This window comes from Mustelus asterias, chromosome 3 (assembly GCF_964213995.1).
Source record: "Mustelus asterias chromosome 3, sMusAst1.hap1.1, whole genome shotgun sequence".
Lineage (NCBI taxonomy): Eukaryota > Metazoa > Chordata > Chondrichthyes > Carcharhiniformes > Triakidae > Mustelus > Mustelus asterias.
The window spans coordinates 51,855,246-52,143,603 of record NC_135803.1 but is presented as its reverse complement, the minus strand read 5'-3'; the positions used below and the strand labels follow the sequence as shown (position 1 = coordinate 52,143,603).

At 43.3% G+C, this 288,358-nt stretch overlaps 1 protein-coding gene across 1 annotated transcript; it reads left to right on the top strand.

Moving 5' to 3' along the window:
* The first annotated feature begins 63,766 nt into the window (after positions 1–63,766).
* LOC144491119 (ephrin type-A receptor 4) lies at positions 63,767–196,372 on the top strand. The gene is made up of 18 exons (XM_078208800.1): positions 63,767–63,936; positions 65,875–65,942; positions 69,413–70,076; positions 123,713–123,868; positions 133,596–133,931; positions 157,525–157,649; positions 158,252–158,411; positions 159,866–159,977; positions 169,632–169,696; positions 174,548–174,661; positions 176,663–176,848; positions 179,564–179,625; positions 179,754–179,963; positions 180,087–180,236; positions 181,457–181,653; positions 185,508–185,663; positions 187,397–188,248; positions 195,361–196,372. The coding sequence occupies exons 1-17, from the start codon at positions 63,846–63,848 to the stop codon at positions 187,509–187,511; spliced, it is 2,967 nt and encodes a 988-aa protein (XP_078064926.1). The 5' UTR covers positions 63,767–63,845; the 3' UTR covers positions 187,512–188,248; positions 195,361–196,372.
* Positions 196,373–288,358: the final 91,986 nt, after the last annotated feature.

Here is a 288,358-nt window from a genome sequence, read left to right as displayed (position 1 = left end):
ATTAGGTTTGTATCTATTTGGTGCCCAACTTGTTAATTACCTGACACCTGGAGTGGCTTTTTGTTCCTGTGTTTGTAAGTATAATGCTTAATGTTGTTATTTTCCTGTTACATGCTCTTTTTACTGGATAAAGCACTATCGATATTCAACAGATTTTTATTTAATCCTCCTTGAAGCTCTGCTGCACATTTTGATTAAAATACAAATATAATGGTGCATTCATTCTGACGATATTGTACATCAAATTACTCATAATTTCATTTATTGTCCTGACAGCAAGGGGTTGAACAAATCCATCAGATTCCTTGCTCTGCTTTTTTCTCTGGCTATATAATTAGCTGTGTGGATTGTTGGAGCAAAATTGCAAAAATACCCAAACCCTACCTTGCTATGATATATACATTTACCCACAGTTACAAAGTGGTGATAATAGTACCGTAGACAGAGAATTCTTCCAGATTCAGTTTAAACAGATCAGTTTGTTGAGTGGGCGGGACACCTCCTCCTGAATGGAACACCCCCTCACCCTGCCACACTACAACAGCCCCCTCCGCATGGAACACCCCCTCCCCTCACCCAATGCTGCTCTCTGGCACTGCTCGGAGCCATTGCCTGAGTAGTGCAAGGGGGCAGTGTTAAGGGGCAGTTCCAGGGGGCAGTGCCCAGGCATGAGCGTCTCTCCCCCTGACTGATGCACTCACCTGGACACTTCTGGCAGTTCTGCTCACAAGGTGCACACCATGGGAGGCCTGTCGTGATTCCCATCAGTGTGAGTGCACGCCAACGTGAATGGATAATTTAACTGGGTGGAGGGGAGGATTATCGTTTGGAGCAGTCTGATAATTACATTTAAATTCATTCCAATGGGCATCCCGGCATTAAGGGATTCCTGTTATGTCAATAGCGAGGGGCAGGGACAATCAAGACGGGAAATCCCACTGGTGTGAATCAGGTATTGGGCTACCCACAGGATTTTCCATTCCCGCAGCTGATTCCACCTGCTAAAAATAAGAGTAGAAAATCCCCCTGCCCAGTCTCTGATTGAAAATCTGACATTTGCATCGCACGTGACTCATTTTCTATAATAATCATAGAATCCTACAGTGCAGATGGAGGCCATTCGGCCCATCGAGTCTGCACTAACCACCAGGCCCTATCCCCAGAACCTATAGCTAGTCCCCCTGACACTAAGGGACAATTTAACATGCCAATCCACCTAATCCGCACATCTTTGGACTGTGGGAGGAAACCGGAGCACCCGGTTTAATAAGCACACATATATAAGTACTTCTACTACATAATGTATTGCATTTACCCATTGAGTCACCATATCTCAATCATCAAAAAAATCAGGAAGTAACTTAATAGAGTGCAATTCCCTTCAACACTTATCTCACAATTATTGAGTCAAATACAAGTTCTTTTGTTTTCACATTCTGATTACAGAAATAAAAGGATTGAATCATCTTATGAAGTCAACGTCATCATCTGTTTAAACAAGGACAAGATGCAACACACTCAAATAGTTACAAATGTATAGCTCCTACCACAGTTCCATCTACATAACAGCACAATCGAAGGCCCGAAATCCTGTGCTTCTTGGACCTTCCCATTTCAGGATGGACTATGAGCACTCTGCATTTATCTCAACAGTAATGGATCAAATCAAACTTAAAGCCTAGAAATTCAGTAGCTTCCATTTGTAGCATCTCATCTGCAGAGTGCTCATGATCCATCCTGAAATGGGAAGGTCCAAGAAGCGCAGGATTTTGGGCCTTCAATTGTAGTGTCATGTCGATGGAACTGCGGTAGGAGCCCTGATAGGTTTGTGCGGAATGGTTCAGATAGGAGATTGGGTAAGATTACAGAGCTCTGGAGGTGGAACTGCTGGGCCTTAAATCCATCTTCATTTATTTTCAATTGAAAATGAAGGTTAAAACCTCACCTTTAAAACAACTTCACGTATTATGTCAATAAATCCCCAATCGATCATCTGTGCAGGTGACATCATGCTCTTAAGGCTTATTGGGGAATGGACATGGCTTACTTTATAAATGGAAAACAGCAACACTGTACCTTCAAAGAATTGATTTCAAAAAGTCAAGTGACGTTTGTTGTGTCTTCTGGACAGACAGAGCCAATATGCCTGGGAAGTCACTTAAAATTCAAATGGCTTCCCATGTGCTAATTGATTCCCCTTCATCATTTCAATGGAAGAGCTTTAAATTAACCTTTGACCCCATGAAAATGGAATTTCAAATAATGTCATTCAATGAGATGATCATAGCTTGAATTTTGATAGGATTTCAAAATTTTCCTGTATCAATTACATCAGCTTCAGCCCCTTGTGTGGACAATGGAATCCATGAAGATTATGCCTGACAAATCTGTTAGAATTCTTGAAGGAGGTAATGAGCAGGCTAAACAAAGGAGAGCTCCTTATACACCTATGACTGTGTGGCCAAATTCCCCTCCAATTTGATTTTCAAGTTTGCTGATGACACCACTGTAGTGGATCGGATCTCAAACAATGACGAGACAGAGTACAGGAATGAGATAGAGAATCTGGTGAACTGGTGCGGCAACAATAATCTCTCCCTCAATGTCAACAAAACGAAGGAGATTGTCATCGACTTCAGGAAGCGTAAAGGAGAACATACACCTGTCTACATCAACGGGGATGAAGTAGAAAGGGTCGAGAGTTTCAAGTTTTTAGGTGTCCAGATCACCAACAACTTGACCTGGTCCCCCCATGCTGACACGATAGTTAAGAAAGCCCACCAATGCCTCTACTTTCTCAGAAGACTAAGGACATTTGGGAAGAGCAGCGAGGGATGCTTTAACTGCAGCACGCTTCACCTAGCTGGTGCTGTGCAGCGAGGGGCTGCAACCACCACACATCCACCACACCCCAGGAGCAAGTGCAGCTGCCATTCCCCCTCCAAACTGAACTGGCCCCTCAAACTACATCACCCTTCCCCAGCCTCTCTCATCCCACCATCCTATCCCCCAGAAACATCTAAACCTGTTAATGGGTCTGGGCTGGCAATGGTTGCGAATCTGTATGGGGAGGGGGGGCAGTGATGTCTGTATGGGGGGGCCAGTGATGAGGCCCCCGATGTCTGTGGGGGGGCTGTGGGGGCCAGTGTTGAGGCCAGCGATGTCCGTGTGGGGGTTGTGGGGGCCAGTGATGAGGCCAGTGATGTCTGTGTGGGGGTTGTGGGGGCTAGCGATGAGGCCAGCGATGTGTGTGGGGGTTGATCTGGATGCTGGGAGATCTTTTCTGTGATCTCCCAGAGATGTGCGCATGCACATTGTTGATGTGAGATGTTGGTATGTGCATGCCGATTTCAGGCTCTTTGGCGTGAATAGGCTCCGCCCCCCCCCGCCCCAAGCTTTTAATGATATTCATGATTGTGACCTCTGCATTGCACAGTGTGGGAGATTTGGGTCTGAAGTTGCACTGAAAAAACAATCGTGATTTACACCATTTCTCTCGCCAATTCAGCACTTAGAATATTTTTGGGAGAATCGGGCCCCAGCAGTTGAATCAGTGGCCCTATTTGGTCTGTGTGGATCAGTACCAGAGCATTTGGTGCACATACCCGATTAACTCATTCGAAAGGCTGTATTTCAGCTCCATTTGGCATCGAGCTCTGTTGTTGAGTGAGGAGAACAAGGGGAGATACTTACCTGGGACAGGCAGTGTCACTTGTCACTCGCTACACAACCAGTGCAGCTTTCCTCTTGGATATCATTGCAGAACATCATGCAGGCCACTCAGATGGTGGCCCAAGGTCTGAAGTTGGGCTGGTGTTTGTGCATGTACGATTCGTGGAGACGACTGGCTACTCAAATCGCCAGCTGCCTCCATTGTCCCCTGATTTTTGACTTTTGCAACCCAGCTGTATGAATTCCAAAATGTGAAAAGCAAACCAGGTCGGAGGAGTCTGATTTCTGTATGTTTGCTTTGGAGAGCCAGGGTACCCCTTGGAAAGGTGAGTATCTCTACAAAGTTATATTGAAGTTTTTATTTAGTGCCTCAGAAATGCCAGAAACTTAACTCCCACTGTCATAACCTGACCCGAGGGAATGGGAGGATAGGGCTGCTGGTCTGCCAGAGCAAATTTCTGTTGCCCTGATTGGGCTTTACACCCAGGTTCCCTCCCACAATCCAAAGATGTGCAGGTTAGCAGGTTTGGCCATGCTAAATTGCCCCTTAGTGTTCCAAGATGTGTAGGTCAGATGGATTAGGCATGGTAAATGTGTGGGGTCACAGGGATAGGCTGGGGGAATGGGCCTGGGTAATATACTCTTGTCAGAGAGTCAGTGCAAACTCGCTGGGTCAAAATAGCTCTTCTGCATTGTAGGGGTTCCATGATTCTAGGTGCCAGGAAGAAATTAGTGGTTTGGAAGTGTTCATAGTGCTTTGTCCATCGAGGGTGGACATAGCAGCCTCTCACATAAAGGCAGCAGAAGCCAGGCTACGTGAGCAGCTGAATTCCAGAGGGAAGGCCAAAGGAAATCAGGAAGAGAGTGGCACAAACACCAGGAAGATATAGGAGAGAGGGGAAACAACCGAGATGTACCCTGTGGAGAGAGTATAGAGACTGAGGACATTATACCTCAACATGATGGAAAACCAGTGGCGAAGAAGACTCAAATTGAGCTGTGGTGTTGTGACTGACATTGGCATGGTCCAGCAGCAACTGGAGCCACAATTCATTAGCTCCATGCCCTGCCAGTGGCTGTGAAGGTAGCCATCATACTGAATTTCTATGCCACAGGCTCTTTCCAGGGATCATCAGCAGACTTGGCTGGTATATCCTAGTCAGCAACACACCAATCCATGAAGAAAGTGACTAGTGTCCTGCTTGCTCATATTGGAGAGTACATTAGTTTCCCCATGGATTTTAGTCAGAGAGCCACGGCCTCTACCCAAATTGCAGGCTTCCCTCAGGTGCAGGGCGTCATTGATTGCATTCATATTGCAATAAAGGTCCCAATTTAGCATATGGACATCTTTGTGAACCATAGATCATTTCATTCCATCAATATGCAGGTGGTTTGTGACCACAGTGAGGTCTCTGCTTAGGTGGACATTGTCGTTCGGAGGAGGTGCTCTTTATACGTGCCTAGGTTGCCCAACCCACACTAGAGTTACTTCCAAGCCCTCTCCTCTTCTGTGGAATGCCTGCCTTGACTCCTATTTTATCCACACCTCCCACTCCAACTGAAGATGTGACTTGCAAGTGGGTATTTTTAAAGAGTGGGTTTGTAGGGCTGGGAAATCTCCCGTGTCTATGTACTCGACCCAGGGATTTGGGGAGGAATTTTCCTGTCCCACCTGCCACAGGAATCATAGCAGGCGGGGGACAGACCATGCAAAGGTCCATTGACCTTGGGAGGGATTTTCCGGTTTTGGCCATCTTGTGACATTTTATTACATTCAAGGCACTATATTAATATAGGTGGTTGTTGTTGCTGCATTAAGATTGAGATATATGGTAGATGATCACTAAATAATCAATGTGGGGCATCTGAAAGTTTAATAAATGTCACATTTAACTAGCTATATTATAATAAGTACTTCAAACCCTTGTTTACTGTGTTAGACATTTGGAAATGTTTGTAATAATATCAGAGCAGCCTGACAAAGCTCAGGATCTATCCAATAGCTTCTAAATATATGCACAACACAATCGGATGGTTTGGATATGCAGTATGCAATGCTCCATGGTGCTGCCAGCACACCCTGATAGTTTAGTAACAGTCTTGTAAAGATTTAAAGTGAAATAAAGTGGTGCCATGCAGTGCTGCAAAATTCAACTTGGGTAAACAACTTGATGACATATAGGATGTGTCCTCTAAATACAAGTTCCCCAGAACATGGCCCTGAATCTGAAATAAACTGTTTACCAGAAAAGTTACCATAATTGGAGTCACTTCATTTTCTGGGCTGCATGTGGTTCACAAGTTTCATTTTCATGACCTCTAGTTTGGTGGTAAATTGATGAGAACCACATGTGCATGCTTGGATGTATGTTTGCACATAACACAAGCGGTAAGATATCAATCTAAAAGGCACGGCAAAGACACAGATTTATTGCCCAGACTGTAAGACATTCAGTTCTTGAAATAATCTCTAACTGGTTTACAAGTGTTGCAATCAAGCCTAAAATTAAGCATTCGAAAGTTAGTAATTAACAGGGAAAGAATCATTAGTACTGTGAAGATTGAATCTATATTGCCTCTCACTCTGCATTCCTGTGGAGAAATGCTGGCTTATACTTAAGTTATTGCAAGAAGGATTACAGTTTTGAAAATGTTGGTTGGAAGTGTGGATTGTTTTAACATTGCACTACAAGCTGACAAAGTATGAAAAGAAAACTGTATCTGTGTATGGAAGCCAAGTCAGGACAATTTTTACTCCTCACAGAAAATAATTTGCTATTATACTGGAGCTACAATCATTGTCTTATCTCATGTTGCATATAAAATGTAAATTAATGTCCCCTCTGCTGTGTGATCTTGATGTACATTATTTATTCTCACGCTGTCTTGAACAGAAAATTCTGCATGACACAGTGCCTGAAAATATTCATTCTCAAGTGTGTTACAAATTGATATTCCTTCAGCCTGGACTATAATTTGACACCAACGTAAATATTCTTATTTTGGCCCTGCAATCGAATATGTATCCTCTCAATAATGATTTCAGAACAAACTGCAGTTTAAAGTATATTTTATTGAATTACTTGGTCTGGTGCCCATGCTGTGTTCCTTAGCGTGGAAATGACCTTCAGTTAGTTGATAGATTCCAGTCAGGTAGTGGATCCACTGATTGGATTGTAAACTGTTTAATTATGGCACTCAATATGTAAATATCCCAGTAGAAAGGATGATGACAGCGGTAAGCTTTTATTTTTATTCATGACCTGGGACAAGAATGTTTAAAAATTTCAGACCGAAGACATTCCAATGCAATCAAATTTATTTTCCTCACAAAATCAAATGTTAGATATCAGTTGTGTTCTGCATCTATGAAGTGAGCAAATGACCTGATTTATTGGAGTGTTTGATCTACTTTGTTCCTATAATCTGATCAAATAAAGCATTCCTCAACTGATATGTCAAGTGATGTGTGATCAATGACCTGATCCCTGCTCAGTTTGGGTTCACACAGTAAGAAGTCTCACAACACCAAGTTAAAGTCCAACAGGTTTATTTGGTAGCACAAGCACAGATTGGGTTCCACCAGGGCCTCTTGGTCTCGACAGTCTAGGTCCAAAGATGGCCAAAATAAGTGAATTCTCGAGTTGAGTTGTGAGTGACTGTCCTTGTTCAAGACAGATTTTGACTAAGTGTGGCACCAAGAAGTCTTAGCAAAATTGAAGTCAATGGGACTTTAAGGTCCACAAGGCAAGATGGTTATGGTCATTGGAGCCCAATCCTCTGAGTTCAGAGCATCACTGCATGAGTTCCTCAGAGTAGTGTCCTAGGCCGACCCATTTTCAGCTGTTTCATCGATGACCTTCTCCCAATCATATAATTGGAAGTGGGGATGTACACTGATGATATCATAGTATTCAGTATCACTCGTGACTCCTCAGATACTGAGACGCTCTGTCCGTATACTCTCTGAAATGGACAACATTCAGACTTAGGGTGATAAGTGGCAAATTAATGTTATACAAGTGCCAGGAAATGATCATCTCCCACAAGAGAAAATCTAACCATCTCCTAGTGACATCCAATTGCATTACCATCATTGCATCTCCCACATCAACATCCTGGGGGTTACCATCAATCAAACATACAAATTACAAGGTACAAGTCAGGGGTGTGATGCAACACTCTCCAATTGCCTTGATGAAGGCTGCTCCAACAACACTCATGAAGCTCGATACCATCCAGGACAAAGCAGACGGCTTGATCATCACCACATCCACCACCATAAAGATTCACTCCCTCCACCAGTGACACACATTGGCAGCTGTACATAGGATGCACTGCAGCAACTCCCAAGCATACTTCAACAGCACCTTCCAAACTTGCAACTTCTGCCAACCAGAAGGACAGGGTAAACAGACCATCCTGACATGGAGCTCTATCGTATTCACTCACAGTTGCTGGATCAAAATCTTGGAAATGCTGCAGTGTTCAAATAGGCAGATAACCCCCTATTATCTCAAGGGCAGTTAGGAATGGGCAACAAATGCTGGTCTTACGAGTGACACTCACATTCTTTGAAAGAATTTTTAAATGTTGCGTTACGGACATGGAGAGCTGAGCAAGATAATTCTCCCCGTTTTTACACTTCTCAACTGACCACAACAAGATATATTTTTGAGAAGAATTGCTTTAATACTTTGAAGTACAGTGACTTTAAAGAACAAGCACAAATAGCCTTTCTTATCCGTTTAAAGCAAAAGTATGCGCAGGCGTGCATCTCCCTACTGACAGATTGGTGCATGCAAAGAGGCCTGTTCAATGAGATTAGGTCCCGCCCAACCTTCCCGACCATCCCCAGCAGACTCTGTGCTGCACAGGGTACTGGTGAATTATATCTGACAAAGGATGTCCAAAAAACAGGCAGGAAAATCTCCTGTTTTCCTGCCCATTGGGCACTTAGTTTCTTTTTAGGAAAATCGCCCCTATAATCTTGCAGGTAAAACGAATTAACTCCTTTTCACTGCCTCAGGTGGCAGTCTTTTCAGGTAGAGTTATTTCCTTTTGTCGGGTAACCTCTCTCTCTCTGAAGTGCCAGTCCCAGACTGCCTTGCTGGGCTGTCTTTGCTAATTAAGAAGATACCACTTCCCTCTCCAGCCATGTCATGTCAGTTTCAGTCATATCACGGCAGTATAAAACCATAAGAATCAGAGCAGAATTAAGCCATTTGGTCCATTGTGTCTGTCCCACCATTCCACCATGGCTAGGTTTCTCAACCCCATTCTCCCACCTTTTCCTCATGATTTTTGATCCCCTTACCAATCAAGAACCTATCTCTACATTTTAAATATCCCCAATGACCTGGCCTCCACCATCTTCGTGGCAATGAATTTCATAGAGTCACCAGCCTCTGGCTGAAGAAATTCCTCCTCATCTTGGTTCTAAGGGTTGCCCCTTTATTCTAACACTATACCCTCAGATCTTAGTCTCCCCACTGCTGAAAACATCTTCCCTATGTCCACTTTATCCAGGCCTTTCAGTATTCTGTAAGTTTCAATGAGATTCTGCCCTCATCCTTCTAAATTCCATCGAGTACAGACCTAGAGTCCACAAAAGCTACTCAGATGTCAAGCTTTTCATTCCTGGGATCATTCCCTTGAATCTCCTCTGGACCCTTTCCAGGGCCAGCACACCCTTCCTTAGATACAGGGCCCAAAATTGCTCACAATACTCTAAATGTGGTCTGACCAGAGCCTTATAAAGCCTCAGCAGTACATCCCTGCTTTTGTATTCTAGTCCTCTCAAAATGAATGCTAACATTGCATTTGCTTTCCTAACTACCAAGTCAACCTGCAAGTGGACCTTAAGAGAATCCGGAACTAGGACTCCCAAGTCCCTTTGCACTTCTGATTTCTGAATTCTCTTCCTATTTAGAAAAATCTATGGCCTCTATTCTTCCTACCTGAGTGCATAACGTCACACTTTCCCATGTTGTATTCCATCTGCTACTTCTTTGCCCAATTTTCTAACCTGTCCAAGTCCTTCTGCAGCCTCCTCAATACTACCCGTCCCTCCTACCTATCTTTGTATCATCTGCAAACTTAGCCTTAATGCCCACAGTTTCTTCATCTAGATCATTAATGTATAAAGTGAAAAGTTGTGGCCCCAACACTGACCCCTGCGGAACTCCGCTCGTCACCAGCTGCCATCCTGAAAAGGACCCTTTTGTCCCCACTCTCTGCTTTATGCCAGTCAGCCAATCTTCTATCCATGCTAGTACCTTACCTCTAACACCATGGGCTCTTATCTTACTCACCAGGCTCCTGTGCGGCACCTTGCCAAAGGCCTTCTGGAAATCTAAGTAGGTAACATCCACTGATTTGATTTGATTTGATTTATTATTATCACATGTATTAGCATACAGTGAAAAGTATTGTTTCTTGCGCGCGATACAGACAAAACATACCGCTCATAGAGAAGGAAATGAGAGAGTGCAGAATGCAGTGTTACAGTCATAGCTAGGGTGAGAGAAAGATCAACTGAATGCAAGGTAGGTCCATTCAAAAGTCTGACGACAGCAGGGAAGAAGCTGTTCTTGAGTCGGTTGGTACGTGACCTCAGACTTTTGTATCTTTTTCCCAAAGGAAGGAGGTGGAAGAGAGAATGTCCGGGGTGTGTGGGGTTCTTAATTATGCTGGCTGCTTTGCTGAGAAAGCGGGAAATGTAGACAGAGTCAATGGACGGGAGGTTGGTTTGCGTGATGGATTGGGCTACATACACGACCTTTTGTAGTTTCTTGCAGTCTTGAGCAGAGCAGGAGCTATACCAAGCTGTGATACAACCAGAAAGAATGCTTTCTATGGTGCATCTGTAAAAGTTGGTGAGAGTCGTAGCTGACATGCCAAATTTCCTTCGTCTTCTGAGAAAGTAGAGACGTTGGTGGGCTATCTTAACTATAATGTCGGCATGGGGGGACCAAGACAGGTTGTTGGTGATCTGGACACCTAAAAACTTGAAACTCTTGACCCTTTCTACTTCATCCCTGTTGATGTAGACAGGGGCATGTCCTCCTTTATGCTTCCTGAAGCCGATGACAATCTCCTTCGTTTTGTTGACATTGAGGGAGAGATTATTGTTGCCACACCAGTTCACCAGATTCTCTATCTCATTCCTGTACTCTGTCTCGTTATTGTTTGAGATCCGACCCACTACGGTGGTGTCATCAGCAAACTTGAAAAGCGAGTTGGAGGGAAATTTGGCCACACAGTCATAGGTGTATAAGGAGTATAGTAGGGGGCTGAGAACACAGCCTTGTGGGGCACCAGTGTTGAGGATGATCGTGGGGGAGGTGTTGTTGCCTATCCTTACTGATTGTGGTCTGTGAGTTAGGAAGCTCAGGATCCAGTCGCAGAGGGAGGAGCCAAGGTCCAGGCCAGGGAGTTTGTAGATTAGTTTCATGGGAACAATAGTGTTGAAGGCTGAGCTGTAGTCAATAAATAGGAGTCTGACATAGATGTCTTTGTTATCTAGGTGTTCCAGGGTTGAGTGCAGGACCAGGGAGATGGTGTCTGCTGTGGACCTGTTGCGGCGGTAGGCAAACTGTGGATCCGGGTAGTCTGGGAGGCTGGAATTGATTCGTGCCAGGACTAGCCTTTTGAACACTTCATAATGATGGATGTCAGAGTCACCGGATGATAGTCATTAAGACACGCTGCTTGGTTTTTCTTAGGGTCGTCTTCTTGAAGCAGATAGGGACCTCAGATTGTTGTAAAGAGAGATTGAAGATGTCTGCGAATACCCCCGCCAGATGATCCGTGCAGGATCTGAGTGCTCGACCGGGTACCCCATCCGGGCCAGTCGCTTTCTGTGGATTGACTTTCGAGAAAGCTGCTCTGACATCTGCAATGGTGACCCAGATACAGGTTCACCCGAGGCTTCCAGGGTGAAGGGCATGCTCTCACTGACCTCTTGCTCTCTCTTCTTCCTCCCTCCTCCCTATCATATTATGTGGTAATTGTATCCTTTTGATTGACTAGAAAACCCATTGCCCCAAAACATAACAGAGAAAAACCCTCTCTGTACATGAGCCAAACACTTGTCCAACACTGACCCTGCTTAATGTAGATTAATCCCAGAGAACGGAAGAAAAGGCTATTTGGCCACCCTAAATACATGTAAAAGTAGTTCTCATACAAGCTTCTAATAGCCTTCCCTCACTGATGTAGGCAGGCATTCTGCTGTTTCCATTATACCTATGTAGTGATGGATTATATTTTGACAGCTCCTGATGAACTTGCTGGCTGAAATGATTAAATCACACCCGCCTGCAATGTGTAGGTAAAACCTAATTCACTCTTAAGCAATCCACACAAAATATTTATGCTGGAGTTATATTCATCTTGGCTTTGATGTTTCCAATGCATGTCAATGAATTTCCATTACATCTATTTTTCATTGGTTGGCCACTGTAACCCTCAGTGTTATTTTAGCAAGAACAATTTTTTGGTTAGATGAGATAGTGGAAATAAATTTAAAACAGAAGGTGTGCATAACTTTGTAAAGTGAATGTTTTGGGTATTCTCAGATGGGAACAGCAGGAGGGAGATGAAAATGCTCTGTGTGGACTTTGAGTGAGTTCTAAATAAAAGGGTGAGCTGAATGAACTCATTAGCCTTCTCCCATTCCAACCTTCTTATATTCTATGATAAACAGAGCATGCTTTTGTTACATCTGATTTAAACATTAAGGAAACATGTCATTTACTCTCAAATGTGGTCTTGTAAAATTGAGCACAACCAAAGTCTATAGAGCTAAGATTGACTGGGGCGATATTTTTAACAGTAAGAGGAGTGGGGACATTCGACAGTATTTTCATGTGCCCTCCAAAGTCTGGCCTTAAATTGACCAAAATATGTCACTGTATACCCTCTGAATTATTAACTTTGAACTTGTTAAATATGTTGGTTAGATCTGAAGTATGCTAAATCAAAATTCTCCTGACCAGACTGGGAGACAAGCTTAATTATTAGGATCATCATGTGTAGAGAGGGCTTTAACAAGAAAACCCACCAACGCCTCTACTTTTTCAGGAGACTAAGTTGTAGCATGTCTGCTACAACTCTCACCAACTTCTACAGATGCACCACAGAAAGCATTCTTTCTGGTTGTATCACAGCTTGGTATGGCTCCTGCTCTGCCCAAGACCACAAGAAACTACAAAGGGTCATGAATGTAGCCCAGTCCATCACAGAAACCAGTCTCCTATCTGTTGACACTGTCTACACTTCCCGCTGCCTTCGAAAAGCAGCCAGCACAATCAAGGACCCCACGCACCCCGGACATACTCTCTTCCACCTTCTTCTGTCAGGAAAAATCACGTACCAACCGACTCAAGAACAGCTTCTTCCCTGCTGCCATCAGACTTTTGAATGAGCCTACCTTGCATTAAGTTGATATTTCTCTAAACCCGAGCTATGATTGTAACACTACATTCTGCACTCTCTCCTTTCCTTTTCTATGAATGATATGCTTTGTCTGGATAGTGAGCAAGAAACAGTACTTTTCGCTGCATACCAATACATGTGACAATAATATATCAAATCAAATCAAACAATTGCAAACAAACTGTGCACAAAATGTTTCCAAATATTTGGCAGACTTTTAAAATAACCCTGGGAATGTGAATATTTGAGGTATGTTTTCCCTTATTCGGTTGCTTTAGCGAACAGTTATGGCTGGGATTTTATACTGGGTCAGGGTCCCCTCACCCCACCCTGCCATAAATGGCAGGGAGATCCTGCTCCCAAACTGATGGCTTGTCCCTCAGATATTTGACAGCTGACAGGCCGCCAATTGGCTTGAAACAACTGGGAGGAAGTCCTACCTTTGAGAGATTGGCTGGAATTCTCCCAAAAAATTCTAAGTGTCGCATACACGTGAAAACTGGAGTAATTCACACTGTTTTTTTCAGTGGGAGTTCAGAGAAGAATCTCCCACTCTGTGCACAACAGAGGCCACCAGCATGAATATCATTAAATTTCAGTGGGCGGGACCTATTCCCGCAGGAGAGGCTGAAATCAGTGTGCTGAGCGGGTCACTGCGCATGCGGGCATTGCTGGCCATTCCCACGACCCCCCCCCGCCAGTGATGATTCTCCACCCCACCACAGCCTGATCACTTGCTCCCTGACCATTCCTAGACCAGCCCCAAACCCCTCCCCCACAGCCTGCCCCGATAGCTGACCCCCCTCCTTCTCCCGCTGATCCCAACGGCAGAGTAGCAGAGGGACCCCCCGGATCACCCCTAAGCCATGCCCCCATCAAGCCCCTCAAATAGCCCCGTCCCGATATGCCCACCACTTGGCACTACTCCATGCCCAATGGGCAGCGCCAAGGTGCCCCCTGGACATTTTCACTTTCAATTGAGCAGTGCCAGAGGGCCCAGCTGCCACTGCCAGGGTGCCAATGCTGGGGGGCACCCGCCTCGTCTCCTGACCTTCTGGGGGCCCGTAGATTGTCCCCTTCACTCCAGCGGGGTCAGGCCGCTAGTTTCCCAAAAATGGGGAGCTCCTGTAATCCCCGCTGGAGTGAACCACTCTGGCGGGTTGGGAGTTGCCAGCGGGCCCGGGACTGAAGTCTCATCCAAATTATATTCAAATGACCATTTCATAGAATCATGGAATAGGGGGTGATTCTCCCATTCTGACCCTGCTAATTTTTTGGTGGGTTGGGTCGGGAGACATGCGTGTGCACTGATTCACAGGATTCACGCATGTGTGTCTCCCACTGCCAAAGCAGGTGCGGTCAGGACCACACAGGAAACCAGTGGGAAGACCAAGTAAGTCATTTTAAATGTTATTTCAATGTGATTATCGGCCCTGGACAGAATTTTCCAAGCCCGATAGCATCTCTCAATCTGCCAGTACAAGTTCACTCTGGCTGGGTTTAGAGTACCTCCCTACTTTCGGGGAACTAGTGGGAGACCCTGTTGGAGTGAAGGGGACAATCAGGCCCCCAGGGGTTGGGTCGCAGGGGCGTGGTGCCCTCTTGGCTGGGGCACACTGGCAGTGCCAGCCAGTGCCCCCGGCACTGCCCAAAGGCCAAAATGCTCATACCCCGTCACTGCCCATCAGGGCAAAGGGGGCGGGGCCTATTATGGCTGGGGCTTAGGGGTGATCGGTGGGGGTGGGAGGATCTGGCTGCCATTCTACATGGGGATCGTTCGGGGCTGGAGGAAGACCAGCAATCAGGGTGGGCTGGGGTGGGTGGTCTGCTGGGGGGGTCTGTCGCCCAGGGGAGGGGAGTTGGCCTTCTGTGAGTGGGGGTCTGCTGGGGTAGGGGGTTCGTCACTTCTGGGGTGGGGTGTAAGGAGATCGGGGTGCTCCGGGACGCGGGGGGGGGCTAGTCCGGGAATGCTTGTGGGGGCCATGATTGGGCCATAGGGGTGCTGGGGGGACAGCACTGAAGGGGTTCCGGGCTCACCAGCTCAATCGCTGGCCAGTCAATGGGAGGCTGACAGTTCGGGACCATTGCGCATGTGCAGAGTTCTGGAACTGTCAGACTCTGGCGTGAATAGGCCCCGCCCCCACCAAACTTTTAATGACATTCATGATTGTGACCACTACATTGCACAGAGTGTGGGAGATTCTAGTCTGAACTCCCACTGAAAAAACAGCCGTGATTTACACCATTTTTCCCAGCAATTCAGCATTTAGAATTTTTTTGGGAGAATCGCCCCCATAGAATCCTACATTGCAGAAGGAGGCCATTTGGCACACTGGGCCCTATTTTCCATTTTGGTTTAAGTGCTGGGAGGACATGAAACTGGGAAGATTTCAGATCTGACTTTTGGACTCATTCTCAGGCACACTCTGCCTGAAAAAATATCAGCGATTCTGAATCGCGCTGCAGAAACCTGTGGGCGGGGCTTAACACGCTCGAAATCCAGCAGCTCCGATCAGTGCTTCCAACTGCGCATGCGCAGAAAAAAAATGATAGAATGCAGCTCCCCTGCCACATCGCTTCCGGGCCAGATAATGCCTCCCCCTGGCCCACACAGATATTTCTCCACCCCACAACCTTACTGACCCCCGTTTCCCCCCACCCTCTCCGCCACCCAGACTGATCCCACGCCCCTCCCCCTTCCCCACAACCGATCTCAGGCAGAGTGGCAGTGGACCCCCCCTTTCCCCTCACTGATCTCAGGCCAAGTGGCAATGTATCGCCCCTTCCCCCCCATTGATCTCAGGCAGTGGCAGCAGACCCCCTCCCACCCCACTGATCTCAAGCAGAGAGCCCTCGGACCCTAGGCACTTACTTCCCCACTAACTGGAGCGCCCGAATCGGACTTCTATGGAGTATGTCAGTTTCGCGCTGATTCTGGATGGGCGAATGCAGTGGTAAAGGGGGAAGTGTTGGTAAGGTTGGGCGTGCAGCCCATTAAGTCAATTTAAATGTATTTTCGGGCCTTGGCAAAGGGGGAACTGGTGCGGAGGCGGGCGCGCTACTCGCCTCACGCCTGACTTTATCAAGTTTTCGCGCCCAAAAATGGGTGCAATTTGATGGTAAAATCGGGCTCATCAAGTCTGCACCGACCACAATCCCACCTAAGCCCTATCCCCATAACCCCAAGCATTTACCTTAACTAATCCCCTGACACCAAGGGGCAATTTAGCATGGCCAGTCCTCCTAACTGCACATCCTTGGACTGTGGAAGGAAACCAGAGCACCCAGAGGAAACCCACAAAGACACGAGGGGAATGTACAAACTCTGCACAGACCAAGCCAGGAATCGAACCTGGGTCCCTGGCATTTTGAGGCAACAGTGCTAACCACTGTGCCACTATGCCGCCTCATTAAATGATCTTTGCGCCTCCTTGTCGATTCCCGGCACGGATCTGACGTCGCCAGAAATCCGGTGCTGGGAGATGCTCGCGGAGCATGAGAACACCACGAATCGGCCAACGCGAGAATCTCCTGGCCCGCTGCGTTAAAAGAGACTTGCAGCCATTGTCTGGCAGCTCCCGAGTTCAAGCAGTGCCCCTGGGAGCAGTGGCCACTGCTGGAACTGCATCCAGTCTCTGAAGATAATTATCAACAGAGTCAGATGCGAAACTATGTGGGCTGTGTATCGCTGGGGTCAGGCTGGCAGGCCCGGCAAGGGGTTGAGGGATATGGTCCAGGGTAGACAGACTGGGGGGAAGGGAGAGGAAGTGCGCACGTTTAGACCTTGTGGAGGGAGGAGGTATCCAATAGGTACAAGGGGCCTATAAAGGACGTTATCAACCGCCTTGCCTGCTCCCAGACTCAGCAGTGAAAGCTGCTCGTCTTTGCATTTGGCATGGGCCCCAACCGTGACAAGTTAAATCACAGCGGCTGCAGAAAGAAGTCCTGAAGGGGCAATTCATCTCTGGGTGGGTGGGCCTAATGATACCTACCTCGCCATTAGTAAAATTATGGTGGGAACGAGGGCAGATGATTTATGCTGGGAACAGCATCAATAGCATTGTGTCTGTTGTATGGTTCCCCTTTCTGTCAACCTGCTCTGAAGAGGGGGTGAAAATTCAGCCCATAAGTGTATGGGTGACACATGACTGGGAGGTGGAGGCACAGCTGACTCTTTGTTCACCTGTTCCAAGTCCTTCTCCTCCTCCTAAAATTAAGATTAGTGAAAAATTCTGACCAAATTATTTGTACCTGTTTAAACCTTCATTATAATTGTTAACAAGGTTTTTGTTGAACGCTCTCTAGCTTTACAATCAAATCAAAAATGATCTTAGTTCCATTCTAGAGATGGTGAAATTAATGAACAAGGAGAATTGGAACCATTAGTATAGCGCTGACAAAAGTGAATCGGAAGAAAGAACATGCATTTATACAGCATTCTTGTGACTTAGAACCATCCAATCTAATGAAGAACTTATGAAGTGTAATCAAGTGTTACAAAGCTTTCCTTTGAAGGAGGCACTGTGGGCTTACTGTTTTCAGAAACAAAATCAACTTTCACTTGTGTGGCAGGGTTGGAAGCTCAGAAGGTCAAACTTATGGTAACGGAATATTCAAGAGGAGACAGAGGGCATCAGAAAACTGCAGAGATAGGACGGGGCAAGATCAGAAATGATTTATGGCCAAGGGTAAGGATTTAAAATTGAATGCATTTAAGGATGGGGTGCTAGGGTAGGTCAGCGAGAAGGCAAGGTGTGACAGTTGAATGATTTCTATTGTGGGACAAGATATGTGCACAAAAATTTGAGCAAGTTGAAGTCTATGGAGAGGAAGAATGGAAGGCAACAAGGAGAACCTTGGAGAAATCTAGAACAAGGACAACCAAAGTCCTGATAAGACATTCAATGGGGTAGCTGGAAATTTGAACTTACCTTAAATTGATGTTGGATAGAGGTGGCAATGGAATTGGGGGAAGTGTTAGAAAGATAGGACTGGATGCTATAAAAGTTTGGGGTGGTAATGGCTCTCCTCTCTATAACAAAAAATGGCTGACACTACATCACCATAGTTACCAGATTATTTAGTTGTCTGGTCTGTATTACTTCTTATCTGTTGTCACTGAGACATGTTTGAATATTTTCTGCAAATTTGGATTCACATCATTTTAGAGTTCATATTGCTTAAGTTACTTGTCAGCAACTCAAGAAGTGATAAGTGCTTATTTATATAAGCATTCTGTGATTGACCTTATTTTGTTTTGTTTAGCTAAATTACATTTTCAGGAATTATGCATCTCGAAGTTGCTGATCCCATTCACAAGGTCAGGGACTCTATTATACACTTATTCCTCTGAATGTGTATTAAATGAGGAAACGAACATTGAACTTGCAATGTTGTGGATGAGACAATGGAATAAATCCAATGTTTTAATTTATTGGACAGGTACTAAATAAAAAAAGAAACATTGAGATTTCTGGCTAGATATACAAAATGTCTAGTACTGTGGTGAAAGTTAAGCTGCAGGACGGTACCATTATGTTGTTGAAAGGATGACGAGAAGCTCCTACTGTCACACCATGATATTTTCTTTTACCAAATTGCAAGGTACCAGCATAAAGCATATATTATTCTAATTTACTTTATTTAATACCAATAAAAATACATTTTACTTGCTCCCATTCATTAGCTGTTCATGCACTTCACAGATTCTGTGGTTTGGCAGGCTGGGCACATGACCTAAACCAAAATGCGTCTCTGTTCTACTCTTGAATAGAAAATAGTTGTTGAAATGTCCACATATCATTTATTCCTGAATTTATCTTTGATTCCTATGGGAATGTGCCAAGCATTTATTTTGCATTTCTGTCAAGCAGTTTGGCTTGGATCAGCATCTTACAGGGAACTATGGGGGCAATTCTCCCAAACGTGCTGAATTGGCGAGAAAACTGGTGTCAATCACGACTGTTTTTTCAGTGCAGCTTCAGACCCGAATCTCCACACTCTGTGCAATGCAGAGGTCACAATCATGAATATTATTAAAAACCTGGGGTGGACAGGGGTGGGCGCACCAGAAGCTGACAGCTCTGGAACTCTGCGCATGCACAGTGGCCCCGATCTGTCAGACTCCCCATTTGCTGGTCAGCTCGATCGCTGGCCAGCCCGGGACCCTCGCACTGCTGCCCCTCCAGCCCTTCCCACTGCCCGACCACGGCACCCACAACAATTCCCAGGCCAGCCCCAACCCCACCCCCGTCCCAGAGCGCCCCAATATCCAGCCCCCCGCACCCAGCCGTGGAGGTCCCCTCATCCCCATCATCCCGGCAGAACCCCCCCACCCCAGCTGACACCCCCCCCTGCCCCCCCCCCCCAGAGGTAGACTCCCCTCCATGGGAGGTAGACCATCCCTCTGGCAGACCACCACCCCCACAGCATGCCCCGCTCGCTGGCTTCCCTCCAACCCCAACCGATTCCAATGAAGAGTGAGCGGGAACCCCACCCCCACCGATCGCCCCGCTCCCTTGGCCTTGCCCGATGCCCGGTGGGCAGTTCCAAGGTGCTCCCTGGGCATGGGCACTTTGCCCCTTGGACAATGCCAGGGGGCACAGGCTGACACTGCCAGGATGCCCATGCCCAAGGGGCACCACCCCCCCACCCCCTGGGGAGCCCCGATTGCCCCCCCTTAACTCCGGTGGGGTCTCCCACTAGTTCCCCAAACATGGGGAGCTACTCTAAGCCCCGCCGGAGTGAAATACTCCTGGTGGGGTGGGAGATGTTATCGGGACCAGCAAGTTCTGTGCTGGGCCCGATAATGACATTTAAACACATTTAATATACATTTAAAAAATGATTTAAAGTACTTACCTTTCTTCCCGCCGGTTTCTAGCGCGGTCCCGACAGCGACTGTTCTCTGGCTGTGGGAGACGTGCGCATTGGGATGGGAGAATCACCCCCTATATTTATTATCCGCTCTTATCTTGCTTAAACAGCTCAGAATGAACTTAATACCCATTTTAAAGTAAACGGCTATTGCACCAACATTAAACATTAATAATTAAGATATTTGTACCAAACTATTTTGCTTTCTTAACGCACAATGCATAATATTTAGATAACGTACTACGTCAGACCAGAAGACCATAGATGTAGGAGCAGAGATAGGCCATTTAGCCCATCAGGTTTTCTCAACCATTCAATGAGATCGGGGTGGGGGTGGGGAGCGATCTTGCCTTCTCATCCAGCTGGTCATTGATCGGGGCAAGCTGGTATGATTGCAAGAAAGGTGAAAAATCAGGTTCATGCCCGATTTCTCACCTCTCATGATCTTACTGGGCCCAGATTTCCGGTGAGATCAGCCTTGCGCCCGCGGCAATCGGCTGGGCCGGTCTGGGCCAGGCCAGGGATGTTTGGGGGCGATCGACTGGGCCGGGGCGGGGGAGGGCGATTGGCCAGCCAGGGATGGGAGGGTGGTTACTGGCCGCAGGAGGTGGGGTGGGTGCGATCGACCGGGGTTAGGTGGGGCAGGTGATCAGCTGGGGAGGCCAGTGATCATGGGGGGTGGGGGGGTGGGGAGATGGGTGATATCCAGGGTATGGAGGTGACTGACAGATCTGTCTATTCTGTTGCACAGACAGGGAGAGATCTGCACATGCGCGATTGCAATTTTTACTGTGGTTTGTCGGCTTTCCAGCGAGTTTAGTCTCCAACCCCTCCCCCTACTGGCAGGAGACAGATTGTGCATTATATTTTGCACAGAGTTTCATAAGAATGGACTTGTGGCCTTGCCAAAAAAATGGATCTGAAACTCTTCCATTTTCACCCTCGTTCGGGACTTAGACTTTTTTTGGTAAGATTGCCACCACCCCCCCATGACTGATCTGACATGGTAATCCTCAACTCCACTTTCCCACCTTATCTCTTAACCCTTGATTTCCTTACTGATTAAAAATCTGTCTATCTCAGCCTTGAACATACTTAATGGCCCAGCCTCCACAGCTCTCTGTGGTAATGAATTCCACAGATTAATTACTTTCTGAGAGAAGAAATTCCTCCTGATCTCTGTTTTAAAAGGGCGACCCCTTATTCTGAGATATGCCCTCTGGTCCTAGACCGTCCCACAAGGGGAAAAAATCCTCTTAGCATCTACCCTATTCAGCCCCCTGAGAATCCTATATGTCTCAAAAAGATTACCTCTCATTTTTCTAAACTCCGACTCAACCTCTTATCATCAGAAAATCCCTCCATACCCAGGATCAACCTAGTGAACCTTCTCTGGAATGCCTCCAATGTCAGATTAATTTTGTTAGAAACTAGAACTGGGTAAATTTCCAAGATATGTGTCGACTTAGCACCATAACATTCTTGTGACCCAGTATAAACAAAATGACTCCATTTTATTTTAGCTACTCTAGGGAAATGTACTGTAATAAATAAATAAGCATGTTTTGTGTCTGGCTGTTATTCATGCTGTGATTATACTGACTTGTGGTTGAGAATTGTAACTTACCATTGTGATTACTAGTTTAATATAAAAATAAATAATTAGTTGTTCGCTTAATTTAACCTGCTGTTAAATCCTTTGAAAATCCCAGGAAAATAAACAGAGCTAACATAAATATAGTATCATTTGATTTATCGAGGAAAACTTGTACTTGCATCAAAGCAACATGTTTTTGTGATTTAGATTTTTATTGGTTTTATTTTTATTTTATTTGTTCCAGATTGAAGCACATTCCAAGCTCAGATTCTTAAAGGGGCATGTGGTGTCTTATTGTTTGAGAAGTTAGAAGAGTCAAGAGAGATAAAAGTCATGACAATATCTGGTGTGATTGATTGGTACCTTGACACAATACAGTGCACGTTGCCTCACCTCGATATGTTTGTGGATCAGTTATCAGGGTTGGTGACACTTTGGTGTGCGGAGGTTGTGCCAATTCAAATTCCAGAATGTTAATCCAAAGTATAATTGAAAACTATCACTATTTTAGAATTTGCCACTGGTTCTCGTTTGAAAGTGTTTTAAGCACACTGCTGATTAAAGAGTTTGTTATGTGAAACCAAGCTATTTATACTTACAATGTGGAGATGCCGGCGTTGGATTGGGGTGGGCACAGTAACAAGTCTCACAACACCAGGTTAAAGTCCAACAAGTTTATTTGGTATCACAAACTTTCCGAAAGCTTGTGATACCAAATAAACCTGTTGGACTTTAACCTGTTGTTGTGAGACTTCTTACTATTTATACTTACGGTTAACCTTTAATGCTATTTAAACAGCTTGATCTAATATAAAACAATAGAACTTTAATCCTGCCCCTCATCCACCCTTTACCCTCCCCCCATCTCCTAACCCAGACAGGTGGGAAAGGGCTGGGGGGGGGGGGTTTAAATTAAAAATTTTAAATCTGAAATTTGAAACCCCACCCCCAAACCACCTCAAACACACCCACTTCTGGATTTAGTCATGGCTGTTTGCTGGCAGGAGATGAACCAGCTGCTCAGAGGCAGGTCAGATATTTACGTATACCAATGAGATTGCGTGGCTCAATTTTTAATGGCCTTTTAATGTCGTGGTTGCAGGCTGGGTTTCAGGAAACCAGGCAGCTGAAGGGGGGCTGGATTTAACAGGTAAATACCGTCTAAGCATTGTTTGTGGGCCAGGAAATATAGGAGTGCTTCCCCCATCCTCGCAAACAACTTGCCTTCCTCCCATTACTCCCTTTCTCCATCCTCTCCATTCCCTGACTGCACCACACAAGTACACACCTTCCTACCTCCCAGGCTGGCTGGCTGCCGACAGGGAAATGGAGTAAAAACATTCAAATGAGGGCCTGCCATTAAACTCACAGGACCGCCCCTATCCCCGCTGTTAGAGGTTGACCAAATCGACAATGTCCACCACCTTGTCTTCTACCCACCTCCTTGTAAATATCGGGGCCAATGGAATTGTTTGCAACATCAACACGGATTTCTGAATGCGTAGACGTTACAAATTTTCTCAGAGTTAGTAACCGGTAAGTGGCATACAGATCAGAAGATCCTGGGTATAATTGTTTATCTCTGCTGTTTGCTGATTTCAGCTGCGAATATAGTAAGGATGCTATCACCAGCTTCACCATTAGGATACCCACCCATCATTCTTTTCCTTGTTCAGCAGAAAGTTTGCAAGTGTGAACTTTAGGATTGGGCTCATGTAGATGTTATAGATGGTCAGATAGCTCGCTGACAACGGTTTAGCCTCACACAGGAACAATAGCTGGTTTGGTCAGGTGCAGAGGAATTAGCACCTTTAATTTTGGAGAATGAAGAATGAAGGTTGACCATGGAAACCTCCCCCCAACTACTCTTTTGGCACCTGTTCCTCCTTTGAACACTATACCCTGTTCCATCCCTGTCATCTCCCCTTTCAACCCACAATTGTGTACGAGCCCTCTATCTCTACTTTGGGTCTTTCCCTGAGGTAGTCTCCCTCCTTTCCCCCCACATTCTTCACATTGAGCAGATCCTCACCCTTAAGGATTTTAACCTCAATTGGGGATCTCTCTCCTTTGAATTCACAGACACGCAGGATATGCATGCTACGTTTATACAACATAACCCAGTCATTTACCCTTTAAGCCCGGGTAGCGTTGTTCCAAGATTAGTATATTCTTCTGGAGATATGGTGCTCAAATGGAATGAATGGGGTCTGACCAAGACTCTATACAACTGAAGCATTGCTTCTTCACTTCTGAATTCACACCTCACCTTGAGGTAAAGACAGATGTTTTATTTTGATTTTGAATACTGTGCACTAGCTCTCAGATTTGAGGACCTGGGCACCTTGCGTCTCACAATTAAGAAAATATTCCAATTTGTCTTTCAAAACTGAATGGCCTCCCCATAAATGGCATCTTTCATAGATTTTTCCCACTCACTTTGTCTGTCCCTTTGCAACTTCTTGTTCTCCTCCACGTAACTTATGGGTAGAATTTTACGAGATTTTTTTCTAAGTATCCAGCTAGCGTGAAAACAGGAGAGTTCCTGATCCATTTTTCGGGCAAGTTTTCATGTCCAATCATATCTACTCAGTCTTTGAAAAAGTGGACTAGACCATTTCTAGGCTAGAGGCAGTGGGCGGGGCCTAATCTGGCAGCCAGCCAGCAGCTCAGATCGGAGCCACAAACTGCGTATGCACAGAAAAAGCAAAACAAAAAAAAGCTCTGCTGATAGAACACCCCTGAGCCAGATACAGCCCCCCCCCTCCCCCCACGGATATCAGGGATGCCCCCTCCCTAAATTGCTGATCCACTTACACCCACCCCGGACACCCTTGCACACGGCCCACTCATCACCCCCCTGGCCCGAATGGCTGACTAACATGACCCTCTCTCTCCCCTTTACCCGATCATCACAGAGGCACGAATCCCACACCCGCTCCATCAACACTCCTGTAAGTGCTGACTTGGCTTCCCCTCCATGCTAACAAGGCAAACTGCATTAAACTCGCTGGAAGGCTCTAACGGGTGTGTGATTTGCCCAAACTGCCTGCAGCTGCTCTACCCTAACAAGGGAAAGCTTCATAAAAACCCCAAGGATGTACAGACAGGCAGGCAGTGCAGGAAGAAATGGCCTTCTTAGTAAAGTGGGAATGGGCGCAAAAACGGGCGCCATTCCCGCTAGTCGCATCACACCCAATTTTACGACTTTATCCCGCCGCAAAACGGGAGTGATGAGGTCATAAAATTCCGCCCACAATATCTTCTAACTTAGTGTCATCTGGAGACTTGGGGTGGGACCATCCGTGCTCATACCAAAACCGGAAAATCCTGCCGAGATCAATAGACGTTTGCACGGTCCGCTCCCTGCATGCCACGATTCCCATGGTGAGCGGGACGGGAAAGTTCTGCTCTTGATAATTGTCTATTCCTTCATTGAGGAATACACACATATATAAATAAGTATGTGTGTGTTTATTATGAAAAGCTGTTGCAGGATGCAACTCAACTCTGTTATAGCCTCCATCGTGTATGATAGAAATTTACAGCATAGAAGGAGGCCATTCAGCCCATCGTGCCTGTGCTAGCTCACAAGGAGCCAAGGGTATGTTGTGTCATGGGCCGATAAGCTCTGTTGTGAAGGTGGGATTATTGTGAAAATCTTAGCTGAAATTTTGTACTACTTGCTGTTGCTCCTTTTTCCTATTACTGCTCAGTACCTCCCATTCTCTTCCCCATAAAAATAGACAAGTGCATTGTCAAAAGCCTCAGAATGTTTTACAAGCACCACTGGCTATCTGAAATAGTGGAAGTACCATAATGTAATATAATTCAACAAATTTTGCAGCATTTTATCTGAGAGCAGCTGAATGTCCCTATAAATATCATTGGAAACTGCTGTCCACCAATAGATACGGCACATGATTAGAGAGTGGGAACAAAGTGGATAGAAACAGAAATGGTTTTGCTGATTCTGACTTTGGCAACTAACCCCAATTACACTATATAATTCTTCACCCATTTTTGGAATGAATTCTGGTCACTTAAATTGAGGTCTGTCGAAAAAGACGATTGGAGAGATGGCAACCAGTGAGGCAAAGTTTCTGTTCCCATGTAGTTGTGGTGCACTTCTTAAAAGAAACAAAACAAAGACTTCAGCTGGCATTTTAAGGCACCTTCACAGCGCTTTTCCAGTGACAGAGGTGGCTCGTCATTGGCTGCTGGCAGGGTCTTCCAGTCCTTCTGAAGCCAATAGCCATTTATGTTGCTTGTTGGCTGTGTGCCGGGGAATCTGCTGTGGCAGGTCGTCTTCAGCGGGACTGGAAGTTTCCATTGTCAGGAAGGGCTGAAAAATCCCGCTCTAGCATTTATATAGCACCTTTGACAACTTCAGGGCAGCCAATGGGGTACTGATAAATAGTAATAATTGTTATAATGAGTGAAATGCATAACTTTCACAATGACTGGATATTCTGCTTTTTCAATGAACTTAGTGATAACTGCTTCAGCACTGCAGTGCTCCCTCAGTACCGCACTGGAATGTCAATGAGATAATTGTGCTCCAGCACTGCAGCACTCCCTCAGTACTGCACTGGAGTGTCACAGGGATAATTGTGTCCAAGTAAATAGGACAATAGTAAAACAAGAATTGCTACCATGAAAACAACCATTCTTTCATTTCCTGTTGAATACCTATATGTAAATAAAAGAATTTGAACCAATCAAGTGGCTCAAAATATTTTTGGAAAAGAGCTACTTTTAGATACATTAATTGAAGGTTTGAGGATTGCTCAAAATTCTTGAAGTTGAAATGTTTCCTCCGAGTTATTGTTCCATTGTAAAAGTGTTGCTGCAGTTGCTGCCTGTGTTGCGTGAACAGTTTTGAAAATATATCTGTGCAACAACAAGAATATGAATTTGTATGGCACCTCTAACACAGTTAATTGTTCCAAGGTATGTCACAGGGTCATAATCAGAGAAAAACTGACACTCAGGTAAAAAAAGACATTGGCCAGAATTCTTCTGATCTTCATGCCGGTGGGATTCTCTGGTCCTGCTGCGAGCGCACCCCTCCCGTGGGTTTCCTGGTGGCATGGGATGACATCAATGAGAAATGCCATGGTCAGCGGCGGGACCAGAGAATCCCGCCACCCGCGAATGGCATGCCACCTCCTGCCACCTCCTGCCACCGAGAAGCACGCAGCTGGGAAGCCGGAGAATCCCGCCCATTGGCTGAGATTTTCCACTCCTATTCCCGCCATCCCCTTCATGACATGTTTCCCAGGAGCGGAGGTGGCTCGCCATTGGCCGGCGGTAGGCTCTAGCAGCCCCGCCGAAGTCTGAAGTGTTTTGTATAATGTGCCCGCCTCGCCACCGGGGAAACCCGCCACAGGGGGTCGCCTTCAGCGGCACCGGAAGTTCTGGCTGGCGAGAAGTGCCAGAAAATCCCACCTATTAGGACAGCTGACCAATATCTTGATCGAAGAGGTACGGTTTCAAGGGTTTCCTCGAAGGAGGAGAAAGAGGTGGAAAGGTGAAAAGGTTCAAGGAGGGAATTACAGATGAAGACACAATCCCCTGTTGTGGTGTGAAGGAACTTGGGGGATGCACAGCAGGATGGAAAGGATTCTCTAAGTGCCTGCAGAAGGTTACGTTTCCGCACTATGCAAATGCACTTCTCATCTTCTTTATCTGAATGATTCCCGAACAAACTGGGGAATTAATTTCACTTTTCACTTTTCTGTCAGGTAAATGTAAGCTATTTAAATTGTTACCAATTACTTAACCTCCCATGAACTGCTTGCTTTATTTCAGAGAGACAGCCTGGATCAGATAAAATCATTCAAAGATTAACAACATGTGTGCAGTTTTGTTTATACTTCAAAATCCAAACCAGCGACTCTTTATAGAAAATGTGTTTCCTCAGTGGATAGATCCTTATTTAGTTTTCCAAATGGTTTTGAACTGAGCTGGAAGAAAATTTGTATTGGGTTTTGCTGACCAGCTTTTCCCTAAAAATTTCCTGGGTCCTCCTGAGTATCCACTCTGCATATCAATCCCAACAAGTCTGCCTGCCTTCCCTACAGCCAGGCAACAAAGGTAGTTAATGAGCATCCTCATCTGAGCCAAGTTAATATTTACGGTGTCAGCACTTGGGTCAGTAAAACAAATTGGCAGATAGGAAGGTGCTGGCAGTGTTATGCTCACATTTGGGGTGGACCCCTGGCAGAGTCTGGAACGCCTGTCAAAAAAGTGCCATGATCTTCAGACCAGGAAATTTGATCAGATCAGAGATATATTTGTTCCATTTCTCATCGTGCAGCTAGTGGTGCACTAAGGCAGACTTTCATTTGTTTCCATAGCTAATTTTCTCTGGAACAGGTCGCTAGTCTGCCTCCAGAGTCTTATAGCTTGAGGGGCACCAACCTACATCAAATGTGGCTGACTAGGAGTCTCTCCTGCTCTTACCGCCAGCCATTGGCATGTCTCGAAGGATTAGTAGGTTGATACACTCAGACTGTTTGACCGTGTTATAAATGCACCTCCCTTGGCCATCAAGTCCTGGGGTAGGACGTAAACCTGGGGCTTCTGGCTCAGATGTAGGGTCACTACCAACTGTGCCACAAAGCTTCCACATATATTTGTGGTGGGCATAATTCCTTCGCACTGGAGATGTATCCCAATTCCACAGAAGTGGTTCTCTTTGCATTCAAAAATAAGGGGGAGATTCTCTCAGCCTGCTGTACTGCTCTAGTAGTGCAGCGGGTTGGGTGACATCAGCACGGGCTGTTTTGCGGCCTTCCTGTTGGGTGCCCCATGGCCTCCGCAAGTCTCTTCAACTAAGATTTCCAGTGTCATCAACTCCACACTGGAAATCGGCACGGAGCTGATTACAATATGGAAATCTCCATTTGCATTTCATTAGTGGGCCCAGGATTGAATTCTCTGGGCCTTTTAGCGTCTTTCCCCTATCTGCCGAGAGTGGTTCTCCCCAGCGGGATTTACTCCTGTTTCCCACTAACGGGGAACAGGTGGCCCGATCCCACTGGCAAGAAGAGAGGCCAATGAGAACCATAGGGACGTTGGGGTAAGGGAGGTCCACTTGGGCACTGCCCAAGGGGCAAACTGTTACTGCCCAATGGGCACCTTGGCACTGCCCACTGGGCATCCGGCAGTGACAAGTGGGCCTATTGGAGTGCCTATGGGGGGCGCGATCGGTGGGGGTGGAGTGGACCCGCTGCCACTCTGCATTGGGATTGGTGGGAGGGAGGGAGGAAAGGCAGGCGATCGGGGCTGTCTCCAGAGAGTCAGGACTGTCGAGGGAAGTGGGGCTGACAGGGGGAGATCGGGACTGTCCGGCGGGGGGGGGGTGGAGTTGAAGAGATGGCGAGATTGCGGCTGGCGGGGGGAGGGGGGCGGTGGAATGAGTCATGAGGGCTTACTAAAGGTGGCAATAGGCCCTGCCCACTTGTTTCCAGAGTGAATCACAATAGGGCAATCTGTAATGCACAGATGTCGGAGATTCATTCTGGAAATCATGCTAAAAATACAAGCGATATTTATTCCCCTTTTCCTGCACTTTGGGACTTTTTTTGGGAGAATCCCGGTCAAGATATTTTCTGAATGAACCTGCATTTGGTTTCAGCATCTTGGCTTACAAATCACTCTACGCCTATCACAGTAAAGAATATTATTTGTCTTTACATGGTGAGGACATAGCACTGCACATACACAAGCAAGTTCTATGTTACACTTCAATCTGAATCTCCTACAGAATTATCTTCAGATTCTTCTGGTAGGCTCGATTTGACTTGACAGTTGAGGGGCTGAAATTTGACATTTAATCTCATGACTCACTGAGCCAGTGTACTAGATGAATGATTCTCTTCAAGAGATGATGAGAATGAATTAGACCATTTCACAACATAAGATTTACTCAGTTTTCAACAAAATCTCTCAACAAAACTTGACACCAGTGGTAGGATAATTGCTATTGCAGCAGACAATTCACAATTGATACATTTCTTTAGATGGATAATGGAATATAAGATTTTTCATTTGCTGATAATGCTTAATGGAAGTATTTAGACAACAAGAAATTAAACAGAGGCATCTCTGTCAGTCATTTTCTTTTCATCCCTTTGCTGTCATTATTATATTTATAAAAACAAAAAGGATTAGCAAACATGCTCATTTCAATACTACTCCGTTTTGTAGTTGATTGCAAATACACTATGTAGCATTTTGTCAACTGATGTTTGTCATTGCACATTAGCTCAATGTTTGGTTAAGGACAGTAGCACAGTGGTTAGTTATGCTGCCTCACAGCACCAGGCACCCAGGTTCAATTCCAGCCTTGGGTGACTGTCAGTGTGCAATTTGCACATTCTCCCCGTGTCTGCGTGGGTTTCCTCCGGGTGCTCCGGTTTCTTCCCACAGTCATAAAATGTACGGGTTAAGTTGATTGGCCATGCTAAATTGCCCCTTAGTGTCAGGGGGATTGGTGGGGTAAATACGTGGGGTTGGGGGATCGGGCCTGGGTGGGACTGTTATTGATGCAGGCTCAATGGGCCGAATGGCCTCCTTCTGTGGTGTAGGGATTCTCTGATTCTATGACTTTGGACCCAATATTTATAGTGAGGTGAATAGCATTTGGGAGGATGCTGAAAATATCTGAAGAGCATAGCAAGGCCAGGTACATGGCAGACCAGCTGAACATTACCTCAAAACCACATTCACATGTTTTGCTTCCATTTCCTTCCTGCATCCAGGTAATTTGAAATGAGGCAAAAGCCCTTGGGAATATTCACTGGTAGTTGGAAGGTGAAAAGGTCTTCATTCACAGTATAGGGGTGGGGATGATGAGGGAAGTTGGCTGTGAGCGGAGCTTGAGAGGGAAGGTGTGACCAGCGATCACAGTAAGGTGGAGAGAGAAGCCACAATCAACAGCGAGGAGGTTAAATGTTTTCTTGAGAGGCCGTGGGCAGCATTCCTGTCCTTCCAGGCCCACAAGTAATGTATACACTATTTGTTTTGGAGTTTATGAGCAATTTAAGTGCCCAGCCCCTTTAAATTATTGCTTTTTTTCATTCATTCGTGCACATGGGCATCACTGGCAAGCCAGCATTTAATGCCCATCCTAATTGCCCTTGGACGGCAGTCGAGAATCAACCACCCTGCTGTGGCTCTGGATCACATATAGGCCAGACCAGGTAAGGACAGCAGATTTCCTTCCCTAAAGGACTTTAGTGAACCAGATGGATTTTTTTCAACAATCAACAATGGTTTCATGGTCATTAGTAGATTCTTAATTCCAGATATTTTTTATTGAATTCAAATTTCACTAAATGCCATGGCAGGATTCGAACCTGGGTCCCCAGAACATGAGCTGAGTTTCTGGATTAATAGTCTAGTGATAATACCACTAGGCTGTCACCTGCCCTAAACTTAAGATGTTAACTTGTGCGCAGCCAAATGGAAACATTTGGGATGCTGCATGATCAAGCAGCACTAGTGGTGCAGGTAGTTTAAATATATTATTGAAGTGTCTCGCCTCTCTGGGGCAAGAAAATCAGATACCTCAAAACCTGTCAGCATTAAAATGGCAATGGGTGGTAATGTGGATGATTGAGGTTACATGCTTCATTTTTACATGTTAATCCACCACACCAAACTAATTCCTGCCTGTTGTCTGTGTGTGTTTGGGCAGGGGGTTTTGGTGTTAATATCAAGACCGTGGCCTTACAAATGTCAGTAATGGCTGAACATTGTATGGCCTTCCCAATCTGTTAAAATATAATAATCCTGTGTGTATGTATATATTATTTGATGATGGTAATGTCAAAGAAATAAACACACTATTAATGAAAGATTGAATATTAAAATATTTGACATCTCAGCAATAAATATAAAGAAAATACTCTTCCCCTTCTCCCACATGATGCATATTGGTTACCTAGGTGATATCACACTTTATTTTTCATTGACTTGAACAGGAAGTGGATCTTTTTCTAGATCTATATAGCATATTGTCTGCAGAATTGACAAATTGAATTGATGTGTGCCAATCCACTTGAAGTGAATGGGGATCTGAGCCTGCTGAGTTGTCACTGTATTGTCAATGTCTTCACTGATGTATTGCAGCTAATGTGCAATGATACTGCACAGATTATCTGAAATTGCGATCAGTGCTGTTGCAATTCTTGCTGGACAAGAGGACAAGCCAGACCTGGAAAAATGCAGCCTAAAATCTTGAAAGGAAATTGCTTGGTTAAAAAGTCAAAGTAGTAATCAGTCATTTTGAATATTGATCTGTTAACGTTATTTTCACTATTAGAAAACTTTGAGCCAATTTCACTTTGGGTTTCCCTCTGTAAGGAATTAGAATCTTGTTATAAAGTTGTACTTGGCAGGGGCCCTTGTGTAAAGACAGAACGAAGTTTAACAACACCAGGTTAAAGTCCAACAGGTTTATTTGGTAGCAAAAGCCACACAAGCTTTCGGAGCTCCAAGCCCCTTCTTCAGGTGAGTGGGAATTCTGTTCACATTAGTGCCATAGTAATAGCATTTCTCACTGCAGAAAGCACTGGATCAGTATCATTTCAGGGTGCTGCTTAGCCTGATTGGGTAGCTACTTTTTATTCAGTTAATAGTTACCATATAAAATGCATAGCCAGATCAATACATTTTTGCACCAGAACAATTTCAATGTGTTGTGTGTGGGTTGAGTGCAGGGGATGTTAGTGAGGCATAAAGATTTGGACTTGTGCCATTTTCAGTCTGGAAAATAATGTTGGAGTGTGAGAGGTAAAAATATAATGTTGTTCAATTTACACAAAAGTTTATGGAATAATTCAAATTTCTCATTTATTGCCAAGGTGTCAAATATTTTAATATCCAATCTTTGATTTATAAATTAAAATGGATTGAGTCATTTGACCATAAGTCTTAGAGTATAATGTAATTATTTGAACAGGACAGATTCTGCTAATCACTTCTCTGACTTATGTCATAATGCCCCAGACTTGTACCCCCACATTATACCTTGTCATTGGTAGACTTTTCTGCATCACCAGAATGTAAACAGCCTCAAAACAAACAAAAGGTGATTGAGAGCTAATCGGAATCAATTTGATTCTGATTCTTTCCAAAAACCTTTTGTAAACAGAATTGCAATGCTGCCTAACAGCTAGGCTGATGTTACAACCCCTAAGGTATTTGTCTAAAGTTAAATATTAAACCATGTTTTCTGAGTGGGAGGCTGCAGTATCAGCTAAAGAGTCAATGGTGTCCTTGCAAGGTAAATTGCGAAGGCATGGTACTGAGATCAATAGCACATAATTAAAATGAACATATTTATGAAGTGCCTTGTGCCTACTCCCATGTCCACATGCACCATAGATGTACCAACAAAAGCATTCTTTCTGGTTGTATCACAGCTTGACATGGTTCCTGCTCTGCTCAAGACCACAAGAAACTACAAAAAGTTGTGAATGTAGCCCAATGCATCACGCAAACCAGCCTCCCATCCATTGACTCTGTCTACGCTTTCCTCTGCCTCGGCAAAGCAGTCAGCATAATTAAGGACCCCACACACCCCGGACATTCTCCGTCAGGAAAAAGATACGAAAGTCTGAGGTCATGTACCAACCGACTTAAGAACAGCTTCTTCTCTGCTGCCATCAGACTTTTGAATGGACCTACCTTGCATTAAGTTGATCTTTCTCTACACCCTGGCTATGACTGTAACACTACATTCTGCACTCCCTCGTTTCCTTCTCTATGAATGGTATGCTTTGTCTGTATCGCACGCAAGAAACAATAATTTTCACTGTATACTAATACCTGTGACAATAATAAATCAAATCAAATCAAATGTCCAGAACTGATCATTTTGCTCCTCTTCCTACATCTCTAATTAATGAATAAAATTACTTTAAAAATTCAGCATAGTGCTATTGTCCATTTCATATAAAAGGGCAAATTCAGTGAAGCAGTGCTCTCAGAGTGTAGCCACACAGGACAGGTTTATAGTTCAGAGAATTGGGCAAAAATGTTATAATCCCATCTCACAAGACACTGCTCTTGTCTGCATCTCGCTGATTTGTCAAATAGTTGCGACTGAAATGGTTGATGGCGCATTGAATAATGGTGTACTCACCTAATGGGAATGTTGAATTCCTCTACTTTGTAATTTCATTACTGGAATAATGAGGAATCCCAGTGAAATTTCACCTTTGTATCATTTTATTGATCTATTTTTGTTGCTTTGCTCTTTGAACTGTGAATTCTGATAATATTTTGGGGGCAATTAAAAGAGCAGGTTGGAGAGATTGTGGCACCTACTTTGTATGGGAAAGATATTTATATGTTGATGCAATTCTAAGTTGAATAAATCTTCCTTGCCACTTCTCCTGATGTTGAGAGATGTTGAAGCCCTGTGTGAAGTGAATTTAGAACCTCACAGCACAATACTTGGCGGGCGTGAATCCATGGCACAAACTGCCCACAACTCACTGCAAAATTGCTGCTAAGTCAATAATCTAATTCAATGAAGCTATAAAGTTAGATGCTGTGGGAAAAGGAGACATGCAACTGGATGAAGTTAGTGATGCTGGGGAAGAGATAAATCCTGGATTGGTTAAAGCTGAGATGAGAGATATTAGTCTAGGTTTTGTGGCTTCAGACAATGCAACCATTCTCGCTGTTGACCTCAAAGCTGGCTGCCCACAAGATCTGTTGATCTCTGTGGCACAGAAGTTTCCTTTCCCAACGCAATTTAGATATTGCATTAAGTCGAAGGGATCTCCGAGTGTCCAGCAACAGTGATGTTAACAAGCAAGGAAGTAGCCAATCACATTTAAGTATTCTCTCAGACAGCAAATCAGGATGTTAAAAGCACTGACTCACTTCACTTTGAATTTAACTTTTCAGAAAGCACAATAAATGATTGTGATTCTGGATCAATACAGAAACTAGAACATTGAAACCAAACTTATAAAAATATATATTAAAAATATGTGGAATATTTTTTGATCATAATGGAGAAATATGATACCCCACAAATACAAATTAACTTCTCAGGACCAGTGAAGATGTTTCACAGTAATTATGAACTTAGTTTGCCATTAAAAACCCACCCACCTCTCACTGAACAAGGTTTTTTATCAGAAGTTTTTACAGCAAGCCGAATAGTGTAAAAGTGGAAGTTTTTGTCATTTCCGAATTGCTTGGGAATTACGCTATGGGAGAGAAGAATATCATTGAAAACAACTTCTGGATTTCAGCCTCATTCTGCACATGTACCGGCCCCCAAAGTTGCTGTCAATTGCAGTAATGTTATATTGACAAACATTAACAGTTTTGCAGTCATTATTTCTGCAAAACTCAGGACAATATAATAAATAATGGGGAAGCGTTTGATTTGATTTGATTTATTATTGTCACATGTATTAGCATACAGTGAAAAGTATTGTTTCTTGCATGCTATAGAGACAAAGCATACCGTTCATAGAGAAGGAAATGAGAGAGTGCAGAATGTAGTGTTACAGTCATAGCTAGGATTGGATTTGATTTGATTTATTTTTGTCGCATGTATTAATATGTAGTAAAAGCATTGTTTCTTACGTGCTATACAGACAAAGTATACCATTCAAAGAACAAAGAAAATTACAGCACAGGAACAGGCCCTTTGGCCCTCCAAGCCTGCACTGACCATGCTGCCTGACTGAACTGAAACCCTCTACCCTTCCGGGGACTGAAAGAACAAATGTTCATAGAGAGGGAAAGGCAAGAGTGCAGAATGTAGTGTTACAGTCATAGCTAGGGTGTAGAGAAAGACCAACTTAATGCAAGATAGGTCTATTCAAAAGTCTGATGGCAGCAGGGAAGGAGCTGTTCTTGAGTCAGTTGGTACATGACCTCAGACTTTTGTATCTTTTTCCCGTAGAGTAGGATAATTGTGAGTGAAACTGAAGGAAGGTAATGTGCTAGGGTCTGAGAGGATGCATCCAAAGGTGAAATGAAAGAACTAATGGAGACCCAAGAAATTTTACTTGATGGAGTTTGTTTTAAAGAGTTGCTTGAAAGAATAGAAGGAGGTGGAAGGTGAGGGGAGAGTGGGGATTTGGTGAGGAAATTTCAGAGCATGGACATAGATGGCTGAAGACATAATCGCCATTAGTTGGGTGATGGGAGGCAAAGAATAGGAGGTACACAAGAAACCAGAATTAGAGGGAAAGAAACCATACGGGCGGGGGGATGGAGGGGTGCGGGGGGGGGGGGGGGGCGGGTGGATGTGGGGAAGGGAACTCGCATTGCTGAAAATAGGTACAACGATAAGGAGGGGCAAGACCTTGTGTGTATTTTAACAAAAGGATGGCAATGTTAAATTTAAATGTTATCGGCATTGCGGAGCCAAACACCAATGCAGGTTGGAATAAGTTAAGTTTGCAGCTGAAGTATAAAGACACTGGACGGTAGGAGGCCAGCAAGGTGTAACTCACTCTTAAGGTGATGAAAACACATGAAAAAACACTCCACCTGCAGTTGGGTTGAGGTGGGACAGAGACAGGTGATTTAATGGAGGTGGGAGTAGGCAGTCCTTTGATGGAGGGGATAAGTAGTTAGAAATTAGTTTAGGATCAGATAGGGCACAAGGTTGTAAATATTCTGGCTCAGTCTGCGACTGTGGCTATAGTTTGGCCCTGGTTCAAGCATTGGAAGGAATTTAACAAACAAAAATGGGTGGTGTGTGAGTAGAAATTTTAAATTCTGAACACTGACACCAACCTGCTGTTTCCACATTTTGGGAGACAGAACAAGAGGCAGGCAGCCAAAGTGTTGACAGAGGCAGATTAATTGGTAATTTAAATATGTCAGTGTGCCTCAGATTTAACTTGTTTTACAGGCTAACCCTGAATGGCCAGGTTTCCCAATCCTCAGGAGACCCAGCAGCTTCAGTGAGGCATGAATAGATCCAGAGAAAAGGAACGGGGCTTTATAACACTGCTAATAAGCCAGGAGGAACAGGAGTAATACTCACCTGACCCCCTACTTCAGTCGCCATTAAATTCCACCATGAAACAAAGGTCCCCTGATCAGCGACTTCTCACTACTCCAGATCGGGATTGCAATGCAATCCCTCCCCCCCCCCCTCCCCCCCCGCCCCCAACCCATCACCCTGCAGGATAGGACTTGACCTCTGATTGGGAATGAGAGCCGGGATCTGAACTTCTCCCCAAGGATCAGCCCTCTTCAGCATTCTCCCTGCCTGATTAAATGCCAGGCTTGTCATTCAGGCTCCACAGCATGTAGGGAAACCTGAACACTACATTGCCACTACACCCAACCCCATCACACCACCCTCCAGTTGTGCAATTTGCCCCTGCTAACATCCAGTGTGTCAAATTCATGGCAGCACACTTTAGGACAGACTTAACATTTTGGAGATAGTACAGAAGGGATTTAATAGAATGGTTCCAGTGATGAGGGGTCACAATTATATGGATAGACTGGAGTAATTAGGGTTGTTCTCCTTAGAGCACAGAAGATTAAGGGAAGATTTGATAGAGGGTTCAAAATCAAGGAGGGTTTAGATAAAGCAAATAAAGAGCAATTATTTCCAATGGCTGAAGAGTTGATAACCAGAGGGCACAGATTTAAGGTAATCGGTAAAATAATTGCAAAGAATAGTTGGAACTTGGCATGCACTGCCTGTTGGGGTTGTGAATACAGATTCAGTATTAGCCTTCCAAACGCAATTGCATAAATATTTGAAAGATAAAAAAAATGCAGGGATATGGGGTAAGAGTGGGGAAGTGGAACTAACGGGATTGCTCTTTGAAAGACCTGGCACAGACTCAATGGACCAAATGTTTTCTTCTGTGTTGTACTCTTCTATAATTATACGATTCTGGATAGAAATGGTAGCAAGGGTATAGACAATTGATTTGGTCTTCCTAATGTTTAGCTGGAGGAAATTGAAGCTTTTCCAAGACTGTATGGCGGACAAGCAGCCTGACAACACAATGGCAATGAAAGGATTATGTGAGGTGATTTCGAGGTAGATCTGGGTGCTAACAACATACATACAGAGAAGGCTTTATAGCTCCCTTGTGCTCCACCATTAATGCCAGTGGTCAGTCAAGATGTCCCCATCCTGGTCCCAAAATTGCCCCTTCAAATTCAGTCTAAGAGAGACCACGTCCAATATTTCTTCAAGGGCAAAAGAATAATAGTTTGTTGAATTAAATCCCTTTCCTATTCGAAACCACACAATGAAGTGTCCTTCTTGGTTTGCTCATGAACAGCAAGTTGCAGTGAAAATAGAGTGAGTCAAGTGACGCCAGGTATTTTTTTCCAGTTTTTGATCTATTCCCTGGAAGTAGTTAGGAAGGAAAGGTGGCCTCTGCCCAACTGTAGCTTGCTGGGAAGGGGGTGATTCATAGACGTGTTCTTTAGGGTGATCCTTGTTGTTCAAGTATCACGATGATCTAAGGAGCATTCTGATCTCCATCAGCTTATGGCCTTTTTATTTTCACTCTTTAGATTAAGAACATCTGAGATCCGGATGTTTGGAATTTAAAAACAAAATGAATCCAATAACTGTCCACCTCACACATTACATCATCCACACTGGTGCCCTCTGGGTGGTTTTAGTTAAAGACCGCTCTGTTAGAAAATGAAATGTCAAGGTCGTCTACATTTCAAACCAAAATCACAGCAGACTATCAGGCTGGCAGCACGGAAAATGGGATGTCAAAATGTTACCGATCAAGTACATAAACTAAGCTGAAACTGTTGATGAGAAGGCCCCACTAAATTCATAGGCTTGGCAGTCAAGTCATTCTGCAAACAGAGCTGGCTCCAGATGCACAATTATCTGATTGAAACATAATCTGATCCAAGTACAGCATTCCGACCTAAAATCACTCTCATTCCTCTCATTATATACAACTTCTAATTCAGACATAACAATGACTCCTCGGCAATTTGTGTTCTTAAGCTTTGACACACAGGAGTCTGTCAGTTCAATATATGTTAGATGCTTCGTTCAGACTAACAGCTTCTTGCAAATTGGATGCATAGTGTTTTTAGCTCTTGTTGCCACTGTTCTTGATCGTTATGACATCAAGTGAGTCCTTTTTTTTCTCTAGTTTCCTGCAGTCTATATATGCACTTATGTCTTTTAATCAGGAGCTTGCAACCATTGAACTGCATTGGTTGCTAGTCAGCGTGCATCAGTCTGGGATAGCTCCCTGATAGAATCATAGGGTGGAATTTTTCATGACCCCTGCGATGTGTTTCATGGCATCAGAAGCAGTCTGCTTTCGGTCGACAGTGGGATCTTCTGATCCCACCACTGTCAAGCGTGGTTTCTGTTCCGTGCACTGCTCATCGCCGGGAAACCCATAGCGGGCGCTTGCTGTCGGCGGAACCAGAAGATCCCGCCGGCAGAAAGGCCAGAAAATTCCAACCATAGAGTTTTACAGCACAAAAAGAGGCCCTTTGAACCGTCATGTCTGCACTGGCCATGAAACACCTATTTATCCTAATCCCATTTTCCAGCACTTGGGTCCGCAGCCTTGTATGCTATGGCATTTCAAATGCTCATCTAAAGACTTCTTAAATATTGTGGGGGTTCCCACCTCTACCCCCTTTCAGATAGTGAGTTCCAGATTCTCTCCACCCTCCTAATTCTTTTTCTCAAATGTCCTTTAAATCACCTGCCCTTTACCATCCGGGTATTGACCCCTCTGCTAATCAGCATGAATTACTCTAGTTTTCATGCAAATTCGACACTTCGAATTTTTTGGGGGGGAATTCTGGCCCATACCACTGAAATGTCATAGCCAAGGGGAATTCACGGGGGGCTAGTTCCTTGTTGCCTTCTGATTAGCTGCTATCCCAATGCAAATAAGATTTTTCCTAGAATTTTATGATTGTTTAAAGTGAAAAACCAATGGCAAAATTGGATAGGCCCTGAAAATGGCCACGGGGATTGCTGTGCATAATGAAGCTGTGCCTGTTCCTTCCATTGCAAGTATCACACAGACTTTATAATGCCTGAGCATTGAAATAATTGTAGCGTACAGCCAGCACTGAGTGCACTGTTGAGTGGTTAGGTGCTTGAACAGAGGGTGAAAAATCATGAGAGGTAGTACAGATTCAAGCTCGCCTGTACTACTTAAAGCCAAGCTGCACTTCTTTAAGAAGCAGGATCTAGAAATTAGTCTAAAAGCCATTTGACCTCGGAATGACATAGGAATGCTGTATTTCAAAGCTCTGTCATGCAACATTGTGCAGGATAGTGCAGGAGGCACACAGGAGGAAAGAGGTCCTCTACCCCGAGGGAACCAACAGTTTACAAACTGGAAACTAGAAGAAGGAGTAGGCCATTCGGCCCTTCGAGCCTGCTCCGCCATTCATTTTGATCATGGCTGATCATCGAATTCGGGTTCGCTAGGCAAAGCATTGCAAAGGCAGCAAGAACAGAAAGCTGTCATGGGTAATGCCAGCAGTGTAGCCGCGAGGACCTGAATGCTGGGCCGCACAAAGTTTAATGATCTTAAAGTGAGAACTAAGATGTTCAACACGTGCTGCATCTTCCCCTCCAGACTTCACCAATTTTCATCTCACACTGAAAATATCAGCACTGCACAAGCAAATTTTGGGACTAATCTAATTCGTTAAATAATAATTAGTAATTTTGCTGAGATATAAGTGGATATTTTTATAAATAATCCTTATCACCCCTTATCCAAATAAAAACAATCCACGGTGAATTATGGTTCTTGTTTATTTATTAAGATTCAGTGATATTCATACCTTTTAATTCCCAATCTTATAAGGGATTACAGCAGTACTGAATCAACCACATAGACATTGAAATTTGTTTGAGAATTTTCTTTACAGAAATAAGTTATGACTGCAATATTTATTTGATGTTTCTATGCTGCTCTGCTTATTTAATTCCAATCAGTGCCAACAACACTGATGGAATAATGCAAGACAACCAGTAACTGTGAATCCTATTCTAGCTGTCAGGAGACAGCATTCTCTTTCACTCCTAGAGGTACATTTTAAATAAGACTGCAGGTGGGACCATCTGGCTTTTTCAAAACGTAAAAAAAATAGGTTCTTCTTAAGTTTGGAGAGCAGTGAGGAAGTCCAGCAAGGGTGCCTGCATAATTTCTTTAAAAACATCTCTTACACTGCACAGTAGCCTAAACCTAAATGATATGAGACATCTTATCTGAGGGTTACTCACATCACTGTACTCTGTAGTCAGATCAGAAGTCAGAATAATGGTGGTCTTTTATGGGTGGGTTTGGTTTGGATGAGGTTAAAGTGTTAAAAATCAGGTTCTAACCTATCTCCAAACCAGCCACTTCTGCCTTTACCGGAGTGAATTACATTCATTTCCAAAACATTGACTGCAATCAAAAACATTGGAGTAATTCACAATTACTTGCAATTAAAGCAATAATATCCCTTTTCAAAAAATGATATTCATTTTAACATTGCAAATGTAAAAAACAACCGGTGCATTTTGACAGATGCACAAGAAAAGGTAAATTGCCCTCAGCCTTGAGAACTGTCTCTTTTGGGTGTTAAATGTTTTTGTAAACTGACAAGGACATCAGTTTGAAAGAGGGCAGACATTTGAATTTGAAAGCTTTGGTTTTCTGCATATTTTTTCACTTTTGCAGATAAGTGAGTGATGTCTCTATATTCCCAGTATGACTTCAGTGAAAAGTGGACTGAATATAGATTAAGACACTTACTTCAACAAGTGGATGCTGTGTGAATCTAATAGTTGAATAAGGTTTACTGAATCAAGGTTCAATTGCATGTTCCTCTTACAGTGTGGAAATGTCAATAATCTATCTGTGCATATATCTATATCTATATATACATATTATACACAAGTGTGTGTATATATATATTATATATATATAATATATGTACATATATATATATACATACAATAAATGTTAAGTTTATATGTATAATTCCATATATCTACTTCAAAGATTACCAATATAATAATGGAGTGGACTCATAACTCCTCCATTCCACTCTTCTCTTTCACTTTAATATTTATAAACTAAGATGCACTGAAAGAAAAGTTACATCCACACAGTAGTTACATTGTTACTCACAATCTTGCTGCCATTGTCATAGATGCTGCTGATGAATATCATAGCAATGTTGGAATGTCAGGAACAGTCTAGCGGTGTGTGAATTCATGCAGCACTTTGCAGCAAGTAAAATTTGATTGTATATCACCTCCACTGGAAGAATTCGTACATTCTGCTCAGTGATGTACAAGCACGGCCATCTGGTGTCATGAGTCACACTTTCATGCAGGTTTTTATGACCTGCAGTTTTGGATGTGAAACTTTACTGCAATTTTGACAGCACGTCGCTTTTACAACTTTGTACCCCGGCATGATAAATACATTAGATTTTATGATGTATACTTGACTATTTCCCATCAAGAGTAAATCACTATTGCAAAGTACCTGGTGGCTCAGGGCATTCTTCTTTCTAGATACAATAAATAGCAGCACTGGCATTCTAAAAATTGATCTTACCTTGTGCATTATGGTACTGATACTGGTAACTGACGCAATGAAGAATGACTGCTATAGCACTAAATTCCAATTGATATTGCTTACAATGCAGACCACTACAGCATAGCTGCTATGTTTGAGAAATAGGTGATCAGTTGCAGCTATTGATTGCCTGTATGGGATTTTGATAATGATTTCTTGCTTAATTACTTATTTTCCAGCTTCCTGGTCCTGAACACAGCACATTCATTTTCGGTGCTGTGACATTGCCAAGATTGGTTTATCATTCAAAATATTATTTATCTGTTGAGAGATTTTAGGTCTCAAGTCAAATAATTCTCTCTTGGATAGCACATTTGGAAAAATTCAGTTTCATTTTGGTGATTTCCAATTAAGGATTGGGAATGAGTTTCTCAAAAACTCTTTAGTAAGATGCTGAGCTGTGCGGATCAGGAGTGTCCTGGTTTTGATCTTTGGTTTGTGGTGCGTTGCCTGATATCTGCTGGGGCAGCAGTAAGAGTGTGGGAATTCCATTATTGCCCTTGGATTCAGGATTTGAAAATTGCCTAGACTTCATACTCCTGATTGCGATGAGGTTGATGTGACAGTTCACATTGGTGAGGACAAGATCAAGTTTGGAATGATGTCCATAGCATTTGAAAAAAAAGCAAGAGTTGCATGTATTTGGCACCTTTCAAAATCAACAACTATTTGCATTTATATAATAACTTTAATATAATAAATATCTCAAAAGTTACCAAATGTTAGAAAGTCACATTTGACACCAAACTACATAAGGTGATATTAGTGCAGATGGCCAAAACCTTGTTTAAAGACTTAAGCAGGATCTTAAAGAAGGAAAGAGAGAGAGTCATAAAGTTTTAGGGAGGAAATTACAAAGCTTAGGGTCTTGGTAGTTGAAGACTCAGCCACCAATAATGGAACAATTAACTCAAGGGACCAGAATTAGAGGAGCACAAACAGTGCTGAGCATTGTGGTACTGATTACAGAGATAAGGAAAGAGACCTCTACATGGAGGGATTTAGAAACAAGGATGAGAGTCCTAAAATTGAGGCAGATATTGTAGGTCAGTGAGCAGTAAGCTGATGGCAAATGAGACTTGGTACAACTAAGGAAATGGGCAGCAGAATTTTGGACAACCTCAACTTTACCCCCAAAGGGTTTCAGAACCAATAATTACTTTTCAGAAGTGTGGTCACTATTGGAATGTAGAAAATATGGTGGCCAACTTACACACAGCAAGCTCCTACACAGAATTATGTAACAACCAGATAATTTGCTGAGTAATGTTGATTCAGGGAATAAATATTGGCTGGAACTCAAGAGAAAACATGTCTGCTTTCCTTTGTATAGTGTCATGAGCTCCTTTGCATTCCCATGAGATGGGAAATGTGGCCTTGGTTTAATGTCTCATCTAAAAGATAACATTTCCAACAGGGCAGTATTCCCTCAATATTACACTATAGTGTCAGGCGAGATCTATATGTTCAAGTTGGACTAAAACACAAAGCTTTCTAACTCAGACACAAATGCTACCAACTGGGCCACAGCAAGAAAATGCCAACACTCTTAATCAAGATTTACACACCATCAGTGAGGTCTGTCAGAAATTCAATACCTTTGGCCCCGGAAGGTGCATAAATAAGGCCTGATTCCAAACCTGATGACTCCTGTTGAAAAATGTGTTGGGGATGGGACTGACATTGGATGAGAAGAGGTTCAAACTTGGCTGTCATACTTCCACAAACATCTAGTCTGCTGAGAATGTCTAGGTTCCATTGTAAAGAGTAGCCAGTTGGACAAAATGAGGAAGGGCAGCCAGTATCTCCTTCAAGAAAAAAACTACTTTCCGTACAGTCAATTAAATTTGAAATTTAAGCATTATTCCAAACAAGCAACAAAAGCGACCAGCCAGGGCCATTTATTCGCTGCCATGAATTTTACTTTTCATAGTGTCAATCATGGGGATTGCAGAGGTATAAACATACTTTAAATAATTATCTAAAAATACTGGAAAACCTCAGCAGATCTGACAGCATCTGTGGAGAAAGAATAGAGCCAACGTTTCGAGTCAGAATGACCCTTCATCAGCATTTTCTGTCTTTTGTTTCAGATTCCGGTCTGCGCAGTATTTTGGCTTTATTTTAAGGGATATGATAGCAGTGGAAGGCCTGCGAGATAGAGAGTTCAAAAAAGACCATGTAGAGTGGTAGGTACTGTTCCTTCTATTTCTTTTTCGATTTTCCTCGCAGTGAATGTATGTGCTGCCTCTTGATGGGTGAAAACCATGCTGCAACTCTGAAGCAACTGCTCTACTCAGAACTTGGTCACAGCAGAAGACTCCCAGGAGAACAGTTGAGATCCTTCAAAGCAGCCCTGAAGAGGTCAAGCATTTCTGCTGACTTGTGGGAGCCCTGGCTTATCACCGAGCACATCAAGAACTTTGTCAGGAACATGCAGAACTGAAGTTGGAGAGATTTGATTTGATTTGATTTGATTTATTATCGTTACATGTATTAACATACAGTGAAAAGTATTGTTTCTTGCGCGCTATACTGACAAAGCATACTGTACATAGAGAAGAAAATTAGAGCATGCAGAATGTAGTGTTATAGTCATAGCTACGGTATAGAGAATGCAAGGTAGATCTATTTAAAAATCTGATGGCAGCAGGGAAGAAGCTATTCTTGAGTCAGTTGCTACGTGACCTCAGACTTTTGTATCTTTTTCCCGATGAAAGAAGGTGGAAGAGTGGGTGTGTGGGGTCCTTAATTATGCTGGCTGCTTTGCCGAGGTAGCGGGAAGTGTAGACAGGGTCAATGGATGGGAGGCTGGCTTGTGTGATGAATTGGGCTACATTCATGACCTTTTGTAGTTTCTTGCGGTCTTGAGCAGAGCAGGAGTCATACCAAGCTGTGATACAACCAGAAAGAACGCTTTCTATGGTGCATCTGTAAAAACACACAAACCTCCAAACCTCATCTACCCAACCCTCCAAGCACCACCTAGCTTGCCTGTGGCAGAGTCTGCAGACTCCACGTTGGACTTAACAGGCATCTCAGAACCCATCGAGTTGGATTGGAAGCATCCTCCTTGATCACGAGGGCCTGCCAAAGGGCAAGAAGAGCTTAAGCAACCTTAAAGGACCACTGATGCGTCTGCCAGGGATTTAAAATTAGCCATGTTAATGTATCCCAAAAATGAAGCCATTAAAATAATGCCAACAAAAATCATATCCAGTCAGTACAAACTGTGGCAAAAATGGCCACAGTGTAAGAGAAAAAAGAGGCAAATTTCCTCAGGGATTTTCCTGCTGCGCTGGTTAAAACATTGACAGAAGTTTGGTGGAAATCAAGTTTGCATGCGTAAACAGGGCTCTGGCCCTGGAGCAGGAGAAGCCTGAAGAAAATTCACCTACAAAGCATCATTAAATAATTTAAAATTATTTACAGATCCGTCAAGCTCCTTTTTATTGATTTCAGCTGTTTCTCCCCCTTTCGATATTGCAGATCCGAGTGTTCCTTTATCATTGCATCCAATTTGAGAGATTGTTGCATTGTTTGAGGTGCCAACATTCTGATTCAAGATTAAATCAAGGGCCAGTGTGCCATTTCAAGTGAATATTAAGGATCCCAAGGCATTGTTCATCGGGAGCCCCAATCGACATTGTTTCTACTGAAAACAGGTTAATTTGTCATTCAGTACATTACTGTTCACTGAACCCTATTGTGTGGAAAATATCTGTTGCATTCACTTATAAAATCAAAACTGCATTTCAAAGTCATCAGTTCAAGGAACATGATCATTCTGAATCGTAGTTAACCTTTTTTAAGGCATAACTTTTAACAACCAAAGCCATGGAAAAAAATGCGCTTGCTGCATCTTGCCTTGGCTCTAAAATCAGGCGTTCCTTCGCTTATAGACTGCAGTAAAATATCAAGCAGGTAAATAAAAATTGGATTAAAATGTGTTTCACTGCAGAAAAAGAAAATCAAAAAATGGCGCTCTGGCCTTAGCCTGCTTATGAAATGAGTTGTTTGAGGACTGTAATACTACAGGGAAAAATCCCAACCACTCTCAGCTGCAGACACCTATTGAATAATGTATTTTCTACTTCATTTGCTCTCAGACAAAAGCAGCCATTTAACCGAGGGGGAAAAAATCATGGACCACATGTTCTTATTTATATTTTAAAAAAACTATTGCCTGTGTCACAAAATCTTTGCTGCTGTCAATGCTGAAAGAAAAACGGCCACAAATATGGCAACAGATGCTTGGGTGAAATAGAGAAATTGCCTCCATGACACAATGGAACAGTTTACCAATAAAGCTTTCCTCAGCTGCACGGTGCTGTTCAATAGCTCTGACAGCTGTCAGGGAGCATAGGGACACCTTTGCTGTGCCTCCAACATTTTAATCACATTACTTAGCAAGCTGGAAAACAAATATGCATTTTCAGGTCTTTTTTTTAATGGTGAGCGAAGCCCTCAGTTTTCTGATTTTTAAGAAATGTTTTGGTTGCTATGGTGCTTTTTAAAAGGCTACCCTCGAATTGTTGCATGCAAAATGTTTAAGGACATGGAAATTGGTTGGGCAAACAAAAAATCGGACCTCTGGCTCTTCATATCTGAATGCCAATTTGAGTTTGTGCAAAGGGTTCTGCTGAACTCCATTCAAATTATTAATAATTATTAATGGGACAGCATGTTGGCACAGTGGTTAGTACGATTGCCTCACAGCGCCAGGGACCCAGGTTCGATTCCCGGCTTGGGTCACTGTCTGTGTAGAGTTTGCACATTGTCCCCGTGTCTGCGTGGGTTTCCTCCAGGTGCCCGGTTTCCTCCCACAGTCTGAAAGATGTGCTGGTTAGGTGCATTGACCCGAACAGGCGCCAGACTGTGGCGACTGGGGGAATTTCACAGTAACTTCATTGCAGTGTTAATGTAAACCTTACTTGTGACTGATAAATAAATAAACTTATACTTTAGCAAGGTCCATTCTTCTTTTTTCAGGATGGGGAAAATCACTCAATATATAGCAAGTCCATAAGCATGCTCTTTCTGGAATGCATTGAAAGGGATTGAAAGGGATACTTCTTGCTTTTGTCTTGGTGATAATCTGGCTGACAAGACCACCCAAAAAAATGGAATTAAAATCAGGCAGGTATGACAGGCAGGTGAGCTACTCCATCACATCACTGTCCAGACAGAGAGGACAAAACATTTATCTTCTATATGTAGGCATCAGAACAATTCCGACCCTCAATCATGACTGTAATTTTGGAAGTAACGTATACTCTGGAGAGATTTTGGTCGCCTGAGGTGGTGGGAGAGGAATTTTTATGAGTATTTCTCTGCTTTTTCTTTCTTCCCCAGGAGATTATATGGCTACAGGAGGTAAGGAAGTATCTAGTTATTATGCTTCAGGTGTCATGGTGTGGGGCAGGCTTGATGGACCAGCTGGTCTTTTCCTGATGGTGGATTTCAATATCTATTAGCCTCCAGAGGACATCTTGCTACTTTCTCTTGGTAGGGGAATGCAGCATGTTCAATTATGTTCATGCTGCTATGTCATGCACCAGGTCATTTTTGCAGCTACAGAAAAGAGCCTGAAGGGACATTAAGTTTAATTCCTTTCTAACTCCATTTGGATCTATAAATGTAAACATCAAAACAGCTGGGATTTAGGAATATGTCCAAAATATGATACGTATATGGGCCACTAAAGATTACAAAACAATAATTGACATGAAGATGTTGGAGTGAAGACTACTGTCCATCACTGTTACCATTGTGCAAGGGAGATAATAAACACATGGTAAAAATTAGCAATATAACAACTACTAGCTTTGCAAAAGATTTTAATTTTTAAAGTGTCCTTCAGTCCAAATTAAATTGCAAGGGCATTATTACATTATAAAGCCTCCACATACAAATAAGAGTCAATTGAGGCCAACTCCATGTGTTTAAATAGTTTAGCCAGAGCTGAGAAAGGCCCACAGATGGACAAACAAAGAGGCAATCTTTCTTATACCAGCTTACCAATGAGTTTAAGAAAGCCATCCTGGTGATGTTTAAAGTTGAGGGGATCCCTGCCTTAACACTCGTAATACTTTGAGTAAATCAGTGCACAAAGACCCTGACCACAGCAATAGATATTTCAGTTGCAGTTTCCTTAAGATCTATGTGCCTTCATGTCAAATGCTTATGGGTGGAAATTCCCAAATAAATTATGTATTTAGTGTGTGTATTATGTACATGAAATAATTCAACTACAGTTGCAATATTTTTTCTCCAGAAAGCACATTCATTTTTATGCACTCTGTTTTGCATCAATGGGGCCAGGTGCCTTCTATTCTGACTTTAACAAGAAGTAATCCGAAATAGCCGATGGAAATTCTGCTTTCGTTGAGATAAAGGAACAAAGTATTGGCATTCCATTGTCTTGTGTGCAGAGCAGTTGAAAGCAAGTACAAATGTACAATTTCTTACACATTTAGTTTACCGACCCTAGCTGCAGTGTTTTAGGAAAGAGCTAAATGGAGGTTAGACACCTTCTCACAGGGATTAATGGAAATCAAATGGGCTCAGGGCATTTTTGCATAACTTTAGCAGCTGATGCAGACGAATCAGTGGCGAATGAGAGCAGATTATCTGCCTGCTACCTTGGACAGGAATGGCGCATCATGGAGGATGAATGGAGGCGATAAACAGAAGAAAATAAACAGCAGAAACAAAACACTTTCAATTAGCTTTTTTGTTGATACATTGCCCTGCACTGACCTTGATTTCGCATCATCTAAAAAAGGTGAAACTGGATGGCAGGAACCCCCATCCCCAACATATCTACTAACCCACAGTACTGGCTACATTGTAATAAAGAAAATATTTTCTTGCCAAACATTTTTTCCAGTTTATGCAGTGAGTGGCCAGGCCATGCAGATGAGTACAGTCTCAGGCTGAATCCCTGCTCTGTGCTGAGCTAAGTCTTTTCAGCTGAGCTTACAGTAGGAACTCTACAATTGGATTACAGAACCTGAGTTAGGAAGAGAAAATTCAGCTAAATTGTCTGTTCTTAATCACTATGGACTGGCTTAAGTAGGAAATTTCATAGGCAGGATTTTATGTTGCCCCTCTCCTGGCAACAGTGGGTGATGAGCACACTCTCAGTCTGACAGGTTGCCCCACAGTCATTTAATGCTTGGTAGCGCAGTTCAGGATGAGACCCCCCTCCCCCCAACCCCCTACCCTCCATCAGGGGAGGAAGCCCCACCTCTGGGAGCTGTCAATCAATCAAAGGCCAGCAACTCTCCAATCCCAGCAGTGTCACTAGGAGCAGTAGCCACTGCTGGGTCCGAAGGTGGGGAATCCTGCAGATTGGCAGATCTTGTCGCAGGGGCCACAAATGGGCCTGAGGATGTCACCATAAATGAGGAACCACCTTCTTTCCTGCCCATCGCCTGAGGAGTGAGACTGCTGAGCTTCATATTAGCTCTGGCCTCCACCCACTATGGGAGGGATTGTGGCAGGAGCCAGCAGAGACATTTGAGTGATCATTAACTTGCCACTTCAAGGTCTCAATTGGCTCAAGGTTGGGTGGGCCAAAGCCACCTCACCAAAAATTGCTTTGAGTCAGGAGCAGACTGGTAGATCCTGGGAATGGTGCTGTGGCACTGTACCCAATTTTACACCCACCGCCAGTCTGCTAAGCCACCGTGCCAGGGTGTAAAATTCTGCCCCATGTTTGTAGATGTTAGATGAGGACAAGATTAAGCTTGGTTCTTGCTGAATAGTCTGCCAATGCTCATTGTCTGTGTTCTCAAATGAATAGTGTCACTGGAGAGGGTACTGGTATACTGCCCATGTAGCAGCATTAGACAATGTCTGAAGTACAGAAAGTTGAATTTGTTTTAGAAACCTCATTTTTCCATGACTTCCCATCTTCTGCTTTCATTTCCATGTATGATGCAACCATTTGGTTGCGTAGCTATTCTCAGCCTCTACGAATGGCACTCTGAAATGGTTACTGTGGTAAGTGTAAGAGCAGCTCATCGTGGAGGAAGTGCCTGGCTTTCACACTGAGATAGCCTGAGACAAGGAACTCTGGACTGATCCCAATACAAGAACATGACTCGCACACAAAGAACATGAGTACTGCTTGCTCCATCCATCAGCACATAAAACTAAAATCTTTTTATATTTATAGCTAAATGCCAATAGGATCCTGATAGGCCAATTCTCCGCATGTCTTCCCCATACCAAATCTTCTGTCAATCTCCTGGAGGTACACTAGAGATCACGCGGGTGCATGGGCCATTTATACATACACAGCCTATTCCATTGCACATGGGTGAAGTGTCCAGAATCATTGGGGGGAATTTTCTCATCCCATCCGCCCCGGGAATCATAGCAGATGGGGGCGGGGGCGGGGGGGGGGGGGGGGGGGAGGCAGACCAGGCAAAGTTCTGTTGACCTCAGGCTGGATTTTCCGGTTTTGGGGCAAGTATGGCTAAGAAAATCTCATCCATAATATTGTCTATAATAGTGACAATGTAATAATTTCATTACAATCAAACATTTTTGAAATGTTTTCCAATTCAGAAGCCAATCAATAATTACCAATGTTGATGTTTAACTAGTTTCATGTATCAATATGCTTGAGTCATGAAACTTCTTTGCAACCTAATGCAAGCATGCCAATTTCTCAGGATGACCTGGCATGTTTCCAGGTCAGAGGTGCTTAGCAGATTTGATTTGATTTGATTTATTATTGTCACATGTATTAGCATAGTGAAAAGTATTGTTTCTTGTGCGCTATACAGACAAAGCATACCATTCATAGAGAAGGAAACAAGAGAGTGCAGAATGTAGTGTTGCAGTCATAGCTAGGATTTAGAGAAAGATCAACTTAATGCAAAGTAGGTCCATTCAAAAGTCAGACGGCAGCAGGGAAGAAGCTGTTCTTGAGTCAGTTGGTACGTGACCTCAGACCTTTGTATCTTTTTCCTGATGGAAGAAGGTGGAAGAGAGAATGTCCAGCGTGCATGGGGTCCTTAATTATGCTGGCTGCTTTGCCGAGGCAGCGGGAAGTGTAGACAGAGTCAATGGATGGGAGGCTGGTTTGCTTGATCGATTGGGCTACATTCACGACCTTTTGTAGTTTCTTGCGGTCTTGGGCAGAGCAGGAGTCATACCAAGCTGTGATACAGCCAGAAAGATTGCTTTCTATGGTGCATCTGTAAAAGTTGGTGAGAGTCGTGACTGACATACCAAATTTCCTTAGTCTTCTGAGAAAGTAGAGGCACTGGTGGGCTTTCTTAACTATAGTGTTAGCATGGGTCCAGAGATCTGAAGATCCAAAAGAATATACATCTCCATACCTACCACACCAAGGTAATCACTTACATTTAGGAATGTTCTTGACTCCATGAGACCCAAGACACTGGCAGTCTTTTGATCAAAAATACCTTCAGACCTCGAGTAAAAGGGATAATAATTGGGCTGCCTTTTTTCCTGCGGTTTCAAAGGACAAAGCAGTATTTGCAATACCACAACATCGCTCCAAGATTTCACATTCAAATCACAATCTGAACAAATCAATACCAAATAGAATCAAGGATAGACACACATAATTTTTCTTCTGTCTCTTGTGACTGCTGCCCTTCAATTCCAATTCAATTAAACTTTGAAGTATAGTGACATTTCTTAAACCACTGCATATTGACTCTGCCTGTTCATTTAGTTAGTACTCTGTGTTTAATCTTCAGCAGTTAGAGATTGCCAAGCACATCCCTCGTTACCATAAATCTGCTTTTGGAATGCTTATTGTTTTCATTTTTTAATTAACAAGGGCAGAATTTTATACATCTGCTTTGCAGAGAAGCATGGCATTATCCAACGATACTTTACTATATTATCGCAAAGCTTGTTCTTCTGTCTAAAACATGCTAGAAACACAAATTAATCTACATTAGAAAGCTATAAATATTCAAGTAAGCAGCACAATCAAAGAAAATGTGAATTATCTTTTGGCAAAGACAAACTTTCTCTGCGGCACAGCACCATAAGTGAAATTTTTCACTAAGTATAATTACTATTTGTAAAAGGGAAGAAATGTTTGGTGTGGTTTTATTGACACTTTTTTTCAAGTGTTACAAGACAGATCATAAAAGCCATTATGCTCCAGAAATATAACCCCTGTATTTAGCATATGTAATCAAAGCAATAGGCTTACCCCAAAACACATTTTAAAGTGTTTGGTTCTAAAGACACTTCAACTTTTCTGGATGGAGTCACAACTTCTCTTAAGTGATTTGGTTTATGCTGTATTATTCTTCTGCTGTAATATTGGGTACTGGTTCCATGTGGTTTTGCAAGACTAAACTTCTAAACGGAGGTCTGTAAAAGGATTATTTTATCTTTTAAGGATGGGAAAAAAAATCTTCACTGCCAAATACTTCACAAAGCTGGGAGCAACTCAGTTACTTTAATTCCACAGTTTCAAGTTGTGTGCACCAATTTGGACAACAGAAAAGTTTAAGGCTATTAGGAGTCTTGCCGACCCCAATGGGAACATGGGAGGTGAGCAGCAATGCTATGTGGGTTGTGAACAATGCAGATGTGTGGGTTGATGCCATCTGCACCATAGATGCAAGTGAAACAAAAAATGTGGGGGATGAAGTGAATTTCTCAGAGATATAATAGTGAAGGACTGAGAGTAATCAATCAGGACTGTGACACAAATGGTGAAACACAACGGCGCTGATGCGACAAGATGTCCTAGATGTCAGCATCGCCCGCAGCGTGTCAATCCCCAGGGTACCTTTGCTTTATGTATCGCACCCCTGATATTAACCATAGTTCACTTCCATTGGCCCATGCAACTTTGCATAACTGCTTCTTCTTGCGCCTCCTAACACGATCTTTATAATTGCGCAGCCTTACGTGCTTGAGTACATTTATCTTTTGACCAACGTTGACAGTCACTTGTAAGGAAGATGCTGGATCCACCAGATGTTGCACGGTCCCACAATTACATAGGGATTATTTCCACGGGGCAACAATCTCACAACAAAACAGATGAAGGATACTTACAAAAGAGTGGCAAAAACCACAGCAACTGACACAATACGCATTTTCCACAAATTTGCCTGAAGCTTTTCTCCTTGACTAAAGTTTTTATTTCTCACTCTTTTTCAAGGAAATCACAATTGTGATAACTTTCGCCAAATAATTCACACCAAAATAAGTCCAAAAAACAAATCAGCAATGCAAACCATGAACATTCAAGGCAATTACACTATCATGCTGTTTTGTTGTCACCCACAGCAGAATGCATTTGTAAACTTTGTTATTGCAATAAGAAACAGAGTTTGCATTGTTCCATTTCAACATATTGGAGAGAGATATATTTGACAATAATAGGGAGAAAAGATCCAGGAAAAGAGAAACACTTGTTTCACATTTGATCACACTTAGTTGGAAAGTAAGGAAATCTTAATGGTGTGGTTATGGATAATTTGATCAATTAGACATTTCTCCAAAGGGAAAAGAATGTTTGATATTCAGTGGCTCCATAAAGAAGCATGGGCAAGAATCACGATGATAATAATATTCTAGGAATTGTGCTTTTGGTTTGTGTCAATGTCAAAAAGTCAATCAGTGTTATTTCAGGGCAACATTTCATGAATGAAGATTCATCACTTTCTTGCTCTAATTTTGGAGTTCCATGTATCCTGTCACCAGATTCTATATTCAATCAGCTTTTTATCTGACATTTTGACCCTGAAGCATCCGTCCCTCTTTTCCAACAGACTACTTGTCAATTTTATCAATTTCAAAAACAGCACACCACTGATTGTTCTATACTTGTGACTGGCTTAACTGTGGAACATTTGTAAATAAATTAATGGAGTGTGGCTTAACAATGTTAAATAAATCATTCAGAATTCCAATTGTGAATGGTAAACATTCTGATGTGATGTAGCACTGGACACTGAATAGGCTGATTTTTGAGCTCAGTTCCAGCAATTGAAGAAATGATTTGAATGAATGTTTTTTAAAATTTCCTTGGCATTCTCTCATCATTGAACAAAAGTGGTTAGCAAGGCTGCCTCACAGCGCCAGGGACTTGGGTTCAATTCCCAGCTTGGGTCACTGTCTGTATGGAGTTTGCATGTTCTCCCCGTGTCTGCATGGGTTTCCTTCGGGTGCTCCGGTTTCCTCCCACAGTCTGAAAGACGTGCTGGTTAGGTGCATTGGCCATGCTAAATTCTCCGTCAGTGTACCCAAACAGGCACGGGAGTGTGGCAACCATGGGATTTTCACAGTAACTTCATTGCAGTGTTAATATAAGCCTTACTTGTGACTAATAAATAAACGTTTATTTTCAGCTGTCTTGTAACCATCTGAAAGATCATCTTAGATTTGATTAACAATCTACACAGTTCGCATCAAATAACAAAAACGTTCCTTCTCTGGCAGCAACTTATAATTAATTCCTAATCTTAAACAGAATGCTGAAGGAATTTGAAACTCCTTTAATTGAAGTTGGCTCCTTGTACTTTTTGAATAAAGGCTGCAAACAAGTTTTGTTAAAAATCAAGTTTTTCACTTTTTCTTTATTTCATGTTGTCAGCCTAGAGAAAATAAATGTTTAATTATCTCAGTAATAATATCAGCAACAAGTACTCAGTCATGGCATGCACTGTGAAATTCCCTCTGCATTGTCATGGCAATGCCACGTATGGATTGAAGTATTAGTTTGAAACATGGGTGTTCTGGACATTTCAGTAAATGTTTGAAAGGAAATAGAAGTTATTACAATCAACTTACACCAACCCTCTCTATCGTGAATTTGTTTACATGTCCATCCATTGAATTTACATCCACTGACTCCATCTACACTTCCCGCTGCCTCAAAAAAGCAGCCAACATAGTCAAGGACTCCATGCACCTGGACATACTCTCATCTACATTCTTCTGTAGGGAAAAAGATATAGAAGTCTGAAAACATATACCAACCAACTCAAGAACAGTTTCTTCCCTGCTGCCATCAGACGTTTGAATCGTCCTGTCACACGTTAAGCTGATCTTTCTCTTCACCCTATCGGTAATTGCACCACTGTATTCTGCACCTTATCCTTTCCTTCTCTCTTATGTACTCTATGAATGGTATGCTTTGTTTGTTTGGTGCGCAGGAAACAATATTTTTCACTGTAACCCATAGATGTGACAGTAATAAATCAAATCAAATCAATGTGTAAAAGTGTTTGAAACCCGATTGCTGTCCACGGCCCAAACTTTTATCGATCATGATTGAACATTTCAAAGCTCTCACCTCAACATGTGTTGGTCCCGAAATAAATAAAGGACTCAATTTTGAGGCCATGAAAATTTCTGCCTTGTCTTTCCCATGTAGAAAGAGAAGGTGTGCTCTGCGCATGTGCCATTTCTGACTGTATGAGGTTTGCTGTGATTTATAGGATACAGCAAGTCTTGACCAGTATTTTACAGTATAGGTATAGTACAGCACTTAACTTTAAATGAGTGATTCTGAGCCAAGCAGAAAACATCCCAGGGAAAGTAATGACATTTGAACAAAAAGTCTTAATCTTAGGTTGGCTGAAAAATGGTGCAAGTAATGCCTTGTTGACCAGGGAATACACTATCAATGCATTCACAATCAGGTACAATAGGCAGTCTCAGGAAAAATAAGGGCCAGTATTAATGTTTCTGGTAGTTGTACTCCCAAGTTAACTTTTGTGAGCAGTAGTGATCCACAGTTAGAGGAAATGGAGAAGTTACCCAACAAGTGGAGAGAGCACCAGCAACAAAGGGGGATCCCAGTTAATGATCCAATCATTTGAAACAAAGTACTTGTATTGTACCATGGTTGCTGGAAGGAATTCAATTTCCTCAAAGCAGGAGACAAAGTTAAGGACTCGTGGGATGAAGTTAGAGCTTCAGCCATAAATGCCTGCTGGAAAAAAGTCTGACCTGAGGCTGTGAATGATTTCACAGGATTCCCCAATGTGGATGCTGAAGAAGCCAGCATTGTTGACTTGGCAAAAACAAGTTGGAAGGGAGAGACCGCAGATGAAATGGATGAGTTGCTTCAATCTCATCATGAGGAACTTTCTTTAGAGGAATTAGTTGAACTGATGAGATTAAATGAGCCGAAACAGGAGCAGGAGCATGAAGAAGAGCCCTAAGAAGGCTCAATTCACACCCAAGGTGATGACAAATCACATAAGATCAGCTGAAGATTTGACAAAAAAAAACTGGCGACAGACCATGATACAAGCATGGAAAGAAATATTGCCTTTTGTAGAGCAATTGATAGAGCTATTTCTTTTTACCGAGAACTTTACAAAACTGAAAAGCAGGAAGTAAAGCAGTCAACAGTAACATTGTTCTTTCCATTCACAAGAACATCCAGATCAGCCATGTCACTCACTCACTCTACCTCCAGTCTGAAGTAAAGTACAGTACCTTTACATTAATGTATTGTAATTTGGAATATTGTGTAATTGACAAGTTTTACATTGTTCAATTTTCTTGTATTGACAAACAATTTCTACAGTAAAATGTCTTGATTTACTCAAAAATGTAGTTCATATTGCCTCTTTTACTTTAAAAATGTCAAATTTGGGGGTAGCTGGAACCTATCTAATGTGCACCCATTATTAAGTATATTTGACGCTTGTGATTTCACATAATGTGAGATTTTGTGGAAATGTAACCACCACGAACGGCGGGACTTTACTGTACGTTGAGTCTAAAGGCTACTTAACTAGTGACAGGTGTATGAGCAGCTGTTCGGTAATGGTGCTTTGACTAAACACCTGGAAATAATGGGAACATAACTGGGAGATCATAGTCCAGGAGAAATGATCAGAAAATTAAAGTAAAATAACTGTAAAAAATTGTAATATTTTGGATTGGTTTCAAAAATCCTGCTATGGAGACAAAGAAAGAAAAACTGTAGTGGGGTACAAAATTACGCCACCTCCTAAAGTGGCAATATTCCAGGTTGTTATTTTAAGGTTAAAGTGAAAATGTCCAAGAAGACGCTTAAATGATACAACCGCTGTTTACAATGTAATCATATCATGTGGAGTGGTTTAATGCCATTGCAAAACACAAAGAGCTAAAATGTAACAAATCAAAAATAAATAAAGCTTCATTTTTTTTCCTGGAGACATGTCAAGCTGATTATCTGAAATAACAAATTGGCATGTCAAACTTATCTGTGTTGCTTTACCAAACAAAGCTACATATGGTTTCTATTCCTTAATGCACTTTCCCCCCAAATTAATAGACAGCCTGAAGTAGATTATAAGCATAACTGAATTGAACAAAAACTGCATTCACTGAAAAAAGTTTTTGTTCGCATTAATGTTTAGATTGTCAAAACATAGAAGATGGCACCTCATACCTTTCTAGTCGTCACTATCAACACAATATGCTTGCATGGTTTCTTTTTCAACATTTAGGTAAGCACAACACATTGGGAATCTTGATATTAGTCTCTCTTACATTCAGTGTGTGGGTGAGAAATTCACTACCTACTTATCACACTTTCTGGTCCAAACTTGACACAACCATACTAAAATATCTGTACCTACCATTTGATCTGTGATTTGTCGAATACAGAAAAAAACCCGAAGTTGGGCATGTTTTTTTAAAAACTTCTTCCTTATTAACAGACTAATAAACCAAGCAGCCATATAATAATGCTTGCACATGATATTTTGTACAGAAGAAAACACTATTACATACCTTGAGTGCTTCAGAGTTTGAATTCACAAACAGAATTTGGGTAATCATGCCTATAAATTTAATTAGAAGGAAAACTTCCAAGATACACAATTTCCGAGTCTAGAATGGGGGCATTGGCAGAAAGAAAGTGAAAAAAATACAGAAAGATATTTCAACATCTCATAATAATAATATGCTTAAATAATTAAAAAGATAGTGTTGATATGGGGCAGATAGATGGGGCTACAGTATATTAAGAAGGAAAAATTCAGAAACAATTGCCTTTTAGTGCATAGATGGAGGGCTACATGATTAAAAGTCCTGGCAGTTGCATATGAGGTTACCTAAAGGCATATTTTCAAATAGAGAGACCCAGAAGTTGCCAAAAACAGTTGATTCAAATTGAAATATGCACATTAGCAAATTTACCAAAGCACCCTGCTGAGATATATCAAAGTTTATAGACTCTGACAGATCCTGATCACTTGCCCAGATTATATCTTGTAGGTCTCAGACCCAGCAAGGCTCAACTCACTGAAACAAAGTACTCATGTAAGTTCTGGTAGCTCTATATAGTAAACGCTTACTTTTATCTTATTTGTTCATAAACACTGTCCTTCGATAAATGTAAACTTTAGATAAAAATCATGTGATTAGCCCAACACTGTTTTCCAAATCCACAAACTTTTCTCATCAACAATATGATTTGTTGACTTTGTTGTATCAATTCCAATATCATAAGCAAACTTTATAGCAATAAGCAATTTTTAAGTATTTAACTCATTATAACTTGGGGATTAAATTGGTTGGATAGAGTCCACGGTAGACGAAAAAGTACTTGATCAATGTAAGGATTGGGTATAGTTAGTCAAGTAGACCTTTGGATTCTATCTTTCTAGGCATTCTTATAAACTATTGTTTGATTTTTAAAAAGCAAGCTATTAACAAAGATCAATTACTTTATTTTTAAACAAACATTCAATGTATGTTTTTTGTGGGGTTGGTTGTGGTGAGTGAGTTGATAGGAGAAGGGGGAAACATAGTTGACAAAAAGACCATGTTTCTTGATTTAGTTACCTATTTTAACAGTTGTTTCCTTTGGGTTACGAAAAATGTTACAAGACTACAATGTGAAGTTTTTGTCATGAATTATTTATAAATATAGCTGAATAACTATATATTGTTTTTACATTGTACAAATTTACAACAGGTTAGACATTTTCATTTTGTTTAATGCTGCAGTGATGACGTTTCTTGTTTAAAAACACATTTTGCACCAGAAGGGGAAACTGTGACAGGCTCAAAGTGGAACTAACTTCTGACCAGCAAATCTGATGTGATTACAGCAATTGTGTAATGGGACAACTGTACTGGCATTCATTAGACCTCGGAATGTATTTGTTGAATACAGGGTCAAAGTGAGTAGGTGGTAAAATAGCCAAGTGGGCACAACATAAAGTGAATAAAGTGACTGATTTGACACTTTGGAGTTTGTGAGATTGCATATCGAGGCAAACATTTCTGTGTCTCCTTTCATCCATATTCAGGAAAGGGCCTGGGGGCGGCCAGCACATACACACAGTCTCCTGCTGGGCTGGTGCCTGTCATTGGCTGACAGCACAGATCTGCTGGGGAGATGTAAAGCTATGAGTAGGAGTATGTTAGTTGCAATCAGAAGGTTAACCGAAAGAAAATTTTTTAAAAACAAGCATCACCACTGCACTTAATTAGTCTTGAAGTAACAAAGCCTAAATGGAAAAGTGCAATGCAAGAATACATCTATCCATCTGATAATCACTAATCAATTCCCTTAAACAGATGCCCAAGATCTGTCATATCAAATTTCAGGGATATGCAAATGAATAAAATGGGAGTGTCCAAGTGCAGCGGAAATTACAATTGGATTGGAATCAAGATGTTAGTAACCGAATTTTACTTGAACAGACCAGTAATTAAAGTCAGACACTTACCACACTTCTCAGAAACATTCCAAACAACATCACAACCAATTCATTACTTTTAATTCCATTCCGAGGAGCCATATTGTGCACTGTAGAATGGCCAGTAAATATGTTTTTTTGTGTGGTGTTCCATAAGGGAGAAGAAGTGTCGCTTGTAGTGATGGTGGGGGCTGGTGTGTGTGTGTATGTGTGTGGGGGGAGGGGGGTGCGGGGGTGTGAAGGAATGCTGACCAGCTCTTTTAAACACCATGGGATCTTTAACATCCAGCTGAACCTTGGTTTAACATTATGTCCAGAGGAGAGGCGGCAATCAAGACTGTCAACCAAGATTTTAGACTTAAGTTAGTTCTTAAAGCCAAAACCTTCAAACTCGGAAATAAGAACACTGCCAACTCATTTAAATTGATGCTGATGAACTCAAATAGTGACTTTAATTGGTAAAAGATAAAACTGGCTATTTAATTTATGAGTGGCACGTTTGCTTGGATTGCTGTAAACCTTCATTTGATTTTAGCTTCAATCGATTCCTATGAATGCAACCCATGAAAAGGACGGATAATTTACATACAAGCTATTTCCAGCATTCAATTATAGTGATATTTCTTTAATCATAATACATAGGCAAGAAATTATCTACGTCAACTGACCTCAAAAGCATCTGTGGTAGTTTATCGTAAACAAATATGAGCCCCAGAAATGATTAGAGCATACTTAATAGAAAAATGTGATGTGGTTTAAGTGTTTGTATTGTTATAACTCATTAGCCTCCTGTTAATTACGAGCTGTTATTAAAATGCAAGTTTTGTTTCTGTGTCTTCACACGCCGCTGTAAGTGAATAAAAAAAACATGTCGAACAAAACTGTCGTCCACAGAACTTCTGTTTGCAAATGAAGCTAAAACTCATACATGAGGGCATTGCTTTAAAAACAAATCGAAAAGGGATAAATGTATTGAACACGAGTGACTCTAACGATTCCACTAGGTGGTGCTGGAGGGTTGGAAGGTGAGCAAAGCTGCTGCTGCTCTGGCTCCAGTTACTCAGTCTGTGTTCAGAGGCTTGCAATCATTCGTCACATAGATGGAAGCAGTGCAAGACGATAAGTTGAGAAGACAGGTTTGGGTGAGATGAGAAACAGGCTTTAGATCCAGCCGGAGTTTAATACATTTTTGCAACAACTTCCGAAGAGTTACCCGAGAGGCACCAAATTGAGTTTTCGAAGTGTTATTTTTTTAGCATGTCCAATTTGGAAATAATTTTTGGACATGTACAGCTCACAATCAGATCATGCTGCTAATGTGCCAATAAAGTATAGTTTTTGCAACATGAGAGTCTATGGTTGCTCTCCAATGACAAAAGATTACTGAAATACTTCTAAGGGGAATAAGAAAGGATAAAAGTGTCAGTGCATTTGTCGAACTGGAAGAATGTAGTTATTCATCCTGGCCAGTTAATAGTGTGAATCATCTTTGCAAGGTGAAAAATGGTTGATCGTTCTTGCTCATTGACTACCTGTGACTGAACAGGGCAGTGTTCGTATCATTAGATATTCCAATCGATTGCTAGAAATGAAAACCGTTTCTGATTTTTGTTTCAAGACTCAATGGCCGATTCCCTGCGTTTAACTTTCACCCACTGAGGAGAGAATGACAGCAGGAGGTCCAGCAGCTGGCTCAACACTTTCAAAGATGGGAGAACATTAAAACATGAGTGCGAACCCCTTTATTTTTCCCCCGTTACACCCATGACTGTCCAAAATCTGCGTCTTCAAACCATTTACAATACTGTCAGGACCCCTTCCTCTCCGTAAATAAATACTGCATCGAGAATTAAATAGGACAGAAACTTCAGAGGTTGCACTGAGTTTAGTGCGTGGAGGGGTCAGCCAGGTCTATGTTTTGGGCTGTGTTACTGTGTGGATCTGTAGCCAGGTCTTGTGTCCTGGGCTATGTTAATGTGCGAATTTGTAGCCAGGTCTGTGTACTGGGCCATGTTACTGTGTGGATCTGTAGCCAGGTCTGCATGCCCTAGGCTGTGTTAATGTGTGGATCTGTAGCCTGGTCTGTGTTTGGGCTGTGTTACTGTGTGGATATACAGCCAGGTCTGTGTGCCCTGGGCTGTGTTACTGTGTGGATCTGTAGCCAGGTCTGTGTTTTGGGCTGTGTTACTGTGTGGATCTGCAGCCAGCTCTGTGTTTTGGGCTGTGTTATTGTGTGGATCTGTAGCCAGGTCTGTGTTTTGGGCAGTGTTTCTGAGTGGATCTGTAGCCAGATTTCTGTTTCCTGGACTATGTAACTATGTGGATCTGCAACCGGGTCTGTGTACTGGGCCATGTTACTGTGTGGATCTCTAGCCAGGTCTGTATGACCTAGGCTGTGTTAATAGAACAAAAGAACAAAGAATAAAGAACAATACAGCACAGGAACAGGCCCTTCGGCCCTCCAAGCCCGCGCCGCTCCCCGGTCCAGGATTGAATCCTGAATCCAGGATCCCCGCCCAATTTTCCAGCCTATCTACATCCTAATATCCTATCCACCGAGCTGTCCCTCACAGCTACGATGCTTTGTTCATCACAACCTATTAACTCACCCCCACCCCCCCATTCCAGACCATGTGATCTCCAGGGAGAGGCAAAAACCCAGAGTGAAAACCCCAGGGCCAATATGGGGAAAAAAAAAATCTGGGTAATTCCTCTCCGACCCCCTGTGGCGATCGAAACGAGTCCAGGAGATCACACTGGCCCTGATCAGAAAATGCTTCCCAACCCTATTCATTTCCACTTCTGCTTTATGAACACCATCTGAATTCCCTGCCCCCGAGACAGGTTCCCAACTATCCGCAGTCTCGCTCTGTACTGGCACCAGCAAGATGATCATAGAATGAAGCCTTGAAACAAGAAACAAAGAACAATTAGCCCGCGCCGCTCCCTGGTCCAAACTAGACCACTCTTTTGTATCCCTCCATTCCCACTCCGTTCATATAGCTGTCTAGATAAGTCTTAAACGTTCCCAGTGTGTCCGCCTCCACCACTTTGCCCGGCAACACATTCCAGGCCCCCACGACCCTCTGTGTAAAATATGTCCTTCTGATATCTGTGTTAAACCTCCCCCCCCTTCACCTTGAACCTATGACCCCTCGTGAACGTCACCACCGACCCGGGGAAAAGCTTCCCACCGTTCACCCTATCTATGCCTTTCATAATTTTATACACCTCTATTAAGTCTCTATTAATGTGTGGATCTGGAGCCTGGTCTGTGTTTGGGCTGTGTTACTGTGTGGATATGCAGCCAAGGTCTCTGTGTCCTGGGCTGTGTAACTCTGTGGATCTGTAGCCAGGCCAGTGTTTTGAGCTGTGTTACTGTGTGGATCTGTAGCCAGGTCTGTGTTTTGGACTGTGCGACTGTGTGGATCTGTAGCCAGGCCTGTGTTTTGGGTAGTGTTACTGTGTGGCTCTGTAGCCAGGTCTGTGTTTTGGGCTGTGTTATTGTGTGGCTCTGTAGCCAGGTCTGTGTTTTGGACAGTGTGACTGTGTGGCTCTGTAGCCAGGGCTGTGTTTTGGGCTGTGTTAATATGTGGCTCTGTAGCCAGGTCTGTGTTTTGGGCTGTGTTAATATGTGGACCTGCAGCCAAAGCACTTGTCATAGTGAGAGACCTCCCGCAATTTGATCCTGTGTCTGAGATCATTCAGGCTGGTGTTGACTCCAGGGGAAGGGTGGCTGATTCCAGTGGATCTAGAGTTGGGGGCTCCGGGCTGAGGCTGCAGCCAGTGTATTTTGACTGGATCCCTGTGATTGACGGCTGACGTCAGGTGCGGGCCCGCCCCCTCGGCAATGTCTACAAACTGCAGCTCCCAACTCCAGTCACTATTCCACCGGGATAGAGCGATCCAAAGTGAAGCTCAACTCCGCGGACTGCTAATAACCGGAGATAAGCCATGGCCGGGATTGTACAGTTAACCGCCTGGGCGCTAATACTCGGCATCGCTGCAGCTTTTTATAATTCAAAGGTCCATCCGCCCAACCAAGGTAAGTTGGCGATGAGAGAGAGAGAGGAACGTGCTTGTGAAACTGCCGCTCTGTGAACTTGTCTCAGCTTCCCTGCAGCCTCCAAAAAGCTGGGGGACTGGGGCAGGGAGGGAGGGAGGTTGTGTAAACTGTAAAGAGGGCAGATATTAAAATCAATCCGGAGTTGGGAGAATGAGCAACTCACCTCCCACCACCCGCTTCACCACTCGCCTTGATTCCTTCCTCCCCCCCCCCTTCCCGCAGACAGACTCAATGCAGAGAAATTGACTTTGCTGCCAATGGCTTTGGGCTCTGCGGCCAGTTCTGTGGAGTTTCATTTTGTTACAAGAGTGCTCCTAACTCCTTTTCACTCCCCCCCCCCCCGCAATCCCTGTGACTATCCCCACCCCCCCCCCCCACGTCCTCTCTCCCCCCACAATATGTGTGTTTGTGACAAGCTGCAAATCCAGTCCAGCGCTCTGCCCAGTGCGCTGAGTCCAAGCGCTGATAACAGTGAGAATCTTCACCAGTTCTGCAATTGCGAATGGAACTGGATGAGCAAAGTGTCAGTTTTGAGTTGTGGTCTGGCTCTGTGAGTGCGCCGTGGCCACATAGGGATCAGGATGGGTTTTGACGGGTGATTTTTCATTGATATCTCATCCCCCCCCATAGCAGCAGCAGCCTTGGCTGAAATGCAGGCGAGGGCGGCTTCACTTTTTAAAACAAAAAGTAGTTTCATTGTGAGAACCGGTGCTACGAGAATTAAAAAAAAGGCACAAGTTATCCGCTGGTGGCAGCCGAGTTTGTGGCCACCGTTGCTCAACATTCAGTCCACGTCTGCCCTCCATTCTGAAAGGGGAGGGGGGGATTGAGTCCTCATTGTCTTCCCGCAGTGTAAGCTACCTTCCATTCACCCAGAGAGATCGGGCAAGCAATTCGCAACACGCCTTTAAACGATGGGGGGTTGCAGTGTTAAAGCCTGTGGTTTTCCAGCTCCCTCACTCCCCTGGAAATCGGATTGAGATGCCAGTCAGCAAGAAGCCTGTGGGCACTTTCCAACAAATCCTTAAATAAGATTTACGAGTGTGTTTCAGGGTCCCTAACACAACCTGATGGCCATCGTCGATTTCATTCAAAGTCCGCTTGAAGAGTTGGGACAACACATTGCTGCTTTCGAACCCGTTCCCAGAAAATATCCCCTCCTCTCTTCCCTTCCCCAAAAACCCACAGAGCTGTTAAAAGCCACCAGAGCGACAGAGGTCGCACAGCCCCCTCGCAGGTTTCTATTTAAATGTCCTGCTTGTCCTTCCCACCAGCCAGTGCAGGAGGCGAGTGCTTACCGCTATCTATACATCATATACCTGCAGAGTTTGGTCAGTGTGCATTACAGGCAGTTTAGAACAGTTCTATTTCCTCTTTGTACAATCCCCCCCTCCCACCGTGCCACTAAAAGCAACCTCTATCATTTTGCTTCCATTTCACACAAAACATAACCAGTCCCCTCAAATGTTGCTGCACACTGCGATCGAACTATCTGTTCAATAACGAATGTGGTGATGACTCCGAACTTCAATGCAATATTTCAAGTCGACTTATCTCACAATTGTCAGAAGATGTGTCCAGCTCCAGTAACCTCTGCACCCTCTCCTCTATGTGCGGTGTGCTTTGTCTGTACAGCGCGCAAGAAACAATACTTTTCACTGTGTGCTAATACATGTGACAATAATAAATCAAATCAAAAAACGGAACCAGGAATGTTAAAGCGTTAATAAAGTTGGGGCACTACAACGGGACACATTGGGTTGGCCATTCCATTCCTTTTGAAGTGGTTTATTGGCAATGTTGGCAAGTTGTGGAGACGCAGTGACATTTTACATATGGAATGGGGAAAGAGTTGGAGCCATTTATCCACCGCTGCACTTGTCCTCTCTTTAATGGTTTTGCTTCTACTCCCCACAGTGATTCTATTGGATTCCCGGTCTGTTCAAGGCGAGCTGGGCTGGGAGGCATTCCCTGCCGAAGGCGGAGTGAGTATTACAACTTGCACTGTCTCACATTGAGAAGTATTCGGTTCCCGGGCTAATGGGAGCATTTGGAGCAGATCGCGGAGGGCGAGGTCAGGTTTCCACAAATGCTGCCGTTGAACTGAATTAGTCTTTGTGAGGAGAAACCATATCCTCCCCTCGGAAAACTCCAGCATGTAGAATTGGAAACCCGAACGGCCAGGGCTGAAGCCGAGCTGCTTAAGTAGAAAACGGAGAAGATCATTTCTTTCCCACCGCTCTGAGTGATCACATGATTCAGAAAATAAAACCCATTTGAACTGTCGAGAAGCAACTAAAGGAAACTTAGTGTGCGAATTAATAAAAACCCTCAGAGAGGTGCCAGAATACAAGGTTGCGGTGGCTAGCTCATCGAAATGGTTTGAGAACATAGACAAAATAGTCTGACAGTATTGACCTAATGAAGGGTTTAGCAAGAATTGCGGTGAATTGGCCAAAGGTAACCAGGCGATGTGGGGAGGGAGCCGGTGAATGGGGAAGGGTTTCCAATGGCATCAAGAATAGAGTGGATCCCTCAGGATGCAGCCGAGCTGAGGTTAGATCAGAGAGAGAGGTCAGCTTTCTTTAACAGACTCAGTCAACCTGGTGTTGGAGCTGGAATGGGAACACGGTGCAGGGGGCGGGGGGATGAGCACGAGTTTGCTCACAGTCTCCATTTCCAGATAAGTGAAAAATGTCAAAACACAAGTCTGAGCTTTCTGCCAGTGACAAAGCCCATCTTCCCAGGCTCGCTTCAACCACCGCTTGTGACTGCTCACAAGACACGGCCTGTCATTCCACTAACCCCGCACCTAAACAAAACAACTACACATTTTCTTTCCATATAACAGAATACTCTAAATATGTAATTTTAAAAACCCAAACCGCTGTCTGCATCCAGGTAGTTTCCTGATGATTTTTCCCCATCATTAATGTCACAAAGGCTCCTCAGTCAAAATGCTGCAGTTAGTAATTAAACACACTAAACCTCCTGTCTCTAATAGGGATTGTGTTACTGATTCGGTTTCAATAGATACAGATCTGCGAAATAGCAAACGCGAAGGAGATTGCTACGGTTTGAATGGCTGGTGCGAGCTGAACTTGAGCTGTGGATTTCCTTTTGCACCGTGCGTATTTGCACGTTGCTGCTTCTGGGGCTGGAGCCGGCAAATGCAGGTTGATTGACAGTTAGCCGGCAGAATGGAGATGTGCAAACACGCTTGTGCTGGCGAGAGTTTCTCCCATTCTCTGAGCACTGGGGCGCGGGGACGGGGGAAGGGGGTTCATCTCAGCAACAGTCAGACTTTCCCCACCCCTGGAATCCAGCATTCACACAAGGTCACTGATTGTAGAGGCAAGGGGAAACTGGAGTCGAGACTGTCAATGATGGTCGTCTTGAATGAACTGATTTCTCAGAGAAGAAAGGTTTGCGTTTGATTGGTGGGTCATTTAATTAAAAGCGGGTGGTGGCCATAGCGGGGAGGACACTTTTTAATTTACAAAACGGTGTTTAATGTTGAAACGCTTTCCATCTACTTGAAAGGTTAGTTGCTTTCATAACATGCACTTCAGTCCTATTTATAAACCCTTGTGAAAAATTAAACAGCCCCTTGCTTCTCTGCCGCACAAAGTGCACTTGAGGCATTTATTTCGATTTCTCTTGGCCAATGTTTTATTACAATATGGTACGCAGCCTCTCCTGGTTCTCATTTCCAAATAATAACACCTTCACACAAGTCAAAGCAACGAGCGTGGGGAATGTGTCCATTGCAAAGCGGGATTTACAGTAAACAAAAAATGTTTGAAATTACAGCTGTGCCGTTGAAAATAAATGACAGAGTTTAGAATTAATTAAAAAGGGCGGTGAAGGGCTCCAGTCAGTCCACTTGCACACACTCAGTTGATGAAGGTGGGTGGACCAGGAGCAGACATGACCCTGGCGTGTAGCTTCATTTAAAGGCAGCTTCTAATTAGAGTTTATCGTTTTGTCGCTAACAAGATTTAACACATTGCACTGATAAATTAAACCCTGGAACCCAGTCTCCCGGGAGCTCAGAAGGACGCGATGGTCATTGAATCTTTATTAATTCCCCAGCAAGTTCAGGGTAATGAGTGGGAGATTATGGGGCTGACAGGAGGACTCGTGTGGCGAGCTCGGCAGATAGCAGGTGCAGCTCGCCGGCTCCACTTTTTTCTTATTAAACGGAACCAGCCACATTGACAAATGCGAGATGAAAGGGCTCTGGTTAAAAACCATCTGAATCTCTCCCTACTGCACTCTACACTGCACAAAGAACTTTCCCATATGTGAAGACTGATTTTGAATACAAACGGATGTAGGACTGAGTTAATAGGCACCATTTTAAAAATACCTATCAAGCAAGGTTTTTTAATATAAAAATATTCAACTTTACACATTTCCATCTAGTTTAAGATTTTTTAAACAAATGGAAACGTTATTGTTCAGTACGTTATCCAAAAGGTAGATTGGTTCCATTCTATACAAATTCCAATTTATACAGTGCTCATCTGTTTCCATGCTATCTCCTTGCCTCTCTTTTTGCTGTTGGTCCATACTTCCCCAAACTCCTTTGTCTATCCCAGCCTTATCCCATCCTCTCTCTGCAGTCTCCTCCAACGCTGTCTCTGCTCACATTCTCTGCTGTTCCAAGTCTGGCTTCTTGCACATTCTCCCCTTTTTTGCCCCTTGGGAACTCTCTCTCTTATCCCTCTTTTATTATTTCACACCCCACCTAGAACCTTCTGCAACCTATCTCTGATCATCAGTCATTTCTCTTAATATGTTCATGCTTCTTGGCATCTGCCTGTCCTTCAGGAAGCATCTTGGAGTGTTTACTTTATTAAAGGGGCAATACAAATATGTGCAGCTGTTAAAATGCTCACTTTAACCAACCAGCTCCAACTTTTGTTAATTCATATACACAAAGCAGAATTAGACAAGTCTTGGAGGATGCAGATAAGTGCACTTTCTTGTGGCAAATACAGCATGGTGGCACAGTGGTTAGCACTGTTGTCTCACAGCGCTAGTGACCCGGGTTTGATTCTGGCCTTGGGTTACTGTGTCTGTTTGGAGTTTGCACGTTCTCTCTGTGTCTGTGTGGGTTTCCTCCAGATGCTCTGGTTTCCTCCCACAGTCCAAAGATGTGCAGGTTAGGTGGAGCGGCTGTGCTAACTTGCCCCTTAGTTTTCAAAGATGTATAGGTAGGTGGATTAGCCATGGTAAATGCATCAGGTTATGGAGATATGGTGGAGGGAGGGCATTTTCATTTGGAGAGTCTGTGCAAATGCGATGGGCCCAATGGTCTCTTGCTGCACTGTAGCGATTCTATATTCTTTCAAAAGCATACGTTTTATATTAATCAACAAAGCTAATCGGCATTTCATAATAACATGCATGTATGGTAGTAAAAGATATGTGTACTTTGCCTCAACAGTGGGAGGAAGTGAGTATTATGGATGAGAAGAATACTCCAATCCGTACCTACCAGGTCTGTAATGTGATGGAGGCGAATCAAAATAACTGGCTACGGACTGATTGGATCCCTCGTGAGGGAGCGCAGAGAGTTTACATAGAGATTAAATTTACCCTTCGGGACTGCAACAGTCTGCCAGGTGTCATGGGCACATGCAAAGAGACCTTTAATCTATTTTACTTTGAGTCAAATAATGATAATGAGTGGTATATCTCAGAAAACCGGTACATAAAAATTGACACCATTGCAGCTGATGAGAGTTTTACACAAGTGGACATTGGTGATCGGGTGATGAAACTGAACACTGAGGTCCGGGATGTAGGGCCACTGACTAAGAAAGGCTTCTACTTGGCATTTCAAGATGTAGGTGCCTGCATTGCCTTGGTATCTGTCCGTGTTTTCTACAAGAAGTGCCCACTTACAGTACACAACTTGGCACAGTTCCCTGACACCATCACAGGCGCTGACACCTCATCCCTTGTGGAAGTGCGCGGTTCCTGTGTGAACAACTCTGAGGAGAAAGATGAGCCAAAAATGTATTGTGGTGCGGATGGAGAATGGCTCGTGCCCATTGGCAACTGCCTGTGCAACACTGGGTATGAAGAACAGAATGGAGAGTGCCAAGGTAGGATATAATACTGTGTGTTTGGACTAATTCCATTTCGACTTTATACATACGTAATTTAATTAGTGATGGGACAATATGGTGTAAACAGGGATAATTAGCAGGTCCAGTGGGACATTATGAGACGGAACAATGTGATTAACAATTCTGTCAGTTCCAGGTGGTGTTTCTTTGACTCCATAGTGTAACAGACAGGCTGCAATACAGTAAGAAAATGTCTTGTTTAAAAATAGTTTTCAGAATTTCATCCTTCCCATCAAAAGTAGGGACTTAGAAATCATATTGAATAATTTCATAAAGGAATCAAAGTTAAACAAGCATCCGTTGTCATAGAAATAATTTAACATAGCACACTCTTAACATATTTAGTATTTAGAATAGATAGAATACCTATTTCAATGCCAAATGATAATGTCATTGAGCCTATATCCCATTCCTGAATGTAACCCTGCATTGTTTGTAAATAATTGGTCATGGTGATGCCATACTGACTGCTCCAACACTGCACCATTCAAAAGGATACTGCTCACAATGAAGTTTTAGTACCTCTATATTTTTGTAAAGCTGACAATTTAAGCTGATGTAATTTCCAAAATAAGATAGAACAGCAGCACTTTACAAATGATTTATTTTCAAACTGCCACAATGCCCTCACTGTTATACTGCAGTCAAGGTGGAGTGCTGCATCACGTCTCTCGAAATCATCCAAATTTAAAGTATTAATTTTTTTTATTGAATTGATGAACTATTGCTGTAACTTTGCTGTTGAATTTCCCTTGTAGTTAATGCATCTAATGGTAAGTGTAAAACTAAAGTGACTTTCCATTGGAAGCAACAAAATAGACATGGTATTGATTCAGTTTTAATAGAGGCTTTAAATTAAGGAACATTTTACACTCAATTCAGCCAAAAGTAATTTGATTTCTGCTAAATAAAAAAAATACAGGATGTGATTCAAATACAGGATGTGATTCAAAAATCGATAAGAATGACATGAAACAGTTTTTACTGGGAATAATTTAATTTTAGAAATCATTGGTGAATTTTTGGATTGTGAACTGCTAACAAATAGAAAAATAACACAATAATAATGCAGAGCATAACTCATTTGCCCATAAAGTAAAATTATAATTTGAGAAGAAGCTGGAAAAGCATGAAATTACAACTGTCGAATTAATTTAACAATCTGGTCTAGAAGTGCTTTGGTTATGTACTTTTTGCTTTTAAATGATCCTATGTTCACTTTTTCAATACAATATTAGTTTCTCCGCATTTTCAATGTGGTAAAAGAAATGCACATTACCTTCCATGTATTTATAGTCTTTATGGTTTGGTTTGGGCAGACAGAGGATACTCAGGAACTCAAGATATGTAACAAAATGAGTCATCATTGGGTTGTCCTGATTAATGACCGAATAACAAAGTTGTTTTGAACTCTTTTATTAGCTTTGTGTCCAGGTTTTGTGTAGCTAATTACGTTGCAATGTTCAAAAAGAACCTTTTGATAATTTAGACTGATGAACAGTACAGAAGGTAGGACCCCACCCCCACTCACCAAAACAATTCCTTTAACGTAACCAAAGGCCTCATTGAGTGACAAATTCCAGAACACTCTTAATACTTGGTGCAGACAGAGCGCATACAGAATTGATCATCTGATCCTTTTTTGTAACCACAATATTGTTCAAAAATGATGAATCAGAATTATGTGTTTGGTAATCTAGTGATAAATTCTTCCACATTTTCAGGCCTGTTTTTCCAATTCTTACTAAATTAAAAAAAGGAAAGTAAGGAAGTTATTGGAAGAAATTAGACTTAGGGTATAATTCAATATTTAATGACTTTGTTCAAATTGTAACCACTTTTATTGCGCTGGAGCTGCAGTTGTTTGGTCAAGACGAGACAGCTAGGTTAAGTGCAGTGAAATGATGGTGCACATTCCTGCAAGGTTAAGGGTCATTTTCTTATCTTTTATCTTCAATCTGAAGTTCATTTTGTTTTAGAAAGTAAATAGATTATTGTTTTTTTGTAAATGTAAAAATCCACCTTTGCTGTGACAGAACTGACAAGGTGTCACAGTAGGGGACTAGGATTCTCCCCCAGCACCTCACCCCCATTTAATTCAAGTAACACTGACTGTGTTTGAGGCTTTTTGAATAGGAACTGCCCCTATTGTTTTTGCATGAGAGAACTCTGACGGGACAATTATGGAGCAGGGGTCAAGGGTCACTTACTTCCTCATCCATCTTCCTCCTGTCATTGGGGGTCAGCGTTAGATTGATTAAGATCTCATGGTGTGACAAAGGCCTGGCAATCAGTAGTGGTGGGTGCTTATTGTTATTGCAGTCACCGACGCTGGTCATCTGCTGGGGCCTGAGACCTCATGGGACAGAATTACATTTCCTCTTCCAGTTGTCACTTTCAACAGAATGTGTTAATACTTGAAAGCATTGAAAGATTGGAAGGGACGTATCTGAGGCCTCAAAGTGACAGACGGGTATTGTCTGTGCCACCTGCAAGTTCATCTGAAAGGGGCAATGATGTCTGACAGACTTCCCAATAAGACAGCAAGTAGAAGAGAGTCCAGTGATATCATTGTACCACTGATCAAATGTTACTGAAAACTGATCAAAACATTTGGTTTAACAGAAGCAAAGAAAATAATTCAGATGCCGCCTTGCAAAATCTGACAACTTTAGCTAATTTAAATACTGCTTTGCCAAATCTCACGACTGTTGTAACACAAGGGTTCCCAATACGTTTTGATATAGTTTACAGAACAGATTCCACTTGCTTGATTACAGGATGTTGAGTCAGTTCAGAAACTCCCTATTAAAGCCTCTTTAATTATTGGCCCATTGCAATAATCCTCAATTTAAATGCAGTCTCTTAATTATGATGCTTCGTGTGTGGGTTTTATTAATCCAGAGAAAAGGTATTCAAATTTTAGTGATGAAGCAGTAATTGTCTTTTGTTGAGAGAGTTAGACTTTATAACACTAAGAAAAATAGACCAGCTTTGGAGGGGACATATATATTACTTGTTCTGACACATTAGGAACAGTGCCGGATTTAGACTTGGTGAGGCCCTAAGCTATATAAAGCTTGGAGGCCCCTTGTTAAAAAGTTACACCAAAAGGTCTCACACAGGCGCGTACCAAAACAGGACCTTGGTTCACCACAAAAAAATTGAAAACATAATTATGCCTTTTAATTATTTAATAGCAAGGTATTTAAAGTGAAAAATACAAATTATTTTCAAATGAATGCATTTACTGATTACCGAGGATGCATTTACTGATAACTGAGGAGTTCATCCTCGGTTAAGACACCCCATTGACCTACATCATTGAGTTTCGTGAATTTTGTTGTTTCAACTGTGGATGTCGGCTCTGCAACGCTCACATTTGCATCACTTCCAGTGTTTTCCTCAGCTGAGATTCCAGACTCTGTTGTCTCAGTAGCAGAGGCACTAGGTTGTGGTTGTTTTGGACTTTGCTGATCACCTTGGGTTTGTGGATCCTTATCTGTTTCTGGAGTAAAGTAACTGTCAACTTTTGGTAATTTTTTGAGTTGCTCTTCAAGCTGGTGCTTTCTTTTTCTTTTCTGGTATCCGCTCTTAAATGTTCTCTTCATTGTAAACCTTCTGAAATTTTGTGAGGCCCCTGCGGATTGTGAGGCCCTAAGCTGTAGCTTGTTTAGCTTATGCCTAAATCCGGCACTGATTAGGAAGCAACTTAAAATCATCAAATATGAAATGGGGCAAGTCAGAAATGTTGGGCTGCATTATTTCCGAGGAGTGATAGAATGGTGCACTGTGTAGTACAATTATGGCCAAATTAGGGACTTAGTAATCAACAGGTTTTGGAAGCAGTACTTACACACAAAGGCAGTAATGGCAGCCTTCAGCCTAATATTCAAACAGTCGTAAAGGGGAACTGTCTTTATGGGAAGATATTGAGCAAATCATTTTGCTTGTATTGACAAAGTCATGTTTGCAACTGTTGTGAAATCTTACGAGATGATCACTTTGTAACTTGTGTTCGATACAATGATGTAAATAATTTGCAGCATTCGTGGTCTGCCTGGAACCCGGCACATTTCTAGTCTGTGACTCAAGTACTCGCTGGAGAGATTTACTGATACGTAGGGGAACTGCCAAATGCTTTTTTAAAATTAAGGTGTTGTTTCTTTAAAGGCAGTATCACTTGTTCTTGCTATACCGTAACAGTATGGTAGCTACGTTTGCACATTTCTGGTTCTTTAAAACCAACTATTTGATACATTTGGAGATATTTGATAAACAATTCAAAATCTCTAAATGTTGCTCAGAGAAGGAATAACCGCACAGAATAATAATTTTAACGTGTAAATCAAAGCTACGTATTTGTGCTTATTAAATACTTAGTAAGCTAACTGAACAAAACAGACTTTGAGCATAATATTAATGTAATTTTGGAGAAAAAACATCTTGCTTATTGAAGTATTTTTAGTAAATAATGGATTCACGATGTAGGATCCAGGATGTATGTTAAATTTCCTAATCAAACGAGTGCAGTGACTGACTGTAATTTTAAAATGCTGCAGTTGACAAAAATCCTTCTGAACTCAGTACTTGGGATTCACATGCAGAACACTTGTGTTTCACTGTCAATCAATGCTGAAAGATCAATATGATCTTCCTCAATGTCATCGTCATACTGACCCCCACCCCCCATTCATCTATTCTGATGAATGAACATTGTCAACAGGCCAGCCAACTTGCTCTTGCATATATCAGTGTCCTCATTTGCAAATATCTTACACCACATTATGCAAAATAATACATTTCATTTCCTGGTCCACAAAGGAAAGGAACTTCCTTTGCAAATTATGGCCTAAGTGCTCACACAGAAGATGAATGCAATTTGGAGGCTGACTGTATGTGGATGCACTGGAGCCAATTTTAACTTGGTGCAGGATTTTTCTTGGGTTTAGGGGTGTGGAGAGGGGCTGCGTAGTTGAGTGCTCAAAATAGGGAGCTGGAATTCTGAAAGCTCATGAGGCCTGGCTGTTAAAATGACTAGGCCCTCATTTACAGTTCATTGGAGGCCAGGTTGGACAGCAGCAGCTGTGAGCCTACGTATTATTCCATTGGGAATCACAGGCAACTCTCTAAAGGGTGAATCCACTTAGAATCCCATATAGAATCCCACAGTGCAGAAGGAGGCCATTCGGCCCATCGAGTCTGCACCAACCACAATCCCACCCAAGCCCTATCCCCCTAACCCCATGCATTTACCCTAGTTAGTCCCCCTGACACTAAGGGGCAATTTAGCATGACCAGTCCACCTAACTTGCACATCTTTGGACTGTGGGAGGAAACCAGAGCACCCGGAGGAAACCCACACAGACGTGGGGAGAGTGTGCAAACTCCTCACAGGCAGTCACCCAAGCCGGGAATCGAACCTGAATCCCTGGTGCTGTGAGGCAGCAGTGCTAACCACTGTGCCACTTTGCTGCCCCACTTCTTAACAGGAAGTTGCATTCATTCAATGTGAGTCTTGTAACTGAGTTGCTTCTTGAGGATAGTTACAGAGAGGCAAAGGTTTATTCCCAGGTTTTCTGATGTCTCCCTGCAGCGCTATTTGCAGTAGCAAGGACAAGGTGGGGATTTCCATTTCCACCAAGTGGCAAGAGAATGTCCAACAGCATCACTAGGATTGTCTGTTTGTTGATGGCAGAGGACGTTGCAAGAGATCACGCCAAGGATCTGGATAGAGTGCCTGGAGTAAAAACAAAGTACTCTGGATGCTGGAAATCTAAAATAAAAACAGAAAATGCTGCAAAAACTCTGCAGTTCTGGCAGCATCTGTTGAGAGATAAAAAGAGTTAATGTTTCGAGTCCCCTTGACTCTTTTTCAGACTCTTCTTCAGAGTTGAAGGGAGGTAGAAATGTGATGAATTTTATACTTTGAAGTTGGGGTGGAGCAGAATAGAAGGTCAGGGATCGATGTGAGTTTAGGAGAGATTTGACAAAGATGCCATGGACACAAGACAAAGGAAGTGTTAATGGTAGTGATAAAGACTAAAGAAGGTGCTAATAGCGACATAAAGGTAAGATAGCAGAAGAAGGGTCAGCACTCTGCTGAAAGCCTGAATTCATTGGCATTAATAGATCAGGAATTGGCCTTTGGTTAAGATCAAGTGTCAGATCAAGCCCAAGATGGGATGCAATGCCTTATCTTGTCAGTTTGGATTTTATTTGTCTCTCTTGTGGGGACTATGAATTGGATTCAATTGGATTTTGAATTTGGATTTTGGAGCAAGCAAGGCATGGATTCGAGTCTGCCTGGTCCATTCTGGGCATTGGCTTTGTAACTTTAAAAATGGAGTAAAAAATGTTTTTTTTAAATCTGTGGATCAGGAATGGTCAGTACACTCCTCCTTTCCCAATCTCTTGCATTTCCTCTGCTCACCCTCACCTCACTCCTACACTGTTCAGATCTCCTCTAATTGTCAACTTTCCCTCCTTGCTGGTCTACCAGCTCTCCTAACATACAGTCCCTGCTTTAGTTGCTATTCCCACTGTTCATTAACTCTCAACTGTACTTTCTCTTGGCACTGCCTCCTTAATTTACATTCAAGGCACTCATTTCCCACTCAATGTAACCTCATTTTCTTAATATCTTGCGTCATTCTCTTCTCAACTTCTCTATTACATGCACAAGTCACTCATTCATCTCTACTTTCTATTACAGTAGCCGCACATAACTCTTTCCTTTCCTCTGCAGGAGAAAAAGTGCCAAAGTATTTGGGCACAATGTCTGAAAATGCAGAAGGTCCACCTTTAGTTCGTGCAGTGTTGTTTCACATGGCACTTAGGGGAAGTGTACCCCTGCTATGAATTTTTATGTCCTCATTGTGACTATTATCATCCATTGGAAGGGAACTGTACCGGCTAATCTTTGAAAATAGTGCATTGGTGGGTCATTTAACCAACCTAACATGAAATTTTTGTAATATAAGCAAAAATAGCCTAGAAGAAGGGCTATTAGGCACAATAGCTTAATGGCCAATAGCCTTGTGCTTAGGCACAAGAACTGGGAGTAGTGGTAAATTTTATTGGTATTGGACTCTTGGCTGACCAAGCAGCAGGCTTTGCTGTAAGAGACTGCAGAGTTTAGATACCATGGACAAGTACAGCCTCCTTTGCCACTGCTCTTCACAAAGGTTGACCTGTCTGCCCTATTGGGTGGGTGAGCCCTTCTGCAAAATGTGCTCTTTGCTGCTGCATTTTAGAGGTCCAGGTGCAACTGCTCTTGCACAGAATCATAGAATCCCTACAGTGCAGAAGGAGGCCATTCAGCCCATCGAGCCTGCACCGACAACAATCTCACCCAGGCCCTATCCCCGTAACCGCACACATTTACCCTGCTAATCCCCCTGACACTAAGTGGCAATTTAGCATGGCCAATCCAATTAACCTGCACATCTTTGGACTGTGAGAGGAAACCGGAGCACCCGGAGGAAACCAAAGAGAGAACATGCAGACTCTGCACAGACGTTCACCCGAGGCTGGAATTGAACCCAGGTCCCTGGCACTGTGAGGCAGCAGTGCTAACCACTGTGCCACCATGCCACATGTTGTGGGCATTGTTGATGCTGCTGCCTTTCCTCTTTCTGCACCCAGTACAGTGCACATGGAGCAGCCCCTATCTTTATCAGTTCCAGCTTCTTGAAGGTTCGTTGCCAGGAACCTCTTCAGTCCTAAGTAAAGTGCTCAGAATAAACAATTCATCAACTGCCCGAACACTCCAAAGCTGAAATACTCAATTACAATCTGTTACAGCTGATTCGAGTGCCTGCAGCATGTGGCCTCTGGCAATCCTGCAGCCAATGCACTCTGCAGCCTACTGTGGCAGGTTTTCCTAACTCGCTGATGAAGTGAGACTCTGTCTTTTGTGTTTAAATATCATTGGACTCCCAAATACATCATAGGATCCAGATTTTAAAAGTACTCATGAGGCTCCTGCCTGCTTGTAGCAGGCGGCATGGCTGACTTGAAAGTTCAGGGAGATGAAATGTTGTCAAGAGGAAACGAAGCACGCTCAGTAAGTTCAGTCAGAGGATTTTAATTCCTCCCACGTATCGTTCCTACTGGAGAGGGTGCGCAGTTAAAATTTCATCACCCACATTCGCATTTCAGCCAAAATCTACCTGCTGTAACTATTCTCTGTCATGCCTTTGTTTAAATTTCTGGCGGAATTGCCCCTGCGAAAATACTGAGGTGCCCCCCTCCCCCCATCATGATCCCCTCCATGATCCACCTCTGCACGACCTCTCTTGCATAGCACCCCTAATCATGGTCCTCACCCAGGCCCCCCCAGCGCCCCGGCACTGCTCCGGGCATACTGACAGTACCCAACTGGCACAGCAGGGGTCCCTGGTCAGCACTGCTGGGGTGCATGCTGGACACCGCTAGGGTATCCAAAGGGCACTGCCAGCTGGGCACTGTCCGGCCATGCTCCCAACCACCCGGGGGCTTCAATGCCCTCCAGCCGCAACCCCACCCCGGTATGACCAGCTGACCAAGTTTGTGTTTGTGGAGACCAATTCTTGCCGTAATGGCACTGAGCCCAAGGCCAGAAGATTCCCTGCACTGGGTTTTGAATAAGGCATGCATATTAAAATGCTATTTTAAATACGCTAATCAGCCTCGCCCCCTTTCTGGGCATGAAAAGGTTCGTGCCATTGGAGAGTGGCCGGGAAAATAGCAATCTGTATGGCGCTGGGCGCTAATTGGATTTTTAGCATTGCACACTAGTTTCCTGGCTCACCGCACTGTTCGCCAGGCACGGTGAGGTGGTAAAATCACACCCTTGATTTTCATTCCAGAATGCACACTTGCTTTACTTGTTTGCCTGTGTGTGACAGACACACTGAGCTTCCTCTGTAATGTTATATATTAACATGGCAAGTTTTACCTATGAACTATTTCCCAGTAGATTTTAGGTTAACTTCATACCCATTGAATACTATGCATGTTTAACTGTGTTACGGATGCGAACCAAAATGAAGTAAGCAAAGCATGATAATCTTATAAATTAACTCTTAATTTTATTTTGCTGCAACATATCTGGCAGACGAAGGGTAGCACTAATGCTTACTTTAATAAGGCAGATAATCCAATTGGTTCCAAGTTAAGTGCAATAACTAACAACCGTGCTCCTTGAGGATTATAAAACATTCTTGTTAACAGTTACTTTAATTTATGGGCAGTGGAAAATCAGGTATGTCAACCTACACCATATGGGGAAAAACATAATTATCCTTGCTGCAAACTGTTCCTCGCCGCCTGTTTTGTAACTATTAATGTCCAGCATAAAGTTTGAAAGTGAAAGTGACTTCAGCAACACAAATAAGTGCTGCTAATGTTGTTTTAGCCTGGGTTTTTCCAGATCATTTTTCATGGTTTGTCTCTGTGAATAGCAGGAGCATCAGAGACTGTCCAGTATTGAGTGCCAAGTGTTGTTTTGACAGTCTGATCCCCTGCCGTTTGCCATTTGACTGTGTTCTGACATGGCTCCAGAACGACTCTTTGTTTCTTTCAACTACAGGGGTCAGAGGTTAACAGAAAACTCATTTTTCCCCAGCGGTGATGATTTTGGAAATAGGCAAATATTCAATATATTTCTGATCTGATTGAGCTGATACTCAAGACTCGAATGTCTGTCCAACCTAATGTTTGGCATTAATTGATTTTTGTGATGACTGAACAATCTTCATTTGATACATCTTACAAGTATGACTCTATAAATCAGGATTTTGTTCCACAATTGAGTGGTCATTACATTGGGTTCAAGTTATAAATTTAACATGGGCCCTCTTTTGCTCTATTGTGGGTTAATGATGGCACTATTCCTGCTAATTTTGATGAACAAATTACTGCAATTAAGGTGCTAATTGTGCCTAATTTAATTGATTTCCATCTCAACCTCAGACTTTCTTAAATATACAAAACGTAATTATAATTAATGTTGCGTTGAATAGCTCTTAATTGTAAGTGATGTATTTCAAACAGACTCCCGTTTGAAACAGCTATTTCTATACTTAAAAGTCTCACGAGGCTGTTCTGTTTGAAATCGAAACATGTCAAAAGACAAAAGTCTCACCTTTTTGCTTTCATGCATAATAATACAAAAAGTAATGATTTGTAAATAAAAGATTTGTAAATAAATAGTTTGTCCAAAAGTCTCCAGCCAATGAACTTGACAGTAGAATGTGTTCGTTTGAAAATAAGTGCATTCTCGTTGAAAAAGACATCCCAGCTTTGAAAAATGTCCCATTTTGAAGCGTGCCAGAATGGGAAAGTGATTAATGCAGTGGCTAAGCAAATTAGCATGTCAAAAGCTTTGAATCAATACCAGTACTTTTTGCGCTAGATGCAGAGGGGGGAAAGCCTGAGAAGCACCAGGAAGCTCTTGACAGCTGTGCCAATGTGCAAAAGAGGCTGTCGATGGTAATGCAGACATGGAAATTCTCTGGCAGCGAGGCTAATCCCAAAAAACGACTAGAGCAGATTAGTCAAAAACTACTTCAAAGAACCTAATTGCCTCAACAGGGCAAGGTGGAGAAATTGAGAACAGTGTAAAAAACAATTGGTGGTCAGTAACAAGCCAACACTCGATAGACGTTGCATTAAATATTTACTCCACCCATCTTTTGTAGAAATAATTAAACAAGACCACTCCTGAACAAAGAGCTTGGCACATTAATATTTTAAAGCATCATAATTCTGGTAATAGGTAAATATTAAATTTTTGCATTTCAGATTGAAGCTGAACTTGAATTTATAAATCTGTCTAGATTTGACAGATGTTTAGGCATGAAATTATTTTTGTAATGACTAGCTAATCTTTATATATATATCTTTCAAATTTTATTTTGCTGAAATTTTTGATTGGTGATGGCCATACATTTATATCATATTGTTGTATGAAACTGCTCAGTTCAGTTGACTCAGGTATATCCTATTTAGTTGGCAGCAGCTAACTTTCATTCTATTGTTGAATATGTTAATTCCACAAAACCACCTCCCTTGCAAGCTTTTTGTCAACTGAATACTTCACTTAGTGATGCAGGTTCAGTTAGCCTACTCAGCAAAGTAACTTAGACAATGTGCTTGCTGACCTTTATGGGCATCTAGTCCATCAATCTCTTGATTTTTAAATACTCAAATCCCTCCTTGGCCTCACTCCTCCTGTCTTTGCAATCTTCTTCAGCCTTACAACTCTCCGAGAACTCTGCGTTCCTCCAATTCTCGTCTCTTGTGCATCCCCCACATCCTTCTCCCAACGTGGATTCAGCTGTCTAGGCCGTAAACTCTAGAATTCCCTACCTAATCCTTTCTTTTCGTTAACAGTGCTTCTCAAAATCTGCCCTTTGACCAAGCTTTTGGGCACAAGATACACATTGTCTGTATCTTTAAGACCTGGTTGGCTGTAGAGATTCGCATAAGAACATAAGAACATAAGAAATAGGACCAGGAGTAGGCCATCTAGCCCCTTGGGCCTGCCCCGCCATTCAACAAGATCATGGCTGATCTGAGGTGAATCAGTTCCACTTACCCGCCTGCTCCCCATATCCCTTAATTCCCTTATCGATCAGAAATCCATCTACCCGTGATTTAAACATATTCAACGAGGAAGCCTCCACCACTTCAATGGGCAGAGAATTCCAGAGATTCACTACCCTCTGAGAGAAGAAGTTCCCCCTCAACTCTGTTCTGAACCGGCTTATTTTGAGGCTGTGCCCTCTAGTTCTGGTTTCCCTTCTCAGTGGAAAGAATCTCTCTACCTCTACCCTATCCAGCACCTTCATTACCTTATATGTCTCCATAAGATCACCCCTCAGCCTTCTAAACTCCAACGAGTACAGACCCAATCTGTTCAATCTCTCCTCATAAGCTACACCCCTCATCTCCGGTATCAACCTGGTGAGCCTTCTCTGCACTCCCTCCAAGGCCAATATATCCTTTCGCAAATAAGGGGACCAAAACTGCACACAGTATTCCAGTTGCGGCCTCACCAGTGCCTTGTATAGTTGCAGCAAGACCTCCCTGCTTTTATATTCTATCCCCCTTGCGATAAAGGCCAACATTCCATTTGCCTTCTTGATCACCTGCTGCACCTGCAGACTGAGTTTTTGCGATTCGTGCACAAGGACCCCCAGGTCCCTCTGCACAGTAGCATGATGTAATTTTTCTCCATTTAAATAATATTCCAATTTACTATTATTTCTTCCGAAGTGGGTAACCTCACATTTGCCAATGTTATACTCCATCTGTCAGATCCTCGCCCACTCGCTCAGCCTATCCAAATCTCTCTGCAGACTTTCCGCATCCTCCATGCAATTCGCTTTCCCACTCATCTTCGTGTCATCAGCAAACTTTGATACCCTACACTCGGTCCCCTCCTCCAGATCGTCTATGTAAATGGTAAACAGTTGAGGCCCCAGCACCGATCCCTGCGGCACACCACTGGTCATCAACTGCCAACCAGAAAAGCACCCATTTGTTCCAACTCTCTGCTTCCTGTTAGATAGCCAACCCCCAATCCACGCCAACACCTTACCCCCAACTCCGTGTACCCCAATCTTCTGCAGCAACCTTTGTGAGGCACCTTATCGAATGCCTTCTGGAAATCTAAAAACACCACATCCACTGGTTCCCCTCTGTCAACCGCACTAGTCACATCTTCATAAAAATCCAGTAAATTCATCAAACACGACTTTCCCTTCATGAATCCATGCTGCGTCTGCTTGATCGAACCATTCTTATCCAGGTGCTCTGCTACTTCCTCTTTAATGATGGACTCCAGCATCTTCCCAACTACGGACGTTAAGCTAACCGGCCTGTAGTTACCCGCCTTTTGTCTACTTCCTTTTTTAAACAGCGGCGTAATAGTAGCTGTTTGCCAATCATTCTAATCAGTATTCTGTAACTTGATTTTGTGTCTCTGTATGCCCTGTTTGAGAGCAAATATCCACTCCCTCTGACGAAGGAGCAGCGCTCCGAAAGCTATTGGCATTTGCTACCAAATAAACCTGTTGGACTTTAAGCTGGTGTTGTTAAAACTCTTACAGCATTTGTTGTCCATCCCGAGTTGGTGGTGAGCTGCCTTCTTGAGCAATTGATAACACTGAGTGGCTTGCTAGGTCATTTCAGAGGGTGTTTGAGAGTCAACCAGTGGACCTGAAGTCACATGTAGGCCAGACCAGGTAAGGACCGCAGATTTCCTTCCCCAAAGGACATTAATGAACCAGATGGGTTTTTCTGACAATTGAAAATGGTTTCATGATCATCAGTAGATTATTAATTCCACCAGCTGCTGTGGCAGGATTCAAACCTGGAGCCCCAGAACATTAGCTGAGTTTCTAGATTAATAGTCTCGCGGTAATACCACTAGGTCATTGCCTCCCCTCAGTGTCAATAGTTGTTTAAGAATTGCATCTGTGAAATACTTTGGCATACCTTATGCTGTTAAAGGTGCAATATAGGTATATACATGCTGTTGCATAGAGCTGAAAGCAAATAATGTGTCCACAGAGTTTGCTCAGATAGTGACCAATGCTCCCTCTAAGCTACATGGCAACCTGAAAGTTCTTGTGCAGGCCGCATTTAAGTTATCTCATGTACGCAGCTGTCCAAAAAACTTGAAAGGGCCTATGAACTACAAAAAGAAAGAGGGTATATTTGTAGTGACCACGGCATTGTTGCTATGACACTTTAATTTAACGTTATGTTTTTTGAAAACAGCGCAGGGCTCAATTGTAAGAATTCAGCATGTTATGGGTTTTTGTGAGCTGAATATTTCCCCATGTGATACAGACTTAGTTAGCCTTCTCAGCAAAGTAACTTGGACAATGGAACATAGGCCCTGTGCCCACATTGGCTCCGGGATGGAATTCCATTTTGAATACTTTCCCTATTGATCCAGGCCGCAGCTTTGAGCCCATTCAAAAAGGTAACTTACTTCATTGTGAACGTTTGCATGTGCTGAATGGTTTCTCCCCTGTTTGATCATCCAGAATGAGTAATTTTTGTGCTGAAATATGATTACCAGAACAGTAGAAGTCTTAACCTCCTTCAACACATAAAATTCTCACATAGTCCATCTTGAAGCACACAAATAAGAGTTGACATGAACATTTTAGTAAACTATGAGAGTCAGTGTGTAAAATTTTAATAACATGTTCATTTATATTGGGGGGGAAAACACCTGGCAATAAACTTATGGATTTTGTCCTTCCAAGTGTAGTCTGTGTTTTGAAGTATAAAGTTAACAGCTGTATAATACTAAACAGAAGTGTCGGTGGTTACATGCCTTTCAGTGCTGTGGGTGGTAGTGGCGCAAGCTATTTGCAGTGATAAATAAAGGGGCACTTTTAAATTTCATGAGACTTGAGTGTTCCCCCAAGCACAGTTTCCATACAGCCATTGCAAGGTAAATAGTGAAACTCCTCTGAGGCTTGCTCAGAACAGTGGCATGAAAGCCCCACCAAAGATGTTAGCAGCCTTCTTTAAGAAACTCTAGCAGCGTTGCATGTAATATTCAACCATTTACACTGCATCCAAGATTCAAAAGTCCCATTGATACCAGTGCAATATAACATTTCCTGAAGACAGCACACAAGAATTATTTTAGCAGAATGTTTTTGATCTTTACTGGCAGGAGTGCGATTTATAAAAAAATCCCCTGCAGCTTTTAATGACTGTATAACTTTGCAGTTTCTAAAATTGGCTCTATTGCATTGTTTTGCTTTTTAGTGTTAATTACATGAATAATTTTGAATTGCTACTATCAAATGAACACATCAACTTTTTTAAAAAAACTACTCGTTCTTGCTATGGTTTGAGCTTGCTGCGTGTAAATGCACCACTTCATTGCAGACAATTTCAAAGTGCATCAGCTGGATGCAAATGTATTCCCCACCCGACTGTACAAATGGAGCAGTGCACTCTGGGGAGTCTAGTGCGTATAAACAATTGTAAATCTGGTTCAGTCAGAGTTAAAATTAGCCCTCCATATTCTCTATTCTGCAAAGCGTCAATGTGCCACAATTTAAGTTGCCCGTTTCCCCTTCAAACGACTGGAATAAACAGTGACAAGCAGACAAATATCAACATATAAAGGACACAGTACTGCAAACACAATTCCAGCCTGTCCTTATCAGATACCCTGCCGAAGCTGGCTTATGATAAGAATAATACACAGTAGTTAGCCACAGCTTAATAGATCTTATCAATTATACTTCAACGTGCAATCTTGAAAGGATCAATACTTGTGCTGCTTTTGTGTGGAGAAAGCAATGTTACTTTATCTCATGCTGTGATGCACTGTAGATTAAGAACAACATTGTATTTGATCTGTAATGGTTACTAGAGCTCTTTCTAAGAAGCATGTTTCATCTTTAGAGAATTACTTGTTAGTAAACAAGTACATTTTGGTTGAGTTTGATGTGAGAGCAATCGGAAAACACAATTTGCACATTAAAATTTGGCTATATCCAGTCTAAGAAGTAGGAACAACTACATAACATTTAAAGCATTTTTTACTAAAATGTATGTATACTTGCTTTAACTTTGCGTCTGTGAGTTTAAATGTGAATCGTATTTATTGTTTTCTCTAGAATATAATTCAAATTTAACTTGATTAAATTGGCTCTTGTAATTTGAATTCTGTTCGAAGGGAAGCAATAAAACCATTCACATTTAAGTATTCAAAAGTATCTCAGGCTGGTTTTGGAAGAGGAGAAAGTGCTGCAATATTCTTTATTTATTTGGATGGTAGCAGAGCAAGCTGGGCTGATGCTGCTCCATTGAAGGACACTGCTCATTTTCTGCAATAGTCACATAGTCATAGAGCAATACAGCACGGAAACAGGCCCTTTGACCCAACCAGTCCATCTTGACCATGGTGCCCTCCCAGCTATTCCCCATTGCCTGCGTTTCGCCCATATCCCTCTAATCCTTTCCCATCCATGTACTTATCCAAATGCCTTTTAAATGTTGCTATTGTTTTTTAAATGAGGAGGAAAAAAATGTTTTGCTAAATTTGTTTTCTATTTAACAACATAAAAGTTAAATAATTTAAATATTTGAAGAATTTGTCATTTACAGTGGCTAGGATTATCTCAGAAGGTGGGGTAAGTCCCATATGCAGTTCTGAGCCTGCACAGGCATGCAGCAGGAATGGAGCCACATTCTCCCCAGAGGCGACCTCATAATTGGTCGATGGTCCGGCAGCCAGCCCTCCAATCAGCTCTGCAGCTTCAGCAGTGCCACAAAGAGAGGTGGCCGCTGCTGAGGCTCTAAGGAAAACAAGAGAGCACCTTCTCGCAGGAGGGACCACGCAGCAGGCCCTGGGGATTGGCATGCTTACCCCTTTCGCGATGACATTGGGACCACATCAGAGCTCCTGGTAGCCTCCCTCTGCTTTCCTGCCCGCGAGCTGAGGGTGGGAAAATTCTGCCCAAAAATATTGTCACACTGAAAAGAATGTCAGAATTGTTTGCAGTGGGAGGAGGAATGCTGTTTGACACAATGCTGTCACTGAAAAATATTCAGGTAGGCGGGATCTTTCTGCACCCCTCCCCTCCCCCCCCCCCCCTCGCAACAAGCTCGTTTTCCAGTGGCAGAATCTGGGGGAATCTTCCAATCCCGCCAATGTCTATGGCACTTCACATGCCTTGCCCATCCTGCTGGCAACCCTTCAGGCGGATCACCTTTGAGAAGATCCCGTCACCGAGAAGGGTTGGAAAATCCTGCCCGATGTGTCTACTGGAGTTTGCTTTGTTATGGCTTGTGTTTGTAAAGAGGTTTTTCTGACGATATTTTCCCAAGGACAACAATGGATTTTAAATTGTGTGACAATGCTTTCAAGTAAAAAACAATTATTCAAATAAATGATGTGCATTCTACCATATAGATTCATCATGTATAGGAGCAGAATTAGGCCATTCAGCCCATCAAGTCCGCTCCACCATTCAATCATGGCTATGAATGGGAAATAGTTGTTACTATCATTTTGTAAGTCGTGAAGCTTTACTGCACAATCTTTAGGGGCCGATTTTACCAAATCAGCAGCCGTGCTCCAGCGCCCCCATACGCCTTTTTTCGGCGTGGGTCCGGTGGGCGGGGCCTAGCGCATTTGCATCTGTCGGAGCACCGAACTGCGCAAGCGCAGTTCGAAGCCGACAGCATTCAGCACGCCTGAGCATGAAAGTCAAAGGCAGCGCTGACAGCACTGCTGTCTGCGCTGCCTTTGACTTTCCCTGGTGGCGGGGGGGGGGGGGGGGGGTGGGTGGGATGTGACGTCTCTTCCCTGGCGGGGGGGGGGATGTGACATCTCTTCCCTGAGGGGGGGGATCAGACGTCTCTTCCCTGAGGGGCGGGGGTAGGGGGGATGTGATGTCTCTTCCCTGAAGGGGGGGGCGGGTGGCAGGGGGGATGTGACGTCTCTTCCTTGAGGGGGGGGGGCGGGGGGATGTGCCGTCTCCTCCCCCCCCCCCCCCCCCCCCAGGGGCAGAGACATCACACCTCCCCCCCCCTCAGTGAAGAGACGTCATCTTAACCATCAAGACCCCCGGAGCAAGGTCAGGATCCAGGATCGCAAGATGCTTTCGACGGACACCAGTGATCAAGGTAGGTCGGAGGCCTGGGGTTCTGATCCCGGGGAGGCGGGGGGGGGCGCTGCTGGCGGGCCTGCATCCCAGGGTGGTCCGATCGGGGGGGGGGGCTGCTGGGGTGGTTCGCGGGGGCAGTCTGCGAAGTGTGGTCGGGGGCGATTCGGCGGTTCAATTGCTGAGTTGAAGCCCTATCGGACTTGAATTCAGCAACACGGTAAATGCGCGGGCGCCGATCGGATCGGAGCCTTGTAAAGTGGGAATCCTTGGGTAAGTTGGGCGCGGGCTTTATTATGCCGATTTAAATGCATGCAAATGCATTTAAATTGGCCCGCTGGCCGATTCAGGCGCGCGCTGGATCGGCGCCCGGATCGGCCATTGGTAAAGGCGCGATTGGCCTTGGGTCGGGTCTGGACCGCGTTTTAGGCCCGACGCCCAACTTTACCACGATTTCGCGCCCGAAAATGGGCGCAAAATTTTGGTAAAATCGGGCCCTTAGTGTTGCTTATGTGTAGGTGCTCACAAATTTGCAGAAATCATAGAGCTGTCAAGTGGAAAACTGGAGGTTAAAGTAAAAGTAAAGTTCATTTATTCGTCACAAGTAAGGTTTACATTAACACTGCAATGAAGTTACCATGAAATTCCCCTAGTCGCCACACTCCTGTGCCTGTTTGGGTCAATGCACCTCACCAATACATCTTTCAGACTATGGGAGGAAACCGGAGCACCTGGAGGAAACCCACGCAGACACGGGGAGAACGTGCAAACTCCACACAGACAGTGACGCAAGCAGGAATCCAACCCGGGTCCCTGGCACTGTGAGACCGTAGTGCTAACCACTATGCCACCATGCCGCCCTGGTTAAATTGGATAGCCCCTGAGAAAGGTATAGGGATCACAATACATGGTTAACTCTCACCATTGATTGCAATCAGGCAATATGCCATCCACCCTATTCTTTGGCTAGATGCATCAGCAGGAGGCCAAATTAATAACTGATTGCACCACTAAAAACTGATTTGCATTGTGGCTGGAACAGCAACAGGGATACACGGCTGAAGAGAATCTGAGCTGCAGGAGAAAGGAATGGTACAGCTGGGGAGAGATTAGCTCCAAGATTTTGAGACTTCTCACTGGAAGTCTTGGTGGATGGGATGAAAAGGAGGAGCGATGTCGTGTATCAGCAATGGGGAAGGAGGTTCTTCAGATGCAGTGTGAATGCCAGGATTCCAGTGCTGCAAGAAGGTCAATGACATCAAAACAAGTGGTCAAGATCAGCGAGTGAAAAACTGACTATTGCCTCTTGATATTACCACCAAACCCCCTCTGATGGTTTCTCCTCCATTGGTTCAGTCTGCTGAGATGTGGGAAGTGTCGGGAGCGGTGATGTTGTTTGGTTGTCTGCTGCCTCCTTCTTTCCTTTCCCTTTATCTCCCACTTTGTTCTCCTGTCCCATTCTGCTGGCAGGAGCTTTGCATGTCTCCTTGGCAGTAGTCAGGATGGCTGTTCTGTCTGCTTGGCTTTTGCCATCTGTACATAACTAAGGCCATGTTTGGGGCAGATCTTATAGAGATGGCCTGCCCCACCACACAGGTTGCAGCACTTAGTCTGTTTTCAGTCCTCTGCTTGACGTCCTTCCTGCCTGCAATTCTTGGAAGTTCCCCCTCCAAGTCACTCACCATCCCGATTTGGAAATATATCACCGTTCCTTCACTGTCACTGGGTCAAAATCTTGGAACTCCTTCCCTAACAGCACCGTGGGTGTACCTACACCACATAAACAGCAGTGGAAGAAAACAGCTCACCACTACTACCTGAAGGGCAATTAGGGGTGGACAATAAATGCTGGCCTAGCCAGCAACCCACATCTTATGAATGGAAAAAAAATGCTGATTCAGATGTAGATTAAAATGTTTGGTGCATTTGGAAACCTGCCACAAATCCCAAGGCAGTGCAATGTGCCTGGAGGTGTCTGGTACCAAGTTGGCAGAATTTGAAGCCCATCCTTTCCAGTGTGAGAGGGCAAGCCAATTCCATTCACATATTTGTCGATCCGAACATGATGGTCGATTTCTCACCTTCTGTTGTGACACCAATAACATCCGCATGCTGCAATAGGCTTCTGTCATCATGGATGTGAATTATAGTGTGCAAAGGCATTCCAGCAATCTGCCCTCTGACAAATCATTCAGATTGCTGAGGCGCCACCTCGGCAGAATGGCAATGACTCCATCGTTGTGCGCTGATTGATGTCCTGACCCGCCTACTCTGCAAACACTTGGTGAATGTTCACTATGCGTGCACTAAAGCACTCTGGTGTCAGGTGCGAGACACTCCAAGTATGCGCATGCTAAGCGGCCACTATTTTGAAGTTTTTAGTTTTAATAATAAATTAGTGCCAATGAGCCCAATTTCTCCCCCATTCCCTTTCTATTAAGACTGCATTATCCCTCTGAAATGTAAAGCAGGATTACACTGGCCACAGTTTCACTTCTAGGTAAAGTAACCATTGTCCCAGGTGACCATAGACTGCTCCTCCCTTTGAGGGGGAGAGCTGACTGGTGGTGATTTAACTTGAGGGTCACCACTCCTCAGGCAGGGGGGCAAGATTGAGAAGGTGGACATTCATGAATAGCCTCAGCCAGTGTTGGAATTGAACCCACACTGTTGGCATCACTCCACATCATAAATCAGCCGTCCAGCACACTGAGCTAACCAAATCCCCAAGTTCAACAGCAGTACAAAAGTGTGGCAAGAATTTGTGTTTGTTATTTAATGCATTGCGGAAGAGGCTCTTGTAATATGAACCTTCCAGGGTAATTACAGCTCCATTGTTTTTCCTCTGCAGTAACTAATACAGTGTGATTCAATATCAACACCATACCAACCAAATAAAAAGAATATACTTTCCTTTAAGATAGAAAAAATACAGTATCTGATCATGCTTTGAGGAGTTCTTTTTATATTGAATAGAACAAAGCATTTATCTTGGCTTCTTCTGTTATATGTTACCCTATTTCCCTGTGTGACGCTGCATCTTTGCACCACATTTTTGAGATGGGTTTTTTGTCCGAAAGTTATTGTTTAGTGGGAGCGGATTAATGGACCCTTTGTTGATGTTATCCTCACACAATATCAGATTAACTTCTTTTATTGGTGACAGAATTCTACACCTCAGTATCATGTGTTCAACCAAAGAAACAAAAGCAAGTTAAGAGGAAAATCAGAGTTGTTTTCAGTTTCGTAGGTACTGCAGATTTCTTGACTCAATGGTCTGATTCAGATTTTGTTGCAAAGCAACACACAACAGTCATCATGCTTACAGTTGCCTGCAGACTTTATGTGGAATTTTGAGCAGTAACCTTCTGCGACTGGGCCTCAGTGCGGTGCCCTCCATGGGGGACCTTCGACCGGTGTGAGCAGGGAAGGCAACTGCCTGCCTTTTCAACCAATCAGCTTGAAGAATCCTCACAGGGACATGCAAGGTGGAATTCTATCAACGACAACTTCCATTCATATAGCACCTTTAACATAATGAAACTTCCCACGGTGCTTTATAGGAACATCATAAAACCAAGTATGACACTGGGCCACTTAAGGTGATCCAAAGACCAAAAGCTTGGTTAAAGAGGATGATTTGAAGGAGTGTCGTAAAGTGAGGTGGAGAAGTGTAGGGAGGGTATTCCAGAGCTTGAGGACCAGGCAAGTGAAGGCATTGTCACCAATGGTAGAACAATTGAAATTTGGACGACACGAGAGGCCAGAATTAAAGGAGTGCAGAAATTTCAGAGGGTTATGTGTTGGGAAAGATTACGGAGACATTATGGACAGAGCCATGGAAAGATTTGAAAACAAGGATGAGAATTTTTTTAAAGTCTAGATTTTTTATGACCGGGGGCTGGTGTAAGTCCCATAGAATCCCTACAGTGCAGAAGGAAGCCATTCGGCCCATTGAGTCTGCACCGACCACAATCCCACCCAGGCCCTATTTCTGTAACCGTATATATTTACCCTGCTAATCTCCCTGACACTAGGGTCAATTTAGCATGGCCAGTCAACCTAACCCACACATCTTTGGATTGTGGGAAGAAACCAGAGCACCCGGAGGAAACCCACACAGACATGGGGCAAATGTGCAAACTCCACACAGTCACCCAAGGCTGGAATTTAACCCAGGTCCCTGGTGCTGTGAGGCAGCAGTGCTAACCACTGTGCCACCGAGCAAAGGGATGATAGGGAATGGGATTTTCTGCATGTTAAGACACAGGCAGCACAGTTTTGGATGACCAAATGTTCATGGATGGTAGATGTAGCAGATCAGCCAAAAGTGCTTTGGAATAATCGAGTCTACCTCAATCCTTAAAACAGTAACTTTAGTGTGGATGACATGCAAAAAAAATCTGAAACATGACCAGAACATACCAACTTGCAGTTTTAATATTATAATGAGGTTGTGTGCTCAAATTAAACACCATTTTAAATTTAACCTTGGCTTCTGAAAGCACTAAAGGAAAATGAGGACTGTGGATCCAACAGGTAAGTAAGTGCTTATTAGCTTACCTGTTGGACCTAGTCTACCTATTCACCTACTTGCAACACCCCTTTCCATGCCTCACTTACTCTCTCTTATGACTGGACATTCTCCAGAGCTTTCTGACCTTTCCCAACTTTTCCAATGTTTAGTAGGTCTCCACTCTCCTCTGCCACTGTCTTCCCTCAAGGGTATTCCGCACTCACCCCTGATCTTCCCCCACAAGGACCTCTGATCTCCTCCACCACCAGCCCCTTCAATTTATCCCCCCTCCGAAACCTCTGAATCCTCTTGTCCCCTCCCCTACCCTATACCCGCCTGACAGCTAACTGCCCCTTCAATCTTGCTGTCTCTGGTCAGCAAAAAGAGCTCAAAATATTGATTGGGTTCAGTCATTAAATTCAGTGCTGCAGATAATAAACCAGGAAGATGGTGGTAATATCACTGGATGAGTAATCCAGAGGCCCAGGCTAATGCCCTGGGGACACAGGTTCAAATCCCACCATGGCAACTGGTGGAATTTAAAATTCTCAGGAATGGTGACCGTGAACTATCATCGTTGTTGTAAAAACCCATCTGGTTCATTAATCCCTCCAGGGAAGGAAATCTGCCAACATTACCTGGTCTGTTCTCCACATGATTACAGACCCACAGCAATGTGATTGACTCTCAATTGCCATCTGCAATGGCTAGCCAGTCACTCAGTACAAGGGAAGTAAGGAATGGGCAAGAAATGCTGGGATTGCCACATCCCATGGAAGAATCGTAAAATCATGTATATAATGCAAAATAGAGTGAAAGAAAGCTGGGAGTGAGAGATAAAGATATATAGGGGTAAAAGAAAAAGTAAAAAAAACAATAATTAAATACTAGAGGAATTCGACTCCAGACTTGTAAAATTAAATTTCCATTCCAGTGAGGTACATTGACAGTAACAAATTGTTAAACTTTAATTTGCATCTGATGCAATGTTACAGCCTAACTCCGTCTGGCAATGGATAACTAATGGGTCAGTAATAACAACTTAATGGTTTTACATAGATTTTAATGCCAACTCAATGGTAGCGGTGTAACTAACACAGCTTGTGAAAGCAGAGCAAACTTCTGGGCCATTCATGCCCTGTTGCCAGAGAGGATGGAGAATTTGGTGCTCAGCCAAATCTCTATTAGCTGCAGCAGGACGGGAGAATCCCACTGACGTGAATGGTCGGAGAATCTCGTCCTTGATTTTTACATTTGACTGAATTTTGCAGACTCTGCAAGTTCCGGTCTGATTTGCTTCAACATAATGGTGAATGTTTTTTGCCTCTTGGCTATTCTTAATGCAAAATCTGGGCCACTGTGGCATGTTATTTGGATTTTGTAGCAGATAAACTGCTTTAGTTTGGGAAGTTGAGATCTTCCGAAAATGCTGCACTCTCAGGACACTTTCAAAGTCATCACAGCTATCATAGACAACAACTGCATTCAGAATATGTAATCGGACCATATGATAGTATTAAGAACCAATCAGTGTGAAAGGTTAGTGGGTGGCAATCCACAGAAATCTTTACACAACCATTTCCTTGTTGAAGTTGGAGCCCGAACACAGAAATCAATAAACTGGTTGTAAATGGGTTTATGTGAAAAGTGAAACATTCCAGATATTGTGCCCAGTGGGGATTGGGATGCAGGCTAAATATAACCTCCCATTCAGCTTTACACCATAAGTGCTCATTGTTAATAGAAATCAATACATAGTTAACAACCTCTGATAGCCTCAAAAAGGAGCAGTTATTGAGACAATTCTTGGTAAAGTAAATCCCAATTGAGATGGTATGCAGCAACGTGAATAACTTCAGTTCAGTGTTTAAGTATCACGTCCTTCTACTAAACAACACCAGACTTTATTATCTCTGGCTTTAATTTGACTGATTCCCTTGTCCAGATTTGCATTACTGCCAGCTGTTGATAGATTATGGAAAAAAAGTACTTGAGTTGGAGATGAGCTGAAGTGAGTAATGGGAGTTGTTCCTTGGACTCCTAACTTTGCACCGGTCCTTTAAGCCAAATGAAAATTAAAATTTCATGCTTAATTTAACTTGTCTCCAATTGTAATCATGCATCCATAGCCACAAACCAAATGAATGCGTCGTTCACAGCATACTTACATTTTCTAAACTAAGGTACGCATTGAAATACGTAAGGGAGGCAGTGACTTGGCAGTCATCCAAATGGAACATTTCAAATACATCATAGATTACACAAATACAGCTTGATTGGTTTGTGCATGTCATCTGAACCCTGAGAATAGATTACAGCCTTCAACCATTCCCCAGATATTTATTGTTTTTGATATAATACAGCAATGCTGAATGGTATAAAGTTAATCATTCTGACACTCCAGCATGCTGAGCATGGTTGCAAGGTTGAAGTAGCATGATGCTTGACTGGAAGATATAGAGTGCCTTGTGGTGGGTGCTGTTGTACTGTGATAATTTCCTCCTTCGGACTCCATTTTCAGCATTAGCATTGTTCGTGTTAGAATGGCCAGTGCTGTGTTTTAGACAGGTTCAAATGCCAATGGTCATTTTACAGCATACTTACCTTGATTAGTATAGCTAAGTTTGGGATTGGACTGGTCCAGGGAGCACACAAGTGATGTGGAGAGAAAATTGAGCAGAACTGGTATTCAAAGCAGTGTCATTTGTGTCACAGTAGGGGAACACAATCTCAGGAGAACCTGAAAGGGGATGACAACCCATTAGGCGATATTTTAATACAGTGATCTTTAGAATACGGCCTGTGCTGAAAGAAGTGAAAGCCACCTCAATTTACCAGCTGTAATGATTTTAAATAATGATTTTAGTGATTTTAATGATTTAAATGGTTTTAGTCTCAGCTAGTTCGCAATGTTTATTGGTAGGAGCATTAAAAATACGCCCACAAAATAATAGTCTTCGAGAGGCCATAAAAAGGTGGTTAGTGCGCTAAATGGAAAAAATCTACACTGCTGCACTTATGAATTTGGAGCTGAGGTATGTTATTGGGAAACTTGACTCTGGATCTAAATGCTAAATATTCAATGCAGAACAATTAGATTCAGCGAGTTCCTGTAATAGGCTGAAGCTATTGTGATTAAAGTAGATCAGGTTTCCCTTTTCAGACTTCATTGAAAAAGTGCTACCTGAAATGAGCCATCAGGTTGGTTTATCCAGACATTAAATTATTTGTTTTTATTTCTATTGGATTCTGATTTCATATTTTGGTATTTGCCAATATGAGTGCACTGCTGTACAAAACCGTACAAATGCAGAAAATACTGTTTATTTTGTTCATTCAATGGATGTGGGTAACTTTGACAAGGCCAACATTTATTGCCCATCCCTAATTCCCCTTGAGAGGTTGGTAGTGAGCTGTCTTTTGAACCACTTCATTGTGGTGAAGGTACACCCACAATGCTGTTAGGGAAGGAGCTTTAGGAATTTGATCCAGTGACACTGAACGAACTGTTAATGTATTTCCAAGTGAGGACAATAGGTACCTTGGAAGGTGGTGTTCCCATGCATTTGCTGCCCTTGTCCTTCTAGATGTAGAGATCACACTTTTGGGAGATACTGCCAATGAAGCTTTGGTGAATTGTTGGAGTGCGTTTTTCTAAATGATATATACTACAGCCATGGTGCGCCAAGGGTGGGGTGTTTGATAAAGTTTTAGGTGTGGAAGGGGTGCCAGCCAAGCAGGCGTTTTGTCCTGGATGATACTGAATTTTACTGAGTGTTGTTGGACATACATTCATCCAAAAAGTAGAGATTATTCCATCATATTCTTGACTTCTGTCTTGGAGATGGTTGAAAAGATTTGGGTGGTCAGGAGGTGAGACGTTCATCACACATTATTGCTCTTTGACCTGCTCTTGTAGTCACAGTATTTCTATGGCTGGTCCAGTTAAATTTCTGGTTAATGATGATGCCACGATGTTGATAGTGAGGGATTCATCAATGGAAATGCCATTGAATGTCAAAGAGGAGATGGTTGAATTTTATATTGTTGGAGATGATCATTGCCTAGTACTTGTATGTTGCAAATACCACTTGCTACATATCAGCCCAAGCATTAATGTCATCCCATTCTTGCTGCATGTGCCTCATTATCTGAGGAATTGCAACTGGAAGTACACCCTACATAAGAGTGAACATTCCCATGCCTGATCTTATGATGAAGGGAAGTTCACTGACAAAGGAGGAGAAATGGTTGGGACTAAGACACTACTTCAGGAACTACTGCAGTGTTGTCCTGGGGCTGAGATGATTGGCCTCCAATAATCATATCCATCTTCCCAGCTTTGGCACCTTGATGGCACATGTGATCAAATGCTGCCTTGATGTCAAAGGTAGCTGCTTCATCTCTGGAATTTCAGCTCTTTTGTCCATGTCTGAACCAAGGCTTGAATGAGGTCCTGGCAGAAACCACTGACCATCACTGAGGAGTTTATTTGTGAGTATATGCTGCTTGGTAGAACTGTTGATAATCCTTTCCATTTCTTTGCTGATGAAATAACATGATTTGTAGAAGCATAGGGCTTTTGGTGGTTTGTGTGCAACTAATGTATTGGCCTGTTCTTTGTATAAATAATAATGGCAATGCAAATAGTGCTCACTGTCCAAGAGAAACTTTCCAAGTTAAACATGGGAATCCAGAAGTTGTACCCCAACAAAACTGAGTCAATAGACTCAGCATTAAAGTCCATAAAATGGTGTTAAATTAGGTTCTTTATCTCACTATGCAGACAGTAAAAGATTGGGGCTGGCGCATTCAGGAGTAAGTGAATTTTTAATGATGTAACGATAATTGCTGTTAAATAACCTCTTTGGTCCTGAAAACATAATTTTATAAGTGTGGAGTTTCATTCCTTCGTATGCTAATTAGTGTCAGAGATCGAAAAATAATTAAAAGATAATTTAATTTTTTTTTCCTCTTTTTTCTAATCCTATGTCTCTCTCCCAATCATTATTTCACATTCTGTACACAATTTAAGACTAGTTTATACTTTTTGGTTTAAACTCTGCTGGGGTGAGGGTAAATTTTAACCCTAGCCCCCCCAAAACCAGGCATCCTGGATGTTAAAAATCAAAAATCCAATCCCAACCCGCCATTTCTGGTTTTAATTGAGGTTGCACAGAGGTGGGAAACCAAGCTCTACAGAGACTGTGGGCTGCCAATTTAAATATTAAAATGAGCTGGGATGCCTCATTTTTAAGCACAGTTTAAAATCTAATACTGGCTGGCTAAGCTTTTCAGGAAACCCGCTGGCAAAATGTGACGTGAGGATTGCTGGATCCAGGCAAGAAGTGCCTTTCCACTTACTACTGGATCCAGTATAGCTCCTTCATCCAACCCATACTATTGGACACATACCTCTCCCCCCTCCTCCTTCCCCCCGCAACCAAACACCCCTGCCCACTGGATCCTTCCATTTTCTTTCATAACATCTTCAAACTGCCCCTGGCTTGCGTTCTCCAATGATCCTGGCCTCTGAACTGCCTCAGGATCCTGATATTCCCCCAACCCTAGCCTTTCACAAGCCCAGCCACTCCCTGGGCCAGAAAAATGCTAATCCAGATCCTAATGCTGTTGGAGCCATCGGGCAACCCATTCTTCCAAGTTTCCTGACTTCAGACTAGACTCTACGGGCACGTCACGGGATCAGATGCAAGATGAGAACACTATTCCATTCACCACTGACTGAACATTACTGGACTTCTGGAAAAAGCAAGCAGAGAAAAAACAGAGTGCATTTCTTTATAAAGTGGCTTTCACAACATCAGGATGTTCCAAAGAATGTTACAACCAATGATATACTTTTGATGGGCAGTCACTGTTGAGAATAAAGACAACATTATCTACAATGTACTGAAGAATAGATTAGACAAGGATAACTAAGGCATTTCTGAAACCTTGACACAATTATTGTAATATTTGCGTAATCAGAGCAAAGAATACTGCACCTCATGAAAGATTTTTTTCCCTGCTTGGGATACAAATTCCTTTAGAGGCATGAAGTTTTTTTAAATTAAAAGTAGCAATGAAGAATGAGACTGAATTTAAAATTATTGATTTCCTGAATTTAGATGGGCAGTACGTTGGGTCAACTCCATTACAGATGTGAGATCTTGTCCACTCATCATCCCATCATCTGTTTCATCCAAGTGATTCTTTACGTGGAAGTGTTAGAAGGGGAAAACCTGTTCTGATATGTCCCCAAATTATGCCACATCAGAATTCCGAGCTGAGTGCATTATTATCTTGATGGTCAGCTTGAGTCAGTAGTAACACTCTCATCTCTTTCATTAGAAGATCATGGGTTGAAGCCCCACTCTAGATACTTAGCATTAAAAGATATAACTTGCATTTATATAGCACTTTTCACTACCTCACTGTCCCAAACAAAATACTTTTAAAATGTAGTCACCATTCCAAGGAAACATAACAGCCAATTTGCACACAGCAATCCCACAAATAGCGTTGCGGTAATGACCAATCTATTGTTAGTGATGGTGATTGAGTGACAAATATTTTCCAGGAGAGCGGAAGAGCTGCATTGTTGGAACTATTTCCTGTCAGATGGTGAAATATGTCCTCTTAAGTATTTGTAATAGTCTTGAATCATTATACCATGAAGAGCAGGGAATTTCCTGGTATTTTGGCCAACATCCGTCTTTCATCATTCTTAATATTAAAGGTCAAATTCATAAATGGCAGTTTTGGATAGTTTTGAAATGGGTTATCATTGCATCAATCAGTTTCTGCAATATTCATGCGTCAAGTTCACATAACACATCAGGACTTTCAGAAGGATGGATAGCCTGGTCTGACTTTTAACTAAACGTATTAGTTCTGAAGTATCACATAATAACCAAGCATCACTGTTCAAAGACATTCCAAGGTTATACATAAACAGCTTCCCCCTTGTGTATCCTTAATAACAGTATTCAATAATTACAACAAAACTTAGATTATTAAAGACTGCTGCAGAATTTATCTCATCTTCCAAAATTACCACTCAAATTATGAAGCAATAAAGTAGCAGGTCAAACTTGTTTGGCAATTACAGCAAAGCAAACAAGCATTTTTGGTAATAACATGAAGATCTTCCTTTTGTCAGAGATGCATCACTAAAAACATCTGAAAATGATGCCCTTTATCACTAGTTTCCAATGCACTGTAATGCTTCTAAACGAAGCTGCATCATAACAAGTGGAATCTGAGGATTAGACTCAGGATTCAGTTCAGCTTCTATTAACTTTTACTATGTGTTCTTAAGTGCATTTCAATGAGATGTTTCATTTTGTGCCATGATGAAGTAGGTGTTTCATTTCTTTGGATTCAGGTTTGTTCATTCCTGGAGAATCTTCAACACAAAGTTATTTTTCTCAACAGAAATCCTAGCCAGTTACCTCGACAAACTTAGCAACCACTAAATCAGGGCCATGAAACACGGGAGTTTCAAGTGACACGTTCTAATTAACTGTCGGGTTATTTGAGGAATGCGAACCACAATTAAAAACTTGCCTTGGCAGGAGAGCTAAACAATCAGATCCCACAACCTGGACTTGCCAAATAATTGTGCTTGTCATAACTGACATCCTATCTGACTGTGGCAAAGGTTAAAACCTCCCTCCTCGTCTGTGGCAAAGGTAAAATTTCCCTCCTCGTCCTTCTCAATCTCTCTGCAGCCTTTGACATGGTCAACCAAACCATCCACCTCCAAAATCTCTTCATTGTGGTCCAACTGAGTGAGACTGCTCCGACCTGGTTCCATTTTTATCTCTTTAATCATAGCTAGAGATTACAGTTGAAGCCCAAAATCAGCCATGATGGTATTGATTGGCAGAGCAGGCGTGACAGAGCATAGGTTCAACCCCATTTCCCCCCCCCCCCCCCCGCCCTTACAGTATAAATCTCGTCCTATTTTCTTTGTCTTCAGCTCTGGTGAAGGGTCATCCAGACTCAAAACATTAACTCTATTCTCTCCCCACAGATGCTGTCAGATCTGCTGAGATTTTCCATCATTTTTTGTTTTTGTTTCAGATTCCAGCATCCATGGTCATTTGGTTTTGTATAATATAAGGCCATAGGTTATACTCTGCTCCTATTTCTTGTGTTCTTGTAATCACTTGCAATGGCTTCACTTTCTGCTCCTGTACCATCACCCGAGAATCCATGACCTTCCTCCTATTTCCCATCTACATGCTGCCCTTTATTATCAGAAGGCATGGCATTAGTTTTCACATGTATGCTTATGACACCCAGCTCTACCCCGACAGTACTGGCTCAACTCCTCCACTGTTGATAAATTGTCAAACTGCTAGATGAGCATAAATTTTCTCAAATTAAATATTGACTAGACAGAAGCCATTGATGTTGGTGCCACTCCAAACTCCGTTCCCTAACTACTGATCCCATCCCTCTCCCTGGCAACAGTCTAAGATTATCCAAGTCTGTTCACAACTTTGGTGTCACATTTGATCCTGAGATGAGCTTCTGACCACATATTCATACTATCACTCAAACCACCTTTCTCCCATCTCTGTAGCATCACTCAACATCACCCCTGTTTTGGCTCATCTGTTGTTGAATTCCTCATTCATGCCTTTATTACCTCTAGACTTGACTATTCTAACACATCCCTGGCTGGCCTCCCATATTTTACCCTCTGTAAACTTGTAGTCATTGAAAACTCCATTGCCCATGTTTTAACTCACAGTAAATCATGTTTCACCATCACCCCTGTACTCATTTGCCTGTGTTGGCTCCCAGGCAAGCAACATCTTGATTTAAAAATTCTCTTCCTTGTTTTCAAATCCTTATCTCTGTACCCTCCTCCAACACAATCTTCCAGGCTATCTGTGCTTCTCTAATTTTGGCCTCTTGTACATTCGCAGTAATAATTTCTCCACCAATGGGGGCCATGCCTTTAGTTGTTCTAGGCTCCCAAGATCTGGAATTCTCTTCTCACACCTCTCAGCCTCTTGCCCACACTTTTGTCATTTGAGACACTGCTTAATAGCTGCCTCTTTCACCAAGCTTTCCGTCAGATGGCCTAATTTCTCCTTTGTGGCTTGGTGTAATACTTGGTTTTATCTTGCTTTGTGAACTGTCTTGGGATGTTTTGTTACGTTAAAGGCGCAATACATAAACGTAAATTATTATTGTTCTGCCTGATACTTCCTGCTGATTGACTTCTGTTGCTACAGACATACTCATTGTTGGTTCGAATCACATCAGTCCTGTAAAGTAAGAATTTATATCTGATGGGTGACATGATTGTTGTATTAAAGATCCGGACATACAATTCAACTGTTGTGACTGCTAGCAATATTGAACTAGTTATATACTTATAATTTAATGCCCGAATTATTTGCTGTTAATGAGGAGCAGAGGGGAAAATCATATTAGTGTACTATAATCTTTTAATATGGGTGACCTTGAAGCACAGTTCAGTGTATGTTCCTCCCCTAGCTACAAGCTAAGTTAGAGTCCCCATCCCGCCTGTGTTACAAGAGGTAAGCACAGTAAGAAGTCTCACAACACCAGGTTAAAGTCCAACAGGTTTATTTGGCAGCACAAGCTTTCAGAGCACTGATCCTTCATCAGGTGAGTGAGGACTTGTGTTCACAAACAGGGCATATACAGACACAAACTCAATTTACAAGATAATGGTTGGAACGGTTGGCAGGAAGTGCATCTGTTGGCGTGATAGTTGGGACGCCATGTTGTGTGTGTCTGTGTGGATAGGAAGCAGACACACACAACATGGCATCCCGACTATCATGCCAACGGCTGCGCTTCCTGCCAACCATTCCAACCATTATCTTGTAAATTGAGTTTGTGTCTGTATATGCCCTGTTTGTGAACACAAGTCCTCACTCACCTGATGAAAGAGCAGTGCTCCAAAAGCTTGTGCTGCCAAATAAACCTGTTGGACTTTAACCTGGTGTTGTGAGACTTCTTACTGTGCTTATCCCAGTCCAACGCCAGCATCTCCACATCATTACAAGTGGTACCCATATCATGGTGTCCATATGGTACCCATACCACCATCGTGTCGGTCATTGTGCTTGACTCAGTAACAATCTGGAGGGACTTGAAGGAGTGTGACTTGGACTAGATAAGGGAGCACAAGCACTATCCAAATTAGCCACTCTTAATATATGAGCCCAGTCTGTGAGTATCTGCATCTAAGTAGGCATCAGAAAAAAGCTGGTTCCTGGCTTTCTTTCAGCTGATGTACACATGTTTTTAAAAATTCATTCATGGGTTGTGGGTGTCACTGGCTGCACCAGCATTTATTGCCCATCCCAAATTGCCCTTGAGAGGTGTTGGTGTGCTGCCTTCTTGAACTGCTGCAGTCCATGTGGTATAGGTACACTTACTGTGCTGTTGGCGAGGGAGCTCTAGGAATTTGACCCAGAGACAGTGAAGGTGTTATATTTCCAAGTCAGGATGGTGAATGGCTTGGGGGGGAACTTCAAAGTGGTGGTGTTCCTATGTATCTGCTGCCCTGTCCTTCTAGATGGTAGCATTCATGGGTTTGAAAGTTGCTGTCTGGAATGCGTTGCCCGGGGCAATGTTGGGAGCAGGAATGATAGCGGCATTTAAGGGGCAGCTAGATGAATACATGAATAGGATGGGAATGGAAGGATACAGACTCCATAAATGCATACAGTTTTAGTTTAGGGAGGTATCATGATCGGCGCAGGCTTGGAGGGTCAAAGGGCCTGTTCCAGTACTGTACTGTTCTTTGTTCTTTGTCTGAGGTTTGGTGAGTTCTTGCAATACGTCTTGTAGATGATACACACTGTTGCCACTGTGCATCAATATTGGAGACTGTGTCACTGGATAACAATTGGGATGAGGCAACTTGGCCTTCCCAAAGCGGGTCTGCTGATGGGAATTGCAGCAGTTTGCCATTTTTCTGACTGTAATGTACTAACTCACCTGCTACTTGGCATTAGACCTGGGAGCTGCCTGGTCTGTAACTCAGTTCCTCACTATCTTACCAGCAAATCTACTGAGGGAGCTTTGAACAATTTTCTAAACTGTGACAGACAAGTGAGGCAGAATCATAACTAAGGAACAGTCCTGCATGAGCGGCCAACATTGTGAGAATTACTCTCAGAGGCTGCAAACTACTTTGTGAAAAGAAGTGTTGCTCGTGGTCAATTTGGCACCCAGATGAAAGAAAGCCAACCATTGCATGTTGGAAGGGACTCTGAAGTTACATGCGACATCTTCAAGTGCAGTACTCCCAAAAGCTGTCCTTCAAGAGTCCCAGGAAAAAAAAACTTGATATAAAACAGAAAATACTGGAAATACTTGGCAGGTCGGACAGCACCCATGGAGAGAGAAAAACAGTGTCACTGGGCAGGATTTTCTAGTCCCACCTACCCCAGGACTGGAAATTCCCACCGAAGGTCAACAGAACTTTCAATTGCCTGTTCCACCCACAATGATTCCCACGGCAGGCAGGACTGGAAAATTTACCACTGTTCCATACCTTTCATCAGAGCTAGTTTTTTTTCACAGGGGAGGAGACAAACAAAGGGAATGACAGTGATAGGCTGGAAAACAGGAGAGCCCAAATTACAAAAGGAATGTTGTCCAGAGCAGGTGTCAAATGGAATATTTATTTATTAGTGTCACAAGTAGGCTTACATCAACACTGCAATGAAGTTACTGTGAAAATCTCCTAGTCGCCACACTCCGGCGCCTGCTCGGGTACACTGAGGTAGAATTTAGCATGGCCAATGCACCTAACCAGTACATCTTTCGGACTGTGGGAGGAAACTGACGCAGACATGGGGAGAACATACAAACTCCACACAAACAGTGACCCAAGCCAGGAATTGAACCCAGGTCCCTGGCACTGTGAGGCAGCAGTGCAAACCACTGTGCCATCATGCCACACCTGATAGCAGATTCATTAATAATAACTGCTGTTCAAAAACATGGGGACAGAGATGATGATCTGAAATTGTTGAACTCAGTGTTGAGTCCATTGGGTTGTAAAGTACCTCAGCAAAAGATGAGGGGCTGTTCTTCAATTGGAACAGGATAGGAGGCCAAGGACTGAAATGTAAGGGTAGGAGTGAAGTCAAGTGTTGAGAATGACAGTTGACCAGTTGATGAGAAGCTCAGGGACACACTTGTTGACTGAATGGAGATGTTCTGCCCAAATATAGAGTGGACCACATTGTGAACACCAAATACAATATAATAAATTGAAAGAAGTACAACTAAATTGGTGTTTCACATAGGAGTGTTTGGGCCTTTGGACGGTGGAAGGGACGGAGAGAAAGGGCCAGTGTTGCATCTTTCCTTGCATGGGATGGTCCTGTGGGAAGCACAGAGAGTGCTGAAAGTAATTGAAAAGTGGACCAGGGTAATTGCAGGGAATGGTCCCTGTGGAATGCTGAAAGGCGAGGAGAGGGGAAGATCAATTTGGTGGCGGCATCAAGATGGAGATTTTGAAAATAGCAGAGGCTGATCGACTGTATATCATTATTGTGGCAGCTATTAATACCAGACATTTACAATTCCAATACATGTCAGTGACAAAGGCGCTGCTTATACTTTATGAAACACATGGGCTAGGTCAGCTATTCAATCAAGTGTTGACATCCAATTAAGTCCCTATAATCTTGGCTAGTGAATCCCCATCATTACAATTTATTCTAACACAGCTGACTGCAGCGGTTAACATGGCTGGAAAGAGAAAAGCATGGAGACTCTGGGTAAAAATTGACCTTCTCAAGATGGGTGAATATAAAACATTTTTCTTAGAAGTTTATTAAACACAAACGGAAATGTTTGGCACATTGTTATGTATTTATTCCCCCCATCCCATCCACCAGCGCAGAATTCCATAGCAAAAAGAGAGTGTGTCAGCCTACACTCTGACTTCTGTTACTGTAGTTTTCAGCTCGTAGGCAAGAATGACGCATGTTATTTCATGCTCTGAACTTACATTGTTCCCTCTTGTTGGATAGCTACTAAAATCCATTTAGTAGGAGACATTTACAGCATAGAATGTCACCATGTGCAAGTCCACAGATCCTTGAAGGTGACGTCACAGGTGGAGAAGGTTGTGAATAAGGCATATGGCATGCTTGCCTTTATAGGACGGGGCATAGAGTATAAAAGTTGGGGTCTGATGTTGCGGTTGTATAGAACGTTGGTTCGGCCGCATTTGGAATACTGCGCCCAGTTCTGGTCGCCACACTACCGGAAGGACGTGGAGGCTTTAGAGAGAGTGCAGAGGAGGTTTACTAGGATGTTGCCTAGTATGGAAGGGCTTAGTTATGAGGAGAGATTGGGTAAACTGGGGTTGTTCTCACTGGAAAGATGGAGGATGAGGGGTGACCTAATAGAGGTGTATAAAATTATGAAAGGCATAGATAGGGTGAATGCTGGGAAGCTTTTTCCCAGGTCGGTGGTGACGTTCACGAGGGGTCATAGGTTCAAGGTGAGGCGGGGGGAGGTTTAACACGGATATCAGAAGGACGTATTTTACGCAGAGGGTGGTGGGGGCCTGGAATGCGCTGCCGGGCAAGGTGGTGGAGGCAGACACACTGGGAACGTTTAAGACTTATCTAGATAGCCACATGAACGGAGTGGGAATGGACGGATACAAAAGAATGGTCTAGTTTGGACCAGGGAGCGGCGCGGGCTTGGAGGGCCGAAGGGCCTGTTCCTGTGCTGTTTTGTTCTTTGTTCTTTGTTCTATTCAGCCCAATGCTCTCCATGCAGTAATTTCCCTGCTCTATCAAGGGACAACTGAGTTTCCTTTTGAAATCATTGATTGTCTCTGCTCCCAGCACCCTCATGGTCAGCAAGTTCCAGGTCATTATAACCCACTGTAAAAAAAAAGTTCTTCCTCACATCCCACTGCATCTCTTACCCAAAACCTTACATCTGTGTCCCCTAGTTCTTCTGCCATCAGTTAATGGGTTCAATTTTTCCTTGTCTACCTTTATCCAAACCTTTCAATATCTCTGTCATATCTCACCTCAATCACCTTTGATCTAAGAAGAACAACTCTAGTTTCTCCAACCTAATGTTGTAGCTCAAAACCCCATCCTTGGAACCATTCTCGTAGATCTCCTCTGCACTCTCTCAAGGACTGTGTGGCACAGTAGCTAGCATGCTGCCTCACAGCGGCAGGGACCCGGATTTGATTCCTAGCTTGGGTCACTGTCTGTATGAAGTCTGCACGTTCTCCCTGTGTCTGCATGGGTTTCCTCCGGGTGCTCCGGTTTCCTCCCATAGTCCAAAGGACATGCTTGTTAGGTGCATTGGCCAAGGTAAATTCCCCTTCGGTGTACCCGAACAGACGAGGAGAATTTTGCAGTAACTTCATTGCAGTAGTAATGTAAGCCTACTCGTGACGCTAATAAATAAACTGTGGTGACCAGAACCAGACATAATACTCTAATTGTAACCTCACCAGAGCTTTGTAAAGGTTCAGCATAATTTCCCTGTTTTTGTGCTCAATGTTGTACCATTTATGAAGCCCAAGATCCGATATACTTTGCCAGTTACTCTCTCAGTATGTCCTGCCACCTTTAAAGATCCATGCACACGAACTCCAAGATCCCATTTCCCCAACCCAATCTTTAAACTCTGCCATTATCATCAAAATCCTCCATCTTTGTTCACTGCTGGAATTCACCGATGCCGTTGAAAGTGAATGGAGTTTTGGCTGGACGCCAATTCTCCATTCTCACTTGCAGAGGGGTGGGCACGGATGAGATCGAAGAATCCTGCCCAATGTTTATACCACCTCCCTCTAACCTTTCTGCTGAAATGCATCACTCCACAGTTCTCTGTATTAAATTATATCTGTCACTTTTCTGTCCATTTTGCTCGCCCATGTCCGGTTACACTTGATTCATATCATCCTCACTGTTTGCCAGAACTCATAATTCAATATCATCAGCAAATTTTGAAATTTCACTGTGTTTCAATATCCAAGTCATTTATACATATCAAAACAAGCAGTGGTCCGAGCACTGACCCTTGGGGAACATCACTGACTACCATCCTCCAGTCTCAAAAACAGCCATTCATCAAAACTTACTATTTTCTGTCATTTTTTTATCCAAGCTGAATGCTGACTGTCCTATTTCATGAGCCACAGTCTTGGTAATCAGCCTTTTATATATTACTGTATCTCAAATTTATCTGGACGATATCCACTATATTTCCTTCATCAACCTTCTCTGTTACTTCATCAAACAATTCAAGTCAATTAGGTTAGTCAAACACATGATTGGACTAGAGGTCGCTTTGAACTGTGTGAGTGGGTGCCCGATGCCAGTGGCTCTAAAGGTCATACTGCCCTCAATTTTTATGCATCTGGATCTTTCCAGAGGTCAGTGGGGGATCTGAGTGGAATGTCCCAATCAACTGTCCATAATTGCATCAAGCTGATAATGTATGCTCTGTTCTGACGGGTCCACACATTACTGGATGGTCCAGGCCAGCCAGGCTGAGCGAGCCAAAGGCTTAGCAGCTATTGCTGGATTCGCCGGCACCCAGTGTGCCATAGACTGCACTCAAATAGCCATAAAATGCAATCAGCTTTTGTGAATAGGAAGGGTTATCAGTCCATGAACATCCAGATAGTATGCAACCACAGGACCAGATTCAGCAAACCTGTGTAAGGTATACCTGGCAGCTTTGATGATGCATACATCCTGTGACACCCGCAGGTGCCAAGGCTGTTCCTGGCTCCAGCTTGGCTGGATGGTTGGTTGCTGGGTGACAAAGGGTATCCATTGAAAAGGTGGCTCGTGCAAAGTACTTATGTGCTCTAGCCTTGCCCAGTACCTCTAGGCATATATCACCCTCTTTGTCCTGAATAGGAACTACAACCACCCCACCTCTTACTATTTATATGTCACTAGAACATATTTGGGTTCCTTTTCAAGTTGATTGGCATTCTATTGTCATATTTCTTTTTGCCAATCTTACATTTCTCTTAATTTCCACCCTCGGCCTGTATTTGACCTGTTTCTTGCTTGAGGAATTCAGTCAACACATAAAACAGCTCATCAGAACCTTGGAATTCATGGAATAAGAGATCTGAATGCTGCTCTGTGGTACACTGAATGGCATGCCAACCAACACACTGCAACATCAAGTCACCTGATACTGTGTGTGTTTTTAATTACTTCACAGTATTAGTGATAGCCTATTGAACTCCATCTCATCTTTAGCTGTGAGTTGAGGTTCTGAGCCTGTCCAACTATGGCTGAACTGAACAGCCACACATATTTCCTTTGCAGCAGTGGTCACTGGGTAACAATTGGGCGAGGACCCAGGGTCAGTTTTTCCATAAAAATGTAGCTTTATTTTGAGCAATTCTTAACTCCTACTTTCATTGTAATTAGCTGATTTAGTGCAGATTTGGAATCAAACTTGGGACCTTTGTCCTTTCGATCAACTGGCTTGGCAGCAGTTACCTTTACCTACCAGGGCATCAGGGGTGCTTGTACCTTTAATTTTCACAGAATAAACTGTAGCTTTTGTCGAGGGAAAGTCATTGCCACACAGATCAAGCAAGTATTTGTTTGATCCTGCCGGAACTGACATTTGCTTAATGTCTACAGTTAGGTAAACCCATGGGGAAAAATATTTTCAATTTTATAGGATGACCACTAATCCCACTGATAAATTGCAAAGCAGCCCAACCATTGGGTGTTCCATCGTAGGCAAAGATAATGGGGTGATACCCATTTAACTTTTGTTGCAATTAATCAGGCATGGCATCCATTCTATTACAAACACAACAAAAATAAATCAATTGCATTGGCCTATGATGTTGAATGGAAATTCTATGCTTCATCTTGGCATGGTGCCATTTTCCTCATAAGCGTAGGCACAGGTTTAATCTTTAATTTCCTTCTGTGACTCCAGGCAAGAAAGAGTTTTGATAGATTGGTGCAACATTGACATTTTAATTTCACACCCGTGTAATCAGAATTTTAACTTTTGAGACTTACAGCAATGTAAGTTACAATGCATACACTACATCTGTCTTTTGCATGAGATGTTAAACAGACAATTCATTTGCATCAGTGGACATAAAAGACCTTGTGGCACTATTCAAAGAAGAGCAAAGGGGTTCTTCCAGTAAATTGACCAAGAACTAACCCTTAACCAATATCGCTAAAAACAAATCTGGTCATTTATCTCCTAGCTTGCACACAGCAAGATCCTAGCTAACTGATGTGTTTCCTATATAACAACAGTAACTACATTGCAGAAGTATTTGGGACACCCTGAGGCCATGATAATACAAGTATTTGTTTTAATATGTGAAGAAGCTTTCTTCATTATATTCTACTATTGCTTTGGAAGACATATGACGGGCTTTTCCAGCCTCGCCTGCCACTGGGATCGTCCAGTCCTGCTGAATATCAATGGACTTTAGGCTGGAAAATCACAGCCCTTGGACACAATTGACACTAAGTACCTCATATTGGTTGATCAAAGTCCCTCAGAGATAATGGGTGGGACTTTACAGCCTTGCTTGTCCCAAAACCGAAGAAATCTCGCCCGAGGTCAACAAATCTTCCTATTGTCCGCCTCTTGCCCGCTCCGATTCCCGTGATGGTTGGGGTGGTAAAATTCTGGCCAATTTTTTTATTCTTTTAAAAAAATTTGTCAGGGAAGCTGCTCCACTAGTAGCTTATCTGATTCCCAATTAAAGATAAATGATACATAATGGAAGACCATGTCTCCTAATAACAGCACATCATCATTGGAGCCCATGGCGTGACAACACTGGCACATGTAAAGAAACAGCCTCCAGTCTACTTAGTTAACTTGCAGCAAGACTTGTGTCAGTGGATATTATACATGCAAGAGGAAAGCATATGCGGGTTCTTCTGGCATCATCTTCCTGAAAGCGGTGAGATTTTAAAAAAGCCAATGCACCAGTTTCACTATTTCAACCGAGTAGCGTCTATAATAATTGCTTTGATATGTGTGTTTTATTCTTTGAGGAGATTCATAAGATATCTGACAAGCCAAAATCCAGTAAACTTAGCATGGGCAAGCTTCTCACATAATACAAAGAATTACTGTGCAGTGAGTAAAGTAATGGTATGAAGTGTTTTAAGACATTTCATTGACTTGATAACGGACTGTGTCAGTATTTTGTTCCTTGTAAAAGTGGTGATACCAGACTGTAACAGTGCTCTTTGCAATACACCAGTTGTTCTCTCAGACCATGCAGGAAACAGCCTGGCCCATCAATGTACATTCGATGGTTTGGCACAATATTTCAGTAATTTCGCAACACTTCAGTATTTTACTGATGATACAATTTTCCATGCTGAAGACAAACCTACCTCATAATCTGACTGAGCCCAACCATTCTGTTAGGCAAGTGGTCACCTTCACATCAACCTAAAATTACATTCTGAGACAGAAAGCATTCATTCAGCACAATTTCTTAAACTAACTGCGAAGTACTCCAAAAAAATTCTATTGTACAAGAATCTGGACAAGTCTGAAATAGCAAGACATTCAAGAAATATGACCAAATTTAACTTGGAGCACTGTGTCTGGAACACAGGTAATCGCTTTGTGTATTTAAAGGTGGAATGCCAAGCTCCTCTATGATTTCCTCTTTTGTGTAGACGAGCTTTATTATTTATTTTTCAGGTGGTAAGTTGACCCTGTCATTGATCTGGCAAAGTCAGCCTCTACAAACCTTTCAAAGACTCAAGCTACAATTGAGCTATTGGCGACATGAGTTTAATTTTATCAGCCCCCCCCCCGAGTAGCTGAAGGGAGTGGGGCTGGTAAGAGAGTGGGGACCCATGACAGGACAGCTCCCCAACGCTACCCTACTGCTGGGAAAGCTTCCTGACCCCTGAGAGGAGACAGGCTGTGAGGCAGTTTGGTTGTCTGCTGCAGGAAGGTGTGCAACTGATCTGCATAATTAAGGCCCAATTTCAGGCCATTTTATGGGACTGCCTCCATTTTTCTAGGGATGGAGTAACCCCCTTCTAGTGAGGAAGCCACCAGCTTCATTAAGACCGCATCCCTGTGGCAAACCAGGGGACTATCGGAGCCTGAGGTGTTAAAAGGTGCCACAGGCAGAAAAGACAGCCCTGTGGCCCCAACTATCACAGTGGAGGGCTTTCGCCTCTATCCATGGAGCCTTGTGTCCTTGATGCCGAAATTTTAATTTTTACATCCCTACCTGACAGTGTTCCATGTTGAAGTGCCCTCGCAGTCTCCTCGCTGGCTCAGCAGTGCCCATCTCTCCTTGGATAGATCTGTCATTGGGAAAATGTTACGAGTCCATTATAAAGGATGTAATAGCAGAGCATTTAGAAATGCATAATCAAGCAGAGTCAGCATGGCTTGATGAAGGGGAAATGACACCTGACAAATTTATTAGCATTCTTGAGGTGGTAATGAGCATGATAGATAAAGGGGAATCAGTAGATACAATATGCTTGGATTTCATAAAAAAACAGTTGATAAGGTACCACACAAAGGCTACTTAATAAGAGTCCATGGTGTTGGAGGTAGTATATTAGCATGGATAGAGGATGGGCTAACTGATAGAAGAGTTGGCATAAGAGGAGCATTTTCAGGATGACTACCTGTAACCAGTGGAGTGCCACAGGGGTCAGTGTTGGGGCCACAATAATTTACAACATATATTAATGACTTGGACAAGGCAAGTGAATTACTACCAAGTTTGTGGATGACACAAAAATAGGAGGGAAGGATAGTGGTGGTGAGGAAGATACAAAGGCCAGAATTTTACCGCCTTGCCCGCCCTGATTCCGGGGGGCGGACAATGCTTGGAGTACGGCATTCTCCTTTGGCCTTGGGTGGGATCGTACGAAGCTTGGGCCGATGTGCCGGTAAACTTCCACCAGTGAGTCTACAGACGGATATAGACAGGTTCTCTTAAGTGAGCGGGCAAAAACTTGGCAGATGGAATATAATATAGGAAAATGTGAAGTCGTGCACTTTGGTAGGAAGAATAAAGGAGCTGAATAATATTTAAATGGAGCTGCAGCAGAGAGGGATTTGGGTGTCCTCGTACATAAATTACAAATAGCTAGCATATAAGTACAGCAGACAATAGGGAAGGTAAATGGAATGTTGGCCTTTATTTCAAAGGAAATGGAGCATAGAAATAGGGAAGTCTTACTAAAATTATCCATACCTGGAAAACTGCAAACAGTTTTGTTTGCTTTATCTCAGAAAAGATATGCTGGCATTGGAGGTTGCCTGGAGAAGAGGTTGATCGGGTTATCTTATGTGGACAGGCTGAGTAGGTTGGGCATGTACTCAGTAGAGGCTAGAAGAATAAGAGGCAAACTTATTGAGACATATAAGATTCTCAGGAGGTTTGACAGGGTAGCTGCTCAAAGGTTGTTTCTCCTTGTGGGAAAGTCTAGGACCTCAGGGCATAATCTCAGAGTAAGAAGTCACCCATTTAAGTCAGAGATGAGGAGGAACTTATTCTCTCAGAGGGCAGACAATCTGTGGAATTCTTTACCAGAGAGAGCTGTAGAGGCTGGGTCGTTAAATATGTTCAAGGCTGAGATAGACAGCTTTTTAATCAGTAAGGGAATCAACAGTTATGGGGATAAGGAGAGAAATGGGGGTTGAGGATTATCACATCAGCTGAGTCATGGTCTCATTGAATAGCAGAGCAAACTCGACAGGCCGAATGGCCTACTGCTGCTCCTATGTCTCATGATCTTATAATGGCACTGTTGTGGCTTCAGAGCTGCTGGTCCCCTGATTGGGCCGACAGTATCAGGAGTCTGCCTGCTGTCTTTAATTGGATGGTAAGCTCACAGACAGCCAGTTAGGAGACGACCTGCAGTAAAATTTCAGGGTGATCCCACTGCCAGGAAATGTGGGCTTGGACTCACTTTTCAGCCTGACGTCAGAGTCAGGAAAAATCAGCCTTATTAGTTTCAGTAAACGGCACGGTGGTTAGCACTGCTGCTTCACAGCTCCAGGGTCCTGGGTTCGATTCCCGGCTCGGGTCACTGTCTGTGTAGAGTTTGCACATTCTCCTCGTGTCTGCGTGGGTTTCCTCCGGGTGCTCCGGTTTCCTACCACAGTCCAAAGATGTGCGGATTAGGTTGATTGGCCAGGTTAAAAAGAAAATTGCCCCTTAGAGTCCTGGGATGCGTAGGTTAGAGGGATTAGTGGGTAAAATATGTGGGGGTAGGGCCTGGGTGGGATTGTGGTCGGTGCAGACTCGATGGGCCGAATGGCCTCCTTCTGCACTGTAGGGTTTCTATGATTTGTATGAAACTAATTATTGTTGGTCAATAAGGAATTCACATAAGTTAAGGAAAGGATACTTTTCCTATGTTAAACATATTTTACAACAACATTGCAATAAGATCAGCTAATATGTTTATGCTGATTATTCCTACAAAAATCTATTTTTAAATCTTGCAGAATTTCTGAATTAAACAGAAAGTAAAGTTTATTTATTAGTCATAAGGAGACTTACATTAACACTGTAATGAAGTTGCCACACTCCAATGCCTGTTTGGGTACACTGAGGAAGAATTTAGCATGGCCAATGCACCTAACCAGCATGTCTTTTGGCCTGTGGGAGGAAACTGGAGCGCCTGGAGAAAACCCACACAGACATGGGGAGAGCTGCAGACTCTGCATAGACAGTCACCCAAGCCAAGAATCAAATCTGGGTCTCTGGCGCTGTGAGGCAGCAGTGCCACCGTGTTGCCACAGATATAATCAGAGACATATGACAAAGAGCTACACATAGTTAGGAAGAAAGGTGAGAATGGTACTGATTTTCCAGAGAATAGTCATAATGCAAGAAGTATTTTAAATTGAGCTTTACGTAATTTACTGCGATTCTGTGGAACAGTTTAAAAATCTGCCTTATTGTTTGTGCAGTTGCTCTGGAAGAAATGTCATTGCAGAGGAATTTTAATTGTAGTTTTCAGGACATTTTATTATCAGCAAAGGAGATTACAGGCACACAGTTGGGAAACAGCTCATCGCATAGCACGAGGGGTGGTGCACAGGGGTGGTTAATGAACTCTTTAGGAAGGCAGATAAAGTTGTTTCAGTCAGCACCGTATAAATCAATGGATTATCATCGAATTGGAATTTACCTGCTGGCAGTATTGGCTGGGGGCCCATTCCCAGAGAGTTGTCTCAATACAGAGAGCTATGCAAACCTGCCAAAAAGAATCCTTATTTAGCCCTGAGGTGAAAATTCAAAACACTTCAGTTATGAGTAACTTAGAACAGCAACCTAAAAGCACTTAACCTGCTCCGCTGCCTCTTTTTGCAATACTGGAAGTAAAACTATAATTTCTTCGAATGGTTTTCTGAAGAACGGATTTGCTGTGCTTTCCCTTTTGAAATCAGCAGCTAAATCCAGGCCAGAGTGAAAGCTTTTCTCTGCTCGTTTAAGGCTTATGAGTGAAATGAGTTTGTCCATCCTCAACCTGGAGGTTGGTGTGCGAGTTCATCTTACAAAACTGCTATATATTTCAGCATTAATTGGTGCTCCAGTACATGTCTCAATCAGAGATAACACAAGGATGGCTGGTGCTGGTAATGGAAGTGTCACACTAAGCAGTGGGAGGTGGTTCTCTGGGACCAAAGTGCATTGTTGGAGTAGATTAAGGGAAGCTTACTCTACATTCATACGAAGTGCTTGATGTTCACATTTGGTTAAAAAGGTTTCTCAGTACTGATGCCCCTCATGTTAATAACCACAAATTATATCTGCAAACGTTTCAAGTTAGTTTCCACTGACGGAGGCCTTCATTATCTGTAGGTATATACGTGTTTAATTTAAAATTGCTCAAATTAATACATAAAGGGAATTGGAGCTCGTAATATATCATGCCATCTATTTTATACTGTGCTTCTTTGTACACGCAACATAAAACAGATTTAAACTCAAGAACTTGTTAGATTTACCTTTAATTTGGAGTTAGTCAACTATACTTGTCCAAAATTGCAGCAGATGTTGTGATGAATTTTTGTTTCACCTCAAATTACCTGAAGAAAATAATTAGTTGCGAGTAACTATATGCTGCAGAAAGCATCTATAGCTGTTCAGAATTATATCACATCTTTTCATTCAATAATTGTATGCCAACTCTAGCTTTATGGCTAAAGCAGAAACATTAAATTAAAAATTTGGTTCAAATTGAGAAAACACCTTTTGTTAAAAAAAACTCAACTTCTTTGGGCAGCACGGTGGCACAGTGGTTAGCACTGTTGCCTCACATCGCCAGGGACCCGGGTTCAATTCCAGCCTTGGGTGATTGTGTGTATGGTGTTTGCACGCTCTCCCTGTGTTTACATGGGTTTCCTCCGGATGCTCTGGTTTCCTCCCACGGTCCAAAGATGTGCAGGTTAGGTGAATTGGCCATGCTAAATTGTCCCTTAGTGTCCCAAAATATGTAGATTAGATGGGATTAGCCAAGGTAAATGTGTGGAATTACAGGGATAGGGCCAGGGTAGGATGTTCTGTCAGGGAGTCAGTGCAAACTTGATGGGCTGAATGGCCTGTTCTGCATTGTAGGGATTCTATGATTCTTTCTCTCCCCTGCAGGTGGTGACTTATCCTGGCACGCGGTTCTGCCTATGGCAGACATTTTTATGAACTTAATCTGACTGCCCATTGCTTGCATGGAGATTGGCACAAATTGTGAGGTGTCAGTAATGTCTCCTTCATTTGAATTATTTTGTACACCTTTGCTAGCTGAACTCCACCTGATTTTCTGTGGGTCAGACATTCATTGCATTTAACTTTGGTGGTGGAAGATTCTGCAGGCCAGTCTGCCAAAGCATTTACACACATGCCGTTTCCTAATTGGGATGCTCATAATAAAGTGCCTGCATACCTCACTGTCCACACACACTTAACATCATTCCTGTCCATGGAAATTATGTCTATAATGTGGCTTTTACAATCTTGCGCCAGCCAATCACAGTGCTGACATATCAATCTCAATATGATTAATTCCAACTTTTAGCACTAAATATAAACAGTTTGGCTGAGTATAAACTAAAGTGAGCATGTAGATCTAAGTTACTATCTAAATTGAATGTTTCACACTGTTTGTTGAAGGATAATTCATTATCTCATGATTGTTAACTTTTAGAATAAAATGGACAAAGTCTATTAGTCTAACCATCAATTACACTAGTAACAAGTTCCCTGTGTTGAAATTTGTATACTTAGTGAGTGACCTAATACTATTTTGGTGTTTGATTTTAGTTAAGTGTGGAGTGGGAGAGCATATTTAACCTTTGGTGTCAAGATACTAGGCTTTTAACTGAGAAAAGATTAGCCAGTGTATATATTTCTTTATCTCTTGCCTTGTTCACTTTTACAGCGGGGAAAAGAATGTTACATAAATACCTGAGAAATAGTCAAATGATTTATGATGAGCATCCTTACTGGCTAGGCCTTCAGCCTTTCACTATTTACCCCCTCAATTAGTCCACATCAAACATGTGTCGAGTGTACCTGTGTGGATGTATGGGATTTACCAAAAAACTTGCTGCACTCCAATGATGATCACTCACAGGCATAGACTGTTAGCCGTGCCAACTGGATTATTGAATAATAACTGTTCTTTGTTTCAATAACCTAGCTACTCGGGTTGATCCCAGCTGCTCTCTGAGTTTGGGAGTTAAATAGCTTTTTAAGGATCAGTGTGGCTTAAAAGATCAGAGATAATCCCAGGCAGACTACCCAGTTTTTTTAAGATATGGATCTATGCTTCCTTCACTTTTCTTTGTTCCAGGAGTCATGTAAATAATTCCCCTGTCACAAGTGTGAGATCAGTATAATTCCTCAAACTGATTATTTATTATTGCACAACATTATTAATGGATAGTGTTTTATAAATCACAACAAGTTCAATTCATATCCGGCTTCAGTTTATTTGTTTTGCCAAGATACCAAAGCAGGAGGAGAGAGTAGTTTAAACAATAGAATATTTCATTAACTACTGTGATATGTGGTCCCAACACAAGCTACACAGATCGCCAGCTTCAATACTCATGAGGTGTTTTTTCTGTCTCAAATATATTCGCAATATTTATATTCACAAGCAGAATGCCTAATCTCTGACATGCCTTATTAATTCCACTAATTTAAGTCTTCCCATTTTCCTTTTTTGCTCCGAAAGAAGTATTTAATCTTGTGCTAGCAGTGTGCAGTAAGTACTTTGCTCATTAATATGAGGGAGGGGACAGAGCCTGTCTCTGCTATTTAAACACAAGACACAGGCTGAAAGCGTCTCTGGGGAAAGTATTTGTCTCTGGGACAGCTGAACAATCTGAAAGGCTGACTGTACATCTCAGCTCCCCAATCACTTCTCAGCATTGAGTCCTTGAGGAAACCAACCTTAATATGCAAAAGCAAAATACAGCGGATGCAGGAAATCTGAAATAAACACAGCAAATGCTGGAAACACTTGCGCTCTGGCAGGATCCGTGAATAGAGAAGCAGGGTTAATGCTTCAAGTCGTTGCCCTTTTATCAGAATGGCTAACAAATATCTTGGTGAAGGTCAGGATTTTCAATTTCATTCTGTATGTTAAGTCGTGGCTGCTCCCATTTAAACTGCCCTTTCATATATATGGAGATCAAACATTCATGGATTGGTGCACTCCAGAACTGACCCCATCAGATTTTGAAAGGAGAGTGGGTCCGACAGATGCCCATGTAATTACAGGCATATTGCAAATGTCCATCTGCCCTGCGGTACTGGAAGCTCTGCCACCTGCCAGCTATCGGGGCAGTGGGGGTGGGAGGGTGTGGTAGCACAGTCTCTCTCACCCCGAAACCGACCATTTCACATTCCATTTGGCCGCTGTGATGAAGGGGGCCAATAATAAATTGGCTCTTTCCAAATAAATAATGTTGCCATCTTCCCTGGCCCGGATTCGTAACCCTCGTGGTTCCCGTTGTACCCTCTGAGAGGTTGGCATGTCTCGTTCGATCAGGAAGAGCGGCCAGTAGCCTTACAGTGGATTCTTTATGGACCAGGGAAGCAGCAATTTTCAAGGAAGTCTTTGTCTTGCACCCCACCCACTCAGTCAAAAATGAACTCATAAAAGGAGGATGAAGGCTTTATTCTTCATAAGACTGAGTAAACATTGCTGAGTAAACATTGCTGCATGAGGTAAACATCTGGTGTATCCAGATCCTGGCCATTTATCACACTCCCACTGATGTTATAATACCTGCAAAGATTTTTAAAAAGGAACTTAAACTTCCAGTGAATGTGTGAAAGAATTACACAATGTTTAATACTTTAATTGTAACACACAAACTAAAAACAACACTGACTAATCACTATTTCAGCAGGCAATTTAGGGTGGAATTCTCCCATCTGGGACTAATTCCAGTGGTGGGTCAGGAGCAAGGCATGTTTCCACTGTGGAGGATGGTGGGAAACCATGCCATATCTTCCTGCCCTGACCTCATTAATTATGCACCCCAGGGGTTCAGCACCATATTCCATGGTAGGTCAGACATGAAAGTGTGCATCCCCCCACCATCATATCTGAGTGCCATCTTGAAAAAATGCCCAGCACCACTGCAGAAAGAAGATGGACCTCATGAAAAAAATGGTTCTCCAGAGGCTAAGGCTGGAAGATGGACTCTTCTATGACACTGAACCTGGAAGATCTGCCTGTAGATACTCCTTCCACCCACTGGTGTAGTGTTCCGGGTTACGGGGTTGTTGGCAAACAACATCCCAAATGCCCTGACCTCAGGGGGTTCAGCACCATATTCCATGGTACTGAACTAAAACCCCCTACCCTTCCGGGGCCATATCCCTCTATTCCCATCCTATTCATGTATTTGTCCAGATGCCCCTTAAAACTCACTATCGTATCTGCTTCCACGACCTCCCCCCGGCAGCAAGTTCCAGGCACCCACCACCCTCTGTGTAAAAAACTTGCCTCGTACATCTCCTTTAAATCTTGCCCCTCGCACCTTAAACCTATCCCCCTTGTAATTGACTGTTCCACCCTGGGAAGATGGTAGCTTCTGCAATATTGTACTTACCATTGTCTGTGATTGTGCAAATGACCAGATTGCCATCAAAGCTCCATATCTCAGTTTCTATGTGCAAACAAAATACTGAGGATGCTGGAGATGTGAAATAAAAACAGAAAGTGTAGGAAAAGCTCAGCAGGTCCGGTAGCATCCGTAGAGAGAGAAACAGAGTTAAAGGGTGGAATCTTGTTCAGGCATTGAGGGTCTAACCTGCTGATTGTGGATCCAGTAAGAGACCAGCGCTGCCTCTTTTTGGGAAAACCTCCAGAGCAATGCTGGTTCTTTTTGAGAAAGCCTGCTGAATCACAGGCCAATCAGACAATGCCAAGGCCGGAGGTGGGCCTTCCCTTGGAATCAAGACACCAATCAGAGATACTTTTGCTCAGCAGCACCATTGGGGAGGAGGCTGAGGTGGGCTGCTAGAGAGACAGGCACCAGAGCCCCGGATCACAGAGCAACCCCGGCCACAGGTAAGCAATGTGGGGTTGGGGAGGGGGTTTAGTATGATGGGGGCCATGGGGGAGGGATGCAGAGAGTTATCATCAAGAGCAGGAAGCTGGCTCTCAACAGCACCACCCCCCCCCCAACTGATGTCCAGTCTCCAATCAGACACTGAGGGCCCTATTTTACCATTTTGATTCTAAGTGCCGGGCAGACTTGAATCTGGGAGCGTTTCAGATTTGACTTTTAGACCCATTCTCTGGCGCCCCCATATGCACTCTGCCTTAAAAATACCAGCGATTCTGAATCACGCTGCACAAGCCTGTGGGTGGAGCTTAACGCGCCCGAAACCCTGCAGATCCGATTGGTGTCTCCAAATGCGCATGCGCAGAAAAAAAAATGGTAGAATGCGGCTCCCCTGCCACGTCCCTCCTGGGCCGGATAATGCCTCCCCCGACCCCCACAGCCATTGCCCAACCCCCACAACATTACTGACCCCCTTATCCCCCACTCACCCACTATCCAGACCGATCATGGGCCCCTCCCTCCCTTACAATCACCAATCACAGGCAGAGTGGCAGCGGATGCCCCCTTCCCCCTCATTGATCTCAGGCAGAACGGCAGTGGACCCCTCTCACCGATCTGAAGCAGAGAACCGTCGGACACTTGTTACTTACCTCCTCAGTAGCTGGAGCGCCCAAATTGGATCTTTGTAGAGCATGTTTGTTTCACGCTGAATCTGGATGGGCGAACGTGGTGGTAAAGGGGGAAGTGCCAGTAAGGTTGGGCATGCAGCCCATTAAGTCAATTTAAATGCATGCAAATGCATTTAAATGGCCATCGCGCCCGTTTTGGGCATGGTCCCGATCGCAGCCATTTTTGGGCCTTGGTAAAGGGGGAGCTGGCGCAGAGACGGGCGCGGATCGTGCTACTTGCCTCACGCCTGACTTTACCAAGTTTTTGCGCCCGAAAATGGGCACAACGCGAGGGTAAAATCGGGCCCTGAGTGCCTTTGATCCAGGGGATCACCCACACCTCCACCTCTCCTTCTCCTCCCTGAAGTGACAAGCTGGCCACACGGTTTTAGTTGCAGTGCATGCCACATGGCAACAGGCCCACCTGCCATTGGGCTAGTCTCAGCAGTGCAAAGATGAGGCATGTAAGTGATCACCAATTCGCAATTTAAGGGCCACAGTTGACAGTGGGTCAGGAAGGTCGACAATGGGCACCAAGAACATAATCCTGGCAAAGGTGGGAAGGCTGTGGGGGAGTTCAGATATGCTACCAGCTCACCTAATTACATGCCATTCCCCCCCTCCAAGCTTGCCACCAAAGAGAACAGAAGATTCCATCCAATGTTTTGAGTCCAATAGGACTCTTCTTTGGAACAGCCTGAAGAACTGGACTCAAAACGTTAACTCTGTTTCTTTTTCCACGGATGCTGCTGGACCTGCTGAGTTTTTCCAGCACATTCTGTTTTTATTTCAATGCTATGTTATGTTTCCTTGGAACTGCTGAGTTATCTGATGTGGTGAAACTACTGCTGTTGGGAGAGGGCGGGGGTGAAACCCTGCTATCTGCTTAGGCCAGGGATTTGTTGCTCTGGCGACTGCAAGGTTGCATAATTAGTGATTACTGCTTTCGATTACTCTGTTAAGCAGTTGTAACATTTATCTTATGAGATGTAATATTTATCTAAAGAAAAACAAAGGTACTGTCTTTAAAGTTTCAAAGTCTAGGAGAAACCATTTCTCGTTTCTTATCTAAATTGAAAGGTTGCTAATAGAAGATAGTAATTAACAACTCCACCCAGTATATTATGAAACAATTATTAATGAAATTCCTGGACAGTTATTCCAGGAAGTACATTTTTCTTACCATGTACTTAATGCATTTAGTGCTTTACACGATATTTAATTGTACATTCAATTTCTTTATTTTAATCTCATTAAACAGTTTTGGCAGGTGGGCATATTCCCTATTTGGTAATGTTTTAAACTAGACAGACCATAAAGGTCCTTGATTCAAGTTCTTATCGATGCTGAGATAACTCATTGCTTGTAACGTTGTAACCTTACAGTGGCCATGATACACCTTGATCATTATCCAGTGACTAATGCTAGAAAAAGCCTGCTTGTGAATATCTGATCACGATAGAATCCATATTTCGTAGAATCCCTACAGTGCAGAAGGAGGCCATTCGGCCCATCCAGTCCGCACCGACCACAATCCCACCCTGGTCCCTAATCCCATATTTACCCTGCTGATTCCTTAACATTCGGATCAATTTAGCGCGGCCAATCAACCTGAAAGAATATGCAGAGTTACTGAGAGAAGGTGGGAGATTGGCACAATGTCAGTTGTACATTTGGAGAGCTGGCGCATACATGATGGGCCGAATGACCTCCTTTGCACTGTACCAATTCTGTGATTCTATCTGGTTTCTGAAGAACAGCATCACAAATGGTCTGGCCTTGTTTCTTCTGTGGTTACTGCCAGTTTCTATTGAAATGATAAATTAGTGCACTTTTCTCATTATCATTAAAATATGGATAGAAGACACTTAGATTAGAATTTATATTTCTGTTAGTCTAAGCACATTTCATATAGACAATACTGGAAGTACACTGCACATCAACCAACAGGTGTAAATAGTTCTGATGAAGGATCAAACCGTAAGAAATGTTTGTCTCTTCATGGATGCTGACTGATCTGCTATGTACTCCCAGCACTTTCGATTTCAGATTCCAGCAAAGCACTTTCAGTTTATTTTCTTGTCTTAATTTCTGTTTATTAAGGAAATACTTCTTAATATTTAGAAGTTGGCAAATTAGAACAAAGATCTTTATCTTCAATTGCAAATGCTTTTGAATGTTAAGTTTAAACTTGCTAACAAGCAAGACTTTCCTATTCGAAAAAAGCTAATGAAGTTTGCCTTTAGTCTGTCTAGTCGGTGTATTTTAACAGTCGGATGCAATAGTTGATGCATATTTAAGATGTTTCACAGGAGATTTTACTATATCAGCTTACACTTCTGCATTATTTTTTTGAAAATTAACCAAATGTGGAATGTATGAGCAACTGTGACTATAGTGTTTCAATACAGCTGTTAAAATCAGTGCATTGGAATGCTCAGTGCTAACAGGACAATGTGCTTCACACTCTCCATTTGTTTAATCTGACAGCCTTCTTTGCCCACTTGAGCTGCATTATTTGTTTTTGGGATTGCTTAGGTTAGCGTTGTTTGATGTGGAGGGAAGGCTTTGACCTTTATACTTTGTACTTTTCTGTGGTTCTTGATTTTCTTTTCTCAACACAATCTTGGAGCTGCTGAACTATAGCCAAAAGCATCTTACATTCTTATGTAACAATGCTGGTCCCATAAATCTTAGTCACACCAGTTATGGATTTGAAACCAGGCCCAGGTTAGATTGATTGTTTTGGGTAATCAGATTTTTTGTGAAGTCGGAAGAAATTTATTGTACCGATCAAAACTCTGGATTGATTTGTAACTAGTGGGAAGGATGAGTAACCAGAGGAGGCGAGTTTACAACTTTCAGGTGACATAAATGCTTTAAATCCGTCTTTTCACTTTCGTTCAAATCTCTGCCTGTTTGAGGTGAAACATGGTCTAGTGATGACAAAATGATGACATTCAGACCAGCAGAGCTATTAAATCTGAGACACAAAAACTGATGGCATGTAAATGTTTTGAAATCCATCCCTTTACTCCTCTGGTTATTTACATTAACACTCCATTTCTCTTCCATTAAAAGTCAAGTGTTATCCCACTATTGAGACTTCAAAAATGTTACCAGAAGGTTCTGCATAAAGCTATATAAATAACATAGTGACACTTCCATTCTTTCTTCCAGCTTGTAAAATTGGATACTACAAGGCCTTGTCGACAGATCCAAGCTGCTCAAAATGTCCGCCGCATAGCTCGTCCACCCAGGAAGCTTCCACATACTGCATTTGTGAAAGGGGTTACTTCAGAGCTGAAAATGATCCCTTGTCTATGCCTTGCACAAGTGAGCCTCGTTTTCATTTTACGTTTTGTCTCAATTGTTTTTCAAAGTGCAATTCGGTCCCTCGTTCTGCCTCTGATTCCAACAATTAAGCAATTTTAATATAAGTATGCTCTGGTGCATTATAGATCTAAAACAATGAATGGCTGTGCTTTAATGGAATTTAAATCTGAATGTATTTTTGTCTTTTGAAAACAAAGGGGATTACTGGCATATTTAATTAAATTTTTCACTTAAAACATGACAGAGCGTGTATTAGTTTGAAATGAGCTGTCCACAGTGGATATTTACGTGTTGGTAGAGTAATGGGGTGTAAACAAAGTATACTGCATTGTGTTTAATCATACATTCAATTCAAGAAAAGAGGCAAGTGGGGGGAAACAGACGCTGAGCAGTAGTAGTAGAAAAGGAACCACGGGAGATGGCCCAGGAGCAATGATGAAAGAGGTTCTTTCAGAAAACTTTGAAAGTAGCAAAGTACTATTAAGAGAAAGGAGCTCCAGAGTTCAAGGTCATGATGGTTAACAAATCTTCTGGCTTTCGTGACTGGTTGATGGAGCTGCATGCTGCACTGTGATGCATTTTCAAAGATCATCCCTATTGGGATCCCTGTTGTGTTCATCACCAAAGTACCAGTCGCACTTGGCACACAGAGTAAAGCAAGGAGATGGGGAAAGACATCAGTGAACCAGAGCTGAAAGAGTCAAGGGTACATGCTGAGATATGTTGGAGGGTGATGATGAACTCTGTCAGGAGAAGAGACAGACAGGGTTAAATCTCTAAATTGCATTCTTTAGCTGTATTGTATGATTGATGGACCTCCTGCCCCTTCAGATGGAATTTTTAGCTGTTGGAAACTCCAAGAACATCAATGAGGGATGCTGTTTGAGTGTTACCCAAGATAGAGTGCTAACCTGGAAACCGTCTGATAGATGGTTCAGTGTCAATAGACTTTCTGTGCCAAAGGGACTGTAAATTTAAAATCAATTTGACTTAATTGAAAATTGCTTGGGGATTAACCATGAAACTAAGATTTTCCAATTCACTCAAGCATGGTCAGAATGTTGTTTAAGTAGCTAGAGTTTTGCAGTACATCAGATTGCTTCATTAGTCTCATCGGATGGGTATTAGATCTAATAATGAACAATAATTTATGCAGTAATTAAATGTAAACACTCTGATTTTGACAAGAAAATGGAATAGCAATATGGTTGTCATATTGCAATAAGGTGGAATTAATATCAACCTATCCGATAGATTTGATATGTGTTGCCAATATAAATAATAGACTTTAGAATGCAATGCTATATTTTAAATACACTTTCAACTTTCCATTCAGAAAAAACATCACATTCATTGCTTTGATATTAAACAGAATTATTTTCTGCCAATGTGTAGAATTTGCATATGTTCCTTAATCTGACACCTGCAGATACAACTTTCTCAACAACTAACGTGGGGTGGCACGGTGGCACTGTTACTCACAGTGCCAGGGACCCGGCTTGGGTCACTGTGCGAAGTTTGTACATTCTCCCCATTCGGCCCATCAGGTCTGCACCAATCACATTCCCATCCAGGCGCTATCCCCATAACCCCATGCATTTACCTTAGCTAGCCCCCCTGACATTAAGGGGCAATTTAGCATGGCCCATCCACCTAATCCACACATCTTTGGACTGCAGGAGGAAACCGAAGCACCCGGAAGAAACCCACTCAGACACAGGGAGAATGTGCTAACTCCACACAGACAGTGACCCAAGCCAGGAATCGAACCCGGGTCTCTGGTGCTGTGAGGCAGCAGCGCTAACCTAAAAGATGTGCAGGTTAGGTGGATTGGTCATGATAAGTTGCTTCTTAACGTCCAACAATCTGCAGGTTAGGTAAATTAGCCATGGTAAATGCACAGGGTTACGGGGATAGGCTCGGGGGGCCTAGGTAAGATGCTCTTTCGGAGAGTGGGTGCAGACTTGATGGGCCAAATGGCCTCCTTCTGCACTGTAGGGATTCTATGGATTCTGTTGGTGAGCTACAGATTACACCGCTAGAAGCTTTACAGTATTTACTCCACATTACTGTTCTTAATATGTAGATCCAGAGAGAAAATATTGACAGCCTGTTCAACTACATCTGAGACTAATGTCAATCAATGAAAACTAGTATAATAGATGAGTATAACCTTGTACAAGATAAGCTGTAAGAGTCTGGAGATGATAGAGGGATGAATGTGGATTGCAGCAGGGGTAATAAAAAGATACACGATATTATGAAGCTGGAATTAGTCAGTTTTTGTGATGAAGAAGATGGGTTAAAACCAATGGGTTTTGTGAGGATGAAGATGGGTTTTGTGAAATGGAAGATGAGTTTTTTGAAGAGGTAGATGGGTTTTGTGAAGATGGGTTTTTTATGAAGATGTAGATGGGTTTTGTGAAGATGGGTTTTGTATGAAGATGTAGATGGGTTTTGTGAAGACGAAGATGGTTAGTGAAGATGGATTTTGTAAAGTGCTGGATGGATGGTATGCCCAATCCTTTAGTCTAAATCACAGCAAATGTTTCCAAAATATTTTCCACACAACAATCTGACATACTATAAAGGCTGATTACTTTTTGACAATACTTTCTTTCACTTGCCTCAGGCTTTCTGGCTATAATATAGACCCTATTTCATTGATGTTTAACCTCTTTTTCTGACAATCTCCCCCCACCCCTCGACTCCCAATTTTATTAACTAAATTTTGCTGTCATGGAAGACCATTTCCGAATGCTGCCTGTTACAGGAGTTTATTGTTTGCAATCTTGCTTGTACCCTTTGTGCTTTAGATTATACTTTCTATCATCACTGACCTTTCTCTCAGGCACTTACGCCCTGCCCTCTAGAACTCACTCCTTGAACTTCGTGTAATAATTCTGCTGTAAGATTGTTCAAAATAGTGACATGTGTGGTTAAAAAAAAAACCGACATGCTGAAAGCCAGTTTTATTGTTACTAAGTGGGCCACAGGACCTTATTCCCAAAATGTTTGTCAACAGAGGTTTGGAAATAAATTTATTACCCTTTTCCAGCCTGAAATTGGAAAGAAGCACTAAATGTAAATCTGTTTCTCATGTTGAATGATAAATGGTGCAGAATGCCAAAGAAACTTTTGCTAACAGATAATGTAATCTGAGCACCGCCATTTGAATAAACTGGCCTCCAGCAAACTAAACACTTTCCATATCTGTTGAAAGAAATCTATTAATGCTGGTGATATGTGGATCCGTCAGGAAAGGAGCAAAAACAGAACCCAAAACAATCATTTAACAATATTAAAATAACTTATTTCTCTTGTTTACCGCCATTAATTTTAATAGAAAGGTGCCTTTCTGCTTCACTGAGTTGACAATGTTTAGCGGTTGATTTGATTTGCCATGTTAGCCCATGGTAGAGTTTATGTAGGGTGTTGGCTGGAAATGATGAAATTAAAGAAATTCTGACATCATTCGTCAAATCTCCTCTAAAACTAAGCTGGAGAGCTGGGCTTTTCAAGACCAGTTTTGAAATGAGACATACAAATAAAGAAACTTTCTTCTTGATTGAAATTTTTCTCATCTCATACAAAATACCTATAACCCACTTTCTCCTCTGTACCAGATAGAAATCATAGAAACCCTACAGTGCAGAAGGAGGCCATTCGGCCCATCGAGTCTGCACCGACCACAATCCCAACCAGGCCCTACCCCCATATCCCTACATATTTTACCCGCTAATCCCTCTAACCTACGCATTCCAGGACTCTAAGGGGCAATTTTTAACCTGGCCAATCAACCTAACCCGCACATCTTTGGACTGTGGGAGGAAACCGGAGCACCCGGAGAAAACCCACGCAGACACGAGGAGAATGTGCAAACTCCACACAGACAGTGACCCGAGCCGGGAATCGAACCTGGGACCCTGGAGCTGTGAAGCAGCAGTGCTAACCACTGTGCTACCGTGCCGCCCCGTAAGCTTCAGTAAGAGTTTTTAAAACACCAGGTTAAAGTCCAACAGGTTTATTTGGTAGCAAATGCCATTAGCTTTCAGAGCCCTGCTCCTTCGTCAGGTGGAGTGGATATCTGATAGCTTCCACATAGCTTCCACAGATAAAGCATGGAGCAAATGTGAAATATTAGGATTTGCATAATGTTATTATTTTCTTCCTTTTTTTGAATGCCTCATCGTCCACACGTCACTTTTTCCATTATTTTACCATAGACTGTGACTCAGTCAAGGTATTCCACATATATAGACAGCCCTCTGGTACCTTGACCAAAAGTAGCCCTTCTTCATGTTCGAGTCTGGGAAATTAAGTGTTGGTCAACAATTTGGCCATGAGGACATTTATAGGCTCTGACATCACAAAATGCCCATATTCACATCCCAGCACGGAAGTCACAATGCTTGCTGTTCCTTACCCGAAGCCAGGAGCATCAAGTCCAATTGTAACACCCTATCATTAGTTCAGCTGGATGCAACTGACTTAACCTTAACTAGGGCTGAATAAGAGGGTTTTAATGCAGCCTGCAAGAGAGAGAAAAATGAAAATTTAATTAGGCAGGATGCAAAATCTCAATTTCCTGATAGCAGGTTGAGATGCAGAGATAAAGTTTGTGGTGTGTCACGCCACATGCCAGCTTGTGATGGGTCCATATTTCTAATGGATTTGCATACTATTTGCTTAAAACAATTCAAAATTACATTCTTGGTGAATGAAAATCTCATGTCAACTGGTTCACATTTGTTTAAAGGTGGTGTACATCAGTTGGCTTTGTTCAGCTGTGTGTCAGCTCAGTGCTTTTCCATGTTTAACTCTGCAGTACAAGGGAGGGGAGCAGGAGAATGGTAGCTTGCATGGAGGCTTGGGATCAGTAAGGGTGAGTGGCACAGGGGGTGGTGTTGAGTGGGGTTGAGGGCATGGAGGAATGGAAGAGAGAACTGAGGAGTGGAAGAGGAATCCAAGGAAGGACAGAGGGTGGGGTCAAGGGAATAGAGGGTGTCCTGGGTGTGTTGGGGTTGGAGTGGGGCAACAGTCAGTCAAGGTCAGAAAATGAGAGGTCTAAAGAAGATGTCAGCACTGTCCAGATCCATCTTGAGGTGTTGGCTGGCAGAGTTCTTACCGGGATTTGAGTTCGCCTCCCACATTTCAGTTATCCTTCCTGAGAGTGATCTCAAACTATCTCCCTTACAATGGATAGAAAGGAGGGCTGGCTGAGCCTGCAAATTTGGCCGTGTCCCACAGAGTAGCAAGTACAATATTGGACATGAACATACAATAAAGAGTGAACAAAAAGAAACAACATTGTTTCTTCCAAAATAAAGTAAGTGTTCCAAAATCCCCTGTAACCATCTATGCATGCCAACCATGCATTGATACCAGTATATTTCGCTCTCTAAGTCGCAACAAATAATGATGATGCACGCATGAATAAAGTGAAACCAATGTAATGTGAAATTTAATTTTGAAAAACACCCTTTGTGCTTTCAACTTTGATGTTAGATGGAGTTGGGCAGGAAGGTTTTGGCCATGAAGCAGAGGGCCCGATTTTACCAACAATTTGCGCCCGTTTTTGGGCGCGGTAAAGTCGGGTGTGAGGCCTTTATCGCGATCTGCACCCGCGTCCGAGCAAATCGCGACTTTACCGACAGCCGCGAGTGGCGCGGATCTGTTCCACGCCCGAATCGGGCGGCTCGATGATTTAAATGCATTAGCATGCATTTAAATTGATTTAATTACCTGCCCGCCCAACTCTACCATCAATTCCCACTTTACCTTCTTCTGTTCCGTTCTGGATCCGCGCTTTTAGCGACCTGCTAAATAAAAATCCGAAGCCGACGCTGCAGCTTCCGAAGAGCGGGGTCAGAGCCTGCAATGGCTCTCTGACCCAGATCATCGTCTGGGAGGGGGTGGGGAGGAGGGAGGTGGGTCAGGTGTATCTCTGGGGGGGGGGCGGGGGGAGGGAAAGAGGAGGCGGGTCAGAGCATCCTCTGGGGGGTGGGGAGGAGGAGGAGGAGGTGGGTCAGAGCATCCTCTGCCGGGGGGGGGAGGAGGCAGGTCAGATGTATCTCTGGGGGGGGGTCGAGATGGTTGATCGTTGTCTGGTGGTGGGGGGAGGCCCGATCGCTCACTGGTGGGGGGGGGGGCGGATGGATCTCTGGTGCGGGGGGCAGGGGTGTCCGCTGCCACTCTGCGGGTGATCGGTGGGGAGGGAGGAGGACAGGGGGGTCCGCTGCCACTCTGCGGGTGACCCTCCTTCCCACCAGAAGAACAAATCCCTCCTCCCGGGGTGATTCAAGTCCATGATCTTTCATCTGAAACATTAACTCAGTTTCTCTCTCTGTACGTGCTGCCTGAGTATTTCCAGAATTTTCTGTTTCAACTTCCAATGTGCAGCATTTTGCTTTTCTATCTGGAAGTTAGTGCCTGTTACGTTCTGTGTCTTGCTATTTGGAGAAATATGGCTCCAAATAATCTGGACTCCTTTTGATGCCTCATCCAAACGTTTTCATGTGTGAGTCTAGACAGTGACCACTGCCAAGCTTTTTATCCAGCACAGCATTGTAACTGAGCTCAACATTGCTCTCTGAGTGTTTTACATGTTTAAAATTAACAAGTTAAGGTCACTGGATATTGATCAGAAGCAGGAGTAATTGAATGGTTTTTGTTCAGTTTAGAATAGAGAGACTGAAGCCCTGTCTGGCATTAGCTGGAGCTTGGACTAGGGATCAAATACAGGGATTTTATGATCTCTGCGCCTTATGTAGCAGGCCATTTACTTACTGATTCATACTCAGGCAGCATGTACGGAGAGAGAAACTGAGTCAATGTTTCAGATGAAAGATCATGGACTTGAATCACTCCGGGAGGAGGGATTTGTTCCTCCGATGGGGGGGAGGGATCGCCCACAGAGTGGCAGCGGACACCCCTGGCCCCCCACCAGAGATACATCTGACCCGCCTCCTCCTCCTCCCCCCTCCCCAAGAGATACGTCTGACCTGCCTCCCTCCTCCCCCCCTGCCAGAGATACATCTGACCTGCCTCCCTCCTCCCCCCCCCCCCCCCACCCACAGAGGATGATCTGTGTCAGAGAGCCACTCTCTCCGCTTTCTGCTTTTTCAGATTTTTTTCGAACTGCACATGCGCAGTTCAGAGCTCCGATCGTTCTGGCAGCACTAAGCCCCGCCCACAGCGCGGATCAGACTGGAGCCGGTTGAAAGCTTTTGGGCGCGTCTGAACTCTGATTCCAAGGTCGGATCTGTACTACGCCCAGATTCGGCACTTAGAATCAAAATGGTAAAATCGGGCCCAGAGTCTCCCTATTTTTCCAGGAGACTCTTTAATAGCTCAGCCATAGCTGCTGCACTGTCAGCTGACAGCGGGTTTCACCACTGGAAAGCACCCATGCCGCAGAATTGCACATCTACATTGCTGGCACTTCAGATTTTAATTGTAACCATGTGGGAAATGGGAAAGGGCAAGAAAGTGCAAGCATTTCCACTTCCAGTTTTGCTGTCAGTTACTGACACAATTCTGCCCAATGGGGGCTGAATCTTGAACTCAATTTAATGTGTATCGGATTATTTATCTGTTAAATTGGCTGCCGTATTTCCAACAGTGACTACATTTCAAAAATACTCAATTGGCTATACAGAACTTTGCGTTACCCTTGAAGTTGTGAAAGGCACTATATAAATGCAAGTTCTTTCTTTCTGTTAACCATCAGGGAGTCATATTCAACCTTATTTTTACAGATTGCTGTACTGCATCAAATTTGGATTGATTCATGGTAGATGTTATCTTTGCAAACAGTAACCCTATTGACTCAAAAGTAAATCAGTGGACTTTATTTCAGTGTTGTACTGTTTTTACAATACTGGTTAATGCATTTTTGTTAAATTCATGTTTATATGTTTTAACCTAGCTATTAATCCATTTAAAATAAGCATAAAACATTAGCGTAATAAAAATAGTGTGTAGAAGAAAATAAACCCTCAAGATGGCAGGAGTCATCTTCGATCTGCTTTTTTTAATGTTTGTTATTGTCCTGTAACAAGTGTGGTAGTACTAGTGAAAAATATATACTTGCTGAACCATTTCCTTCTAAAATCGTTCCATTTTAATTATCTTTAATTTTCCCTCTCACGAAGGATCAATATCAGCAGTCAAAACACAGCAAAGCCACCGATCTTTGCCCTTTGAACCTAGTTCCCAGCAGTCTCAGGACCAAGTGCAAAGCCAAGAAATCTGAATACACAAACTGCATGTTAGCAGTATCGATTTCCTCTGGTGAAACAAGAATTATAAGGGTACTGTCTGAAAGGATATGTTTTCATAGTGAGGCTCGTACATGTAGATTGGAACAAAATATAATTATAGTACAGTGGAGCATTAACCCCATGTCACTAAAAGTAGTCCAAGAGGTTCCTACTGGGTTTTTAAAAAATCTTACGTTACATATTGCATTAACTGCATTTCATTTCCAAATAAATGTTCAGCACTAACTGCATGGTCACACTGTAAAGTGTTCCTAGTCTGCTAACGATATTTGGTAATGGCGTTTCAAAGTTATTTAGAATGCAAACTATGCTTTTCCAGAGCCTTAGCAAACTAGCCGAAAGGCATGTCAGAAACATCAACATGGTCGCTTTAATTAATATTAAACAATTTCCCTGCGCAGGAACAGCAAAATGAGAATTTAATTGCTATTTATAAACTTAACTGAATTAATAATGGGATGGTTGTAACTGCGCAGAGCTTGCAGCTCTAGCTGGCTTAGAAATGGCTACCCCTTCGCTATAAGCTGGTGCACAATGCAGCTTTTCCTTTTGCTCAGCTTCATCCTTCCACTTTGTTGTGTAACCATGTTTCTCTTCTTTAGTGCGCCGCTCCTCAACTCTTGCAAGCAGCTGCTTCCCAGTTTTACGCCTCACTGGTTCCCTGTTTAGACACTGTCGTGCCCTGTCCCACATAATAATTATTGACTTTTGCTTCCAAAAAGCTCTTATTCAGTGCGGGACATTTTCCCACGTGAACACAAGAGCATTCTGTTGTGATGCCGTTTGAAAAGTCCAATCCACAAAATGACCTTCTAATAAACTAGAAATATTCCCTCCCAATCTTGCCACTGCAGGTTTATTCCTCTGATTATTGTTTTGAAAGCGCGATCCTTGCTCTTGTGTGCTGAGCATCTTAAAAGTGTTTTTATTGCTTACCATTCAAGAGTGCAAAGGAAAGGTTTACAAGTGCAGTCAATTGTTGCTTCTGAACAAAGATTGATCTGCAGTAATTTATGCTGCACTTTTGTGTAGGAGACAGCAAAGACACGCAAAACAGAAATAGTTAATTTTGACAGTGTTCAGTAAGGCTGCATCACAGAACATCATCAGTTTTGCTATTATCACTGAAACAGATTATATTCAGTATCTGTTTGCATCTCGTGGCAGCTTTATGTTTTTACTTGCTTTTTGCCCTTGGCCATTACATAAAGTATTAGAAATCCAAGATAACTAGGTTAATATGAATGAACTGGAAGGAAGTACGGCAACCAAGATGATAAAAAAAAGCTTCATGTCTATTATGTTTTAAAATATTTGACAGTGATTTATTTTCAACAAATGCCCTTAAGATGCCTTAAAAAGGATTAAGTGGATTGAATATTGTATCAAATTTTTCAAACACAATAAAGTTGTCATTCACCGGATTTCTCCACTCTAACCAGGACCACCCTCTGCTCCGTTGAACCTGATTTCCAACATCAATGAGACGTCTGTGATCCTGGAGTGGAGTCCTCCCCAGAACACCGGCGGCAGGCATGATGTTACCTATAATGTGATCTGTAAGAAATGCACCAACGACCTCAGCCGCTGCCATCCGTGTGGGAATGGGATTCATTTCGTCCCCCAGCAAAAGGGCTTGAAGAAGACCAAGGTCTCCATCACTGATCTTCAGGCGCACACCAATTACACCTTTGAAGTCTTTGCAGTAAATGGAGTCACAAACCTGAATCCCAACCATGACCAGTCTGTCTTAGTCACTGTCACAACCAACCAGGCAGGTAAGAGTGTGAGATTACACCATAACTCCTGCAATTGCTGCTACATTTTTTGACATTTTAAACATTGTTACTTGGGTCTTCTGAGAACTATCAGCAGGAAACTTGCACAGTGTCCGAGGTCACCTGATGGAGACAACTCTTTGGGCGGGATTTTCCAGCCACGCTCACCCCAAGGCAGGAAACTCCTGCCCAAGGTCAATGGACCTTTGCGTGGTCTGCTAAATTTTCTGTTCCACCTGCTACAATTCCTGTGGCGGGTGGGACGGGAAAATTCTGTCCTTCCTTTCAAATTTTTCATCAAGATGAGGGTATTGAGGCATGGAATGCACCCCATTTCAGTACCTTCTGGGCAGCATCAAACAGCCACAGCTCAGTTAGAACACAGCCAGATGTAGAGTAATGCTCATCCACTACTGTTTCATCAATATTTGTCAGCTTGTACCACAGAGGAGCAGCTCCTTCTAGGCCACTGTAATATCTTTCCCTATTCCCCACATCAACTTTCCTATGGTATAACTTGTGAGATTTCCAATCAGGAAGAAGTTTTGCACTGTTTAGTTTACTAAGTTTCCAGCATTCATTCCACGCTGGCCAATAACCAATGAAGAACTGGAACTCATCAGCGTGAGTTGGTTTTGAACTCAGGTCTGAGATGCAAAGGGCAGCGTCAAACCCCAGCCTCCTGATGTGAGTCAATTTTATAAGTGATTTATTTGAGAACTAAGCAGAATTATGTCTGACACCCGCACGCAGTAAAGAGCCATGACTGACACAATGAATGGGATTTTCCGCGCACCTCCTGCCGCGTGTTTCACGGTGGTGGAGGCAGCCTGTCATTGGTCGGTGGCAGGTGTTATGTATGTTGAGGCATGCCCCTTTAAGAGAATGTGTCAGGTGAACTCTGATTCAAGCTCCATGTTGGGTGGAGCTTGCCTAGCCAGTCTTCTGCTGAGTGTGCTTGGATAAAGCCATGTTAATTAACTGTTCCAGTTAATTTACCACCACTGACCTCGTAGTCTACTATTAGTTTCAATATCAGACCTCAGACACAACAGCGGGAACTTCTGGGTCCGCTGTTGTCAAACCTGTGGTGGGGGTGCCCCGTTGGCAGAACCTTAAGATCCCGCCGGCATCAACAGCCGGAAAATTCCAACCACTATTACAACTCGTGAAAGTGTGGTCTATGCTTTGACTCACCAATCGGTGAAACTGTTACCAATTCATGAATAATAATAAAATATAGGTATGTTCTTGTAATGAGCATGAAGTTCTCCTTCTGCTTAAATGAATCATGCTTGAATACCACAATTATAGATTAAACTGTTAGAATTGGTTCCTCACTTGAACAAGGACCAACACTGTGAAGATATCCCCATCTGCTTATTTGTGAAATGCTTCAATTATTTCTCATCCTCCATGCATTTCCTGCTATGGAGAGAAAACAATTCAAAGCAATGCAGTCATTTTAAATAGTAGTTCCAAAGCATGTCCTGGGAGTGTGGCTTTTCATGCAAGATCAGTAATGCAAGTATCAATTTTTTATTGATTGTACGCTGTCTAGACTGCTGCAGTTACTAGATGTGGTTTACCTCTTACAGAATACAGACAATTATATTTAAAACGCAGATTACTTTAAAAAATACAACTGTACATGAACAGATTATCTTTTTTTAAAGAAGCATGGTAGTATTTTTGTGGTAGAGAAACCAGCAGAGAGTCAGATATTCCCGATAGGTTTTTTTCAAAGATATATAGGCATTACATCATTGAAACGAACATAACTCAGCAGGAAGCTGACCATCTGCCATTCTGGCAATGAGGTGAAGACTGTTTTAATCATTTGGCCTCAGTAATGAGTTGCAAGTAAAAATCAGCTGATAGTGATTAGTGAGCAAGTACCCCGGAGCCTCCGTTTCTCTAAGATGTGAGCAGGGGAAAGATTTTGATTGTAGTCTGGACGTACAAAGACTTTGAAAACAAGCCTTCCAATAATAGTGATGCCGACTTAATATTTGAAACAATTGCATTTTAATTAATCATAGAATAGATCATAGAATCACGACAATACAGAAGGAGGCCATTCAGCCCATTAGGTCTGTACTGATCACAATCCCACACAGGCCCGATTCCTGCAACCCCTCACATTTACCTTGCTAATCCCCCTGACACTAAGGGCGGAATTTTACTGGCACGTCCGCCCGAGGCTCGTACGATCCCACCCAAGGTCAACGAAGAATGCTGTTCTCCGAGCCTCGCCCATCCCCGGAATCAGGGCGGGTGTGCCGGTAAAATTCTGGTCTAAGTGTCAATTTAGCACGGCCAGTCCACTTAACCCGCACATCTTTGGACTGTGGGAGGAAACCGGAGCATCCGGAGGAAACCCACACAGACATGGGGAGAACGTGCAAACTCCACACAGACAGTGACGCGAGGCCGGAATTAAACCTGGGTCCCTGGCGTTGTGAGGCAGCAGTGCTAACCACTGTGTCACCATGCTCATTATTGTGCTCATTGCAGATTTTGCTTTCTTTTGATATTTGATGTAAAAAAAAAAGACAGGTTTCTGTTGCTTTGACTTCCTACAATATTACGATTGCATACTGTAATCACTAAAGGAAGTAACAAGGCTGAAATTTGAAATATGCCGAGACATGGACAAAACCCCAGTGCAGAATCAACTCACTGATCAATTTGGGCTCTGGCCTATTTTCCCTTTCCTCTCCTTTTTTCTCATTCATTCGTGGGACACGTGCGTCGCTGGCTGGCCAGCATTTACTGTCCATCCCTAATTACCCTTGAAGGGCAGTTGAGAATCAACCATGTTGCTGTGGCTCTGGAGTCTCTGGTAGGCCAGACCAGGTAAGGACGGCAGATTTCCTTCCCTCAAGGGCATTTGCGAACCAGATGGGTTTTTCCCATCAATCGACAATGGTTTCATGGTCATCAGCAGATTCTTAATTCCAGATATTTTTTATTGAATTCAAATTCTACCATCTGCTGTGGTGGGATTCGAACCCGGGTCCCCAGAACAGCTGAGTTTCTGGATTAATAGTCTAACGATAATACCACTAGGCCATTGCCTCCCCACAAACATCCCCTGGATAGCGTGTTTCAAGGCCTCTGCAGAATAATGGATAAAGACTTTATTAAACTTTCACAGCACATTGATGAATGTGTGGTCAGGAAGTTGTTTCAATGGACTTCTGATGGAGTTTGAGAGAAGGAAGTTCAAGATTTTCCCAGTCAGGCTGACCTCAAACTAAGTCAGGGTCGGGTATGGCCATCAAAAGCTAACTTCAGAGCCGCGCCAAGAATGTATTTTCAAATAAAAAATAGGAAGAAACATGAACTCTTTTTATACTGTCTTTTAGGTCAGATTCTGGGAGATAAGAAGCCATGAGCCAGCTTCTTCATGTTGGTGACAGGACTTCGTTTTATATTGTAAACCTCAGAAGGTAGCTTAGAGTCTCAGGAGAGCCAAACTGAACAAACAGCATCAAAAGAAGTGACTATATTTTGTGTACTACTGCAGTGAAGTAATTTTCTGTGTGAAGTGCTTTCACACGTCCCGAGAACAATATTATGACAATTCAAGGCCGGAATTCTCCCAAAAAAATACTAAGCGCCAAATTTGCTTGAAAACTGGAGTAAATAATGCTGTTTTTTTCAGTGGGAGTTCAGAGAAGCCTCCCATACTCTGTACCCTGTAGAGGTCACGAGTGTGTATATCATTAAAAATCAAGGGGTGGGACCTATTCCCACTGTAGAGGCTGGCAGCATAGTGCTGAGTGGGCCACTGCGCATGCGTCGATCTGTCAGCACCAAGATCAGCGCAAGCGCAGTAGCCCCGCACTGCCAGCCTCCCGATCACTGGCCAGCTCGATCACTGGCTATCCCCACATCGCAGACCCTCCCCACCCCCCCCCCCCCATGCCCTGATTGTTGAACCCCCCCCTGACCATTCCTGGGCCAACCCCGAACACCCTCCCCCGAAACCCCTCCTCCAAGCCTGCCCTGATCTGCAGCCTTCCCCCCCCCTCTCCTCCCCCAGAGTCCCAACCCCTCTCAGCAGGCTGGCCCCCACCCTCCCCAGCCCGCCCTGATCGATGGCCTCCCTCTTTCCCACACCCATCATGTCTGCAGCGTGGCAGCGGGACCCCCTACCCCCACGATTGGCCCACCAGTCCGGCACCCCCTTGGCACTGCCCCTTACCCGATGGGCAGTGGCATGGTGCCTCCTGGGCATTGTCACTTTGCTCCTTGGGCAGTAGCAGGGATCCCAGACTGGCACTACCAAGCTGCAAATGCCCAGCAGGCCACCCTCTGCCACCCGATCCTCTGGGGGGCATCAATTATGCCCCATTGACTCCAGTGGGGTCGGGCCACTAATTCTGCAAAAATGGGGAGCTATTGTAATCCCCGTTGGAGTGAACCACTCTGGAGAGGGAGGGGGAGATGCTAGCAGGCCCGGAGACCTCAGTCCCAGGCCCGCTAATTACCTTCAAATTATATTAAAATGATCATATAAATGGTCATTGAGCCTCCCCGCTGATTTCCTGCTCGGATATGAGCTGGGAGACGCTATCGGGGCGGGAATACATGCGCGAACCCCATGAATCGGCCAACGTGAGAATCTCCCAGCCCACTGAGGTAAAACATTAGCACCGCAGGATGGGAGAATCACCCCCCAGGTGTTTCCAAAGGTAACAACACAATACAGTTGAGGCATTGCACAGCAAATAGGACCAATTCTGCTTTCATGGTCTTAATTCTGAACAAAGATTTGAACCGAAAAATGGTAATGCTTGGTATCTGTATAAAGTTTAAAATTTATTTATTAGTGTCATAAGTAGGCTTACATTCATGCTGCAATGAAGTTACTGTGAAAATCCCCCAGTCGCCACACTCCGGCGCCTGTTCGGGTACACTGAGGGAGAATGTAGCATGGCCAATGCACCTAACCTGTACGTTTTTCGGACTGCGGAAGGAAACCGGAGCACCCGGAGGAAACACGCGCAGACACAGGGAGAATGTCTGTGTGGAGTCTGCATAGAGGCCAAGCCAGGAATCAAAGCCAGGTCCCTGGCGCTGTGATGTACTGGTTCCTGCAGGTTTGTTCTTCCTCTATTTTGTAAACCATCATCGAGCAAGATGCATTTAAAAATGTAAATAATTCCCTTGTCTGTCCCCAACAAACAAGCCCAATAAAGTAATTTCATTTGTCAATGATAACTGGTTTCAACAAAGTGAATTATTACTGAGCATGGATGGGAGTGAATGTCCTCCAGCACCTCAGTGAGTTACACCATCATGCGAAGAATTAATAAAGTACAGCTCACAAACCTTCGGTGAGATGTGAGGCTGTTTTAACTTCACACGTATCACAAACCTGTAGTATAATTGGGTGTGACTGAATGCAAATTAGAGTAAGTGACCTTGAGGAAGCAGTTCCACGTTGCTTCGACTTCACAATAACGTCAGTGTAACTGCAATTGTAATGAAATATGGATCGCCTCGGAATGTTGTGGGCCTCATTTCAGTGTTTCAGTGGGTGGCACGGTGGCACAGTGGGGGTTAGCACTACTGTCTCACAGCGCCAGGGACCCGGGTTCGATTCCCGGCTTGGGTCACTGTCTGTGTGGAGTTTGCACATTCTCCCCGTGTCTGCGTGGGTTTCCTCCGGGTGCTCCGGTTTCCTCCCACAGTCTGAAAGACGTGCCGGTTAGGTGCATTGACCTGAACAGGCGCCAGAGTGTGGCGACTAGGGGAATTTCACAGTAACTTCATTGCAATGTTAATGTAAGCCTTACTTGTGATTAATATATGAACTTTACATTTTTACTTTCTACTGTTTGGCAAAAGCAAGTTGGTCAGCTTCAGCATGAGCATTTGAAAACACTCAAAAGCAATACAGAGCTGGAAATATAACTCCGATCTATTAGATCTGTATGAATGTAAACAACTACTGATAACAAACCAGAATTGCAAATTGCTCTTGCATGTGCATTATGTTTTCTTGAACTCCATTTGATTGTTCACCCCCAAACTACAAGCAAATTAGGGGCCGAGTAGGTGGGGGGATGGTGCTGTGGAAAGTTTTCATTGGTAAGCGTGGAGCGAGTTCCATGGAGTTGCTGAACTAGATCATGATAACTTTTTTCTTCACCTCCTGCCTCCAAGCAGTATCCTTGGCATAAGGAGACTTTTCCCAGCCAACAGAAACACCGTTGACATCCGTTTACACAGGAAATAAAATGCGAAGTGTTACTGGCTGTAAATACTCAAGTTCTGTGCAGCATCTGTGTGTTAATGTTGTGCTGATTGTCACATCATGCATAGCAGATAACATGTTGATAATATGTTTGGATTTACTTCAGACCCATCCACTGGAATTGAACAAATTTAAGGTACTTTCACATTACTGATCAAGTCCCATGGACTTGAACTTTCAAGTGCAGCTTCCACTTTCCAGTTGCTTCCACTTGTTGATTTGATTTATTATTGTCACATGTATTAGTATACAGGGAAAAGTATTGTTTCTTGCGTGTTACACAAAGCATACCATACATCAAGAAGGAAAGGAGAGGGTAGCATAGGAATGGCTTCATCTGGCAAGAGGTCAAAAGCCTCATAAAAATATAAGACTCACAATAACGTTGTCCTCACAATTTGTTCTCACTGGAGCGATGGAGGTTGAGGGGCGACCTGAAAGGAGTCTACAAGATTATGAGAGGCATGGACAGAGTGGATAGTCAGAAGCTTTTTCCCAGGGTGGAAGAGTCAATTACTAGGGGGCATAGGTTTAAGGTGCGAGGGGCAAGGTTTAAAGGAGATGTATGAGGCAGATTTTTTACACAGAGAGTAGTGGGTGCCTGGAACTCGTTGCCGGGGGAGGTAGTGGAAGCGGATGCGGTATGACTTTTAAGTACATGAATAAGATGAGAATAGAGGGATATGGTCCCCAGAAGAGTAGGGGGTTTTAGTTAAGTTGAGCAGCATGGTCGCTGCAGGCTTGGAGGGCCGATGGGCCTGTTCCTGTGCTGTAATTTTCTTTGTTCTTTGGAATTCCAGAATGAATCCCCACAGCAGAAAGATGTTATTAGTGTCACTCTCTTCCAGTAAAATTGTCCTCAAGTCACTAAATGTTAGATTTCTTTCTTCTCTTTATCCCCTCATTTCTACAGCAGTCTTTTCATAGAATCTACAGTGGTGGAAGGAGGCCGTTTGGCCCATCGAGCCTGCACTGACAGCAATCCTACCAAGGTCCTGTCCCATCCCCATAACCCCACATATTTACTGACCTGACATTAAGGGGCAATTTATCATGGCCACTAGAGTCATAGAGGTTTACAGCATGGAAACAAGCCCTTCGGTTCAACTTGTCCATGCCACCCCTTTGTTTTTAATGACTAAGCTAGGCCCAATTGCCCGCGGTTGGCCCATATCCCTCGATAGCATCTTACTCATGTAACTGTCCAAACGCTTTTTAAAAGACAAAATTGTACCTGCCTCTACTACCACCTCTGGCAGCTTGTTCCAGACACTCACCACCCTCTGTGTGAAAAAACTGCCCCTCTGGACACTTTTGTATCTCTTCCCTCTCACCTTAAACCTATGCCCTCCAGTTTTAGACTCCCCTACCTTTGGGAAAAGATATTGACTATCTAGCTCATCTATGCCCCTCATTATTTTATAGACCTCTATAAGATCATCCCTAAGCCTCCTAAGCTCCAGGGAAAAAAGTTCCAGTCTATCCAGCCTCTCCTTATAACTCAAACCATCAAGTCCTGGTAGCATCCTAGTAAATCTTTTCTGCACTCTTTCTAGTTTAATAATATCCTTCCTATAATAGGGTGTCCAGAACTGTACACAGTATTCCAAGTGTGGCCTTACCAATGTCTTGTACAACTCCAACAAGACATCCCAACTCCTGTATTCAATGTTCTGACCATTGAAACCAAGCATGCCGAATGCCGCCTTCACCACCCTGTCCACCTGTGACTCCACTTTCAAGGAGCTATGAACATGTACCCCTAGATCTCTTTGTTCTATAACTCTCCCCAGTGCCCTACCATTAACTGTCCTGTCCAAAGAGCAAGTCCTGCCCTGGTTCGATCTACCAAAATGCATCACCTCGCACTTATCTAAAATAAACTGATCTTATTCAACAACCTACCATATGGTACCTTACCAAAGGCCTTGCTAAAGTCCATGTAGACAACATCAACTGCACTGCCCTTCTTGGTTACTCCTTCAAAAACAATCAAATTTGTGAGACATGACTTTTCCACTCAGAAAGCCATGCTGACTGTACCTAATCAGTCCTTGCCTCTCTAAATGCCTGCCCTGACCTGCACATATTTGGACTGTGGGAGGAAGCCAGAGTAAACCTACGAGGAGATTGTGCAAACTCCACACAGACAGTGACCCGAGGCTGGAAGTGAACCTGGGTTTTTGGATTATTCTGATTCCAGAAATGTGCAAAATTTTTTTTTGCTCTAGCACATTTTCAGTGATTGTGACAACAAGGATAAATTTAGTTTTCTGGCAGGTTTTAAAGAAATTAGTAAAGTCGAATTTATTTCTTACAACAGAATAAGTCTTCCAATTTCCAGTATTGAAACCAGCTAATAGAAAAACCAGTAGTAAAGTCATAACAGTATTGGAGTGTATGGAGTAAACCTAATTATCATAAAGGTAGTTCTGGAGAATGGGTACAAAGTGAAAAGACCAAACCATTTTCAATCCACCTCCTGTTTCCACCTCCTGTTAGTTAAACGTGAGCTGCTAACTGGATATGTGCTTTTCATCCTGTAGCAAAGGTTATATTTACTTCTCTATTTTCTTTACCATTTTGATAATGTTAAATGGGCGACATACAGACTTACTTCTTTGCAACAAACTAGAAAATGGCAGCAAGTTCAACTGATAATGTTTACCCATACTTTATAATCCATACCTCTGCATCCTAATTAAAAGTCTTAATTGTAATTAATAACTAAATCTTGAAATGATTACAGGGTGGAGATGGTTTTCAAAACATGATTTGGCAGCATTTAAATGTGCATTGTTAAAGGTTAGAATTGAAAGTCACTCCTAACTGTAGCTTTGAATCCATAACCATGTAAATTCCTACAGGTGCTTAGTGCCTGCCCAGTGTCTTACTGCACATTGTTGGCTTTTTGGTCTCAAACAGACCAGGTAATTGGGCATTGGTCACTTTGGCAGAGGCCAGCTCTTCTAATAGCAGCAGAGACACCATTTTAATTTGGTCAACTTAAGCACTAGCACCAACACTATAGAGGTCAGTGAAGTCACTTTGCTTCTACTGGCCTACATGGATCTTCCCCAACCACCATGGCAGTTTGTGGAAAACAGCCACAGTCAAGACTAAGTAGACATGTTCATTGCCTGCAATCACAGATACATTTATTTCAACATTGCCATCGCAGCAGCAGGGGGCAGAGATGGGGCAAACATTTGAGAGGCGAGGTAATGTTTGTTTCTGTTTTAAGCCCCGGGTCACAGGTTGATTGAAGCCGATTCAATAGTAACTTTCAAAGGCAAATTGGATAAATACTTGTGGGGAAAGGTAAAACTTGCACGGCCATGTGGAAAAACCAGTGGAGTAAAATTAATTGGGTAGTTCTTTGAAATAGTCGACATGATCATCCGTGTTAGGCTGAATGGCTTCCTTCTGTGTGGTACAGCTGTATGATTCTATCCATGTGCATCAGGAGAAGAGAAGGTGGTAAGAGTCAGGGAAGGGAGTTAGTCATACGTCTCAGGTTTGCATCTTAAAACAGCTGCAAATAAAGCAATGACCAGAGGAACATCCCATTATATGAACAGCAATTCCTAGCATAATGGGTAACAATACACAATGTCATTGGAACACAGATCATTTACTTGCAACTTGTACTACAATAGCTCCATATATTTAGCATAAATTCACTTTCAAGATGGCCAGCTACTTCTAAAGGACGGAGGAAATCGACATAAGGTATTAAATAGGCAGACTCTATATAGCTGCTAAAATGCTAATACTTGGGTTTACTATTAGGAAAGCCAACCTGTTGTTGATTACAAAAATAGACAATGTGAGAAATACATAGTCCGTCAGTCAGCATCAGAACAGGCACATTGAAATTTAATGTGGTATCATTCATCAGTCACACTTAAAAAGCTCTCCACAGGTGCTGAGTAACCCAGTGTGCTTCTTTGTTCTATGTTTGCAAAATTTGCCTGATTTGCAGGGGGCACGGCGTGGAGGTGGGAGGTGTGTTTGTGATGCTTGCATTCCACTCCGCAAATGTTCCTGACAAAAAAGTATCAATCATTGTGCATTGTTACACATAGAAAGGACTGTTTGTAAGTAAAATGATGCATTGTTACAAAAAGTAAGAGCTTAAACATACAGTAAAAGCATTTTTACTGTAAGTGCTGGAACAAGTGAAAAGGTTCACATACCTTGCGCAGATTATCACGGATGTTGGGAGCTGTGGTTATGAGATCTGAATGAGATTTGAGGGTAGCCAAGACCAGCTTTGTCAGAATAAAGGACATGTTATTGTCAAAGAAACTGAACCTGAATTTTAAGAAAAGAATGCTGAGGTTCTACATTTTGTCTTCCATGTTATAGGCCACAGAGACAAGAACAACAAAGAAAGATACAATGATAAGCTAAATGCAGTTGAGGTGTGAGCATAGAGAAGGGTATTCCATGTGTCTCTGCAGAGACTAAAAGACTAATGAGAAAGTGTTGGAAATGCCTGGAGAAAAAGAGGAAAATAGTGCATAATATCAAAGAGACAGATACAATACTTCAGCCATATCATTAGAACAGAAGCTCGATAGAGACAGTTATTGGCAAGCAAGATTGATGGAAAACATAGCGGAGGGAAGCAGAGGCAAAAGTGGATGACTGATATAGTGGACTGGGTGCAGTTGACTTATGTGGAATGTGTAAGGGCAGCACAGCACAGACAGTGGTGAAGATCCATGACAGTCAATCTTCTGGGAAGATGATGATACCGACGAACGAATGAACCGTTAGCAGTTGACCTTGGAAGAGCGCTGCTGCAACAACCGCTTTGTGACATCTGCCCTGATTTATACTTGTCATCTGACATAACTCCATGGTGGCCTACTTGAGAATGAGGCTAAATTCCAGTAGAGTTTCAGTGCACACAAATACAGTAGCTGCTTATGTGTGTGAGTGTGTGTGTGTGCATGCATGTGTGCTACACACATACAAGAGCCGTTACCCTTTTTATTTGAGAAAGCTATTGATGCTGGGTCAACAACATGTTTTAGTCCGCATAAACGTACATTCCTTAAGAAAATAGACTAACAGATTTAAAAATAAAAGGCCCAGCCCGGCCCACACAGCACAGTGGCATAGTGGTTAGCACTGCTGCCTCAGAGCCAGGGACCCATGTTCGATTCCCGGCTTGGGTCACTGTGCGGAATCTGCATGTTCTCCCCATGTCTGTGTGGGTTTCCACCGGGTGCTCTGGTTTCCTCTCACAATCGGAAGGACATGCTGGATATGTGCATTGGCCATGCTAAATTCTTCCTCAGTGTACCTGAACAGGCGCTGGACTGTGGCGACTAGCGGATTTTCAGAGTAACTTCATTCCGGTGTTAATGTAAGTCTACTTGTGACACTAATGAAACTTTATCAGTGTTCAAACAAAGATTCATTCGGGGTGAAATTGGACATGGGTGAATATGCAAAGCACGTGGAATTGTTTTTGGTCTCTTGTTATACATTTCCTCTGGAATTCAGTTCCATTTGTTTCAGTTGGACTCGAGTTTGGGCTGTGTGGTATAATGGTTGGGCAGATGCTGCCATTGCTCCAAGTAAAGAAAAGTGGATAGAGGCTCATGGTTCACATTGCTAAAAACAAGGGAATCCAGCTCCGGGGTTGCAAGATTCATAAAAAATATAGCATTTTTGTCTTTTACCATCAAGTGCTGAATGACTGCTGGTAAAGGCATTCCTTCATTTAAATGAACAGGATCCAAATCAATACTTCTGACCCCAAAAATGGTAAATTATTGGTTTTTGTCACGCAATTAGGAGAAAGCATAAGAGTTTTCTTATAGTTAGTGAGGGAGACACTAGAACCAGTTCTAATGAATCACCCTCACCTCTGTAATAAGAACAAGGTATGAGAACAGATTTCTGACTGTTCTCTTGACACAGGTGTGGAGATGCCGGTGTTGGACTGGGGTAAACACAGTAAGAAGTCTCACAACACCAGGTTAAAGTCCAACAGGTTTATTTGGTAGCAAAAGTCACTAGCTTTCAGAGCGCTCGCTGCTCCTTCGTCAGGTGAGTAAATGAGGAGTAAGTGGGTAAATGCAATCACCTGAAGACTTTGATTATCCCCTCCCTGACTCCTGCCCCCACTGATCATAGAATCATAGAAACCCTACAGTGCAGAAGGAGGCCATTCGGCCCATCGAGTCTGCACCGACCACAATCCCACCCAGGCCCTACCCCCACATATTTACCTGCTAATCCACGCATCCCAGGACTCTAAGGGGCAATTTTTAACCTGGCCAATCAACCTAACCCGCACATCTTTGGACTGTGGGAGGAAACCGGAGCACCCGGAGTAAACCCACGCAGACACGAGGAGAATGTGCAAACTCCACACAGACAGTGACCCGAGCTGGGAATCGAACCCGGGACCCTGGAGCTGTGAAGCAGCAAACAAAAGAACAATACAGCACAGGAACAGGCCCTTCGGCCCTCCAAGCCCGCGCCGCTCCCCGGTCCAGGATTGAATCCTGAATCCAGGATCCCCGCCCAATTTTCCAGCCTATCTACATACCAATATCCTATCCACCGAGCTGTCCCTCACAGCTACGATGCTTTGTTCATTACAACCTATTAACTCACCCCCACCCCCCCATTCCAGACCATGTGATCTCCAGGGAGAGGCGAAAACCCAGAGTGAAAAACCCCAGGGCCAATATGGGGAAAAAAAAAATCTGGGAAATTCCTCTCCGACCCCCTGAGGCGATCGAAACGAGTCCAGGAGATCACAATGGCCCTGATCGGAAAATGCTTCCCAACCCTAGTCATTTCCACTTCCACGAACACCATATGAATTCCCTGCCCCCGAGACAGGTTCCCAACTATCCGCAGTGCTAACCACTGTGCTACCGTGCCGCCCTGATCTCTCCTTGCCTCCCCCTTCCCCCCAAAAAAAGCATTGGCACTGTTGGTCGTGCCTTCAGCCTCATGGCTCCCAGGCTCTGTAATTCTCTCCCTAAGGCCCCATGCTTCTCCATCTCAACCCTGCATCCCCTTCTTAAAGAGGCTCTTTAAAACCTCCCTGTGACCAGATTTTTGGTCACCCTTTCTTTATAACCCTGTTGGCTCAGCATTCAACTTTGTTTATGATTACATTCCTGTGAAGGGCTTTTGGAAGTTTTTCTACATGAATGGCATAGCACATATGCTGCATAAGCATGAATTCAGCTAGGAAATCAAGTCAGCTTTAAACTAAGAAATATTTTGAACAAAATCCCTTCCCCATTTTCTTTCAGAGACTGGCAGCAAACACTGGATTGGTGAATCAAAGCATGTTTTAGCAAACTCCTCTTGACTCGTGCTTGATGTAATTAACAGCCTTTTGATTTCACCAACACTTCTTCCTGTGAACAGATCAAGCCAGGCTGGAGCCAGACAATTAGCTCACAGTCAAGTTTATCTCGCCGTACGGTCATCCCAAATATCTTTGATTTCCTGGCGCATAATGGAAATTTTATTGCTCGTAAAAAGCTTTGTGTCATCGGACTGCAAACAGAACAGATGGTGAGATAGTTTCAGGTGAAACGTGACCACATTTCTTAGAGTACATAGGGCATCATTAAAGAGGAGGTTACAGAGTCGCGAGCACAATTTAAAAAAAGAATTGCATCATGAATACCTCTAAAAATGTTACTTACCTGCCCAAGAGCACCCAATCAAAACCACAGTACCAGGGTGGTTATGTTAAAGCAGTTGATTCCTATCAGCATAACATGTAAGAGCACTTCTTTTTTAAGGAAACTGAATTATATATTTAACGTGTTGCATATTTATGCCGAATGATAACTTATCCCTGATGAATTAAATTCATACGGAACCTAATACTTGATTAAATTCTTCTGCTTTTACCATTTTGACCATAGCCCTTCATTTGGAAAAATCAACTTTTCCGGAAGTATTTTTCAAATGCCTTCCCAGCCTTTAGACAGTAACCAGCATGTTCTAAACAAGAATAAAAGCCGATGTGTCGGTGCACTAAATGCATTTTTTTGTGTTTTTAAGAACCAGACATGGTTAGGTAGTTGATTTTACTGCTTTTGTGTTGGCTATTTCTCAGGGAAACAGCATTAACAAACTGCCAAAAATAGGATTTTCAGCCGTTTCTTTTTTTGCTTCAGTGGTTTCGTTGGCTCTGTTCCAAAACAGACCTGGCCTTGAATTAGTATTCCTGAGGGAAACATTCCTGATTTTACGATTACTATCCTACATTGGCTGAGTAATTATACCTGATGTAGATATCGTGGCTGTGCAGAATAGCAGCTTTGCTCGTTTCCTGAGACTGAATGACAGTAAAGACATTTGCTCTTTGCTCTCGTGGCAATAAAGACATGTTTCCTCGATCCTGTGAAAGGTTTAAGGCAATGAGAAATCAATGATAATCTCTGTGTTCTAATAAATCTGTCATTTTGCAATTATTTTTGTGGACCACAGCTTATTACCACAAGTGTCAAGTTCTTAGAAATGGTTATTTCCTCTAAAGAGATAGCCATTCTCTTGTAAGAGGACAGATTATTCATGCAAGCACAGTGCTGAAGTGGTACAAGTCCTTTTGTGATGCTGATAAAAGTTTAACCTGTTTGGGCTCCCTGTGGATGAGAGTTATTAGCATATTACATCTATTTAAAGTACAGGAAATAAAGCTGTCTTGTTTAGACTGACTTACACATTTGAGGTGTGCATGCAGAAACTCAGGTAACAACTCACCTTTCAAAGTTCATTCGTTATGCTTGTTTTTACAAGCAGTATTTCTGACCTGATATGTCCTTTACCAACCACTTGACCCTGCATACAACAAATTGCAAAACGGGTTAATCAAACAACCATTAAGATTCCATGTCTGGTTGGGAACATTTACCTCAAAGGAGCAGGAAAAAGACTGAGGTAACTATCAGCCCCTCCATCACCTTTCACGATACAGCACTACAGCAACGGCAAATGCTTTCAATGTAGAAAAAACATCCCAAGGCATTTAGTTTCAGATGTCACACAATTATTCTTAATTTGAGAATTAAAACCAGGCCCTGTAGTTTTCTTTTTTTTACATGATTGAATTGGTAGTTAAAACGAACACTCATTTTAGAATTCAAAAATGATTTTATTTTTAATCTTCAAAGTTATGCTGCAGTATTATTCCAAGTCAGAGTATTTGGTCATGTTTTCTAAAAATACATTCCAAGTATATATGTATATATATTTCTTTTAAAATTCACTAAGTTGACTAAAAATTCAATGCTTTGTTCTGCCATGTCTGAATCAACAACCAGCACAAAAAATGTTCAAGCAGTGTGATGCACATGGGCCCATGTTTTTAGGAACATTCAACTTAGCTGGTTTCCTTTTTGAAAAATAATCCACCCTGGTTCTCTCCAGAGGCTTAATTGATTAATAATTTGTGTCAGCCTTGGCTCAGCGGCAGCGCTTCTGCCTCCTGAGTCAGAAGGTTGTGGGTTCAAGTCCCACCTCGGAGACCTGAGCACATAATCTAGGCTGACACTTCAGTGCTGCACTGAGAGTGCTGCGTGGCCAGAGGGCCCAACTTTTAGATGAAACGTTAAACAATTCACCAAAGATCCTTAGACAGCACCTTCCAAAGCCATAACCACTTCCATCTAGAAGGACAAGGGCAGAAGATACATGGGAACACCACCACCTGCACGTTCCCCTCCAAGCCACTCACCATCCTGACTTGGAAATGTATTGCCATCCCTTCGTAGTCACTGGATCAAAATCCTGGCATTCCCTCCCTAATGGCATTCTGGGTCAACCCACCGTGTATGGACTGCAGCGATTCAAGAAGGCAGCTCACCAGCACTTCTCAAGGGCATCTAGGGATGGACAATGAATACTGGCCAACCAGCGATGCCCATGTCCCATGAATGAATAAAAAAAGGTCTCGCCTGCCCTCTCCGATGGATATTAAAGTCACTATGCAAAAAAGAGCAAGGGAGCAGCTGTACTGTCCTTATCAATATTTTTCCTTCAAGCAACACTTAAAACTTACGATCTTTTATTCATTCGTGGGACATGGGCGTCGCTGGCTAGCCAGCATTTATTGCCCATCCCTAGTTGCCCTTGAGAAGGTGGTGGTGAGCTGCCTTCTTGAATCGCTGCAGGCCACATTCTGTGGGTTGACCCACAATGTGCACAGTATGCTTTGTCTGTATAGTGCGCAAGAAACAATACTTTTCACTGTATATAAATACATGTGACAAGAATAAATCAAATCAAAAATGGTGTACATTCCAGAATGATTTTATGCCAATTCTGAATGGAGGGGGACTTATCACTAATCCATGAGCAAAGGATTCTTCTATGCTGCAAATGTTAGGATACTGTACAGTCTTTTCCCATTAACATTACTAATCTTTTTGTCTGGGAGACCCAATATCAGATGCAAGATTGTTCCCATTCTTGAGCACAATGCAATAATACAGAAAAGGGCAGGATTCGACTTGGAGTAGCTCAGTGGAAATCACTACCTGAGCAGTCATTTGAAGTGATCAAAATTCAAAATGTTGGGTTCAATTTCAGCCTCTAATTTAGAGAATTATCAGGGCATAGTTACTGTGATAAAATGGGAAGAAAACCCTTAACATTAATTTTTTATAAATCTCTGATGAAGATATCTAATATCTAAACATGCAACAAGTAGCCAATCATCACTCACTAAAACAAGGGACTTTGTAGCACCCTTCTGACTGGAGACGTTTGCTCGTAGTTTTTACACAATCGGAAAACCTGTTTTCATCTCTCAAGTGTGATTTCTGCTTCCCTGCCTCAATGGAGTAGATCTTCCAAACGTTTACTAGCTGTCACAATCTTAATCTGATGGCAGATTAAGAGTCACACTTAGGTAGCACTTCAATATTGATTTGTCATTCACATGTGGACTGCAACCATTGTTTGAAGAATGGTGCGTCTGCCATCAGCTGACCTCATTTCATATTAAGTATTACTTTTAGTTATGTCACAAAGGCTTGCAATTTGATTTAAATTACACGCCATTGTCAAAAAATGAGGCAACACAGCAGGAACTGGCATTTTTTTTATGAATACAGATTAAACTGATGGGCATTTTTAAAATCAAACAAAATAAATGAGTTAAAGGCAGCAGCATGATGTAAATTTTGATTTGATTTATTATTGTCACATGTATATGATGTAAACTTTGATTTGATTTATTATTCTCACATGTATTGGTATACATATGACAATAATAAAATATTGTTTCTTGCACGTGATATAGACAAAGCATTCTGTTCATAGAGTAGATAGTGAAGAAGGAAAGAAGAGGGTGCAAAATATAATGGTGCAGTCACAGCTAGGGTGTGGAGAAAGATTTAACATAAGGTAGATCCATTCAAAAGTCCGATGGCAGCAGGGAGGAAGCTGTATTCAAGTCGGTTGGTACGTGCTCTCAGAGTTTTGTATCTTTTTCCCAACGGAAGAAGGTGGAAGAGAGTATGTCCGGGGTGCGTGGGATCCTTGATTATGCTGGCTGCTTTTCCAAGGCAACGGGAAGTAGACATAGTCAATGGATGGGAGGCTAAAGGTTTGCCCTTATCCTTTCTGTCATCAGAACACCTTTCAAAGCTCCATCCCATTTATCCATTATTTCATATCCATCTCTCTGCACGCACATATTGTATGTAGACACTATGTAACATGCCTTGGCACAGAATTACTGGAATGTAAGATACAGAGGAAGGCATCATTCAGGAACAACAGGCAAGCAACATGAAAATTGCTAAAAAAAAACCCAGCTGTTTCTGCCCTTGTGCTGTTCAATCAGGGTAAAACTCCAAATTGTTGTATACTTTCCAATGTCCCCAGAGGTTCTCAAATTCATTTTTTGCTGATTTGTTTTGACATGATTGATTTGAGAACACAAATGGCAGTGCTTAATTGTTAAGGATAGCCATAACACATTAGAAGTACAGATGACATATTTCGACCAAATCTATTTACCGGAACAGAACAGCAGTTCCAGCAAAATGATCGATGGCTTGTGTTTCTTGACTGAAAGGTACAGTAATAGATTAACTCCTTACCTCTTGGTCCATGTTAGGATTCAGTTTAATAAAATTATGATTACTTTTTAAAGGCTGGAACAATGAAAGAATTTGTGATTTGATTTTAAGCAACAGCATTTTTATTTCCCACTCAGCCGTGCCATTTTATACTTCTCAGCTCAATTAACAAAAAACGTGCACTCATGTGGTTAAGGAACATGTAACAGCCAAACAAATATTGAAAATACAGCAATCCTTTTAAAAACTTGTCATCCACAAATTGCTTTCCAGCAGAATGCTTTGTTTTGATATTTAGTTTAGAATCGAGGCTAACTCTGAAGGAAATATATGCAGTAGCGTGCCATGTTTCTCTTGGCAGCTCGTAAGTCTTCATTACCAGATTTTAAGAAAACACATTGCATTTGATGGAGAGAAGTGGCAGAAATAAACCAACAATGTTTTACTTAGCAGAAGTACATTTTAATGCAGGAATGTGAAAACCCCCTCAAGATTAATATCTGAAATTGAAAATAATGTTATTTCTACATTTCAGCCTTGCCAATAAACAGTTGATGTGCATAATGTAGAGTGTTGTCATTCTTACAGTGAAGTTGACTCTTATTTTCACTTGATTAGGATGAGATCATTTTTGCAAAGCTCCATTTTATTTAGTGATCCTTCTGGAAGTAGGGCGGCACGGTGGCACAGTGGTTAGCAGTGCTGCCTCACAACGCCAGGGACCCAGGTTCAATTCCCAGCTTGGGTCACTGTCTGTATGAAGTCTGCACGTTCTCCCCGTGTCTGTGTGGGTTTCCTCTGGGTGCTCTAGTTTCCTCCCATAGTCCAAAAGACATGCTGGTTAGGTGCATTGACTTGAACAGGTGCCAGAGTGTGGCAACTAAGGGAATTTCACGGTATCTTCATTGCAGTATTAATGTAAGCCTTACCTGTGACAAATAAAGTTTAACTTTAAAATTCTGTCTCAGTTCACATTACCGTAGTTTCACATAAAATGTCTTTGAAGTGAATAAACTTCTCAGTTGGTGAAGGGAAGTGATAGGTACTGTCTGTATTTTTTACAGTCCACTTTAAATTTGAACATTTTGACAATTGTAATTACTTTTTTCTATTCTCCAAATTTCACTTCTTGGGTGGGATTTTCTGCGCAACCCGCCGTGAACGGTGGCCGGCCATTGGCAGGATCTTCTGCTCCCATTGTCAACAGATTTTCCCATTGACTGGACCCCTTGCCACTGGGAAACCCACAGCAGGGGTGTGCCGTCAACGGGACAGGAAGATCCTGCCCTTGTGAGCAGCCAAAAAGTTTTGCCCTTTTTCTCTTCTGCCTTGAAAACACTGATTCATGTTTGGTTGCGGGTGCCACGAGTCCTCTTGTACCTCACCTCACTGAATGGTGAGCTTCACAACAGAAATTTAATTATATGATCCATCTGATCTTTGCCTCACCCAACGTCCTTGGAAGGAGAAGACCCTACATCGGCCAATGACAGTGTTCAGGAGTGAGAATTCCAGTGAAAGTACTCCCCCTCTCCTCTCCACTCTTCAGATAAAATGTTCTGGCTCTGTTGCAATGCGGGTGCGCCGGAAAATGTGGCGAACTGTTCAAAAGTCTATGGCTTTGAGGGGATCGGAAAATCACGCTGACAAAAAGGGCTGAAAAATTCCACCTCTCTTCTTAAACAATACACGGTGAGACCAACCTAGTAGGGCCCCTATGTTGTACCGTGCTGAGATCAGGAGCAGCATTTTGATTCTGGGGTTAGGGCCCCAACATCAGGAGCCTTCCTGGGCCCCGAACTCACACTCCCTTGCTGCCTGACACAATTTTCAATAAGTTGGACAGTTTGAGTCCAGATGGCATACTCTCTGTCCAACAAGAAGCCCTCCAGCAGTCCCATTATAAGAATGGATGCCTATTGATATAGGTAGAGGAAAGAGAGGCTCTTCACGATGGAGGCACTTGCTGCTAAAACTTCAAACAGGTAAAAATATAAAAGTGGCCAAAACACTTTGATTGTCATTGTGGATAGGGAACCTCATGAGGCCATTGGGAAGCTTTCACTGTCCATTGGCTGACTTGCAGCCTCACTGGGTTGGGGGCAAGCATGGCAACTGGAAACTTCCATTCACCATCTGAGAGTAGCCCTAACAGGCCCTTTAGTTTTTTTAAAGTACCTGCCTGTTGATTACGGGTGGGGTAGCATTCAACCGCAAGCCCAACCTCCAAAGCAGCCTGATCCAAAATGGCACAGAGGTGCGAACATGCTGGCAAACTGGCATGCTAGCTGGTAGCGGGAAGTTGTTCTCTCACTTGTCTCTGGTCCCATGTCCACAAATGAATTAATATTCAGCTCCGGGTGTGGGATTGAACTGGGCATCATTCTTCTCACAAAAACAAAACAATGCAAATGCTGGAAATCAGAAGTAAAAACACAAGATGCTGCAAATACTCAGCAGGTCGGGCAGCATATGTGAAATGTTTGGGATCCTCCTATTTGTATTTCTAACTATTGCATAATGCATTTATCCACTGAACTCTCAACTAAGTGGGAATGATGCAGAACTTGTTCTGAGGCTCATTGGCTGGGATGTTCTGGCCCCACAGGTTTTCCCATGGCGGATACAGCGAGCCATTCAAATCTCTGCTGATTTCAGAAGATCCCGCTGGCGGGAGGGCGAAAATTCCTGCCCACCGACTTAGATCGAAAAAGGTTGATTCTGCAATATTTTGTCCCAAAGATCATGTCCTAGCCACTCCTTTCTCTAAGACTCAGGAGTAGACTGGTTCCCTCAAAGGGCGTAGGATTTATTTGGGATTCAGCATTAGCGCACCATCCATGTGGCCATTTGGGAGATCTTCCACATTACCATTAAAGCAATGACTTTGCCTTACGGTCCCATAGTTGCCAATGGTCTTACCATGGCAAGACTGATGAACGACAAAGAATAAAACTGACAGCTCAATGGGTTTCAGAAAGTTAGAATGAATTATTATACACTTGGCTGCAGGAATTCCGATTGACCTGTGAAACTAGGGATTTGTTGCCAGGCAATAAGTAGCCGGCGACTGCAACTGTACATTTCCAGCTTTCTATCTTATTTACCTTCCTTTATTGGATCAGTTTTCTTACTTTGGTACTTTGGTCTCTGGGGCAACCCAACTGGTTCTGATTCTTGAATCGCTTGAAGAGCTACTTTACAGCACTCGCAGCGTAGAATGAAGCTGCTCTCCTATATTAGAAATGAAAATCTCCAGCTCAGGAGGGCAGCAATAAATCTGTTGACGGTGTTGAATAGCAGATCACTGAGGAAGTGAATGGAGTCAAGTGAGTTTGTTGACATCTGCAGGGAGTACAGTTTGGGGGAGCTTCGGATGGAACAAAGTGAAGACTCCAAATTCTGCGCTGCGTTTTGTTAAAAAGGAAATATGAGAAAGGCATTTTCCAGCCACCTGGTAATTATAACATTCCATCAGCCTAGATTTTACTTCATCCCATTTCAGAGCAGCATTCAAGCAGGCCAGAGGGGGTAAACTGGAAGAGAGAAAAAAAAGGACTGTACTACATGCAGCTGTAAAATGTAACATTTGGTGTCTCTCTTCTGGATTTGCTTTTCTTCCTTGTCAAACTGATCTCATTCCCTTCTGTAGGTATTGATTTTTGACTGGGGTTATGACATATTAGGTACTGGTGCCTTGACCATGTAATCATTATTTTGAAAGCGAGCCTCAGCCTGCTATTCACCATGGAGGCATCGCAGACCAGTCTGATTATGTCCTTAACAGTTCCAGTGACTATGATGATCATCTTTTTTAAAATTCATTTGTGGGACATGGGCGTCGCTGGCATGGTGGCACAGTGGTTAGCACTGCTGCCTCAGTGCCAGGGACCCGGGTTCGATTCCCGGTTCGGGTCACTCATTGTATGGAATTTGCATGTTCTCCCCGTGTCTACTTGGGATTCCTCGGGGTGCTCCGGTTTCCTCCCACAGCTCGAAAGACTTGCTGGTTAGGTGCATTGGCCAGCTAAATTCTCCCTCAGTGTACCTGAACAGGCGCCGGAGTGTGGCAACTAGGGGATTTTCACACTAACTTCATTGCAGTGTTAATGTAAGCCTAATTGTGACACTAATGAATAAACTTTAAAAACTTTGTTGCCCATCCCTAGTTGTCCTTGAGAAGGTGGTGGGGAGCTGCCTTTTTGAAACACTGCAGTCTACGTGCTGTGGGGTAAACCACATTTGGAAATGCAAATTGATTTTTCTCTAAACCAGGATTCTTCTGTCTTTGCTTTGTTGACTCGAATATTTACTTGAAAGTTATGCACCGAAAGAACATGGAGATGGTTCTTGAGTGGGCAAATCATAAGTACAATCGGTAATGGAATTCAGTAGCTACAAAACATTTGTCTCCAAAGGCAGTAAAAATTAACAAAAGTTGCAGCTTTCTATTACCATTCGTAATGTGAATCCTGTTGATTAATGTTACAATTGCTCAGTTAGGCTACCATATTTTTCCACCACCGTCCTCTTCGATAAGACTGTGCCAAGAATCTTTGGTTTAGGAAGCTGTGACAATTGCCTTCTGTTTGTTTCTGTCTGGAAGTAGATGGACTTCTTCCAGTCAGAGAAGTTGGAATCAATGGCTGCATGCTTTTGATGAAAAGTCTGTGGCTCTACCAGACTAATGTTGTTATTCCTGGTTGATCTCAGTTCATCAATGCATCTATGGATACTGACAAATAAGAGCAGGGGCTCGCTCTCTTCTGACAGCCAGGAATCAATCGCAATCAATGAGAATTCACTTCCACATGCTACTGAAAGCTATGTTGATCAATTAACCCATGAATGGCATTCTCAAGTAGACAACATTCTTAAAAATAAAAGCTTAGCACAACATGCTCAGATATTCTTTTTTTAACGCAACGCTGATCACTTGTTCCCCTTTTAAGGCCCGGTTTTTAGATTCTGAATGCACAATGCTTTACGGATTGCAAAACATGAATATTGGGGAAATGGCAAATCAATGAATTGACTTTTATTGTGTCATGGATGTGGAGATTTCAGATCAGCTGTAATATAAGCCTCTCTGCAAACTTACTAATATAAACTCTCTTCCCGTACTGGAATTCATTAAAATTAAACATAAATAGCCTCCACAATGAATAGAGTGCATAAAGGATATTTGAGATATTTTGTTTTAAAAGTAAGCCAATCTATTTATTCCACTCAGCTCCATCTTCCGTTGGTCTAATACAAGCGAAGGAGATAACGAGACATGGGGTTTCTTTGGTCTGGCCAGAACCGGAGAGACCAAATGGTGTAATTCTAGAATACGAGATCAAGTACTATGAAAAGGTTAGTAGTGATCAACATCTGAAACATTTCACAGAGTCATAGAAATTTTATACAGCTCTGGGGGAGGCTATTGAACTATCGCGTCTGCTCTGACGATTCTGAGGAATGTGCATCTAGGATCTGAATCTGCCTTTTAAATGATTTGTTTCCATTCAAAGCTCTTGTTAAGATCCAGGAAGAGCTACAACTTAATAATAAAAGCAGTAGCTAACAATAGATTGGTGTTTCATAAACTCATCTCTCCACTATAAACTGAAGATTATGTCAGTAAACAAGCGACGAGAATTGACAGAATAATAGCTCTTCACTTTAACAGCTTCAGTTCTCATGTAGATTTCTTCTAGCTGCCTTTTCTGTGTTGCCCATTCGAGACATCTCGTAAAAGCAGTCTTTACAGAGACCGTGTCTTCAAAAGTATTTGGCTTTGGCTTTATGAATGGAGCACTGACTGAGCAGTAAACACAGGACATCCCTTTTCTTCTCTAATATGCGCACATCCTGAAGGCAAAGCTAAAGCCATTCACTGCCATTTGAGTACCAGCCCATTGTTTTAACTGTTTACCTTCTCACACACTTTTTTTCGGGTTTGTATCTTTGCACAGGATCAGAACGAACGCAGTTACAGGATTGTTAAAACTCTCTCGAGGAGCACAGAAATCAAGGGCTTGAATCCCTTGACGGCCTACATGTTTCACGTTCGTGCACGAACTGCTGCCGGATATGGCGAGTTCAGTGCTCCATTTCAGTTTATAACAAACTCAGGTATGAAGCCATTCAGAAAACCTTCCACTGAATGCTCGTCCCATTTGTTTTTTTAAAAATTTAAAATATTATTATTTGAATCAGACTGGGTACAGGTCTGAAGATAATATCCACTCGATACTTGCCCAAGAGCCTTCTATCATGTGTCACCCTGGACTATCAGTGTCAGTAGGCTATTCAATGATACAGCGGAAGCTGAAACCACCATCAACCACCAATAGGCAGACTTGCACTTTTTAGCAGGGATTTGTGAATAGCTAACAAGGAGCTAAACTCTGGCTGTTTTAGCTTATCTCCTTAGCTGAGGAAGCTCGAGCGATCATAAACCCTTGTCCTGGTTGAGATTAGCCTGGCTTAATACAACAGTCACAGAGCCAACCTGGGATAGACATGGACATTCTTATCACAACTGGGCCATGGGAGAAGCGCAAATATTAATGTTTAATTAAATTCAATTGTTAACCACCTGCACCCATACAGATTAAAACAAAGGGACCTATTTTACCATTTTGATTCTAAGTGCTGCGCGGACTTGAAACTGGGAGTGTTTCAGATCCGACTTTTAGACCTGTTCTCAGGCGCCCCCATACACACTCTGCCGACAAAAATATCAGCAATTCCTTATCGCACAGCGCAAGTGCACACGAAACCCTGCAGCTCCGATCGGCGCCTCCAACTGCACCATGTGCAGAAAAAAAAGATAGAATGCTGCTCCCCTGCCACATCCCTCCCAGATGTGGAGATGCCGGCGTTGGACTGGGGTAAACACAGTAAGAAGTTTAACAACACCAGGTTAACTTTAACCTGGTGTTGTTAAACTTCTTACTGTGTTTATCCCTCCCAGGCCAGGTAATGCCTCCACCTGGCCCCCACAGACATTGCCCCACCCCCACAACACTACTGACCCCCTTATCCCCCCACCCCCCGCCACCCAAACCGATCGTGGGCCCTACCCCACCACTGATCTCAGGCAGAGTGGCAGCGGGCCCCCCACCACCACCACCAATCTCAAGCAGAGCGCCGTCGGACACTCGGCACTTACCTCCTCACTAACTGGAGCGCCCGATTCGGACTTCTGTGGAGCATGTCTGTTTTGCGCCAATTCTGGATGGGCAAACGGGAAGTGCCAGTGTAGTTGGGCACGCAGTCCATTAAGTCAATTTAAATGCATGCAAATGCAGTTAAATGGCCGTCGAGCCCGTTTCGGGTGCGGTCCTGATCGCAGCCATTTTCGGCTTTGGTAAGAGGGGAACTGACACAGAGGTGGGAGTGGATCCTGTTACTCGCTTCATGCTCGACTTTACCAAGTTTTCACGCCCACAAATGGGCGCAACGCGATGGTGAAATCAGGCCCAAAGTGTTCTTCACAATTACTTTAATATTTTGATACGTGTCCTATGATAAGGTCAGATTTGTTAATTGAGGAACTAATGTATTTTTGTGTTTATTACCAGCTCCATCAGCTATTATTGGAGATGGGGCCAGCCCCACTGTTTTGCTTGTGTCTGTGGCTGGCAGTGCAGTTCTAGTGGTGATACTGATCTCAGCCTTCGTTATAAGCAGGAGGTAAGTCATTTTTACAGATTTATTGTTGCAAATATTCTCATCACTGAAACCGCTCGCAAAGTACTTGTGCAGTAATGAACCTTCTCCCCTCCCTCCCCTCCCTCCTCTCTATTAGCAGACATAGAAAGTATAACAGTAATGACTCCAACAACAAGAATGATTTATGTTTCTCATGAGCCTTGTGAATTGCATTTAACTTTGCTTTTTGCCCAGTTTCTCATGGAAGATGGCACATAGTGGGATTATAAAGGGCGAAAGCAGCACTTGGAAAGTCAATACATCACGACTGCCCCTGAATTGGAATTGCGAAACCAAGTGCCCTTAGTCAGCACTAAAAATATGTACTTGTTGGTGCTATTGTTCGAAAGTTGGCTGACGTTCCATGTTATAGTTTAAAGTATGTCTGCCCATTTTCTACCTCGAAAACTAAACACTGCCTTTATGTTACTCTAGTAATGCACTATTATTCAAAACACACCTTGGATGGAAGTGAATAAAAAACACTCCAAGGATTTGTACATTTGAGGTTGCATTGTCTCTCGTCAGAAATAATCTCAGTGCACGATAAGTACACTGGACTAATGAGATGTTTCCACAAGAGATGCCCATTGCCTGGTCGACATTAAATTAGCTGATCGCAACAAGGAAAGCATGGATGCACTAAAACTGGGGGAAAGGTTTTAAGTCCTGGTTGGCTATCCAATGACCTTGGTTGAAAAATGTTCCTGCCTAAATCTTGAGAACAGGATTGTGTTTGGCTGGGATCCTCCTCCCACCTCTGGCGTGACCAGTCTTCATGATTGAGTGTCTTTATACTGAGAATGGGGGTAAATTCATCTTGGATGATAAGGCACAATGTGTGAGAATTGGTAGTCCATTTTATTCTCAGTCTGGTTATCATCTCTATTGGAGAAACATGGTTGTTATTGGTTAGTTTAAGGGTGTGAGGTACCAGTGCCTCTCGGGCAGTATTTTGGATGAGAAAAGGAGACAAGAAAATGAAAAGTAGAAAAAATGGCCCAGATTTTGTGGTAGTAATGATGATGAAACTGTCATTGTTTGCTGCCATTACTCCACTGAAAATTGCAGCAACTTCTGGAGTGCATACATATGCCATTAAACTTGGATTTATTTATAGTTTATATTCCCACCCAGGAAGATAAATATATATAATGGTTTAACCTCAACCTTAATCCCATTTGTATGTCCCACTCATTTGTTTCACTATCTGTATCATTTACAAATAAGCTTCCTGGTTTCATTTCTGTGGGAACCCTGTAATGGGATTGGCTGCTTACCCATGCTTGATGACCTCACTGTTGCTGCATTTGCTGGAGATCATAGAATCCCAACAATACAAAAGGAGGCGCAAACCGCCGCCCCCTCCCGGTCCCAGCCCTATCCTGTAATCCTGTGCATTTACCATGACTAATCCATCGAACCTGCACATCATTGGACACTAAGGGGCAATCTAGCATGGCCATTCCACCTAACCTTGACTAAGCACCAGATGCAAGTTAATGTGGAGAAAGCAGAATTCATGTCAGCGAAACTTCTAAATCTGTGCGAGCAATCTCCTTTGAGACCAATGGAAAACGCCATTGTTTGGCCATTGATAGAACATAGAACATAGAACATAGAACATTACAGCGCAGAACAGGCCCTTCGGCCCACGATGTTGCACCGACCAGTTAAAAAAAAAAACTGTGACCCTCCAACCTAAACCAATTTCTTTTCGTCCATGAACCTATCTACGGATCTCTTAAACGCCCCCAAACTAGGCGCATTTACTACTGATGCTGGCAGGGCATTCCAATCCCTCACCACCCTCTGGGTAAAGAACCTACCCCTGACATCGGTTCTATAACTACCCCCCCTCAATTTAAAGCCATGCCCCCTCGTGCTGGATTTCTCCATCAGAGGAAAAAGGCTATCACTATCCACCCTATCTAAACCTCTAATCATCTTATATGTTTCAATAAGATCCCCTCTTAGCCGCCGCCTTTCCAGCGAAAACAATCCCAAATCCCTCAGCCTCTCCTCATAGGATCTCCCCTCCATACCAGGCAACATCCTGGTAAACCTCCTCTGCACCCTCTCCAAAGCCTCCACATCCTTCCTGTAATGTGGGGACCAGAACTGCACACAGTACTCCAAGTGCGGCCGCACCAGAGTTGTGTACAGTTGCAACATAACGCTACGACTCCTAAATTCAATCCCCCTACCAATAAACGCCAAGACACCATATGCCTTCTTAACAACCTTATCTACTTGATTCCCAACTTTCAGGGATCTATGCACACATACACCTAGATCCCTCTGCTCCTCCACACTATTCAAAGTCCTCCCGTTAGCCCTATACTCAACACATCTGTTATTCCTACCAAAGTGAATTACCTCACACTTCTCCGCATTAAACTCCATCCGCCACCTCTCGGCCCAACTTTGCAACCTGTCTAAGTCTTCCTGCAAACTACGACACCCTTCCTCACTGTCTACCACACCACCGACTTTGGTGTCATCAGCAAATTTGCTAATCCACCCAACTATACCCTCATCCAGATCATTAATAAATATTACAAACAGCAGTGGCCCCAAAACAGATCCCTGAGGTACACCACTTGTAACCGCACTCCATGATGAATATTTACTATCAACCACCACCCTCTGTTTCCTATCCGCTAGCCAATTCCTGATCCAATTTCCTAGATCACCCCCAATCCCATACATCTGCATTTTCTGCAGAAGCCTACCATGGTGAACCTTATCAAACGCCTTACTAAAATCCATATATACCACGTCCACTGCCTTGCCCCCATCCACCTCCTTGGTCACTTTCTCAAAAAACTCAATAAGGTTAGTAAGGCACGACCTACCTGCCACAAAACCATGCTGACTATCACCTATCAATTGATTGCAAAATCCTTTCCACTATGTCCAGAATCCACCCAGTTGTGTGACATTTTCAATAGCAAACTTAAAACTGTTACCAATAAGATATTTTTCTAAACATAAAAGATTTCAGCCTTCCATAAATCTCCTAGTATTCCCCAAACCTTACAATACTAAGATCTATATCTGTGCCTACACCAGGGAAGCCATCTCAAAGCACAATTTTAGACTGATCTCTTAAAATTTCCATAGTACCCTGCAGCTTACCAGTAAAGATATATTTTTCAAGATATAGCTTTGATTGTACATCATTATGGTTAACCTTGAAACATCTGGGAACTTCCATTATGTGGAAGATGGTATGATGAATAGTAATTTTGCAGGGCTATTCTAACCTGAAGCACTTTTTGGAAAAAAAGCAAAAGATAACTGACAACGTAATTCAGTGAGATAAATGTATCAAAACCTACTGTAATAGGAACTAGTAGTGACAAGGATGATGGCATAATATCACATCCATTCATTTTGATGATTTTATTATTTAAGGCAGAATTGATGGCATGATTCATTAGAATTCTAATTATGACTCGCTACCTATGAGCATTGAGATTCACTGAGTGCAGAAGATGTTAATGTTATGCCTTAAATATGGTCATTTCCAATCTCTGATAAACATGGTCTGGTTATTGGCTCTCAATGGATCACTTTTAGAAAATGAAATGTCAACCTTTGGCACCTCATTGATTTTTTTGTGTCAGACAGAAAATTGTCAAGGAAAACTGGCAGTGAACCAAAATCGGAGGCAAATTTGCCAGTGTAGATAATAATTTTTGTTCTGGATTCAGTTATCATGTGTATTTGCTGTTCAAAGGTGAACTACTGTTTATATTAGTGCAAAGGAGCCGTAAATCTGGTGATAAAAGCTGTGCTTGTGGGTCGCAATAAATCAAGGATAGGAATCAATTGAATTCTGCCTTTTAAAGATTGCTTGTAGTTAGAGTACTTCAGAGTTGTTTACCGACTGCCGAGCCAACTAATCTGTCGAAACGCAAAAATTGACAGCAGGACTAATCTGTAATAAGCTAGGAAAGAAACAAATGGGGAGTGTTTGCAAGGCTGGGGGACAAGTCAATACTGGACTAAGTAATAGCATTAGAGCGGGACACTCTTGAGGTAACTCAAGGCTGCATTCCATTTTAAAAAAATCACAGGCAGGTGTTGTGTGGGCTGTTATTTCACAGGATGAGATGTTGAAAAAGCTGAACACGAAAAATGTGTGAACAAAGTTCTGAATATTTCTGGCAGCTTTTTTCATGTTTAAATCAGTGAAGACTAGGATTGAGGATCAATGGAAAATATTGATGATTTATCACTAGGATTTCAATAGATTGCAAGGGTGATCAGCGTTCCCTCCAAACTGCATGGATGTGCGGCCACAGAGCAATTACAAATGTGCTATTCAAGGGATTAATAGGCCGCATAAAGCAGCGTGAATGGTCATGCAGAAATCTTTAAGGGACCGTGGACAGTGAACGGACATTAGAGGAAATACTGATGGTGCATATGTGACATTTTTACACTCCCTCCACTTAATCCTAGAAACACAGCAAACAGTATAATTATAGCCCTTCCCTGGAAAGAACAACTTAAGCTCTGAGAATTGCCTCCCCAGCAGCAATGTGGGTGTGGTGGCTCAGAGGCAGGAGCGCTATACACTGCACCACAAAGCCTCTGCAGTGGTATACCTGCATCAGATGCATTGCAGTGTTTGAAGAAGGCCGCTCATCACCACCTTCTTACTGGCAATTTGAGATGGACAATAAATGCTGACTTTGTCAGTACATCCCATGAACGAATATAAAAAAGCTACATAATAGAGTGGAGTCTTGCTGTTTGAAGGTAGGGGGAGGAAATGTTACGGATGATTATCACAGAATCATAAAATCCTACAATGCAGAAGGAGGCCATTCAGCCCATTGAGTCTGCACTGACCACAATCCCACCCGGGCCCTATCTCCATAACCCCATGTGTTTACCCTAGCTAGTCCCCCTGACACTAAGGGGCAATTTAGCATAGCCAATCCACCTAACCCGCACATCTTTGGTCTGTGGGAGGAAACCGGAGCATCTGGAGGAAACCCACGCAGACATGGGGAGAATGTGCAAACTCCATACAGACCCGAGGCCAGAATCGAACCCGGGTCCCTGGCGCTGTGAGGCAGCAGTGCTAACCACTGTGCCACCATGCCAGCCCAAAAGAAGGGGCTTTGCATTGGCCAGGAATTAATTAAGAATATCATACAAAAAGGCTAAAAGCAAATTATGTGGATGCTGGAATCTGAAGCAAAAACAGAAAATGCTGGAAAATCCCAGCAGGTCTGACAGCACCTGTGGAGAGAGAATAGAGCTAACGTTTTGAGTCTTGATGACTCTTCATCAAAGAAGGTACTGGACTTTGGTCAGAAAGGGTACTTGACATTAAGCCATTTTGGTTAGTTTCAGTTTATTTTCCTTGTAGTGTATTGGTACCAATGGATAAATCAGTTGGTAAAGCACATTGTGATACATTAGACCACACAAGCTAAGAAGGTGCCAACTTAATCACTGGTTTGAGTTAAATTAGCCAGCCTGGTGCAGTAATGAGGTATTCCAAATGGCTTTATCGTTCCTGGGTGGGAATATAAATTATGAATAAAACTCACCTCCCTTGTGCATTGGTAAATCAGAAGCCGTATTGGAACGGAGCTAGTAATAACATATTGAGGAACTCCTTATCTTGACCTTGTGTGGCCATAGTTGCACTCTGCCTCTCATTGCGAGATTCTAGTCAGGCCCAGAGTTAAAATGGTATGGGTGTTTGTTTTGACAGCGATGCCATTTAAATGAGTTCTTGGTTCTCTGAAATGGACAGTCTCCACAGGCCTAGTTGCGAGCTAGTTAAAATGATGGGGGAGGAACATAACTCAAACCCCACTACCACTGTAAATACCATCCATATTGTTCCTGGTTAAAATACTTTTACAGCACCTATTTATGATTCAGTTTGGCTTCTTTTAATAAAGAACAGTTAACAGAACAATCGTCTCCTTTCAATCGGTAGGAATAAGCATTCTTTCTAGAATAGAGAGGGTTAAAGGGAGTGAAAACAACAAATTTTCAGCAGGTTAGGCAGCATCCGTGGAGAGAAAAACAGTTAATGTTGCAGGGCAATGATCTTTCATGCTCCAGCCTCCACAGTATTTGGCTTTTGTTTTAGGATTAAGGTGAGATTTAAGAGAGATGTTCAAAATCATGATTGAATAAATAAGGAGAAACTGTTTCCAGTGGCAGTCGGGCCATTAGTCAGAGAGCACAAATTTGACATAAATAATATAAGAAGCAAGATGAGGAGAATCCTTACAATGATCTGGAATGCACTACCTGAAAGGGTGTTAAAAATGGATTGGATAAGTTTAAAAAGGGAGCTGGATAAAATACTTCAATAGGAAAACGTGCAGGACTGTGGGACAAAGGTCGATGAGTTGAAAGTGAGTGGATATCTCTTTCAAAGAACTAGCACATCCAGGAGAGGACAAATGGCTTTTTTCTGTGCTAAATCATTCTATGATTCCACTGTTTCCTGCAATATTAAAATTGAGACAGCAATACGTTTAGCTCACATTGTCTGTACCTTTAAGACTTGATTACCTGTAAAGATTCGCATTCCAACCATTATCTTATAAATTGAGTTTGTGTCTATATATGCCCTATTTGTGAACCCAACTCCTCACTCACCTGAAGAAGGAGTGACACTCCAAAAGCTTGTGCTACCAAATAAACCTGTTGGACTTTAAAGTGTTATGAGACTTCTTACTGTGCTTACCCCAGTCCAATGCTGGCAACATGGCAGTAAGCTAATCCAACTGACTGCTGCATCTTAGTGTTTTCTCACTCCCTGCTGCAATCCAGTGATTTCTGTTGGCGACTTTGGATGGACTTTTACCGCCCCTGGCGCTGGTGGGATTTTCCGGTTGAAGTCAGCAGACTATTGAATGGCTCCCTGTGTTTTCCAGCCCTGCCCCCGCAGGTCTGTCAAGTTCCACCCTTTGTTGTGATACTCCTCATACCCAGTTGAGTGAGCTATCAAAGCCTGCTGATGCCTTCGGATTGTGCCACAAATCAAATCACTGATATCTTGAAGAGAGATACTCTGTTTGAATTGCAGCAGGAGGGTGTGTACTGAGAATTGATTCTACTTAGAATAAACATACTTAGATGTTGTGATTTTTAAATTTATGTTTCTATTATTACCTTCACGCAAACCAGCTTCCCATCCATTGACTCCTGCACTTCCCGCTGTTGAAAAACTAATCTTTCTCTACACCCTAGCTATGACTGTAACACTACATTCTGCATTCTCTCCTTTCCTTCTCTATGTACAGTATACTTTGTCTGTAAAGCGCGCAAGAAACAATACTTTTCCCTGTATACTAATACATGTGACAATAATCAATCAAATCAAAATCAAAATGTTTACAATTTAACCACTGAAATTACCGGATCTGCACAAAGTTCTATCAGTTAAAGCACATCTCGGGCCCGATTCTCCCAAAAAATTCTAAGTGCTGAATTTGCAGGAAAAATTGTTTTTTCAGTGGGAGTTCAGACTCAGATCTGTGCACTGCAGAGGTCACAATCATGAATATCATTAAAAGCTCAGGGGGTGGGGCCTATTCACGCCAGATTCAGTCAGTTCTGGATCTCGGCGCATGAGTAGTGACCCCGAACTGTCAGACTGCCGTTTTCTGGCCAGCTCGATCGCTGGTCAGCCCAGGACCCTCACACTGCTGCCCCTACACCCACCTCCACAGCCTGATCGTGGCCCCCACGACCATTCCCAGGCCACTCTGACCCTCCCCCCCTCCCATCCCAGAACACCGCAATCTCCAGCCCACCTCCCTCCCTGCAGTGACAATCGCTCTCAGCCCATCCTGATCGCTGGCCACCCTCCAGCCCCCAGCCCCGACCAATCTTAGCTGCAGAGTGGCAGCACCCGCACCGCCCCCCCCCCCCCCTCCCCCCACACCGATCGCCCCAGGCCCTGCTCACAATAGACCTCACCCCCTGGACCCTACACCTCTGGCACTGCCCAATGCCAAGGTGCCCCAAGGGGTCCACCCCCTGCCGCCCAACTCCCTGGGGGCCCCGATTGCCCCTCCCCTTCACTCCAGTGGGGTCTTCCCCTAGTTCCCCAACCATAGGGAGCTACTCTAAACCCCACATTAGTGAAATACTCCTGGCAGGGTGGGAGATGCTATCAGGCCTGGAGAATTCAGTCCCAGGCCTGATAATGACATTTAAAATAGATTAAAAATAGATTTAAATCACTTACCCTGTTTCCCGCCGGTTTCCAGCGCGGTCGCGACTGCTCTCCGGTTGTGGGAGATACGCATGCGTCAGGAACACATGCACGAATCCCGCAAAATGGCTGACACATGCCTCTCCCAACCCGATATGCCAAAACATGTCGGGATGGGAGAATTGGGCCCCTAGTGTGTGTTAATTTTAAATGATTTTACATAGATTAAAAGTGTGACATTTTCCTGAGGAGGTATTTGCTAAATAAATTATTGAATATACAAGTATAATCGTCACGTGTATACATCACTTCTCATTAACATCAGTCTGGTAATTATCACATTGCTGTTTCTGGACACTTACTATTGACAAATTGGCTGTTGTATTTCCTCCATTATAAATGACTTTGGGATGTCCTGAAGTTGTGAAAGGCGCTATATAAATGCAATTCTTTTGTTTTCATCTTTGGGTATTAAAAAATGGCATGACTGTTTTGGCTGTTCATTCCCAAAACAAAGAAACCGGTTCATAAATTTAACAGTATAAACTTCATTCTGTAGAAACTTGATTAATGGTTTAAACCGCCTGAAATCTTTCACCAGATTCGATTCAATTACCTGCGATAAAATATATTCCAGTCGTGAATCTTTCATCACTGTGTTACAGTAAATCAAATAAACACTAATCAAAGTTTAGCTCTTTTTTAAAACCAGTGATAAAAGTTGGGGGCTTGGCAATATTATCAGCTGTTTACCCATCCCCAGCATCTTTTATTCTGCTCATTATCTTTGCTTTTGTGAATGATAATGGAACTAACAACAAAGCATTGGAGCTTGAATCCCCAACAGCTCTGCCACATTGAGTGAATCCACAAATACTATGTTAATGCCCTTTTGTGCTGTGTTGCAGTAGCCTGCAGAGAATACCCCCCTCTGTCTCACCTACAGACCTGTTGGCCTCTCTGACCCCTGCTGCTTATCAAAGCACTCTCTACCTGTGCCCTGTCATTCCACATAAACCTTTCTAATTACATAATTCAATCCGTTACAAAGGCTTCCTTATTCCATTTAGGCTTAGTCAGGTAAGCCATCTCCGAACGTCAATTTATTTTCCAAGTCTGCAACTGGCTATTAGCATTCATTTCCCTTGCTCAATGACTGGCTAATGAGTTCTCTAGCTTTCTCAGTGGTTAATGATACACGGCAGTGTCATGCCCGAGGCAGAGTTCAGCAGGTGACAGTCATGCAGGTAGGGATGGGAGTGGGTGGGGGAAGGGCAAGGCCCAGACCTGTAATTATGAGGCAATAAGGTACAATTGACTGTTTGAACAGCAAGATACGGTACATTCCCAGCTAAGCAGGTGGTCCCGAGTTCTTATTCCCTCCTATTGTCATTAATCTTCACGCTTTATTCCTGTTCCTGCAGGCGTAGAAAATACAGTAAAGCCAAGCAGGAAGCAGATGAGGAGAAGCATTTACATAATGGACAAGGTACGTGGTAACAAGCAGCATTTAATGCATTTATAGAAAGACAATGTGGGCATTAAACTTTTTGCATTTATGGAGTTTGTGTTAAAGACATTACACTGCATGTAGATTAACTCTGGGCGGGATTTTCTATGGTAGTCATGATGTGGAGATGCCAGCGTTGGACTAGGGTAAAAACAGTAAGAAGTCTCACAACACCAGGTTAAAGTCCAACAGGTTTATTTGGTAGCAAAAGCCACTAGCTGTCGGAGCGCTGCCCCTTCGTCAGGTGAGTGGGAGTTCTGTTCACAAACAGGGCATATAAAGACACAAAAACTCAATTTACAGAATAATGGTTGGAATGCGAGTCTTTAAAGGTAATCAAGTCTTAAAGGTACAGATAATGTGAGTGGAGAGAGCGTTAGCACAGGTTAAAGAGATTGTATTGTCTCCAGACAGGACAGTTAGTGAGATTTTGCAAGCCCAGGCAAATCGTGGGGATTACAGATAGTGTGACATGAACCCAAGATCCCGGTTGAGGCCGTCCTCATGTGTGCAGAACTTGGCTATCAGTTTCTGCTCAGCGACTCTGCGTTGTTGTGTGTCGTGAAGGCTGCCTTGGAGAACGCTTACCTGAGGATCAGAGGCCGAATGCCCGTGACCGCTGAAGTGTTCCCCAACAGGAAGAGAACACTCTTGCCTGGGTATTGTCGAGCGGTGTTCATTCATCCGTTGTCGTAGTGTCTGCATGGTCTCCCCAATGTACCATGCCTCAGGACATCCTTTCCTGCACTGTATCAGGTCGACAATGTTGGCCGAGTTGCAAGAGTATGTACCGTGTACCTGGTGGATGGTGTTCTCACGTGAGATGATGGCATCTGTGTCGATGATCCTGCACGTCTTGCAGAGGTTGCTGTGACAGTGTTGTGTGGTGTCGTGGTCACTGTTCTCTTGAAGGCTAGGTAGTTTGCTGCAGACAATGGTCTGTTTGAGGTTGTGCAGTTGTTTGAAGGCAAGAAGTGGGGGTTTGGGGATGACCTTGGCAAGATGTTCGTGTTATCAATGGCATGTTGAAGGCTCCGGAGAAGATGTCGTAGCTTCTCCGCACTGGGGAAGTACTGGACGACGAAGGGTACTCTGTCCACCGTGTCCCATGTTTGTCTTCTGAGGAGGTCGGTGCAGTTTTTCGCTGTGGCGTGTCAGAACTGTCGATCGATGAGTCGAGCGCCATATCCTGTTCTTATGAGGGCATCTTTCGGCATCTGGAGGTGTCTGTTGCGATCCTCCTCATCTGAGCAGATCCTGTGTAGACGGAGGCCTTGTCCGTAGGGGATGGCTTCTTTAACGTGTTTAAGGTGGAAGCTGGAGAAGTGGAGCATTGTGAGGTTATCCGTGGGCTTGCGGTACAGTGAAGTGCTGAGGTGACCGTCCTTAATGGAGATGCGTGTGTCCAAGAATGCAACCGATTCCGGAGAGTAGTCCATGGTGAGTCTGATGGTGGGATGGAACTTGTTGATGTCATCATATAGTTGTTTCAGTGATTGTTCACCATGAGTTCAAAGGAAGAAAATGTCATAGATGTATCTAGTGTATAGCATCGGTTGAAGGTCCTGTGCGGTGAAGAGGTCTTGTTCGAACCTGTGCATGAAGATGTTGGCATATTGAGGTGTGAATTTGGTCCCCATGGCTGTTCCGTGTGTCTGGATGGAGAACTGGTTGCTGAAGGTGAACACATTGTGGTCCAGGGTGAAGTGGATGAGTTGTAAAATTGCATCTGGAAACTGGCAGTTGTCGGCGTTGAGTACTGAGGCAGTTGCAGCAATGCCATCATCGTGTACCTGTACCCGTAAAGACTCGCATTCCAACCATTATTCTGTAAATTGAGTTTGTGTCTTTATATGCCCTGTTTGTGAATAGAACTCCCACTTACCTGACGAAGGGGCAGCACTCCGAAAGCTAGTGGATTTTGCTACCAAATAAACCTGCTGGACTTTAACCTGGTGTTGTGAGACTTCTTACGGGATTTTCTAGCCCTTCCTGCCAGCGGGATCTCCCAGTCCCGCCAAATTCAATCCCCACCACACGTTCCCTGGCTGAACGATAGGTGAACAATACAAAACAATGTAGACTTTGGCGGGGTCGCCATGGTGTTGGAGGAAGGGGGAGGGGGGTGGTGTGTATGTTCTAATTGTGCCGCAGTAGGATGCGATAACATACTGAATAAAAGCTGCTTTTATACTGGTGCCATTTTATTTTGAATTCTATAGGGATATCCACTTTCTGCTTCTTGTTTTTGGAGCTAATTCCAACTTCCTTGGCCCAATGACAGCCTGTAAACCCACAAATCAGCTGGGATTTTCCAGCAGATGCAGCGAGCCAGCCAAAAGTCCCTTGACTTTGGTGGGACCTGAAGATCCTGCCTTTGGGTGGGGACTGGAAAATCCCACCCATAGGTAAGGTGAGTCTGCTGCCAGATAAGGGGGGCAAACTCAGCGCCATAAACACCGGGGCTGGTTCATTAGTACCATTTTCTCAGATCTTGGAAAGGGTCCAGAGGAGGTTCACAAAAATGATCCCTGGAATGAAGAGCTTGTCGTATTAGGAACAATTGAGGACTCTGGGTCTGTACTCATTGGAGTTTAGAAGGGTGAGCGGGGATCTTATTGAAACTTAGAGGATACTGCAAGGTCTGGATAGAGTGAATGTGGACAGGATGATTCCACTAGTAGGAAAAACTAGAACCAGAGGACACAATCTCAGGCTAAAGGGACAATCCTTGAAAACAGAGATGAGGAGGAATTTCTTCAGCCAGAGAGTGATGAATCTGTGGAACTCTTTGCAGCAGAAGGCTGTGGAGGCCAGGTCATTGAGTGTCTTTAAGACAGAGATAGATAGGTTCTTGGTTAATAAGGGGATCAGGGGTTATGGGGAAAAGGCAGGAGAATGGGGATGAGAAAAATATCAGCCATGATTGAATGGCAGAGCAGACTTGATGGGCCTAATTCTGCTCCTATATCTTATGGTCTTATAGGAGTTGAATTAAAGGTGTCTAAAAGTTACTGACACCTCACGTGCATTCCCCAGGTGACACTTGTCTATATTATTATTTCGATTTGATTTGATTTATTATTGTCACATGTACTGGTATACAGTGAAAAGTATTGTTTCTTGCGCGCTATATAGACAAAGCATACCGCTCATAGAGTACATAGAGAAGAAGGAAAGGAGAGGGTTCAGAATATTGTGCAGTCATAGCTAGAGTGCAGAGAAAGATCAACTTAATATATGATGGGTCCATTCAAACGTCTGATGGCAGCAGGGAAAAAGCTGTTCTTGAGTCAGTTGGTACGTGACCTCAGACTTTTTTATCTTTTGATATTCTGTGATGAGGGGAAATTTGGAGCTTCCTGTGCAATCAGCCTGTTTTTGTCAGCAGCACACACTGAAATCCTGCTCTCTGGGCTCAGAAGACTAAGGAAATTTGGCATGTCAGCTATGACTCTCACCAACCTTTACAGATGCACCATAGAAAGCATTCTTTCTGGTTGTATCACAGCTTGGTATGGCTCCTGCTCTGCCCAAGACTGCAAGGAACTACAAAAGGTCATGAATGTAGCTCAATCCGTCATGCAAACCCGCCTCCCATCCATTGACTCTGTCTACACTTCCCGCTGCCTCGGCAAAGCAGCCAGCATAATTAAGGACCCCACGCACCCCGGACATTCTCTCTTCCACTTTCTTCCTTCGGGAAAAAGATACAAAAGTCTGAGGTCATGTATCAAACGACTGGAGAATAGCTTCCCCTGCTGCTGTCAGAGTTTTGAATGGACCTACCTTACATTAAGTTCATCTTTCTCTACACCGTAGCTATGACTGTAGCACTACATTCTGCACTTCTTGTTTCCTTTTCTATGAACGATATGCTTTGTCTGTATAGCACGCAAGAAACAATACTTTTCACTGTATGTTAATACATGTGACAATAATAAATCAACTCAAATCAAAATGTCACACTGCGTGCCAATATCTGGCTCGGTGTGTTATCCCAAAATCAAAACAATACTAAAACACATTCCTCACTGTCCTTGACAATCCAGTCAGAAAAACTGTACAAATGTTGCTTCCAATCCCATTGGTTTCTTGCATTGCAATACTATCTTGCTGCCAAGTTTATGTCATTATTGATGTCAGTTCAAATTCAACTCTCTTATCAGTCTGTTTTGTGACAACTTGCATTTATATAATGCTTTACAGAATTTTTTTGTAACACATCTATTCAACAAAGCAGATCATATTAAATAATAAAAGAATAAACCACGTTATAATGTTTTCAGCTTAGACGCTGATGTTTGGCAAAATCCTAGTGGGTAGAAATACTGCCCTCCGAGCACTAAACAATATAGACCAGAGGATGCCTGGTTAGATAATGGTTAGATGCCAGATCTGCCTTGAGTTAGGTGACCTCAGCGCAAGCAGCTTTGAAAAGTACAATTTCGCTCAAAAATCAAGCACGGTTCCCTTCCCAGATTGCTATGCAGTGACCCACACTGCAAACTATCAGATGCTATTAACCTTCAGTGGTTGAATAGCTAGGAGACATTCACTATCTGAACTCTCACTTGTGAATGAAATACACTGGACATCTAATCAAGTGTACATCAGCAAGAATCAGTACCATCCGGATAACAAGGGAAGAGAGGAGAAGGTGAGGGAGGAAAAATTTGCTTCTTTCAATGACCAGGAAAATGTATATGTCTAAATGCTGAAAAAATAACAGGCGGTTATTGTGGTTGTGTATACCTCAGGAAATATCTCTCATATGTTAATAATGTAAATTGTGGATAAAATGTAAAAATGTCTTTGTATGTTTTGAAGGAGTAAGGACATATGTCGATCCTTTCACCTATGAAGATCCTAATCAAGCTGTCCGTGAATTTGCCAAAGAAATCGATGCATCATGTATAAAGATTGAAAGGGTCATAGGTGTAGGTAAGTTATTCAGCTAGATTATTTATAGATTGATCCAGAGAGCATATTTATGGTCAGTTTTCTGATAAGCGGAAGGACTTTTTTAAAAGTTCACTTGTGAAGTGTATGCACGGTAGCACAGTGGTTAGCACTGCTGCTTCACAGCTCCAAGGACCTGGGTTCGATTCCCGGCTCGGGTCACTGTCTGTGTGGAGTTTGCACATTCTCCTCGTGTCTGCGTGGGTTTCCTCCGGGTGCTCCGGTTTCCTCCCACAGTCCAAAGATGTGCGGGTTAGGTTGATTGGCCAGGTTAAAATTGCCCCTTAGTGTCCTGGGTTGCATAGATTAGAGGGATTAGTGGGTAAAATATGTAGGGATATGGGAGTAGGACCTGGGTGGCATTGTGGTCGGTGCAGACTCGATGGGCCGAATGGCCTCTTTCTGTACTGTAGGGTTTCTATGATTTCTATGATAAAGTAAGGCTGCTAGTGCTATGGAGTGGAACAATGCCAATTCAAGGTTTAAAGTTTATTTATTAGTGTCATAAGTAGGCTTACATTAACACTGCGATGAAGCTACTGTGAAAATCCCCTAGTTGCTACACCCCAGTGCCTGTTTGGGTACACTAATGGAGAATTTAGCATGGGCAATGCACCTAACCAGCACATCTTTAAGATTGTGGGAAGAAATGGAAGCACGTGGAGGAAACCCATGCAGACACGGGGAGAATGTGCAGACTCTGCACAAACAGTGACCTAGTACAATCTGATGCAGGATTTTCCCTGTGGGCTTTGGAACCCCACTGTCATCGCCAAATGGAGTTCAGAAACTTGCACTGTTTGGGAAACAATCACCCTGCTCTGGTTTTCCCCACATTGTTCAATTAAGGGCGGCACGGTGACACAATGGTTAGCACTGCTATCTCACAGCGCCAGGAACTCGGGTTCAATTCCGGCCTCGAGTGACTGTCTGTGTGGAGTTTGAAAGTTCTCCTCATGTCTGCTTCGGTTACCTCCGGGTGCTCTGGTTTCCACCCACAGCCCAAAGATGTGCAGGTTAGGTGGATTGGCCATGATAAATTGCCCCTTAGCGTCTCAAGATGTGTAGGTTAGGTGGATTAGCTGGGGTAAATGCACGCAGTTACGGGGATAGGGTGGGGGATTAGGCCTGGGTAAAATGCGGAGTTGGTGCAGACTTGATGGGCTGAATGGCCTCCTTCTGGACTGTAGGATTCCATGTTTAGGAGCAGTGGGCGGGCACTCAAAGCTGGAGGGTCATAAGGAGACCTCACAGCACTGAAGAAACAGAGTGCTGCCTTTTCTGGAAAGTGAGAGAGGGGGTACCCCAAGATGGAGGGGCCCTCTCTCAAACTTTTTTTTTAAACTTCAAATTAAACATTCTCCTCAGCAGCCAAGCCACCATTGTGGATCCCCTCCATTGGGTGATGTGTGGCTGCAATTGAAGCCAGACCTCTAAGCGTGCCAGGAGCTCTTGCTCCCCTGGCCAACAGTCTGCCGCTGGGAGGCTACCTCCAGGTAGCTACACTGTCCTCCAACTCCTTTGGGGACTTGGTGTCTGAGTGGAAAATTCCGCAGGCACGGGATGGAGCTGGGGAAGTGTCACACATGCCAGCTGCGTGAACACATCCCCACTTGACTCACCGGGGCCTAAAGTTCAGCCCCTGGTTTCAGGAGTGAATAATACCTCAAGGTCAGGGATATGATGTCGAGATATAAAGTTTATTTTGCTGTAACACTCACATCTAATCTCGCAAGAGCCTAACCTCAATACACTTGTGGTATTTTTCTTTCTGGCTCTCACATCTGCCACCTTGCAACCTGCCCGAGCGAGATTGTCAATTAATCCTAAATTAGGGACAGTAGGGATGTGAGCCTGTGCCGAGAATTAGACTGCCCAAATTCGTTCCGCATAGGCCCCTTGCAGATAGAAAATACTTATGTCTCACCCGGCTAATGTCGTTATGATAAGTAATTACATTTTATTTCCTGTTCTGCTTTATAGGTGAATTTGGTGAAGTGTGTAGTGGACGTTTGAAGATGCCAGGCAAGAGAGAGATCTGTGTGGCCATCAAGACCCTGAAAGCTGGCTACACTGATAAACAGAGGCGAGATTTCCTGAGTGAAGCAAGCATCATGGGCCAGTTTGATCATCCCAACATCATCCACCTGGAGGGAGTAGTCACAAAATGTAGGTCCAGCGATGGGACCGAGCAGAAAAGTTGCGCGCGTTCATCTAAAAATGACAGATGGAACACTTATTGATAAATAACAAGGGAGAAGATCTGGAATACAAGTCATTAATCTTTGTGGCAGATTTAAAGGAGTTGATGGTGTGAATTGACATTCTATCCTTAGACAGCTTGTATTAAGATTTGCAGTGAAATTAATATCTAGGTCTGTGTGGGCCAGGATATTTTTGAAACTGTGACAGGTTGGGCTGGGTGTCACAGGATAGGTGAAAACAGATGGCAAGGAATTTGATATTAAGCGGCAAAATTATCCTTTTTGTTTTGTAAAACATACCAAAGATTTCCCGACCAAGAGAGGATGAGAAATTCTAAATATTCTTGCTTGAGAAGTCCTTTCTTCCTTCGCGACTAATACGGTGAACTTACCAGCAAAGCTAACGATTAAACATTACTGCTGTGTTTACAGGCGAGTTGCAGCAGAAAATAATTCATTTGCATAAATAGTTGGCAGTATATTTTTTTAAATTGTCATTTAAATTTGCAATATGTAAAAGCTGACCTATTGTGCCCTGTTGCCCGATTCCCAGCAGGCCAAGCCCAACTGTAATGAGCCCAGTCTCCCTCAGCTCGTGCCTTTCTAATGACTGTCATTTAATAAAGCATTCATATCAGCTGCTCCTGTCTGGGTTTTGATAGGTACGATAAATGACAATATTTAGTAAACAAAAATGAAAATGCAAATGAAGCGTCGAACATTGTTTCCAAGCTTGATTCCAAGCTGTCGCTTCAGCAACTTTTGTTCCTGACTTGAATACCAACCTGGCCTGCCTCGCAAGGATTACGTGCCAGACTGCAGTTTTGCAATCACCTTTTTCTTTTCACCGTCCTGAAAAGAACTGTCTAATTTTGGATCAATTGCCTGCATAACATAAATCATTTCTTGGAAGTTCCCATGATCTGGGGTGGCACAGTGGTTAGCACTGCTGCCTCACAGCACCAGGGACCCGGGTTTGATTCCCAGCTTGGGTCACTGTCTTTGGGAAGTTGGCACATTCTCCCAGTGTCTGCGTGGGTTTCCTTCAGGTGCTCCGTTTCCTCCCACGGTCTGAAAGACGTGCTGGTTAGGTGCATTGGCCATGCTAAATTCTCCCTCATTGTACCCGAACAGGCACCAGAGTGTGGCAACTAGGGGATTTTCACACTAACTTCATTGCAGTCTTAATGTGAGCCCACTTGTGACACCAATAAACAAACTTAAGCTTAAAAGTTTATAATTGGGTCTAAACGTCTGCTGCAGAATGGAGCTATAAAGACCAAGGAGGTTTTAGGTTTAGTCTTTCATTTCTGATGCCTTAGCTGGGGTAATAATAGAGAATATTCCAGTGAGCCTTAGCACCCTTAAACTGGGGAAGGGAAGGCTAATTCAGTCAGTGTTCCTGGTTCCAGTTGCCATCCAGTGACTTGTATTGAATAAGTACAGGCCTGTGGGCATCAGGTTTGGATAGGACTATGCTAGCCTGTGATAACTCCCATAGCCGAATAGCTTGTTGAAACACACTGGATTCTCTCACACATGAAGAAGGAAGTCGATGGCCTAGTGGTATTATTGCTACACTATCAATCCAGAAACTCAGCTAGTGTTGTGGGGATTCGAATCCCGCCACGGCAGATGGTCAAATTTAAATTCAATAAAAATATCTGGAATTAAGAATCTACTGATGACCATGAAACCCTGGCCCTATTGTCGGAAAAACCCATCTGGTTCACTAATGTCCTTCAGGGAAGGAAATCTGCCATCCTTACCTGGTCTGCCCTACATGTGACTCCAGATCCACAGTAATGTGATTGACTCTTAGCTGCCCTCTGAACAAGGGCAACTAGGGATGGGCAATAAATGCTGGCCAGCCAGCAACGCCCATGTCCCACAAGTGACTAGAAGAAAATGGCTATTTGGAATAGGTGCTGGAGGGCTGCTCATACCTATTAAACCACACCCCTAAAGAGTTGAGGGGGAGGAATATTTTTCTAAATAATGTTTTAAATGAAGTAAAGTATCAGGAATTACATGAATCTGTAGATGTGCAACATCGCAATTAAACCTGAATGCAAGCAGTGTGGCTCAGCTAGTAAGTATAGATTAAAAATGCTAGCCTCCAAAAGTTTAATCCTGTATTTTCTTCTTCAGTGTTTGGGTGGGGTCATTTTCTCCTTTGATGTGGACAGTACACTGACCGTCACCGATTGGTCATGCTTCACATCTAATATTGCTTCCGATCCCTGTCTATTTATCAGCCACATCAGAAAGTGAATAACAGCCCTAGTAAATAGATGCAGCTTCAAAGAGGACTTGTGAATTCAATTTGGCAACGCGTCATGTTCTGAAGCGATGCAATTATGATCCCACGAGTCAGGGTAAAGTAAGGGAGGGAAAGCTGAGATTCTTCAGGCAAATAAACCCTGGAGACTTGCTCCAAATTACACAAGACCTTGTAAATATATGGCCAGCAAGGGTTAATCTGACAGATGGTGTCTAACATGTTGTTCAATAAATCATCTGGACTACAATGCATCTAGGGCATAGATTTTGGCATTTTTAATTAAATTAGATTCCTCAAGATAAATGATGGTACAGACAGTGTAATTCTCCATATCTCATTTTCATCTCATTAATGGAAGCATTTGGCAAGTAATTTTGTTTTTGTTTGAAACTCTAGGTAAACCAGTAATGATCATAACTGAATACATGGAAAATGGATCTTTGGATGCATTCCTCAGGGTAAGTCATTCATCAGACTTTGAAGGAAGTGCATTTTTCAGAAACAGTCACTTTCCAAAATGTTGGGACTTAATTGGTAGTTTACTGCATTACATGTCAAAAGTGAATGTGATTTGTATTGTTTACAGAAGAATGATGGCCAGTTTACAGTGATTCAGCTGGTGGGAATGCTGCGAGGAATCGGTTCAGGAATGAAGTATCTCTCTGATATGAGCTACGTGCACCGAGATTTGGCGGCACGGAACATTCTAGTGAACAGTAATTTAGTCTGCAAAGTTTCAGACTTTGGCATGTCCCGAGTTCTTGAAGATGACCCAGAAGCAGCTTACACTACGAGGGTAAGGCAACATAGACTTGGAGATCATCAGTTAGAAATCAATGCTGGAAGCCAATGTAAAATAACCAAGAGTCCGAGCAGTGAATTCTTTTCTCCTAACTGATAACTGAACTCTTATCTACAGGGCGGGAAGATCCCAATCAGATGGACAGCACCTGAAGCAATTGCTTATCGCAAATTTACCTCAGCAAGCGATGTTTGGAGTTATGGGATTGTTATGTGGGAAGTAATGTCATATGGAGAAAGGCCATATTGGGATATGTCCAATCAGGATGTAAGTTTACTACTCATGATTCTGTTCTTTATTTTGGAACCCAATAGTCCATGAATTTAAATGCTTAAAGAGCTTAACACTGACCATTTTTTTCCTTTGATTATACTCTTTTTAAAATGACAGCTTCCCTTCATAAACATTTCCATCACAGGAGGTTATTTTACCCAGTAGACCACACTTAAAAATCTCCTTGTTCACATTTCTTCCTACCTCTTTAATCTTGTCAAGCTCTACAAACATCTGAGAATCTTGTGTTCCTCCAACTCTGGTCTACTGTGCATCCCCATTTCTTTATTCACATCATGGTGGTACGTTGGTTAGCACTGCTGCCTCACAGCGGCAGCGACTGGGGTTTGATTTTGGCCTTGGGTGACTGCATGTATGGAGTTTGCATGTTCTCCCCATGTCTGCGTGGGTTTCTTCCCACAATCCAAAGATGTGCAGGTTAGGTAGACTGGCCATGCTAAATTGACCCTTTGATTCCAAAAGTATGTAGGTTAGGTGAACTAGTCACGGTAAATGCATAGTGATACAGGGACAGGGAGGGTGGTGGGCTTGGCATGGGTAAAATGCTCTTTCGGAGAGCTGGTGCAGACTTCACCGGCTAGATGGCCTCTTTCTGCACTGCAGGAAGTCTATGGATCTTTGGTAGGCAGCCTTTCAGCCATCTGGACTCCATACAGAATTGCCCATCAAAACTTCTCTGCCTTTCCATCACCCTTTCTTCCTTCAATACCCATATTTTAGTCATCCTACCAAATATCTCCTTCTTTAGCTTAGCGTCCATTTTTGTCTGGTTACATCTTGATGAATTTAACCACACTGTATAAATGCAAGTCTTTGTGGTTTGTTCCTACTCCTGATTCCTGTCCAGTTACTTTTGTCTGAAAGTGCATGCCTGTATATCAGAGGGCAGGTTTAGGCGTGACTGTAATGCCTCCATACACCCCACATTGGAACATGCTGTTGGTATGCCTGGTCTATGTTTCCATGTACTTGGGTGAGATACAATTATAATGTGTTAGTGCTCAGGACGAAGTATTGCATTATGTGTGATTGTCTTTTGGAAAGTAGAGATAATGGGAAAAATCCAAGAACAAGAACCTTGAGTTGAGAGTGGGTAATTCACAGCTGATAAATTGTTTTCATGTTAAATTAGTCTGAGTGAAAATCCATTGTAACGTGGAAGAGATGGATCTAAATTGTGCACCTTATTGCAGGTCATTAAAGCGATTGAAGAAGGTTACCGATTACCTCCTCCCATGGACTGCCCAGTCTCCCTCCACCAGTTAATGCTGGACTGCTGGCAAAAGGAACGCAATGACAGACCCAAATTTGTGCAGATTGTAAATATGTTGGACAAACTGATTCGAAACCCAAGCAGCCTGAAAAGAACAGCAGTGACCGAGAGTACGAGGTGAATATTTAAAATACTTTGAAGTGTTATCATGTTATAGCGATAACTGAGTATAAAAGTAGATTTTAAATTCCTCACTGCAAATCATTTATTATTATTATTTCACAGCAACTGTGTACATGGAGATTGCCATTGTGTACCGCATTCTTTTAAATTTCTAATCCGTATGTTGAGTCATAAGATTACTTGTAATTTTCATTCCTCCAGCACTAACATATTGTGAGCTCAACCATTACCCACATTCTTAATCCCCTCAATCCTTCAGATACTCTTAATTCCTTCATTCACAAAATGCTACAATCTTGATAACTTTCTTTATCCAGAATTAATACACCAATTTAAAAATAATCAGCATGTAATTAGTACAGGAGCAGTTGTTTGTCTTGTCTTAATGTTTCAATGGGTATTATCACTTAAGTGTGCCTCCCATCCAGTGAGTGATTGGAGCAATTATCAATTTGGGTTTTAATGGATGTCCTTTACCGTACATGAATTCACAGGGAGAAATGTCACAAGGCAGACTGTTCTTGCCGATGCTGTCATGTTGCACAGCAGTGACATATTACTGGCTTACTGGGGCCATTATTGACCTTTATGTGATTTGAACAGGTAACAACCACCTTGGGGCCATTAGCTAGCACATCTTCCTTCATACTGATTTAATTGTGTCAGGGCAGAGGCCCATCACACATCCACGTGATGCAAGTTAATTATTCAGAAAGAAGGAAGAAGTTATCCAGTTAAATACTTGCTGTAAGCCTGCCCTAAACCCCAACTCAGAGTACAGATAATACATTTTTAATAATAATATTGCAGTATGTTATTCAACTGAATCGACTTTCGCCTTAGAAACCCGTACTTCTGCTTCCAGACACTAAACATGACAGAATATGATCAACAGAAGTATGGGTCAATTTATATGCTTTCTTTCAATGTAACCATTTAGAGCATGCCAACAGTTGGGTGTATATGGGTATGCAGCCACCTGTTGTGATTGTGGATTGAATAGTTGTTATAATGATAATTTTGTTCAGTGATAGAAAAGTCATAATTGTGTTTACTAAAATCTACTTCCTGGAGTAATTAGTACAAATCACAGAGTTTCAGTGAATCACAAGTGTAATGAAACCGCTTAGTAAAGTATGTCCACCATTGCTAATATTACAATTTCTGGAGTTCGACTTTGGTAGTAAAAATAGAAAAGCAGAATATTATTTTTAAAAGGCATGAAACTTTGAAATGTTGATGTTAGGAGGGACTTGGATGAACTTGCACCAAGAAACACAAAGTTACATACATGTATTGCAAATAATTAAGAAGGCAAGTGGCATGTTGGCCTTTATTCCAAGGAGATTGGCATAAAAAAGAAGTCTTTCCTCAGTTGTACCAGGCTTTGGTGAGACCACACCAACAACACTGTGTGCAGCTTTAGTCCCTGTATCTAAGGAAGGGTATACATGTACTGGAGGTTGTACAGCAAATGTTCACTAGATTGGTTCCTGAGGTAAGACATTCTGCTATTTGCTTTCATATTCAAATCATTGGTAACAACATTCGCAAGAAGTATACAATGAAACGGGCAGAGGGGTGTAGTCCAATTCACAGAACACAACCTGGCAAGTAACCAGGATTACAAGACTGGCCCTAGCTTATAAACGTACAAAAGAGATGGATGAGGAAAGACCAGCTGGTCCACCTCACACGATCATCAGGCCTTAAGCATCATAATTCACAATATTCTAACCCACCATAAGTCATGCAATCTCCCGGGAATGGAAAAAGCAGTGTTTCTTTAAAAAAGGAAGGAAAATTCCTGTGCAATATACTCTTCACTGACCAAAATGCCAGGAGGCCATCGACAGGATTTTCTCTGCAGTCAGGCTAAAATGTGGCTGAAAGCAGTTGTTCTGCATGGAAAACTATCACTCGATGTGATTTTCCCCAGGACAGCCAACTAATGGCCAGTGTGTGGGCAGGCTCTCAAAGCTGCAGAGCCAACCTGAGGCCTCTCAGCTTCAAAGCAGCAGTGGGTTGCAGTGGAAAATAAATAAAGGAGAAAGGGCTTTAAAATGGTGCCCTCTTGTCAACAAAGTAGATGGTTTTTGTATTTGGGACAGCACTGTGAGGGAGGGTGTTGGTGGGGAGGTTAGGAGCTGTCCGTCAGGCAGCCTGTAGTTGCTGCACCATCACAGCAGGCAGGGAGGGTGTCTCAGCCTGTCTCCAGCACCAACATCTGCAGCACCTCCTGCATGGAGACTGCCTCCAAACAGTTAAACTGGCCCCCACCACCTTTGGGAACCTGAGGCTATCCAGAAAATCCCAATTGGCATCCTTTAATTGTTCTTGATTAATCATTAAAAAGCCACCCAGCCACCAGCCCATCTCCATGAGAATGGCTCAGGAGTGGGTTAAAGCCTAGGAACAGGTGCGCAGAAAGGCAGTGCTTTTGTTATTGCCTACCCATCTCCAATCCCAGCCCACCCATCCCCAATCCCAGCCCACTCATCCCCAATCCCAGCCCACCCATCCCAAATCCCAGCCCACCCATCCCCAATCCCAGCCCACCCATCCCCAATCCCAGCCCATCCATCCCCAACCCCAGCCCACCCATCCCCAATCCCAGCCCACCCATCCCAAATCCCAGCCCACCCATCTCCAATCCCAGCCCACCCATCTCCAATCCCAGCCCACTCATCTCCAATCCCAGCCCATTCAGCCCCAATCTCAGTCCACCCATCCCCAATCCCAGCCCATTCATCTCCAATCCCAGCCCACCCATCCCCAATCCCAGCCCACCCATCCCAAATCCCAGCCCACCCATCTCCAATCCCAGCCCACCCATCCCCAATCCCAGCCCACTCATCCCCAATCCCAGCCCACCCATCCCCAATCCCAGCCCATCCATCCCCAACCCCAGCCCACCCATCCCCAATCCCAGCCCATCCATCCCCAATCCCAGCCCACTCATCCCCAATCCCAGCCCACTCATCCCCAATCCCAGCCCATTCAGCCCCAATCCCAACCCATCCATCTCCAATCCCAGCCCACCCATCTCCAATCCCAGCCCACTCATCCCCAATCCCAGCCCATTCAGCCCCAATCTCAGTCCACCCATCCCCAATCCCAGCCCACCCATTTCCAATCCCAGCCCACCCATCTCCAATCCCAGCCCACCCAATCCCAGCCCACCCATCCCCAATCCCAGCCCATCCATCTCCAATCCCAGCCAACCATCCCCAATCCCAGCCCTGGGATGGGGTCTAAAAATTAAGGCCATCACTCGTAGTTGTATATTTTGGAAAGTCTTTTAGTGCAGTGGATAGCGTCCCTGCCTCTGAGTCAAAAGGTCCGGATTCAAGTCCCACCTCAGAATCTGATGGTCAAGGAAGATGCATTCATAACGCAGGTGAACAGGTTGAGTGCCAACCTGTAGAATCCTTCCAATTAACGCCAATTGCTGACAGTAAGAGCACGAGAGACTCTTGGTCAGCCATGCTTGATGCAGAATGTCACCCCTCAAACTATAAACCTCTGGCGACTTGTTCCAGGAAAATAAATGGCTGTGGGAACAGATGAAAGTTTGCCTTATACACCACCAGGTGCGGGAAGAGAAATAGCAATTTAGTAATTCCACCTGAAATTGGTCCAGCTCTCTTTGGAATGAAGCAGCAAATTAATTTTCAGTGCGTGAGCCAGTAATTGTTCTACAGTTCCCCCACTGCAGTATCGTCGCTATTTGCTACAGCTGTTTAACATTTATAAACTCTGTAGTATAGATCATAAATAAATGCTGTGTACAAATGTACTATCCTGGACTTATTTTGCTTAAGATATTTATTTATTTAAAAATACAGACCCTCCACTGCATTATTAGACCCGGGCACACCTGACTTCTCCGCCTTGGGATCTGTTGGTGATTGGCTTCAAGTTATCAAGATGGACAGATACAAAGATAACTTCACAGCAGCCGGATACACCTCCCTAGAGGCAGTGGTACACATGAACCAAGAGTAAGTGCCAAGCTGTTATATATAGATCTGAATGAATTTCAGGTGTCATTGCCATATGAGCTTTAATCATTTTTAAAACGTTACAAACTAAACACTGGAAAGTGGGTTATACCAAAAAATTAAGCCACTTACATCACACCTGTCAATATCCACATACAATTTTTATCTACAAGTGCTCGCTTAACTCTCTCCTACTGTTGTACACATGCAAATAAGTTTGCATGACAGTGTGGTCGAAGTTACAACGTTTGGGTGTGGGTTTGAATTTCAGTTCAGACTGATAGAATGGAAAGGCCCTTGAATGTTGCCCGTAAAGATCATACTGGAAATATGTCTGAGCAGCTTTAACTCAGTTCATGGTATCGACTAAGAGCACAAACTCTCCTAATTCGATGCAAATGGACAATCTCACTCACAGATCATAAGGGTGACTGGAATGTGTATTATTCTGAATTTTGGACAGAGTCACAAGAACATGATTCTCTGCCTAGTTATTCTAAATATGTTTGATTCTAAGACTAGTCGTTAGAAATGGGAAAGTTCCATTTCCTGGCGTTAATATCCCTCAGCTTGTTCAGAAAGACTGTGGGCAGAATTTTACCGGCACGTCCACCCGAGGTTCGTACAATCTCGCCCGAGGCCGGCAGAGAATGGCGTTCTCCGAGCCGAGCCTGCCCCTGGAATCGGGGCAGGCATGCTGGTAAAATTCTGGCCTGCGGGCACGATCTTACCTGCTGTTCATGCCATGCTCCCGCTGCAGCAAAAGTAGAGAACTTGGTGGCCAGCCAAATCCCCATTCACTGCAGCGGGATGGGAAAATCCTACTAGCATGAACAGTGGTAAGATTCTAGCCAGTGCACTTATATAGTCCCTTTCATCTCATTGGGTCATCCCAAAATGCTTCAAGTGCACTAACTCATGTATTGTAGGCACATGGCAGAGTCCCACAATCATCAATGAGATCAATTGCCAATTAGCCCTTTTTTTTGGTGGTTTTAGTAATGTATTTTCACAAGCTGCATGAAGACTACTCTTTACTCTTGCACTTATTTAACTACTGCCATGGGGCAATTCATGTACACCTGAGAGAATAGACGTGGCTTTAGCACCAGAACATTCGTATTTCTCGCAGTGCTACGCCCTCAATACTGCACTGAAGCGTCAGCCTAACTGATGTGTTCAAGTATACAGAGGCACTGAGCCCAGGCTGACCCCTTAGATCAAGGTTTCACCTAAATAATACTGACCTGATCTCAATTTTGCAGCAACCACCTTACAGTTATCTAGTGTGGGGTATTCTCCTATCCCTCCTTCCCCAGAATCAATGAATGACCTGACAAGCTGAAGGCACTTCTTACATTGCTGAGGTAAGCCGAAGGGAATTGTCTTCCACCTTAGTTATCTCGGGTACATCGGCTGCAGAATCTGGGTAAAGAGCCTGAAATTTCTTCTTAATGAGTATGACTGGGCAGAAAATCAGTACCTCGGAGCTAAAGAATGCTGTGAGATTAAGTTTGCTTGCAAGCTTATCACAATTCCGAACAATGTCCACCAGTATAAAACTCCTGGTGGGTAATTTTAAAGACCATCATCACTAAAGCTCGAAAGAACAAGATATGATGGACCTGATTTGCTTCAGTACAATTGGGATAGCCAGGTGATTTTTTTGTTTGTTTTATGAATGGTACATGGCCAATGTTCTGAATTTTGTCTTCCATTATGTATTACCACAGTGACCTGGCCCGAATTGGAATCACAACAATGGTGCATCAGAGCAAGATCCTGAGCAGTGTCCAGGGAATGAGGGCCCAGATGCAACAGATGCAGGGAAGAATGGTTCCCGTCTGAGCCAGTGCAAAACAAAATGAAATTATTTTACCTCATCCATGCACTTTAACAGGAATAAACTGCACTTTTTACTTCATTGTTGCCCTTTGATATAAGGATATTTTGTCAGCGGTTTTGCCTGATTTGAGGACAGAGTGCTGAACTTTATGACCACTGTATGGCAAATACAGAGACCTTCGTCAAAATAAGAGGAAACTGGATCACACATATATTTGCTTTCAAATTCCTGCATCTCTTGGATGAACTCTCTTGGAGGAGCCAACCTAACAATTTCATAATTACTGTCAGATTTCAATTTTTTTTAACAGTCACTGGATCGGAGTTACTTTTAATTTTGTGAGCTTCCTCATGAAGGACTCGTATGAACTAATTCAAAGCTCTCCAAGGCATTCCAGTCAAGACAGTCTTGATTTAAGCAATGAATTGATCAGCAATGAAGCTCTTTATAATGGCCACATCCTATTGGAGGTATTTGTAAACTACCAGTATGTTCTTCCAACTATCCGCTGAAAATGAACAGGCAGCCCTGTGGATTACCGTTTGAACTATAATGACTTTAATGTAATGTAACTTCTAGTGGTTCCCTACACAAACATCGTGGAGATTCCTTCCACCAAGAAATGTCTAGGTAGATTTTTGGAATGGAAGACCCCCAAACTTTGGCTAAGGAACTATCAATTTATGGTCCCTTTGAATGCTGAAGGGAAATTGCTGCAACAACTACAGAAGATTGCAAGGTAAAATGAAACGAATCTAGTCATCATGAGTATTATTGTTTAAAATTAGTATTGTGTGGTAGGTTGTTTTGAATGATGTCGCAACATAGATTCCCCCACCCCACACTTTCCCATCAAATCAATTTTCTCCCCCTCCTCCTTTGCTGAGAATTCTGATTCATGCTGGATAGTGTTCCAAGATCCCCGCAGCCTTGTTATAGACCTCAATCAAGGGGAGGCGGATGGCCTAGAGGTATTATCTATCACTAGGCTATTAATCCAGAAACTCAGCTAATGTCCGACGGACCCGAGTTCCAATCCCATTAGGGCAGAATTTGAATTCAATTTTTAAAATCTGGAATTGAGAATGTACTGATGGCCTTGAAACCATTGTCAATTGTCAGGAAAAACCCATCTGGTTCACGAATGTCCTTTAGGGAAGGAAATCTGCTGTCCCCACCCAGTTTAGCCTACATGTGACTCCAGACCCATAGCAATGTGGGTTGACTCTTAACTGCCCTCAGCGATGGGTAATTAGTGCTGGCCCAGCCAGCTATGCCCACATCCCATCACTGTATAAAAAATAAACAAATGACATTAATATTGGCAGCCAATTTGACCAGGAGAAAGGAGAATTTCTAAAACAGCCAATGAATTGTTTATAAACGATGACAGGAAATGTGGCCGAGGAAAGGTTTAAGTTCTTTGAACTGTTCCCCTGGAAGCAGCACTCAGTTTCATGATCCATCTTCAAGACTTGGCCAATTGCTGTGGCATATTTCTGGAGCCAATTTTATATCCATAGTGATATTCAGAAAAAGAGCTTATTTTTGTACAATGAAGTCATTCAGCTGCTTCCCACCAGGCGCATGCTCTCCACATTATGGGGTGTTGTACCTTGTTAACAACAGTGGGCGCGCTCATCAGGTGAAACTGGGCATTGCACCAGACTGAACTAAGTGCTATGCAAATAACTTCTCAGTAACCACAACACACCATTGAAAATGTGATCATTTCCAATTTGAAATGTCGCTTGGCTCAGCCCATTAGACTTTTACACATTAAATGTGTTGTCAAAATTAAGCTTGATTCCTTCTGTAAAAACAGCATCAATTCCCGTTTACAAAAGCAAAATGCTGGAAATCTGACATAAAAACAGAAAATGCTGGAAATACTCAGCAGATCAGGTTGCATCTGTGGAGGAAGAAACAGAGTCCATGGGTGGGATTTTCCAGCTGTGCTCACCCCAAAACTGGAAAAATCCGCCCGAGGTCAACGGACGTTCGCATGGTCCGTCTCCCCGCCCGCTACGATTCCTGTGGCGGGCGGGATGGGAAAACTCCCCCAACCCCCCGCTCCCCATTTTTTCAGGACCTGTTATTAGAACTGGGAAAACTTAGAGATGTGATAAGGTTTAAAGCTTGTTTTAAGCTGACTTGCTTAAAACCTGTTACATCGCTAACTTTTTTCCCAGTTCTGATGAATGGTCATTCATGTACCTGAAACGTGGAGTGGGATTTTCCAGCCCCCACCCCGAAGCATGTGTTCTGGCAGCGGAGGCAGCCCACCTTTGGCTGCGGCAGGATCTTCCAGTCCCACCGATGTCTACAGCAATTTGCATGGCTTGCAACCTCCACTGCTGGGGAACCTGTTACCCGGGATGGGGGGGGGGGGGGGGGGGGGGGGGTGGTGGTGGTGACCAACGGCAGGCCTGGAAGATCCCACCAGCAGGAAGGGCCGGAAAATTCAGCCCATGAACTCTGTTTCTCTCTTCAGAGACCAGATTTTGCCAGACCTGGTGAATATTTCCAGCCTTTTGTTTTTATACTGTTACAGGAGGGGGGGGGGGGGGACATGATCGTGATGGTTCTCCCCTTTTCACCCTTTGATTGACAGAAGCCAATGGCTGGAATTCTCTGGCCGTTCACGCCGGTGGGATTCTCCAGTCCTGCCACTGCCCCCCACCCACCCGCAGCTTTCCCGCCGGCGTGGGGATGACGTCAGTGGGAATTCCTCTACCTCCCGCCAGGGGGAAAAACGTGGCTGGGAGGCCGGAGAATCTCGCTCAGCATGTTTGTACAAAGGAAAAGATGTCTGAGCCCCTGAGTGGTTACTGTCAGGTCAGACAAATGAGAAGTTTGCTCGTAAATTTTCAAAGAAAATGATTATTATTCAACATCTGAATGTACATACAACCACACCCACCCATCCATACACACACACCCACCCATACACACACACCCTCCCATACACACACACCCTCCCATACACACACACCCTCCCATACACACACACCCTCCCATACACACACACCCTCCCATACACACACACCCTCCCATACACACACACCCTCCCATACACACACACCCTCCCATACACACACACCCTCCCATACACACACACCCACCCATACACACCCACCCATCCATACACACCCACCCATCCATACACACACACCCACCCATACACACACACCCTCCCATACACACACACCCTCCCATACACACACACCCTCCCATACACACACACCCTCCCATACACACACACCCTCCCATACACACACCCTCCAATACACACACACCCTCCCATACACACACACCCTCTCATACATACACACCCTCTCATACATACACACCCTCCAATACACACACACCCTCCCATACACACACACCCTCCCATACACACACACCCTCCCATACACACACACCCTCCCATACACACACACCCTCCCATACACACACACCCTCTCATACATACACACCCAGCCATACACACACACCCTCCCATACACACACACCCTCCCATACACACACACCCTCCCATACACACAGACCCTCCCATACACAAACACATCCATATACACACATTCAAGAAAAGATTGTGATTGCAAAAGGTAGCATGCATTTAGGCCTTAAGTGTTCAAGAATTCTTTGGTCACTCTTGCTTTTCTCTCTAAGTTGAAGACTTGATAACAATGCAAACCAATAGTCCCTTGAGTTCACTGAAGATGAGTCTGGAAGTTTAGGTGGATGGATTCACTGTGACATATTGCTTGCAGCAACAAACTTCTCTTGTTCCACTCCAGTTGAGGTACAACCTAAGACCTATAGGGAAACGTAGATTCATTTCCTCAAATTGAGGAGTCAAGGCCAACATCGTGTCACTGATTTCTGATGGTTCCTAGGTCCGGTCTTCTTCCTTCACTGGTCTGGAAGTTTCTAGTCCAAGATTGTGCCTCATTAAGTCTTTGTACCAGAAGCCTAGCGCAGCATATTACATCACCCAGCTGGAAGCAAAGTCAGCATGGAGCCAACCCGTTTCCATGCCAGCAGCTCCATAGCCATAATGTGCTGCGGGCAGACTAAATTGAAGCAATGTGGGACTTCCGCCCCTCACTGGGGAGGAATTCTTGTTCTTGGGAGCTGTCGACCAATCTGATTGGTATGCAGATCCATCAGTCCCAGTAGCACCAAAAGCATATTAGTGAGTGCTGCTGGGATTTCAGCCAGGAACAAGAAGGCGCATGCATCCTGGAGCCAGGTACGTCTCGGGTCTTGGGTAGGGTGGGATTGGACAGTTTAAGGAGGAGGTTGGGCATGGTACGTTTTAAAAGGCAGATAGGAAGAAGGGGGGTACTATCTTAGGGGGCTACATCCCAAAGCGCAAAGAGCAACCCCCCAAAGTTAATACCTCCCTTACTCCCCACCCTTTGAAAAGGCTAGTTTTTTAAAAGTGGCCTGCGCATCCCCACATAACTGTCCATGCCAACTGCTTTGTGGCACCGGTGGCATTTTGTCAGTCAATTGATTTGTTAACAAGCTCGATTTACCCTCAATTATTCATTTAAATGTGGCGGACGGGCTGCCAAGTTTAGCACCCAAACACCTCCCATAGACGGCACGGTGGCACAGTGGTTAGCACTGCAGCCTCACAGCGCCACGGACCCGAGTTCAATTCCCAGCTTGGGTCACTGTCTGTGTGGAGTTTTCACGTTCTCCTCGTGTCTGCATGGGTTTCCTCCGGGTGCTCCGGTTTCCTCCCATAGTCTGAAAGATGTGCTGGTTAGGTGCATTGACCCGAACAGGCGCCGGAGTGTGGTGACTAGGGGAATTTCACAGTAACTTCATTGCAGTGTTAATGTAAGCCTTACTTGTGATAAATAAACTTTATCTTTAACTCCACTCAGAGGTGGACGGGAAGGTGGCAGAGGCACTGAATCTGCATCCCTTTGTTTCTGTCGTGTGTCTAAAGTATTTCTGTTCATTGTGCTCACAAATGGTTTCTGATGGCAAGGTTTTTGTCAAATAACCTAGCTCTGAGTTTCACCCATTCGCATGCCATCGTGATAGATAGGATTTAATTTCTCACCAATTCTCTGGATTTCAACTCTGAAGTCAGAAAGTCTGTGAGCAATATTGTGAAATTAGTTTCTTCATTTATTTTGAGCAGGGCAGCCATGAACCACAGGAAAACTCTTTTGCATATTAATGACTTCTCAAAGATGGGCCCATAAAGATCATTCACATTTTAATGTCTCATGGAGACACGAAGATTATCTCAGGGGTCTTGTAGCTCAGTTGGTAAGATTCTAAAGATGACAAGTGCCATCAGTGCATAATGCGCTCGAAATCCAACTGCCATTTAATGCTCACTTCAATGTTGATTGACGGTGGGCGGGACTCCCTTCCATCTGTGGAAGGAAGTCCCGCCTGTGAGACTGTCGGCAACCTGATTGGCCGACAACTCTCCAACTCGGTCAAGCACAGCGCTGCTGTGGCCAGAAACAGTATTACAGCAATCTGCCTGGAATTAAATCCTGGGATCCAGGGGTCTCAGAGGCAGGAAGGAGAGTAAGGGATGCCCTCGGGGTTTGGGGGGGTGGGGGCGTTGGGAGGGAAGCCAATGGGGTAGGGAGCCTGGAGTTCCACGGTTTGGAGGGGAAGGCACCCCAACTCTGAGCAGGACTTCACATTGAGGCGTCCTCCCACTTTCTTGCCTGAGATAGAGAAACTGCACTTGCACCAGCGCCCACCAGCCTAAAAAGTGAGGCTAGGTGGGAAAAGGTTCTTACATGGCCAGTAATTGGGCATTTAAGGGCCTTAATAAGTGAAAGGGTGGGTTTCCGGTCCAAGCATGAAATTGTGTCTGGGGTTAGGTGGGCAGGTTCCTTTGGGGAACCCCATCCATTCAACTTTACACTCATCCCCTGCCTGAGAACCCATCTTGGGGGAGAGCAAAACTCTGCCCCATGTATTGGCTGGAAAAAATGTCACCTGACCCCTCCATTCCATTTCGTTTTAAAGTGTCCATTTTGAATCTATTGTTCATAAATCCATATTATGTGAGCATGACAATATCAATTTCCATTTGTTTTTAAAGAACTGTTAGATAATACGTTATGAAAATGTATGCATAAATTTGCTTAATTGATCAGTATATTTGTTTTCTTTGCCTTCACCATGAAAATATTTGAGAGAAAATGTATTATTTGCAAGTGAACAAGTTCAAATCAGCCACAAAAATGCCCAGATAAACTCAGTACATAATAAGATAGTTCTAATACATTACTTTCCTCTCCTCTCCAAAAGTCACTGACTCTTTATTCTGGTCTGGCTCCATTACTATTTGGTGCTTTCCAATATTGCACCCAAGCAACCATTCTTCATATGTGGGCAGCAGCAGGCTCCTCATTTAAGCAGGGCGATGACATAAATACTTTCCAGAAGCGTTCACTGGATGAGGATTAAAAGCAGTTGATCTTTTTATACTCCTTAACTGAAGTAAACAGAGACCAATTGCCACCAGTACTGAGATCAACTAACAAAGCACAGGTCAGCAGTCAGGGCGGCACAGTGGTTAGCATTGCTGCCTCACAGCGCCAGGGACCTGGGTTCAATTCCTGGCTTGTTTCACTGTCTGTGCGGAGTTTGCACGTTCTCCCCTTGTCTGTGTGGGTTTCCTCCGGGTGCTCCGGTTTCCTCCCACAGTTTGAAACACGTGTTGGTTAGGTGCATTGACCCGAACAGGTGCCGGAATGTGGCGACTCGGGGAATTTCACAGTAACTTCACTGCAGTGTTAATGTAAGCCTTACTTGTGACTAATAAATAAAACTTTTAGGTCCACAGCCCCATGTTCAGCATGGCTTAGCTGTTTTTACCAGTTGAGCCATTGGTGAAACCAACTATTTATTTTTGAGAAAAGAAACATTGTAGCTGATGCTTTGGCAATTCTCAATGGAGTAATAACTTACAAAGCATTTAATGTACCACAGGTCTTGGATTTCAATTAAGTGCATGATACCAGAGGAGGTTAACATGCAAAAGTTCAGGGAAGCTGGGCTGGACAGTATTTCTTACAAGAAGATGTCTCACTTGAACAGTAAAGCCACTGGTCAAACCAAATGTATTAATCAGTAAATAACATTAAAAATAACAGAAAAATAACTGTGATTTTCAAATTTGGAGATCATTACAGGCAGAGAGGGAAGGAATCAGATCTGTGTAAAACATTTCTCTTTTCTCTCTCTATCTCTCATCAATCTATTAACCTAATTGAGGTTCTAGAAATTCTGCATCACATTTCCCAGCTACATTCCTTTCTCCAGATGTTTGCTCAGGCTAGGATTGATGTTACTCAACCTCAGTGTCCTATTGTACCTGATCTGAATAAACTCCACATCATCTCCCAACAAAAGAGATTGTCTTATTTCCTCCTCTGGTAACACAACTTCTCACCAAATACCATTCCCCTGGCAGCCTAGTGACTGCATTTGAGACAAGACTGTTTCTTCCTCACAGCTAGGTATTAGTTAAAAAAAATAACCATTAGGAGTTACTTACAATAATTCACAAGTGTTTTTTTTGCAATTACAAGAAAGACTAAAACAAAAATCATGTGACCTGTGCCCATTGTGATTAACAGTCGCGACTTTGATTGACAACTTCCCAGGGGATTATATGTAGCTGATAAAATTGTTTCTCACAAACACTATTATTTAAATGCAAAATGGTATGGAAGAAAATTAATGCTAAACTTATATAAAATTGATTTAATGTTTAGATATGATGTGCAACCAGCATTCTTATATTGTGGAACAATTATTGTAAATCAATTATCCGTTGCTTTACTTTAGAACTTACTCAACTGCCTAATCAACCTCAGCGTGCAGCCTCTGGGAACTCCGAACAACAATGAACATGGAAAATCCCACAGGACCTAGTACCATTAAGATCAGATCCAAGGAAGGAACTTCAACTCTAAAAAACATCGGCTTTAGACAAGCCCAAATTCAAAGCAAAAAAAAATCCCATGCTTTAAATATATAAAGTTCAGCATCTGTTCTGGAAAATCACTAGAGGAATGTACTGTGTAAGATAACTAACCTTTGTGGACTTCTGCATGTCACTGCTGCGCCTAGTGTGACAACCTGTTCAAAATACTATTAGGTATTAATAATGTATGGAATCTGTTATATAGGAACAGATCCCTGGACCTTTCACTGAGCTGTGTGCGTGTATTTTATTGAAGTAGCATTTCAAAATGTGCCATTGGAATTTACCATTGTTTTATATACATTTGATAATGTCAGAAAATTCTCAGTCATGTTCAAGAGTCTTGGTCATTTTCTTTTCAGACCATTTTTCTAGATACTTAACAGCTTGGTGTAAACTTTTGTTATGATATGTGACAATATGTCATAATTCCTTCAAAGTTATCATAAACTGTAACCGATATTTTCGATTACATTTCACATCCTTCTCTGTCTTGAGCAGTGTTCTTCTTAAATGCTAATTTTAAACAAATGACATAGATCTATTTTTTGTATTCCTGCTTGGACCTGATTGGGTATATGCAAGACTGTGGTCTTCTGAATAAAAGTGTACAGCATATTTTAATTTAGTTCAAACTGGAATTCTTCTAACAGTCCAATTTTTCCCCCTTTGTACCCTTTTTTGATGAGTTAGGCATAGATTAATTTTTTTCTGTTTTAATTTTTATTTTTTTTATTTGAATTTTAGGTACATGTAACTTATGTCATTTATTTATGGTCTTGAGAATCTTTTTGTACCTAGTTTGTACATTGTAAAATAAATAGTTACAAAAAGTGCACAGGAAGTGCATTCCAAATAAAGTAGTTACAGCACAATTCTTGGCTTGGGAGAATTATTAATGCACAGACTCTGTACTTTTTGATTCTGTACAGGGCAAGTTCCCACTCTCTACTGGGTGGCGAGTGGTGGTGATGGAGGGAGGTTTTAGGCATTGTTAGATTAAGAGGGGGAGGAAAGCAAGAACATGGAGAAACCTTTCCCCTGATAGGGAGGCAAAGCAACATGATATTAAAATCAGAGGCCACTTAGGAGGGAGAGGTAAGAAATGGTTCTGCATGGTAAGAATGGGAGAAATATGGAACTCTTCATAACACAAAGCAATAGATATGATTTCAATTAATAATTACAAACCTGAAATTGATTGATTTTTGCTAGTCAAAGTTATTGATGGATATCAATCCATGGAAGGTAAACAACGTTGAATCACAAACCAGCCATAATCTCATTAAATGGAGAAGCAGCTCAGGGGACTGAATGGCCTACTCCTCTTCCCTTGTACACTATCAGTCTCTTCATCAATGAACTTCATATGTCACAAGTAAACAAAGGAACCATTGAAGTCTACAGCACAGAAGACTGTTCAGCCTATCATAGTCCCTTTAGACACACAATTCTAACCATATTTCATGATCATGTATCTTTCCTGCTTCAAATATTAAAAGATATTGTAGCCTCTGCCTCAGCCACTCTCTATGGCAAAGTATTAAATATTCCAATGGCTTTATGTATAAATAAAATAGTTCCCTAACATCTCTCTTCACTCAATTTGATTTGATTTATTATTGCCACATGTATTGGCACACAATGAAAAGTATTCTTTCTCGTGCACACGCGCTACACAGACAAAGCATACCGTTCATAGAGAAGGAAAGGACAGGGTTCAGAATGTAGTGTCACAGTTATAGCTAGGGTGTAGAGAAAGATCAACTTAATGTGAGGTAGGTCCATTCAGATGTCTGATGGCAACAGGGAAGATGCTGCTCTTGAGTCGGTTGGTACGTGATCTCAGACTTTTGTATATTTTTCCCGACAGAAGAAGGTGGAAGAGAGTATGTCTGAAGTGCGTGGGGCCCTTAATTATGTTGGCTGCTTTTCCGAGGCAGCGGGAAGTGTGGACAGTGTCAATGGATAGGAGGCTGGTTTGCGTGATGGATTGGGCTACATTCACAACTTTTTTTGTAGTTTCTTGTGGTCTTGAACAGATCAGAAGCCATACCAAGCTTTGATACAACCAGAAAGAATGCTTTCTATGGTGCATCTGTAGAAGTTGGTGAGAGTTGTAGTGGGCATGCCAAATTTCCTTAGCCTCCTGAGAAAGTAGAGGCGTTGGGAGCCTTACTTAACAATAGTATCCGCATGGAGGGACCAGGACAGGTTGTTGGTGATCTGGACATCTAAAAACTTGAAGCTCTCGACCATTTCTACTTCATCCCCATTGATGTAGACAGGGGCATGCCCTCCACTATTCTCCCTGAAGTCGATGACTACCTCCTTTGTTTTGTTGACATTGAGGGAGAGATTATTATTGTCGCACCAGTTCAACAGATTCTCTATCTCTTTCCTGCACTGTATCTCGTCATTGTGATAGATTTAAATTGATGACCCGATATCACTGACTCTCCAATCTGAGAAAGTGGTTATTCTTTAAACACTATCAAAACCTGTCATAATTTATTGAATCAGTGCTTCGCTTTCTTTCCTCCAGTGACATGGTCCTGGTAACATCTGGGAGAATCTGTATGACATGTTCTTTTGGCTTTAATGTCTATAATGATGTACAAAACACTGAATATTAGTGTTTCTATTGCTTAACTATTGTCTCGCACAAAATTTATCACTATTTCCATTGTTCTTGTATTCTAGTTTATAGAATGCAAAATGCTAATGTATTTTTTGTGTGGCTTTACCTGTACTTGCATTTTCAAGAGTTCATAATTGTTTGTTCACATCAGTTAATACAGCATAATGTGGCTGCACCAGCCAAACCAAAGCAAAATATAAGGGAATTTTAATTGTTAAGTAAGTTATATCCAAAAACATTTGCATCATGTTTCTCTGAATTTTTTTATGTTGGTTGAAGATTTGATTCATCCGAATCAGTACCCCCACCCCCGCCTCCACTCACACACACACATCCCCACCTCCAAAACTGGACATTTCCAGGTTGAAATTCCAAAATTCCGGTGACTACATTACTTCGAGGATGTTGTACAAATTGCACTCATTCTCTTAGGCACAAAGGCACCAGCAATTATTTTGTTTCATACCAAAACAATATGTAATATAAGAAAATGACTGCTGTACACCAGTGAAAGTACTAAATTGTTCAGTACAATCTTTTTAAGTCATTCAGTGATTTTAAATCAAGTCACTCACAGGTGGAAGACTGGACACAATAAGAACATAAGAAATAGGAGCAGGAGTCGGCCATCTAGCCCCTCGAGCCTGCCCCGCCATTCAATAAGATCATCGCTGATCTGAAGTGGATCAGTTCCTCTTACCCACCTGATCCCTATAACCCCTAATTCCCTTACCGATCAGGAATCCATCTATCCGTGATTTAAACACATTCAACGAGGTAGCCTCCACCACTTCAGTGGGCAGAGAATTCCAGAGATTCACCACCCTCTGAGAGAAGAAGTTCCTCCTCAACTCTGTCCGAAACTGACTCCCCTTTATTTTGAGGCTGTGCCCTCTAGTTCTAGTTTCCTTCCTAAGTGGAAAGAATCTCTCCACCTCTACCCTATCCAGCCCCTTCATTATCTTATAGGCCTCTATAAGATCCCCCCTCAGCCTTCTAAATTCCAACGAGTACAAACCCAATCTGCTTAGTCTCTCCTCATAATCAACACCCCTCATCTCTGGTATCAACCTGGTGAACCTTCTCTGCACTCCCTCCAAGGCCAATATATCCTTCCGCAAATAAGGGGACCAATACTGCACACAGTATTCCAGCTGCGGCCTCACCAATGCCCTGTACAGATGCAGCAAGACATCTCTGCTTTTCTTCCATCCCCCTTGTGATATAGGCCAACATCCCATTTGCCTTCTTGATCACCTGTTGCACCTGCAGACTGGGTTTTTGCGTCTCATGCACAAGGACCCCCAGGTCCCTCTGCACAGCAGCATGTTGTAATTTCTTTCCATTTAGATAATAATTCAATTTGCTATTATTTCTTCCAAAGTGAATAACCTCGCATTTGTCAACGTTATACTCCATCTGCCAGATTCTCGCCCACTCACTCAGCCTGTCCAAATCTCTCTGCAGACCTTCTATGCCCTCCACACGATTCACTTTTCCACTTATCTTTGTGTCGTCTGCAAACTTTGTTACCCTTCACTCAGTCCCCTCCTCCAGATTGTCTATATAAATGGTAAATAGTTGAGGCCTCAGTACCGATCCCTGCAGCACGCCACTAGTTACCATCTGCCAACCAGAAAAGCACCCATTTATTCCGACTCTCTGCTTCCTGTCAGATAGCCAATCCCCAATCCACGCTAACACCCTACCCCCAACTCCGTGTGACCCAATCTTCTTCAGCAACCTTTTGTGAGGCACCTTATCAAACGTCTTTTGGAAATCCAAAAACACTGCATCCACCGGTTCCCCTCCGTCAACCACACGAGTCACATCTTCATAAAAATCCAACAAGTTCGTCAAGCACGACTTTCCCCTCATGAATCCATGCTGCGTCTGCTTAATCGAATGTGCAATTTATGAAGAAATGACTAGTATATGCCAATTAAATGACTACATTGTTCGATGCAATCTTTTTAAGAAAGTGATTTTAAATCCAGTCACTCACTGCTGGAAGATTTAAACACCCTTATGAAAAATGCTTGTTTTTGGTGATAAATACATTGCAATCTGTACAAATAAAAACAAATAAAGATATTGATGGATATCGAACCATGGAAGGTTCACTCTTTAATACATTGCAACATATTAAATACATTTATCACTTTTTAATACATTGCAATGGAACTGAGACGATGTGGTTTGAACATCTGCTTCTCCTTCCAACATCATTTCCAATGTGCTCGCCATTACGGCCCGGTCACTTATCCATTGGGTTCTACTCACTTTTTCAGAATTGATTTTACTAATCGCTAACAATTTATAGTTAAATAGTTTATATATATTTATATAGATATATGTATGTGTATTTTTGGCTTGGAGAATTTAGGATCCAGCGGAAATGTGTAGTTTGTTTTCAGCCTGTACTTGAAGTTGTAGTGTGGATAAATAGACTACCTCAAAATGACAGGAGACTGGGATGTAGAACTAGGAACAGAAACTGTACCCATTATCTTATCTTTCAATGAAATGGCTGGACTAATGAATGAATATGTCATCTTCATTATTAGTCCAAAATACAATTGCAATCTATGTGATGTTTACTATCGTAAGAAGTTTAACAACACCAGGTTAAAGTCCAACAGGTTTATTTGGTAGCAAAAGCCACACAACCTGGTGTCACTTTAACCTGGTGTTGTTAAACTTCTTACTGTGTTTACCCCAGTCCAACGCCGGCATCTCCACATCATGTTTACTATCGGCATTACGTGCGGAATTTTACGACCTCGCTTGGGCAAAACTTGTAAAATCCCGCCCGAGGCCAACGGCGTATTCCATTCTGCCAGCCTCGCCCGTCCCGATTCTGGGGCAGGAGAGGCGATAAAATTCCAGCCTACATGTCAAGCCGGCAGCCCAAGGGCGTCCATCAGCCCATAGAGCAGAGAGTCCTGCATCAAAGAGTTGCTCAGGATGAACCTCCCCAAAAACCATCTCTGCATCTCTTTCTAGAGCTTCTTTGCAAAGAAACATTCTGGAGGTAATGTGGTTGGCAGTCTCTCCCCCACTGCAGCCACTTAGAGGGCAGCATGCAGTGACACTGAGCCTTTGGGTGTGTATGAAGGATGGGCCCATCTCACTAACAGCCAAACCAGGTCTTGGTTCTTGTTCTGGTGATGAAGCATTCTGCCAAAAGACTAACAGTCTGCTCAGGGAACCATCTGACAGATCCACCATCTCTTTTTCCCACAGGGCATTGAGGATGTTCCACTATCTGATGGACTTGTGGTCAGTGGTGTTTTTTCTGCATAAACGTTTCTATGAGGGACAGATAATGTGGCATGGTCCAACTGCTTAGAACCTTCTGTTACAGCATGGCCAGGCCCATTCTTCACGACACTGGAAACAGGTAAAACCTCAGCATATAGTGAAACTTCATGTTTGCATATCAAGGGTCTACACACAGCTTGATGCAACTGCTCACAAAAGTGGCCATCAGAATGAGGGTGACATTGGGTATTTTTCCTTTCTCTATCAAGAGCTTTGTACATGGTGTTCTTGCAGACACAATCCATCTTTAACCTCCACATAAAATGGGAGATGGCTCCATTGAAGGCCTTGGTGCAGCAAGTGGGTATGAGCCAGACATGTGTCATGTAACACTGTGTGCCATGTAACACACGTGTAACACCGAGAGCACCTCACATCTGATGACCAAATTCTTGCAGGCAATGGAGAAAAGAGTGTTACTCCACACAAATTTCTGCTCCACCTTGGCTATATGCTCCTATTAGTTTTTGGTGCACACCCCGGCCTCTATTCCCAGTATGTTCAGATTATCAGACCTAACAGTAAAAGGGACAAAGAATCAGTCGGCCCAGTCTCAAAGATCATGGCCTCTTGCATTGATTTACTTTGGCTCTAAGGCCAATTTGAGCTCGTCTCATCAGTCTGTGCACTGACAGCGGATCCAAGCAGAAGACATATTGTCCATGTCCAGGGAGCATTTGTCCTGAGCACCTCACTTTCTGGGATCATCATTTCTTTTATGCCTGCATCCTTCCTGATGGATTTGGCAAAACGTCTTTAATGTATAACACACAAGGAAGACAGAAGAGAGGGGGCAACCTCAACTGAGTTTAGACTTGACAAGAATGCTTTCAGAAACATTGATGAAACTCTGCTACTGATGGTTATGCAGAGCAGTTTGTTCCAATTGTGAATTAGCAGCGCGGTGGCACAATGGTTAGCACTGCTGCCTCACAGCGCCAGGAATCCAGGTTCGATTCCAGCTTGGGTCACTATCTGTATGGAGTTTACACATTCTCCCTGTGTCTGCGTGGATTTGCTCCGGTTTCCTCCTACAGTCCAAAAATGTGCAGGTTAGGTGGATTGGCCATGCTAAATTGCCCCTTAGTGTCGGGGGCTAGCTAGGGGAAATGCATGGGGTTTTGGGGATAGGGCCTGGGTGGGATTGTGGTCGGTGCAGACTCGATGGGCCGAATGGCCTCCTTCTGCACTGTAGGATTCTATGATTCTATGAATTTCCTACCCGAATCCAATTTTGGAGAGCACGCCCATCACGTAGGTGTGCGATATTCTGTCAAAGGCCTTCCCCTGATGCAGGCTGATGATGTGGAGATGCCGGCATTGGACTGGGGTAAACACAGCAAGAAGTCTCACATTACCAAGTTAAAGTCCAACAGGTTTAGTTGGTAGCACAAGCCACTAGCTTTCGGAGCGCTGCTCCTTCATCAGGTAAGTGAGAGTTCTGTTCACTCCACCCACTCTCCACTTACATTGTCTGTACCTTTAAGACTTGATTACCTGTAAAGACTCGCATTCCAACCATTATTTTGTAAATTGAGTTTGTGTCTTTATATGCCCTGTTTGTGAACAGAACTCCCACTTACCTGATGAAGGGGCAGTGCTCCGAAAGCTAGTGGCTTGTGCTACCAAATAAACCTAGCAGGCTGATGAGGCAGGTGTCCACCCCCCATACTACATTTAGGCAATCCTATCCTTAAGTGGTGCAAGGCTCTCAGAGATTTTCCTGCTGGGTACAGTGCAGATCTGGTCAGGGTGGATCACCATCTACAGAGAAGACTTGACCTGATTGGCAGTGACCTTTGTGAGGGGACTAAGACCTCCCAGTGTATAAACAGTATAGATATCCTCATGGTTATTTCTAAAATTTTAAAAACTGGACAAAGACCTTTTGAAATGGTTGAAGTTATATCTGTCTGTGATTCTTAAACAAAAGGAGCTTTCTGGCTGTGTCAGGAAAACTCACACCTCATTATCCCTGAACAGACATGAATTAACCCTTGTGGGACTGCACAGACCAAATTCAAAGAGAATGAAACAAAGGTTTTTGCATTTTCTAACCCAGGTCAGCTAGTTGGATTCTATTTTTAAGACAAAGGACCCTGCAATCTTCCTTTCAACTCTTGATGGTTGAGACATTTAAATACCTTGGGGACCCAGATGAGGGATCTACATTGCTTGTCAAAGGCAATGGGCACAATCTTGCACAATCTTACCAAGTAGTGTCTCACACCAGGGGAGTGGGGGTGGGAGGGGGAGAGTCTAAGCGTGCCACATGCAAACCGGTTTTTCAACCGCGCATGCTATCTTCCTGGCTCCACACACGATTGACTGGTGCAGTGGGCTAGTAAGTGCACACCCACTTGGGGCAAGTCATAGAATCATAGAAACCCTACATTACAGAAAGAGGCCATTCGGCCCATCGAGTCTGCACCGACCACAATCCCACCCAGGCCCTACCCCCATATCCCACCCACTAATCCCTCTAACCTATCCATCTCAGGACACTAAGGGGCAATTTTAGCATGGCCAATCAACCGAACCCGCACATCTTTGGACTGTGGGAGGAAACCGGAGCACCCGGAGAAAACCCACGCAGACACGAGGAGAATGTGCAAACTCCACACAGACAGTGACCCAAGCCAGGAATCGAACCCAGGTCCCTGGAGCTGTGAAGCAGCAGTGCTAACCGCTGTACTCCCGTGCACAAGTGGAGGTCATGTGATGTGAACTTCCAGCTGGAGGAACCAGCTATATTGCCTGGCTGTACTGCAAATTCAATGTGCCATTCTCCATCTAACTAGCAGCATGGCAGAATAGGGGTGTTGCCCAATCAGAATAGTTGGCCCCATCTATGCTGCTTCTACTGGAATGCCCGTACCATCACCTACAAGACGTATTCATCTCTGCATGCTTATCTCATCGTGTGAAGTCAGCACCACCGGAAAAATGAATTAACCAGCATTGGTTTTCAGCTGATTGACGTTTGTGAAGGAATACCTCATTGGACTTTGATTCTGGAACTCTAGAACCTGAGTGAGCCAATATTTATTTTCTCTGTTGTCTCTGCACTGAACATCTTTATTTTCTCTAACTCTCAAAGCAAAGCAAGCAATATTATGATCTGCATTTTGAGTGTATGCAAATAATCTATCCTACTGTGGGTTTTCTGTGGGGTTATAAATAGAAATTGGATTAAATCAAAACCAAGGGTTTAGGAAATACACCACCACATATGAACGGGGAATGTGAGAGGAGAAATTACTGCTGTTTAATTTAACCTTTCTTCTTCATAATAGCAATCTGGAGCGCAAATCCAGGATCAGCCATTTGAATTTGACCAGAGTCCAAGTTAAGGCACGAGGTAAATCTGGTATAAAAAAAAGCCAGTTGGAAACCAAAAGGGGAAAAAACTCAGTGGCTGAACCTCGAAAAGGAAAATGCAGCAGGTAACTGCCGTTGCCCCGCTAGCTGTGTGTCTGACATGCCAGTGTGAATGAGAAAATGAATGCAAAACTCTTCATAACCCCACATATATAAAAAAAGAAACAGAATTCCTTTTCTCCCCCCCGCTCCCGAGGCCATGAGGGCTGTGAGAGATTTAAGACCTCAACCTGTATTTTCTTTTATATAAAATATATATAGATATCATCAAAGTTAACCCTAAAATTTTAAAACTGGAAAGATCTTTCCAAATGGTTGAAGCTATATCTGTTTGTGGACCCCTGAACAAAAGGGGTTTTGTGGCCATACTAGAGAAAATCACACCTTGTTATCTCTGAACAGACATTAATGACACCCCTGTTGGCTGCACAGACCAGATTCAAGGAGAACTGTACAAAGGTCACCTACATTTCCTAACCCAGATTGACCCAGTATTTGCTGGGAAAAAGGACCCGGCAACCTTCCCTTCAATTATTAATGGTTGTGACATTAAACCATCTCAGTGACCCAGACGTGAGACATACATCCCTTCAAAGACAATATGGAGAAGTGGGAATCATATGATGTGAACCTCTAGTCGATGGAATCAGTTATATTGCCTTGCTGTATTGTATGATTGTCTGCCATTTTTCCAGCTAACTAGGAAAGGGGCTCTGCCCAGATTGAATACCTGACCCCTATTTACACTGCTTCTACTGGAAAGTCAACACCACTGGAAAAATGAATTAATCAGCATCAGATTTCAGCTCACAGACGTCCATAAAATAATACCTCACTGGACTTCGATTCTGGAGTCCAGAACACATGTGATACTCCAATTCTTTTCTCTGTCGTCTCTGCACTATAAAATTTTCTTTTCTCTATCCCTCCTTTTCTATATGAATGCAAAGGCAAGAATGTTGTGACCCTCCTCAAGCATTTTGACTGTGTGTGAGTAAACTAACCCTTTGAGTTCATCCTATCTCGAGTTTGCAGCAGGGGTATAAATAGAGAATTGGATCACACCAAAACTGATGGGTTGGGAAATATACCATCGCTTATAAATAGGGAAACAAATCAAAACATCTTTCTGTTTATGGTTACGTGGTGAAAGGAGAAATCAGTGCTGTTTAAAATCATCCCTTCCTGTCCATAACACCTTGGACAGAATTTGGCAGTCCTCATTCAGTGGTGAAAATAGGTTGTAATTTTTAAATTCCTCCTTTTTCTCTTTCTGCTTGTCAGGGAGGAACATGATAATTTTCCTCATGGATTCAGGTACACTCCCAGCCAGAAGATTACTCTCATATACTTCCAGCAGATTTAGATCAATTCAGTCTCACAGAGTCAAATACAACTCAGCTGCTAAACCACTGCTTCCAGGAATTTTACTCCGAGGACCTGATGGCCTTTGTCAGCTCATTCAGAGTTAGAGGTTTGTACGGCTTCTCTCACTTGTTGTCATCTGTGATTGAAGACAGGAAGGATTGGAAGGACATTCTGTCTGTGGGCTTCACATTGTACAATCCAATATAGAAAGATTTTCTGACCCTTAGTATGTCAGATTGTGATGGCATTACCAAGCTGTCTTCTTCCTTCAGACTGCTGATCACAGAGCTCTCTGTCTGTACCTTTTGAAAGAAGAAACGTGAGTACATCTCATTCTGCTCTACAGTTGGATACTGGATTGGAAGGTGACCTTGAAGGCCTCCAAGACCTGCTTGCCTCTCACCTCTTTGAGCTCTCCTTGACATCAACCTAAATTGACTTCAGCAGGGGCAGATTCCACATGCTTTTCTGGAGTTTAGACATTTCCCCCATCTCCCATGCTATTTCCTTTTCACTATATGAACACCTTTGAGGGTAAAGAACCTCTTCATGTTTGTCTTGATCATTTCCCAACAGTGTGTCAGGACTCAATGGGGATTTTCATGGTTCTCCAACATTTGTAATACTTCTGAGTTCATCAGTGTTTCCTGGGGTCAACATTAACACCCGTTAATTGCTAGGAGCTAACGGTTAAAATTCACCTCTCTGTCTGAATCCTTAAATCATCCCAAATTACTTATATTTCATTGTGGAGATTATTTGATAAATGAGCACATCAGCTGAAAGTATAAAGCAGCCTTAATAATAAACAATTTGGATGATATACAGGTAGAAAAATTAAAAGGCAGTACCATTCAACTTTTCATTATTCACAAGAGTTGGCTATATACCAACAATGAAAATAATCCAGTTATTAACATACAAGATAGAATTATGACTGGAGGATGGTTCCTCTGGGGAAAGTGTAAAATCCTGAACATACATTTTAGAAACCGATTTAGGATTGAACTGCAGCTAGGGAAGAGAGGAAACCTTTGCCCACATTTAATAAAAGGGCAACGATAACTCTCATTCCTTAATACTCATTATTAGTCGAGTGATTATTGATAACGTTAAAATGTGAATTTTATTCTAATCATTAATTCCTCATTCTGAGGCAGAACTTGCATCTGTTTTATTGGCTACGTTTTTGTTAAAATGGAGCAACTGTCAAGTCTATGTGCTGGTTAGGTAATTCTGCCAATCTCCACACCCAGCTCTGACAGCTCAGCCGTGACCGATTACTGCCAGCAACAAAAGCAATTCACTGTAGCTGCCAGGTAAAATATTAAACCCGTGATGATTTAATGCAGCATTTCTCTCAGTTTTAAAGCCATTCGCTGGTCTGCAGAACGATAATGATACAATTACAGCAACTGAAAATGCATGGAGAATGGTGGTGCAATGGTTAAAACAAGGTTTTTTTTCGCTTCTTAGTTCAAATGAAAGTCTCCTCTGCTGTTGGGGTCTTTTGTATAATAAACTTAATCATTCACAATCAGTTTTCCTATGAGATTGGACTCTCAGCAAAGAATTGTTTTTAATTCAACAATAACTTCTATTTGTGTCTCTAAAGAGAATCGAATGCACAAAGAGGAACGCTTGGAGGATTTTGAAGCACACAGGGAAGTAAAGGATTGATGTGGGAACAATCTCCGGAGCACAGGGTGATAGTTTTGGGTAAAGCAAGGGCTGCAGGGAACAAGAAACCTCATGCAGTCAGTGGAGAATCCTTTCAGAACATTAGTGTAGTGAAGCCTCTGTTAGCTGGTTGTGACAATGAGGGACAGCACCAAGAAAGGGGCTGGTTGGCCCTCTGTGCAGAGAAAAATGTCTTTAGCAGGTTGGTGGGGGAAGGGTTTCGGGGGGGGGGGGGGGGGGGAGGGGGGAAGGGGGGGCACAGTCAGAGGCCATGAGGAAAGAAAGAGAGGGACTGTAGTAAGCAGCAGAAACAGCCGAGAGCAGAGGCCCATGACTTGTGAATCGCAGTGTCGTGAGACCCAAATCCATGAATAGGGCAGCTCAGGTAGAGTTCCTGATTCTGATGACTACTGAAATTGTGAGATATATTTTGGCCAAAACAGGGAAACTGTTTAGCTCCAGCATGGGATCTCTGGTTGCCACTAGGCCATTGAGGTCCTCACAATGGATTGTACATTCCTCAACTCCAGTAGCAATGGGACCGAGCATGTTCTCCTACTTGTATATGTCTTCTTCAAGTTTACACAGGCCATTCCGATCCAGACTGAAAGGCTGCAATTAGAGGCAGAGTGTTAGCGTGCAATCGTTGTCGGATCCACAATGACCAAGGACTCAATTTCAAGAGTAAGATCCTACAGGAGTTCTGCAAGGTGTATGGCACTGTCAAGAGCTGTACTACCCCTTGCCATCCAGAGGGTAATGGACAGTTGTGAACAATTCAACTATCTTCTGCATGACCAATTGTATACTTTGCCTCCTGAGAGTAATCAAAAGGTGTCTGATTATCTTCTGGAACTAGTCTATGTTGACAACAATATCCCACATTGCGACCACAGCTTACTGCCCACACTCTCTCTTCTTTGGAAGGGATTCAGACCTTCATTTGGATCATCTCCTTGGGCTCACCACACATTCAGGCTGAGGTGGCCAAAGTTGATGAGTAGATCATTATGCATCACACGAGGCTGGACCAGGCATTCGAAATGGCTTCCAAGAGGACCAAGAAAGAAGAGCTGCTGAGAAAAATGTTATACAATCACACGGCTGACAAGGTGGATCTTCCGACTGGCAGAAGAGTATTGTGGAATAGGAGTATCAGAGGTTGGAATAGGATGCAGGATGTCTGAGATCCCGAACCCCACAAAGTGTCCTATGCAGCTTGGCACTGGCGGCCTCATCTCCATGGTTGAATCATTAGCTGGAGAGCAGTGTCAGAGAACAGTTCACAAAGGGGAATTGCTTGAGGCCAATGGTCTGGTGGAAGATGTGGAGGCAGACAGTGTGCTCAATGGCATTGTTGAGCCAGCACTGCCAGTAGGTCGTGGTCTGATGAAAAAGAATCAGATAGCGATGGGGAATCCTAGAATGTGTGCATCAGGGATGTCGAGAGCGCATACAGTTTAAGGAGGCCAACTCCAGTGTTGTAGTAGATGCAGAGATATTAAGCAGGGAGGTTGCAACTAGAGTAACCAATGCTGCTGGGCATGCAGACACTGGAGGCATGACTGATCTAGAAGTCTATGTGGCTGACCTATCACACAGCCTGGGTTCTGTTGAAAGTACCCGGAGGGTCTAAGAAGGTCATTGTGAGCAAATGCTGGCTATCATCCCAATCCTTACCATTTGCACAAATGAATGAAGAGAATTCAGCCACCAATGTGGACTCAGATATGCTAGCTGTCATAGCTCAATCAAACCTGCCGATCACATGATTGCCCAGTAAACGGTCACCTTGTGCCACGTATAGTTGCCGGGACAGAAACTATCAAGCGGTGAAATGTGTAATGAGGCCTCCACTCTGGAGTCATCCCCACACAAAGCAGTATCTTTGGCAGGCTGAGGGGCAGAGTCAAGAGGCCATGAGGACAACACAAGGGCAGCAGTAAGAAGCATAAGCCTAGGACTTATGAGCTGCAACATGGTCAGAGCCAAGGCCACGAATAGGGCAGTTCGAGGTTTCTGACCATGGCTAGAGAACTGGGAAGTGGCAGCGAAGCAGGCATACAGCTGCTGGAGATCGAGGCAGATAGCTTGGACAACGTTCTGAGTCTGAGAAGCCCCAAGGAGAGGAATCCCCCTTGTGTCTGGGAGACCAGGCAATCTGGTTCATGTGGTCACAGGAAATTATCAATAGGAGCTCTACCAACTGAACTCTATTACATGGGTGACATGGTGGCACAGTGGTTAGCACTGCTCCTTCACAGCACCAGGGACTCGGGTTTGATTCCATGCCTGGGTCACTGTGACACTAATAAATAAACTCTAAAACTTTACCATGCGGCTGATTAAAGATCAGCAATAGGCTCTCGACTGTATCCTGGAATGTCTAAGCTAAACTTTTCCATTAGTGACTCACATAAGCAGAACATGAATCTCTTTAATTTACAATGGAAAAATCATCCCTTAGTCACATAACCTTAGTGACCCCGTGTTTTCTGCAGCATTACTGCTGCATGTGTCCGGAATGTTCATGAAGATTTGGTGCCAGTTGAATAAAGAACCCGGGTTTCATAACCTTCTTGCAGTTTGAGTGCTTTAATCACACGGTGCAGTACAACCAGAGAGATTTGCTGCGTTAGAATGCATGAAGCCATGGAGAGGTCTGCAAGTAAGAAAAGGGTTGTCAAATGGATTCCCTAGGATACAAGGAGACCATGGAACTTGGCAAAGATGAGCATGTGGGAATCTGCGTGGGAGAGGGAACTGGGTGTCAGAGTTCCAGATTAGCTGGAATTTATGAAGTGTGTAACATGGTGACCAGTGAGGGGAGTTTTGGAATCTCGAGTGTTGCATTCGTGGAGTAGAATTTCCACAGCTGTGGTGGGGCGTGGGGCAGAATCGGCGATGGGGGAATTGTAGAGGCAAAAGCAGGCAATGTTCCAGAGGTGGAAAAAAGCGATCTTTGCAATTGACTGAACATGAGGTAGAAAATATAACACTGTCTCAAAGCAGAATGTCAAGGTTGTAAATCACTGGATTTTGCTGGAAGGAGACAGCCAGGCAGGTTGATTGAATCAGGGCCAGGGCTGTGCAAATTCTCATAGGAGCCACAAAGGACGGCTTCTGGTTTCCCAAGATTGAGTTAAAGAAAGTTTTAGTTCGTCTATGACTTGATGTTGGACAGGAAACTGGAAAGTATTAATTAATACTAAATTAGAAAAATCAGTCTGAATCCGCAGGATAGCTGGTGTGAAAAATGGAAACCATCACAATGGTACAATAGAGAGTGCTGTTCTGAAGTTGGATTGAGATAAATTATTAGGGCAGAGTAGTGGGAGCTTTACTCTGCATCAAATCAAATCAGAGCTTACGATATGATTTAAAACATTCAAACCTGTGTGCTTTATTCATTTTCCTAACTGGCTTGTTAGAGTGTTCTATAGGGACTCAAATATATTAAACAAATAAATCAGCTTTCTGTCTCCACTTTTACAAAAAGAAAAAGTTTTAATTTTCAGAAGTTTGCTGACTGACCCTGTAGACAGAAAATCTACCCACAAGCAAAAATTTTAAACATCAACGTAAAACATTCTTCTTTGCAGGAAGGTTTAAAATGTTATCATAAAAGCCCGAATCTCAGCGTAATGAACTTGGGAGTATTTGTCCACATTTGAATACTTGATTTCACATAATGTGTAAACTGTTTCTAGCATATTAGAGCCACAATAAATACACCCTTCCTTACTCCTAACTGTCTAGCTTTACACAATGCCTTACTGAAATGAAATGATTAACAAAAGAACTGCCAAAGGATGAAAGTTAACTCAGGCAGTAATCAGACAGCTGGGGGTGGGAGGGCCTCATGATGTTGCCAGCATAAGGACGGGGGAATTTTAACTCCTGGTCCAAATGACCTTTTCACTGATTACATTTTGATTTGGATAACCCCCCTCTATTGCTGCACGTGATTTCTGGTGCAAGATACCCGAGGTCCGTGAGGAACATCTCAAATTCAAGATGGCACCAGAGTGTGGTGACTTCTTGCAAGCTGAGCCCAGCATACCCACTAATTCTATAATTACTCTCATTGTATGCTTTTAAAACTCTACTCTAACTCTTTTAAACTTTGTAACAATGCTTTAATTCTTTCTCTGCACCCTCACTATGACTATAACATTACATACATTCTGCGCCCTCGCCTTTGCTTCCCTATGTATAGTATGCTCTGTCTGTATAGTGAGGAAGAAACAATACTTTTCACTGTATACTAACACACGTAACAATAATAAATCAAATCAAATTGAGCGATTTTGCATTCCCTCTTTCTGTTTTTTTGTTATTGCAAACTTGAGCACCTTCTCCCCCTCACCTGCAATCTTCTAATAGGTACAGCTGCTGATTGGACTGCTCTTGGGTATTTTTACCCTCAGAAACTAGCCATAATGACGTAGAATTTACTGAACAAAAACCCAGGGTAAGCGCAGACTTATTTCTCAGCTGATCAGTTAACAAAAAGTGTGAAAGAAGCAATCTGGAATCTCTCCCGGAGATCCGGGCAGCTAAAGGATCTGCTGGTCCACTGAGCTGAAGCCGACAGCCCTTTTGTTTGCAGCTTCGGTGACTCTCATGCACAACCCTGACAAGATCTCCTACTCCTGACTATTATGCTGTGCAGATGTGAACCTCTGGTTTGAGCAGGATTGGCTCGGCTATACTGCCTCCTGTCAGGGCTCACTTTGGTAAGAAAGAGGAGCTTGTCTATGGAATTGCACCCCAGGTAGGAACTGATGTCTTGAAGAAAGAAGGGAAAGAAAAAGACTGATGGAAAAGAAAACACTTTACACGTCTGATCAGTTATGTCAACATATTTAAGTATCGTTCACAGCAAGTTACAAGGCATAGATTACACCATAAAAGCTATTCTGCACATACATTATTATATATAACAACCATTTTACTAGGAAATAAACTGGAACTGTCTCAATTCAATGCTTTGTCACTCTCTCCTAACTTTTTGATCTATGTGTAAGACCTCCAGTGCCAAGAAAGTATTAATAACTTTGCTTGGCAGTTCCCTATAGAGAAGCAGTCGCAGATGTGAATGCTGTGTGGTAGAGTGGGGGTGAGTGTGAGTTAGATACAATACACTCGTAGCCTCAAGTCTAGGTAATCCTCAGTCTTTGCAGAGTAATAAATTCAGGCAAATCCACATTATAAGGCAATGGAAGACTCTTTATGGCTGGTTATTTCCTAGCATTCGTTAATTAGCTTGTGTTCTAGCTCATAAAAAATGTTTGCACACTTACTCCTGGTATTCTTAGAAGAGCACAAGCTCGAGAAAAATCAGTGCTAACAGGGCAGCAGTGGTCTCAAAGCGACATCTGTAGACTTACTACCCTATTAACTTTATCACGTCAGTTAATTCCATTCTGAATGGGGCCATTCCTGGGACATAGATAGTGCCTGTCTGTGTCCAGAGATTGGCTTCTTCATTTTTCAAATCGGGGTCTTAATTGCACTACTGAAGAAAATAGTAAGGAAAAATTGGACAAGGCTGTATATTTAGGTTGATGTCCCACTTCTCATTTCCCCGCTTCACAACTGCAAGTCAAAATTATTCCCCGTGTACCCGGAAGTTGAATGGTCGAACCACTATAGCCTGCAGCAGCCAGAAAGTCCATCACTATTCCTTTAAGCTCATGCATGAAGAGTGAACACTTGGTGCAGCCCTAGAGAGCTGCAGACATCCATGGAGCCACAATCCATCATGTTCCAGCATCTACAACAAGGGTAGAAAATGGAGGAAATGGGAGGGGAACAGTATAAAAGCAGTGACTGAAATACAAATTTTCCCAAAGGGCCAGCCTTACAGCAGAGCTTTCACTAAAGGCTTGCCATGGCTTTTTGCCCAGAACTGAACATTTCCTATTGACCCAGTCCCATCCCCCTTTAGCAGGGAACTTAGCCAGAAGACATGTTTGGATTGTTATACAGGCTGTGGCTCTCTCACTTCTTAACCCATGTATTCATACGAAAATACATAGAACCATAGAAAATAGAAGCAGGAGTAAGTTATTCAGCCCTTCGAGCCTGCTCCACCATTCTTCCTTTCTCGTTGCTTCGCAGCTTGGTATGGCTCCTGCTCTGTCCAAGACTGAAGAAACTACTAAACGTCGTGAATGCAGCCCAATCCATCACTCAACCCAGCCTCCCATCCATTGGCACTGCCTACACTTCCCACTGCCTCGGAAAAACAGCCAGCATAATCAAGAACCCCACGCACCCCGGACATTCTCTCTTCCGCCTTCTTCCATCGGAAAAAAGATACAAAATTCTGAGGTCACGTACCAACCGACTCAATAACAGCTTCTTCCCTGCAGTCATCAGACTCTTCAATGGACCTACCTTGCACTAAGTTGATCTTTCTCTACACCCCAGCTATGACTGTAACACTACATTCTGCACTCTCTTCTTTCCTTCTCTATGAATGGTATGCTTTGTCTGTATAGCGCGCAAGAAACAACACTTTTCACTGTATACTAATACATGTGGCAATAATAAATCAAACCAAAATCATTTTGATCATGGCTGATCATGTAAATCAATATCTTGATCCTACCTTCCCCCTGTATCTCTTGATTCATTTAGCCCCGAGGGCTATATCTAATTTCTTCCTGAAGTTACATAATGTTTTAGCCTAAACTACTTTCTGTGATAGTGAATTTCACACATTCACTACTCTCTGGGTGAAAAAATTTCTCCTCATCTCTGTCCTAAAAGATTTACCCCTTATCTTCAAACTATGACCCCTAGTTCTGGACTCCCCCACCCTCGAGAACATTCTTCCTGAATGTACCCTTTCTAATCCTGTAAGAATTTTATAAGTTTCTATGATATCCCCTTTCACTCTTCTTTAAGCCAATGACTACAATCCTAACTGACTTAATCTCTCCTCATATGACAGATCTGCCAATCCAGGATTCAGCCTGGCAAACTTTCACTGCACTCCCTCTATAGCAAGGGTTAAGGGATAAGGACACCAAATAATACTGTACTTCACAGTAGTTCTCCATTACAGATTTATTAATTGGATTTAAATTCCCCAGTGTATGTGGTAGGATTTGAACTCATGACTGCAGATTGTTAGTCTCAGACCAGCCCAGTAACATCACCATTATATTACCATATCCCACCATGAACAATCACCTTGTTTATTTAGATTGAACATATACTATAGGAAAGGATGCAGTTGAACACTAAGCCTGATCTAACTGCATCAATGTTGAACAGGTTTATGATAAACATTTTTTAGGATAAAAGTCATGCTCCCTTTCTGCTAATGCTGTCTTATCAGAATTCCAAATTGCATCCACAGCAACTCTCCCATACCCAGATAGTAATAGGATTTTGTGGTTGCTTACAAACATGATCCAAACATTGATTGGTTACCAACAGCTTGGTGGCACAGTGGTTAGAACTTGCTTCCGCATAGCGCTCGGGACACAGGTTCGATTCTGGCTTTGGGTGACTGTGTGGAGTTTGCATGTACTCCCCCCGTCTGTGTTGGTCCCCTCTGGGTGCTCTGATTTCCTCCCACAGTCCATGGATGTGTAGGTTAGGTGGATTAGCCTGGTGAATATGTGGGGTTAGGGAGATAGGATGGGAGCTTGCGCATGAGTAAGATGTTCTTTCAGAGTGTCATTGCAGACTCGAATGGGCTGAATGGCCTCCTTTTGCACTGTAGGGATTCTATGGAGCTGTCTCTTCTAGAATAAATGAATTGATTTCTTCATTGAAGCAGCCTGTATGGTGATCAGTGACTAATCAATGAGCAGTTGATCACTTGCATCCCTGTAGAATAATATACAATTACCAGGCCCAACAACTAAATTCAAAATAATATTACACTCTAATTCTTCGGAATCCATGAACCAATGCAATCCATATGGGTTTTATATTATCTTTGAAAAAAAGATGGAAATCAAGCATATTAAAGGAGTTGAGGATAATTAATATCCTAATAAAGGGGCAAGTTTTTTTATAACTTTTGGAAAGCTTGGACGGTGGCCGTGTGTCACGCTGACAACAATCACCATATTTTTAGAAAAAAGGCACAGATGTGGTGAACTCCTGTCTGAGCAGACCCCTGCTCGGATGGACACCCCGCTCAGAAGCAGGAGCCCCATAACCTGAGCCGTCTTGTGGAAATGCCCTCTATGCCCTCTTGCACGGCACAGAGGGGTTTCCCGTTTGGGCTGCTGCTGTACATCCTTCACTTTCTTGCCCTCACCTATCACCTGAGCACATGTTTACATGTCTTGTTGCTGTCCAGTGACGGAAGCCCCCAATGGAGATTCCTCTAGAGAGGAGTTCTCCCCTTTAACATCGGGAACCTGGGATGCACATAGCAGCCCTGTACAACCTTAGGTTGCATTGCTTCATGGACCCCCAAAATGCCTGACCTTTTTCCAGCCTTTTGGAGTCTGTGGACCATATGGTTATAGGTTGCTTTAGACTGCACTCCATTTTTAATTATTTAAAAGAACCTTCTGTCACAGCTTTGTTTGCACTTCTGCCCTATGGTCCTGATCTATGGGTATCCTTTGCGGAGAGAGGCAGGGAAGAAGGAAGACCTCCTTGTGAGCCTACTCCTGGGATTGGCTAAACTTGTCTTCAATAGGTCCAGGCAAAGGACAACCAAGGGATCGTCCGACCTGATTGTCTGCCCCACTACTGCAGCTACCTTTGCGGCTAGGTATTCCTGGAGAGGTAGCACGCGGTGCTCACTGGCACCATCGAGGCATTCCGTGCCCGTTGGGCACCACAGGGACTGGGATGCCTTATTGACCCTTATAATTATATTTTAGTTTGATGTTTCAAGTTTCATTTAGGATTTGTTTTTGTTGAAGGCAATACTTCTTTAAGGGGCTGCCTTTTTACTTTGCCCCTCAGTTTGTTTACTTTAGTTGAATTGGTTTTATACAAAAGAGTCGGAATGCATTGGATGGCATCTCAGCCCATGTCCGCCTTAACTTAGGGTTGTTTCTGCAGGCACATGCTGGAGCAGCAAAATAATCAGCTGCAATGGTTGGTGGAATGAAAGTGATGCTGTATGGTGATCGTGAGGGTGTTTGCTCCATGCGCTGCTGCATGGTGCCATCTTTATACATTAGCAACATGCAACAGGAGGTAGAGTCACATTTAAAACTACAGCTGCCCAATATTGTCACTGGATGTGCATGTGCTACATGGCTTAGTAACTGCAAACGTCGATGACACAGGTTCGATTGAATCTGCCTCTCTGCTGGCCCATATCATATGATGACACATCCCGTTGCCTTGTAGGCACAGCGGGTCAGCAGCAATAGCTGCTGGCATCTTGACAGGCACAGTCAGTCAGGAACACTGGCTCGTCATTGCTGGGCATGCTTTCTTACACGCAATGACACTGAAAACATGAGATAATTTGATTGAAATAGTTCTGAAGAATTACGATTTGGCTGAGTGATTGCTTTGGATCTGTTGTCCCAACATGAGTAGGGAAGAAGACACTTAATTAGAGCTAATCATCTCTCAATGCAAGGTACTTGCACGTTCTGCATGTGTGGGGTATAGCAGGTGGCACAGCACCTAACATTAAAACCAGAAGCTGACAATTCAGGAGAGAAGATTTCCCCCACAAGAAGTGATAGATATTAGTTCAATGAATAATTTAAAATCTAAAATCAATCTTTTTTTCCTAGACAAGGCCAAGAACAGATTAGCCCCCATCCCTTTAAATGGTGAAATGATTTGAGGTGTGTGAAGGCCAACTTCTAGTTCTATGTCCCTAGAACAGAGAGTGAGACTTCATTCCACCTACATTTCACTGTGAGGCAACAATGCTGCTAGTGAACCAAGGTGACACTTTAAGACATCTATCTGGAAGTACTGAGTATATCTATGCACATGTAATAAACACCTAGAAATATCTATCAGTGTAATAATAACTAGGAGATAATGCTGTGCTATAAACACCAGGAGATATTTATCGATGTATAATAAATACCTGGAAATATCCGTGTGTTATAAATGCCCAGTGATAACTGTGTGTGTGTAATAAACACACTTAAGGAAGTGGCCCTGGAAATAATGGATGCATTAGCAGTCATCTTCCAATGTTCTATAGACTCTGGGACAGTTCCTATCGATTGGAGGGTAGTTAATGTAGTAACCCCACTATGTAAAAAGGAAGGTAGAAACAAAACATATCGACCAGTCAGCCTGGCATCAGTAGTGGAAAAATGTTTGAGTCCATTATAAAAGATTTAATAGCAGATTACCTGGGAAACAATGGCAGGATTGGACATAGTCAGCATATATTTACAAAAGGAAAATCATGCTTGACTAATCTATTGGAATTCTTCGAGGGTGTAACTAGTTGAGTTGATGAGGGGGATCCAGTGGGTGTGGCTTATTTAGACTTTCAGAAGGCTTTTGACAAGATCCCACATAAGTGATTAACATGTTAAATTAAAGCACATGGGATTGGGGATAGTGGATTGAGATGGATACAAAACTCCTTGGCAGACAGGAAAGAAAGAATAGGAATAAATGGGTCCAAGTGTGTTAGCTTTTATTAACAGGGGGTTGGAGTTTAAGAGCCGTGGGGTTATGCTGCAACTGTACAGGACCTTGGTGAGACCACATTTGGAATATTGTGTGCAGTTCTGGTCACCTCACTATAAGAAAGATGTGGAAGCGCTGGAAAGAGTGCAGAGGAGATTTACCAGGATGCTGCCTGGTTTGGAGGGTAGGTCTTATGAGGAAAGGTTGAGGGAGCTAGGGCTGTTCTCTCTGGAGCGGAGGAGGCTGAGGGGAGACTTAATAGAGGTTTATAAAATGATGAAGGGGATAGATAGAGTGAATGTTCAAAGACTATTTCCTCGGGTGGATGGAGCTATTACAAGGGGGCATAACTATAGGGTTTGTGGTGGGAGATACAGGAAGGATATCAGAGGTAGGTTCTTTACGCAGAGAGTGGTTGGGGTGTGGAATGGACTGCCTGCAGTGATAGTGGAGTCAGACACTTTAGGAACATTTAAGCGGTTATTGGATAGGCACATGGAGCACACCAGGATGATAGGGAGTGGGATAGCTTGATCTTCGTTTCAGATAAAGCTCGGCACAACATCGTGGGCCGAAGGGCCTGTTCTGTGCTGTACTGTTCTATGTTCTATGTTAAGTAGCAGGCAGTGACTAGTGAGGTACTGCAGGGATCAGTGCTAGGACACAAGCTATTCACAATATATATTAATGATTTTAGATGAATGAACTAAATGTGATCTAAATAAACAAATATTTCCAAATTTTCAAATGTCACATAGCTGAGTGGGAGGATGAGCTGTAAGGAGGATGCAGAGATGCTTCAGCATGATTTGGACAAGTTGAATGAGTGAGCAAATGCATGACAGATACAATATAATGTGGATAAATGTGAGGTTATCCATTTCGGTAGCAAGAACAGGAAAGCAAATTATTATCTGATTGATTCTCGATTGAGACCCAAGTGTTCTTGCACACCAGTCACTGAAACTAAGTACGCAAGTGCAAATGTTACGTTGACCTTCATAGCAAGAGGATTTGATTACAGGGGCAGGAATGTCTTGCTGCAGTTATACAGGGCCTTGGCGAGACCACACCTGGAAAATTGTGTGCATTTTTGGTGTCCTTATCTGAGAAAGGATGTTCTTGCTATGGAGGGAATGCAGTGAAAGTTTACCAGACTGATTCCTGAGATGGCTGATCTGACGTATGAGGAGAAATTGTCTAAGTTAGGATTATATTCGCTGGAGTTTAGAAGAATAAGGGGCATCTCATAGAAACTTATAACATTCAAACAGGACTGGACATAGTCCTGATGGCGAGTCCAAAACCAGGGGCCACAGTCTGAACGTAAGGGACAAACCTTTTAGGACTGAGATGAGGATAGATTTCTTTACCCAGAGAGTGGTGAGCCTGTAGAATTCTTTACCATAGAAATCAGTTGAGGTCAAAACATTGTATATTTTCAAGGAGTTAGATATAGCTCTTGGGGCTAAAGGGATCAAAAGATATGGGGGGAAAGTGGGAACAGGTTATTGAGTTGGCTGATCAGCCATGATCATAATGAATGATGGAGCAGGCCCAATGGCCTACTCCTGCTTCTATTTTCTATGTCTCTATGAGATATCTATCTAAACACCCAGAGATATCTATCTGTGTTATAAATATTGGGAGATATTGATCTGTATGTAAAAAACGCCAGGATTTTTCTATCAGTGTGCAATAAACACCTGGAGATATTGATGTGTGTAAGAAGCATCAGGAGATATCTGTGTGTAATAAACACTGGGAGATATCTATCAGTGTGTAATAAACACCCGGAAATAACTGTGTGTAATAAACACCCAGAGATAATTATCCGTGTGCAATAAAACCTGGAAGATATCTATTTGTAATAAACACTTGGAGTGTGTGTAATGAACATCTGGCGAGCTCTTTCTCACTGTAATAACCTGTCTAAGAAATCTCACTGGATGTAATGAGTGCTCTGGGACATGTCTCGGCATGTAGCAAGCCTTGTGTGACTTTTCTCTCTATGTAAAGTCCATTTGGAGTTGTCCATCTGCCCGCAATAACCACCCAGAGCTGTCCCTCTGCATAAAATGAGCACCGTATATATATAAAATGTGCAGTGTGAAACATCTTTCAACATGTAATAAGTACTTGGAGCTGTCTGTTGGCATATAATGAACACACGTGACAACTCTACTTATGTAATGGGTGCTCAGATATCTCTACATAATGAGCACTCAGAGATATCTCCCTGAATGTAATATGCACCCTGAGACTCTTCCATGTGTGATGAGCGCTCTGAGAGATATCTGTGTGTAATGATGGCAAGGGAAATTTGTGTTGTTGTTAATTTGCAAAGATAATTGATTTTTGATGCCTTCATACTCCAGTTCAGTGTACAGTTCATATTTCCGTATTATGAAAGTACCTGTGTCAGCTGCATCTGTAATTTGATCAGGTGTAACTAGTGATTATATGCTCCCAAAAAAGGCTCTTTAAGGCAATTCTGTACTAATTAATTCACGCAATTTACCATTAGCAGTTTGTTGGAATATTGTTAATTAAAACCTTCCAATGGGATGTTTGTGAGCCAATATTGTCACAGCAGCAAAAATTAGTATCTGATTTATGACTTTGGCAACTGAACACATTTTTTGTTATAAAAACAAAATACTGTGGATGTTGGAGATGTGAAAGAAAAACAAAATGCTGGAAAAGCTCAGCTGGTCTGGCAGCATCTGTGGAAAGAGAAACAGAATTAACACTTTGAGTCTAATATGAGTCTTCAGTATGGCATTTTGTAGTTTCATGCTTTCATTTGCAGAGTAAGAAGTCTCACAACATCAGGTTAAAGTCCAACAGGTTTATTTGGAATCATGAACTTTCAGAGCGCTGCTCCTTCATCAGGTGAGACCATGCAAAGGTCCGTTTACCTCGGACGGAATTTTCTGGTTTTGGGGCGAGCACAGCCGGAAAATCCTGCCCTAAATGTTTTCAAACAGCAACAATAATTTGCATCCTTTAACATAGTGAAAGGTCCTAAGTAGCATCACAGGATTGTTGCCCAAAGAAAGTGGCACTTAGCCACGAAAAGAGACAAAAGGCAGGTGACTAAAAGCTTGATCAAAGAGGTTGATTTAGGAACCTTCTTAAAGAAGGAAACAGAAGTAGTGAGGCATGGATGTTTAGCCAGGCAATTCCACAGCTGAAAGCTTGGATACCACTGGTACAGCAATTGAAATCAAGAATGTGCATGATGCCAGAATCGGAGGAGCACAGGGATCTCGGAGGTGGATATCGAGCCTTTTCTTCCCTCTATTTCACTTGTGTCCTTCAGTGAGAGAATTGGCACAGTATTCAGAACCTTGGAGCCCCTTTACCCTTGCCTCCCAAAATTTCTAGTGCTGTAACAGTGGACTTGCTGAGCACAACCTGGGTCTTCGCAGATGGCCCATAATGGACCCCATTTAGGGGAGTTCCCATCAAGAGAGTGCCACAGATACATGATGATAACAAATTGAGAAAACTGGGATGGGGCGATAGTGGGGTGAGATGGTGGGATTTGATTTGGTTTGATTTATTATTGTCATATGTATTAGTATACAGTGAAAAGTATTGTTTCTTGCCTGCTATACAGACAAAACATACCGTTCATAGAGAAGGAAAGGAGAGAGTGCAGAATGTAATGTTGCAGTCATAGCTAGGGTGTAGAGAAAGATCAGCTTAGTGTGAGGTAGGTCCATTTAAAAGTCTGAAGGCAGCAGGGAAGAAGCTGTTTTTGAGTCGGTTGGTATGTGACCTCAGAATTTTGTATCTTTTTCCTGATGGAAGAAGGTGATGGTGTTCGGGATGCGTGGGGTCCTTAATTATGCTGGCTGCTTTTCCAAGGCAGTGGGAAGTGTAGACAGAGTCAATGGATGGGAGGCTGATTTGAGTGATGGACTGGGCTTCATTCATGACCCTTTGTAGTTTCTTGCAGTCTTAGGCAGAGCAGGAGCCATACCAAGCTGAGCCCCAACTAGCTGCTTGTTAAAAGGAAATGACAGATTGATCGGTTAGAAGAAAAGATCAGAGGATTCTAAAAAGTTTAACTATCAGCAGGATGTCTCTTGCCAAGCTCTTCATATATAGAGACTCATCCAAATTTAGAATCACGGAGAAATTATGAACACTTTGTTGAGATTGTTGAGTAAAAAGGGGAGGCGATGGCATAGTGGTATTATCGCTAGATAATTCACCCAGAAACTCAGCTAATGTTCTGGGGACTTGGGATCAAATCCCGCCATGGCAGATTATGCAATTTGAATTCAATAAAAAAATCTGGAATTAAGAATCTACTGATGACCATGAAACCATTGATGAAAAACCTATCTGGTTCACTAATTTCCTTCAGGGAAGGAAATCTGCTATCCTTACCTGGTCTGGCCTACATGTGACTCCAGAGCCACAACAATGTGGTTGACTCTCAACTGCCCTCCAAGTGCAACTAGGGATGGGCAATAAATGCTGGCCAGCCAGCGATGCCCATGTCCCACAAAAGAATTTAAAAAAGATTGCAAATTGTTATTAAATAGCAATCAGCACTTTTAGGAGAGGCAAGCAGGAGTTAAAGAGAAAAGAGGAATTGAAGCACTTGGCACCATTATTACACTCAGGATAATCAATTGCCAATATTGTAAGAAAAAATTTGCTTGATTGTATTTGATCAGTGTTATAGTGACCATTCTTTACAATAAACCATTCCTGTGTTACAGAGCGTTTTATATTCATGAGTCGCACCTTGACAATAATGACAGTACTTAACATACCAGCAGACTGACATTGTGTAATTATCTGAGTGGGGGATTTGGCAGCAAGATATTTATAGCTTGCAAAGCTGAAATTCCTGACTGCCATACTCTTTTTAAACACAGAATGACCACTTAGCCTCAGCAGCTGCCGATGACCTTGGATTCCTGATTTAAGCGTGCCCACATTCCAAGTTTGTTAAAAACGTATTCTCATTTGAAGTACTAAAGGGTCAGGAAGACCTGAATACAATGGAACAATTACTTACAGGATTAGATCAAATCATGCCCACCTCATACCAGAAGGAAAAGTTTGGGTTACATGGGGAGATAGCCATTGTGCGGATTTACCTGATCCAGGAAGAATTGTGCCAATTGTTTTCTCCCCAACTCCCCTCCTCCCACAACTGAAACAAAACAACAAAGTTTTTTTGTCTGAATCGAGCTGTAGATTTCCATTGCTATGCAGGGTGCAGGCCAATGTGGGGGTGGGTTCCCATGAAGTACCTTGCAATTATTTGCTAATGGTAGGGTGGAAACCATAAGCGCTTCAGACACAGATGCCACCTGTAAAAGGATAATGTTGTCTGTGCATTCTGGCTCCATTATAGGGTGACAGAAAATTGGAACCGGATCAACACTCTTGGACTGATTTATTAAATTCGATAGCTGAGCCAGCCAGATCTGTGCTATTCCAGGGCTCGGTTGATGAGAGACCAGTCGGTTTGGCTCATTCTTCAAACCTGGAGGCATAGTTTCATCGCTGGGGGCCAGGATTCTTCCAACGCTGCCCCAGATAATCCTGCCAGCTAATAATGCAACAAATGGTATGGTTCTACTTGGACAAGCAATAGGAATCTATCAGTACTGTGCATTGCTAAACTGTGTGATTTTAGCTTATTAAACCAACTGCCCCAACAGGTGCTTGTAAAAGACCAAAGGCATTGTGTCGAAGGAATGCAGGTGAATTCACCCTGGTGCCTTTGCTTATACTTACCTTTGACCAACACCTAAAAACAGATTATGTGGTTATTATCACATTGCTGCTTGTGAGAGTTTGATGCACACAAATTGGCTGCTGCATTTCCCACATTACAACAGTGACAATAATTAAAAGTTCTTCATTGGCTGTAAAAGGTTGTGGGGCATCCTGAGACCCTGCAAGGCACTATATAGGTTAGTGCAGTGACCCCGACAATGGGCTGGAGAAATGGGAGCCAACGCTGTCTCATTTGTTTGGGGGAAAGCCCGGCTACATTTCAGAGCCATCTTGCGGCCTTTATTTTCACTTGCTCAGAGGAGGTAGGCAGGGGAGGTGATGCCACATGGGTGACTGTTTCTGCCAGGGTGCCACTTCATGTGCATTGAATGCCCAATTAGCTGGATCCCCATTCTGGATACTGTGGGGAGGTTGCCAGAGTTGATCAGGCATTCTTCCCATGTAGAATAGAGCCCACTTGCCACTTCCTGAATAACAGAGGCAGCAGGAAGAGGTCCTTCCTTAACTGGCCAGTTAAGTGGCATAATTGGTCTCTGGGCAGTAGGGCCACCTCCAACGTTCCTCCGTTGGCATAATTCCATGATGGCAGATGAGTTACAAGCAATCTAGCCCACCTCCTGCTTTCCCTCACCATTATCTGGCCCCCTTCCTGCCTCCTATCTTGCTCTTGCAGACTCCATAAAATTCAGCCCTGTAAGTGAAAGTGTCTCTTTTATTCAAAACTTTAGCAGCGTTGATGTGCATACATGGGGGCACTTAAACTTTCGCTGTTGACAATCTGCACCCAAGAGCTCTGGCCTAATGTAAGTAGGATACATTCCGACAGGAAAGAAGATGGTCTAGAACCATAGAACCATAGAAAATTACAGCTCAGAAACAGGCCTTTTGGCCCTTCTTGTCTAGTCTGAGTAAACTAAAATTCCACATGTGCAGATTTCTCAATAAATTGGTATTGCAATTCTTAACCATGGAAATAGGTTTCCATACCTATTAGACTCTTTGACCGAACAAAATCTGCATCATTTGGGAACTGGAATACCAGATATAAAAATGTGCTTTGATCTGCTGCCCTATGCCCTGGTTACCCTGTTCCAAATCCCAGAGAAAGGGTTGTTTACATACTAGGTCCAGTATCTGTCAGTTCAGGCATTACTGAAGCATCCACCCAGCAGATTGATACCTTGCTGCTTGTTTGAGAGGAGTGGCCCTAGGTAATTATCTGAAGACCTGCAATCTTCTTTGCTGATTTTCCATAGTGGTCCTGCAGCACCCCCTCCCCTTTTGCTGCCTTTGGCTCTGGATCCACTCAATTCTGTGTGGCCACGATACCAGTTTCATACAGAAGCTGGAGCCGGCAGGATTTCTGGGGTAGTCAGAATAGAAATGGACTAACAATAATAACAGCAATGGAAAATATAAGTAGCTCCTTTTGAACCCAGGTCCAAGTTTGTTTGAATCATCTATTCCTCTACAAACATCACAGTCTAACTCAGGTCTTTCTACTTATTTCCATCCTTCGGTGTCTTTCCTTTGAATACTTACAAACTTACAATCTTTCTTTTTCCTCCCTAAATATTGCTTCACGGTCGTTGATACTAAATTACATTGGTCGCCTTATTGGCCAACATCACTGGCCTGTCTATGGCTTCCAGATGCTTTTTACAATGCCTCCATACATTTTTACCAAAGTTTCCATTTTTGTATCATGAGCCAAGTGTGAGATGGTCTTCTTTGTACATAAGTTGAAAGAATCCAAGTATATCAAGGGAAAGGAATGTCCCAGCGCCCATCCTAGAGTTCATTACCTACAGCTTTTCTCCATGCTAATCATCACCCACTTACCCTAATTTTATGAGCTAATCTTTCTCAGAAATCATTTTGGTTTAGCAGAATTATATATGCTGCATACAATTTATGTCAATATTAAAGGAGGCATACTTAGGATTTAATCCACATTTGCAATATTGTTGAACATTCAATGTGTGTGAGTCAAGAAACAAAGTCCTTTTACTTTTCCATAGAATCAATTCTTGGCAATTTAAAAGATTAACAGTATTTTCATTCCTTTCACAGTCTCATTCCAGCCAGGGCTGATATTTTGTTACTCAGAGAGCAATATTTCTTTGTCTCACAGCTGGCATTCCAGCTAGGTTCCCTGCAGCTTTCATACCTTACAATATGGCAGAGGGCACATGCCAATACTAATAGTAAGCTTGAGGAAAAAAGAAACAAAATCTCATTCAGAAGAGCTGATGTCAGCTTTGCCTGCAGAGTCGACTGACACAGAGTGCAACAGTGAAACGGCATGGGCCACCTCACGTGAAACATCTTAATTTTCTCATTTAAAAATATGAGTGATGATCTGATGATACCTTTTATGGAGGTTAATATATGTCCATGATTTCAAAAGCATACTTCTGTTCTTTTCAGTGATTTTAACAAACAGGAGTTGTGAGTAAAACCTGGTACAAAAATTGGTCATTTTCTGTGTTTAACACTGGTCTGTGCATTTCATTTTCCTCCATGAATAAATTCAGCAACACTTTTCAATGAAAAGGCAACTTTTGCTGATTAAGGCCTTGCTAATGGTCATTAGTAGGAATTTTTTATGGTAATAAACTGCTACACAGTGACATCAAAAAGTGAGCATATTACTCCAGGCCAGGCTTTTCATTAGTGATGTTAATCACCAAACATTTACAACACTATTAATATTACACGATAACACAGAGTAATGCATTCCTTTGCAGTCTTATAAAAAGATACGAATTAAGAGCAGTAGGCCATTCAGCCTCTCGAGCCTGCTCCATCACTTGATAAGGTCATGGCTGATCTTATTTTCATAGAGTTATAGAGGTCTGCAGCACAGAAAAAGGCCCTTCAGCCCATCGAGTCTGAGCCAGTCAAAGACAAACCACTCAACTAATCTAATTCTTTTTTTCAGCACTTGGTCCATAGCTTTGTCTGCTATGACATTCCAAATGCTCATCAAAATGCTTCTTAAATCATAGAATCCCTATAGTACATAAGTAGGCCATTCAGCCCATCAAGTCTGCACAGACTCTCCTATAGAACACCTTACCCAGGCCGTACTCCCATATCCCCTCGTATTTACCCCGCTAATCTCCCTTTGGACACTAAGGGTCAATTTAGCATGGCCACTCTCCCTGACCTGCACATCTTTGGACTATGGGAGGAAACCAGAGCACCTGGAGAAAGCCCACGCAGACACAGGGAGAACGTGCAAACTCCACATAGTCACCAAGTCCTGAATCAAACCCGAGTCCCTGGCGTGGTGAGGCAGCAGTGCTAACCACTGTTCCATCATGCCGCCCCTGTTATGAGAGCCTCTGCCTCCACTATCCTTTCAGGCAGTGAGATCCAGACTTCCAAAATCCTCTGGGTGAAAATATTTGTCCTTACATCTCCTTTCAACCTTCAGCTCCTTATTAAATCTATGTTGGGGGGTCACCTATCCCTCCACCAAGAGGAAAAGTGTCTTCAACTCCACATTCCTGTCTATCCACTATATCCTTTGACTCCATTGTCAATCAAGAATCAATCTATCTCAGCCATTAAAATACTTAATGACTCTATCTTCACTGTTCTCCGGGGAAGAGAATTCCACAGATCAATGACTCTCAGAGAAAAACAAATCTCCTCTTTTCAACCTTGAAGAGCAGACCCTTTACTTTTAAACTGTATCCTCTTGTTCTAGTCTCCCACAAGATGAAACATCCTCTCAGTATAGACCTGTCAATTCCTGTCAGGATCTTACAAGTTTCAATAAGATCATCTGCCAGTCTTCCAAACGCTAATGAATATGGGCCCAACTTGTCCAAACATTCCTCATAAGATAACCCCCTCATCCCAGAAATCAATACAGTGAACCTTCTCTGAACTGCTTCTAATGCAACTATCATAATCTAATCAATCAAAGTCATCATAGCATCATGAAACGGAAATTGACTAATTTATCCAGATTTTTTGAGGAAGTCTCAACTAGCGTGGATAGAGGGGAACAAGTGGATGTGTTGTATTTGGACTTCCAGAAGGTGTTCAACAAGGTACCTCAGAAAAAGTTAAGTCATAAGAGCCCAAGGTGTTGGAAGTAGTACATTGGCATAGATAGAGAATTGGTTAATGGGCAGAAAACAGCAAATGGGGGTAAGGGGTTCTTTTTCAGGTTGGTGACTTGTAACCAGGGATCAGTGCTGGGACCATAACTGTTTACAGTATATATCAATATCTTGGAGGAAGGAAGTGAAATAGCCAAATTTGCAGGCGAGACAAAGGCAAGTTGTGAGAGGGATACAAACAGTTTATAAAGAGATATTGATAGGTTAAGTAAGTGGGCAGAAGGTTGGCAGATGGGGTATAATGTGGGAAGATATGAAGCTGTTCATTCTGGAAGGGATAACAAAAGAACAGAGTATTATTTACATAGCTAAAACTGCAGAAAGCTGCAACAAAAAGGGACTTAAAGTTTATTTATTAATGACAAGTAGGCTTACATTCACACTGCGATGAAGGTACTGTGAAAATCCCCTAGTTGCCACACTCCAGCACCCGTTTGGGTACACTGAGGGGGAATTTTTAGCATAGCCTGCTAAACCTGCACATCTTTGGACTGTAGGAGGAAACCGGAGGACCCGGAGGAAACCCACGCAAATACAGGGAGAATGTGCAAACTCCACACAGACAGTGACCCAAGCCAGGAATCAAACCCGGGTCCCTGGCGCTGTGAGGCAGCAGTACTAACCACTGTGCCACAATGCCACCCTGGTACTTGGGAGTATTTGTGCACAAAACACAGAAGATTAGCACATAGGTGCAGCCCAGTAATCAGGGTGGCTATTGGAATGTGAGCGCTTATTTCAAGGGAGTTTGAGTATAACAGTAAGGAAGTCTTGCTGCAACTGTACAAGGTACTGGTGAGACCATGCCTGGAGTACCGTGAGCAGTTCATGTCCCCTTGTTTAAGGAAAGATATTGGTCGGAATTTTACTGTCACGCTGCCACAGGAATCGGAACGGGCAAGGGGCAGACCTCGGGTCAGATTTTATGGTTTTGGGACAAGCGAGGCCGCCCATTAAAATCCCACCCATTACTTAATTTGATGCAGTTCAGAGAAGGTTCACTGGGATGATTCCTGGTATGGAGGAAGTGTCTTATGAGGAAAAGTGAAACAGGTTGGGATTCTATTCAATGGAATTTAGAAGAATGAGTGGTGATTTCATTGAGACATGAAGAATTCTTAAGGGGCTTGACAGGGTTAATACTGAGAGGATGTTTCCACTCGTGTGAGTGTCCAGGACCAGAGGCAAAGTCTCAGAATAGAAGGGTGCCAATTTAAGACTGAAATGAGGAGGAATTTCTTCTCTCAGAGGGTTGACCGTCTTTGGAATTCCATGTCACAGAGAGCTGGGGGGATAGGGCCCTCATATATATTTAAGGCAGAGATAAATAGATTTTTGATCAGTAAAGAACTCAAGGATTATGGGGAAAGTACAGGAAAGTGAGGAATGCCAGATTAGCCATAATCCTATTGACTGTGGAGCAGGCTTGAGGGGCTGAATGGCCTACTCATGTTCCTATTTCTGATGGTTTTAAGGTCTACAGCTTTTCTTAAAAAATGAGACCAAAACTGCATGCAGTCCTCCAGATGTGGTCTCATCAACATTTATACAGTTATAAAATTTCTCTACCTTTATATTCTATTCCCCTCGCAATAAATGACACTATTCACTTGCCTTCCTACTCACTTGCTGTACTTGTGCACTAACTTTTTGTGATTCATGCACCAGGATACCCAGGTCCCTCCGTACCTCAGAGTTCTGCAATCCCTCAATTTAAATTATATGCTGTTTTTCTATTCTTCTTGCCAATCACACAGGCTGCTTTGTCCTGTTTGGTGTCAAGCTTCTCGAGTGTTGTTGGAGCTGCACTCATCCAGGCAATTGTAGGGCATTCCATTACACTCCTGACTTGTGCTTTGTAGATGATGGATGGGCATTGGGGAGTCATGAAGATTCCTAGCCTTTGACCTGGTAGCCACAGTATCAGGAGTGAATGCTGGGCTCCTCTGGGTGTGCAATGAACGCTTGCTGCTTCTGCACCATTTCCTACTGCAGAATACTGTGTAAATCAGGTGAGCAACAGCTGCAAATCTCCTGTAGTGAGTTGGTCACTTTTCCCCATCATGACAGATGGAAAACAGCCAGTGAAATAGGCTCCTCAAAGCTTTAGCTGATACCCAAGTATCTGTGCCTTTATTGTATAAAAATTAAAACATACAGAAAATCATCTTTTAAAAGATCAAACACTTAACCAGAGCCACAGCCATGCTTTTGGTAATTCCAACCACTGAATTGCCATGAATTGGCACTGATTTAGTAACTTACATGCACATATCCCTAACTGCTGGCATATAGAAATAATGAAATACTCCTGCAGCAAATCCGGCTATTCTGAGAATGGGTTGAGACACAATCAGATGCAAGCTGATACAAGTAGCAATCTGTCCCCGAATGGCCTAGAAGTTCTCAATGAAAAAGTAAAGTTTATTTATTGGTCACAAGTAGGCTTACATTCACACTGTAATGAGGTTACTGTGAAAATCCCCTAGTCGCCACACTCCGGTGTCTGTTCGGGTACACTTTGGGAGAATTTAGCATGGCCAATCCACCTAACCTGAACATCTTTGGACTGTGGGAGAAAACTGAGCACCCGGAGGAAACCCACGCAGACACGAGGAGAATGTGCGAACTCCATACAGACAGTGACCCAAGCCAGGAATTGAACCTGAGTCCCTGGTACTGTGAGGTAGCAGTGCTAACCACTGTGCCACCATGCCATCCACCCCAATGTTATCATTGCTTGCAAGAAAGGGAAGACAAAAAACTTCAACCCTGATTAAAACCTGGGACAGAGGTGACTCGGGACCAGTGAGCCAACGACAGATTCATCCCAATTTGCTAGCCATTTTATTTCGCAGGCCTCATTGGCATGCTGGAGAATGTCGGCTTGAACCTGGCAGGAACAATGTGAAGGACAGTGGTAATGGTTGGTGAATGCAGCAACAGACCATCACTGGGGACCTGTTCAAACTGTTCTTTGGCAGCCATGTAAATGCATTGGAAATGATCCCAAGGTTTTCTTCTGAGATCTGGAGAGCAGCCTTAGTGCTCCGAACCTATAAGGAAACTTTTAAAAAATGAAAATGGACTTATATTGGAACATGGGATAGAGGAGCAAGAGGAGGCCATTCAACCCCTTGAGCTTGCTCTGCCATTCAATTTGATTATGGCTGATCTTCTATCTCAAAGCAATGTTCCTGCACCCCATATCCCTTTTTGTCTCTACTGTCTAGAAATCTATCAATCTCTGTCTTGAATATACTCATTGACTGAGCCTCCATACCCTTCAGGATAGAGAATTCCAAAGATTCACCACTTTCTGAGTGAAGAGATTCCTCCTCATCTAAATCCAAAATGGTCTACCTCTTATTCTGTGTCCTCTGGTCTAGACCCCTCAGTTAAGAAAACATCCTTCCTGCATCTACCCTGTTGAGCCCCGTAAGAATTTGTATGTTTGAATGAGATCATCTGGCATTTTTCTAAACTCTAGAGAATACAGGTCCAGCCTCCTCATTATCTTCTCATAGAATAATCCCACCATCCCAGAAATCAGTCTGGTGAACATTTGTTGCAGACACTCTATGGCAAATACACCCTTCCTTAAGTAAGGAGACTGTAAATGTATGGAGTACTCAAGTTATGGTCTCACAAAGAATTGATACAATTACAGCAGGATATTTTTACTCCTGTACACAAATCCTCTTGAAATAAAGGCAAATATACCATTTGCCTTCCTCGCTGCTTGCTGCACCTGCATGTTAGCTTTCAGTGACTCACGAACAAGGGCACCAGGTTCTTTTGGGCATCAACACTTCTCAATCTCTCACCATTCAAGAAACATTCTACATTTCTGTTTTGCCTACCAAATTGGATAACTTAACATTTTTTCACATTATATTCCATCTGCCATGTTCTTGCCCACTCACTTAGCCTGTCTTTGCACCCTCCTCATAACTCGCATTCCTTCATAGATTTGTGTCATCAGCAGTCATGAAAACATTACATTTTGCCTTATTAGACTTCCTCTCGGACTGCTGCTCTTTACCACCCAATGTTCCTGGTGAGGCAGTCATCAACAACCAAAGGCAACCAGCTTTAGAGTCTGAATTAAATTAAACAACAAGGCCCTTTCAGGCCTACTAGCTCAGGACTTAACACACTAGCCGACATGTGGACAGGGTCAAGCCAGAGGACAGAACACAGCCCGTATTTTAAATCCCTTTTAAATCAGCTCTTACAATCCATTTTCAACACACACACACACAATTGATCTTTAAAACATAAGTACTTCAAATAAAAGGATACTCAAGTTCAAAAGGGTTTTGCATCTTATATGGCAGGTTGCCATTGGCAACAAAATCAAATGTATGAATTTCTACATGATTAATTTGCCAACACTCTTTTCAGATGTACTACATAACAAATTGATTTAATAGAGATTTTTCTTTGATAGATCTGAAGTCAGCCAACAAAAACAGAAAATAATGGAAAATCTCAGCAGGTTTGGCAGTACCTCTGAAGAGCAAAACAGAGTTAATGCTTCGAGTCCTTATATTCCTTTTTTCAGAGCTCTGAAGAGTCATTTGGATTTGAAATGTTAACTTTGTTTCCCTCTCCATGGATGCTGTAGGAGCTGCTGAGTTTTTCCAGCATTCACAGAATCACAGCGTCACAGAATTGTTATGGTTTACCAGGTTATTAATATAACAGACGCTTGAACAGAAGTCTTCTTGTTTGACATTGTGTAAAGGATAGATATAGTTAAGTAGAATTTCCAAAAACTGAGCAAATTATTTTTGTTGTTTTGCAGCATAATGTTCAATGTCAGAGTATATTCAGTATCATTTCTTTGAGCGGTATGTTCTAGAGCCAACCAGAGAACAGGCTATTATAGCCTGGTTTTGAGCAATGAGACTGGATTAATCAATAACCTCGTTGTAAAGGAGCCCCGAGACTGCAGCAATGATAAATGATAGAATCTCATGTTCAGTTTGAAGGGGAGAAATAAGGAAGTTTATTCTCCAATTAGCCTAAGGTTAACATATGTAAATTGTGTCTATTTAGCATAATCCATTAATATACAGTTCTACAATATCAATTACACTCATCAAGTTTTATAATGATTGCAAGTTTAGCTTTAAAGGGAGATAAAACTTATTCTTCACTTAATTTGTATACATAAATTATCTTGGAATAATTCATTAACAGACCTTTCCACGTGACAAATGAATTATGATTTCCTGTACAAGGGTTAATGAATCTAGAATTAGTTATTTCACACTTAAGGATTAAAACATTACAAATGTATATTTTTAAGAATCCATTGAAAAGTTTATTCAAGAAAATATTGACGTCTGTTAAATGGTTCTAACTTTCAAAAATATCGGTTCTTTTTCCTTTCTTCTAATTCTCTCCAGGTATGTGTTATGTCCTGGTCCAGGTCAATACAAGAGTTCTATATAACTAGTGGTCGGGAGACAAATGCGCATAGGGCAGTTTAACATGCCCTCTAGGCAGGATTGTCCCTGTGGGCCGCCAGGCTCAAATGGGGGTCAGAAGTCCACACTTTTGAATTGTCACTCAGCTTTGATTTTCTGGAATTGATCAATTAATGGCCAGAGGGCAGGCTTGTCTTTCAATCAAGGACAGCAAGGGAAGATGGTGGCGGGGGGAGGGGGGGTGGGGGGGTGGGGGGGGGGGGGGGGGGTTGTTGGGGGGGGTGGGGGGGGTGGGGGGGGTGGGGGGATCTCCACCAAAAAGGCCCTTCAGCTTTGAAGCAGCAGCAGGATGTTATAGTAGGTATCTGAGGGACAGAGTGTCTAAGATGGAGGCACCCTCTCTCCATATTTTTAAAATCTTGAATTACAAAAAATACATACCATCTGGGGCCCCAGAGACAGAGAGCCCTATTTTACCATTTTGATTCTAAATGCTGAGTGAACTTGAAACTGGGAGTGTTTCAGATCCGACTTTTGGACCCGTTCTCAGGCGCTCCCATACGCACTTGCCTGAAAAATATCTGCAATTCTGAATTGGGCTGCACAAGCCTGTGGGTGGGGCTCAACGCGCCCGAAAACCTGCAGCTCCAATCTGCGCCTCCAACTGCGCATGCGCAGAAAACAAAATGATAGAATACGGCTCCCCTGCCACATCCCCCCTAGGCCATCTAATGACTCCCCCTGGCCTCCAGAAACATTGCCCCATCCTCCCAACATTACTGACCCCCTTATCCCAACCACCCCCTGCCACACACACCTATCATGGGTCCCTACCCCACTTCCCACCCACCGATCTCAGGCAGAGTGGCAGTGGGCCCCCCATTTTTTCCTTACTGATTTCAGTCTGAGTGGCAGCGGACCCCTCTTCCCCCCCACTGATCTCAGGTAGAGTGGCAGTGGACTCCTCCTCCCACCGACCTTAGGCAGAGTGGCAGCGGACCTCCCGACCCCCACTGATCTCAGACAGAGTGGCATCGGACCCCCCCTTTCCCCCACTGATCTCAAGCAGAGAGCCGTTGGATGCTAAGCTCTTACCTCCTCACTAACTGGAGCGCCCAAATCGGACTTTTATGGAGCATGTCTGTTTCGTGCCGATTCTGGATGAGCGAACGCGGTGGTAAAGGGGGAAGTGCCGGTAAGGTTGAGTGTGCAGCCTATTAAATCAATTTAAATCCTTGCCCAAATTTACCATGTTTTCGCGCCCGCAAACGGGCACAATACGATGGTAAAATTGGCCCCAGAGATTATGTGTGTGTGTGTGCGTGTGTGTCTGTGTGTGTGGCAGCGGTGGGGAGAGGTTAAGTGTAACTCTCTATAGAACGGCCTGTGCCTGCAGAAGATGCTAGACAAGCAAAGAAGGCCTCTAAGGCCCCCTAGATCTGTGGCCTGCTGCACCCAAGCAGCTGCCCTGTGCCTTGCCCACTGTGGTGGCCTGAAGGTTGACTTGAAAATTCTAATTGGCCTGCAACAGTAGGGGTCTCAAAAAGCCTTCCAATAGTTTAATTCTTTACCTGCCACTTGCAGGTGGGGTATAGTACAGAAGGAGGCCATTCAGCCCATCGAGTCAGCCTGACAATGGTCCCACCCAGGCCCTATCCATATAACCCTACACATTTACTCCCCGACACTAATGGACAATTTATCTCATGGCCAATCCATCTAACTTGCACATCTCTGGAATGTGAGAGGAAACCGAAGCACCCGTTAGAAACCCATGCAGACCCGGGGAGAACGTGCAAACTCCACATAGACAGTGACCCAAACCGCGAATCGAACCCTGGCCCCTGGCACTGTGAGGCACAGTAAGAAGTCTCACAACACCAGGTTAAAGTCCAACAGGTTTATTTGGTAGCAAAATCCACTAGCTTTCGGAACGCTGCTCCTTCGTCAGGTAAGTGAGAGTTCTGTTCACAAACAGGGCATATAAAGATACAAACTCAATTTACAAAATAATGGTTGGAATGCGAATCTTTACAGGTAATCAAGTCTTAAAGGTACCGACAATGTAAGTGGAGAGAGCATTAAGCACAGGTTAAAGAAATGTGTATTGTCTCCAGACAGGACAGTGAGTGAGATTTTGCAAGCCCAGGCAAGTCGTGAGGGTTACAGATAATGTGACATGAATCCAAGATCCTGGTTGAGGCCGTCCTCATGTGTGCGGAACTTGGCTATCAGTCTCTGCTCAGCGACTCTGCGTTGTCGTGTGTCGTGAAGGCCGCCTTGGAGAACGCTTACCTGAAGATCAGAGGCTGAATGCCCGTGACTGCTGAAGTGCTCCCCCACAGGAAGAGAACACTCTTGCCTGGTGATTGTCAAGCGGTGTTCATTCATCCGTTGTTGTAGCGTCTGCATGGTTTCCCCAATGTACCATGCCTCAGGACATCCTTTCCTGCAGCGTATCAGGTAGACAACGTTGGCCGAGTTGCAAGAGTAGGTACCATGTACCTGGTAGATGGTGTTCTCACGTGAGATGATGGCATCCATGTCGATGATCCGGCATGTCTTGCAGAGGTTGCTGTGGCAGGGTTGTGTGGTGTCGTGGTCACTGTTCTCCTGAAGGCTGGGTAGTTTGCTGCGGACAATGGTCTGTTTGAGGTTGCGTGGTTGTTTGAAGGCAAGAAGTGGGCGTGTGGGGATGGCCTTGGCGAGATGTTCATCTGCATCAATGACATGTTGAAGGTTCCGGAGGAGATGCCGTAGCTTCTCCGCTCCGGGGAAGTACTGGACGACGAAGGGTACTCTGTCCACCGTGTCCCGTGTTTGTCTTCTGAGGAGGTCGGTGCGGTTTTTCGCTGTGGCGTATCGGAACTGTTGATCGATGAGTCGAGCGCCATATCCTGTTCTTATGAGGGCATCTTTCAGCGTTTGGAGGTGTCTGTTGCGATCCTCCTCATCCGAGCAGATCCTGTGTATTCGGAGGGCTTGTCCGTAGGGGATGGCTTCTTTAACATATTTAGCGTGGAAGCTGGAGACGTGGAGCATCATGAGGTTATCCGTGGGCTTGCGGTACAGTGAGGTGCTGAGGTGACCGTCCTTAATGGAGATGCATGTGTCCAAGAATGCAACCGATTCCGGAGAGTAGTCCATGGTGAGTCTGATGTTGGGATGGAACTTGTTGATGTCATCATATAGTTGTTTCAGTGATTGCTCACCATGACTCCAAAAGAAGAAAATGTCATCGATGTATCTGGAGTATAGCATTGGTTGAAGGTCCTGTGCGGTTGAGAAGTCTTGTTCGAACCTGTGCATGAAGATGTTGGCATATTGAGGTGCGAATTTGGTCCCCATGGCTGTTCCGTGTGTCTGGATGGAGAACTGGTTGTTGAAGGTGAAGTCATTGTGGTCCAGGATGAAGCGGATGAGTTGTAAAATTGCACCTGGAAACTGGCAGTTGACAGCGTTGAGTACTGAGGCCGTTGCAGCAATGCCATCATCGTGGGGGATGCTGGTGTAGAGTGCCGAGACATCCATTGTGACGAGAAGTGCTCCTGGTTCAACTGCTCCATGTGTGTTGAGTTTCTGTAGGAAGTCCGTAGTGTCGCGACAAAAGCTGGGGGTTCTTTGTACAATGGATTTCAAGATGCCCTCGCACTGTTTGAGAGCACATTTCCACTCCATCTGACGAAGGAGCAGCGCTCCGAAAGCTAATGGTATTTGCTACCAAATAAACCTGTTGGACTTTAACCTGGTGTTGTTAAAACTCTTACTGTGTTAGGAAGTTCAGCAGAGGGAGGAGCCAAGCTCCAGGCCATGGAGTTTGGAGGTGAGCTTTGTCAGAATAATGGTGTTGAAGGCTAAGCTGTAGTGGAAAAACAGGAGTCTGACATAAGTGTCTTTGTTATCTAGATGTTCTGGGATCGCTGGTCACACTCCTGCAGTACACAAAGACCCAAGGACTTTGCGACCACAAATGTGTAAACCAAACTCACAATTAAGAGAAAAAATTTACTAATTGTAGGTGGTTCATATAAATCTGAAAAAGGCATGCTACAAATTCTTCTGCTTCTTGATGTTGATAAATGAGAAACTCTGCAGTTAAGGAAATTATTGAAAGTCTTGTGTGTTTCCTCTCCAATCATCAACACTGTTTTGCTTGCAAATTGCACTGAATTTTTAACAGATTATTCCAAGTAATTCTTACACAGGATATTTTTTCAGGAAAACAATGAATGTTTCCAATTACAGAACTACTACAGTGATGTATACTCAGCTCTGGATTGGATTTGCAGAAGTGACATTGGCCAAGTCGGTCCCCTCAGTGTTTATCCATTTTCCAGCTCTGCTGCCAATGTGACTTGTCTGTTTACAAACCAATTGCAGGGAGAGCTTCTTTTTTAAAATTCAATCGTGGGTGTTGCTGACTGGCCAGCATTTATTGCCCATCCCTAGTTGCCCTTGAGAAGGTGCTGGTGAGCTGCCTTCTTGAAGCGCTGCAGTCCATGTTCTGTGGGTTGACCCACAATGCCATTAGGGAGGGAATTCCAGGATTTTGACCCAGCAACTGCAAAGGAACGGCGATATATTTCCAAGTCAGGATGGTGAGTGGCTTGGAGGGGAACTTCTTTAGAGGAATATATGAACGTATATTTAATGTAAAGACATTAAATGGCCATCCCCAACATTAATATCCTTCACTTGCACACTCCCTCAGATAATTTCCCTTCAACGTTTCTATGCAATATCCCTCTGTTGACTTTTGGTTAGTGCATTCCTTCATTTCCCCACTCTATTTAAACAAGTTCAATTTAAACTGCCAGTGCACATTCCCTCAGAGAAACCTGTGCTCTTATTTCTGGGGTTGTTGCAAACTCTTCTTGGAAAATTCTGCATTTGTTAAACTGGGATGTTGGTAAAAACAATTCCCCAGTATCAATATCACCTCAACTTAGCTCCATCATTGGAGCAAATGTCACTATTATGCTTTCATGTCTTTATCATTTGATCAGTCGATAGTCATTCAAGCCAATTTTGTAAAATGGGCTTGAACTTCCTCATTTCTTCTGCCTTAGGAACCTTAAAGTTTAAAGTTCATTTATTAGTCACAAGTAAGGCTTACATTAACACTGCAATGAAGTTACTGTGAAATTCCCCTAGTCGCCACAGTCCAGCGCCTGTTCAGGTCAATGCACCTAACCAGCATGTCTTTCAGAATGTGGGAGAAAACCGGAGCACCCGGAGGAAACCCACTCAGACACGGGGAGAACGTGCAAACTCCACGCAGACAGTGATCCAAGCCGGGAATTAAACCTGGGTCCCTGGCATTGTGAAGCAGCAGCGCTAACCACTGTGCTACCGTGCTGCCCCTTTAATGCTGGTTGATAGAAAGAATCATCTCATTTCAATGTACAGAGATCTATTTTCTTCCCTTTATTGATTATAGTGCTTTACATACCAAGAAGAAAACTAGGTACAAATTAAGACACTGATTATCAATAAGGAGGGATGCTTCATCTTTGCCTCTGAATGAACACTGAGTTAACAAAACCAGCCTTAGGATGGTGTCATCATCATCTACCCCCCCCCCCCCCCCCACCCCAAGCCCACCCCCCCCTCCCCCACCCCACCGCCGCCCCTTATGGGTTTAGTACTGAAAGCTCCAATTCCTTTCCACCCACTACTCGTGCCACAAGTATGCAAGATCAGAGGGCACTATTGTGACGCTACTGCAGAGTTTCCAGCTGAGATTATGCCTTGTTGAAAGAAAATTGTTTTATTAAAAAGCCTACAAATGTTTTAAGTCCTCAAATAACAATCTACCTCCGCAACAAAACATGAACTGTATTCCGAACTCTGCGATGTTAAAAAAATTCAAATGAAAAAGTAGCTAATTTAAAAATCTGTTTGGATCATCTCCCAAAAGAAGTGTAATCCAATTTATTTTGAAGCGATAATTAATCCACCCACACTAGCAGCTACATTGGCATCGATGAGATAAGTGGGTCCTGCAATAATTCTGATCCCCTCTAGAATCAGATTCACTTTACTTGATGTCAGATGACAAAGTGTGATGGTGCCACAAAACTCCCCATAGTGGGTATAAAATTATAAAGTATCACTGGGCCGTGACTGTTTACAAACCTAACTATTCTCTAATTACAGCATTTACCAGGAGGAAGTGTCACCCCATGTGTTGCCGCTCCTTTCACGGGATGTGGGCATCATTGGCTAGGCCTTTTATTACCCCTCCCTAATTGCGCTTGAGAGGATGGTGGTGAGATGGATTCTTGAAGCGCTGCAGTCCATGTAGTGTAGGTGCACTTACAGTGCTGTTAGGAATGGAGTTCCAGGATTTTGACTCAGTGACAGTGAAGGAATGGTAATCCACATCAAGATGGTGTGTGACTTGAAGGGGAACATGCAGGTGTTGTTGTTCCAATGTGTCTGCAGCTCTTATCCTTCTAGATGGTAGAGAAGGGGATTTGGCAGCTGTCGAATGAGCCTTGGTGAGTTGCTGCATTGCATCTTGCAGAGAGTACACACTGTAGCCACTGTGTGTCGGTCGTTCAGGAAGTAAATGTTGAAAATGATGGATGGGGTGCCAATCAAGTGGGTTTCTTTGTCCTGGATAGTGTTCAGCTTTTGGAATGTCATTGGAGCTGCACTCATTCAGCCAAGTGGAGAGTATTCCATTACTCTCCTGATTTGTATCTTGTAGTGGGTTGACAGGCTTTAGGAAGTCAGGAAGTGAGTTACCCACTGCAGGATTCTTAGTCTTTGACGTGCTCTGGTAGCCACAGTATTTATATGGCTCGTCCAGTTCCATTTCTGGTCAATGATAACCCCCAGGATGTTGGTAATGGGGGATTCAGTGATGCTAATGCCATTGAATGTCAAGGGGCAATGTTTCGATCCACTCATGGTGAAGGTGGTCATTGCCTGGCATCTGTGTGGCACAAATGTTACTTGCCACCTGTCAGCTCAAGCCTGGATATTGTCCCAAGTCTTGCTGCATTTGGACATGGACTGCTTCAGAATTGAAATAAGTTCACAGTTGAAATAAGATCCAAACGCATACCTTCTATTGACGTATACCCAGAACACAGAATTTTCAGGTATACCCAAGAGAAAATGAATGCTTACTTTTGAAAAATTAACGTGACATTTTAAACTTTAAGGCCAGGATTCTCCCAAAACAAAACTAAGTGCCTAATGGGCAGTAAAACAGGAGTATTTCCTGCCCATTTTTTGGGCGTACTTACCATATTGAATCTCCGACACTCTGTGCAGAATGCCTCAGCATGATTCCCTCTGGTAAGTGGGGGTTGGGACTTATTCCCACCCGAGAGGCTGGCAGCATAGTGCTGAGCGGGCCACTGCGCATGCGCTGATCTGTCAGCGTGGCCCCCCACCCCCATCACCAGCCTCAGAATCGCGAGCATGCCCTGAAACCCCTCTGATCGCTGAACTTTCGGACACCCCCACCCCGATCGCTGGCCTACCGAACCTCCCAGGGCCAGCCCCAGCCCTCCCCGCCCCATGGCCAGCCCCGACCAATGCCCCACCCCGATGCCCCCCCCACCCCCATGGTCAGCCCCGATCGCCTCCTCCGCCCTCTCCTACTGATCCTGATTGCAAAGTGGCAGCAGGTCCCCCCACCACCGATCGCCCCCAGTAGGCCCTGCCCCCAGTGTGCCCTGCCCCCTCTGGCCCCATCCCCTTGGCAGTGCCAATGTGCCTGCCTAGCACTGCCCAAGGGTCACCTCCCCTCTTGCCTCTGACCTTCTGGGGGAGTTTCAATGGCCTCTGTCCCCATCAGCGGGGTGAGGATGTCTGTTCCCTATTAGTGGGGAGCAGTCGTAAGCCCCGCTGGAGGGAACCACTCCTGGTGGGCATGGCGGGGGGTGTTCGAGGGTGATGGGGACAACACTAGCGGGCCTGGAGAATACCGAAATTCAAATTTCCATATGATAATCAGCTCCACGCTGATTTCTGGCACGGAGCTGATTGCGCTAAAAATAAAGCGCTTGGGAGACTTGCGACCTTGCTAAAGGCTGGTGTTTCCCAGCCCACTGCGCTGCTTGAGAAGCAGTGGGCCAGTAGAATCCTGGCCTAAATTTTTTAAGTTTGAAGGTCTGGAGTGTATTTAAATTTTTGTAACCAATTGTCTGGACCTAACCTTAAATATCTTGTGGTCTTAATCTGAATATTTTGAAGAAACTCATTAGCATGCAAAATTATTCAAAAAAAAAAACGACAAAATTAAATTGTACATTAGAGGCATGATTTAGTGATGAGACCATGTGACCCAAGCAGTAAAGTTCATTTAAATATGGATGAGTTATTTATTCTTTGACAGCATAATATGTCTGAAATGCTGGATTCTTATTACTCAGCTCTTTAGAGTTACAGCTGACCCAGCATTTATGTATTATAACAACATTAACCTCCTCACACTACATGACAAGGTTTGAGAGTACAGATCAATCCTTTTTCCAGTACATATTAATCAAAACAATCAGCCAGATTATCAATGCAGACACAGTTTTGCACATTCTTCCACGGAACTATTCTCTTAATTTATGTAGATGGATGAATCGGGTATCTAACTTTCTCTTTGTCGCAAGACAGATTGAGCTCTTCCCTATTTCAACATATGGATGAAACAATATCAACTACATGCTTCATTACACCTCATTGCAGATGCAGCTCTGAATTGCAGGTTTTGATTGAACTTAACCAAGTTATAATTTGAAAATTTATTCTTACAATCTCTGTAACTGATAACTATTAAAAGATTAAAGAGAAATTGAAACTTCCAGTTAATAGAAGAGAACACAACACAATTTTACGTCTTACACTGTAGCAAAAGACTATTGACTCAACACTGTCTTTCAACGCAACTTATTCTTTAAACCATGAATCAGAACATTCCCCTTTATCTTTTCGCTTAACAGTAAACATACTGGATGGAATTTATTTAAAAATGGCGGTGTCAGGTTCTGACTGAAAACTGGTACGTTTCTCCCCAGAAACACGGCCAGGTTTTCATTCCAGACCTTCTGACAGTTTGTCAAAAAAATGCAAGGAGGCATGTTTGGTGCCGTCATTGTGGTGGGCAAGGCCTGAGCAAGCTGGCAAGGCCAACTGCACAGAGGTCGGGCTGCTTTTTTTAAAGGGCACTCCCATCTCAAAGTAAAGTTAAAGGTCCCACTCCCACCTGCCCTGATGGACATTAGGTCCCCTGGTAGACAAGGGGAACACCCCACCCTTGAAAACAGAGCGCCAACCTTCCCCTCCCACTATTCAATGGTTGGGTCAATCCCCCACACCATGCAGGCATCAGAGTGACGAAAACCCGCCTATCTTCGCTGGCATAGGGGCAACCCCTTATTCTCGGTGTACACTCCCCTCCCCCCTGCCTTGTAGGCACAACCACCCCCTTTACCATCACCCTCCACAAAATGCCCCCCCCCCACCCTTCCCCATGGCCTGATGCCACCATTCTTGCTTGTCTATGGAAGGAGCTGCTGCTCCTAAGCTGCCTATTCCAACGAGGAGGTAAGATAAAAGACAGCCATTCAAGTCCAATTTCTAATGCCCACCCATCTGGTTTCTGCTGGGTGGATAATAATAAAATTGTCACTTTCCCAGTGGAATGTAGTCAGATAGCTAACACATGCATCGAAAGAACATTCCAACACTTGATACACACAAAAAAGATTCCTGCAGGAGGCTTTTTGATGTTGCTAGTCGATGATAGCCTGGATTTTCCCTCTGTTTTCATGCTGTGGTGAACAACCTGTTTAGCTACGCATGTAAAAACTTGTCACTGCAATGCTCCTATCCATCTGTTCATGTGTCACTGTGTCTAACTTGGAGTGATCTCATTGGCATTTCTTTTATCATTTCAAACACACAGACACACATTGTTGAAATAGTAGAGAAAAAGAAGTGGTTAGAACTTCAGGAATGATTATTTATTAAAACTTCCTTCAGTGAGAGGCAAAGCTTTCAAAAACAGCAATAAACTTCAGTTTAATCAGGCCTCTACTCAATTGGCACTTAGGGCTCGATTTTACCATCAGGTTGCGCCCATTTTCAGGCGTGAAAACTTGGTAAAGTCGGGCATGAGGTAAGAAGCACGATTCGCGCCCGTCCCCACGCTGGTTCCCCCTTTACCAAGGGCTGAAAATGACCGCCGTTGGGACCTCGCCCGAAACGGGCACAAAGTCAATTTAAATGCATTTGCATGTATTTAAATTGACTTAATAGTCTGCACGCCCAAACTTATCGGCACTTTCCCCTTTACCACCACGTTCGCCCATCCAGATTTGGCGTGAAACAGACATGGTCCACAAAGATCCAATTCGGGCACTCCAGCTTCTGAGGAGGTAAGTTCTGAGCATCCGGCAGCTCTCTGACTCACATTGGTGGGAGGGGACGGAGGTGGGTCAGGCGACTCTCTGTTTCAGATCAGTAGCGGGGGGGAGAGGGGGAGGAGGGAAGGGGATGGGTCAGATGGCTCTCTGACTCAGATCAGGGGTGGTGCAGGGGGGCGGGGAGGGCCTGCTGCCACTCTGTGTGTGATCATTGGGGGGGAAGGGGGGTGCACTGCCACTTTGCGTGTAATCGGTGGGGGGAAAGGGGGGTCCACTGCTTCTCTGTGTGTGATTGGGGGGGGTGGCGGGGGGGTCCGTGATTGGTCTGGCTGGCGGGGCAGCGGGGGGATAAGGGGGTCAGTAATATTGTGGGGATGGGGCAATGTCAGTGGGGGCCGGGGGGGGGGGGGGAGGCATTATCCGGCCCGGGAGCGATGTGGCAGGGGAGCATTTTTCAATCTTTTTTTGCTGCGCATGCGCAGTTGGAGGCGCCTATTGGAGCTGCAGGTTTTTGGGTGTGTTAAGCCCCGCCCACAGGCTTCTGCAGCACGATTCAGAATCGCTGCTATTTTTTCAGGCAGAGTGTGTATGGGGGTGCCTGAGAACGGGTCTAAAAGTTGGATCTGAAACACTCCCAGTTTCAAGTCCTCCCAGCACTTCGAATCAAAATGGTAAAATGGGGCCAATACTGACTGAATCCAATCTTCAGTCACTGTCGGTTCACAATTTTTAGCAACACTGATTTGCACCAACTTAACTACGCAGTATTATTCAACAATGTTCTTTCTATGACGTGTATAAGAAATGGAAGTATCACACCAGAACAATTGCCTGGGATAAATGGGGTACATATCTGAATTTATGGTTGAAGCATATTGTTGCAACAATGCATCTAACCACACTAATTGATTCGAGAAAGGAATGTTCAATGTTCTTATTGGTCATTAAAATAATACATTATTAATGTAATGATGCATGCTACAGACTTCATCAGGAACACAAAGGGTATTTATCAACAAGGAAAAACTGTACAGAGACCAGCAGGCCTGCCGGTTGCCTTAGAGCAGCCCAATGGCTGCCCCAGTTCCTACAGGTCTTGGACATGCCTTCAAACTGTTTTCCAACTGAGAGAAGATTCCCCAACCCCCACCCTCACCCTGCCCCCCACCCCCACCACCTGGGGTGATCATCCACTCTTGGTCCCAATTGGTCCCTCAAGCCATGTGACCCTCTTCTGCTGTGCTGTCCTTAAAGGAGCAATCAATGCATCCCGCCCCCTTTAAATCTACAATCTACAATAAGTTACTTAGTCCCAAATTCTTACCAAACGTTACACATGAGTTGGACAATTATAAATCAAGTCTTTTGAGGGGTTTTTCTGTTTCTTGTAGAGAGGTGTAATTCTGTAGTCTGAGATGCTTCCTCAGGATTGACATTATCAGGAACTGCAAATAATGGATATTTCTTTAACTATGGGCATCTCATTACAACTTGTTTACATTGAGACATCAGTTATGTGTATAACAGGTCAATCGGGCACTTTGGTGTTTACAGGTTCAAAAACATTTCTTGAGGCTTGCGCGTCTAAACATAAATACTCTTATTGGTAGGCTTTAACTATGTACAGTTCAAAATATAGTCTTTTCGGAAACTCTTCCATGCAAGTTTGCTGCTTTTCCATTCCCGTGATCAACTCAGCAATCTTTTTCTGGCATGTAATCTCAGTTTCTTTCTAACATAAGAACTAGGAGAAGGAGTAGGCAATTCAGCTCCTTGAGCCTGCTCCTCCATTCAATACGATCATGGCGGATCTTGTCTGGGCCTCAACTCCACTTTCCTGCCCATTCTCCATAGCACTTCCACCCATTACTCATTAAAACTCTGTCTGTCTCCTCCTAAAATTAACTCAATGTCCCAGCATCCACCGTACAATGAGGTAGTGAATTCCACAGTTTAACAACCTTTTGAGAGAAGTCATTTCTCCTTATCTCTGTTTTAACTCCATTATCCCTGATCCCTGATTATCCCTGATCCTAAATCTATGACCATTCTAGGTTGCTGCACTAGAGGAACTATCCTCTCTATGTCTACACTGTCAATCCTCTTGAGCATGTTATGAACCTCAATTAGATCTCCCATCCATTCTCGAGAGTATTGCTGGAATTTTACCGGCCTGCTCGCCACAGGAATCGGAGCGCGCGAGAGCCGAAGCTTGGGAAGGCCCCATTGACCTCAGGCGAGATTGTACGATTTCAGGACGTGTGAAGCTGTAAAATCCCACCTTATAGGTCTAATTATACTCCAGCTGCAGCTTCACAGATGCCTTGTACAGTGGCAGCAACATTCCTCTACATTTATACTCTATTCCTTCGGCAATAAATGCCAAAAATCCATTTGCCTTCCTCATTACCAGCTGTACCTGGATACTAGTTTTCTGCAATTCATGCATGAAGCATTCTGAAGTTTCTCTCCATTTAGATAATAAGTTGCCTTTTTATTTTTCCAACCAAAATTGAGAACCTCTCTGCCTGAATTGCTGATTCTGCTGTCAATTTCACTGTTTATAACGTCCTCAGTTAATTTCTCATTGTCAAGCTTCCTTCTTCAAGCTCTTATCCTCCTGATTTATTGCTTCACTGGACTTGTTCTTATTCTCTCATTGCTTTTTATGGAGTTCAGCTTATTCTCCATCATCTCACCGAGTTCTCCTTCTTAACTTCATTTTATCAATTTTTGCAAAATGTTTTAAGTTCGCTGTCAGTCATTTTACCTTGTTTTGATGTCTTCTCTGGAACTTTAGTTCTTTTTGCTGATTCCTCTTTATGTCCTCTTTTGAAGTCTTTAATTCTTGCGTTTCTTCCAAGGGAAATCTAATTATGTGCTGACTTATGGCTTCACAGTTGTTTTGGTCTTGATTGGGAAGCCTTTAAAAGCGAGCAGAGGACAAGTAAAAAAGCAATAAGGGGAGAGAAGATGAAATATAAGTGTAAGCTAGCTAGTAATATAAAAGAAGATAGGAAGAGTTTTTTTCACTATATAAAAGTTAAGAGAGGCAAAAATAGCCATTGGACCACTAGAAAATGAGGCGGGAGAAGTAATAATAGGAAACAAAGCAATGGCAGAGGAACTGAATAGTTACTTTGCATCAGTCTTCATGGTGGAAGATACTAGTGGGATGCCAGAGCTCCAGGAGAGTCAAGGGGCCCAAGTGAGTGTAGTGGCCATCACTAAGGAGAAAATTCTGGGGAAACTGAAAGGTCTGAAGGTGGATAAATCACCTGGACCGGATGGACTACACCCCAGGGTTGTAAAAGAGAAAGCTGAGGAAATTGTGGAGGCATTGGTGGTGATCTTTCAGGAATCACTGGAGACAGGGAGGGTACCAGAGGACTGGAAAGTAGCGAATGTAACATCGCTGTTTAAGAAGGGAGGGAGGCAGCAGATGGGAAATTATAGGCCGGTCAGCCTGACTTCGGTCATTGGCAAGATTTTAGAGTCCATTATTAAAGATGAGATCACAGAGTACTTGGAAGTGCATGATAAAGTAGGACTGAGTCAGCATGACTTTGCCAAGGGGAGATCATGTCTGATAAATCTGTTAGAGTTCTTTGAGGAAGTAACAAGGAAGTTAAATATAGGAGAACCAGTGGACGTGATTTATATAGATTTCCAGAAGGCCTTTGACAAGGTGCCACATAGCAGACTGTTAAATAAGTTAAGTGACAATGGGGTTAAGAGTAAGATCCTGGCATGGATAGAGGATTGGTTGACTGGCAGAAGACAGAGAGTGAGGATAAAGGGGTCTTTTTCAGGATGGCAGCCGGTGACTAGTGGTGTGCCTCAGGGGTCAGTGCTGGGACCACAACTTTTCACAATATACGTTAACAATGTGGAGGAAAGAACTGAAGGCACTGTTGCTGAGTTTGCAGATGATACAAAGATATGTAGAGGGACAGATAGTATCGAGGAAGCGGGGGGCTACAGAAGGACTTGGACAGGTTAGAAGAGTGGGCAAAGAAGTGACAGATGAAATACAATGTGGAAAAGTGTGAGGTTATGCACTTCGGAAGGAGGAATGGAGGCATAGACTATTTTCTAAATGGGAAAATGCTTAGGAAATCAGAAACACAAAGGGACTTGGGAGTCATTGTTCAAGATTCTCTTAAGGTTAATGTGCAGGTTCAGTCGGCAGTTAGAAAGGCAAATGCAATGTTAGCATTCATGATGAGAAAATGCAAGTGCAGGGATGTACTTCTGAGGCTGTATAAGGCTCTGGTCAGACCCCATTTGGAGTATTGTGAACGGTTTTGGGCCCCATATCTAAGAAAGGATGTGCTGACCTTGGAAAGGTCTAGAGGTGGTTCACAAGAATGATCCCTGGAATGAAGAGCTTGTCATATGAGGAACGGTTGAGGACTCTGGGTCTGTACATGTTGGAGTTTAGAAGGATGAGGGGGGATCTTATTGAAACTTACAGGATACTGCCAGGCCTGGATAGAGTGGACGTGGAGAGGATGTTTCCACAAGTAGGAAAAACTAGAACCAGAGGGCACAGCCTCAGGCTAAAGGGATGATCCTTTAAAAGAGAGATGAGGAGGAATTTCTTCAGCCAGAGAGTAGTGAATCTGTGGAACTCTTTGCCGCAGAAGGCTGTGGAGGCCAGGTCATTGAGTGTCTTTATGACAGAGATAGATAGGATCTTGATCAATAAGGGGATCAGGGGTTTTGGGGAAAAGGCAGGAGAGTGGGGATGAGAAAAATATCAGCCATAATTGAATGGCAGAGCAGACTCAATGGGCTGAGTGGCCTAATTCTGCTCCTATGTCTTATGCCTTATAGTCTTATGGTCTGTCTCTGACCAAGTGTTGACTTGTTTCCATTCTGCAATTCCCTTCTTGTTCTTCATTTGGTCATTTAGTCTTTTCTTCCAGTGCCTTCCTTCTAGGGTCTTCTCCAATATTCCTGTCCATTGCCCTCTGTTTCTTCTTGTGATTGCTCCATTAAATGCATCACCATGTTAAATACATTGCCGCTTTAAGACTGTCAACTTTTTAAAAAAATGTCAGCTGCTACCAGTTCTTTCTTTGTGTTTTTCCCAAACTTTTGAAGTTTTGGCACAAACCTGATAGGTTCTCCTTTGAACCTTTTTAAAAAACTTTTGAGACTTCTCTTTTTACTGACAAAAGGTTCTCTCACCGACCTCCGCAGCTTTTTTTTTTCTCTGGCCATTTGGAGACTCCGTTCTGCTTTTCCTTTGATATGCCTTTTTTTTGAAGTCCAAGGTGCTGTGGAACTTTTAAAAACTTTGGAACTTGTTGCCTGCAGTCTCTCAGTGCAGGGACCGCTACCCAGTGCCGCCCCCCCCCCCCCCCCCGCCCCAGTGCAGGGACTGCTATCCAGACCCGCCCATTGTAGGCTCCATTTGGATTGGGAGCCCAGCAATCTCAGTTCTTCACTTTCCCCCAATCAAGTTACAACTTCCTGTGCACTCTTTTTATTTTTCACTCAGAATACTGCTCTGTGTTCTCTTTGCTTTCTTTTTAAGAAAAAATACTTGCAGCAATTCTTTGTCCTTCTTTTAAACTTAAGTTCCACTTTTCCTCAAACGCACAATCACAGCTCTTGCTTCTGAGGGTCATTTTCTCGCCTTTTTTCCATAAATTTCTGAACTCCTGAACACTGGCCAATTCAGGTTTGCTCTGCTCCTGTCCCTCCGGGTCTGGAAATATCTCTACATCTCACATGTCTTGGGCCACAGGCAGTGTCTTCATAATCCACTTTATCCTTGTCGCCAATGTAATGATACATGCTATATGTAGACTTCATCAAGGACACAAAGGTTTTTATTAGTGACAGAAAATTGCACAGAGGCCAGCAGCCCCCCCCTCCCCAGCTGCCCTGGAGCAGCCCACTGTGCCACACATGTCCCTACATGCCTTCAGACTGCCTTCAGCCTAAGAGAGGACTCTACCCCCTGGGGTGATTACCCACTCTCAGTCCCACTTTGTCTCTCAAGCCATGTGACTCTCTTCTGTGGTGTTGTCCTTAAAGGGACAATCACCACAACTAAGCTTTTCAACCAGAGAGATTAATAACATTATGAGTGATATATAATACCAAAATTAAGAAGGGACTTGCAGAACACATTTAGAAGGCAGCATGTGAACGTTCATTGCAACCGCTTTATGGGAAGGCGATGGCCAAGTTGTATTATCGCTAGACTATTAATCCAGAAACTCAGCTAATGTTCTGGGGACCTGGGTTTGAATCCTGCCATGGCAGCTGGTGGAATTTGAATTTAATATAAAATATCTGGAATTAAGAATCTACTGATGCCCAGTGAAGCAGTTGAGACTACCTCATTGAATGTTTTTAAGGCAAGGATAGATAAATTTTTGAAAAGTAAAGGAATTAAGGGTTATGGTGAGCGGGCAGGTAAGTGGGAGCTGAGTACATGAAAAGATCAGCCATGATCTTATTGAATGGTGGAGCAGGCTCGAGGGGCCAGAGGGCCTACTCCTGCTCCTAGTTCTTATATTCTTATGAAACCATTGTCAGTTGTCGGAAAAAACTATCTGGTTCACTAATGTCCTTTAGGGAAGGAAATCTGCTTGGTCTGGCCTTTATGTGACTCCAGAGCCACAGCAATGTGGTTAACTCTCAACTGCCCTCGTGCAACTAGGGATGGGCAATAAATGCTGGCCAGCCAGCGACACCCATGTCCCACAAATGAATAAAATAAAGGTAAATGGGTTTCGATGACCGTTTAACATACTATCCAGTATTTGAAATAGCTGGTAACATTCCGAAAGGTAGCACTCTATTTGACTGAAGATCAGGTATTTTTTCTGTGCACACGGTTACGGGGTTGTTATTTGCATATAGGTATGCCACGAGCTGTTCTGAGAGAAGTGGGCATATCTTAGCACCAGGAATGTTTTGGCATTAGCTATGTGCATCTGGCTCTCATTTTAATTTAAATACCTGTGGTTAAATAAGATTTTCTTTTAAATAAAGAGAATTGCACGCAAAGCAATATTTCATACTCAAGTATATTCAGCTCTAAATGCGCTGAAAACATGTTCACTTCCTATAAACTTTGGAAGTTGGCTTAACCCTTGCTCCCCATTGACATTCTTGGTCAGGCTGATGCAGGTAAGAAGAATTTTAGTTGCCAACTTTATTTTAAAGAGGTAGAGATGAAAAATGTTCAAAGAGTATAAATAATGTTAGACTCTCTCCCACGTCCGTCCAGCTGGTTTGGACCCGACCTTCATTTCCACAGGGCCAAGAAAACAAACTTGATTATATCTGGCGCACACATGACTTGGCTGTTCAAATCAAGATCAGGCCTAAAAGAGAAGTATAAGGGGCTGGAAATGCTCCATAGGTCTGGCAGCATCCATAGAGAAAGAAACAGAGTTAACATTTCACGTTCTCGTGAAAGGTCAGAATTTGAAATGTGAACGCTTGTTTTTCTCTCCATCATTGCTGCCAGACCTGCTGCGTATTTCCAGCATTTTCTGCTTTCATTTCAGATTTTCAACATCTGCAGTATTATACTTTTATATCAGACCGATCTCTTCATTCCCACAATGCTCTATATACTCCAGGATCATCCTACAAAGATGATTTCTGGACTTTGTTCTGTCTCAACAACAATCTCTTCAAACCCCTCTGCTCTGCCTCACACACCCTACAATCCATCAGGCAAGGAGCTAATGTATGCTTTTGACACTAAAATTCAGCTGCTCTCCTTCCTTTGTTCACCAAGTCAAACCCTTCTCCAAGCTCCTCCCTGGCCTTCTCCTAATTCCACACACCCCTCATACCCACTGAGAGTTCATGTTGTCCACGCAACCAACCTCATACTCCTTAGAGTCTATTTCCACTAAACTACCAGCCACCCAAAATCTCTTCCTGTTTCCATGCAAGCCGATTGCTTTCTCTCCTCAACATCATCTCTCAACCTGAAGAAACTCATCCTTGACCTCTGTCCTTGCAAACTTCAGACCCATCTCCAAACTTTGGTTTCTCTTCAAAGATCTTATGGCCTCTTAAATATGTACCTATCTTGCCTACAACTTAATTCAATCTTTCCAATTAGATTTCCACTCCTCAATGAAATATCTCTAATCAAAGTCAGAAAAAACATCCTCTGGAACTGTGAATGTGATACATTTTTCCTCCATGTTCTCTCTTAAGCTTTTTCATAGCTTAATATGCCAGCCACACTATTCTTCTTTAATGCCTCTCTGTTGTCCACTCTCTCTTGGTTTGACACTTACCAATCTGAGAGCATGTCCAGAGATGGCTTCTCTTCCTACCCATGCACTGATATTTCTGGAATCCCCTGGGGATCGACCCTTAAACCTTTCTCTTCCTCAAGTACACATACTGTCCCTCAGTGACGTCATTTGCTGTCATTGTACTGGCCTCCAGATGTATACTCATGGCACCCAACGCTACCTCTCCAGAACATCACTGGACGCCTGCATTGCCACTATGTTGCCTGACTGGGCAGCACGATGGCACAGTGGTTAGCACTGCTGCCTCACAGCAGTATGCCTCACAGGAGGGGACATCGTCATACTGAACAGAACGGATTACTGCAAAGAAGTGTACCGACAACCGCACCTGCCTCACAGCACCAGGGATCCGGGTTCAATTCTTGGCTTGGGTTTGTGTGCAGTTTGCAAGTTCTCCCCATCTGCGTGGGTTTCCTCTGGGTGCTCTGGTTTCCTCCAACAGTCCAAAGATGTGCGGGTTAGGTGGATTGGCCATACTAAATTGCCCTTAGTGTCTAGCTAGGGTAAATGCATGGAGTTATGCGGATGGGGCCTGGGTGGGATTGTGGTCGGTGCAGACTCAATGGGCCGAATGGCCTCCTTCTGCACTGTAGGATTCTATGACTGCTCATTTGTTGACCGAGATTGGACAAGCCACTATTTTCAATTGCGAAGACAAAATCAATTTTATTCCATGTGCATGTCTCGGTCAATACTTTTGCTTTCTGGAAAATGTAATTAGACGTGAAGGAAAACCATTGCATTTTATTTCCTAGCTTACTGTCGGTGAGAATTCCTCCGCTGGTTGATGATTTGATTTAATATTGTCACATGTATTAGCATATAGTGAAAAGTATTGTTTCTTGCGCACTATACAGTCAAAGCATACCACTCATAGAGAAGGAAGTGAGACAGTGCAGAATGTAATGTTACAGTCATAGCTAGGGTGTAGAGTAAGATCAACTTAATGCAAGGTAGGTCATTCAAAAGTCTGACAGCAGCAGGGAAGAAGCTATTCTTGAGTCGGCTGGTACGTGACCTCAGACTTTTATATCTTTTTTCTGATGGAAGAAGGTGGAAGAGAGAATGTCCAGGGTGTGTGGGGTTCTTAATTATGCTGGCTGCTTTGCCGAGGCAGCGGGAAGTGTAGACAGAGTCAATGGATGGGAGGCTGGTTTGCACCAATGACATCATTGTTGCGGGACGCCTGGAAGTCCGCTTGACTCGATGCCAGATTCAAACTGACTTCAGGAAAGGTGAAATCCATACCACATAAGTCAGTAGATTTTTGTGGACAGCTTTCTCTGAGGTCAGTGGCAAGTAGCTCAGCATGAAATTCATGGCAATAAGATAAAATCGTACATCCTGTAGTTAGCAGACCACAGTCAGTGTTGTATATGCATTTTAAAAGATTTTCCAAAAATATTCACACAAAGCAGGAACTTTTCCCCTGTTATATCACTCATGGAAAAACCTTCAATGCATTCTTTATAAACAGGGTTACAATTTTTACACACAATGTACAACTTTCCTCAAAATATTGATGTGAATGTTAGACATTCTTAAGGATATCCCAATTGTTTTGACATAACCTTTGGAATAATTTCCTCCCGACAGCTATTTAAAATACTGTGATAGACACCAACATTATGTAAACCCACTTGACATGTTCCTTCTGTTGAAGAATGTCAGAGTGTGTGTTGACATCGAAAACGTATCCATTCCCAACTTCAAACTGGTAGGCTCATGCTTTGATAAGGGCTGTCAGACAATGTGTTTAAGATATGAGTCTTGAAAATAGCCTGCCTCAGGAAATGATAACAGACTGATTTCCTCACTGTAAAATTATATCTTTCTCACCATCTTTGTCCCTAATAGTACTCGCCCCACCTCTTATAACTTGCTTACTATTTACATAGTAAGAAGTTTAACAACACCAGGTTAAAGTCCAACAGGTTTATTTGGTAGCAAAAGCCACACAAGCTTTCGAGGCTCTGAGCCCCTTCTTCAGGTGAGTGGGAATTCTGTTCACAAACAGAACTTATAAAGACACAGACTCAATTTACATGAATAATGGTTGGAATGCGAATACTTACAACTAATCCAGTCTTTAAGAAACAAAACAATGGGAGTGGAGAGAGCATCAAGACAGGCTAAAAAGATGTGTATTGTCTCCAGACAAGACAGCCAGTGAAACTCTGCAGGTCCACGCAACTGTGGGAGTTACAAATAGTGTGACATAAACACAATATCCCGGTTGAGGCCGTCCTTGTGTGTGCGGAACTTGGCTATCAGTTTCTGCTCAGCGACTCTGCGCTGTCGTGTGTCGCGAAGGCCGCCTTGGAGAACGCTTACCCGAATATCAGAGGCCGAATGCCCGTGACCGCTGAAGTGCTCCCCAACAGGAATAGAACAGTCTTGCCTGGTGATTGTCGAGCGGTGTTCATTCATCCGTTGTCGCAGCGTCTGCATAGTTTCCCCAATGTACCATGCCTCGGGACATCCTTTCTTGCAGCGTATCAGGTAGACAACGTTGGCCGAGTTGCAAGAGTATGTACCGTGTACCTGGTGGATGGTGTTCTCACGTGAGATGATGGCATCTGTGTCGATGATCCGGCACGTCTTGCAGAGGTTGCTGCGGCAGGGTTGTGTGGTGTCTTGGTCACTGTCCTCCTGAAGGCTGGGTAGTTTGCTGCGGACAATGGTCTGTTTGAGGTTGTGCGGTTGTTTGAAGGCAAGAAGTGGGGGTGTGGGGATGGCCTTGGCGAGATGTTCGTCTTCATCAATGACATCAAAGACAAACACGGGACACAGTGGACAGAGTACCCTTCGTTGTCCAGTACTTCCCCGGAGCGGAGAAGCTACGGCATCTCCTCCGGAGCCTTCAACATGTCATTGATGAAGACGAACATCTCGCCAAGGCCATCCCCACACCCCCACTTCTTGCCTTCAAACAACCGCACAACCTCAAACAGACCATTGTCCGCAGCAAACTACCCAGCCTTCAGGAGAACAGTGACCAAGACACCACACAACCCTGCCACAGCAACCTCTGCAAGACGTGCCGGATCATCGACACAGATGCCATCATCTCACGTGAGAACACCATCCACCAGGTACACGGTACATACTCTTGCAACTCGGCCAACGTTGTCTACCTGATACGCTGCAAGAAAGGATGTCCCGAGGCATGGTACATTGGGGAAACTATGCAGATGCTGCGACAACGGATGAATGAACACCGCTCGACAATCACCAGGCAAGACTGTTCTATTCCTGTTGGGGAGCACTTCAGCGGTCACGGGCATTCGGCCTCTGATATTCGGGTAAGCGTTCTCCAAGGCGGCCTTCGCGACACACGACAGCGCAGAGTCGCTGAGCAGAAACTGATAGCCAAGTTCCGCACACACAAGGACGGCCTCAACCGGGATATTGTGTTTATGTCACACTATTTGTAACTCCCACAGTTGCGTGGACCTGCAGAGTTTCACTGGCTGTCTTGTCTGGAGACAATACACATCTTTTTAGCCTGTCTTGATGCTCTCTCCACTCCCATTGTTTTGTTTCTTAAAGACTGGATTAGTTGTAAGTATTCGCATTCCAACCATTATTCATGTAAATTGAGTCTGTGTCTTTATAAGTTCTGTTTGTGAACAGAATTCCCACTCACCTGAAGAAGGGGCTCAGAGCCTCGAAAGCTTGTGTGGCTTTTGCTACCAAATAAACCTGTTGGACTTTAACCTGGTGTTGTTAAACTTCTTACTGTGTTTACCCCAGTCCAACGCCGGCATCTCCACATCATTACTATTTACATGCCAGCAAAATATTTTGGGTTCCTTCTTATTTTAAATGACATTCTATTCTGATATTCTCTCGTTGCCAACCTTGTTTTCCTCTTCACTTTCCCTCTCAACATTGGCCTGGTTCATGCTTGACTAATTTATCTGATGTGTATCATACACTCTCTCTTTTGTTTCACTTTCATCTCCCTCGTCATCCAAGAATCCCTGGCTTTGCTTCCCCTACTTGTTTCCCTTGTTAGAGTCTACTTAGCCTGATCTAGTCTGGCCTACTAATCTAAACTTTTTGATGGTTATCTCAGCTGTGGCTGTGGTGGTGGTGTTACAGCTGGTCATTTTATCCCTGGGTTATTGATAGGACAGCTGACTGGGACTTCCACTGGTGAATGGTCTACAGCAGCTTTTATTGGAAGAATGCTGGTGCGGACAAGGAGTGAGCACAGGACATGGCATGTCTGCGATGTCATCAACAGTTAGAAAGACTGTTGACATGTTCATGGTGCCCATAGAAATAATGGTTGCTTGGATGAGGTACGAGAGAATAACTGTCATTACTGGAATACCACTATCTAACATCCTCCACTCTGAAAATGGGCTTTTCTCAGGATGTGCTGTTTTCTGTCCTTAAGCCCATTTTGTATCCAAGTTGACACTGATCCACTTGTTGCATGAGCCTCAATTTTGTTAACCAGCCTTTTATGTGGCCTCAAATGTCAAATGTTTTAAATCCATATAGACAACAGCCTTGCATTCGCTTCATCAACCTTCTTGGTTACTTCCCAAAACATTAGATTATTCTAGCACGATTAATCTTTTACAAATCCACGCTGGAATTAACTCAAACCTACCCATGTTGTTTCTTTGCCTGACTATTGTTTGTAAAATCTTACCCACCATTGATGTTAAATTGACTGACCTGCAGTCACCAGAAGTATCCTTTCTTGAGTCGGGGTGTCACATTTGCCACTGTCCAATCCTCCAGCACCTCTCCTAGCTAGGGTTTGGAAGATTATTGTAAATTCTTCCATTATCTGCATCCAAGTTCCTTTAAGTTCTTCAAACTAAACTTTATTAACCTGGGATGCAAGCTGTCTGCATCAGGAGACATTCACTGTAAACATAACCAGCCTGTCCAGTTGGACCTTGCCAATCAATTATCTTCCCATCCACTACCTGCATCATCATCACTTCCACCCATATGTTATCAGCATCCTTTTAGAAAACACTGATTGAAAATACTCATTATTCATTCTAGCTTTGCCCTACTTCGCTAAACTGATGTCTCCTTCTCTGTCCTAATAACACCCCATCCCAATTCTTACAAACTGCTTACTACTTATATATCGGTAAAATACTTTTGGGATCATAGAATCATCATAGAATCACTAAGGTGCAGAAGAGGCCATTCAGCTTATCAAGACTGCACCAACTCCCTGACAGAGTATCTTACCTTTTTCCCCGCCATATCCCCACAACCCCACACACTTCCCATGGCTAATCCATCTAACCTACACATCTTGGGGCACTAAGGAACAATTTAGCATGACCAATCCACCTAACCTGCACATCTTTGGGCTGTGGGAGGAAACCGGAGCACCCGGAGGAAATCCATGCAATCAGGGGGAGAACATGTAAACTCCACCCAGTCACCCAGGGCTGGAATTGAACCCAGGCCCCTGGAACTGTGAGGCAGCAGTGCTAATCACTCTGCCACCATACCACCCTTCTGTTAACTGTCTTCATTTCTCATATTCTCTCTTTGCCAATCTTAATTTCTTCTTCACTTCTCCTCTTCAATATACTTGGCCTCATTCACGCTTGAAGAATTTACTTGCTAAGCATCATACATCCTCTTTTTTGTTTCGCCTCTATCTTCCTCATCATCCAAGAATCCCTGGTTTTGCTTCCCTTACCTTCTGTCCTTGTTGGAATGTACCGAGCCTGGTCTACTAATCTAAACTTTTTGATACAATGATCAGACTCCTCCAAATGTTCCTCCACAGACACCTGGTCTATCTCATTCCCCGGCACCTGATCCAGCAAAACTTTCTTCCTAGTTAGAGCTAAAATATACGCTTCTCCTGAAAATGTTTCAGAAATTCCTCCACTTCCTTTCCCTTTACTCCAACATTATTCCAATCAATAATTATATAATTCATTTCCCTAACTATCACCACTTTAAATTCTTGTACATCTCTTAGATTTCCCTATATATGTTCTCATCTCTCTCTCTCTCTCTCTGACTAAGAGTCACTTGATGGTGCAGAACTTAAATATTGCTGAAGAGACATGTTACTGAAGCTTTTCATCATATACCATCAGGACAAACACAAGAATGCCAAATTTTAAACAATTACAATTCATACAACAGGAGACAAGGGTGCTGATTGGTTGGCAAGCTGACTCTGATTGGCTGAGGCATTGCCATGAAGAAATTAACAGGGATCTATAGGCTCCCCAAGCTCCTGAGTCATTTAAAAACAGTGCAATGCTTGAACATTGATGCGCTATCAATAAGGCGAAAGACTACCGATATGCCAATATAAGTGTAGGCTTTTATTCACAACAGAATCAGGAGCAGATCCCAACAAATAACCAACCTGGACTGAACAAGGGGGTGGAGACAGCCACCTTTATACTAGGTGCCGAGGGGAGGAACCAAACTGGAAGGGGATGTGTCCAGGTATGACAAACACGCACAACGGTGGTCCATATAGGACAAGGCACAAACTGAGGTCCACCACAAACATATTCCTTTTAGCTTTGTTTTGTTTTGTATGAAATAAAAAGAGAAAGTGCTGGAAAAACTCAGTAGGCTTGGCAGCATCTGTGGAGAGAGAAGCAGAGCTAAGGTTTTTGTGTCAAGCATGATTCTTCTTTGAATTTGTTGTAATGTTTTTATAGCACTTTATTTTTATTTCAGATTTCCAGCATCTGCATTATTTTGCTTTCATCCCTGTGAATGAAAATATCAAGCCCCTAGCAAATATAAATAAGCCATGTTACGAGCTCATCTGAGTATCTTGGATTGGTTGTGCATCCAGGATTGTTTGGCAGGTGCTACCCATTTGCAACCACATCTCCATTTTGCTTTGGATTTTGCAAGCATGGATTGGTTAAGAAAGGCCTGTATAGTGTCTATTATGAACAACCAAATGAACATGCTGTTTGAATGAATCATAGAAACATAGAAACTAAAAGCAGGAGTGGGACCTCAAAACCTGCTCTCTCTTTGTCATTGATACCAATGAGTACCACAACTCCTGGATCAGTTCCTTCCCCCTGCAGAAGATTGTGACATCCAGGGAGGCAATGCACCACGTGGACTCATGATAATGGTTGCAGGTTGGTCATATCACCAGTGTTTTTTGTAATCAGGATTGATGCATATTTTGGCATTCCCTGTTTCTCAAATATTCACTTTTTATTGATATGTGCAGAATACAGATTAACATATCTAATATGTCCTTATATTAGTTTAGTCAAATATCTCCCATTAATTCAAAGTGAAATTTCCCAAAAATAAACTTGAAAATTTTCAGTGAATACAATTGCACCATTACCTTTGCCACCCTGCTTCATGTGGAAAGTGTTTACTGATTTACAATGGTTTGCTATGATTTACAGTTTGAAACATGATGGCTGCAACTTAGAAAATACTTCAGACATAATAAAGTAACTGTCTGTTGAGTAAAGAAGCTCTAAAGAATTTGGGGCACAGCAGGGTAGGTCACAGGTTTGCAATTTAAGTGGACCGGGAAAATCAGTGAAGACTAAAGTACAAGATACGATGATATGATACAAGATATCACCATCGTTTCACTCTGTTCCCTCCAAGCATATTGTCACTGTTATTGTTCAAGCTCAAACATACTGCCCTGTTCATTTGTAAGTTGTGTTACATTTAATTTTTTAATGCTTCATTTGTATATGATCTCTTGTTCTAAGTACGCATTTGAATGCATGGCACGACATTAAATTACTTCAATGTTAACAAATGGAATGTAATTCAGTAATCATTGGTTCCTATGATTCATTCTGAATGTTGATTTATACATGTGGAAAGAAGCATTTAGATAATGACATAGCAAAGAATTCAGTGTGAAATAGCTTTGATCTGCGGTTAGCAGCCTTTTGTTGAGGCTTCAGCTCCCCGGTAATAAAATGTAAACTAACAGACTGAAAGAAAAGAGGAGAGTAGTTCATATGTCCCTTTTCTTGTTTCTCTATGTTGTTAGTTAAGATGCTATCTTGCATGACTGCTGTGAACTGTCAACTGATAAGGCGAACAATAGGCTAGTACCCTTGAGGGTGAGATATCTATATCTGTCTATTCTGAACAGGTAAAGAACTCTTTCACAGATCAGCGGTTTTTACTGCAGCATAATCCCCACCCTCTCAAACACTGAAATGGTACAAAAACTGTTGCCACTTCCTTATGGTAATAGTGCATCCTGGGGGTGGGGAAATGACACAATTCCTTTCTTATGCTGGAATTATGCTGGGAATTTCCAGGAAGTTTGGGAACCAGTCTGGTCTAGTCCTGGCTGCTTTACACCATTTGCATTAGCAGCATCAAGTTCCTTCTGCCCACCCACCCTCAGCTGAGATTTCAACCCTTTTAACACAATTCAGCTCCTTATGCATCAGCAGCTTCAGAATAAAAATGTTCTCTGCTCAAAAGCCTGTCCCTTTTAACTCTAGTTCATGCTTAATAACAAAGTTCTTTAACTTTTTTATTAAGTATGGTTTTTCAAAGAAAATACTCCCCTTCTCTTAATCATATCTTGATTGGCTGCCATGGTAAGCGTATGAAGAAACTGGTTGTTCTGTGGTATTACTGATTTATCTCATAATAACTAGAAGCCACTGGGCAGAGGGTAAGGAATCTGGGAATGCTGAACTGTGGTCACAAGATGTCATGCTAAATATTAATCTACCTTTCATACATTAGCTTAATTCTCAATATATAAATGATATAAATAATCAGTAACTAAACTAAACACTCGTAAGAATTTAATAAGTCATCAAATAAACACCTGTTTTAAAAATTCAAACTTGTAGGGTATAAACATCAAAAGATTATTTTTACATTTACTATTGCCTGCCACCTGTGAAATTTCTCTGAAGGTGCTTTTAATAAAGAGTGATTAATTGTGTGCCAAGTGGATTCTTAAAAATCTCAAACTTCTGAAGTTATTTAACTTCAAGAAGAATCCACAAACTTAGTTCAGGTAATGTAGTAAAATAAGTACATAATCTGTTCATTAATGTTTAACCTAACTTGTCACAGATTCCACCTCCCCCCCAACCCCCCACCCTTCCCGTCCCCCTTGCTCCAATTGTTGTTGAGTAACTCTGCGGGAACTCAATGTGCAGATGAAAGGTGAGTACATAATTGCTCTTGTCACACTGCCTTCTAAGCAAAGGGACCCAAAGTTCAGACTTGCTGGGGAGAAATCACCACTTTGGAGAAGTACGTAGCTCTGTGGAACCCGGCCCAAAAATGGAATTAGTGCCTTCAGAAAGAGGGGATATGATACAGCCCTTAGTCAAATACAACATTTTCAGCTAATGAAGTACTTTTGAAGTGCATCACAATTGTAATGTAGGAAGCACTGCTGCCAATTTTCTCACAGCAAGCTCCCACAAACAGCATTGTGATAATGACCACATAATCTGCTTTTTGTGATGTTGATTGAGAGGATAAATATTGACCAGGATAACTGCTTTGCTCTTCTACGCAATGTATTGTCATGGGATCTTTTATGTCCAGCTGAGAGGGCAACCAGAAACTCAGTTTGATGTCTTCATTTGAAAAGTGGCATCTCTGACAGTTCAGCACTCTGAGGTAAACAGAGTTCAGCACTCTGTCAGTGAAATTTTCAGCTAAAATTATTCCATTAATTCCAGGACGTGGTGGAAGCAGGCACATTAGCAACATTCAAGAGGTACCTTGATGGATACATGAATCAGGAGGGAATATGGACCGAGTAAGAAGGTATTTTTTGGAGTTCAGTTAGGGCATTATGATCGCATGGGCTTGGAGGACCAAAGGGCCTCATCTGGTGCTGTACTTTTTTTTGTTCTTTGTTGTTAACCAGAATTCAAAATGTCCAGATAGGAATTTCACCAGTTTCTGTTCACTTAATTTAACATTCCCCTATCTGTTAATTTTGTGATTTGTGTAATCGATAGTGCTTCTATCAAGTTTAGTGCTTACAAGCTTAAAAATAAAAATTCACAGAAGATCATTACTGTCCTTGTTGATCCTTGGTGCGCCAGTAGAAGTGTGAGATATGTGGGTGAATGGAAGATCTGGGCAAGAGCTGTGATGAGAGGGGAGTGAAATAGTTCAGAGCAACTTAGATAAAGTAACACTAACTTTATCCTTTGTTATGAAACTTTAAAAAAACTGAGGATAAAGTAAGGAGGCTGTTGCTAGGCATGAACAAGTTTCTAATCATAGGGCTAAACCAAAGAGATTAACAAGGATTAGAGTAATAGACAAGAGAGACAGCATTATTACGTAATCTTCTGAATGTGGTTTAACGCAGACACCAGGCAAATAAACCTTTCATTTCAAGAGATTAAAAGATGGCAGTAAGGAGAATTAGTTCAGAACTGTCTCAAAAGGGTTAAATAAAATGGAGGGAGGAAGAGGAAATGTTCAGCACTTGGGAATGTGGTTATTTGTTTGGTGTTTGGATATTTTCTCCACTTAATATTTCAGCTATGCAGGTATTTGTGTCAGATGCTCCTTCGGGAAAGAGAAGCTGTTTTAACGTCTACCATTCCCCCTCATCCATCCAAACGAATAGAGTCCACTTCAGGTCTTCACCAAGTCCCTCATTCTCACAACAGAATTTGTATTTCCTGTATTGTACCACAAGTGTATTATTTTCATAACTGAAAATTGAAGGATGTTGTTTTTGCGGAGGTAACAAAAGACTGGCTTGGCTGAAACTTGGCAGCAAGTGAGAGACCCATTTCGGAGCCTTTCCAGGAGGAATGTAAAGACAGAATTACTGTGACACAGATATCACCTCAGTAAAAGTTGTAAGTACCGGTATATTCCTAAACGCTTGTCAGTACGGTTGGCTGTTAACCTCGGTGGAAAGGCAAATTGTATATCATTGAATGCAATCCATGATGATGTTAGCACATGACACAGCAGCCCTAAACAGTTGAGACTCAAATCCTGCTAAGGACGCTATGTTGTGTAAAGTGATTAGAGCAATCAGTCAGCACAATCTTGCGCACACACACAATGTGATGTGAACCAGATGTCAGATTCCACCAGAAGTAGATTTGCAGTCACTTGAGCAGCAGCATGCTGTACGATTCAGCTGAAGTATTTTAGCAGCTGAGACTTGAAACATCCCTTTGCAGGAACTAATCACTGAAAAGCCTGTACTCAGAAGTTTCAAAGGCATGTCTTATGCAAGGCAATTAATATGCTATCACATTTAATGAGGCTTGAAAAATTGTGGAGTCTCAAAAGGGCCCTAAGGTTGTTCGAAACTTGAAGAAGACAACAGTTGCCACAAAAAAGTCAAATACTGACTTTCTTTCATATAACTGGAAGTGTTCAGCCCTCAACATTTTCATGGAAGCATAGAATCATAGAATCCCAACAGTGCAGAAAGAGGCCATTCAGCCCATCAAGTTGACACCGACTCCCCTACAGAGTATCTTACCTGGGCCCTATCCCTGTAACTTCACATATTTACTCTGCTGATCCCCCTAACCTCACATCTTGGGACATTAAGGGGCAATTTAACATGGCCAATCCACCTAACCTACACATCTTTGGACTTCATTGTAAATAATAATTTGCAGAAAAAAAAACTAGTTGTTGTTCTTATTTGCAGGAAATGAATAGACAGATTTGACCTTTGCTTGGGCAAGTAACGCGCAAACTGTACTTTAAATTGTAATTTATTCACTTCTAATCAAAGACTGTATTTTAGGCATGTCAACCTTTATAATGTACTGAGGTGCTTTTAACCTTTTTTTTTGCACCAAAGGGATCACTCTGGAGTATTCCGCTTCAAGCATGCCCATGTTCCATGGTTACAGCAATAGTACGGTTAGTAAATTGATCATTTTACTGGTGTAAAACAATGAAACATTATTGAACTTCAATGGAGATTTCAGCAAATCAGATTGCTTAAAAAGCAATGGCAACTCAGTTGGTAACTCCAGTGCAGACTAACCCTCAGTCTGGTGTCTGTTCACATTAGGTTGGCTGATTTCAGTTGGAATGACAGAGGGGCAGTACAGTTGACCTCAATGAGGAATATGGGGTCAGGGGCCAGGGGGTGGAGGTAGAAAAGAAATCAGCATTCCTGCCAAATTGCTTCCCAGTGATCTGTGTTGGAAAATGCACATGCACAAATCCTGGTTCAGAATGAGATCAGGAACAGCGATGATATACTCCTGCAGTTCAATAGCTTCTCAATATTTATCATTAAGATATACTCATGGTCAAATGGAGTTGCGATGTGGAGATGCCGGCGTTGGACTGGGGTAAACACAGTAAGAAGTTTAACAACACCAGGTTAAAGTCCTTTAACCAGGACTTTAACCTGGTGTTACAAATGGAGTTGCACAGGGCAGGTAATGCTGGCAGAACTGCACCCAGCCTGAGAGCCAAGTGCACTCAGGAAAGAAGAGGAAAACTTTAGAGACAAAAAAAACCACTTTGTTGAACTTTTATCTTATGAGTTTACGTTGTACATCAAGAAACACCCATTAGAGTAACTGTAACAACAACCAAAATGCCCGGAAGTAGGGTATGGACTGGGAAAATGAGACAAATGGGTGAAAACTCCTCCCACTATATAATTTGCATGCCTGCTGTCAGTGTGCGTCAATTTTGTGTGCTGGCTCAACTCTGCCACTCCCTTTCAATCAAGAAAACTCTGGAGTAATGTAAGGGTGCTCTTCCTAAGATTAGTGTCAGCAAAAATGGAGCACAGCAAGGGCAAAGGTCAGGAAAATCGGCTCCATTGTGTTTCACAAAGGACAGACAACCTTTAAGGAGCCGAAGCTGTGTAGATTAGTTGCTTTTTTTCCAGGGCGCCGATTGCACATATTTACTACTCGTGAGGAAACGCAAGAACTTCTATGTTCCAGTGTCACTTGAGATCTGCTCATTTTGAATCTTTGCGCTCACGGTCTAAATTAAATAACTTGCTAAAACCTACCTAATCCGTGTTCCACAGCATTTAAACCCTGGATCGTGTTCTTTCACAATCTTTTGTCCAGAGAAAATAGGTTGAGCTGAAAGAGTCTCCCTTCATTAATTAGAGCTCTCTGCTTTTCCAGAAAGCTTTACTCCAACAAAAACATCTCCAGTCATTCAATATCCTTCTCTAAGGTAAGTCTCCCCAGAAGGTCATCAGTTCCTGCCCAAATGTGTACAACAGTACATTTATCTACATTTGAAGAATTCATTGAAGTAACAGTGGCGGCAGACCAGTGCTGAAGTAAACATTGGCTGCTTTAAAACAAAAAGATACTTCTAAAGCTTTTGAAGGAGCTATTTAAACTTACTTTTGATCTTGATTTGATTATTCAGTTTGCTAGACGCCTGTTGAAATTTTAATATCTGACCTTGGATTTCAGATGCTGATATCTGAGTATATAGGTCTTGTCACAGAAGTGCGGCCTTAGACCTCCTGAGAAAAGTGTGATTGAAAACAATGCTTGATCTTCACATGTCCCTCTACCTATAGTTTTCCATTATTGTACTGGAAACAAGTGAAAAATTCACAGCTGAACTTTCTGTCATTGGTTCACTAACAAACATCCCATACTCCAGAAACAGGAACATAAGAAACGGGTGGGCCTCTAGACTGCTTACCCCAGTCCAACGCCAGCATCTCCACATCAGGGCTCTAGACTGACAGAAATGTGGTTGACTCTTAAATATCCTCTAAGATGGTCTGGCGAGCCATTCACTTGTATTCAACCACTATAAAGAAAACAAAAAGGAATTAAACCAGACCGATCGCCCAGCATTGACCTAGACAATGAAAATGACAGCAGCAAACCCAGCCCTGTCGATCCTGCAAAGTCATTCTTACAAACACCTGGGGGCTCATGCCAAAATTGGGAGAGCTGTCTCACAGACTAGTCAAGCACCAGCCTGATGTAGTCATACTCACGGAATTATACTTGACAGATAATGTCCCGGACACCACCATCACTATTACTGGGTATGTCTGTCCCACTGGAAGGGCAGTCCTAGCAAAGGAAGTGGCACAGTGGTATACAGTCGGGAGGGAGTTACCCTGGGATGTCCTCAACATTTACCCTTGACCCCCATGAAGTCCCATGGCACCAGGTCAAACATGGGCAAGGAAATCTCCTGCTGATTCCCAGATACCGTCCCCCCTCAGTTGCTGAATTAGTACTCCTCCATGTTGATCATTACTTGGAGGAAGTAATGAGAGTGGCAAGGTGCAGAATATGAGTGGGGGACTTCAATGTCCATTACCAGGAGTGGCTAAGGAGCACCTTACAAATTGAGTTGGCCGAGCTGCTAGACTGGGTCTGTGGCAGTTGGTGAAAGAACCAACAAGAGGGAAAATAATACTTGACCTCATCCTCAACAACCTGCCTGCTGCAGATGCATCTGTCCATGACAGTATCAGTAGGAGTGGCCATTGCACAGTCCTTGTGAAGACAAATCCTGTCTTCACATTGAGGATACCCTCCCATTGTGTTGTGTAGCCCTACCATCATACTAAATGAAATAGATTTCAAACAGATCTAACAATTCAAGACTGGGCATCCATGAGGCACTGTTTCCATCATCAGCAGCAGAATTGTACTCAATCACAATTTGCAACTTCATGGCCTGGCATTTCTAGCCAGGGGATCAATCCTGCTTCAATGAAGTGTGCAGGAGGGCATGCCAGGAGCAGCACCAGACATACCTAAAAGTGTGGTGCCAACCTGGTTAAGCTACAACACAGGACTACCTGCATACCAAACAGCATAGGCAGCAAGTAATGGACAGAGCTAAGCAAATCCACAACCACTGGATCAGATCTAAGCTCTGCAGTCCTGTCATATTCAGCCATGAATGGTTGTGGACAATTAAATAACTCACTGGAGGAGTCTCCACAAATATTCCCATCCAATGAAAGGGGGAGCCTAGCACATCAGTGCAGAAGATAAGTCTGAAGCATTCACACCAATCTTCAGCCAGAAGTGCTGAGTGGATGATCCATCTCAGCCTCCTTTCGAGGCCCGCATCATTACAGATGTCAGTCTTCATCCAATTCAATTCACTCTACATATCAAGAAATGGCTGCAGGCACTGGATACTGCCAAGTCTATGGGCTCTGACAATATTCCAGCAATAGCACTGAAGATATGTGCTCCAGAACGTGCCATGCCCTTAAGCCACGCTGTTCCCATACAGTTACAACACTAGCATCTCCCCAGAAGTGTGGAAAATTGCCCAGGTATGTCCCGTAGAAGAAACAAGAAAAATCCAACTTGGCCAATTACCATCCCATTAGTCTACTCTCGATCATCAGCAAAGTGATGGAAGGGGTCATCAAAAGTGTTAACAAACGCAACTTATTCAGCAATAACCCGCTCATGGATGTTCTGTTGGGTTTCACCACAGCCACTCAGCTGCTGACCTCATTACTGCCCTGGTTTAAGCATGAACAGAAGAGCTGAACGCCAGAGGTGAGGTGAGAGTGACCGCCCTCGACATCAGTCATCTGGAAGGATAAGAGCAGCAGATACATGGGAACACTACCACCTGGAAGTTTCCCTCCAAGTCACTCCTCATCCTGACGAGGAAAGATTCCTCCACTGTCGTAAGGTGAAAACCCTGGAACTCCATCTCTAACAGCACAGTGGATGTACCCACACATCAGGGACGGCAGCAGTTCCAGAAGGCAACCCACCATCACCTGCTGAATGGCAACAGGGATGGGCAATGAATGCTGGCCTAGTCAGTGACACCCACATCCCATAAATGAATTTAAAAATTGAAACTGTTAACACCTAACAGCTCAGGCAGCACCTGTCTAGAATAAATGTGTTGTTTGACATTCCAGATATAAAACCTTTCCACAGAAGCAAAAGATTACAGGAATCATAACATTCAAGAAGGAGCAGAAAAAGAGGGTGAAGAAAAGCCCACACAATTTTTACATGCTGAAAATAATATATATAGAATAACCTGTCATGTTCAGCTGGGGATCAGCGAATGGTTAAAGGGTAGAAATGATGTGTGTAGGAGACAAAATGAGGTATAATGAGAGATTCAAAGATATTTACAAGACAAAGAGGGGGCGATCTTACCTTCTCGCCCCACCGGTCAATGGGTGGGGCAAGCTGATAAGATTGCAAGAGAGCCAAAAAATTGGGTTCGCGCCCGTATTCTCACTTCTTGTGATCTTACCAGCACCGGATATCTGCAAGATAATTTCAATTCAATGTAAAATAGAATTGAAATATTATAAGTGAGCCCTGGATGCAATCATCCGGGCTCACTTGTCTTCGCGGCCTCACTGGTGAAGTTTCTCACCGGCGAGGATTACGTATGGTACGTACGTATGGTACGTTAATGGGAACCTGATGGCATTGCTAGTTGGACTGAAGGCCATTGGCATCCCCCCAGGAGGTCAGGGGTGGGTGGGTACCCTTTGTGCAGTGCCAACCTGGCAGTGCCAGCCTGGCACCATGGCATGGCCACTGGGCAATGCCAAAGGGGTGGGGCCTGATGGATGGCGTCTACTGGGAGCGGGTGGGGGCTAAGCGCAGACAGGCACGGGGGAACATTGTGCACTCTGCAACCGGCATCAGGAAGGAATTCTGCTCACATTGCAATTGGTGATTGACCGGAAGGGGGGATGGGTAATCGACCAGTCCATGTATGAGGTGGGGGGGGGGGGGGGAAGGAGGCTGGCGCGGGTGAGGGGGTGGCAATTGGCCGGTCCATGCGGAGTTTGCAGCTGGACCATGCGGGGGGGGAGATGGAGGTGCGATTGGCAGATCCGAGCGATATTTGGGGGGTGGTAGTGACAGAACAGAGAGATGCGCATGCGCAGTGATGCCCTCTGCTGCAAGCTGCCTGCGTTTGGATGAGCCCCCTCCCACTGCTCACAGGAAACAGATCTCGCTTTATTTTTACCTCAGAGTGCTGTAAGATTGAATTTTTAACTTGTCCAAACAAATTGGCACGATTCTCTCCTGTTTTCATGCTCGTTCGACACTTAGAATATTTTGGTAAGATTGCTCTCAGGGTGTAATAAGTCCTGCAGAGATAGATCAGTAGAATGGCAGGTACGATAAACTGGCAAAGTGCCGAAGGTTCAAGCAACCCACCTGTCTGGTGAAAAAAAACAGTTTTAATCAAATGTACAGACAACTGGAATTGTAGTGTTTTGATTGGGAATGGGCGGGGGGGGCGGGGGTGGTCAGCGTGCAGAAAGGGTCTCCTCCCATAGGAATCCACGTACCACCCCATTCTCAGAAGCAGTGATACACATATATAGAGGTTGTTTTCAAGTGTCTTTGTGGAAGATAGTCAGTATTGCACCATCATTTTAACAAGCTATTTTTGATGTTTGTAATAATAATTCAGAGTGGAATCTTTCTATTTGCAGTAAATTAATCAGTGTTCCTTTACAATATCATAGCTACTTTGCTAGAAACCCGACTTTAAGGCTGAAGGGCTTTGGCTCAACGGGCGAGGCAGGGTAGGTTTAGTTCTTAGTTTTTCCTGTGTTATTTGAAGAAAGGGGGAATTATGAGTGTGAGGCCAGTTTCTTGTTCTCGGTGTCGGATGTGGGAGGTCCTGGACTCTCCTAGCCTCCCGGATGTCCATATCTGCGCCAGGTCAATCGAGCTGAAGCTCCTAAGGGACCGCGTTAGGGAACTGGAGCTGCAGCTCGATGACCTTCGTCTGGTCAGGGAGAATGAGGTGATAGAGCAGAGTTATAGGCAGGTGGTCACACCGGGGCCATGGGAGGCAGACAAGTGGGTCACGGTTAGGAAGGGGAAGGGGAAAGGTCAGGTACTAGAGAGTACCCCGGTGGCTGTGCCCCTTAACAATAAGTACTCCTGTTTGAGTGCTGTTGGGGGTGACAGCCTACCTGGGGGAAGCAACAGTGGCCGTGCCTCTGGCACAGAGTCCGGCCCTGTAGCTCAGAAGGGTAGGGAAAGGAGGAGGAAGGCAGTAGTGATGGGGGACTCTATAGTGAGGGGGTCAGACAGGCGAATCAGTGGACGTGGTCAAGATACTCGGATGGTAGTTTGCCTCCCTGGTGCCAGGATCCGGGATGTTTCTGATCGCGTCCAAGATATCCTGAAGTGGGAGGGAGAAGAGCCAGAGGTCGTGGCACATAGAACATAGAACATAGAAAGTCACAGCACAAACAGGCCCTTCGGCCCACAAGTTGCGCCGATCACATCCCCACCTCTAGGCCTATCTATAGCCCTCAATCCCATTAAATCCCATGTACTCATCCAGAAGTCTCTTAAAAGACCCCAACGAGTTTGCCTCCACCACCACCGACGTCAGCCGATTCCACTCACCCACCACCCTCTGAGTGAAAAACTTACCCCTGACATCCCCCCTGTACCTACCCCCCAGCACCTTAAACCTGTGTCCTCTCGTAGCAACCATTTCAGCCCTTGGAAATAGCCTCTGAGAGTCCACCCTATCCAGACCCCTCAACATCTTGTAAACCTCTATCAGGTCACCTCTCATCCTTCGTCTCTCCAGGGAGAAGAGACCAAGCTCCCTCAACCTATCCTCATAAGGCATGCCCCCCAATCCAGGCAACATCCTTGTAAATCTCCTCTGCACCCTTTCAATGGCTTCAACATCTTTCCTGTAATGAGGTGACCAGAACTGCGCGCAGTACTCCAAGTGGGGTCTAACCAGGGTCCTATAAAGCTGCAGCATTATCTCCCGACTCCTAAACTCAATCCCTCGATTAATGAAGGCCAGTACGCCATACGCCTTCTTGACCGCATCCTCCACCTGCAAGGCCGATTTAAGAGTCCTATGGACCCGGACCCCAAGGTCCTTCTGATCCTCTACACTGCTAAGAATGGTACCCTTCATTTTATACTGCTGCTCCATCCCATTGGATCTGCCAAAATGGATCACTACACACTTATCCGGGTTGAAGTCCATCTGCCACTTCTCCGCCCAGTCTTGCATTCTATCTATGTCTCGCTGCAACTTCTGACCTCCCTCCAAACTATCCACAACACCACCTACCTTGGTGTCGTCAGCAAACTTACCAACCCATCCCTCCACTTCCTCATCCAGGTCATTTATGAAAATGACAAACAGCAAGGGTCCCAGAACAGATCCCTGGGGCACTCCACTGGTCACTGACCTCCATGCAGAGAAAGACCCCTCCACAGCCACTCTCTGCCTTCTGCAGGCAAGCCAGTTCTGGATCCACAAGGCAACAGCCCCTTGGATCCCATGCCCTCTCACTTTCTCAAGAAGTCTTGCATGGGGGACCTTATCGAACGCTTTGCTGAAGTCCATATAGACCACATCCACCGCTCTTCCTTCGTCAATGTGCTTGGTCACATTTTCAAAGAACTCAACCAGGCTCGTAAGGCACGACCTGCCCCTGACAAAGCCGTGCTGACTACTTTTGATCATACTAAACTTCTCTAGATGATCATAAATCCTGTCTCTCAGGATCCTCTCCATCAACTTACCAACCACTGAGGTTAGACTCACCGGTCGGTAATTTCCCGGGCTGTCCCTGTTCCCTTTCTTGAATATAGGGACCACATCCGCAATCCTCCAATCCTCCGGAACCTCTCCCGTCTCCATCGACGATGCAAAGATCATCGCCAAAGGCTCCGCAATCTCCTCCCTCGCCTCCCACAGTAACCTGGGGTACATCCCATCCGGTCCCGGCGACTTACCAACCTTGATGCCATTCAATAGTTCCAACACATCCTCTTTCTTTATGTCCACATGCTCGATCCTTTCTGTCCTCCGCAATCCAGCAGTACAACCACCCAGATCCCTTTCCACCGTGAATACCGAGGTAAAGTATTCATTAAGCACCTCCGCCATTTCTAACGGTTCCGCACAAACTTTTCCCCCTTCACCTTTTAAGGGTCCTATGCCTTCACATCTCATCCTTTTACTCTTGACATATTTGTAGAAAGCCTTGGGATTCTCCTTAATCTTACCCGCCAAGGTCTTCTCATGACCCCTTCTCGCTCTCCTAATTTCCTTCTTAAGCTCCTTCCTACATCGCGTATACTCCTCTAAATCCTTAACACCTCCTAGCTCTCTGAACCTTCTGTACGCCTCTCTTTTCTTATTCACCAGGTTCATCACAACCTTCGTGCACCACGGTTCCCGTACCCTACCAACACCCCCCTGTCTCATCGGAACGTTGTCATGCAGAGCTCCAGACAAACATTCCTTGAAAATCCTCCACTTTCCTTCGGTACTTTTCCCCAAGAATGCCTCCTTCCAATTTACCCGTCTAATTTCCTCCCTGATGACACTGTATTTCCCTTTACTCCAGAGAAACACTTTCCTAGCCTGCCTGACCCTATCTCTTTCCAATGCTATCGTGAAGGAGATAGAATTATGATCGCTATCCCCAAGATGTTCACCCACCGAGAGATCCTCCACCTGTCCAGGTTCATTAGCCAGCACCAGATCAAGAACAGCCTCTCCTCTAGTAGGCTTATCCACATACTGTGTCAGGAAACTCTCCTGGACACACCTAACAAACTCCTCTCCATCCAAACCCTTATTAGTACCAATGACATAGGTAGGAAAAGGGAAGAGGTCCTGAAAGGAGAATATAAGGAGTTGGGAAGGGAGTTGAGAAGAAGGACCGCAAAGGTAGTTATCTCAGGATTGCTGCCTGTGCCACGCGACAGTGAGAGTAGGAATGGAATGAGGTGGAGGATAAATGCTGAGGGATTGGAGCAGGGGGCAGGGATTCAGGTTTCTGGATCATTGGGACCTCTTTTGGGGCAGGTGTGACCTATACAATAAGGACGGGTTGCACTTGAATCCCAGGGGGACCAATATCCTGGTGGGGAGGTTTGCTAAGGCTACTGGGGAGAGTTTAAACTAGAATGGTTGGGGGGTGGGAATCAAATTGAAGTGACTGGGAGAGAGGAGGTTCGCTCACAAATAGAGAAAGCTTGTCGACAGTGCGAGAGGGAGGATAGGCAGGTGATAGAGAAGGGGAGCGCTCAGACCGAAGGTTTGAGATGTGTCTATTTTAACACAAGGAGTGTTGTGAACAAAGTGGATGAGCTCAGAGCGTGGATCACTACTTGGAAATATGATGTGGTGGCTATTACAGAGACTTGGATGACTCGGGGACAGGACTGGTTACTTCAAGTGCCGGGTTTCAGATGTTTCAGAAGGGACAGGGAGGGAGGCAAAAGAGGTGGGGGAGTGGCACTGTTGATCAGAGATAGTGTCACGGCTGCAGAAAAGATAGACATCATGGAGGGATTGTGTATGGAGTCTCTGTGGGTGGAGGTTAGGAACAGGAAGGGGTCAATAACTTTACTGGGTGTTTTCTATAGGCCGCCCAATAGTAACAGGGATGTTGAGGAGCAGATAGGGAAACAGATCCTGGAAAGGTGTAATAATAACAGAGTTGTCGTGATGGGAGATTTTAATTTCCCAAATATTGATTGGAATCTCCCTAGAGTAAGGGGTGTAGATGTGGAGGAGTTTGTTAGGTGTGTACAGGAGGGTTTCTTGACACAGTATGTAGAGAAGCCTACAAGAGGAGAGGCTGTACTTGCTTTGGTATTGGGAAATGAACCTGGTCAGGTGTCAGATCTCTCAGTGGGAGAGCATTTTGGAGATAGTGATCATAATTCTATCTCCTTTACAATAGCATTGGAGAGAGATAGGATCAGACAAGTTAGAAAACTGTTTAATTGGAGTAAGAGGAATTATGAGGCTGTCGGGCAGGAAATTGGGGGCTTAAATTGGAAAGAGGTTTTCTCAGGGAAATGTACGGAAGAAATGTGGCAAATTTTCAGGGAATATTTGTCTGGAGTTCTGAATAGCAACGTTCCAATGAGACAAGTTATGGTAGGTTACAGGAACCGTGGTGTACAAAGGCTGTAATGAATCTAGTCAAGAAGAAAAGAAAAGCTTACAAAAGGTTCAGCGAGCTAGATAATGTTAGAGATCTTGAAGAGTATACGGCTAATAGGAAGGATCTTAAGAAGGAAATTAGGAGAGCCAGAAGGGGTCATGAAAAGGCCTTGGCAGGCAGGATTAAGGAAAACCCCAAGGCATTCTACAAGTATGTGAAGAGCAAGAGGATAAGACGTGAAAGAATAGGACCTATCAAGTGTGACAGTGGGAAAGTTTGTATGGAACCGGAAGAAATAGCAGAGGTACTTAATGAATACTTCACTTCAGTATTCACTATGGAAAAGGATCTTGGCGGTTGTAGTGCAGACTTGCAGCGGACTGAAAAGCTTGAGCATGTAGATATTAAGAAAGAGGATGTGTTGGAGCTTTTGAAAAGCATCAAGTTAGATAAGTCGTCGGGACCGGATGAGATGTACCCCAGGCTACTGTGGGAAGCGAGGGAGGAGATTGCTGAGCCTCTGGCGATGATCTTTGCATCATCAATGGAGACGGGAGAGGTTCCGGAGGATTGGAGGATTGCGGATGTTGTTCCTTTATTCAAGAAAGGGAGTAGAGATAGCCCTGGAAATTATAGACCAGTGAGTCTAACCTCAGTGGTTGGTAAGTTGATGGAGAAGATCCTGAGAGGCAGGATTTATGAACATTTGGAGAGGTATAATATGATTAAGGATAGTCAGCATGGCTTTGTCAAAGGCAGATCATGCCTTACGAGCCTGATTGAATTTTTTGAAGATGTGACTAAACACATTGATGAAGGAAGAGCAGTAGATGTAGTATATATGGACTTCAGCAAGGCATTTGATAAGGTGCCCCATGCAAGGCTTATTGAGAAAGTGAGGGGGCATGGGATCCAAGGGGACATTGCTTTGTGGATCCAGAACTGGCTTGCCCACAGAAGGCAAAGAGTGGCTATAGATGGGTCATATTCTGCATGGAGGTTGGTCACCAGTGGAGTGCCCCAGGAATCTGTTCTGGGACCCTTACTCTTTGTGATTTTTATAAATGACCTGGATGAGGAAGTGGAGGGATGGTTTGGTAAGTTTGCTGATGACACAAAGGTTGGAGGTGTTGTGAATACTGTGGAGGGATGTCAGAAGTTGCAGCGAGACATTGATAGGATGCAAGACTGGGCGGAGAAGTGGCAGATGGAGTCCAACCCAGATAAGTGTGAGGTGGTTCATTTTGGCAGGTCAAATAGGATGGCGGAATATAATATTAATGGTAGGACTCTTGGCAGAGTGGAAGATCAGAAGGATCTTGGGGTCTGAGTTCATAGGACGCTCAAAGCAGCTGTGCAGGTTGAGGCTGTGGTTAAGAAGGCGTATGGTGTACTGGCCTTCATCAATCGAGGAATTGAGTTTAGGAGTCGTGAGATAATGTTGCAGCTATATAAGACCCTAGTCAGACCCCACTTGGAGTACTGTGCTCAGTTCTGGTCGCCTCATTACAGGAAGGATGTGGAAGCCATAGAAAGAGTGCAGAGGAGATTTACAAGGATGTTGCCTGGGTTGGGGAGCATGCCTTATGAGGATAGGTTGAGTGAGGCCGGCCTTTTCTCCTTGGAGAAACGAAGGATGAGGTGTGACCTGATAGAGGTGTATAAGATGTTAAGAGGTATTGATCGAGTAGATAGTCAGAGGCTTTTTCCCAGGGCTGAAATGGTTGCCACAAGAGGACACAGGTTTAAGGTGCTGGGGCGTAGGTACAGAGGAGATGTCAGGGGTAAGTTTTTCACTCAGAGGGTGGTGGGTGCGTGGAATGGGCTGCCAGCAACGGTGATGGAGGCGGATTCGATAGGGTCTTTTAAGAGACTTTTAGATAAGTATATGGAACTTAGTAAGATAGAGGGTTATAGGTGAGCCTAGTAATCGCTAAGGTAGGGACATGTTCGGCACAACTTTGTGGGCTGAAGGGCCTGTATTGTGCTGTAGTTTTTCTATGTTTCTATGTTTAATTGCATTTATCACAAGTTCATTTTTCTTATTGTGAATCTTGACAACTCTCCCCGTGTACCTAATGGTTAAATGCATGAAGTTGTACAGATCACAAGGGCCTTGATCTAAGTATGTGATATGTACTGAGCTACATGCAGAGAGAAAAGAAATTGACTTGCTAATTTGATCATGATTATTTCCAAATAGGGAGCAGGAAAATCCCGTAAGATCACCTTTTTTGTTTGTTGTTATTTGGTGTAGGAAATCCTGGCAACACCACATATATTGCCCACGCATATGTGCCCAACAAACATGATGGCAGATCTTCTCCTGAATCTGCTGCAATCCTTCTGATAATGATACTCCCATATTGGTGTTAGGCAGGGCATATCAGGATTTTGATCAGATGCCAATTAATAAATGTATGCCTTTAATAATATGCCCAAGTCAAAATGGTGAGTGCCTTCGAGGGAATCTTGTCCCTTATCTATCCAAACCTGAATATTGTCCTAGGACTGCTGTAGGCTGACATAAGATATGTCTTTACTGAAGGAGCTCAGAATGGAACTGAACAAAATGGATTCATCACTGAACAGCTCACTCCTAACCTTATGACAAAAGGAAGGTCAATGATGAAAAAACTGAGATGGTTGCACCAAGGATGCTGCCTTGAGAATTTCCTAAAGCTGTGATGACTGGACTCCAACAATCGTAAGCAGTCTCACAGCACCCGGTTGAAGTCCCACAGGTTCATCTGTAATCACAAGCTTTCAGAGTGCTGCTCCTTCATCAGCTGAGTGGCTTACAATATCACTCACCTGATGAAGGAGCAGTGCTCTGAAAGCTTGTGGTTCCAAATCAACCTGTTGGACTTCAATCTGGTGTTGTGGGACTTCTTACTGTGCTCTCCCCAGTCCAGCACTGGCATCACCACTTCATGTCCAACAACTGTGACCATCTTCCTTAGTGGCGAGCATAAGCCCAACTATTGGTGCTTTTCCTCTTTGACTCCAATCGTTTCAATTTTGCTGAAGCTCATTGGTGTCTGTCGAATGGTACATTGATGCCAATAGTAATGTTCTCACCTGCATAGAAAGAGAAAGATAGGAAGGCAATGGGAATGAAGAGCAATGCGATGGAATAGCTTTGACAAGACAGTGAGGGGAGGGTTGAGTGATGTGAGAAAAAAGGATGTTAGTGAATGTGCAATTTATTCTCACCTTTCCTGATCTGGGTCGGTCACTAAAGCATTTTCTGTCTCAATCGTGGAGCAAGGCAAAATGCTCCAAATGCTGATCCCCTTGGGCCATTTCCAATCTCACCCTCTTCATTACAATAGCAAGTTTTTTTCTCCCATTGCAGGGAAAGAATATCTCTCTCCTACTTGCATTATTAATCTTCCTGTTCTGAATCCACTGCAACTCTTCTTCGTTCCTTTGCTGCAACTACAAGTGGCTTTTTAAATGCTCCAGACCTATTTTAGTGCATTTGGTGCCAAAGCTGGAAGTCAGTATATAATGAAGTGGCTCTATTGAAATTGCACAAACTGAAATGCTGAGACTTCTGGTTTTCCCACTCACTACTGCATCTCCCCAACTCAACTGCTGCCTCCAGTCTGACTATGATTCATAGTTATTACCCAGGCTGCAATGTCACAATGAGGTTGCTGTAGATAGATTGCACAACATTTTATGGTCTAATCAGCGACTGGAAATGATTACTTTGAAAATATTTAATGTTTTGTACAGCTGGATTTGGTCTCATCGGAGTTTAATTCGAATCATATCTGTGCTTACAGCATGGGGGATTTTCAGTTAGTACTTAAAATTAAGAAAATTGATCCAATAATTATTGAGCAAGAACATTAAATAATAAACTGCTGAGGCACAATTCAGAAAGGCTCAGTTGTTATTTGTACTGTTTGCCAATTTCAAACAGTTTGGGAATGATACATCCAAATTCATTTCAGTGCAACTGGTTAAGAGCGATTTTAAAAATCCACCAGGATTCCTGTTTCAGATCATTACCATCTTGCTATGTCATAGAGATGGATATTTGGGAAAGTAGCAGCTTCAACTTTAGCGCCCGACATGTCCAATTTGAGTTGACACCTAAAGATTTCATCTACATTTACATAGGACATAAGAGCTGGAATAGGCCATTTGGTCCTTTGAGTAAGGTATCAGTAAGTTGCTGATGTGCTTTCTATCCCAAGGTTGACTGTGTGTCATTGAGCAATTTCCAATTTCTGCCGAAATGGCCAGAAAGAGCCTCAGCATCCCTGAGGCAGGGAGGCATCCAGCAAGGATTACACCTCCTGAGCATTTCCTGGTACCCAGTTAAGAGCCTCTGTGCAGACATTGGGTGAGGACAACATCTGTCCCATTTGCGATAATACAACGGTCAAATGGCCTGATGATTCACATTGTTAGGGTTCACTGATAAAGAATAACCATTTTGCTAAATTACAAGATGTCCAATGTCTGTGAAATTCTACCCCAGAATAACCAAGAGAGGAGGACAAGCCACTTGCACCCCACATTCACCACCTTAGATAAAGAAAAGGTATGTTGAGAAAACATTAGCAGAGGACAATAGTGATTAGCAACTCTTCACTAGCCTAATCATTCATGTCTTCTGACACCTAGTTAATTACTGGTAATGGGCTGGGTTGTTTGCTTTGCAATGAAGAAATGTTCTGTGGAAGAGACTAGGAAGCAATAAAAAGATAAACATCCCAAAGAAATACAATAACTGAGGACTGGCACATATTATTTCTACATTAGTAGCTTTGCATTCTTGATACCAGGTCCGTGTTTGGACTATGTCAGCTTATTAAAGAGCATTGACATTACAGATCAAACAATTGGCAGGCGATGGAACTCTTTTGTACAACTATGTAATTACTTTGTCAGTCTTTCATGTTGTACTGACTGTATCTGAGTAATGAGATATGATATAAACAGTGGACTAATATAACCTTACAAGTTCTTGGCAATAGACCAACAAGCCTGAATGGAAGTACAATCTATGCCATGTAACAGAAAGAGGTATAATAGAAATCTCAACTTAATCCTTGTTGTAGATTCAAGGACACTTGCATTTCTTTATGGTGGTGAATTACAATTCCTTTGTGCTGTCTCTTTGGGTCCAAACGTTGCGCCCGTTTTCAGGCGTGAAAACTTGGTAAAGTTGGGTGTGAGGCGAGTCGTGTGATCTGTGTCTGCCTTCGCGCCGGTTCCCCCTTTATCAAGGTCCGAAAATGGCTGCGTTCAGGATCGCACCCAAAACGGGTGTGACGGCCATTTAAATGCATTTGCATGCATTTAAATTGACTTAATGGGCAGCACACCCAGCCTTACCGGCACTTCCCCCTTTACCGCTGCGTTCGCCCATCCAGAATCGGTGCAAAACAGATATGCTCCACAAAAGTCCAATTTGGATGCTCCAGTTAGTGAGCAGGTAAATGTTGAGCGTCCGATGGCTCTCTGCTTGAGATCGTTTGAGGTGGGGAGGTGGGTCCGACGGCTCTTTGCTTGAGATCGGTGGGGGGGTGACGGGGGGTCTGCTGCCACTCTGCCTGAGATCAGTGAGGGGGAAGGGCGGGTTCCACTGCCACACTGCCTGAGATCAGTGAGGGGGAAGGGGTTTCCACTACCACTCTGCCTGAGATCAGTGAGGGGGAAGGGGGGTCCACTGCCACTCTGCCTGAGATCAGTGGGGGGGGGAGAATGGGAGGGGTGGGGGCGTGATTGGTCTGAGTGGCGGGAGGGGCTGGGGGGGTTAAGAGGGTCAGTAATGTTGTGGAGGTGGGGAATATCTATGGGGGACAGAGAGAGGCATTATCTGGCCCGGGAGTGATGTGGCAGGGGAGCCGCATTCTCTCTTTTTTTTTTGCATGCGCAGCTGGAGGCGCCGATCGGAGCTGCAGGATTTCAGGCACGTTAAGCAGGATTTTCCAGTTTTGCTGATGTCTATTGCATTTTGTGTGGCTTGCCCGTCCAGCTGCCCGGGCACCCATCGCTGGGGGTGGCCATCGGTGGGTCCAGAAGGTCCCATCAATGGGAAGGGCTGGAAAATCCCACCCCTAATCTCTAGAAATTCCTCTGAAACTCTCTGCCTCTCTTTCCTGCTTTAAGACATGCCTTAAAGTCTGTGCTTGATTAAGTTTTTTATCATCTACCTCGTAATGTGGCTCAATGTCAAATTTTCTTTTCTAATGCTCCTGTGAAGAACCTTGGGATGTTTTATTATGTTAAAGATGCTATATAAATACAGGTTATGGTTATTACTTTTTCAAGACTTTTCGGGGATAATCGACGGGATCTTATGGCCTCTCTTGGGCGAGACCAGAAATTTCTGCCTGAGGTCAATGGAATTTCCGTTGTCGGACCCTCGCTCGCTCCAATTCTGGGCGGGTGAGGTGGTGGAGTTCTGGTCAATGTGTATTGTCTAAAGACTTAGAGGACCTGGGCAGTCTGCAGAAATACCAAAAGAGACAGCAGCTGCAAAGAACACTCGTGTCATCTTCGTCTTGTAAGAATTGGGAGGCTGTCGAGTCTTTAAAAACTTCCCAGTCGTTTTCCAAACTCCAAGGCCATTTATAAAGAAACTTTACCGCTTGATATGAAAGTCACAAGTGCCCAATTTCACGGCCTACTGAACATTAATCTCTTTGCGGGAATCTTGCAATAATCCGAATATCTGACTTTAACTATTTGAACCCAGCAGATATACCATCCAAGGGTGGAAAAGAAGTTCTTTCTCTACCTGGCCCTCAATGATTGATCTCATACAACAAGCCAAACACACGAACTACACTTTTGATTTAACACTTAAAGGAGTATACTTGATTTAACACTTCAAGAAGTGCACAATCCTTAATGGTATCTTTCTGAGTGTACGGAATGGGAGTGATGTAACATAGATTCAGGATGAATGGTGAATATGATGGCTGGGACTTTTCTCCCTCTCTGCAGTGTGTTTGGTGGTGATGGGAGGTGACGCGCCACATGCTGGCAGCAGGACCTTATGGTCCTGCCATTGTCAACGGGGTTGCTCCATCGGCACGACCATAAGATCCCGCTGGTGTGAACGGCAGCAACATTTTGGCGATATTTTTCTTCATTTATAGACCCAGGTATGCTGTTAGTTTGTTAACCTGGCCACATGCTAAATAGGGCAAGATAGACACACATCTACTTTTCCAAAACATCACACTGATTGCTGTTTCAGTTTATTTCTCCTCCCTTGTCTGTACAGTATGATACTGGAATATATCGTTGGGGTTATTAAGATATCCCTCTGCCTTTTCTGCTGGAGTTGAACATATCATGACACTATTTCAAGATAAAGGAGTTGTTCTGATATTGGAGCCAACATTCCTCCCTTAACCAATATCACTGAAAAACATACTAATGAGTCATTTTGCTCATTACTGTTTGCAGAATTTTGCTTTTGCCAGAAGAGATGCTTGCAAACTTCAAAGTAATTTATTGTATGTGAAATGCTTCGGGATATATCTGAGAGCAAGTATTGTAATTTTATATAGATTTTCCAAGAAATATAAGAGGTCACCCATAAATCCAATAGAAAATTTAGGATGACCTTCTTTACCCAGTGTGTGGTTTGAACATTAAACTTGCTGCCACAAGAACGTTTTTGATGAATAGTACAAGATTCATTTAAGGAAAGCTTAAATGCACAAAGGGCATAAGAATAGAATGTTATGCTAATAGGGTTAATTGTTGTTGTGTCAAACATTTCAGCAGCTGAACCAATTGGGTTGATGAGCCTGCTTTTTTGCTGTCACAAAATTAACACATTTAATTAAATCAATTTTGTTGATCCTTCCATAAATGCTATCTATTTATTTATTAAAAGCTAGTAGGCAGGACCAATAAGTAGTAAAGAAGGCGAATGGCATTTTGCTATTTATTGCGTAGGGGTTAGAGTTTAAAAATAGGGAGGTTTGTTGCAATTATATAGGGTGTTGGTGAGGCCTCACCTGAAATACTGCAAACAATTTTGGACCCCTTACCTAAAAAAGCATATAGTAACATTGGAGGCAGCCCAAAGGAGAATCACCAGGCTAATTCCTGGGATGAGATGGTTGTCCTATTAAGAGAGACTAAATAGTCTGAGTTTCCATTCCTTGGAGTTTAGAAGAGGGAGGGTTGATCTTATTCAAACATATAAGATCCTGAGGGGACTTGATAGGGCGAGATGTTTTCACTAGTGGGAGAGTCTTGAACAAGGCAATATAGCTACAAGATAAAGGGTCGGTCATTGAAATCTGAGGTGCATAGAAATTTCTTCTCACAGAAGGTGGTTAATCTTGAATTCTCTGCCTCAAACGGGTGGTAGAGGCTGGATTATTCGAAGTATTTAAAGTGGAGGTGGATAAGTATTTGATAGATCGAGGAATAGAGGGCTACGGGGAAATGGTACAGAAAAGGATTTGAGGCCGGCATAGATCAGCCATGATCGTGTTGAATGGTGGGGCAGGCTTAAAGGGCCTGATGGCCTACTCCTGCTTTTAGTTCTTATGTTCTTATGCAAAGCTATGATAAAGCACCATATAAAGGCAGGTCTTTAATTATTCAAGTTCACATTGCTTTGCAAATAATTGACATAGCAGTATCACCTTTTAAATTTATTTATGAGATGGACATTGCTGGCTCGGCCAGTATTTATTGCCCATCCTAAATTGCCCTTGAGATGATGATGAGCTGCCTTCTTTAACCGCTGCAGTCCATGTGGTGTAGATACACCCATAGTGCTGTTAGGGTGGGGGTGAGGCGGGGGGAAGGGAGGATTGGAAATTCCAGCATTTTGATCCAGGGACAGTGAAGGAACAATGACATATTTTCCAAGTCAGGATGATGAGTGGTTTGGAAGGGAACCTGTAGAAAGTGGTGTTCCCATGTATCTGCTGCCCTTCTCCTTCTGAATGGTAATGGCTGTTGGTTTGGAAAGTGCTGTCTAAGTAACCTTGGTGAGTTTCTGCAGCGTATCTTGTAGGTGGTACACACTGCTGTCACGGTTCATCAGTGGAGAAGGGAATGAACTTTTGTGGAAAGGATGCCAATCAAGCAGCTTGCTTCATCGCGGATGGTATGGCATTTTTTGTTGTTGGAGTTGCAGAAATTCAGGCAAGTGGAGAGTATTCCATCACACTCTTCACTTGTGTTTTGTAGATGGTGGACAGGCTTTGGGGAGTCAGGAGGTGAGTTACTAGCCAAGTAATTCCAAACCTCTGATCTGCTCTGGCCATCTCACATTTATATAGCTAGTCGAGTTAGTTTTCGGGTCAATGGTAATCCCCTGGATATTTTTAGTGGGAAATTTAGCGATGGTAACACCATTGAATGTCAAGGGACGATGATTAAATTCTCTCTTGTTGGAGATATTCATTGCTTGGCACTTGTGTGGTACGAATGTTACTTGCCACTTGTCAGCTCAAGTCTGGTTATTGTCAGATGTTGCTGCACTTGGACGCGGACTGCTTCAGTATTTGAGGGGTTGTAAATGGTGATGAATAGTGAAATTATCAGTGAACATCACCATTTCTGACCTTATGATGGAAGGAACGACATCTATGAAACAGCAAAGATTGGTTGGGCCTAGGAATGAGAATTCTGAACACAATATAATTATTATAAAAAAGCATCAGCTATTTCAACACAATGGCTATAAGAACAGGGCAGAATCTGGCATCTCTACAACATATGCCTTAGCTCAAAAAGCTTCTCCTTCATTTGAAGGGTGCAGAGGAAAGAGTACATTGGAATTTTCAACACTTACCTCAATGAGAAGAGCTTCACAGCACAAGAAACTCAACACAATCCACACCAGGGAAGCTCACTTGATTGTTTCTCCCTACTTGCAATATGGATGCCTGTTCTGCAGGGTACATTGCATCACCTGGATAATCTTATTTTGACAGCATTTCCCAGTTAATGTAAATTCTGTCACTGAGAAAAATGAACAGTAATGTCTTGAAAATGAAGTTACCTTCGTCTTACCTCTGTGAGACACTTTGCAATTCTTTCATTGTTGCTGCGTTTGAGTTCCCTATTCAATGTCGTCAACACAAGGCAGTTCAAGAAGACAATCCACCACCTATTCATACACAGGGCTACTAGATATGAATATTAAATGCAGCCTTGCTAACATCATCAATATTCAAGGAATAAATATTTTAAAAACCATATACACCATCTTTTAATTCTGAGTCTCAGGCTCCATCAGAAATAACATCAAGGGTTGTGTTTATTTGACTCTGCAATAGATTACATTCAATGTTCACGGAACAACGTTCAATAATGCACAACTTTGGTATTCTATTTGTCTTTCAGCTGACTGTCAAACTGCACAGTGTATAAATCACCGAGACTGCTAATTTCCACCTCTACAATATTACCCGACCTCAACCCAGCCAGAAAGACACTTAGTCCATCCTCTCCATCCAACCCCCACATTTTATCTCCAATTCTTCCTGACCAACTTCCTGAGCTTTGTTTTATATAAACTCCAACTCTATTGGTTGAATTGTCAAAGTCTGATGGGAGAGGGAGTAGAGGTCAATGGCCACCAGTTGACATTCCAGTTTGTCACCATAATTCTGATCCAAGGCACTTCTGAAAAGGTTGAGTCGGGAACATGACAGGTTGAGTCGGAAACAGAATCCATTACTAGATTCTTCCAGTCGACAAGTGGGGCCCCCTGTGTTGGCCGAAACACAGCCAGTGAGAGGAGGCAGCCTCTTTGTGGCACACCATGGGGCAGTACTCCAGTGGACGCTTTAAACCACCCAACCACCAAAGCTGCCACACTTGATGGTCACGACTGTGGCCACAGGCTGCGCTGTGGAAGGAATGCCTTCCGCAATTCCAGTCTGGTAGCTGGAGCCTCATTCTAATTTTATATTTTTTAATATCAAGAGGCACCCCAAGATGTTGGGAGTCTACTGCCGACACGGTGCGGGGTTGGAAGTTCTCCCAATGTCTAGTTCCTGAACTCAGAAGGTAATTCTAGCCCCATAGCTGCCTTATACTTCTCCATACGAAGTCCAACTCAACCAGCATTCCCAATCTTTGCTGGATTTCCAACCCCCAGCATATTAATTTCAAAATCCTCAGGCTGCTTACATACTCATTAACTGCCTCATTCTATCCTACCCCGAGAACTTCCTCCACCTCCATGCCCCTGAACTGTTAAAAACTGCACTTTAACCAGACTGTTACCCAACCAATAATACTTTTGTCCAACTCTTGTTCAATGTCTGCTATTTCCTCCTTAAGTGTTAAGCACCTTGAGACATTTTCCCATGTGAGAAAAGAATTTGTATTTACAAATTATTGCTGTGTTCAAATTGAACTCAGAGTGATAGAGTTGAAGACACTTTCATTTTAACAGAAAATTTTCCAAAATTACATTTTTTTCTAAAGTGGTTGAAAATTGCAATAGTTAAACAGAAGGAAAAAAAACATCTGTGTAAGGTATCCTGTAAATAACATATTTAAAAGGCTAGCTTCAGATTGAGATGTATAAATCCCAAGGAACACCTTCACTGCCCCCAAATAGACAGAATACAATATTCCAGTTCTCATACTTTCACAGTGAGTGAAATTCTAGATGTCTTTTTGTTTTGTTTGGTATTTCATGGTTCACTTAAGCAGATTACAAATATAAGCTTGCGTACAGCAGAGGGCAGGAAGCATCATTAAAAGGAGCATTTTTAGTTCCAACTTTTTACTTAAAAGCTATTCTGAAGTGTCTCATGAACGTTTGTATGAAAAATAAGCCATTTTGCTTTTGATTATTGTTCTCTGATCCTTTAGTTTTCAACACTAACTAGATGGACAGAAAGTAATGTGTTTTCTTTGGTTCCAACCACAGTCAGTTTGATTAGCGGAGAAAACCATCAGAGAGCTTGAGGAATAACTCATGGATTCTGTTTGATTTAAATGTGTCTTACAGACAAAGGAGAGGTGATTTTGAGCCTGCAGTCTCCGTCTGCGGGAATGGCAGCACGTACTTACAATCAGTAGAGCGCAATTTGCGCTGCCGAGTTTCCGAGTTCCAAGCTTACTGGCGCCCCGCTGATGGAGTGGCGTGGAACATGCCGCGGGACCACAGAAAGCTCATTTTAATACATCAGCATGTCACTAACAAGCCCTCTCTCCGGACTCCCCCCACTCACCCCCCTGACCGGACATTCAGAGGGCGCCAGTGTGCCATCATGGTGGTGCCATTTAAAACAGGTGCCCCTCGATGTGAACCTGTAGTGGGGGTCTCCCGGTGTTGTAAAGGTAAGGATAGCCTTCGGGGGAAAGGGATGTGGCCACACAATGACCTGGCAATGCTCCCTGGCACAGGTTGGCACTGCCAGACTGGCACCCAGTGCCAACCTGGTGGTGCCAAGCTGTGCCAAGGAGTGGTAGCATGGGAGGGGAGGGGGGAATTCATTTCGATATGGTGGTGGGTAGGAGCAGATGGAAGAGCTGGGGATGCTGATGATGACCGTTGGGGAGTGGGGGGGCGTGGAGGTGAGTGCTGGCTCAGATTGTGGGGGAAGCAGGGAGAAGATGCCAATGATCAGTGGGTGGGTGGGTGGGGGAGAGAAGGGGCTGGTGATCAGTGGGGGGTGGGTAGGGAAGTGTTGACTATGACTGGCACTGGGGAGGGGGGTTCCCCTGAGATCTCCACGGTGGGCTGGGGGGGTGGCAGGCAGGTTTACTCAGGCTCTGATCAAGGTTCCCTTTAAAGATGGTGTCCTGATCTCTGTGCAGGCGGGTTTTGCTGGTGTGTTTGGCACGCCCCCCCCCAAAGTACTTTGCAGAGGACATTGCTAATCATGGAAACATTTCCTTTCTATGTATCTTACTTTAAACAAAAGGTATTTATTGATGTTAATTTTTTCACATGATTTTTCTCCTCCTTTAAATCTTTTAATGCATCATTTACTGGAGAAGTATAGAATATGGAGAATATAGAACATAAAATGGGTATTGATCATTGCATCCTCCTTCCAATACTGCAGTCATTCTGATTTCAATGGACTTTCCAGCAATGCTAAGTTTATAACTATAATTACATAGTTACCTACATCTCCAGTGAAGGGAGCCAGTCACGGAGTTAAGGTGCTTGGTGAGTAAGCCCCTGGTTAAGATGCGAATATATGAAAAAGAAGGACAAATGAAGATGAGCTCGCCCATTGGACCTTACCTGTTGTGGCATGGTGTATCTTCGACAATAGTCTGTCCCAGGCTCACGTTATGCAGCTATTCTTCCTGGGACAGACAAAAAAGAGAGAATCAACAAAAAACAAATTAGGCCAATTTAAAAGAAAACTCTTGGGAACTTCCTCAGTCATTATCTTTTGGTGATCAAGCAAGCTCAAGGAGACCAGGGTGACTGGGTAACACAATCTGCAATGAACCAACTACCTCAATACATAGGTATGTTAATCACACTTAGGAAGTCATCCAGCTTCCTTTGTTTCCATGAACCCACATTCACAATATATGCAATTCATTCCACACTTATTTAGTCAACAAGCTAGAAGATGTACTGGTTAAGTCTCGACTGAGAGAGATGATCATGCAGGAGTTTTATTGGACACCCAGGTCTCCACATATCACTAACATTAAATATCTGATGGAGGATAGAGCTTCAAAAGCTTCTAAAAATAAATGTATATCTTTGTACCATGCAGATCATAATAGATTGCACAAAACATAACATACGCCCATGTCAGCCATGTCTTCACATCATAACTTAAGACTAAGAAATCATCAAATGACTTATCCCAATGTTTCTTTGTGCCTACTGTCCAAGACCAAAGTTGGCATTGTTAAAGTGAAAATTTAGTTTTAAAGTTTATTTATTAGTGTCACAAGTAGGCTTACATTAATGCTGCAAT

Excerpts from the sequence above, each read along its gene's own strand:
- LOC144491119 (XM_078208800.1), top strand. The coding sequence starts at position 63,846 with ATGGCCGGGATTGTACAGTTAACCGCCTGGGCGCTAATACTCGGCATC. Across the intron at positions 159,978-169,631 it reads GCCTTCGTTATAAGCAGGAG|GCGTAGAAAATACAGTAAAG; the intron begins GTAAGTCATTTT and ends CTGTTCCTGCAG. Across the intron at positions 179,964-180,086 it reads AAGCAGCTTACACTACGAGG|GGCGGGAAGATCCCAATCAG; the intron begins GTAAGGCAACAT and ends TCTTATCTACAG.